General features: G+C 41.4%; 5 protein-coding genes and 1 non-coding gene across 8 annotated transcripts; 5 read left to right on the top strand and 1 right to left on the bottom strand.

The window, feature by feature from the left end:
• Positions 1-1328: 1328 nt before the first annotated feature.
• Positions 1329-12169, top strand: HDC (histidine decarboxylase). The gene is made up of 12 exons (XM_039390068.1): positions 1329-2536; positions 3347-3519; positions 4544-4657; positions 5395-5517; positions 6336-6470; positions 7356-7499; positions 7752-7818; positions 8628-8790; positions 8896-8986; positions 10145-10243; positions 10937-11038; positions 11223-12169. Exons 1-12 carry the CDS (start codon positions 2509-2511, stop codon positions 11982-11984), a joined length of 2001 nt encoding a protein of 666 aa, XP_039246002.1. The 5' UTR covers positions 1329-2508; the 3' UTR covers positions 11985-12169.
• Positions 12170-22206: 10037 nt separating this feature from the next.
• GATM (glycine amidinotransferase) lies at positions 22207-36856 on the top strand. The gene is made up of 9 exons (XM_027732026.2): positions 22207-22332; positions 22769-22984; positions 28244-28439; positions 29621-29811; positions 31101-31238; positions 31530-31694; positions 33604-33667; positions 33762-33878; positions 35836-36856. Exons 1-9 carry the CDS (start codon positions 22264-22266, stop codon positions 35946-35948), a joined length of 1269 nt encoding a protein of 422 aa, XP_027587827.1. The 5' UTR covers positions 22207-22263; the 3' UTR covers positions 35949-36856.
• A 35902-nt stretch (positions 36857-72758) lies between these two features.
• On the top strand, positions 72759-193342 carry PDE8A (phosphodiesterase 8A). 3 transcript variants are annotated; one of them, XM_039390055.1, is made up of 24 exons: positions 72760-72781; positions 73838-74357; positions 158959-159015; positions 161624-161814; positions 162997-163053; positions 164452-164509; positions 165963-166051; positions 166287-166365; positions 167929-168066; positions 172646-172734; positions 173991-174042; positions 174142-174184; positions 175121-175198; positions 176192-176262; positions 176894-177058; positions 179496-179544; positions 179835-179970; positions 182173-182371; positions 185138-185355; positions 186148-186280; positions 189964-190128; positions 191024-191153; positions 191913-192032; positions 192114-193342. In XM_039390055.1, exons 2-23 carry the CDS (start codon positions 74097-74099, stop codon positions 192017-192019), a joined length of 2565 nt encoding a protein of 854 aa, XP_039245989.1. In that variant the 5' UTR covers positions 72760-72781; positions 73838-74096; the 3' UTR covers positions 192020-192032; positions 192114-193342. The 3 variants fall into 3 exon arrangements, with proteins under 3 accessions (XP_039245990.1, XP_039245989.1, XP_039245988.1); XM_039390054.1 differs by lacking the exon at positions 72760-72781 and adding an exon at positions 72802-73495 and having other exon boundaries at positions 73728-74357; XM_039390056.1 differs by lacking the exon at positions 73838-74357 and having other exon boundaries at positions 72759-72781.
• Positions 193343-202651: 9309 nt separating this feature from the next.
• Positions 202652-202782, top strand: LOC113985210. Its single transcript, XR_003539768.1, has one exon.
• A 2287-nt stretch (positions 202783-205069) lies between these two features.
• FSD2 (fibronectin type III and SPRY domain containing 2) lies at positions 205070-220167 on the bottom strand. The gene is made up of 12 exons (XM_027715813.2): positions 219194-220167; positions 219019-219114; positions 217723-217956; positions 216426-216448; positions 215321-215442; positions 214156-214311; positions 213021-213155; positions 212115-212268; positions 211661-211794; positions 209686-209818; positions 208645-208821; positions 205070-206487 (listed from the first exon to the last, which is right to left on the bottom strand). Exons 1-12 carry the CDS (start codon positions 219950-219952, stop codon positions 206235-206237), a joined length of 2376 nt encoding a protein of 791 aa, XP_027571614.1. The 5' UTR covers positions 219953-220167; the 3' UTR covers positions 205070-206234.
• Positions 220168-224572: 4405 nt separating this feature from the next.
• On the top strand, positions 224573-239369 carry WHAMM (WASP homolog associated with actin, golgi membranes and microtubules). The gene is made up of 10 exons (XM_027715809.2): positions 224573-225146; positions 228288-228461; positions 229800-229950; positions 230438-230607; positions 231296-231461; positions 232411-232598; positions 234044-234130; positions 234215-234310; positions 234692-235232; positions 237876-239369. The coding sequence occupies exons 1-10, from the start codon at positions 224607-224609 to the stop codon at positions 238160-238162; spliced, it is 2400 nt and encodes a 799-aa protein (XP_027571610.1). The 5' UTR covers positions 224573-224606; the 3' UTR covers positions 238163-239369.
• The last annotated feature ends 15428 nt before the right edge of the window (positions 239370-254797 follow it).

Genomic DNA, 254797 nt, shown 5'->3' with positions numbered 1-254797 from the left:
TAATCAAAAGATAATAAAAATGAAAAACCTGGTGGTGAGTTTTAGAAGAACTATTTTCAAGGATATAATTATGGTGGTACGAGGACTTGAAGAAAGCCTTGTGCAGTGATTACCTGGAAATTGCTGTGTTTTAGGGGTGTTTTCCAGAACTGTCCATAACGTCACTAGCAAATGCAGAAACCAGGTAGTCAAGATAAATGTGCTGCTTAGGCATTGTTCCAATCGAATTATTCCGTGATCAAAGTAATGTTTGTGTCCTCACATCCCACAAAATCGATGACAGTGTAATCTCTGTGAGTTCTTAATAATGATAAGAGTCTCAGTCTGAGTGGTGAGTGTGGTGACGTTCACATCCAAATGGAGAGTTTCCCACGGTTGGGACAGCACAGACCTTTGTAGCGATAATGAAATGAACCTTTTCTAATCATTCTGTTTCCTGTGAGCAAATATTCTATTCCTCATTGTCCATAATGAAATCCTAGTAAGTGCAGGGTAGCTATAACAAAACCTTATTTATCACCAGCAATATTTACCCTACCTGTAATTCATTATCACCTATTTTCTAGTTCTGAACAGGACCTGCTGTTCGTTCTCTTCTGCACAGAACAAGAGACCAAGCTGATGAAACTCACCTTTGAGCAAGGTGTAGGGTATATGTCACATGAAATATTTATTGTATAATTCAGGTCTGAAAACATTGTTAAAAATATTGTTCCTTATTTGCTGTTCCAAAGTAAAACCAAAATGTAGTTAGCTACCATCTGTTTCTTTGAACATATGTCCCTATATATTAAGTATTAGTTACTTGTAATGAGCTAGAATCACAGTTCTGGGGAACTTTGGGCTCTTCTTGAGTTGATCCTGTGCTTGATGCACCTTCTCACCTTCCTTGTTCCCCTTTATGAGATCATTTACAGTAAAGCCAAGAGAAGTTAGTAAATTGATATGAAGTGTGTGGGCAGCTTGTTACTTATCTCCTGATGTTTCCAGAGAAATGTGAGAAAACAGATTAATATGCATATAGTATTTTTTTCACTTATTTAATGCCTTTTTATCAATTTGGATTTTTTTATTTCAGTACATTAATCTGATGTGTGTGTATCAGAGCATCTTTGTCATATCTAGAAAACAGTTCCTTCTCAAATATCTAATTGCAACAGGAACTAGGAAGGGTTTCACACTGTTCTGTAGACATTTTGCTGTGAGAACAATGTAACAGCTTTCTAGAACTATGAAAGTGTTTGGGCTGTGTTTGGGTACACGAGGCAGAGAATTCAAGCTGCTCTGGCAGCCAGTTCTCTTCTGTGTGACGAGAACAGAAAAACTGCTGTCGTGTATCAGATGAAGGCTCTGCCTGATCTGGTGTCCTGTCTCCAGCAGGGTCTGCCCTAAGCAGGAGCCTGAGGTATAGCAAAAATAGGGCAAGAATATATTGTACTGGTAGTAGTTTCTCTTCCTGGTGCTTAGTCCACAAATCCTACCTCTCTCTTTGCCCAGGGCTGCTTGGTACAGTGTAGAGCAAGTGAAGATGGTAAGTGCTCAACAGTGAGTACAGTGTCAAAGGTTGTGCTGGCAGAGATAGGTCAGGATGTGTTTTCAGGCCCTAAAACTGGAACAAGGGGGAATCTACATAGCTGTCCTTTCAAACAGAACAATCCAGGTGGAGGACTTGGAGGAATTCTGGAGAGACAAGACCAAATCCCAGTTCTTATGTGTATCATATGTGAGGAAAGCAAGCATAATGAGGGGAAAAATATGCATTTTCCCAGCTCAGCAATCTAGGGTGATATCCATGGAGGAACATCACCCTGGTTTGTGTAACCTGCTCTGATCTGGAAAGGCAGGAAATCCACTGAGAAGATCATTGCTGCTTTGTATTGCAGTTCTGGAATGACAATAACTGTAAAGCCTTTCCTTTTAGCAGCGTGGGACTGACAGCATAAAGACTGAAGATTTGTGGGGATGTACGTATATTCTTATTGCTTTGGGAATTCTCAAAACAATTCTTAAAAAAACCTCCTTCCCTGTCTGCAGTGTCAAATTTGTTCTGTGCTGGTGCCTTTTAATGACTAGCACAGTAGTTGGGTGTGCTGGTGTAACATCTGCTGGCTTTTATTTGGTTTTGGAAGTTCTTGAGCTTTTTCTCTCCCACAAGTCTCCTTATAATATGCCTTATATTCATCATGTGGATTACTCTGAGACTTCTGAAAGATTGACTGAAAGTGGGAAAGGGTTAGTGCAGAGGCAGCTCCTCTTAGCGATACACTATCTTACACATCAAAAGGGCACAGATGAGAACATGAGAGATTGTAAAAGCCCTCACTTGGGAGGAGTTAGATAAACACTCACCAATAACCTGCCTACGTTAAACCTTTTCCAGAATGCGTGAGTCTGAGAGATAAAGGGAGCTATAAAGGGGGAAGCAGCCAGGAGGGCACCAGAGGGAACTGCCCACAGCTCCCGAGGGGTCGTGGCCCAGGTTTGGAGGTGCTTCTGTAAGGAATCAGTATGGAGCCAGAGGAGTACAGACAGAGAGGTGAGTGTGCTCTTGCAAATAGGTATCACTTGCTCATGGAGATCAACTATGGTAGGGCTGGGAGTGGTCCCCAAAATTAGGATGGGCTATATACTCTTTATTTGCACACATGTCCTTGAGACTTGGATCTGCTGAGGCTGAGACAAAAATGTGTCCCAGGACTGAGTGTAAATTAATGGATTTAGAGTCCATGGGTAACTTAGCCTTTTTGGTCTTACTTTTAAGATAGTGTGGGAAAGCTGCAAAACTGTAATTCTGAATAAACTTGTGGTAAGGGTTTATGCACGGTGGCTTTTCCCCAGCTGACACTGCGATACTTGTACAGTTCTGGAGATGGGGAACAAACTTTAGTTCCAGGGGTAGAGGAGATTGCCTTAAAAAGTGGAGAAGAGGTGTGGAGCTATGCAGCTGTTTTCAGAGGATGCAAAAGGGGGTATGTTATAGTGACAAGGAAGTGTAGAGTATTATAAAAATTTAATTCCTGTGAAATGCAGTTTCAGTTAATTTTTAGGCAAGAAAGTCTAACCTCTCAGTAATCAAACAAACTGTACTTGTACCCTTACTGTGTTTTAAAGGTACATTTGAACTATTGAAATAACCCTGTGAGTCTGTTCTGTCCCCATGAAGCCTGTTCTGGAAGCTGTGTCCCTATGTTATTAGATGGGACCAGTAGGGTGTAGGAGGGAGGTCAGTTCCACTGGCTGTGCTGGGAGCAGTATTCCAATGCTAATGACAGATTGTGTGCAGTGCTGGTACTGCTAGGTAGTTTTCACATAATTGAAACTCAAAACACTGGTTTGCCTCTTCCAGGGAAAGAGATGGTGGATTACATTTGCCAGTACCTGAGCAATGTGAGAGAGAGACGGGTGACTCCTGATGTGCAGCCAGGTTACATGAGAGCCCAGTTGCCGGATTCTGCCCCAATGGATCCTGACAGCTGGGACAACATCTTTGGAGATATAGAGAAGATTATTATGCCAGGGGTAAGCAATAAAGTTTAATCATGACAGGAAAAAGCCCTTATTGTCTGGGGTGAACACCAAATCCTGGGAATGCACAGGTTCTGCAGAACATTTATTTAAATGAGTAAAGTACCCAAAAACGTAGAATAAGTCTTGTAGACATGTCCACAGAAGGATGCCAGGGATTACTGTTGTGTTTCTACCTATAGTTTTAGGGGCTAGACTGAATGTATTTTTGACATGTGTTATACATTAAGTCATATTTGCTTATAGGGAAACAAATTCACCAGTGTAAGAAAATCATTAGCTTCACAATGTCTCTACCTGCTGACCTGTATAATATCTATTTCAGAGATGTGGAAACTTGGGCACAGCAGTTGTGTACATGTAAGACCTGTCTCCTGTTCTTTGAATGTAAAGGTCTTGTTTCTCTTATACATAAGTACTGCAGATTCTGCTAAGGGAGTTCATATTATCGAATTACATGTTTTATGTAAGAAGTCCTTTCAGAGTCTATTCTCAAATTTTTTTATAGATGTTTGCAGAAACTTGATCTGATGTAGGAGAGGTATTCACATTACACATGCTTATGCTGATGTCCCACATAGAAACTCCTTCAGGTGTATAGAGGGGTTTATATAGTTGTAGATTGCTATGTGTAGCTACTTATTTTGTTTGACAAAATGAGCAAGAGCAACTTTGTTGCATGAATTCCCTTTATAAAGATAAACATTTTGATAAATCTTTCTGACTCTGGTCTTTTGAACATGGCACAACATTCTTTCCTGTTCAGAATCTTCGTCTGCCTGTTTAATTCAGATAAATGCTTTTGCTGTTGTTTGGAATTTATCTAACAATGACAGAGTGTTAGTGCTGCACTCCTATTGATACTATCTCTGCAGCTTTCTGCTAGCAGATGTACAGTTGCACATATTATGTTACTGTGATCCTTTTCCATCACTTTAAAGATCTAATGATAATTGTTACATCTCATGCAGAATTTTGTCACATTTCCAGATTTAAGTTCTATATAATTCTGTTCTAGGTAGTCCATTGGCAAAGTCCTCACATGCATGCCTACTTTCCAGCTCTTACTTCCTGGCCTTCACTCCTTGGAGATATGTTGGCTGATGCAATTAACTGCTTGGGATTCACATGGGTAATTTTTTTTTTTGGCTATTTTAGATATTCATTTCCTGTGCGTAATATGCAAGAGCAGGTCATAGTCATTCTTTCTTGTTCTCTGAGTCAGTCTAATTATTTGCTTTAACCAACTGTATGTTGTTTGCATAAGTGAAAAATTCACTTAAAAAAAAAAACTCAAAAGGTTACTTATTAGTAAGAGGTGAATGAAGAAAATATACCACTAGAAATGTCTGTTTTCTAATTTTTTGCATATCCCACTGTGAGCATTGTTCCCTATCATCCAATCTCAGTGCCAAGATTGTTACACAAGCACTGCAGGCAATAAAGCAACCACCATCCATTACTACAGGCTAGATTGGGCTCCAGTCCAGTTCTCCTGCTCCTTTGAGAGAACACATTTCCTATTTTTCCTCTTCTGAAAATAATTGTTTGGTGGCCTGGCCCAAAATACTTGAGTATTTTGTGTCCTCCTGCAGCAGCTACACAGCGCTACTTTGTTATAACTCTGCTTACCTCAGTAGCCTTCTGAAGCCAATGTTCTCCCCAGTGGTGAAGTTGCCGAGATTTTTAGGTGTGTGTCTCTGTGTAAGAAAGCAGTAGAAGCTCATAAACCTATAAGAAACTGATGGGTATTGTCTCCATGTAGTTGTATCAGATCAGCTCATTGCCTCCCTTAGCCCTCAGCTGGCAGAGGGATCAGTGCCCAGGGTGAATTACAGTCTGATTCTCTTTTTTTAAATATTTTTCTAGGCCTCCAGCCCAGCCTGTACAGAACTGGAAATGAATGTGATGGATTGGTTGGCCAAAATGCTGGGACTTCCAGAGAAATTCCTGCACTACCATCCTGACAGTGTGGGTGGAGGAGTATTACAGGTAGGGGACATTAGAGGTCTCATCGTTTTGTTTTCACTCAGGTGAATTTTCCCTCTGGGTGATAGTTTTCCTAGAGGCAAAACCAACAAGATTCTCTGTATGGGTCTAAATAGAGACAAATCCCAATTTGGCATTATTTTCCCAAATTTTAGTATAACATAGAAGATTACAGAATAAGAATTGCTATTGCTTTTAGTGCTAACTGTGTTAGGGACGAGCAGCAGCTACTCTTGTGGCCTTTCTAAGGATAAATGAGAGTCAAATTTCATTTCTTCAGTCTGTTTCACATCACCAAATTATATACTAAAGTGATTCTTACATAATTAGAGAAGGAATCCTTATCACTGTCCTTCTGCCACAGTCCTTAGCCACACAAAAAAATATTTTTCCTTTTTGTCATATCTACTTTGTGTCTCTGAGGGGTGCAAGATCAAGGCCTGAACCTTGCCTCCTTTTGGAAGGCTTAAGCAAGTATCCCATGGAATCAGTGTTGAAGTTCTGTGTTGTTATAGGGGGTTTTACTTACATTTGTAATTTTATGGGAAATAGTACATTTTATCTGTAGAACAAAAGGAAAATATGATTTATTTACTCCCCCCAACTCAGTCCTGCACATAAAAAATATACAGCAGTTAAAAGGCTTCGTTTTGTGTTGCTGGCCCAGAGAGCTGCTCATCAGCTAATGACTTTCCACTGCATCACAGAAAAGGGGTAGTAGGAATAAAAGAGGGGGTGGGCAGCTGAGTACTGACTTCAGTGAATCCCTGGCAGGATAGCAACGAAGTAGCAGTTGCAGTAAATGAGCAATGTCTTTGCAGAGCACTGTGAGTGAATCCACCTTGGTTGCACTGCTAGCAGCAAGGAAGAACAAAATTCTGGAGATGAAGGTTTCCGAGCCAAACGCCGATGAGTCCTCGCTCAATTCTCGCCTCATCGCTTATGCATCTGATCAAGTAGGTTCTTATGATTACAAAGAAAACAAATGTGCTCCTGCTGTCTCACTCAGACTATGCAATGTGAACTCTCATTTCTCTACCAAAAGGCAAACACAGGAATGCCTCACAAGCATGAACCGGTTCCTCTAATAGCGCTTTCTGCAGATGAGGAAACGAAATCAGTGTTAGGCGAGGTTTTGTGGGGTCCTGGCAGTCCTCAGGAGGCTGTTCCACATGACTCATTTCTAAAACTTCCTTCCTGTTTTTCACAAAGCCTTACCCCAGTAACTAGGTGCTGATCTCATGCTGCTCCAGCTCTTGTTTGTTCACAGCCTCCTTCCACTCAGAACAGGCACGGTCAAGGTGCTGTTACCTCAGTGCTGCTCCTGGCTGTGGGCTCCACTCTGGGCCTCTGCCTGCAAACCTGTTCTGTCCCTGGGCTCCTGAACTAAACAATTGTATTTGCATGTGAAAACTGCAACAGGAGAGACTAAAAGGACTTTTTCTTATGAGGTGTTTTGGTCTACCCAGAAGTAAGCACACTTTGGGGGATTTATCTTCTTATGGCAGGGAGGAGGGAATAAACTGGGGAGGATCTATTTCTAGAGGCTCCTTTAGGCACTGAGTTTTGATAAATGGCCCTTCAAACACAAGATGAGGATGCCTATCACTATATTTGTTTTAGAGACAAGTACCCAAATAAATTAAGCATTCCTTGGAATTACAGTGTACTATTTCTGATAGATACTTAGAAAGAAGTCACTTTCAGACTTGTATAATATGGATTACAATAAGGACATTACCTCTGCATTTCTTGCCACCACTGTCTTTTCATAAGGCCATAACTTACCACAGCTGTTCAGCCTCAGAGCTTGAGTTCTTACTGTTTTTCTTATTTTAAAGGCACATTCTTCTGTAGAAAAGGCTGGCTTAATTTCCCTTGTGAAGATAAAATTTCTGCCTGTGGATGAGAACTTTTCCCTCAGAGGTGAAACTTTGAAGAAAGCCATTGCAGAAGACAGAAAGAAAGGCCTCGTGCCAGTCTTTGTATGTTCAACTTTCTGGCTGAGGGTATTGGCATAGTGTTGTATTCTTAATGTCAAGATAAAATTACATCTGAAACATTTCTTATTGTGTTAAAATACATCTACTGAATGTTAAAATGTATAGAAGAGTGTCTGTTTTACTGAATGTAAATTTTGAATGTTTTGACTGTCTACCTAACCTGCCCACTTTTAAAGTGCTGCATCCATTTATTAGAAAACCCCAATCCATCTTAACAGATTTCGTTTCTTCTAGGTTTGTGCAACATTGGGTACAACTGGTGTCTGTGCTTTTGACAGTCTCTCAGAACTGGGTCCAATTTGTAAGTGTCTTTTTTTTTCCTGATTTTAAACTATGAAAGCATATAAAAGTAGGGAGACTTTTGCATGCCAAAAACAAGGAGAGTAGAAACACTGATCAGCTGAGTTTTTCAGACATATCTTAGGGATCGCTGAAGTCAGTACAGGACTTTGCAGTGATTTCTGTGAGTTTTAGATTAGGATGCTAAAATACATTCTATTCAAGATGGATGAAATTTGCCAACTGATAAATCTTTAATGTGGTTATTCAGGAAATACAGACTGTGCAATACTGTTATGGGATGGATACATAAACATTTAAGCTAACAAAGGAGTTTTGAAAGTAGATTCTAGTAGGACATCCTTTGGATCCACCAGTTTCGTAGGTGAATTTGTCATGATTGCAGATTCTATTCCAGCATCAATTCTGCCCAAAGCTTTGGAAGACCTGAGGTGCTTTCTCATATGGGTCAGATTGTGGCTTCTGTTTCTGGGTCCTTTTTGCTTGCCCCGCTGTCTTTGTTCTGGCTTTGTGCAACTGAGTGGTACTGGGGAATTTCATGTAGTAAAAGGGCAGGGGAGAGAAGTCAATCATTAAGAAGTCCCACTCACATCAAATGTGAAATAGTGAATTTTGTTGTAGTGTCCACCCGATTTCAGCATTATCCTGTATTTTGGGGTTATGGATCCACAGCTTTAGAATAAAACTAGATTGTCAATTGTTTGTCTGCCTCCTCCAAAAAAATGCACCTGTTTTTTTCAGAGAGGAGAGATTAAGCATGCACTTTGATTCCTTATGTCCCTTACATAACAACAATCTCAATTCCATCAGGTGATGCTGAGGGACTCTGGCTTCATATTGATGCTGCATATGCAGGAACAGCATTTGTATGTCCTGAATTTAGGCTGTTCTTGGATGGAATTGAATATGCAGATTCCTTTACTTTTAACCCTTCTAAATGGATGATGGTTCATTTTGACTGCACTGGATTTTGGTGAGTAAAGGCAAAATGCAAACAACACCACAAGAATAACATGCAAATTGCAAAGTATTTCTCTGCACTTATTTTGCTAAACCCAGTTCCTTCTACAATTGATAGGGTTAAGGATAAATACAAATTACATCAAACCTTCAGTGTTAACCCTGTCTACCTCAGACATGCCAACTCAGGAGCTGCAATTGACTTCATGGTAAGTTATTATTTAAGTTGATATTTTATATTGCATATAAAATGTTCAAACAGACTGTGAAATTCCTCACACTCTGGAGCATGCTTATCTTACAGATGATCTGATTACATAAATCCAATTATACTTAGATCCTAATACAAAGTAAATAATAAAACTTTGCAGCGATCTGTGGTTATGAAGATTGATTATAAAATTGCTTTCAGATTGAAGTACTTAAGATTTTTACACAGATAGAGATCCAGCCTTGCCTTTTTAATGAGAAGGGTCATTTCTGTGCATTGTGTTGCTGAAGTAATTCCTACTGATGCCATTTTGGCTGAATTTCTTGTATCTCTGACATGTAATAAAAGAGAGAAAGGAGTAAGCAATGGAAACACGATGCTCTGAAACAGCAGGAGACTGAATTACATTTTGCTTCAGATTAAGGTATTCATAGGAGAGCCAAGAGGCATTTCACTTTAGATACCTCTTACAGCAGATTTCAGTACAGTAATACAAAGGAATATTCACTGCCAATTATTTCTGCTATGATCTCACCCTAGTCCTGAAAAGATAATTGTTTTCTTGAAATCAATAGTGCTTTTCACTAGAGTGCAAGTGGAGGGGAGGGATGGAAAAAAAAAGATATTGAGTCCCTCTTGTGGTTAAATCGGATCCTGCATGTGATTGTGTAGCTCCCTAGAAATACTCCTTTATATGTTTTCTCACTCTTTCGCTTGCAGTAGGTGCTACTTTGTCTGGAACTGCCTACCCCTGTATCAACTCTTGTTCAGGATGGCACTTAAATATGCAAATTACAGGAACTGAAGTGAGCACTCAGTGCTGAAGTGTAAATGGCCACATCTTAAATTGATCATGCTCTTAAAATGCAAAAAGTTGTTGTTATTGACTGATAATTAACTTAAAATTCTAATCATGTCTAGGCCATAGATTAAGGGGAATAGCCAAAATCTTATTTTTGCAAATAATTGAAAAATATGGAGACACAGTGTTTCTTTGATGGCTGTTTCCTAGGCTTAGCAGATATTCAGTAATATGACACTATTTGTCTCAAAAGAGATTTCTGGCCTGAGCCTGAAGCAATAGGTGTAGCAGTGTAAGGGGAACCCTCCTTTCTGTTGTTTCTGCACTCATCGAGGCACTGTTGTGTTTTCACAGCACTGGCAGATTCCACTGAGTCGCCGATTCCGGTCTTTGAAGCTGTGGTTTGTGCTTCGCTCGTTTGGGGTGAAAAAGCTTCAAGCTCACGTCCGACATGTATGTGAATTAACAGAGCAACCATACATGTGTTATGTTCATTTCTTGGTAGCTGAGATTAATAAGTTCAAAGGTTCAAAGATGAGTAACAGAAATCCTCTGACATGCAAAGCTTGCATGTGAACACTAAACGTGTGCTCTTAAGTAATCTGTAAAGATTAACTGCGTAGACAAAACGTTTCCTGTCCCCTTCTTGGAAGCAATAGGCAATAGCAGGCGAGTTGGTAAGTCACAGCCTTCTGCCTGTTGCTGAGTACTGATCTGTAGGAGCTTTCTTTGAGGCAGCTGTTTGAGAGGCAGGCTGCGATGAAAGGCTGAACCCACCACTGTGAAAATGTACAGGCTTAAGTCTCTGATGGAGAGTAAGTACAAGGATCGTATTGTGGATCAATGGTTGCCGCAAAAGGACTCCAATCTGAGAAGGCGCATTGTTTTCAAATGTTCTTCTGGAAAATCCCTATGTATAGTCCAATTACTCATGTTCATTGTCAAGTGTTTGGGCAAATAGACAGACTTTAAAATTCTTAACTTTGTTGTCATTCTTCTGTTTTCTGCTATCCATGCATTGAAATGATGTGTTTTAGTAAGGAAAGAAAGTCTTTTTAACTATCTAATATAGTGGTTTACAGTGGGTTTGTGACAAACCAATATATAACTAGGGTTATAGGTTAATTAAGTTTTTCTTAATTATAGGGTACTGAAACAGCCAAATTCTTTGAGTCCTTGGTTAAAAGTGATCCGCTTTTTGAAATTCCTGCAAAGAGGCATCTTGGACTGGTTGTATTTCGGCTAAAGGTAATGATTAGATCTTTTGTATGTCTCTTTGGAATGAATTGACCACAGCTGATCTCTCCCCAGATGTTAAGAACTGTGAATAAACTTTCATGTAAGAATTTGTGATCGCAATTCTTAGAGATGTTTGGATGTCATTGGAAATTCTAACTGTAGTATTTCTTTTTCTTATTCACATTTAAAACAGGGTCCCAACTGGCTGACAGAAAAACTCCTGAAAGAACTAAGCAGTTCTGGCAGGCTCTTCCTCATTCCAGCAACCATTCATGACAAGTTCATCATTCGCTTTACTGTAACGTCTCAGTTCACAACCAGGGAAGACATTCTGCGAGACTGGAACATCATCCAACACACTGCAGCCCAAATTGTTAGCCAGAATTATGGGCTGCACTGCATCAGTTCTGATGATGGGGCAAGAATCCCTGCTATGGCAGTAGAGCCCAGTTCTGATGCCATTAGTAATGCTTCCCAGCTTTATCTAGATGGAGGGAAATCTAAACCACCTTCCAGAAAAACAGTAGTTCAGCCTAAGAAGTTATCGGTGAGTCCCAGTACACGTGTGATTAGTCAACAAGTGAAAGGTCAAGGGGATCCTCTAGATGACTGTTTTCCAGAAGATGTCCAAGATGTTACCAGACATAAGTTAACCTCTTTTTTATTCAGTTATTTATCTGTTCAAGGCAAGAAAAAGACAGCACGTTCCCTTAGCTGCACCAGTGTGCCAGTGACTGGTAGTCTTGAGCAGTGTAACCCCAAAGCTGCAGCCACTGACAAGGAGGAGTCTCGTGCAAATGCCAGGGTTCTTTCTAGCCTGCCTGAAGACATGATGATGTTCAAAAAAAGTGCCTTCAAAAAACTAATTAAGTTCTACAGTGTCCCAAGCTTTCCAGAGTGTAGCATTCAGTGTGGCCTTCAGCTGCCTTGTTGTCCTCTGCAAGCCATTGTTTAACAAGTAAGAGAGCTTAGTCCTTAGAAAGAGAACCAAAGTTTGCTTAATCATATGCAATACCACATGTTCTTTTGTTCAATATGTAAGCAGTGGCAATGACCACTGAGAAAATTACTGTGCTTTTACTGGTGAAAACCTCATGTATTTATAGATTAAAATGTCAAATAAATCTTGTAGGCATATAACATGAAACCCTGTGTTTTGTAGACTGTGGTAAAGAAAATGCCAATTTCTGCCTTATCCCTCCCGGTAATGGGCAGTTTCCAGCTGGTAGGTGAACAATTTTGACAAAGTATACTGGCCTCAGTAGAGGGTAAACAATGTAGGTCTCTATTTGCACCATTGATTTTGGGGGTTTTTTTTTGATACCTTGACTTGAACTCTTTAGACTGCTGTGAATTTAACTTATATAACAAACACCTCAGTATTTTGAAACAGAAGCTCCAAAATTAACCATCCAAAATAAATAAATAATTACATAAAAATGTAATATTTTTAGCAAAGTATTACTAACATTTGTTACTGTCACAGCTTGAATCTGAGCTCCAGCCCCAGTGAATGACGCACAGGCACACTGGGAGGGTTAGTTCCTTCATATTTGTAGGGTGCAAGGAACTATGACTATGTGGTACTGATTATTTGCCTGTTTCTGCCACTGTGTCAAGCAGTGCATAGGTTCCCTTGACTTCAACTACCAAGTCCTAATTGGTCAGCACTTGCTTATACTCAGCTTTAGACAATAGAAATCTGTTTCATTAACAGGAAATACAGTTAATGAAATTTATTCACTACTCTTTTCTCAGTTTCTGTGCTCTGTTCTCTCATTTACCTTTTTTCCTGCCTACTTCTATTTTCAGTTCTTTGTAAGGGGCTTGTTGCTACAGTGCTCATTTGCTCTATTCATAGAGCAGGAAAGGAAGTTAAAAATAAAGAAAAGCTAAACCTTGTCAGATCCTATAGAGCTCCTTAGACCTGGGAAAGAGACTTCCACTCTGCAGGTGCCAATATCCAAGACTTTGCGGGGTTTGCCAACAGGCAAGGATATCTTGCTTTGATCCACGAGATGTCACCAGCGGGCAACAAGTAACTGGAAATTTGCATTAAATTGGGATTCAGGCTCACCGTGCAAGACAGGGAGCATGGGAAAGCCCAACACTCCTCATGCTGCTAACCACAGGGTGCTCCAGGCTGCAGCATTTTCTGTGCAGACAGTCTCCTCTCTTTTCTCTTCAGTTTTCTATTTTATTATGATTTGATAGGAGATTACACTGTAATGGTACAAGACAGCATGCAGCATTCTAGCTAGCTGTGTGACAGCAATCATACCACGAAGCAACTCTTACTTAATTACTGGTGAATGGCAGAGAGCTGGGATTCAGAATGGATGACTTGTGGCTTCAGAGAACCGGTGTAACAGGCCAGCTGTGTTTGTTCTTTCCTTACCTGTGTCACCTGACACTCCCACTGAAATTCACAGCTGGGTGTTTTTCAGGATTGCTAAACTGAAGCCTTCAAGGGTAATTTTTCAGTTTCAAATGTCTTTCTGTCACATTTCAAATTCACAGCTACTACAGTTTCTATTAAATGCTTATTTGCAGTTTTACCACAGTTTTTCTGGAAGGTTTCAATCAGATGTGACAGGTTGACCTGATCTAATTCATTGGTGCAGCCAAAAGGGGTGATTCTGTTTCCCTGTCCTCCTTATGTGACCTCCTAACTCCACTGCCTCCCTTGCTCCAGCTCTGGTGCTCTTCTGACAGTTCAGTGATGAATTCAGCTCACTAAGCTAGCAGAAAACTGTGTTTTGCTGGGTGAGTTCTCTGTTGACTCACTGAGTAGAACTGGCTTTTTAAGGAATCATATTAGTACCAATAGTAGGACTAATACATAGGAAGGAATGAGGAAGTAATAAGCACCAGCTTGATCTCCCTCCCCTACATGCTACATCCCAAATTCTCCCTCTGTTCCCTCCCACCTTAGGAAGGAATGCAAGGTGTCTACTAACCAGGCAAAATAATTTTTGTAAATGTAAGAACCAAGTTCTTAGTCTATGGAGAGATAAATCACTGAACCTACTCACGGTGGAGTTCAAAGCCATTCCATTTTCACCCTCCCTGCCTGGCAGAGGTTCAGGAGATGAAGGTCAGTGAAATACATGCTCTGGCACTACTTAAACTGTGCTAGCATCAGCAGTTTATTGGTATTTTTCCATATCTTTCCCAACTTCTGAGGGATGATGCTTACAAGTCTGTAATGCATCAGGATGTCTAGTAGGTCAGCTAGGTGAGCTGAATTGACATCTTTGTTCACTGAAATAATTTGCAATCACCAACTTTGAAAAAAGTCTCCTTCAAAAGGAGTGAGCCACTCCTGTGACTAGAATTTCCAAGCAAGTTTTGTCTAATGAATTACCCAGGTCCCTCCTAAAATCAAGAAATCTTGATGTTATAGGGTGCCTTTACTTTGCTGCAGCTCTTTTATGTTCCTTTATGTTAATTACATTGCTTTTGAAAGATAAAATGGTGCAACCTGGCTGGAACTAAACATGCCATGACTTGTTAGACAAAGCCATATAGACAGTCCAGATTTGTGTGCTATACGCTTCTGTTCTTCCTAAATTTATCGGATCTGAAACCTCCTTCCTTTTAGAGAAATTGGAATTTTGCAGCTAAGAATTTGTTTTGCTAGAAAATTGCATACTGAATCTCCTTGCAATACCGTGTATTGAAGCTAAAAATCTTAAACTGTTTTGGATTGAGTGGTGAGCTTGGATTTAGCTCTCTGCTCATTTATGACTGGCTAAAGAAATTCTAGGTGAAGCTGTCTGAGTCACAGTGAGACTCATCTTTCTGCGCAGAGGTGTTAGGAGCAACTGCTATGAAATTCTAGGAACAAAATTGTAATAGTCTACAGTGACACGTGAGAGATTCCTAGTGTTGGATGGTAACTAGATTCTTGGCATTCTTGTCTTCCTTGGATGGACATGGTTGGGATTTGCCAGAACAGATGTGCTTTCCAGGATCAGTGAAGGGAGCTGTCAAAGCTCAGGAATTAGCTCCTCTTCTAATACAGAAACTCCAAAGGGAGCCTTGCTCAATTCTCTTTCATGAAGTTGAGAAAATGTTTCCATCCCATAAATAGATTTTGAAGTCTGTAGGCTCATTACAGATACACAGCCAAACTGCTTCCAGAGCTATGCCAGCAGAAGTCAGTTGAAAGTTCAGTTTAGTTGTGTTAATTCAGGTATCCTGGTCATTGCAAGCAAGCTACTTGTGCTCTCCTCTGCTGAGGACTTGTTATCTGTCGATAATTGGAGTGGCCAAGGGGAGATGAAAGGGTAAGGATTAGGAAGAAAGCTTGGCTGAGAATTTAAAATTACTCCTTTCCACCAAAGTCTGACTTCACTTTTTTTCACTTGTGATGGAAGAGTAAATGACGTCCATGTGTCCAAATCCAATGTTGTTTTTTTAACCACAACTTTAAGCTTGAATCAGATTCAGCATAAAACTCACTATGAATTTATTAAATCCTCTGAATGAGACACTCAAATCAAACCCTACTTGTATAACCTTTTACTGTCCTACCATCAAGGCAAGATTATACTCAGCAAACTTTTCAAAGGCAGTAGAGTGTAAGCAACATTCACAGGTGCTGCCAACAACAGAATCAAGTGGTGGAATGTGCTTATCAAAGAACTGTGTTTTCTTAGAAAAACGGGAGGGGGGAGAATATGCTTTGCTCTCACAACCTTATTTACTGAGCAGCAGCAAACTAAACAGACAAGTTCTGCCCTCTAGTTCAATCTAAGGGTACTTCAGCCCCTTTCACACGAATAAACTGCATGCATATGCTAGAAAACAGTAGCTTGAGTAATTCCTCAAGAAACTGCATAGAGTGACTGAGGTTCTGTGGCTTATTCCTCTTTTCAAGGAATCTCTTCAAGGCATTCTATGGTTCAGTGTAGAAAGGAGAAGCAGAGGAAAGCTGCTTTTTGTACTCCCTAAAGTAAATAGAAGTCTAATAACTTTGGTGCCTTGGGCTGTCCTCTCTTGAAACTTGGTATGGATAAGAGGTTATTGAAGAACCAAAGCTTCCTCTCTCTTCCAAGAAAGAAAGTGGAACAAATGCTAAGTATTTCAACAAAAATCATGGAACCCCCCTTCAAATTAGGAGATTAGTAGTTTACTTGCAGTTGCTTCTCACATAATGGTTAAAGGAGTCATAATTTGTGAAACAGTTGTTCAGACGTATAATGTGATATGGCTGCAATTTTAACTGCAGTGAAAAGAAAACTGGATGCAGTTGTTATTTCAGGGGCACAGCAGTTATATTGATAATTTCAATAAATATTGTTCTAGAAAGATGTGAAGCAGTTTCCCAATTTTAAATGCTTATGTACAGCAGGCTATGTTGCAAAACCATATATTTGAGATGCAAGAGATTTCAAATGTACTAGAGCCATGAAGTTCACTTGGCAGACCTGAGAGAAAATATCGTCACAGAACTGACCCTAGAAAATGTTGGTAGATCATGTTACTGTACACATGGAAATGCTGGTCTGAATGAAATCTATCCCACCAAGTGAAGTGCCTCTTGCTGCATGAACCTCCAGCATTTTTCAGTAGTTAGCACTGCACTGCCTCTGGAAATGACACAGTGTAAAATGTCATGGATTATGGCCACCGAATCCTTTGCCTTCACAGAACTTTCATCAGCTCTGTCACCTTTCTATAATAGAAACGTGACATCTAAAATTAAAACAGGTATTTATATGTGTGCTGGTACTCATTTATATGCACATACAGTGTAGTTAATCACACTGTGGATTTCTGCAAGCTCTGTTAGGAAAAGAATTTCATTATCAAATCAGTCATTTCTATGATGTAACATGGTTTGTGAGTAGCCAGAAGGACAGTGGAAGTCTTACCTTCCTGAAACCAGCTGGATATTTTTATTTGAGCAAATTTTATTTGCTCAAAGTTCCAAAGATTTGGTTTTTTACTACTTTTAAGCCAAAAGTTTTGTCTAACAATTATCTCACTAGATCCCTGTCATTGTGTTTTCTGTTTCAATTGCAGCTTGTATCTCCTCCCTGGCCAGTGTCCTGCCCTTCACATATGTGCACCTCTACTACCTGTACCGTTTCCTTTGCTCAGTTACTGAGTCTTGTTTTGAGTAGGGATATATAACTGTTTCCCTTCATCCTTTTAGAATTTTGGCTACTTGGTTCCCAAAAAAGGAGTTACATTATTTCATAAATTATCAGACATGCTTGAAATTTAGTGCAATACACTAATTTGTGAATTATAAAGTGAACTATAGACTTTGAAATGAATTTTGATTGTATGTGATTTGATTGCATTTTGCAACAAAATTTTAAAGACATTTTAACAGAAAGATATGAAGAGCAATATTTGCATAAATAAAATAATACACTAGGAATTGACTTGTACCAATGGACTAACAACCTTAGAAAATTGCGATCTATTGCTACCTAAGTTTCAAATAGAAAACATCTACATAAGTCATCTGCTTTCATGTTTTGATTTCTGAAAGACAAGGAAGGTTTTAGCCTTGCTTCCAGGAACAGAAGGTTACACGACTTTGGGTTGTCTATGTGCATATATATGTCTGTATCTGCTCCCTCCTTCCCCTCCCTGTAACTTGAACCTGTTGGCTGCTTTCAGACAAATTTGAGAAAGGGTCATAGGTCTCAATGGTATTAAGTTCCTACAAGTTCTGTGATAATAGCTGAGTAGGGATAAAGAGACCCCTGAAATGCCCCAGCTAACAAAAAGGAGGCAGAGCTGTCAGATACCAGTGTGTCCACATAATGGAGACTCCTTACAAATTCTGCTCTGTGATTATATTAAATGCCATCCAGTTTATGATTATGATTTATATGAATTGCACAAAAAGATAGGAAATCGCTTCCACTTAGTTCTTGTAGTCACAGGAGTGTTTCATTCTGTGGTCAAAGCTCCATTGTAGCAAACTGTGTTCGGTCTGATGGAGAATTTGGCATTCAGTGTGTCACACAGTGAAGATGTCCTGACAAGAAAGAACACAAAATCTTCCAAGAATTACACAGAATTGACTTGTGGGGAAAACTACAGGATGTGTCCTTCCATAAAAGACAAAATAGGCAGAACCCATGTAAAGTTTGTCAGGAAATTTAAATTGGGCTCAGTGAAGCTGGGATTGGGGAGAAAGGATTCCTGCTATTTTATGTATGTAGCTTGTTTGATTGGATAAATATAATTATGTATTTTGAGTGTGAAGAATGACAAAGCAAGATTTATATTATTTAATTAAAATTGAAATATCTTTCAAAGTACTTTGAAAAGAGTACATTGTTTTTAGCTCTTTTTATAGATCACAAGTAAAAGTAAAATATTTTAAATTAGAAGAATTGTTTCAGTTATGTGTGGAAAAATATTTTTACTGTTTTTGGAGTTCAGAGTTGACTACAAAATTATGACCTTAAATGAGGAAAAAAACCACCCTCATTTTAATACTTTGAGGTGCATTTATTCTTTTCAATTGGAACAGTCCAGACTTCTGAACTTCAGGAAGTTTGAAACTTGCTTTCTAAGAAGCATACTGAATTCTTCTGTCTTGCTCCTGATAGCTAACAGATAAGATTTGCTGTGCCAAATTCTCTTCCTGTGGGTGCAGTCTGTTGGAATTTAGCAAGCAGTATCCTTTTCAAGGCACTAGAAGGAAGGCACTGAGGTCTCTCATGTTTGTATTTCTGAGCAGATTAAGTTTCTGTAAGTAAGGTAAAAACTGTTGAGTATATGTAAATATTAAGACCAGCTCACATTAGATATCTTATACCAAATTGGTTTAATAGGTAATATAACAGAAATACTGGTAAGAAAGGGTAAGCTGTTCCTTAACCTTAAATATCATGTTCCCCAAGTGCTTCAGGCATGTTGCTGTACCACATTACAAATCTAAACAACAGCAATTAAGGACCTCAATTCCTGGGCAGATGGAAATTCATATTTAAGCACCAGTATAATCCCTTGAGACTTCTGTTTCTCCAGTAGAGATGTGTTAGAGATAAGATAGGTAAAACTAAGACCAGACACTGTCCTAAAACATAGATGAGTTTATACTTCAATCTTCAGTAACACCGGTCTTGTTGCCAAGGATAACTTCTCTCTGCTATGTCTCCTGTTGCTTTTTCTAGTTCTATAGTTTTAAATTAGAATTTTACTACTTAATATCTTAGTAATATCTTATTCTCTCATGCTGCTGGTCCAGAATGTTGCTCTTCATTAACTGGAACCACGTTGCTTTAAATGGATTACCTCATTATCAAAATGAGATAAGCCTGCAAGGCACCTTATGTCATTCAAAAATGATGGATAGAATATTATAAAACATGCATTGAGCCCCATTAAAAAAACCAAATCACCACTTGCTAGTTAATATTTATAGGCCAGATCTCAGCAATAGCAATGTGAAGCTCCTTTTTCTGTTTCAAGTTAAAATTCCATACTGAGGTGAAGTCTGGAGGAGAAGAAAATATATTTACTTGATCAGCACATAATTTTAAAATAATTGGCAAGCTTTTGGTTAATGAGCTGAGCTTTCAAGGTATTCCAATAATTCTAGCAATTTGTGTAATAACATTAATGATGTGATCTTTCTAATAAGATTTTTGATCCAAAAAGCTCAGTGCCTGCTAAGTCAACCACATGTTTAAGTAAATTTCTTGTATTTGAATGAATGAACTTGGCTCGCTATAAATTTGAATAACCATCACTGGTGGTGTGTTCCATGATTTATGTCTCTGTTAAAATGTACACGACTAGATCAAGTCCTTCTTGTAGAAGAGAAAGAAGATAAAAAGAGCTGCCTAATGCATGAAAAGCAAGAGGACTCTCATTTTGATGCCAAAGAAGGGACTGTAAGGAATGACACTTCCATACACCACAGGTGCAAACTGTATGAGGTCTGTATTGGACATGAAGGAACAAAAAATGTAAGCAAAGAAATACAAATAAGTAACTGTTTTGGAGACAAACAAGGTTTTTTTCAAGTGATCCTGAAGATGGTCAGGCGAGGACAGAAGTGCAGTGATACCACTAGAGTGCATTGTAGATGGTTAGTGCATGGACAGCATTGCAGGTATCAAGGCCCATGTGAAGGCAGTCTGGGGGTCAAATGACTCGTATAAAGGCTGGGAGGAAAATGCTATTTACCATGAGTGAAGGTCTCTAGGTCAGACCATAAATGTGCCAGTTAGGAAAAGGAAAGTATTTCTGCTTTGATTGTACTTAGATGAAGATTGGTTTGTGTCCAGGAGGAGCTACCACTAAAAACGAAAGAAACAGACCTGTGAGATATGGGAAAGAATGCTTTCAATAAAAAAAATTGTGAGCAGAAATGATTCAGTTCAGAAGAAAAATAAAAAAAATGGTATAGCATTCAGCAAAAGCTTTTTGCAATTATGGCAAGGACAATTTTAGGGACCCTGTAAAGCATCAAACACATGTAGTAAGTAGGGAAAGAAGTAGTGTGCAGAGTCAGAAAAACTATGTAAACTGAGTTGATAAAGAATGATCCAAAGGTCCAAAACTAGCTGATAAATTGAAAAGGACAGAAAAGGAAGCAGGACCTTTGGATTTAGCCACAAGCCAATCATTAATTTTTTTAGAAGGTCAATGCAAGTAAAGTGACCTTAGCAAAATCAACTGAATCTTATAACAAGTATTTGAGCAGAACTAGCATAAACTTAGGGCTTGAGGTATTTAAAAAAAGATGACTGGTAGCTAGGAATTAGACAGCATCAAGAAAATTCCTTTTGAAATTTAAAAAGAATAATCCTTTCATACTTTTTGGTACAAGAACAGTGTTTGATGTAATTATGTTACAAGTGACTCCTAAAAAACTGAGTGAGTTACAAGAAAGTTCTGCAGTCATATGAAACTGGGTAACATGTTCTTGGTATCATGCTAACTAAAATAATTAACTTTTCTCCAAGAACTATGTAAATTCACGGAAAACTTGTACTGTGCTATTTGTCCTGGGAAGGTGTAGTGTTTACCCGTGTCAGAAAGGCAAACTGCTGAATGAATAATTACTTAGTAGAATAAGACTTGCTTACTCGTATTATCTAAGGCATGTAAAAGCTGTGGCTGATTTGCTGTATTCTAAACTTTCTATTATGTTTTAATATATGTTACTACTAGTGATGTTTATCTTTATCTGCTGTAGGTATGTCTGCTGAGTTCACTAGCACTGCCTGTGATCTTGCATATACAAGTACTGTTAAATATTGTGTCTGTTCACAGCCGTGCCCCACTGTACCAGCTCTGGAGAGCTGGAGGAGTACTGAACAGGGCACTGCTTGGGTGATAAAGGCAGAAGCAAAAATCATGTTCAAAGAAAGATGCAGATTTTTTACAACTTTAAACGGAATAACTCGGATAAAAGTAATTTTTGCTGTGTCTGTTTTTCACTTTTGTAAGGCAAAACCAGATGATTTAAAAGTGAACTTACGTGCAAAGTTAAGAAAGTGCAGAATAGCACAGTCAGGCTAAGAGGAACACACTAAATATGAGTAGAGCTGGTAGCAAACATATTTCTCCTTGTAGACAGTTTCTGTTGAGTAGAAGTACTTTTGAAGATATGTCTGTTGATTTTATCAGATTTTTGCAGGGAAACATAAGTATAGGTCTATGAGGAGCTAACTGGTTTAGGTTTTAAGTTGATTTTTCGTTGTATCACGATAAAGATTTTGAGAAGCTGGAATTTGAAATTTTTTTAGGATATTCTTGAAACAGCCACTCAGTAATTAGAGTTAAAATATTTATAGGTGAATCACAAACTCTTTAGGTTGTGTAGTCTAAAAATCTGAATTCTCAACACATGAAATCTTGGAATTTTTGGTAAAATTGAACCTGTTTACTACATGTTTAATGAAGAACACGCATATTTGATGACTAAAAATGACTGAATTACGCACTTCGGTACGCTTTTTAGAGCAGCATTTTAAACGTGACTGGAAATCTCCAGAGGCAGATTGCTGCTGAAGAGCCCTTCGTGGAAATGAAATCCCTGACGGCAGCTGCGGGCGGGCGGTGCCCCCCCGACAGGCTCCGCTCCCCGCGGCCCCCGGGCGGGGCGGGACGGGCCCCATAAAGGCGGCGGGGCGGGCGCGGGGCGCAGTCCCGAGGGTGGGCGCTGAGCTGAGCCGAGCCAAGCTAAACTAAGCTAAGAGCTGAGCTGTCCTGTCCTGTCCTGCGCTGTCCTGCCAGCAGAGATGCTGCGAGTGCGGTGCTTGCGCGGGGGAAGCCGCGGAGCCGAAGCGGCGCATTACATCGGCTCACGGGTTGGTGCCGCCGCGCTGGGGGCTGGTGGGGTTGAGGATGCCCCAGGGGGACGGGGTCCTGTGTGGCCACTTAGTCGGGGCGCTCCGAGTGGTGGCGAGAGGGTGCGGGACGGCTGCGGGCTCCTCTGACTGAGGCTCGCCCAGCATCCACCCGGCTCAGCAGCGCAGAGTTCAGTGACTCCAGTCGCCACTGTCAGAGCTGTGCTTCTAGGTCATTACCCTTCTAAACTGAGTGCGTTTTAAAAACCAAAATGTCCTTTAAGCGTCTAGTAGGCTGTGAATAAGTTAGAACGGCTGTAACAAGCTGTGCTTCTGTTAATGCTCCAAATAGGGTATGTTCCTTTGGGACTATAGTGTTAAGGCACTTGTGGGCTGAACCATCACTTTTTGCCTTTTGTAAGGGAAGTATAATTTTTATTCTTGTTTTTATTTTAAGCTACAAAGAGTCTTTACAGGATGGGTGCAGCGAACTTTCCAGAGCACCCAGGCAGCCACGGCCTCCCAGAACACCTGTGCTGCTGATGACAAGGCTACCAGCCCTGTGCCTAAAGACTGTCTTGTTTGCTCATACAATGAATGGGACCCACTGGAAGAGGTCATTGTGGGAAGAGCTGAAAATGCTTGTGTCCCACCTTTTTCTGTGGAAGTTAAGGTAAGCATTAAAAAAAAATACACTTAAATAGAAAATGATGTGGGTTTTATACATACAATTTGCTTAAGTGTACAAGGTATGACGTTCACTCTTGAGGATTCTTCTTTCAAAGTAGTTGTTTATATCTGTGAAACTTTACAGTATAGCCATGTTGGTGAGGGATGTGCATTTTCTTTTCACTTTTAACTGAATGAGCTGTTTTAACAGAAGTCACTAATAGAGAGAATCTCTAATATGTGCAATTTGCTCTAGTTATATAGATCCGATGCTATCAAAGTATACACACTAGCTTTTGAGGTAGTAAAACTTTAATTTGGCTTGAAGCTAAGTAGGGTTACCACTTTAAAAAAAAAAGTGTAATTTTCTACTTAATAGTCTGAGAAAAATCAAATTCTATAGCTGTGGACTAGTGGGACTACTGTATTAAATAGCTCTGAAGTAGCTCACTGCAACTCCTGTGTGCTACAGCCAGTATTGTGTGGAAATACATACTCTTCTGTTTTTCAAGATTTTTTCTGTGCCTAAAACTGAAACAGCAACCTAAATAAATCTGTGTTTCTGTGTTCTCTGAAATCATGTATTTTAAACAGTAACACTCAAACAATGGGCTTGCTTCAGATTTTTGAATACTTTACCTGGACTTCAAAGTTGCTGTATATGTGTGTTACCTGCATTTGTGGGATGCTCTTGAATAATTCTCTTTCATTGTTACAGTACAGCACTCTCTCCAGGGAAGCATGTAATCCATGGCTATCACAGCAAAATGAGCTGGGATAATATTTCTGCCAATGGCAAACAAAGATACCGAAAATATATTTAAAGTGCTGGAAATGGTCATCTCAGAGAAGTTTGAGATGTACTAGTGGAGAGGAGTTCTCTTAGCTCTTTTTATGTTTCTATTTCTTTTTTTTTTTTTAAGAATCTGGGCTATGATTCTGGGCAGAACTGGTTGAAGGAGTGTGAATGAATTTCTTCAGCTTGTTAGTTCTAATGCCCAGACAGCAGAGTAATCATTTCACTTACACTGGGACATTTGAGATGACATCTTGTGCCAGTGAGCACAATGAAAGCTTCACTACTGACTTCATTATGACTTTTATTTACTCCTTGAAAGCTGCAGCTCAGTTACCAATCTCTGGAATCCTCTTTCAGACACTCCAAAGACATTCTATCAGCTTCAGAGAAAGAAGTGAACAAGTGTTAGCATTTCTAATATACGAGCATATGTATATGCATCTATATAAGACTGACATAATGAATGCACAGGAGGAGTAAGGAAAAAAATGTCTTACTTTTTTACATTGTGACATTCAGTGAAGCAAAATTCTGTTCTTGAGTAGGGGCCAAGGGCTTGCTTTAGTGCCAGAAAAAATAGTTCAAGTGTCTAACTTGCTGAAGTGTGACATGCTATACAGGTTTTACTGCCTATTAAGTCATAACTACTCACATGAGATCAGAACTTCACTTTCTCATATGTGTGATATCAAAAGCTCAATGAGGAATGTCAAAGGACAGGATTACCTCTGCAATTCCAATACCTTAACCTTAGGGTTAAAGCATGCTTTAGCTTTGCTTCATGTCAACTGCCAAGCCCACAGCAGGTACTGGGAACAGACCATGCCAGCTGAGATGTGGTTTCCTCTAATTTTTTCTGCTTTTGTCATAAATTTTGCTGTAGAAACTGCAACAGTGACTTTACCTGGGGGATGTTGCTGAGAAATTCAAACAGTAGTTTGGTCCTTCCTTGACTATTACTATTAATTAACAGATGAATTATTGTTCAAATCTCCATGTGGCTGAAAGATAAGGTGTGTATGTGTGTTGCTCCAGTGTAATACCATAGCCAGAAATCCCTGTTCCTGCCCCTGTGAGTAGCAATAGTAGGGTTCATGTGTTTCACATGCCATCTGCCAAGTATGCATGAGGGTCACTGGTTATAAAAACTGCAGTTTGAAACTAATGAATTTGATTCTTATAAGGAAAATTTGAAGCTTTGGACCTGAGACACCTTAAAGAATATATCTCAAATCATAAGAGTTTGGTGAATGCTTGTGTTGAGGTTCAGTTTTAAGATTGTATGCAGGTTTATTTACCAAATATTTAAATGCAGGAAGTTATGTCTGCATTCAGCATTCTTGTACTTTGAGACATGGTTTTGGTATACACAAATCCTTTTGCTGTGATGTGAGACTGCTGTGCTTGGCATAAGAAGGAGGAAGGAAGGAATTGAATAGAGAGCCCTGCATATCTGATGAATATTAATGAGCTGACACTATTGCATATCCTTTTCAGGGTTTGAAATGGTCTATGTAGGTTATGTAGAGGTAAATACACTATTTGGAAACATAGGGAATCTTAACAAGGAGGTGAACAACTGCATTAATTAGGAAGATGTCCTTTTTTGAAATAGCACTTTAGTGAAAAATCTCACAATTGAGACCTCTGAAGTTTTCTGAAGCAGTTAACACTTAGTGAAGCAGTTGAACTTTATAGCTTCGTACTCAATGCTTTTCAGTATATTTTGTGAATAATGATGCATTTTTGGTGAAGAGGTATTATTAATACAGGTCACTATATCTTGAGTGAGAATATGGGAGTGTGTTTACTACTGAATTAGACAAAAAGACTTCTGATTTGAATTTCTGTTTCAATGCCCTTAATTTAATAACTGTCATTACTAATTTTAAGGTACATCTTGATAATGTTAATTATTTTCGACAAAAAAATGTTTAAAATATATAGCAACTCTTGGGAGCAATTCTGTTTCTTATAGACAATCTTTCCTTACAGCATCGCTTAAATTGCTCTCTAAAAAGAGTGAGTTTGTTTCAAATGTTGCTGCAGTGTCTCAGGTACTCTCAGACAGTAGGTTATAAGGGGTATTGAGGAGATCATTTAAGTTCTTTTCTATGTCCTGGCCATGGTACCTTTTGAAGAGTCTGAACTGACTTGTATGTATATAATCAAAAGGGCCTGAAATCTCAACCCTGATTTGGCATGGAATACCTGTCCCAGCCATACACCCTTTTCCCAGATATTCAGAATGTAGGGAATATGAGTGGTGTTACTCTGTTGTAATTTCAAGATTATGCCATTGTATGGTTTCTCAGGTTTGAAAAAAACCAGTACTAGAAGACACACATAAAGAGAGGAGCTGCACCTCTCGGGGATGATGATATTCACATACATCATGGCTGGCTCTGAAAATAGCTTGCTTCACTTCATAGGACGAATTTATCTCATTAGCAGAACATGTTTCCATAGGAATGCTAAGCACTTCATGTGATCTCCATGTGACTTCTGACCAGCTGGCAAGTTTGAGGTGATCAATTTACCCAAGACCTCACTTATAGAAAAAGAATAAATTCCTTCAGGAGGGATGGGAAGAAGCTTCAGTATTGGAGGAGCAGGATGCCCATTCTGGGGCTCTCTGTGTAAATGTTAAGGTTGAATCTTCTTTCTTCTCTCTCACTTGTGTAACATGAGGGCAAATATCCAGAAATAGTAGAGAATAGAGCGGATAGCCTCGATTGTTAAAGGGGAACAGGCATACCTTCAGATGAATGGCCCTGCCTGCTCAGGCAGGTTAGCACTGACACTGCTAACACAAAAGGAACTTTACTGCATGGTTTTTGTTGAGAACATCACTCTCTGGGAGGTATCAGGACTGCAGTGTCAGGAGAGAACCTCATGTTTGGAGGAGCAGGTTCTTCTGCACCCCGTTGTTGTCCTTCATGCTGCTTGGATGGGATGGACTCTGGTAAAAAGAAGGCCCACCACTTGCTTACCTGTTCCTGACTCCTGCTGTCATTCCAGAAGGGCTCCTTGCACTTGCATCTCTGCTAACACTGACGTGATAGAGGAACATTGGATACATTGAACTGAAGCAGCATCATTTGTTTTGATTGTATGTCTGGATTTTCTTACCCATGAGAACTAGGACATTATTTTGAATTTGGTTTTAATTTAAGAAGACTATCACAGGATTTCAGCAGAGGATTTAGGCCTGTAAATGTTGTATTTGCTTTAATCCAACCCTGACAGGTGAATTTAGTATCTTTGGCATCTTCTAGACTGCTGCTGTACCTGAAGTATGGCCCCTTCTAGCCAACAAGGCATGTTACCTGTCCTTGGGATGGCTTTAGAATTCCTGATGTCACCATTGTGACAGTACTGAAGGGAGGTTTTAACAAGGCAACTACAGATATTTGCATTTTGGAGATGAACTCAAGGTTGGTTTAATATAAAAACATATCTGTAAGGCCTTATTTAATAGCAGAGTCTATAGTGTTTGCCATGCTTGGTGTGTTTGTACAGGTGTGCTGTGATAAGGACCAAATCTTTCATGGCCACTTGGCAATACTAGTCACTAAATACTAACTGAAGTGTAACGTAGTCTCTTGGTTTTCATCTGTGGTTTAATAATAAGGCTTTCTGTAGGGATATGGCTAAAGAGAGGAAGAAATATTTATTACACTGTTTAGAATAGTTTTCCTTTCAATAGAAACAAGTAGCTTAACTTACTGATCCATCTATATCCAAAACTAGAGGAAATGGACGAGGAAATGAAATGTCCTGAAAATCCTGTCTAAAAGTCAGACTAAACTTGCAGGTGGAAATCAAATGTGTACTCACTTCTTCATATTCCAGAATGGGTTTCCCTTTTTTCCTGCTGTTCCTCAGAGGACTTTTTTTCTTGGGCATCATGCTGCATGTGCAGTCCATTAGCAGCATTGAAGCAATCTGCTGGTTCAATGAGCCTGCTCAGCACACACAGCTCATACTTTGTCACTGTATATAAGTATTTGTGAACACATCAGCCCCTCACAACTAGTCTGACACCTGCACTTACATAAGTTTAGTGACTGGACACAACTACACAGTGAAACTTTGCTGATGGTGTGTATAAGTAGAAAAATAGAAGTTGCAAAGATAAAAAATAAAGATGGCAGAGGGCTAGGATAAGGATTCTCAACCAGGCAATAATTGAGAATTTATGAAATACTGACACTTCTCCCTTCCTTTTTTTTTTTTTTTTCCCTGCCCCCTCCTCTCCTTTTATTTTAAAAGAATCAATAGGACATGAACAATTCTTAGGAACTCATCAAAATATTGCAAGAATCAGATGTAAGGCACACTCCAACATGTTAGGGTCAAGAGCAAGAAAATTTGAACAGTAAGAATTGTGTCTTGGGCATCTATTTCACTCCAAAATAACTGATGCTTATTCTTTGTCACTTACATGTCCTTTTGTTTTAGGCCAACACGTATGAGAAGTATTGGGGATTTTATCAGAAATTTGGAGGCCAGAGTTTCCCCAAAGACCATTTAAAAAAAGCTATTGCTGAAATTGAAGAGATGTGCAATATTTTGAAAGGAGAAGGTGTTATTGTCAAGAGGCCTGATCCAATTGACTGGTCTGTGAAGTACAAAACACCTGATTTTGAGTCTACAGGTAAATATTCTTCCATTGTTGAAGGTCTTATCTGTTTAGCCCTTGCCTGAGACATTTTGGTTGTCATCTAGTCTGCCTTCTTGCTAGGAACAGGATTGTTGCCAGCATTAAGTGAGGTCAGCGATGGCTTTGTGTAGCTATGACTTGAAAGATCTGCAGGGATGGAGATTCTGCCTCCTGGTTTGCTGACCTGCTTCAGTGCTGCACGGATTTCCAGATGACAGAAGTTTGCCTGATAACTAACCTGAACTCCCCCAGCAGCATCTGTTGCCAGATTCCCTTTCTATGTTGTCACTGCCACTGCCAAGAAGTGTTCATCTGTCATGTTTAATGGCCCTCAAAGTAGCTGGAAACTGTTACTGCTTTGTCCCCTACTTGCCACATGACAGGTCAAATGCTGTAAGGCCTCCTGCTGTCATGACAGCTCTTCATTGGATCCTAGGGTTGGATCCATCTTAAACTATAGAGGCCAAAATAGTTGGAGGCAACAGTTTTTTTTCAGGGACATCCTTGCTAGTATCAAGGAAATCTGAATGTCTCTACCTACTGTCCACATTCCTCCATGTGTAGCACCATATGGCTTTTATTGTCTGCAGTGAGAGCACACTGGCTCATACTCAGCTTTCCAAGTGTAGTCCTCAGGCTCCTTTTACGTCAAATGTGTTGTTAAGTTGTTCTAGGGGAATTAAAATTAATTAGGGAACAGATAATGTTAATGAAAAGTGTAATGGGAGTACTTCCTGCACAGCTTCTGTGTTCCATCAAATTCCTCTTCAGTACTACTACTTTTTAAAACGATTGTATATAAAGAAATGATGTTCACTTGGAAAATTTGCTACCCATCATCACCTTTTAAAGTCATCTGGGTAAATCATAAGCATTTGTCTAGTTAATTTTCATTAACCAAATTACACAGTGGAAGCTTGATGGTGGATGGCTTTCTTCTGGCTGTGAATTTGTTGTGAATGAGGCTTTGTGGCAAAAGTTGCATGTATTTTGAACAAAAAAATGTCACTTTGAAAAATTACTGAAGAATGTAAGCACCAAATATTATGTGCTGGTTTCCTGACTTTGCTAATGATTTTTGCCATAGAAGTAGAAGTGATGGTAAAAAATGAATAAGCTGAAAGAACTGAGAAAAGCATAATTTTCTCATAAGTTAATGGCCATTTCCCTTTCAGGTATGTATGCTGCCATGCCAAGAGACATCCTGTTAGTGGTGGGAAATGAAATTATTGAAGCACCAATGGCTTGGCGTGCTCGGTTCTTTGAGTACAGGGCATATAGACGACTAATCAAAGATTATTTCAACAGTGGTGCTAAGTGGACAACTGCCCCTAAACCCACAATGGCAGATGAACTCTATGATCAGGTACTGCTCTAATTTTCCTTTAGAACTTCAGTTCTCATTACACAGAATTTTGTTGATAATTTCAACCTGAGGTTTCACAATACTGGAGGAGGGGAATGGTACAACTCTGGAGATTTGTGGTTTTTTCTAGTGTTTGCAAACATGCTGTAGCCTTTCCAGCTGAAACTAAGTGTGTGCAGTTAGGGAATAAGGAACAGGAAGTTGTGTCTATTGAATTCTTCTGCTTTGAATTGTTTTGGTTACGGGCTGTAACTGAGCATTACTAAGGAGGAAGGAATGCTAAAAACACATCACAGAGACTACTTGAAAGAATTAAGATTCCCTGAGAATGTCCATATATCCTGAGTGCAGAAAAGTGGTAAAGAATACATATTTTGTCACAGAAAAAATCCAACTCATAATACTTGTTTTGCATGAAGATGAGTATTTTGAAAGTTACATAAAAGAAATAGTGGAGGATCAAAACCGTGAGTATTTACCGTCAAAATTTTTAAGTGAATAGTATCTTAATCTTTCTAATAATTTTTACTTGGACAATTGTGGTAGTTTCCTATAGGTCCCCAAATGCATTGGGACCTTGGTAATAGCATTTACAATAAATGCAGTAAACTAGTTGTGGAATGATTATGACTTTTTCTGGGAACAGTGACATCAATGATACAGAGAAGACTTTGTTAAAAAAAAAATTACCTTAGAGTAATCTGTCAGAAAACTTCCAGAGCCTGTTCTAAAGCACAGAAACCACTTAGTTGGGATTTTATTATTTGTGCTGGGTTTTACACCCCACTTGTTCTTAATTGCCCTGTTTCATTTTAAAATTATTTGAAATAATGAAGATCTACCTTCTAGTTTGAAGTACTGTTCCATTTTAAAAATGTGGGAAAGCAGGGAGCCCACTTTTGTTAGGAATAGGAATAGCAATATCAGTATTGCTGTCCCTGTGCAGTGATATGTTGGACTGATAGTTAAACTCCACTGGTAATGGAGTTCAGATCCAGAAGCCAGAATATTATCAAGACAGAGGTTCTCAAGAGCAATTAATTTCTTGGTATAACTATTGTCTCTTATCAGCTGGTCTTGAATGTGCTTAAAACCTTTCCCTTACACATCCACATTTAGGTTTTCTTTTTTATTCTATAACAAGTAAATAAAAACACCTCCAAGGAACATACTAGCTATCAATATTAACATATTTTCTTAGTTTCAAAATACTCTTCAGTAGCAAATAATTTAAAAACTTTCCCTTAACCTCTCCAACCTAAAGTTGTTATTACTTTTTCTACAACTAGAATTATCCAATCCACTCTGTTGAAGACAGGCATAAACTGGCTGCTCAGGGAAAATTTGTAACTACTGAATTTGAGCCATGCTTTGATGCCGCTGACTTCATTAGAGCTGGAAGAGATATCTTTGTACAAAGGAGCCAGGTAAACAAAGCTTTCTTTCAATGGTTTTGCTGTCTATCTTAATGATTGATACTTTGTATCTCTTTAAATTCCTGAGCAGCATTAAAATAAGAGTGCTGACAGAAGAAATTCCTATTCATAGAATGTTTGATATATGGGGTAAGACTGTCTTCCAGCTAAGGGGTTAGCTAAAGGCACAAACTTCTCTATTATTTTGGCTTTGAATATTTGATGAAGTAAAACCTTAGACAAACTAAACTTGGATGCAGCTTACAGTCTAGCCCAGTGAAACTTCCTTTGTCCTGTTTTCAGGTTACAAACTATATGGGTATTGAATGGATGAGGCGACACCTTGCACCAGACTACAGAGTGCATATAATATCCTTTAAGGATCCTAACCCTATGCACATTGATGCCACTTTTAACATCATTGGACCTGGTCTTGTGCTCTCTAACCCAGACCGTCCCTGCCACCAGGTAAGACTATAGAAGAGGAGAAAATGTTTAAAAAGGACTCAGCTGGATTAGTTCCCTCCTGGGTAATTACTCTTCCACACGTTTATTTTATATACACTTGAATAATATTAAATTAGTGAATTTAAATAGAACCCAGGCAGTTGTTCAGGAACTTATAGATGTATTTGGATCTTGACTCCAGAACTTTCTCAGCAGTGCAATGACCATTGTTCTTCCTCAGTTTTCTGCTGCAGCTCTTTGTACTTTCTTAGTGTGAATGTAAGTGGATGTGCTGTGTGTTTCTTTCTCTGTCCACGGTTAAATATGATGGCAGTAATCCAGTTTGTAATAACGTATCAAAACAAGTCCCTAGGATATACTACTACTTCTCCAAACACTTTCATTACTTAAATACTTTAATTGAATCTAAGGAGAAAATGAGGGTTTCTGCTACTCAGAGTGATCTCCCTTCTCATTCCTATTTTGGAAGCCTCCCCTTTAGTGTTGTTTGAACCAATGGCAGAAAGCTGGTAGTGGCTCAGGCATTCAGCTTTGAATAACTGAGCAAGGAATACATCCTGCAGAGTAGGAAAAAGGAGAGACATGTAAAACCTGCTACTACACTTTGAGAAAAAGCTACTATTGCTGAAGAGCACAATCAGAAGAGAAAGCCTTCCAGAGAGTAAGAGCTCGTCTCTGGTACAGTCATGTTACCTGTACTGCAGTGCTGGAGGATTTTTGTGAGGATCCCCATGACTTCAGGAGCTGTACAACCACATGGGAATAGCTGAGCTGATCCTGAGTCGGTGGGACAGAGCTGTGTGCCACAGAGATTATGGAGCCATGTGCATAGCTCTTGGAAGCAGTGTTAGTCTCTTCTCAGCAAGTGGTTTCAATGCAAATGGTCTAATTGAATTACTGCCTCTTTTAATATCCATTCTGAGAATATAATTTTTAAAACAATCATAGTTTTTTTCCCTCCCCTTTTCTTTTCCATTGCTTTTTTTTTTGTAATCTTACTTGCAAGAGGAGGTTCTTGGCCTTCCTGTGTTAAACCCACGTGCTGGGACTTTTTTCACAGAAAATGGCTGTCTGTGCAGATAGAAAAGATAGATGCAGCTTGCTTTCATAAAAACTGACTTGGCAGTTCTGGGTGACCAGGAAGCGGTGGGGGGGTGTGTGAATGGTGTGGATGAAAGGGAGCTTTTCTTGAATGGTGCGGATGAAAGGGAGCTTTTCTTTAAAATCCTTGCGGGCCAGGCTGGTTATTGAGTGTTTGGGATCAGAGCTCCGCCTCGTGGTAACACTTGAATTAAGAGCTCTTCCAAGTACTCAGACAGCGAAGTTGAAAAGTCAATTCTCCTTAGCCAAATTATCCTCCTCTTATTTTTAACTTAATTGTGTAGTTCTTAGAGACACGAATCATTACTTAGGATGCCTTTACGTTGTTCCCTTTGTTAAATAAACTGCATATTAAGTTTCTTATGAAGCATGATGGAAAGGTATTTTCATGTGTGATTTCTGATGGGCTTTATAAATGCCAGTGTGATTCATATCAATGGATTTTACAATCATATGGGAAGAAATTATACTGAAGATAAAGATTTTAATATGTTTGTGCTGTTACTGATATATTTACTTAACAGGCTCCAAACTGCATGTGCTACTTTTTGTCTTTAACATATGTTAGTATACCTAGCATATATAAACCCAGTAGAAATAAATGCTATTGGTATGCAAAGTTTAAAAAGGCTTTAAAAAGGTGCTTGTATGAAAATCGGGTTTGTAGATGAAACTTGAATGAGGGCAAGAATAGTGAACTGAGGGAAGGGGATGTCATGCATACTGAAATAGCCTGAGAAAATGACATAAGTTGGAGGACATAATACTCTAAATAACTCTTGAGAATGTAATTAAATTGCTCTTTCAGATTGAGCTCTTCAAGAAAGCTGGCTGGACTGTGATCCAACCTCCAGTGCCACTCATCCCAGATGGTATATTCACTTTTCTATGGATTCCAAGAGTGTTCTGAAAAGTATTAATATGGGGCAACATTGGTACATACAAAGTTGATTCTCATGTGTTTAGATCACCCACTGTGGATGTCTTCTAAATGGCTCTCCATGAATGTCCTGATGCTGGATGAGAAACGTGTGATGGTGGATGCCAATGAGACATCGACTCAGAAGATGTTTGAAAAGCTAGGTATGTCCTAACGTACTTGTACATATACCTAAAATAAAATGATCGTGATACCAGCTATGCACATCAGGGTAAATGGAGGTTTCACTTAAAATAGTCAAAGCAGCCAGCACTGGAAAAGGTATTCAAACTTTTGGGTTAGTAAGTAAGAATCATTCAGTGATTTTTCTCCTGAATACTTCAGTCATATGAATATGGGCTGCTTTTGCTCCCTGTCACTTCCAGCAAATCAAGGTATGAGTAGCAACTGAAGTTATTGCTAGCAAGCTTTTGAATGAGCTTTTTTAATGTAAACTGTCTGCTCAGTTTAGGGTCAAAATCTGTCTTGGAGAGGTTGGGTGCACATATTACTCAGTGATGTTGAGTTTACTATCCCTCATTGCCAAAATGCTTTCAGATTTTTCTAGTTTCAAACTTGTTGTACTTTAAACTGTCAACACCACTTAACCCAGGTATTTCTGCTCATTTATGGAGAATCTCAGTCCTGTGAGATGTAACCTCATGATAGCATGGAATTCCTTTAGATATGCAGTGACAGGAGAAATGTTATTGGACATAAAATCTCTAAGTCCTATTATGCACAGCTCACTGCAAGGACAAATAATATGGACTTAAAAGTCTGTGCTCATGCAGTTAATTTGACTGCTTCCATGGTGCTGGGAGCAAAGATGTAGGTAGTTCTACTTGTGGCTCATAGTTGGTTAGTAAGAGAGTAGCCAGATTGCTTGATGCTACAGCTGACTATTGCTGAAGGATGAGTATGTGGTGATGCAAAAGTTGATGGGGTAGAATGAAGACTTGTGGGTAGATGAGAAGTCGGGGGAAGTAAGAGATCATTGTAGAGTAAAAGATAATACTTCCCAGTAGCAGAAGACTCTTTAAAAGGGAGAAAATTTATGGGAAGGAGAAAATGATCCAAAGGTGGAAGATAGCAACTGTGAACCTAGAAGAAGGTTTGATGCCATGGGTGTGAGTGCCCTTATTGAAGCTTCCCTTAAATCTGAGATGATTGCAGGTGAGAACCATGCTATTCAATGCTTTAAGGTGCTTTTAAAGACTGACTATACACCCTTTAGTGAATCACTTAACTTCTCAGTCTTAGATGGCTTTAATTTGCTACATGACCAAGGAGTTGAGGATTTATAAATGCTTGAAAGTACTTTAAAAATGAGGCAACTAATGCTAATCATGGCTTATCTTTTGCACTTGAACTTCACAGTCTGTGTAAGTTCTAAATAAACTCCAGCAGTCAGTAAGTTCCTAGGACTGAGATGGGTCTACTGAGAAAAAACTATTGCTGGTCTGGGTGATAGATTCTACTGAGCTGATCCTGAAAGTACCAAGAAGCAAAAAGGCAAACTTGGCAACAGAGAAGTCTTCTGATCCTAGTCTAGCTGTCAGGGCTTTGTGTAAGCTGAGCCACAGCTGAAACATCAGAACTGAAAAGAAGTGGGAGGAAGCTTAACCTAGGTACTAACTGTAAGAGTCTCTTTTTGCTTTCAGAGAAAGAGGGACTCAGAACTATCTACTTTGAATACATCTGTTCTTGAAAGGCACTTGAAAGAGCACATTCAGTGTCTGAGCCATAAATACTCACATAGATTTATGCAAATGTGCCCTGATCATATATTGTAGCAGAATTTCAGCTAATTCTTCACACACTGCACAAACTGAATTTATCTTTATATTACTGGCACATCATAACACATCAAACACTGGCTGTGCTCCAGGCACTGTATGCACCTAAGGGTATTGCTGGAACAAACAAGCCAGCTATGTTCCTAGTTTGTTCTCTGCCTAGAATTTGGGAAAATAAATTCTTAACAAACAAGTAGGAAATACCTTCCCTACTTACATCTAGCCATATGATCTGATAAACTATTATTTACTGTTCCAATCAGAGCTCGCCACATGAATTTGAGGTTTTAATTTTCAAGTATGCACTGTGTGTTTCTTTCAGGCATTTCCACGATTAAAGTGAATATTCGCCACGCCAATTCACTGGGAGGTGGTTTCCACTGCTGGACATGTGACATCCGCCGCCGTGGGACCCTGCAGTCTTATTTTGACTAGTTAGGAACCAAATAGGTAGCAATGGTTCAGCTTCTAAAATAGGCATAGGAAATGAACAAATCAATGTCACTTTTGCTAAAATGACTGCATGAGCTCTAGTGCTTGATCAGTGGTGTCCTCACAGTGGTCTGGTAAATGTTTCATTCTTAAATACCCTTCACTTTCAGCAGGATAATTGAAACTACTTCCATCAGCAATACAGGTTTTCTGGCTGCCTTTTTGAAAGACATCCTTCATCTGTGAAGCCTTTTCACGTTGGCTTTGAATGTAAAAGCTTGACAAAACAGCTAAAAGGCCTTGTTAGAATAGCTTGGCCACTAATATTGGATATCTACCTCTATCTAGTTACTCTATCAAATAGGCAGCTTGAAATGTGAAACTTGAGTAAACTTTCCTTATTCATTTTAATCACTTTTTTTCCTAATATATTCATGTCTCATGAAGTTAAAACAGATGCAACTGTATGGATCTCTTATGGAACCAAGTAATTTTATAATGTTTTTCACGTTGAGCCATACAGATATTTACAGAGAGTTTCCAGTATGATCTAACTTCTAAGACATGTTCACTTGCCATGTACTTCTGTATTTTCTTCTGATGCATGTCATGCACCTGAATACTTTTTTATATTGCTTTTTGTATTGCTGAATTTGGGTTTTATTTAACTTTTATTCTGCTTGTACAGGTTTCACGCTGAGTTGTTTACATAACTTAAAAAAAGGCACAAAACAAAACCCCAAGGACTAGCCCTCCTAACCTTAAACTTCTGACACTTTACAACCCTGTCTTCCTTCAGCTGTACCAGATACAGAAAGATGTATCAAAACATGCCAGATGCCATGAAGGAATTTGAGTACTGATTACTGACTATGTACTTTTTATGCTAATAAAGTTTTTTGCATTCTCAATTTGTTTTTCTGAAAATGACTAAGTATGAAATGTCTGGATGGAGACAAAATACACATGTAACAGACACTTGTACAATGCAGAAAACCTTTGTAGTGTGTTGTTCATATGGTATGTTTCTACTTCTGTTTTTCACATAAGTATGACCGGTGGGGGAAAGTAACACTAATAGATGTTTCTTAAGAGAATGTGGAGGAAACTACTTTTACAACGCAGTGCACCTTGACAGAAAAGGTGTCAGATATGACATGCTCACGTATAAGCTGTATGTCCATATTTTAGAGTTGGGTAGGGCTAAACTGGTCGAATATCAACAATCTAGAATGCTTTGAGACATGCCAAATTGGAAGATCTAATTAGGCAGCTGCCAGCACTTGACCAGGATAGAGATGGTCCCTCTTTTCTCTCTCAAATCAAGGCTCTTTGGACAATGGGAATTCATCTGAGTCTTCCTGTAACCAGGCTGTGTTTTCCAATATTGGCACTGGAGCTGGACAGCTGCATTAGAGGAGCACACACAGCAGGTCCTCTTTCCCATTGTTCTGCAAGCTGAAGTGCCCAAATCATGTCTGTGTCTCTGTGCTTGGCATAAGATATCACCAGGTATGACTAAAACCATTAGAAACTGGCCAAGTGTGGATTAGTAACCAGACACATGTACCCTGGATGCCTCCAGAACTAAGGAGACTATATTTGCATACAATGTTATAGATGAAACTCTGACTTTATAAACATTTCAGCCTTTCCCCAGCTGTTTTGTTTATCCCTTATCAAATGCTCTTTTATTAAAATCTGAAACTACACACACAGTAGCAAGACTTTCTGCTTTGATACCACCACTGCTTCTGAAGATGTTTGGTTTTTTTTTGCTGTCAGTAATACAAGTTCTTTTACCTAATCCATGAATGCTTTGACTGATTTGGGAATAGACTTGTCTTTTAAGTCATCTTTCCTTCAACAAGAAATTCCAGGGAGTTGTTCCATATGAGCTTTCTGTCCAGCAGTAGTGCCAGAATACAGATTGTAGAGACACACTACCAGGAATGCACTGACAGGAGGAGGCATTACTACCATTGTTTTGGGACAGAGGACGATCTGGTGACATGAATATTTTTGAGACTTTTTCAGACCTGACTTCTTCACTGACCATAAATCAGTAAGTCAGTCAGTCCATTTCCATGTTAAGTTGCAAGAGAACTATGCTTGGGTACTCCATAAGGTACAGCAATGGTTAAACAGTAAGTGCCTGGGAACTGTTCCAGCCTACAGAAGCAAGGGTTATTTGGGAACCCTGTGGGATTCTGTCTAAGCCTCCTGCAGCACAAGTCCAGGGAGGACAAAGTTTGTATCTCTGCTGGAACAGCAATATTTTCCCACTAGTACAGGGACCATAAGACTCTATTCACAGGTATGTTTACAAATGTCCCTGGGGTGGATATGCATGTCTGTATTGCCAAATGTAAAATTGCCCTGTCTCACATTTTCTTCTGTCCTATCAGTGTTATTTGGAGATTGTGCAGCTATAGGAGAGAATTTATGAAGTGGAATGCAATGATAAAAAAAGTTCAAAGGTAGATTTTAAAGCTCTACTGGGCTTTCTCTATGTATTGAAAAACACTGTTAAGAAGTACCATTTTCCCCAGTAGCCCACTCAGAGGGAGTGATACAGAAACAGCACAACCTTCAGAGGAATGATGGAGGGAATGTGATACGTAATAGTGTTATGGTGGGTGCTGCCACATAACCCTTATACATATAATCTTCCAAGTTATTTTTATTCTTACAGAGAGGGAGGTCAGCCTGTGTCATAGTTGGCTTTGGTTAGACAAGAACCTGGAAATAGGAATCTACAGTGAGAAACAGAAGGGCTTGGTTTCTGCTCCAATATTGAATTACAAGCAATTTCATGAAGCCAAATTACATGTGGGCAGCAGGATACTATTGGCCAGAGGAAGCAGGCATGATGGTGCTTGACCACCTCTGTTTCAGGCTGCAGTTTATGTGTAAATAAAGCAAACTGAATGTGGGCTGGACTTGAATTCTCCATAATTCGTTTTTCACTGACTGTGAAGGCCTTAAATACTTGCTATTACTTCAGATAAAATCAGCTTCAGCTTCCATAATAGATGGTACCTCAAAAGAAGCAGCAGAAAGACAGACCTGACTGGGAGGCCCAAAACACTGCATCAGTTACAGCTGTAAGGAAAGATGATAAATCAGTTGCCTAATGCACAGAGAGGTTTTCAGGGTGGGCTCAGCTCAGCTGCAGGGAATTAGCCAACCTCTCCCTGGGCGGGGGCCCTGGGGAACTAGGATTTTCCTTCCATTTTGCTGCTGAAACCCGGCTCTAGTAAGCTCCCTGGTCATGAGAAGGCATGTGTACTTGCATAGATGCCTGTAATAAGGATTCTTCATGTCTGTTTTTTTAGAGAAGATACAATTCCTAAAGTACCAGCGCCAATCCAGAGAGGATGTGGAAAGAAGGTAAGGTCTCTGAGGCAAAGTCTCCTGCTGTGTATCTGTTGTTTGTGGTTGGCAATGCTACAGACTGGGGGAATGAGGGGGCGTTTGCCCTACTCAGTGAGCAAGAGGGGAAGAATGGTTTTCTGCAATCAGTTGCTTTGAGCTGTGTCTTTCCAAGCAGAAAATGGTTGTTTCTTGTTTCAGTACCTCCTGAATATTTCTGCTCTCTAGCTTAAAACACTCTCTTTTGGCTCCATTTCTTGGCATCTATATGAGTAATAACCCAAACTGGAAAGCCTGGTGGACAGTTCCAGAACTGTGATGTTAATGCTTAAGAAGGGAAGGCTGATGTCTACTTGCCTCTGTGTAAAATTAGTCTTGGTTTTTAGATCAAAAATTAGGGCCACTGCAGGAAATATTTTTTTCTCTGGTGTTATGCAGTGCTGGTGGAAATCTGAATGTTGGATCCACATATATTTCTGCTAGTTAAAGATGTTGCTAGAGTTGAATTCCCTGTTCCACTCTCCCATACTATTGGAGGCTCTTTATTCTTGCTAGGGAGAAACCCAGTGTGTTTAGCTGTGCTGAAAATGTCAGGATACCCCTGTCTCTGGTGTTTATCACTTCCCAAGAGGGTCTGCTTTTTCTTTCCTTCTGCTAGAGCATTCTCTGAGCTTAATTAAGCAGGCAGGAAATAGCTTCATGATAATGAATGATGTCCCAAGTTAGTGGTTCATTCATTAGTTTATAGCAAATTATCACAATTCATGACTTAATGAAGTCAAATATATGAATGAGAAACAGAACCTTCCAAACTGTTTTTTACTGCTATGTTATTTTCATAAGCTTGGGAGTGTGATTAATTGGGCAGCCTCACAAAAAATAAGCTAGCAAAATCCAAGGCATGCTCTGTAACAGTTTACACGCTCTCCCTGCTCCCTCTGTGTCTCAAAGGACAAGAAAGAGGGGGAAACTATTTATCTGAGACCCAGACAGGATAACACGAAGGTGATTGTAGCTGGCAGAGACTAAGGTATTCCCTCAGGTACATTGATCTATCTGTTATCTACATGGATGATACTTTAGGGACCTGATACGCTTAAGTGTGTTTCTGCAGGTTCCCATGTAGAAAAAAGTGTAGAAATTCTGGTTTGTGTTTCTGTGTTGGCATCTTATTGGTGTTGTTTCCTGATGCATAATACACCTGTCCTACTGTGTCAGAGCAGAGCTACAGTGATGTGAGATTTTTTTCTTTGTTTTAACCAGTCCAGTACTTACCTTAGGGAGTTTTGGATCTTCATCTGTTTCGGGTGTCAGATGCTGCAGTGCCATATACTTGGAGAAAAGCATATTCTGAAAATTGCATGTGATGGGATGAAGGCTGAGTTGTTAATGGATTTGGATGGGTTTCTCTGTTTACAGCATTTAAGACAATGTAATTCTTTCTGGGCTTTCCCTCCAGCTATAGGGAATGAGGTAGAGAAAGAGTAGTCATTGTGCTTGGTTGCCCTTCCGCTGCTCCATGACTTTAGGAGAGCATTAACTGTTTTTTTATAGTCATACTTAACTTTCTTCTTCTAAAGTATGGTATCTCACCCACCCAGGTTCTACATACTCAGTCTTGCCTCCATCTTTTTATTTTATGTTTGCCACTGTGGCAGAAAAATGTTTGGCTCATTTATGGACCTAGACTTATGTACCTATTTTGTTGTGACTGTGTGCTGGTTTTGGCTGGGACATAGTTAATTCCTTCACAGTACCTGGTATGGGGCTTTGTTTTGGGTTTGTTTTGGGAAGCAGAGCTGATAACACAGGGATGTTGTAGTTACTGCTGAGCAGAGCTTACACAGAGCCAAGGCCTTTCCTGCTCCTCAACCACCAGTGAGGAGGCTGGGGGTGCACAAGAAGCTGGGAGGGAATACAGCTGGGACAGTGACCCCCAACTGAGCCAAGGAATATCCCAGCCCATGTGGCACCGTGGTCAACCATAAAAGCTGATGAAAGATGTGGGAGATGTTTGTCAGCTTGCACAGAGTAGCGAGGACTGATCCCACTCGTCAGTCCTTGGTGGTTTCCACCCACACCAGGGCCTGGCCCCCTTTGGCCCGTGGCATGTGATGAGCACAGGGCTCTCAGTAGTCAGGACCCCATATACCAGGTTTTGGCCAGCAGGGAGACCTCGGGGACCATCCACTCAAGGACAAGCGAAGTTGCATCCTCACACCAGATGCCAGATTTTATCTAGGAAGTGCTGTCAAAGCCCAGCCACAGCAGCACTAGAGGGTGCTGCTGAGACGCCAGTAGCTTTCTTCCAGTCTGTCCTAAGGAATGTTTTAGAACGATTTCTATTTATTAATTTTGTTCCTGATGATGTTTCGATCAAAGTCAGTGAAAACACCTCAAATTTTTTCTCAGGGGTAGGTATCATTTGTTTGATAATACATAAAGTACTATTTCTCAACATCAAAAAGTACATATCTATACATGTGAAAACAAGTGCTCTGAGTGCAGGGACACAGTCAGACATTTCCTCAAGGGCTGGCTGTATTGTTTAGGCTTGCATAGATTGTAAGAAATTAAATTAGGGCCAAAAGAGAATTGATCTCTGCCTTTTTAGACCTCCCTCACGTGGACTAAGAACCACAAAAAAAAGTTTTGACACAGTCATTAATTTTAAGACTATGGCTCAAAAGCCATAGATTTATAGGGTAATTCCCCATTCTTTTAGATACCTTCTTGGGGCTCAGTTATGCCTCCTTCTTTACAGGAAATTAAGAGCAAATGTTGATATTTTATTGAACTCCAATACAGGTGAGATTTCTGTGGATGATGTGGTCTATCCTGGCAGTTCCTGTTCCCTCAGAGTACTGCTAGAGTATTTCCTTCTGTTAGTGAAAATATACTGCTTGCTCTTAGAAATACAAAATGTGTTTGGAAGAACTAGAATTTAAGATGAACTGGAATCTATTCACGTTACCCTTGAGAAATTCCAAGTCACTAGGATGAAATAGAATTTAAGTTTTTACAGAAGCAGCAATTGCTTGCAAATTGCACATTATTACTTTTGCAAATTGAAATATCATCTTGGTGGTACATCAGTGCTGCACTTTTCCACAGCAAATTTAAATTCAAACAAAATCTCTCTTGTTTACTCTTTTGTCTGTATTACTTCTGAGTCAGCAAGGCATTGAAATAACTATTAGGTGACTTGATGTTTATGGGGCTGTTGGGTAGAGTTTGGCCCTAGCCAGCTGGAATACTGAACTGTGTTCAAGGGAGCTACAGTTCAGTGACCCCAGGCTCTGTTACACAGCTCACATAAAACTTATACCAGAACTGTCAGGTTTTGTTCTGCAGTTGACCAGTGAGCAATATGATGCCACTGGGTGTGTGACATCCGTGTAGAATAGGAAGCAATAATACCCTTGGTTTTTTTAAATATCATTGACAATACCATTACTTAACACTTCATCAGTATTTATCTAGTGCTTAATACATACAAGTATTTGGTTTACCACAGGCTTTCCTCTCATGGGAAAAAATAGTCATTGCATCCTTCGGTATGGCAGTGGCAACAGTGGGTGTGGGCTTGCTGTTCCCAAGAGTCATGAATGTTGAAAACTGAGAAATTTCACACATCCCCCTTCATTTCAGGGTGAGAAAGTCTGAACTAAATTTCTTTGGTCTGCTGCTGTGCTGGACTTTTCTTGGGATTGCTGGCATCAGGAACTGGCATCTAATGCTGCAAGGTGTTATGGTGCCACAGTGAGTTCCTGTAAAAAAGGGTGAAATGGGGATGGCTGTCTTGATTCGAAACATGGCAAGAAGAAACCTCATTCTTCTGCAAAGCAAAGGCCTGCTAAAAGAGTCTCCTGCAGCCTCTTGTTCAATGTACTGGCTTTGTTTTGAAGGGATGGGTCTCTCCCCCAACCCTGTTTAGAAAGCCCCATTCCTTGAGAGAACTCAAGGGCTGTCAGAAGGATGGTACATATAGTTATGAAAGGAGAAAAAAAGGAATTGCCAAGACTGAGTGACTTGGCCAAGGTGAAAGAGGAAACCAAACAAGATGAGATAAATACTCTGTCTTCTATGTGTGTGGCTTGTACTTTAACTACACTGCCATTCTTTTTTCTATATATTCAGTAATGTGTGGTAATTGGGATGCTGGCCAAGAAGAGGCAGGGAAGAGGATTGCAGTGGTTGTCCTTATCAATTGTTGGGCAATGATTTCACAATTGTAGCTCATTTTCTTCATTGTGAACCTAAGAGACAGGCTGTACTGCACCACTGCTGTCTGCAAACACCAGCATATTTAGATCCTGCCCCTGTTTCTGCTAAAAGATAAGCACAATATCATGCAAAATGAGATTTCTTTCTTGAACAAGAAGAGATTTATAATGGTCAAACACTCAAGGTATGCCTAGCAAATACCAAAACCTAAATCCTTTGCAATGGTCTTCAAGATGCTGTCATTTCCCAAATAACTTGGGTCTCTGAGTTCAGCTCACAAATCTTTTCTAACTGGAACAAACAAGTTTATTTCACTATACCAAGAGTCCATGTTTACTCACAGCAGCTCTGATCCCTGTCTTGCAGCTTATCTTGGGAAAGAAAAAAAATTAAAGCTTTGTTTATTGTTGGCTAATGGCATTAAAGTTACAGCCTGATGTCTATTACCCTGCTTTGACACGTCTGCTCGAGGCAGCAGCGTGGAAGTGACAGGCCAGGGCAACCTGCATAACGGGCAGCCTTATCGGGGCTTGGGTCAAAGGTCTGTCAGATCTGAGGTCTGAGTTTTATACTTGCATCTACCGTGTGTTCAGCTGAACATCCAGCTTCGTGAGGTTTGAATACTGTTGGGGTGTCACTAATGGCTCAGCATTGCCAGGTGTGGGGCAGCTCGGAATAAACCTGCTCCCAGCCTGATGTCAAATGAACCACGTCTGTGGCACTGGCACCTTCCCTCTGGTGTGACTTCTCACATGGGTGTTCTTGTTGGTGTGAACTCAGCTGGGAGCCTTTTACTCTGTGATATTTGCACGACCTCTTCTGTCTGCTGGACCACCTATTTTTGTGAACCTGATGAATCCTCTTATTGAGTTTACTTGAATCTGGCCATATTTCAAGGAACTGGGACAGAGCCTGCAAGTAATACAAAGCAACTTCCGTAGGAAATAAAATGAGAAATAGTTTTTAGCTTTCCCTGCTGGTCCAGAAGAAATAATAGTCATTTCAGACACGTTCACAGTGCTTTCTGCTTGCCTCGGCATTAGAAATGCAAAGAGTTGTTTTGTCTCAATGGCCCCTTCCATTTAACTGCTCCTGTTCTCCTGCAGAGGTGAGTGTTGTTCCTGCCTGCTTTCTGAGGGAGAAACTGCACCATGCTGTGGGCGATCCTGAAATAAAAAAAGGAAACTGATACCCGGCTGCAATTACAGCTCTCACTTCCTGGTCTCCGCTCCTGGGCTGTACTTCAAAGCCATCTTTAGACCCATCTGCACTTTCCCTTTTCTTTTTCATCCTTTCCTTTCCTGGTGGACTTTGACATCAGGACTGCAGATGTACAAATGGGCTAAAAAGTTTAGTATGGCTTGGTATCGGGGCTACATCCTCCAGCCACAAGTCACCTCCCAATGCAGGAAAGAGCCGCCATCCTTGTTTTACAAGGGAAAACCACCGAGCTGCAGAGACAAATGTGTCTGGCCTGTCATTGCCCAAGAAGCTAGTGACTCATCCATCGGGAGAGTCCTGATTTCCTAAATTAGTTTGGAGTAAACCAAGCTGTGGGCTATCCTTCCTGTGATCTGACACAACTCAAAACAGATGTCTGGTTTACACTAAAGGTTGAAGCTGAAAACCTTGTGAGTTTGCTTCTCCACAGCAACTATAGGAAAGTTTATCTTATGTTATGCTGTGTATGTGGAAAGCGTTTCCTTTGAATGCTCTGTTTTAAATTAGGAAATGGCCAATTCAAAGCCAAAAAAACCTGTGAAAATTACTGCCACAGAATGCCATCAAAGCAGAAGACATAACACGGACACCTATGTGGATAATGAGATAGAGCACTTTTGCTTGGTATTTAATGCAAGCAAACTTCTGAAGGCTGCATTTGCCTACTCTGGAACATAGCTAGTATGTCACTAAATATGTGACCTGTAAAGAGAAACCAGAGAAAAAACAAAATGCAAAGCAATTTGATGTTTCAGGAAGGCCCTCGCCTGCCCTACTAAAATTCAAACGGCAATTAATGATCAGAGATTTTTGCCCAAGAGAGTAAAAGGAAAGCTGGAAAAAAGAGTCCTTGAAGCTGCTGTAATAAACAGCCCTTGTGAATAACTGGGGCAATGATTGGTGAAGTCCCCCCCCAGCCCATTTCTGCCTTGCACCCTGCCTGGGCTCGAGATGACCCCAGCTGGGCAGGGAGGGCTGGCCAGAGGTGTCTCAGAAATCAGGGTCAGCTCTGGAGAGACTGTTGGGTTCCGTGCTGTGAAAGCTCTTTGGCTCTCAGAAAATTACCTGGGCATGTGGAATCACAAAAAGTGATGTTTATAAACTTGGAGAACATTTGTAGCAGGATCTTCCAGCTGGGAAAGGAGTACCTGATCTGCTTATCTGCTGGTTTGGATTGTGAGTTCATATGAACAATTTCAAAACAGAAAACTTGCTCAGCTGTGCTGCTGCAGTGAAATGAGCATGTTCCCAGGATCTCGAGGACTGTAGGCTTGTGCTGGGCACTGGGAGAAGTCTGGGATGGTGTCACACTTGTGCATGTGGGGATAAGTCAGCTTTGGTTTTCCTTGGGTTTTTGTGGGCAAATGATAGGAGGAGCCTACCTGTCAGTAGACAGAGGTGCAAGTTTGATGAAGACATTGAATATCTCCAGTGCACAGTTTACTGTTCTTGTGAGATAGTAGCACTGAGTACTGTCTGTTGTACTAGTCTTACATCACAGGAGGGGAACTGAGGCACAGGGCTTTAGATTTACATCTCAAAATCACAGAATCAGTGGCAAAGACAAACCAAATTGCTGGTTTCCAAATCTCCACTCATTGTTTGCCGTGCTCTCTCTATAAAGATAGATCTACACCCTCATACTTCTTGCCTGTTTTGTCACATTTGCCTGGCTCAGTCAGACATACCCTACTCAGTGTTTGAGGACCTTTGTAACTATTATGTCATAACCTAGATAGACTATTCTAGTTACTGACAGTTTTGTAAAATGTAATCTCAAACTCCTTAAAGACCAATTTTAATTAAAGTGCTGAGAAATATATCACAAAATCCCACGTGATTAATGATGAGTATATAATTGAGCAAGTAATCTCAACCAAATCACTTATGCACTTTGTGCTTCAGTGGCAGAAAGAGGTCCAAAAATCAGACTTCTGTACTGCTGATTTTTAATGATGCTGCCATTATGAATATTGCATTCAAATATTTAATGTTTGGACAGAATTAACTTTAATCTTTCTGCAGTGTTGCGTTTTCCCCCCCCAAAAAAAAGTTGTCTCCTACCACATAGATATTTATGAAGAGTTGTTCAGCAAGGAGGGTTGCATATCAGAGAGAGGAAAAAGTGGCCGTACTTTCTCAGAGTAGCCAGTGCCCCTGGACTGCTCTGCTTTGGGGATTCTTAAAGGGAGACCTTTCCTGAGCAGGCCAAGTAGCTGCACTGAAAATGAAGCCATGTTTGTCTTTAAATAGATGCCAGAGATCACAGTTGGTTTCGAAATTTTAGGGCGCCAGTTATCTGCAATGGCACTGCCTGATACGCAGTGTAAACAGAACAAAGAGGATCGATCTTTTGTTACCTGCTTTTATTTATGTTTATTGAAGCCCCTCTCTATAACATATACCATGTGTTTGGAGGGAAATGTCACTTCCTAAACTGAGTGTGCTCCTTTAGGTATGTGGTTACTCTTGAGAAAAATAATCCATTTGCTTGAGCAAGCCTTATGATATAGCATGATTTTTACTGACTCTGGAAGGGAAGGGAGGCTATTTTGTAAATTCATCCTTATTTTATGTAGACTTCTGAGAGTGAGTGGAAATTTTTTAAGCTGAGCATGTGGCAGATGGAAGTCTTGTGGGCACCTGGATGGGAACTTTTGATCTCTGCTGCAAGGTACCCTGTGGGTGTTACCCACCCAGCCTGCTGGGGCACACGGATCTGCACATCCTTAGGGAGAAATACTGAAAGGTTTTACCCCAATGGTGTTCACAGATAGAGCTTTGTGGGCTTGTATGTGGCCCATGCATGTCTGCTGAGAGCTTTGCATCCATCAAAATTAATTTATCTCAGAACATTCAGCCCCCTGCCATCTTCTTTGGTCTTCTGTCTCTAATAAAAATATTTATCTACCCAAGCAATAGGTTGAATGTAAGTTGGCTTTATTACTGTAGTGACGTTGAATGCTTGGTTGCTGGGTAACCTTGCTTCTGATTTTATGGTCTAGGCCAGCTCTGGCAGCAGAGAGGTGTGGCCATGTATTGCACTCTGTTGTCAGGCTTCTCCTGAGATGATCAGAGGTTCAGTGTCAGTTCTCCTATAGCACCTGGGAAGCTGTAGACATTTGCCATTTATTATGTGAAAACCTGGATCCACAAGGAAGGTCTGAGAGAGATACATGCCTGACAAGAGGAACAATCAAGGTTTAAAAGAAAGGCCAAGCTCTGTGAAATCCAGCACGGAATCAGGATCTGCAACCTTGAATTAGACAAGTGACCATAAAACTGATGTCTGACTTACTGCAGGGCTTTCGCAAACTGGGATACTAGAGCCTCATGGTTTGGTTTGCTTTTTCTTGGAGGGTGATTTAATGTTTTTCATTGGAAAATAAGGTTTTGCAACTAATCAGACATGGAAGAAAATGAAGGAGCAGATATTTTGGAAACCAGCTCTGTCTCTAACGGTCCTTGGTGCAAGGTGAGAACTTTTTCCCTCCCTCCCCACAATTACAGAAATTATTATCTCTTTCTGCTGTTTACAAATTACTTCAGTAAACCATTGCCTTTGGACCAGACTGAATACAACCTCTGCATCAGCTTTGTAAACAACTTCAGAAATTCCTTAGAGCAAGGTTGTGCTAAACATCAGGCATAGAAATAAAATGGTAATGTGTGTGGTTAAGCGACTGTCATCCGCCTCGCTGGAAGTTTCAAATATCTGAGTAACTACAGGTTTCTGTGCCGTGGAAACTACCAAAATAGTTTTCTTAGGTGTTTGGAAAATCCAGAAACTTCTTGTAATTTTAGCAAAGCCACTGCTTTAAGATTTGCAGGTCAAATGTGTTTAGTAAAACCATAGCAAGCATAGGGTAAGATAAGCATTAACCTGGGCAAACAAATTGACAATTTAACTGCATGGAACTCAGTGTCCAGCAAACTCCTCATATTCTCCCAGAGCTCATTGGAGAGCATTTAACCTTTCGAATGGGTCAGCTGTGCTTTTTGTCAAACACCGAACAGTGACGTTCAGAGATTGTTTTCTGTTTGCTTGTGTTTGTAATTTGATCTCATGTAACAACATTGTCCTCGGCTCACATATAACCACGGGGGTAACTCTGACATCCTGGCTGAAAAAAAAACTTGTTGTTTCCTGTGCTTGAAATTTGAAAGATTTCCAATTTGGACAGGTTTGCATGTTTATAGTAATCTCATCCTGTTACTTGAAATTAAACGATTATGATTTGGGGAGCTGGGTATTCTACCTCCATTTTGGTTTGCCCAAAAATACTGGGGTTCGTTTTCTTCACAAATTTTGGAGAGGACTGGTAGAAGTTTTGCTGTTGCCTGTGCTGAGGCCAAGATTTCAGTCCAGACATTCATGCTTTGGAGAAGGAGTCTCTGGGAGATGACATCAGAAATGTGCCAGTTTACATTCTGGCTCAGAATTGCCTTTTCTTCATAGGAATTACTGGAAATTAAGACAGAGAACTTAGGAAACTGGCAATCTGAAAATATCTGAGTGCTTGCTACTTCTTAAAAAATATTCTTAGTGAATACAGACATGTGTGTATCTAATGAAAATATGTTTGGTTTCAAGAGCTGGTCAAGTGAAAGGAACTCAATCACCTTGTCCTATTGGAACATCTGCTGAGCTTGGTGCACCTCAGGGCACTGCTCAGACAGTTGTTCTCATTAGTGCTTAGGGTCTTTCACTTGAGTATATCTAACAAAAACATGCATTGCTGTTGCATTTGCTGCTTTTACTTTCTTGTTTACTAAGTTGGATATCCAGTTGAAAGGCAGAAGCAACACACCAAAAAAAAAAAAGGAAGGAAAAAAAGGGACAAAACAATGAGAGCAGTTTGTAAACACCAAGGCTGAAAATTATTCACCCCAAATATTTGGCAAATGGGCAACAGTAGCAGAATATGTTCACAGAACTCTGGACCAGTGTGCAATCAAAATGTCTGTATTTTCACAGCATACTGTTAATCTTGGATCCTCCTTTCTGTGGAGGTAGAGAATTAGTAACTGATTTCTGGAAGTACTTGCTCAGTCAATTTTTACTACATCTGCAAGTGTGCCTTGTTTCAAGAATATTGTCTCTTTTTTAGACTGGGATTTTAATTCTTGGGAGCCTGGGCAGGATGCATGGCTGTGGCAGGAGAGAATATATTGAATAATAGCATGCACTCTCTCATGGCCTGTAAGTTCACAGATTAGGTGAAGTTTTACATATTACTGTTTCACAGCTCATGGAATATGATTTTCCTTCTGTGAAACTGATATTTTCTAGTTTTTCCTCTAAAAAATGCAAAAAACTCCACCCCACTCCAGAAAAAAACACCATATTTTAGTTATATTGGTTGCAGTCTTAACCATTTTACTTCAATGTGATAGCACATTTTTTCTCAATAAATATTGAGAAATAATATTGAGAATAGCTCATTAATCAGCCACTCAGCAACTATCTTTGCATCTTTCAAGTGCAAATTTGTGTTTGCAAATAACTTTGCATCTTATTGTTGGTACAAATGTTACTCATTAGAGCCTCTTTGTCGCCTTCCCAAAATGAGGCAATTGAAGATCCAGCTACAAATATTTGTGTTTGTGTTTCCTATCTTAGTGTTTAGTTTAAGAGGGTTCAGTCTTATCTTAGTGTTTAGTTTAAGAGGGTTCAGTCTTAAGCAAAATGTGTTGATGTTCTTTTATTTATGTTTATCATAAAATGCTGTCATTTTCTGTAGTTAGGCTGGGAAACACTTGTGCTGTGGCTCAGCACAGGGACTTGCATAAGGGCTGGCTCACACCAGCAAGGCCTTGCTTTCATAGAATTTTAAATGCACTTGTAGGTTTTTAAATAAAAAAAGAAGCTGGTTAGTTATTAACTTGCAGAAATATCTGATTTTAGAGAACAGAAGATTACAAAACAAACTGGATTTTCACCAGCTCCTGAAGGGCAAACAGAACACTGCATCTGGGGGGAGGGGGTGAGGAAGAAATTTGCTCCTTGCATTTCCCTGCAATGTGTTTTTATGTTGAAGCTTTTTCACTCTAATAGTACTTCATGTAAATGTTAATTAGCACTCCAGGGGAAATGTGTTAACAAATGCACCTTTGACACAGGTCCACAGCTACGCTTTGCTCTGTAGCTGCAGGCTGGAAAGATTAGCTGGCAAAATAGCTTGTGCTGCTTTTGAGGAAACTCTTCAAACAGGAGTTCAGTGGAGTTTGCTGAATGCTTTGACTTTGCTGCTCCGCTGCAGCTCAGACTGTGCTTGCTGCTCTACAGAAGAGGTGCTGGGTAAAATGTGAGCACTTGTAAGAAAGAAGATCAAACTCCTAGAAAAGGGATACTTCTAGCCATTAACAGGCTTCAAATAAGTCTGCTTGGGCTATGGCTTTCATGTGATGAATAAAAAAAATCTTGACTTAGCACAAACTTTGTGGCAGAAATGATTCCTCCTCCTGCAGTGCTGATCTTGATTAGCAATAAATACAGTGGTAAAGTAATTCCTGTAAGTTGTTAGAGTAGAAAGGTAACAGTGACACATAAACACATTTACCTCATCACTGCACTTCTTCACCTTTCCATAAACAGCACGTCAGAGGTTCAGAAATGGAAATTATTTGTAGGGTGGGATTTTCCAGCAGTATTCAAACCTGCCTCAGTTTAGGTTAACATGTAGATATTGTGGTGGTTTCTGACCAGATTAATTCCCTAACCTGCCATGACTTCTGTGAAAATATATGCAGGGCCTTTTCTCAAGATTTGGTTTGTTCAGCTGTTTATTTCTGTGCAGTATCAAACCCTGATTTCTCCCTGATGAGAAATAGCTCATATTTAAGACACTTACAGTGAGAAGAGTCCAAGGTTACTAACAGCTCTCTGGAAATGAAGTTGGTAACTTCAGCCCAGCCCTCATGAGACTGGTCCGGGGTTTGCAAGAGCGAGGAAAGCCCTGCTGCAGGAGCATGCCTGTGTCTTCAGGAGTGAAGGGCAGCACTGTTAAAGGGAGTCCTCCCCTTCCCCAGAGCAGGATGTTGCACGAAGGATGCTGGTGTTACCATGTGGCTCTTAATTGGGTGGTCTGACTGTGGCATCCTTCTTGTGTTGCCCTCAGTGGGTACTTGAAAAAAGTGTGTCTTATACTTTTTTCCTTCCTGTAAAATTATTTCTTTCTGGCTATTCTGGCCCTGTGGGGAGTTTCAAGCCTGTGAGCTGTTGCTGGTGAGGGTCATCAGCCTCTCTTTTGGAGCTGACTCAGGTTTTCAGAGACTTCAGCAAGAAGTAGGAGGGTGGGCAGAATGTGACCTAGGGCATATCTGAGTGGTGAATTGCCCCAGGAAGCCTGACCTCTAACTATGTTGGCCATGGAGAGGCACTGCTGCTTTCTGCTCACTGCATCTCCAGGTTACAGGTGTGAACCAGGCTGTGCAGAGTGTTCTCGGGCTGCTTGTCCCAGCTGTGCCTTTAGCTTGGCTTTGCCTGTGGACCGTGATCTGGGACAGCCCTGAGATGGTTTCCCGGCAGAGGGAGTTCGTGTGAGCACTTTTATTTTGAAGTGCAGGTGAAAGAAACACCAATCTTCTCCGCAGTGGGAGATCTCTTCACTTTGAATTGCTGCTAGATAAATGTGGCCTTGACTCAGTGAAATATGTCCAAAACTACTGGATGGAAGCCCTCTGGCACAGTACTGCAGGAGGATGCTGCTGCTCAGGAGGAGAGTTTTATTGTGTTTCATTCTGCTCCCTCCTTGCCCCTGCAGGGAGCCCCATCTGAGAAAACAGCCCCCCAGTTGTGGTCAGAGCTGCCCAAACCTCCTGTGTGGTGAGGCACCGAGCAGGGATGGGGAACCTGTGAAGGCACCCCCTGCCCCACAGCACACAGGCATCCAAGCCTGCCCTGGAGTGTGCTGCTGCTGCTGCTTGGTGGACTCCATCAGCCCCTCTGTGCATGGCTGGATTTTGGCCTCAATCTACCTGCCTAAGAAGTGGTGATAGAGGTCAGACCTGAGCTATGCTGGTTGGTGCTGTGGATGTGTTAAATGGCTTTATTAAGAGTGATGGGCTTGGTTAGCGTCTGGCCCTGCTTCTGCTGAAAAATTCAATGTGGGAGGTGCTGCGCCCTGGATCTGGCTACCAGTAAGCTCTGGTAGGCAACCATCCTGGCTTTGACACCAGGTTTTCCTAGGGCACCAGGACCTGAAATCCCTGCTCAGACCTAATTCTGCCTAAAACCAAGTGTTTTCACCCAGGGAAGGTGTGAGACAAGGCTGTGTGAGGGAGCAGCAAAGCCTCACAGAGACACCTCCTTCTCCTCCTTCTCCTTCTCCTCCTTCAGGCTGTGGCACAAGGGGCACAGCCTGAGGAGGAGACAGCACGTGGCACCTCCAATGTCAGCTGGTAGTAGGTTATAATCAAGCAGACTGCCTGCTTCTGTGTCCTGTGGTGGTGACAAAAGATAGAAGTAATTTTTATTAAATTCTGGTTTCAATAGCTCCCCTTCCCACCTGATTGTAATTAGTCTTCTCAGCTGTGTTACTTTCGCCATTTGTTTCTATATTCATAAATCATGTCTTCCAAATTTTAGCAAAAATAGATATACCAGTCATCAGTTGTCTGAGATCATGTAAAAATTGAAACTTAAGGACAGCAGTTCCATCCACAGAGTTGCTGTCTATCTGTCTGGCTTTGGTTTTGGCTCCTGCTGTAAGTAATCTGACTCCTCACCCTGCCAGGTGTTAAAATTCAGCTCAAGACAAGTGCAAAACTCTCTCAAGTTTTGATAACTTGTTTGCTAACTCAGCAATAATCTGGTTCTCACATTCGAGTAAAATGATCACCCAGCAGGAACTGGACCTCTGTCTTGTTGAGCAACGAATGTTGCTTTAGTTGCTCAAAAGGAAAACATACAAGAAGTGCAGAATTCTTGTTGACCCAACAACTCGAAGAAACATCACAACATTTCCTAAGTCAACACATGGCAATTTTCAAAACAAAATCTAAACAGCAACCAGAAGCTTTTAAGACAGGATATGATACTATGACCAAACCAAGACATTGAATCTTTCCTGCCTAAACCGTGGGGAGGAGCTGGTAGCTCTCTTTGATGACGTTAGATCATGTCTCAGAAGAGCTGCTTGTGCATGAACATACCTGCTTTGCAGTCAGGAAATTTAATTATTGCTTTCACAGTAACCCTCACAGAGTACCCTCTGCATGAAATATGCATTCATATGTGATGTGTCCCATAATTTTTTCTGTTTCCGCATATGGGGTTAAGGTTAATGTTCCATACACTGTGGACAAATACTAGTTGCTATGGGTACCATAGCCTTGGATTTCCTGTCTCCTGAGTGATTAAATTCCCCACCTTAATTTTACTTTATTGGTTTGTTTCTGTAACTCCTTATTTCCTTGGTTTGCTCTCCTTGAGTGAGCAAATCAGGACATTTCACAGGCTACTGGGATCTACTCAGGCTTCTGTATTTTGTGCACCAGTATCAGGAAAAATTGAGTGTTTTTCACAAGGTGTATGAAGCAGCAGGTAATAGAGCAGAGTGACACCCAGCACCCCAGGGGCTGTGTGAGCTCTGGCTCTGCAGTGGATACCCCAAATTCTTAAAGCCTCTGTTGCTGGAGACCACCCAGCCTCTCTGGACTCCAACACTTGTGTAGCTTTACCGTTGGAGTGTTCCTTCCTGCTGTGCTGTCTCTGTGCTGTGTGAGCCCATCTCCTCATGTCCTGCCTGAGGGAGATGTGGAGAACAACTTTATCTGTTCTCCTCCTCAGGAGCCTAATGCTGGTAACAGCCAGATTGAGCAGTCTGCCTGCCTGCTGGGATTCATATGGAGAGTATCAGGAGGAATCTGGTGGAGTTTGTGGGTTTCTGTCTCAGGGCCTACAATAACAAAAGGGCTGCATTTGGCTGATGGGATTTGGAGGCCTTTGTAACACTGCCAGCTGCTCTCCCAGTGCTTTACAAACTGTCCAGATGTTTAGGTGTATTCCATAATCCTAGCCCTCCAGAAAATGGCATCAAATAATATTGAAATGGGAATTACAAGCTATAAAAACATAGCCCTAGTTGGTAAGTAAAATGAATAAGTAGCTATTAAATGCAAAATGAAAAGGCATAAAGAAACAGTGGGGAGCTTTTGCTGTTTAATCTGAAGTGTTCTATAAATAAAGCCAGATTGCTACATATTGACAAATTTGGTCACCCCTAATTTAAGGCATGTCATAGGCAGTGGAAAAAGTGTCCAACCGACCTGACTAATGTGGATAGAAATAGAGAGCAATTTTGAAAACTAACGCTAGAATGCCAGCTTTGTAGCTGCAGACCCTGCAGGCGGGATTTTGGTGCCATCAGCTGAACAGCACTTTCCTTCGACAGCCTTCGTGGTATTGAGGTTGATTAACTGGCACTGTTTACTTTGAAGTCATGATAATTAAAGCTGGAGTGTCATCTTGCATTGTAATTAATATGCTCCTCTGCACCTAATTCATTCTGACAGTATAGATTAATGATGGTAAATGACCAACAAGGATTTATCGTGAGATGATTCTGTGTTCTACAGGCTGCCTCAGACAATTACAGGAAGTGATTGTTAAGTTTAGGCTATTGTCCTGGTGTAATCGTGCATGTGCATTCTCAGCTTTGTTTTGCAGTAAAACCCATCCAAGGTCTTCATAAAGACTCAGTTATGGTCCCTAAGAGGCTGAGCCACGCTCGTAAATGGGGGAGAGGGAAGTACAGGCTGGTGATACCACTCTGAGTTTTCAGTGTCCCCATGTGTGTAGCCGATATCAGTAGGAGCTGAGACTGAGCACTATTTCTGCAAATTAGATGCTTTTGCAAATGTAATTGTGTGGGGAGGTCAGGCAATGGGGTCAACTGTGCAGTGAGGTGCCTCTCTGAGGCTGGGCAGCTTTGTTTGTTATCCGTGCTCTTCCTCTGTGGCAGAGCTGGTGTCTCCTCCTTCAGTGCCATGGGGAGGAAGGGATCTTCTTCTCTGAGCATGGGCCACAGTAACTCAGCAGTCCTGTCTGCCAAGAACTGCTGTGTGTCTAAGCAGTAGCCTCAAGAGTGGTCATTATTCTGAATGACCAATGCACACCATATAAAAGAAATGTCCCCTCAAAATGAAGGTACTGAGTTCTCTGCGAGCTCAGAGCCTCAGGAGGTTTCACTAGTCAGGCTTGCAAAATCTTGACTTTCAAGCCAAACCAGTCACAGCTGGGGGACAACACCACATCATGGTAAGCAAAGGTCACTAAAAATGATATAAACGAAGTAAAATTTTCCAAAGCACATAAGGTGCACAATCTCTGCTTACTCCTTGCAAAAAGTCATTTCACCACTGCATTTTACTTATGATACCTTCCTTGTGTACACAAGGACTTAACCTAGCTTATTTAAACTGCCTCATGCATTGCTGCAAGAACACCTGATTAACAAGATGATCGATGTGTGCTGTTCCACTTGTCAGTCAATAGGAATTAATATGCAGGAGACTAGTCCAAAAATGAGAGATTATAATAGAGATTTCCTTTTCTTTGTTTCATGCAATGTTGCTGTGTGAGCAAACAGGTGCTAATAGGATGAGCAAAGCTCCACTGCCTCCCCTCCCTAAGGCTGGCGTTTTCCTCACGCCTCATTTGTACCAATCCCGACCTTCCCCCTAGGAGTGCTTCTTCTGCTGCAGGATGTTCCGGGGGTGCCCCTCCAACCTCCTGTCAGTCCCACCAGCCTCTGCAGCACCTTTTTCAGTGCTGGCCATGAGCACGGGATTGGCTGAAGCTGTCATTGACCCCAAATGGACTCGAGTCAGTCTCTGGTGTGGTTGATCTACCAGTGTCTATCATGCCAGACCAAGCACAAGGCTTAACTGCAAGTGGTTTTAGTGTTTATCGGAAAATATTGCTCTGTTTTGCCCGTGCAGCCCTGGGGACAGGAGCATGATCCTGGTAACTGCTGGTTGTGCAAGGGTGCTCTCTGTGCTACTTTCTGACGACACAGTTTCTCTTCCACCAGTAACCACACGGGATGAGTAAATAGACCTGAGGGAACAAGAAAGGTGGGGAAAGAATGAAAAAGCAGAAACTTTTTTTTCTCCCTCCTTCTTCTTCCCCCTAGTAACGAAATCTATTGGAAAGTGGGTGTAGCTGAACTGGCCCTCCTTCCCCAGCCTCAGAGATGGTGATGAGGTGGCTTTGGAGGGGAGGAGCATGTGGATGAAAGAGGAGGTCTCTGGGGCACCATGGCCATGGAAACATGCAAAGTTGGTGTTACTGTTTGTTATTGTTGGCTGCAGACGCCTGCTCTGCACCTTCAGCCCTGAAGAAACTGGGGTACATCTGAAAGGGTTTATCTGTGAATAAGAAAATAGGGGTTGGGAGCAGAGCTGGATGAATGGTGAGTTTTTTTGTTTGCTCTCTGACCCCTCCCCCTCAGCTATGAAATATAAACATAGGTCTAATGAAACTAAAAGCAGAGGTTCCTTTGGAGAAAATTGAGGTGGCTTAGGAGGAAGATTCTTAAATTTTGCAAAATGTTCTTATTCAGTCCCAAACAGAATGCCTGCTGTTGCTTTGTAAGCTGTTTATGTTTGTCCCCTTTCATTTTGGAAAAGAAAAAATCAAACCCAAACCATTTCATTTAGAAAATACCAAAGCAAAACATTTCACAGAATCATAGAATAGTTGAGGTTGGAAGGGACTTCTGGAGATCATCTAGTTCAACCCCTCTGCTCAAAGCTTATTTGAATATGCTATATATTTCTGTTTTGAATTTTTGTCTGTGTTCACAGTTATTTCCCAAATTTATCTTGAATTTCCAAAGTTACCCTTCCTCCCCCCTTGTATTTTGGGGTCAACTTATTACTTACTGATTTTTTTATTTCTTAGGCTTCTATATGGGAAATCTGTGTCCTTTTTGCCAGGCTGACAATGTACACTGTCTTTAGACTTCATATAGAAAGTGTTTTCCAGATGTCATGGATTTCACATAGTTTCTCTTTTCCTCTGCCATATAGCTTTATATAACCACAAGTGTTCGACTTTATATTTGCTCATTGCAGCACACTTGTGACTTAAAAAGATGTGGACACTCATGAAAGCAAAACATCAGTACTTGTTATAAAGTAGTACTATACTGTCTGGTTGGCTTCCTACCTGTGTCCATACGTAGAATCGTAGAATCACTGAGGCTGGAAAAGACCTTTAAGGTCATCAAGTCCAACCGTAAACCCAACAAAGCCAAGTCCAACACTAAACCATGTCCCTGACATCTCAAAATGCTGATCCATATCTGCTAATGATTTACTAAAGGGACAAAGTAGTGTCTGTCATTTATCCACTAGCTTCTTTTGCCAAGTAAAAAAAAAAAGCAACTGAGGACCCAGAAACATGAATGACTAGGATGCCTCAGACTTGGATGTGCCCAAAAGCTTACACAAAGCCTAAAAAAAGGCTGCATTGTGAAAGTAATTTGTTGGTACCCATGACAGTGTCATCTTTGTGCCCTGTGGGGTTTGACACCTGAATTCCTACTAGTTGGGGGTGAGTGAAACTGTCTTTTGCCTCTATGTGAAGTGCACTAATGGGAAGCTCATGTAAAGGAAACTCCTCACTTGATTTCAGTACTGCTTGAAACTTGTCCACTCTCTGAAATGGAGAAACAGTAATGGCTCTCTCAGAAAGTGCAACTCAGCCCTTCTACAATTTTTTTTCTTTTATTAAGGATTTTAATTTCCTTTCCTGCCTTTTCTTATTGCAAATAATAATTTAAAAAAACCTGCTAAAATTCAGGGGTTCCTTAGCAAAACTATTCCCTCATGCTTTCAGCTGGAGCAGTTTTCCAATACTGACATGAGCTCACAAAATGTTAGTCTGACTCTAAATAAAATTTTCCAGAGTTGGCCGAAGGTTTTGGCTTAGTTCTAGAATAAACTGTTTCGGAAATCTTTCTGGAGCGGATTCTGGATAACCTGGCACCATCTAAAGGATTAAAAAGTCATGCATAATTTGCCCTTTCAAAATACTCACGGCTTTTAAATTTCTCACCCCAGAAAATATCTTTCTTTTCATCAAACATCAGCTGTTTCCAATTGCTTCATTCTATTTTGGTCACTTATTCTCTCTTTTCCTTCCCATGCATGACTAAATATCTCCTTTAAATCAACTTGAGGCAATTCGTTTTTCCATTCATCCATTCGGTTGTGCTGGTTTCTTTCACTGTTGGAATGCAACATGAATGTCATACATTGAAGGAGCAATATCATCCGTGCAGTCCTGAGTGAGGGAGTGCTTGGCGCCAGTTCTGCAGCTTAATATGAGAAAAACACGACAGCTGCTGGTTTCTGCATGTTTTAACTGGTTCATTTTCTGCAGCTCTAAGCAGAAATGCTGAGATCATGGCAGCCCCACACAGCAGTGTGATGGCCAGATCTGTGGTCCCACGGTGAGCATGCCAGCTCCTGGGTCAGTGGGATTCATTCTGTCTCAGCTCAGCACTAAGCTCAAGCAAACTGAGTTTTTTTTGAGGGTCGGGCAGGTTGAGCCTATGAGCCAGGCCATGCTGCTCCAGCCATGCTCCTTGTGAGTGATTCCAGGTGCCGGCCCTGATAAGATGGTCCATGAAAGTCATGCATCAAGCTTCAGTGACCAAGCTCTTCAGTAACCTTGTTTTGTTGCCCTCAAGTTAGAATGAAATTTCTCCAATCTTTGATCTCTTGTATAATGTACAAACACCCACCAGATTTCTGACCCTTGAGTATGCGACACATGCGTTTTCCTTTCAGTTGACAAACACAGAACCTGAAATTATCCAGGAAAAAAAAAATACCAAGGCCAAGTGTAGGAAAGGGTTTGTTTTGGTTTGGATTTTTTTCTTTTGGTGAAGTAAAGAATATGCTGGAGACAGATTTGACAAAATGAATGATCCAGATTTTCGTGGCAGTTGCATCCCAGCTCTAGCTGTCATAGCCACAGCTGATCTAAGCTGTGCTGTGCACTGCAAGGGAAGGAATCGGGTTCAGGCCTGCCAGAAGGCCCTGAGCACTAAACCTTTCTGTCCAGAGTGGGATATGTAAAGCTACATTTCCCCAGGATTGCTGCCAAATGACTAATCTTGGACACTTTCAGGCATTCCAGCATGTCTGGTTAGTGGTTACTCTAGCCATCCTATCGTGTTTTTGGGAACCAAATGTCTTGCATGCTAAAGCAAGGTGCATATTGTACATGGGGTGCCCATAATGGATGTAGGCAGAGTTAGCGGCCAGCACACAGTGACTTTATATCAAAGATAACCTTGTGAAGAGGGATCACTGTGTATGTACTCAAAGTCAGAGATGCAGGGGAATCAGACCCCTTTCTTTAAAGTTTACTTAGGAGTCATTGGCAGAGAGGGATTTTTAAACACAGAGTGAATGAATTAGTTCATTAACTTCTGTTTTCATTTCTATGCAACCTGTTATGGCAAGAGGTGAGCTAATGAAACCGTGCACTGCAATCAGCCCTTGCTCAGACAAGCATTACACTATTTACAGTAAGAGAGCTCATGCTTTCTGCAAAGAGACCCCAAGCTCTGTTATATAACCTTGCTTGTTCCAATGTACTAATGGAATCCCTAAAACTGGACTGTGGTGATTCTTTCATTGCATGGTTCACAGAGTTGTCTCAGGGCATACTCCAATGGGTATTCAAGCTTCATCTCATAGGATTTTCCTTTTTGTTTAAGGTGCAAAATATGTTTCTAGAACCAATATGTCCAGACACTGACCATCTGTATGTCTTTGAATGCTTTCCTGTAGGCAGTACCTCTGCCAGAGGCTGCTTCTGGTTCATGTGAATGCTGTTTGGAGTTTCACTGTACTTTTTACTTCAATGATAAATTATTGTGGTTTCCAAAGGTTAATCATTAGTGCTCTGCAGAAGAGATGTCCTGTCCAGATAGTGTGGTTTCCTTTTAATTGTCTTTTTGGGTCTTGCTTTGTTCTTATCCTGTGGGATAATGTGCCAAAGATGGCACCGTGCAGGCTGTGTTGACAAGAGTTGAACTGCACTACAAAATTTTCCTTTTGATCCTGCTTTTTCTTCTGAACTCCCCCAACTCCTTTTTCCCCCTTATATGGAAGTCCTTTGCGCTGTATCTCTTGTTTGGATCAGTGCTTGATGGGTTGGATCAGGTCACAGTACTTTCTTGTCTGAGGCAGCATGGATATCCAAGAGGATGAGCTGACCTCCACAGCAGCTGGTTATGTGAGGAGGGAGCCATGTGCTGGTGAAATCGGCTTCCCAGCCCCAGCTAACACACTATGTTGTCTTGTCTTTATAAGTAACACTGAATCTTCTTATAAATGTATTAAATTTTGTGGTTACGTGAATCTATTGTCTTTGTTGAGAATTACAGTCAGTAACCAGTTGTACCAGTGCAAGGAGCTATTGTCATGTCCTAACCTGTTCCCTAAAATACCAGGTATCTTCATAGAGGAGGCTTAAAAGCCCTTTGTCAGGGTCCATTCACCCTGGCTAGCTAAGCCCAATTTTAAACTCACAGAACTCAATACTCATGAAACACACTTCAGAAGAGGACTAAGTAGCTGCTTTAAGTGGGAAGAACTAGGGGCTACAGATGCCACCCACCAGTTTCCTGACTGGCTGGTCGGGATGTGTAAGGGCTGGGGGATTGTGCCCCTGAACACTGTCTCCAGGGCAGTGCTGTGAGCCATCCCAGGTCGCTGGGCAGCCGTGCTCGGCCTTCCCGGCTCCGCTCTGCACCAGGAAAGGGAGGGAGTGCTCCAGCTGCATCCGGCCCGTCCGTCTGGCCACAGGAGGCCCTTGAAGTACAGAACAAAATAAATTCCTTCAACCCTAGCAATTTTCTCCAAAGCAGATCAGCAGGCGGCAGGCCTGTGTTGTGTGGCTTGCAGCGGGCATTCGTGAGTGTCCCGAGATGCCTGCGTTTTGATGACTATATCCCAAAGACATGCCTCTGGTGTTTTTCTGTGCCCACAAACAACATTTGAAAAGACATCACATAGAGGACCAAAATCATCTCAAATGGCTTCAGTGGACTTGCTTCTGATCCAAGAGCTCCTTGCCTGGGTACCAGCACTCAGGCACTCCGGGTGATTTGGCCACAGAGAGCCATCAGCAGGCTGGGAGAGAGCACATCAGCACACCTCTGTGTCTGCTGTCCATCCTGCCAGAACTGCTGCTCTCAAAGTCCCTCTTGAAAAGGAATTGAACTGTTATGCAGAAAATGCCAACAGTTCCATGCTCAGACAAGAATTAGTAAGTCTTTTAAACCAGGAGAGTTGAAAAAATAGGTCGAGATGAGAACTGTTTCCTTGTAAATGGTGGGAAGGTTGTCTGTGGGTTTCTGAGCTTCTTCAAAAGTGTCAGGTTATTCCCCACATACAAGTCAGAAACTGAATAACCCCACTGCACGTCTCCCCATACATTAGCTCCTTTTTCTGCTGTAGTTCCCATTCCTTACAAAGCTGGAAGATATTCCTTTCTAGGGGCAAACCTACTACCCTAAATGCTACATCACTTGACTATTACTAGCATTTTCCTGGTAAATGGACTTTCAGAGAAACGCACTCTTCAGTAAGTATCAGAAAGTTATTGTGATTAAAGCCTTTTAGATGATCATTAGACAGTTCAAGCCTGTGGCTGACCCCAAGAAGTTTCCCACTGATGCAGACCAAGATGTGCTAACTCTTGGAGTTTGCACATCTTTGCCTCTTAGGAGAGGCAAAGCATTACTGCAGAACACAGGTTATGAGACACTTGAAAAATATGGAATTGTACTTGGCTGTATTAACTGTCTTAAATATATGATTTCCCAGAAACCACTGAAGCTTTAAAAGGTGGAGACTGATGAAGGGAATCAGCTTACAGCCTTACTTCTGGGCAGTGACAAATACTTCCTAGGTGATGTGGAGCAAGTCACTCAATATTTTCCCATCTATAGGAATTAGAATCATAAATCAACTAGTATTTATGATGTGTTCCAGTATGTCTGTGATAGGACCATATAACTTTAGATAAAAGAAAGTTTACTTTTATTCGTTGTTCAAGAGATAAAAGGAAGCAGCACAGCGTCTGTTCTAGAAGAAATCCATGGTTTCTATAATCTCTTCTGAAGTTCTTCTCCCGCTGAAGTGTTTAACAAAGCTTGGATGTAATGAATTCTAATCGAACATGCCTAATTTAGCTGAACACTTTAAATTCTTTCAGTTATATGGCTCCGGTCTGTCTGTTTTTGTTTTACCTTTTTTTCCATTGCTGAGCTCCATAATTGTTCCTTTTAGCCACAGTCACCTAAGGTCAGGCTGTACCTTGCTAAGGAGCCGAACCGCAAACAAGGCTGCCTAAATCACGTGTCTCCAGCCCATTCCTGTTATTAATCCTCCCCAGTTCTGGGCCTAGCACTTGGCAGAGCAACAAAAGTAAACTTTTTATCAGAAGTTCGCATTTTCTTCAAGTGGAGGATAAGCTGGATAATTCCTGCCTTTATTTTTTGAAGAATATTGTAGTGTGGAAGCTACCTCAGATTTATTTCAATAATGCAGGGGGTACAAATATATTGAAAGACCAGTGTTTGTGCAATGTGGGTTTAGTCTGATAAAATTCTGTTTCTCTTCCCAAAATGTCTTTTAGAGTGCTTTCATCAGTAAATATTCTGTCATTGTAACAAATATGATGCAAGGCTTTAAACTGATGAGAAAATGGCCAGAGTATGTGCAGTTTATACTCTGACAGGAAGCTACTCTGGGTATTTAGGTTTTGTCTGATATCTACAGCACTACAAAGAATTTTCATTCCTTCTTCAGTCTAGACAGGTCCCTTTACTTTCTCTTACTCCTATAATATTCACCGTCTTCATCTCTGCTTCCATTCTTTGTCTGTTAACTTCATTGCATGGGAGCAACCACAGCAGGTTCAGAAAATCCAATTGGAAAGGAGAGCAAGGTTGATATACTTTGTCCCCTGGGCCTCTGAGGAGCCAGTGCTACCAGTGCCTTGTGAATATAAGGATGTAACACAAAATGCTATACTGGGATAAAGGTGGGATCAATGTGCCCTAACTAGGGTAGGTCAAATTGAAGCATCAGATAAATGCCTCATTTGGGAAAGTACAACTGTAATTTTTAGTGTGTTGATATTAACAATATGTCACTATATTAAGATAATAAAAATGCTGTCATGTGGCAAAATGGTGAAAAAAGTTTTGTAAAAAAAGTTAGAAGTAGAAATGATGAGGGCTGCCAGGAGAAAACATTGAGTGTTTTTATATTCCCCATATAGGCCAATATTTAGGAACATGTGAGAAAGTGCTTATGAATAAAAAAGCAAATATGATTTAAAATTATCTGTTTACCTACATGCCATGTTGTGAACATGAAGGAGAACCTCTAAGAGGAATTCTGGATACCAACCTCACTGCATCAGAGATCCAGAATCAGCAGGTATGAAAAAGTCTGGGTTTCCTTGGAAAACAATTTTGTGGAGAAGAAATGTCTCCTTCCATTTGACCAGCACTAAAAGCCTGTGACAGGCTTGAATCAACAAGCTCTTAGGGACTGAGGTGATGCCATGGTGCCATTATGAGGACAAGCTTTGAGCTGCTCCTGGTGTGGCTCCCACCTGCCCGGGATGCTCTGACAGCACTGGCCCTTCCACAGGATCCTTTGTATCCTGGAGTCACCTTTTGGGGATAAGTTAATTTCTTTCTTCCACACATTAAGAAACAGCCAACCCAGCTAGCCAGCAAAGGAATAAGCAGCAATGTGTTTTACAAAGCACTTGCAATCAAAGGATCTGCTCCCTCTTACCTAAACCTGTGTCAGTGATTTCTGTCTGAGTGTCTAATGTTGCAGGTAATTCACACAGTGATGCAAATCTCCTAACTGTCACTATAGGTTAGCGCCTTTTTTTACATTCTTAAATGTTCAACAGCTTGAGCTGCCAGTCAGGAAAGTTTGCATTTCTCTGGTTTGTTTTGTAAAAACAGTATCTGCATGAAAGAAGTCAAAGTATCATACGTAACATGTACACCTACAGTCTCTCTCCAAGCACAGCACTTCCAAACAGCCCTTGTATACTAACTTTTTTCTGTTATTTAGCTTACAATATTAATAAAAACTTGAACGGAAATGCTGTGAGGGATGGAATTGCTATATTGCTACTTTCTTATTTAATTTGTTTTTCTTTTGATCATCTGTTACATAATCAGTGAAATACCTTGCAGCTGGACACAGAGTTTCTGCTGTGAGATGAATTTAGACTGTTCTCTCTTGTAGTATTTTTCTTGAATACCTGTACTTCTCCCCAGAGAAAAATTGATTTTGCTGGGATTTGCTGTTCCTCCTGAAAAAAAGCATAACCGTGTGTGGAAAAAGCTTTTGTAGTGAGGTTCTTTTAAGTGTTTAGATTTGGGGGTCTGAAGAGATGTCATGTGCATGGTATGATCCTGACCTTCTCAAACAACTCTGACACTTGCCTAATCAACTTCCAAGAGTGCAAGGAGATGAACAAATCCCCAGTTGCTTTGTCCAGATTGGTATACTTGTTGTGCTAGTGAATTTAAGAGCAATTGTTCTGACTTGGTTATCTTAATTCACTGTGAGTGAAACTCCCTGAAAGCAGCAGTGTAAACCTGATTAGGTTTGTAGGGAAAGGTGCATTTGGCACTTGGAGCATGTGAGAGATAAGGGAAGGAGCAACATTGCTCCTGGGTACCTGCAGCCACCAGAGAGGCCTTTATGTGAAGGCATAGGAAGTAGGGAACTGTGCCCTGGAGGTGTATCAGGGAGACAGAGAGATGGCATCACAGCTTATTTCAAGTGAGAGGGACTAAAAAGCTTCTTGATGGAGCATTAGGAACCCACTCCCTTGGGCACAGTAAGTGCAGACACAGAAGGTCTTGCCAAGGTAGATATAAACCATGATCAGGCCCTTCAGTTCATCAGATCATCCCCTGCCCCATCTGTTTGGAAGTCTCTCATGAATTTAAAGCACATATTTTAAAACTATTTTTCAGCTCTGTTCCCAAACCATTTTGGAGGGTTTTTTTGGGTTTTTTTTAGTGCTTGCTATTGTGCCTATGTTACAGAGCCTGTCAACCCCTGCAGCACCCAGCTGTGCTGGCTGTAACCATAATTCACACAAACTGCCAAGTGCTGTTCTGCTTAATATGACAGATCCTTCCGTGATAGCTGTGCTACAGCCAGCCTTGGTGAGCACGTTGGGAAGGACAGTGCCCATGTGAGCAAGATTTATGTTTGTTAGGGCTGTGGTGAGTGAGCCTGCAAGCACTGCCTTCCCCTTTTCAAAAACTCAGAAGATTTATCTCCCCAACACATCCTGAGTCTGTCTCTCTCTTTTTTAAATAGCTACCCCCAGAAAACTTACATGCTTTGGTTTCTCCACCTGTCCTCAGCGGAGCTTCTCCTTATCTCTTCCGCAGGGTGTCATGTCCTCTTGCAACCCTTGTGGTGGTGTTCTTCCTGCTGCTCAGCTGGATCTGCAGACAGCTGTAAAATGGAGTTTACAAGAGTCATGATCTGTGAGTGCTGTGCCATGGCACCGCAGAGGTCAGATTCTTGTACATTCCTCCTTACAACTGTCTGCACGCAGAGCTGCAAGCAGGCAAGGGACAAGAAGCCCAACTTTTCTGAGGGGAGCTTACAGAAATAAGAATACAGTTGGGAAAATAGTGTGAATTGTGAATGAACCATTCCTCACAGAGCCTGATTGCAATGCAAGAACTGGATGTGAAACATTCCTGGGAAAGGGGTATATTTGGAGAGAGTAATCAATTGCACAAGCATCTCTGGGTTACCTGTTGGTGGTGAGGTATGGTCCTCTTGGTGAATTAAGGGTTCAGCTTCTTATATATGTAAGGATACTGCCTCACTCCACAGAAAGACTTAACATCAGGGAAGGACTGTAGGTAGTCAGAAATGGCTGAGTGCATTTAAAGGTATTGCTTAGTCCAAAGAAAGGAAATCTACTTGAGAATACAGCTAACAGTTTTTAAGAATTCGGATGAGGTCCAGTTCCCTGTCTTATATTCAGATATGTTTGTAGGATAAATTCTTCAGACGTTTGAATGATCTAGGAACATAAATCTCACAGCCAGTACATGGGATTTTTTGCTATTGTGAATAAGTAATAAATCACTGCTCAGTATGACCACAGATGATGGATCTCTTCCTTAAATAATAAATTCAGCAACCATGAAAGCCGTCTGTTTTGCAGGTGTACAGCCTGTCTTAAAAAGTAATTTTGGAGAGTTTTTCAACTTCTGCTGCTGCCATACAGCAGGGATGAGTTTTTAGCTCTGCATTTTGTTGTTCTCTTTGCCACTCTTACTCCTTTGGCCTTTGGTTAAGGATGCTGGTCCAGGAAGGCAGGCTGCTGGCCATTAGCACTGCTGGTTAACCAGGAGCAAGTAAGAAAGTGGCAGTGGGGTTCTGGGAGAGAGGAAATGGGGAGAGAGTCAGGGCAAAGAGTCTGTGGCTTTGAAAGCCTGCCTTGAGTGAGTCTTCCCTCATTAACCTGAACGGATCTTTTAGCTACTGGGGTAGACTACAAAGACTAAGAGCTTGCTCTTCTAGCTTTGATGACCAAAGAAAACTGACCTACTGATGGAGGAGACAAGTTGCTTTTTTCTTTGACTGATTTTCTTTTGTTTTCTTTTACTGGATCTCAGCAGGCCACAATAAGGGGTTATGGCATCGGGAAACAATTTAGGAGTCTGAAGGGTCCTGAGGCCGGGTTGCCCTTGGGCTGGGCCAGAGGCTGGCTGGCTGGCTAGGAGTGGGTATCCAACACACTTGGGAAGCAGAGGGACAACAGGCAGCAAGGCCTGTAAGGTGTAAAAATTGGGTATACCACTCCACTGAAAAGGACCAGTTGTCATCCTTGGTTTAGGGTGAAAACAAACTGAAAAGGTTGCATACTAAATAAATCTAAGTTAGCTTAAAAATACTTAGTAAGAGAGAAGGGAAAATTCTCCAACAGAGGAACAGCTAATTCTCTATGGTCACAGCTGGCTGCATGGCGCTGTGTATCCAGACAGATAATACTGCTTGTGAAGCACAGGATAATTATAGGGGAGTGGGTGGGGACAACAGTGCTTTGTTCCTCCCTTCCCCACAAATTTTTGGGCAATTTGGGGAGAGCCTACAAAAAGCAAAAAAGAGAAAGTATAAAGCTGAAGGATACTTGAGAAGCATTGGACAGATGGACAGTTGTGAAACCAGAAAAAATGGGGGGGGGCTTTTGTGGGAGTTTTAAGGGCTTTGACTGAGCTTTTGGGAGATCATAGAGATGAGAATTACTTTGGGGTTGGGCAAAGGATTTTGATCTTACGGGGTGGAAATGGCAAAAGAAAGCAGATGACAAAAGGGGTACTTAGAGGAGGAAACAGAAGGATCTGAGGGGAAAGTAGAAAGAAGAAGGAGAGACTAAGAAATACCAGAAAGGGAAACAAATCTTTAGCATAGGATGGGGCTAGGAAAACTACTGCCACAATGTGGGACAGCAAAGAAGGTAATCAAAGTGGAGAGAAGGCAGAGCGGAGAAGGGGGGTACATTTTTGTCCTAGAAAAAGTGCCTGTCCTGCTGACCACTGAGCAGCAGTGACTGTGATGGGTAAACTACAGCTGCAAAAGCTGTTCTGACACCAGTTACAGTGATGACGCTTGTATGTACATGAAGTATCTGAGCTTTAGACTTGGACATCTTTGGTGCTAGAGTTGAAAAAGTTGCTGACTTAGACTGCCTTGAAGGCTCTGATTTCCAAGTGGTACAGACAACTGTCTGTGTTCTGCAATTGCAATTACACAACAACAGCAAACTCGACAGCCTGCCAGGCCATCAGAGCAGCCCTTCCGTCAGCTGCTTTGAGGTTTTTCAGGACATCAGGGGAGTGGTGTAGAAAACAAACCCATTGTACTTTTGTACATTCCAGGAGTTGGGGATGAGCTCTCTCAGGACAAATTTTACACTTGTCTCACGTCACCTGAAAATGACTGTTCCAGGATACTGATGCTTATACACAAACAAGCAGAAGTACCCTGGCCTGCTTGTGGGGTGTAATGCTGATACTCACTTGTGGCTGAGGCAGCATATGGTCCTTGTTTTGTCTTCTGGAATATCTTGGGCTGGAGAGACGTACTCTGTCACAGCTTGCACGTGTCAGTAGTTAGCAGTGTAGAGTCCATTCAGCTGTTTGTGTGCTGGCACATTTTCCACAGTTCCTCCTTCTCCTCCTCCCCACTGCCTCCTTCACTGGCCTAGAGACCAGCAGGATTGCTTAACTTTTCATAAGGCCAAAAGACACAATTGGAACATGTAGCTGACTTGGGGGAAGAAGCAATTAAAACAACATAGAGTAATCTCACATCAAGATTGCTGCCTGTGCTCACAGGACTGCAGTCATGCTTGCTCTGCCACTGCTGGACAAACATTTTTTAAAGCGCACTGATATTTGTTGTTCGTGTAGATGTTAGTCCATCATTTCTTCTGCATAATTCTGCCTGTCATTGTCTTGGGTACTGAAATATTATCAGAACTGGATTTTGGCAACTAACTTTTGCTCTAGACCTTCATATGCATTTTTGTGTAGCTTGACAGGAGTGAACTGTCCCAGTGCTCATGCACAAACTTCTATAATGTGCAATGGGAATTGGTCAAGGTCTGTGGGAAATGGATGGATACTGCTGATACATCAAGGGAAGTGCTTTTGCTTATGGAAGTTTGCGGGGGGATAGCAGACATGGGGAGTAGTGGTGAAGATCTGGGGTACAGTGCGTTGTTCAGTCTTTTGTCAAAAAATTCAGGATCCAATGTAATTTCTTTGTGAGATGGATGGGGATGTGGCTGAATAGTGTAATTTTTGATCCTTTTAAATTTTGAAGCTCATGTATTTCTTCTCTAAATACTTTGATCTTCCCCAGCACCCATTTGTCTGCAGATCAAGCTGATAGGAATCATTCCAAGCTCTTTCCTAGCATTATTTCTTATTCTGCAATCCTGAATGAAATTCAACCTTATTCTCCATAAATGAACTTTCTCATTCCCCAGCTGTCTCCTAGAACTAGTTCTCTTCTGACCTCTCCCTCATTGACTCTGTGCTGACATTACACTTCCCCCACAGCCCTAATCTGCCAGTGTCTACACTCCTATTCTTCCTCTGCTCTTTTGCATGATTTAATTTTTTTTGAATAATAGTGCCCACCATTTCCTGAGCTGCTCTTCAGCAATAAGCTTGAGCAAGGCCTTTTATCCACAGAGTTCATACAGTATAGTGACAAATCACTACCATTGGCAACAATTTCAATGTTTTCACCCCTTCTTTCTGATTCTAGTCTTTGGGTAAATCTATACTTTCAACTGTATTTTTCTATTGGCAATAAAAATAGCACCAGTGTTTTCAAAGTGTAGAGAAGCAAGACAATGCCTGTGCCAGCATCTTGTTCAAATAGCAATTTCTGTCTTTATTGAATTTTTTTCAGTGTAACAACAACTCCAGTGATTTCTCAATGGCTTTTATTAAACTACTAAGGGATTATTCAGGCTCATCTCATTCTCCCATTCAAGGCAGTGTGAGTTCTCATACGAAAATCTTGCAAATGGGGACTTTTTTTTTCTCTTGAAATTAGGCTGTAGAAATAATCAGTAATAATCTGCCAAGGGATACTTGTGGAAAAACTTCTGAAAAAGGAGCAAAGGGGTCATGCACATGATGTTTGCATATACACTTTCTTGTTTTATCATGCTGATATTAAACAAAGCATGCCCTGTGCCCCCTCCCTCCCTTCCCCACCCCCCAGTATTTGCCTATCATTTGCATAAATGGAGGTATTAGTTGAGTGGGAATTTGTTTGCCTTCAAAGTGGAAAGCAGGGATGTTCCCGATACTGGTATTTTTTGAAATGACACCATGAATTGTACATTTCGTCTTTGTGTACCTGCAAACCAAACCCATTTATTTTACAGAGTAGAAAGCTTAACTCTAGGTGTCAGCACTGCAAACTGAATGTGGAGCTCTGAAAATGAAGTTTTGCTGTCTCTTAACTCCTCCAGTGCCACCAGAAATAAAGCGCAATAGCAGTTTCGCTGACAGATCCATTAAGGCTGAAGAAGAGAGCCCACACTTGTGGTTAATGGCACAAGTAGGAATTGCAGCATTCTGTTCTTACGCAGCCTTTTTCTAGCTGCACTTAAGTGTGTTCTTATTAATGGGATCTAGTAAATAATGTTTAACATAAAGGAAAGAATGAGGACAAGATGTCGCTCCAAACAGTGCCCACTGTTTCAAATGGATATGTTAAGCCTTTCCCTTCATTTATTGTTAAGTGCTTATATTAAGTGGGTGTCCAAAGTGATGAGAGAGCACAGGAAGCCAATGTCTTTTTCTGGTTCTAACAGGCTGTATAGATCAGCTAAATTAATGGGGTGGATGAAGTTTATGTGACTATTGCTTATACTTGAAACTGCACAGTAGCAGAAACATCGGGAAAGGAAAGACTCGATTTTCCAGCCTTTAATGCTGGCAATTATGAGAAGTAAATAAAAGCACTTTGACAGTGCAAGTACTGTGGTTATCCTGAAAAACCACATTTCTCAAAAGCACCGACTTCTGGCTTTGCATCTCTCAGCCTTATAAGGTGCTCTAATCTGCATCAAGTGATGTTGTTACATACATGAATGAAGAGCTTCTTGCCATTCTTGCTGTCAATAGTCATTATTTATCTGCATGTTTTGCTTTTAATTATGACCTGATGGCACTTGTCATGTAGTTGAGGTACTGTTCAAAGTCTGGCTGTTCGGAATGCACAGAAGTACTCATGCTGAATCGGCTTCTGAAACACACTGATTCTGACAGGGGAGTACAGAGGTGATCATGGCACAAAACTGGAGTAATTTAGTTTCCTCCTGTGATACATCATTTTCCCCTCCTGAGATGCTGGAGCTTATTGACAAAAGTCATGTCTTTGATATTTGGGTTTAACCATGTTCCTAAATCTAAAGTTTGGTTGGGCCTTCCCTAAACTCCTGTTGTCCCTGAGCTGTTCCTGAGCTAGTGAAAACAGGCAGGACCTTGGAGAAGCACCTCTGTGAGTCATTGAGAATAAAGGTAGCAGAAGCTACAGATGACATAGTGAAGAAAGTGAAAGGCACATGTGGAACACAGGGCTCTTAGGAGCTCATCAGGTTGTGTGTGGTCTGTGGTAGAGTACGGTGTCATATGTCTGTCGTGGAACCTGGGCTGCACTTGAGCTGGTACTTCTGGAACACGTATTGTCTGTAGTAGTAACTCGCCTTGCCCTGGGCATTTAAAGGGCTTTAAATACTGCGTTTTCTCTCTTAAAGTACGTACAGACATATAGTCTCCCAGCACATCTATATGATAAGGAAATATAGCTGCTTCGAAACGATATAGAAACAGAAAAGGTTTATTTCACATACATATTCCAGGAAAAAGTCTGCCTGCAGTTAATTTCCCAAGCCCCAGGGCCTGGCTCCACCCATAGCACCATCTTCCCTTTTCACAAGGCTTTGCTTTCAAAAAAACATTCTCAAAGAAATTGGCACGGGCAGATTCGGAAAGGAAAACGATGGGAAGCAACAACAGACTCGGCGCTCCGTCCGGCTGTCCTGCTCCCGAAGGAGGGAGCCCGGTGTCTCACGGGGCAGCGCGCCGGGGTCACCGCGCGCCCTGAGCGCTGCGGGCCGGTGCGGTCGCACGCGGTGTGCGGGGCCGGCGCGGGCGGGGCGCGGGCGGTCCCGCATTGGCCGCGGCCGCCGCTCTCACTGACGCCAGCGCGGGCCGGAGGTCAGCGCGCCGGGCGCTGCGCCGGCTCCGCCGCGGCCGAGCTGCCGGGGCAGCGCGGGGGGAGCCGCGGGGCGGGGCGGGGAGGGCGGGGCGGCGGAGGGGCCGCGGCCGCCGCCGCCGCGGCCGCCGAGGAACATCAATAATAACAAGGTGAGCGCGGAGCGAGGGACGGCGGCTGCGGGGAGCCAGGCATTTCCCTGCTGAGGGATGCAGACACCACGGCCCCGGGAACCAGAGCTCTCGCCGCTGCAGCCCTTGCCGCCGGGATGGGACGCTAGGATCGTTTTCCTTCACTTCTCGCTCTTTTTAATTTTTCCTTCTCCTTTTTTTTTTTAATTTTTGATTTTTCACCCCCTCGCCGTTTCGCATCACTTCTCTGCCCAAAAAACCGACCGCATCATGGAGGCCCTTTGATGCCTCCGCCCGCCGCGCCGGCTGCCCCCGCGGCTCAGGGAAGCCCTCCGGGCCGTGCCCCGCTTTCCCGAGGGGGCTCCCCGCGGCCCGGCCCGCCCCTGCCCCGCGGCACTGAGCCGGGATGCCGCTGCGGCGGCCGGAGAGCCCCGCTGCCGCCTGACGGGGGGCTCTTCCTTCCTTCCGACGACGGGATCCTGAATGTCACCCCCGCGGCGGCCGCCCGCCCGCCCGCGACCGAGGCGGCGCGGGACGTGCCCAGCGCGGCGTGAGGAGCGCAGCCGGCTCCCCGGGGCGGCCGGGCGGCTTTCGGTCCGTGTTGTTGTTGTTATTTTTTAATAAACCGTTGATTTTGGCCCCCAAAGCACACCCCAAAGCACGCCCCCGGCACAGCGCAGCGCCGGGCTGGACCGCGAGGAGTGAGCGCTGCTCGGCGGGAGCGCGGACGCGGAGGTGGGGAGCGGCCCCCGGCCCGGTCCCGGGTTAATCGGTAACGCGGAGCAAGCCCGGGTGGAAAATGCGCCGTGCTCCGGGCTCGGGGGAGGAGATGGTGCTGTGCCCCCGGCCCTTCTGAGCGCCGAGCCGACGCCGGGGTGTGTGCGGTTTGGGGCTTGGGATTTTTTTTTTTTTTATTTATTTTTGATTTTGCTTCCCCCCCTCTTTTTTTTTTTTTTTCTTTTCCCAGAAGGAAAGAAAATCTTACCAAGATTCTCAGATGGCTTAGACAAATTAATAATAATCTGTGAAAATACGAAGTCGACCGGTTCTTGATTTCCCCCCTTCCCTCCCCTCCAGCTCCCCAGCCCACTGCTGAGATTGAGATAAAAGGACCTGTTTCCTGGAGGACGAGGAGAACAGACACGTTTCTGGTGGTATAGAAGGGACCGATGGCAATGCTTCAGAGTGTATTTGAGACGCAGGAAAGAGATTCAACCTGTTAACAAAAAAATTAAGCAGGGGGAAAATATCAACGGGAAGGAAAGAAATATATATATATATATATATACACGTATATATATACAATTTAGAAGTATTCCCCAGGTGGCCACAAAGCATGGGCTGTGTTCCAAGCACCAACCTCTCTGACAGCAGAGTGATCTGTCACAGTAGCAATGAGTCTGAGGAGTGCAATTTCCCTCACCAGACCAACACAACCATGTCTCAACAGCAGCAAGGCAACCCCGTCCCAGGATTATTCATTAAATGCTACAACACATCCACTTATGAGGCGAGGACTAATTCCTCTAAGAAAGACAAGAGGGAGAACAGCCAGAGCATGGAGGCAGAGGCCCAGACCGGCAGATCCAGTGTTAAGGTAAAAAGGGTGCTAAACATGAGCACTGTTTCTCTCAGAACCGGAGTTGGCTGTAGCGGTTTAACCCAAGGAGTCTCCCTGCCTTTGTGGGGGAGCTTTTCCTGGCTTGAGCTGTTACTTTCGTTTATAAACTAATCAGTGTCTTGAAGACTTTATAGAGGTACCCAAGTCTCTTTCTTCGTTCCGCAAAATGTGTTTTCCTAATTCCGGAACGGAGAGCGGTGTAATTGACCTCGTCGGTCGTTGGAGCCGGGGCACGGGTCTTGCTTCTGAACCTGGAGGGGCCCGTCCGTCCTGGTGGGACTCCGCCGTGCAGGGGAGCTGCCCTAACTCATGTGTGTGTGCTGGGTCGTCCCTCGGTCCTGTTTGTGCTTGTCTTGTTTGGAAGCATGGGCAGATCGCAGACTGAAGCGATCTGCTTGCTGGGCTGATCAGTTTGCGTACCTCTTCCATTCAGAAAGTTGAAGGGAGAGCGGCAGCGTGTTTTGCTCTGGGTACTGATTTACATTAACAACTTGTTGACCTTGTCTGTAGCTGCAAATAGGGTATTTTTGTAGGGTTTTTTACGTGTGTTAGGGCCCATACTTTTGAGTAGAGATACACCACAAGACTGTATGAAGTCGAGAGACACATACTGAAAAAAAATTGTAATTTGTGATTATTTTCTTTAAAGTGAGACAGTTTGTGGTGCGGTCGCTTGTTTACTTTCTATGGATGGGCTGTTTGTTTGTGGGTTGTACTTTGGTTCCTAATGCTATAGGTTTGGATTATGCCTTTGCTTTTCTTGGGGAAACTATTTTTATTTTGCAAAAATAAGTAATTGCAAGTGTAAGAAAAATCAAATTGTAGCAGCCCAGGGGGTATTGTATAACATGGCTGATCTGTTCTTGTTCTGTGATAAGAACTGAGATACACATGCTGTAAATATAAGATACATGCTTGAGATGCAGGCAAGATCTAGCTGAATATCAAGCGTCTTGCAGATTAGCAGAAACTCGAATGATTAGTAGTTTTCTTAGGATTTTTACTTGCATGGCTTCTAGAGTATTGACCTGGAATAATTAACTTCAGTTATGTGAGTGATTTTCCTCAGTTGTTTTCCTTCAGATTTAGTAACCTCTGTTCATAAGAGTTTTAAAAAAGTCTAGAAAATTACCAGACACTTTGTAAGTAGCGAGTTGGAGGAGGAATTAACAATTAACTAACAGAATGTGAAGCTGAATGGTGTTGTATTAAACTAAATTTTTTGTGTACAGGAAATGAACTTTACGGCCTTATTCACACGCGATAGACATGCTTACGTCTTATTTAACACAGTAACCACACTAAGGAAGCTTAAGTTTTCATCACAATCCAGACAATTGTCTTGTTACCTGAATTTTTAATAGTGATTATAATTGTATGTTAGCAAAATCTAAACCAAAAATAGTCTTAAAATTTGTATTCTGTGAATGTCTCCTGTGTGCTTGCTTACAGGGAAAACCCCCTCCTAAAATCCTGTCTCCAGAAGCACGTGTGGGAAGCAGTCTTAATTTTGTTGAATTTTGTTGTTCAGTTTCAAGAACTTTGTGCAAATTCTTGTTATTAGGTTTGGATAATTCAGCCAGACGCTATAGGGTTGCTGTTGGTTCATATGCATGCTGTCATCTCATTGGCAGTCACTCAGGTTTTTATCGCTCGATCCCATTTTCTGCCCTTGTCATCACTCTAAGCACAGTGCTGTGAAAGATGGGTTTTGAGGAATGAGAGCGGAGTTCTGTTTGCAATCAGCTGAATGCAAAATCTGTTGGACACGTCACATCTGCATTATTTTCATGTGCAAAATCCTGTAATACTCTCTAGAGCTGTAAAGCATCGTGGTATTTCATTCTCTGCTTTTATCGTTAGTGTGTACAGTGCGATCAGATTTGCAGTTCTTAGTGTGCCAGATAACCGTTATCTCGGAGATTGTGCTGGAGTGAGGGATCGCTGGAGAGCAGTTTTCACAGTACGGTGAAGTTGTTTACAAAGAAATAGTGTGAGAACGTTGAAAATAATGGACAGGAGTCTGAAATTCCTGAAGCCAAAAGGAGCATTGGGCAGGATGTTTTGTCTGTTTTGTAACTGAAAGGATTTTTGATTTGAGAAAGAACTGTAAGAATTGGGGTGTTACTAAGAACCACTGCTATTCTTCAGAGTGTGCACTACACCCTTTATGGCCCCAGGGATCCCTTCAAACAAACACAGCACGCTACAAACGTTTTGTGCTTTGGGCAGTGGTGGTGTCACCCAGAATTTGTGTGAATAGTCCTGAATGACATTTTCACTTGGTTTCAGGTACTTTAAATTAAATTGTTACATATGTACAGGTTAAAGCCAAGAGAATGCTGTGTTAGAGCTAAGAACAAAACTTGGCCTATGCGTAAATCTCATATTTTCACTTTGGCTGGCATTAGTGTTAAGTTTATTAAAACATGTATAATAGTGCAATAATTTTTATTGAATCAGTTTGTTAGCTATAGTGCACATTTTTCAAGTCAGAAAGTGTAAGAAAAAGAAAAAACCCCATGCTAATTGTAAAATGGCTTTATATATATTACTAATTAACCCCCCAACTTATTCTGGTTTTATGTTTATGTCTTACTGTATCTTTCTTCTGGTAAAATAGCAGAGGAACATTTTGTGGATGTGCAGTGTGAGCATACTGTATTTTGCGATTTGCATCAATTTATAAACTGTAGCTAAGAAAGTTTCCTGTTCTTTCCTAATATGGAAAACCCTAAGTTTATCCATCCAGATTTGCAGAACAATCCCGAAAATATGTGTGTATGCAGAGATAAATGCCATAATACCTATTTCTGGTGTATGTGAGTATGGTGATAGTACATGAGAAACGGAGCAGCCCTTTTAAGTCATGGCACCTGTATCTCCCTCCTTAATTAGTATTTTCGTATGTGGCTTTTATTTTGAAAATTTATGAGCATCTTGGAATAAGTGCCATATCTAAACAATGAACCAGCCATGAAAACTCTTCCCTTAGTTTTTGATGTATTGACTCTGCAGATTAAACCCTGTACTAGTGAAAGATGAGCAGAACCTAGATGAAGGGACTTAATCTAGGTTTGATTATCCAGCGCTACATAAAGAATATCAAATTACGCTTACCCAGTACTGTTGCAAAGGAGAGTTTCTCTGATTTTTATTTTAACTTTAAAAATCTCAAGAAAGCAGGCTCAAAATTGTAATATTAGGGTTTTTTTTTGTATATATTAATGATGATTTTCAGACATTTGCATAGTTGAATTTGTGGTAAAGGTTGCTGGCTTTACAGAAACCTGCTTAAACACCTTTAGAATAATCATTGTTTAATCTATAGCATAAGTGGAGTAAATGCTGAATGGCATAAGTACTTCATGGGCATTTATTTAAAATTGTCTTGGGTATTCATCATCATCTGCTATCCCAACATCGTGTGCGTGTGTCACTCTTCTACAGTGCATTAATATACACTGTAGTACATAGATTGCACCTTGATTTTGCTCTGTCATTCTTTTCCGTACGTAAGATTTCCTTCCTTTTTTTTTTGTGTAACTCTCCCTGTCGTGTACATTTAATACAGAAATATTTGTGTTTGGGTGCAAGGGGATCAGAGAGTAAATCCAGACTTCCTTTATTTTAAATTAAAAGCCAGAAGGACTAAATGTGAAAGTCTTCTGATTTATCAGCTGATGTGGGACAGACAGTTTGAATCCCTGCCCCTACAGCCAGTAAGTTTTCTGCATTCAAACCTTGTGAAATTGCCTGTGAATTTTGCAGTCACTGCAAACCAGTGGTTGCATAATTCTGCATATAAGAGGCTGTGTGCTATATGGTACCTGCAGTGCTGAAGTGGATCTCATTTCAGCAGTTAACAGCATGTTGTTTAGTCCATTAAACTGTCTGCTCTTTTCCTCCCTGTCTGGTAATTCCTTTCCCTTGGAACACATGAGCGCTCCCTCCCTTAGATACTCCCACACTTTCTGTCCATGCTTCCACTGAGGCCATCCACCCTCTCTTGAATCCTCCCTGTTCCCACTGAAACTGTCCTCAATCATTTCCCTGACAAACCTCCCATCACCATTTCCCTCCCACTTCCACTGACGTCAGCTCTCCTGTACAGAGATCCTTGCTTCCACTGAGAGGATCCTTCCCACGCTGAGATACATGAACTTTTCTCAGTCTTTACGGCTCCAGACTTTCAGTCTGGTACTTTTTATGCTGTTGTTGCAAGGCTTGAACCCTTTCTTCAGGGGATGGGAGTGTGATTTTTCTACCATACGAAGTGGTGCAGTAACATGTGTACTGGGTTCATTTTTAAGTCTAATTTTTATCTTTTTTAAATTTCTTGTTGTTTGTTATGTAAATTGGAAAAAAAACCCCTCTAAATCACTCACAGTGTATGGATGGCTACAATACTGAGACAGCATAAGCTGTGTTTTCAATTTTTAAATCATTATTACTGGTACCTCTCTTGATCATGCAAACCAACTCGTGCAAAATATGTCACTGCATCTGAGGGCAATTCCTTGGGTGACTGAGATAAGGACGGTTAGAACCTGAATTTTTTGAGTACTTACTGTTGGTAAAAACTTCACCAAAACTTCTTTCAGCTGTAAATTCATCTGCCAGGCATGAAGGACTGACTTCTTTCTACCCTTTTCATTGTTCTTCACTGCTGCTGGTCTGAGCTTGCTTTGTGTCTCTTCTTAACTACTTTTAGGTAGTTAAATTTCAAGCTTTTCCTTTTCTGCCCCCTGAATGGGTCAATAGAGGAAGTATTAAAACCAAGCCTTTATTTCTGCAGTTCTAGGTGTTTCTTTTACTGTGTTGTACCCTTTGTATTCTTAATTGTATGGCTCAGATTGAAATGTAAGTACATCCAGAGTGAAAAATTTTCTAGTTGTAGAATGTACTTATAAGCCAGGCAGAATAACGGGAGGTGATATACTAATTAGTTCTGTCTCCATTTGTACCATTCCCAATATTACATGTGGTGTGAAATTCTAATGCAAGTTATCAGCTTTGCCTTGCTGTTTAAGGTGCTAGCAATTCAGATTTTACATCCAAAATGTTAAGTTTAAATATAAATTAAAGGTGTGAAATGGTTATACCAGCTTGCAAATGCTTCTTGTTCAATGAATTGTAGATTAGAAGATGCTTATAATCTATGTGAGTATGAAGAATGTCTCATTAAGAAGAGTTCATAGTTCATTTGAAATTTATAAAAAATACTGTTTGGAAACTGTTTTGCTTCCCATTTTGCATGCTTTAGTATTTGTTCCTCATGTTCAAAGAAATGTCCGTGTCAAGAAAGGGAGAGGTATTTGAATGAGAATTATTTTTAACAACCATTGAAATTGTTATATCCAGCAGTCGCCACTACCAGCAGTGATAAATTGCTGTTTTGTTTTAGTTATTATACGAACGTTTGTTCACCTCTCTTGGCTGTCGCATTGAGAAAGGACTCCAGAATTGGGTTACTTGAGCAATACTAACAATACACTGAAAATATTCCACTTTTTGAGCAGTTGGAATGTCAACTGACTTTCAAATGAGTCCTCAAAGAGGAAATGAATATTTCAAGATACGGACAGCTAAAGCTTTTATTAGCTCTCAGGAAAAAGGGAAAGAAACTTAAAGCAAATACGATAATGAGCAGACTGGCCCCAAGGTGAAATAGTTTCAATACAAGCTTTACGTAAGGTGTCATTTTATCAGGGGGCCACAGAAGCACCTGCACACATAGGAGAACAGTTTAGCATTGTGTTCTGTTTTGGTGGTGTGTATGGATGTAATATGCCCACACTGTAAACTGCTTTACCAGCCGTGGATGGAATTAAAACATTGTTAGCAATGTTTCCAAGATGGCACACAGGGTGTTATTTCATGTCCAAAGCTCAGTTTTCCATGTGAATTGCAGTGTTTTATGTGTCAGACCCATTCATCCAGTGGAGCTTCACTAGGAATTTGCTTGGCCCTGTGACATTGTACACATTGCTATCTGTTCTTTGAGTGAAATAATTAGGTATCCTCATTTAACCATAATTTAAATTGGCACAGGATGGCAAATGGAATAGCTTTAATGTATGTGACATACTAAATAGTTTTATTTGTAGGATTTCAAAGGCATCAAGGAAGTGATGTTAAAGCCCTCTGCTTTGCAAAAACATCATAGATTCACAGAATATGTTGAGTTGGAAGATTTCAGCATCAAGCCCCTTTTAGGTTCTTTCTTGATATCCATGTTAAAGCCAAAATGTAATAAATGATGTTGTTACACATGCTGTGAAATTAAATAGCGGAGTCTCTAATTCATGCATTCTTCCAGACCGTCCTCTTTTACTATGGCTTGTACTCCTGGCCTCAGATCAAACTTCCAGGCCCTTTTCTCTTCTTCCTTGTAAAATCTGTAACTCTGTTGCTCTGCACAAAGTAAAAAGCTTAGCATTCTGTAAGCCAGCTCCCACGTGTATGGCTTTGTTCCAGGAGAAAGGAAGAGGGCTAGAACCTACTTTTTGACGTGAAAATGTGTTGACAAAAATTTTGCTGTATCTATTTTGAATGTAGTTGACATGGTAATTTGAGATGGGTTTTGATAGTGTTTTAAATGTTCAAAGCTAGTCTGCATAGTAGAGAGTTAATGTCCTTGCACAGCAAAACAACTCGGAATAAAAAAGGAATATTCAAGATATAAAAACAGTTTGTGGAATAAAATGCTAATGAAAAAGACTCTGATTCCAGTATCAGGGGGACTCAAATTAGGATTCTCGTCTTTGCTTGAAGTAGGAGGAAATGGGGCTTTTGGTTCTGCCACTCTATTACATGATAGACAATTTTTGAGCACAAGATCCCTAGAAATTAGGATAAAATGTTTTTGTTGGTGTAAAGAAAAATGTATTTTTCACCAGATAAATCTTTAATTTCTGAGTGAACTAAATTGATACTATTTCAGGGATTTTTTTTAAAAAATCAGGATGTATATTAATGTTTGCTAAATAATATTTTTAACAGATTTAAGATGTGTCTGTTTCTTTACTGGAAATGAGAATTATTTTTTTTTGCAAAAGAAGAATTAATTTGCACATTAATTTGAAAGATGCATAGGAAACTTCAAATATTTTATATGCCTTTTTCAAGTTAAGAGGTATTTTCCTTTATAAATCAAACACTTTACATTGTGACATGAATGGATTTCTGATCTTGTTAAGGGGAAAATGTTAACTTTGAAATCTTTTCGTTGTTTTTTAGATTTCCCAGTTTCCTAAGTAAATCCATACAAAGAAAACACAGAATCACTGGGCAAATGTGAAAGAATGACATCCTCTACTTCCCATTGTTTTTCATTTTGAGTTTCAGTGACCTTTAGCTCCCTGCTGGGATGCGGTGGAAACTTTATGAGGCCCCATCTTGCCACTAAAAGACGATGTATTTTTAAAGTTACACATTTACTATCGTGTTCTGTCTTTGAGTTTGAGGTTGTGTTATCTCTAATAAAATTTAATCAGACAAACAACCTCAGTAAGTGATCAGCAGGGTAAACCTTTTTTAATAAGAATCTTGTTTGAAAAAACTATGCTAATGCATAATTACATTGATCCACATTGAATACAATTTTTTCTGTACTTAGGAGTATCTATCCTTTTGCATCATCAGGTAGATGTTCCTCATTCACACTGAGTTGTCAGAGTTGTGTCTCTTCTGAACTGAAGTGCAGAACTCTATTTTACCAGAGTGGTTTTAATTCCAAGTTTGAATATACAAAAGTATCTGTGTGATAGGTAGGTAGGTCAAGATCAATGTTGAGCTGCGATGACTGGTTTGCAGATCTGAATTCTTTTTGGAATACTGTCTACCATTCCTTTTAATTTTTAAGTGTTTTTTTTTCTTTTTTTCTTCATAACTTTTTATAAGTTTGGTGAGAAATTCCACAAATGGTTGAGGACAACTACACCTATTACTTCAGTTACTTGAAGCAGAAGTGATGTGCCTTAAACACAGTTTAACTGCCTGGTAAAAATTGCACTTTTCCATGAGCGGTAACTCAGACATAAATATTTTGGCACAGGATGAGTATCAGAATGTAAGTGTACAAGTACTGGAATCCAGAGCTTTGCCACACTCTAAAGTGTGGATGGCATGGGATGTGGATGGCAAGATATCTGCATTTTATTTTTCAAGCCAAAGCAAAGTATTATTTTCAAATACTGAAGGGATTTTTTGGCGGGCCAAATTCTTACCAAAATGACAGTCTTTCAACCCCATTAAGATCTGTGGGCTCAAGGGTTGCTGCTGTGCTTCAGGTAGAATAACTTTGAATTTCTAAGCATTCAAAAGGAATTTTTTTCCCTACTTACTTGTACCTTTGTAGTTCTTGACTTGCATCTTAGGATTCTTCTGTAAGCAGTGATGCAACAGTGTAGCCAAGGCCAGAGATAGTGAACTGAAAGCAGAAGATCCAAACTTCCCCTGGTTAGCGTGTGGCTCCTTGGCCAACTTACTATTTCCACTTGAATGCTTGATCTTAATTATGTGTCATGAGGGATCAGGGCCATCGTGTACCCAGGAACATAAGAGCTGCACTCAGATCAAACCGTGTCCATGTATGCAGTGCTCTGTCTCTGACAGCCGTCAGCAGAGTGTGCTTTGGACTAAGATGCAAGGCATCTATTTAAAGGTACAAAAATGAGAAGAGTTCTTCATGTTCCTCTTCTGGCTTCAGTCTGAACATACTGATTTACTTCTCATTTTTCACCATTCTGGCACGTAATCTGATACCAATATTTTAGTTTTATGTCCTTAAAACTTAGTTGCTAAGTTGTCAAATGCAGTAAAAAAATTGTACTCTTGAGTGGAATTCATGAATGGAGAATTAATTTCCAAATCAGTGTTAGCACATACTTATTGCTGAAACACCACCAGTGTGAATGGCTGATGTATTTGTTTCTGCAGATACTGTTGCAGGGACCAAGAACAACCTATGAAAGTTTTTAAAAGAAAGCAGGAGACATGAATTGTAACTAAATATGGGTTTGCATTTTGAAGAGGACTTCATGACCAGAGAAACTAGTTTCTTTCATACATAAAGCAGATGAAAAACAGCTGAGGGTAAAACTGATATTTTAGGGGAATGAAATGCTTCATAGCCAGGCAAAAGGGGTTTTGCAAACCCAAACAAATTTTGTTTTGTTAACAAAAGGAAGAGTAAGTCCTGTGAACTCAGGCACTGCAGCATGCTTCCATTGATTCTGCTGGAACTTTTAATTTACTTAGTATTTGGGGTTGTTTGTTTGTTTGTTTGTTTGTGTTTTTTTGTCTTTGGCTGGAAGGGATCAGCTTTTTGCAGAATTTCAGATGAAACAGCTGTTCTGCTTACACTGTCAATTAGTTATGTTATCATATGTCCTCAGTTCTGGAAATGGTGGTCTTGTTCCTTGCTGTGTAATGCCATGGAGCCAAGATCTGTCATGAGAGAGTGAGGTTGAATTCTGTGGTAGTGCTGTCAGTCACAGCCCTAAGCCTACCAATGACACTTTTTCCTTCAGTGAATAATCTCATATTTTACCTTTTCCAAAGTATGGAATATTTTACTTTGGGGCAGCTGCCTACTTTTTAGGAGGGATTTGTGTTTTCTGAAATATTATTGCATGTTACAGTTCGTTAAAATGAATGCATTAGAGCAGTAGCTGTTGGGAACCAAGTTTTCTCCAAAAGCATCTGCCTCTGGCAGTGGTACCTAGTAACAAGAACCAACTTCTTGGAGATAAGACAGATTTAGCTTTTATGATCCTTGTTCATAATAATGAAAACTCATTGAACTAATGAAGCTGCTCAGTGAGGAAGCTGAGCTATTCCTCTCCCCCCTGGCTTTGGTGAGAAGGGCAGAGATAGTGTTTGTCCCCGAAGGACAGGCAGTAGTGTCAACCTGCTGGTTTGGTAGCAAATAATAAAAAAAGAGAAATTCTGTTGGGCACTGTATACTGTTGATTCCTAGAGCTAAATATTGATGTATCAGCTTACGATATTTTACTGAAAAACATAACTGTTGTCACTGTTTGTATGTTATAACAGCTGGAAGGTGTTTTTTTCTTTTTTTTTTTCTTTTTTTTTTGTATCACTGCAAAGCCTCAGAGTGGGAGTGGGGCAGAGGGAGTTGGTGAGGCAGAGGTTGGCGGGAGATATGGGAATTCTAGTGGCCTGTCAGATCCTCAGACTTAGCCCCCAGTCAAAGTGTGACTGACCACAGGAAAATTGCCAAGCACCAAATTTTCAGAGAAGTGTGACTGAAGTTCGCATTTTCTAAAAATCTGAGCTCTCTCATGAATTACTTACAGTGAGATTCATAGCTCGACTGTCAAAAAAAAGTGAGCTGAAATTACCATCTCTTATTTTGCCAATTAAACTAAAAAGGACTTCTTTTTGGAGGTTACATAGCTCTGGAGTTTTCTCCTAACTTTATCTTGGCTGTTCTGGTTGCTGAGAGCTCTTACAAGGCTCTCTTGTGCTCTTTGGGCGATATAAACTCTCTTCTGCTGTGCTCTGTTAAGGCTGTGGGACACTGATAATGGGGCATTTTTTGCTTTGTGGGGTAACCTTGCTTTGTTGTTATACAGAGTATAAGCAAAGCAGAGAATTTTAAGGATTGTGGAGGTGAAATAGACCTGGTGCAGATTCAGAGAATGACAATCTTTGCCTACATTTTTTCTGTGAGCTTTGGAGCTGTTCTAGGAAGCACAGGCTGTGAATCTAAGAGGTAGCTGTGATTTGCAACCCTTTATTCTTTGTACAGGAGTTAGGCTGGTGAAGAGGTGCCTCCCTGATATGTTGCATTGCACTGTCATTGCCTCCTAAATTAAATCAAGACCAGAGGCCAGTGTAGAGTTTCAAGTGGTGGGTCCAGCACTTGACTCAGAGGCCACTGTGAGGTATAGTTTAGTTGTGGAAGTCTCAGTTGTCTACAGGGATCTTTACCTAGTTATGGAAGAGTGATTTGTCCCAAAAAGTTGAGAAACCTCATAAATTCTTCCAGCAGTTGGAACAAGGACATTATCTCCCTCAGCCAGTTGTTTTCTAAAGTGTGTTTAGCAATGAGGCCGTGTGGTCTCTTGCCCTTTCTCCACGGATGACCTGCAAAGAAGAACTACCATCCCCCATCAGGAAACCTGATCCTTTTGGTCAATGGTCCCTTACATTTTTTCCCCAGCTGACTGGCATTCCAGCTGACTGATCAGAGAAGTACCCAGTTGCATCCACTTGTTAGGATTTGCTGTGCCAGGGCTATTCCATTTCAGGACAAAGGTACCAAGGAAGTGTGTTGTGTTGAGCAAACCTGAAAGCAGAGCAGCACTTCCCTGGCTGCAGCCAATCACTTTGACTACTTTGGGATCTAGTTTCCTCTTACACCTGTAACAATACACTCAGTAAATACTCATGTGAAATATTACCTGGGAGTCTTTAAATGCTTGACTACTATTAGCTTCCTGCCACTTTGTAAGAGGTACAAGGACCTGTAGAGTGCCTCATTGTTTTTTTTTTTTCTCTTTTTTTTCCTCTCCATTTTGCAGAGAGATGGGTGTGGGTGAAAGGCTTGGCATTTCTTTCATCATCTTTCCCAACATCAGGAGGTTCCAAGCCAGCAGGTAGAATTTCTAGGAGCTTCTTCTAAAGGATGGCCCTTTAGCCCTTCCTAATGTAATTTAATGCTTTTTAATGTAAACTAGTGAAACAATTCATGTAGAGAAAAAAGCATGACAGAGGATTGCCAGGGTAAGGTGACTGTCACTAACAGCACTGCCTCTCTGCTTTTGCTGGGTGTTGCAAGAGGTCTTCATACCCTTAAGAATCTGAGTTAGGTTTGGGAAACCTTGACCTCTGTATTGAGGAATGATCTGAGGCCAGTGGTAATGATTTGTTTAAACACAAGTTCTTAAATGCAGATTAATTGATCACTCTAACTTGGTTACTACAGATACTTTTGTCCTAGAACAGAAATAAGCAGACTGTCCAGAGGCTATATATGTATGTACAGGATGTTTACCAATTAGCTTGTGGTTAATTTAAATAGAATACAACCCCCTGACTTAGTAAACCCTCAACTGTGGCAGCTCAGCCACAGCCACTTGTCCTCACCCCAATACCCAATATCATCCTGGCAGGCCATGTAAGACAGCGTTGACTTTGCAGAGTTGTATCTGCAGCGCTGTGTACCTCTGTACTACAAATCTAAGTATTTTCAGTATCTGTTAAAGGAGGCTTGAACTGGTTTTAGAAGAAGCAGGACTGCAGTAATAAATCTGATCTCTTGAAACATGAGTTGGAAGTTGTACCCTCCTGTCAGCAGGTTCACTGTATGATGTATTGTGGAGCTTTGGCTGCAAAGAAGCTGTAGCCTGCAGTTAATGAGCTGTTCAAAGTAGCTGTGAAATTGTCAACTTAATTAAGCCAAGTTTAGTTAACAGACATCTTTCAAAGATTTTGTGTGAAGAAGCAGGCTCTGGAAATACCCAGCTATGCACTGTAGGAAAGTGCTGTGTGCTTTTCTGAACCAAGAAATTAAGAGCTCATGTGGTAAGAGAGAGTGCTATTTAACAGAGTGTTTAAAGAAAGCCCCTGGCTGTCCCAGCATGTTGAGGAGCTTCATAGATTTTTCTATTTTTAGAGTTAAGAAGCATAAGCACTTAAAAACAGTCACTGGATTGCAGCTCCTGTGTGATGCTGATTGAAGATCTACTGTATTTTTTCACAGTTTTTTTTTTTAAATCATCATACATATGCAATTCTTGTCATTGATGTCTGTTTCTTTATAAAATAACTGATCTAGTTTATTCTTGTGCTTTATCCTTCCTCCCTTTCTCTCCTGATAGTATAGAAAATTTAGTCTGAGCGCTACTAAAACACCTGCCGAAGGCAGTGGAGGCTGCAGTTCAGCTAGCTGGGTTTCTTCAGCTTGTCCTTGGAGAAAGAGTGAATAGTGTTGCAAGGACATTTGCAAACCTCTGCTGCTCTTGACCCTGAAAGGACCCATCATATGTTACAGAAACAAGTGTGTAGGGTCTTAGGTGATGAGGCATCTCATGTCACCTCGAATGTCAGTATTGCAGTGGTCTGTTCTTCATGTTGGTGATTTCTTACTGACGTAACCAGGGTAAAACCTTGCTTTAATTGCAGCAGTACTGATACAGCTGTGCTTGTGGCAGTGTAGTTTATGCCATTTGAGAGTACAAATACAATGGTATGGCTTTTTCCACAAGAGAAAGCTTTCCTGTATTTCTTGACTTGTTGAACTGTACTTAGGACACATTTCTGATTTAGGCAAAAAAAAAATACTGTCAAGGCCAGGACTGTATGAGGGATGTTACCTAGCCTAGAAGTATCAGTGAGGAATTAGGATTTTTAATAATGTTTTATACTGGAAAAATCTCTGTTATGGATATAGTGATAGTGGATAAGGGGAAACATGCTTTTGTTAGAATAGCTTGTTTCATTTGAGGAACTGGTATAAAGTGCACCAGCAAAACCAGTTTTGCTGATGTTAGCTCCATTTGCAAAAAGAAAGTTTCCCAGGAAACTTGTATTATACGTGTGCTGGGACTTCAGGATTCTGCAAGTGAAATGGAAGCAAAGCAAGAGCCTGGTACATTCAGCACATGGAGCCCCCTTCCTCCTTGTGGAGCCTTTGGACTGTGATAATTTCTGGCAGTAGATGTCTATGAGCCACTTGCCTGCTTTTACGATGCCTTTGCAGCAAGAATTGGTAGTAGCGAGAGCTCCTCACTACTAGGAACCATGCTAGCACTCTGAATGCTGCCACCACACTGGTGATTTTTTGGAATTTTTCCTCTTTGGACAGATGGATTTAACAGGAAATAGTTTGGTCGAGGTATGAAATCATAATGTGGGTATTTGCAAACCTTTGGGAAGAAATGCATTTTTTGCCAGCAGGACTTTGTAGGCTAGACCAGGCAGTAGAACAAGCAGAGGGGAACAGTCCTTGAATTAGGATAAATAAATGATTGTTAATGGCCTTTGTCCTCTATTGCTGTTTGTGTGCCTTTTGCTGTAGTACACTGCTCTTCAGAACAGGCTCTAAGTATGTGGCTCTGCATTCTGCAGCTTCAGGTTATTAAGGAAAAGTTGAAGTTTCAGTTAATTGCCTTGTTTAGAACTGATTTAATGTTAAGAATTACCCCATGAAACTATTCCAGATTTATGTTTGAATATGAGACAAATACATATAATGATACATACAATGCATGCAGTAAGTATGGCAGATACTGAATTGCCAGGTGTGATTTGGTGACAATTTGATTGTAATGCCAAATTGTGGCAATTTGTGATAGAAATGTTGTCCCAGCACAGCTGCTTCTGCAGCAGAACCCTGATTTTACTGCCTATTTCTGCTTAACCTTCTTACTTTGTCATCCCTGGTGGTCTGTAGTTTTTCTTTAACTTGTTTTCAGTCACACATTGCAGACGTTTCTTCCTGCAGCCCCTTTTCTTCCTTTTGCCACTGTGATCTACTTTTGACTGCCATTTTCATGTTTCTAATGCTCATAAATGCATGCATCTATAATTTTTTGGTGTCATGTCCTCTCACTGATAAAACTCCTAGCAAGTCCTCTCTGTGCTTTTTTTAATGTGGTACTTTTGTTGGGTGAAGGTCTTTTGAGGAAGGTTTAGCTTCTTCCCACCCACTGGCATATGACACTATCCTAGAAATTATAGAACCTTGCTTCCAAAGAGGCATAGCTAGTAAACAGATGTCTCCCTGAAAATCTTTATTTAGTACACACAGTGTACTCTTAATCATTTGCACCAAGGTCAATAGCCCTTAAAAGGCCATTTTTATAAATCAATCTGATATTAGAGAAGTATTTTCATAGATGTGTACACAAACACAAATAAACAAACCAATATTTTTTCTCTTAATTTCAACTAAAATGCAGTAAACTTCTTTCTAATCTGCTGTGCTCAAAAAATGATTTTTCATCAACTTTCAAAACTGCAATGCTGTTCTTTGCTTAAAATGTTTTCCATACTGACATTTTAAATGCTAGGTTGGTTTTTGTGTTGCTTAACAGAAAGAAGTAACATTGTAGGGAAAAATAGTTTTGCTTTTCATAGCACAAAACATAAATAATCAGTTGATTGCTTGATTGTAGTTTGTGGATATGAATTTTAGTTATTTAACTATGAATAGAGACTGTCAAAAATGACATTAAGCGTGGACTCCTAGTCTTTTATGATTCAGCTGGTGCTGACAAAATTTCATGATAAAAATTAGACATTTTTCATCTATTTTTGTAATCATTTCTGTTCAGATACTTGCTCTGTAAAGGGAATATCTCCATGAGTAGTTGTGATTAAACTGAAGTTTGATCTGAAATGGAAATGGATTTTTCTCCTTAATAGGATTTTAAAATGGCTTTCTGAAGTATTGAAGCTCAAGCTAGTTTTGTGACAGCTTTCTCTTTGACAAGGACCGAGTGGAAGAAATTGTTGCTTTTCCTTCAGATGTGCTTTCAACAACTGCCATCATTCCCATTTTTTTCATAGGATCATGTTCGTTGTTTCTCTAACATAATTAACTGTTCTACGTGTTTCAGTATCCTTCAGGGCTGCCCATTCTTTCTTGGACTTGCAGAGTTGGTGGCCATCACAGATATGACTGAAAAGTGGTGCAGGAGTGCTCTGCCCTGCTAATGGAGCTGCTTCCAGGAGCTCCCTACTCTGCAGCCTGGTTTTGGGCCACAGACTGTTCCTCTTTGGTTTCTTGATAGTGTGAATAGACTGAGACTTGACATTCACCTTAATTGCATTGAAGTTGGGGCAATACTTTGTTTAAGTGGTATTATGCAAGTAAACCAGAGCAATGTGCTGGACTCTGAGTTGAAGCTTCTTGCTCCTGTCTCTGGACCCATGTCCTGGAGCCAGGCTGATGCATGAAGCCCATAGTGTTAATGGAAAGGCTGGTTTTCTCAGAGCTGTTAATGTTTTTAGCTGCTTTTGGCTGCTCTTTACCTGTCTGATATATCATGATCAAAAGCCAGAGGGTAATCCATGCTGGCTTTAGTCCACTGAGGTCTCTTGGGGCGACAAGCAGCCTGCGTGCATGGTAGAGCACAGTGGAGTGAGCCCTGCGTGTTGTGGGGAAGCTCTCTTGAACCTCAGCAGTCATTTCTTTTACACTTTGTCATTTTCCAGTTCAGTCCATGGAAAATAAACCTAAAATCTAGTTAATGTGTATGTTTTATTTTCTGTTCTTTAAATTTTCTTTGCCTTTTTTCAATAGCATCCTTCTAAAATGTCTTCCCCCTTAGAAACATTAGGCTATGACATTTTTGAAGCTCATGACAGTGTTGGTCCATAGATTGTGCATTTGCTGGCATTTGCAGGGTAGACACCCTTCAACCAGAAACTAAGCAAGCTCAGTGTCTGTGGTACACACCATCCTCATATGCCCTGGGATCAGAAGTCCCCAGCCTGTTTTCACATCACTGATGTGATGTTGATTCACACTTAGGAGTGCATCTTTGGGTTTGCACTTCCTCACTTTTTGAAAATACTTCTCTTTTTAGAGAAAGCAATTGCTTTATTCTAATTGCTCTTAGTAAAAAAAGCAGCTTTCTAGGGCTAATAAGTGGGTATTTCTAAACTTTATAACTCCTTTCCAAGTAAAGGCATCATAGAATTAGAAATTACCCAAAAGAAACTTAGACAGCAACAGCAAATCTAACACAGATAAACAGAGTTGTCTGGGAAAGGCCTTCAGTGTTTCAGCCATCGTTTTAAAACCACCAGATTCCCCTTTTAAAAATCCTTGAGACGGATCACGTTGTGCCTTGGCAAAGGCTTTTGGGATCTATAATGGTATTTTACTTAATGACTTGTGGGTCTCCTTGCTCAGGCAGGAAGATAAAGGGAGATAAGATGGTCAAATAGAAAAATGTTAACTTTAAATGATGTATAATGGTCAGTCAAGGCCGTTGTGTTGCTTGTCTGCTTTATGACAGATAAAGAACTGTGGGGCAAGGACTACACATGGGTTTTATGTTAAAAATTCTCGTTTAGCTTTGTCTAAATTATAGGAGCTTTTTTTTTCTTTGACTGGAGCTGTGGTTAGTTACTTTTCTGTGTTTTGGGTTTTTTTCCCCTGGATGCAAATTATGCCCAATTTTGCTGAAGCAATGAGTTTCTCAAAGGCTTAATCAATGTTATATTTGAAAAAAACAAAAGGGAAATATATAAAAATATTTGAAAACTATTTCTTATTCCAATAGCTTGATGATTTCAGATGTCTGTGCTAATGTCCAGGAATGACTGACTGTGCTTGTGAGTTCAGGGTGTTCAGCTCAGTTGGTTAACTTGTGTTCCAAGGGTATTGCTGAGGAGGGCAGAGAAGAGAGGGTCATGCTGCGTTGTGGAACAGGGATTTAGGAAGAAAAACAAGTAATGATACATCTTATTTGTGTTAGCAGGCGACAGCACACATAATTTGTACAGGTCTTTGTGATTGTTTTTGGTAATCAGTCCGAGAAAGTGGAAAGAATTAGCGCTAACAAGAAATCCCATCTTGGAATGTAAACTCGCTGGGATAGTGACATATTTTCTTGTCTGTTTATAAGGCTATTGTACACTTTAGTGCTTACACAGTACAAATGTAAAAATAAAATAAAAATAGTGATGATGTCAGGAAATGAACTCTCTGTCAATCCACTCTCTGTAATGACATGCGCTTTTTAAGAAGACATAAACTCCTTTATTCTTAAGTAGAGTGAAAGAGTTGCATGTGCAATTAGAAGTAATTTAGTTCAGAAATAGATTACTTGTTTGTCTGCTGGCATATTTAATGATAGCACTGGTATCCAGCGTCCCAGATATTTACAGTAAAAAAAGAAAACACTAAAGCTATCAAACAAGTTATAAACTTCAGGAAAAAATCAGTCTTATTATATCAAAAGAGTGTATTGCACATATCTATATATTTGCATGGAATATTCAGAAACAAAACCAGGGGACCAGTTAACCACAGCATTCCCAGTGCTCTCGTTTGATGTTGGCTGGAACAGCCTACTGTGCTTCCTTCCTCCCTGCCTCTGCCCTTCCCTTTGGGGGCTCTGCTGGCCGGTGAATGTGGGTTGGGGAACCTGGTACAGCTGAATCCCAGGGTAGCCTCAATACCTGAGATGGTAGGTCTAGCAGTCAGGAAAAAATAATAGTTAAAAATTTAAAAACTAAGGGCTTCTTTGATAAAATCTTGGGTCCTAAGTGAGGTGCTGGAGTCACCTGAAATAGGTCTTGATATTAAGATACCCAAAAACATGGTCTCAAGCAAGTGGAGACTTCAGCTTCTCATAACCATTTTTTCTTTCCTGCCTGAATGGGCAATGTCAACATTTGTTCTGAAAAAGGAGTCCCCAAAGGATGGGTAAGGGGACTGGCAGCTCCTTCTGTAGCAGAATACTGACCTTAGAATGGCCCAATGCCTGAGGAAAAATGTTATTTATTTAGGTTTTAAATTACTAAATTGGGATTAAATCAGATATGTAAAAGATTGTAGTGTAACTCATGTTCTTGGCTCAGTCTGATACTGCACAGAGATTAAATAACTGTTTCCTGGGATGCAGAAGGAAGTTTTAATATGGGCCAAGTGGCAGTGTTTTTTTTGTTTTAAGGGAGGGAGGAGAGACTCTCGTCTTACATCCAGGTGAAGAGGATGGTGTTCATGGGATTCACTTTTGTCAATTTGATTCTTCCTCATCTGAACGAGTAAAGCAATCTCCTGGTGTATCTAAAGGGCAGAGGTAGAGTAATAATACCCTGAAGAACATGAATTGTTTTTGAATGACCAGACCAACCAGGGCAACAGCGGGAGGAGCTGTGTAAGCATCAGGACTGGTGTGCAGAGTAGTGTGGTGATACAGTGATAGTGCTTCCAGTCCTTGAGCAAACCAAGTCAGAGCTGGCTTTGGCACTCCCCACCCTGCATCCTGCTGTGCAGATCCCCTCACAAAAAGCTGAGGAGATCAAGCCTTTAATAAGATGAGGAAGAAGCCCAGAGCTGCCCTTTTTGTTCAGTGTAGCCTGAGCGAGAACTCAGTGGCTGTGACAGAGGATGGAACTGCAGACAAAGTGGGATAGCGGGTCCCCAGCAGTGCAATAAGGATTCCAGTTCCTGCCAGGAGCAGACTAAATCCTGAGGGTTGGGGAGTTCAGCGTGCAGGAATCTTACAGGAGGTCAGCAAGTCCATAAGGGGGTTTTCTAGGCTTTTACTTTTTGGTGTTGTGAAGATGGGAAAATTTGTCAGTGGGGCAGTGGCAGAGCCCAGAGTGTAGTAGGGCAGAGCTCCAACCACCCAGGAGCTGCATACCTTTTCTTCTGTCTCTTATCTCTTTGAGTGTTCCTGCACGATTTGGACATACCTCAGGGATACTTGGAGCTCTGTAGCACTCTCTAGCTTGCTCCTCCAGCTGCACGTGTGAGTGGCATATGCAGGCTGGCAGAAAGGGAAGAGGGCAGAGGTTGTTATCCTACGGTAGAATTGTTTCCAGAAGTAACTGTAAAAACGACAGCAGGAGGTTCTGCACTTGTTCTTTCTCAATCTCTTTCTGATAAAAGTTTGCTTAGTTTACAAGTCAAAAGGTGATTTTTCTGGCAGCCAATATTTCTAACTTGCACATTTGGGTTTGACAATCAAGCTGTTTTCTGACTGAATCTTACTTCATTGCCAGTAATAAAAATTCCAGCTTGCTCAGCCATGGTTATATTGGTTTTGCAGAGCTAACAGTAGTAAAAGCTTGTTTTTGTCCACAAAGTTAGCAGATTAGGTCTCAGAGAAACATCACCTAGACAACGGATGTATAGAAAAGTGCTTTTTTTAAATTGGTGACTGAGCTTGAACCAAACTAAAAAACTGAAACAACTAAGTGCTTCTTCTACAATGTTCTCTTCCCCAGGTAAGGAAGAGACCTTAGGAAGTTTTGATGAGGCTTATGCAACTTGCTATGTATTACTGACTATTCCAAGAAAAATATTGCATGTTATATGACATACTTCCTCTGCTTTCTTGCTTTTAATACCAATATTTGAATCTCTGAAGTGAAACCATATATTATCAACCAGTACTTATTTCTCATAGAATTTTTAAAGCTCTCTTAAAATGCTTATGAGCTCCATTCCTCTTGTACGTCCTCTCACTGTTATTATTTCCTTACTTCAATAACTGCATACAATTTCTGTTATGATTAATCCTTCATAGAGGTGAAAACAAGAAAAGATGAATCTCTGGTTTAAAGAAACATGAAAGATATATCTGCTTAATTTTTATTTGTTTACTGTGCAGTCTGTCACCGGAATTATCTGTCTTCCCAGCCTCCTGTTGTTTGTAGTTTTCTTGCTGTTACAGAAGTTGTTATCAACATATAAATGCTCTTTTGAAGTAGGAATGTAATTCCAAATCTTTGGTGCATCAGTCTATTTCCTTTCACTCCTACCTTCTAGGAATAAACAAGGCAAGTAGTTTGTAGTACAGTAAAATTCATTATTTGAGAGTGTCTTTTGAAGGTATGGTTGAAACATTAGTCATGAAAAAGTTTGTCACTGCAATAAAGTGACAGCTACCCTGATCTTTTATTGGAGAGCAGTTGTGTGTGGTAGGTTTTTCCATCTGCTGACAGAGATGTCTCCTGGCTGTTTAACCATGGCACTCCTTCCTGGTGGTGCTGAAAGGATGGGAATTGCTCATGCCAACCAATGCACTGTGCACGCTATCCTACATTACCACAACAAAAATTGCTGTTAGCATTGAGAAAAAAACTTTAATGGAACAAAAACAAATAGGAAAGATTATAGTACTATAAATCAGTGCCTCTGCATCCTGAATGTACAGCTTGGAACTAGGGGAGGAGATTTTCTTTCAGAAGCTCTGTGTACAGCTCAGGCTAGTGCTGAGCCTGGACCCAGAGCAGGGCTGCAGCATAGTGTGTCCATTACAGGTCATGCTGTCTTTCAGCTGCTTTCATGGATCTTGGACATCCACAGGCAGCAAGCCATGGACTAGTTAAATTGTTCAAGTATTTCATTGCTCTCTTTTCTGGAGGGGCTAAAGTCCATTCATTATTCCATTTTGGGAAGTATCCTGGTTCACGTGCAAATACTGGGCATTCATCCGGTAAATGATGGTCATACCTTGCTGCATAGGTACATGCTGGCCCTGCTTGCACTGTGTTTTTTGGTGGACATGCTGCCTGGTCACTTGGGGTAGTCCCACAAGTATCTTGTGGAAAATCGACAAGCAGTATCTTTTGGTTTGCCTTTCTTAATTGATTTGTGTCCCTTTTAAGCGAATGCAAAGGGGCTTTTCTAACAGCAGTATGTGCTGTGCCTTCTGTATTGGAATTTATGGAGAGCCATTAAGGGTCTAAGATGCATAGAAAAAATGAAATTATGTTAATTTGTGGTGAGAGAGGACTGTGTATTGCTATGCAGATGCTGTGTACTTTGTAGTTTCCTGAGAAGCTTGTGAAGGCTTCTCTAGTGGGGCACGTTTCAGTGGCTGTCAAGTATTTTTAATGTGGCATGTCCAAGCTATTCAGTCTCTGTCCTTGTTAGAGGACAGACACCCATGTCTTGTTTTGGAGTTAGTGTATCTGTTAATTAGAGATTCTGGTAATAGTCACTTAAGGGTTAAACTGTTCCCAAAGGATTATTTTCACAGTTGTTTTTCTTCTGCTCTTTCTCCTCCTCGTTACATCTGTTTTACTGAGAACCTGTTTCACCTCGTTATGAGGTTTATGTCCTACCTCCATGCACGCTGCCTGTTCCCTTTATTCCAGAGACTGAAAGACCCTCTGCTGTGTCTGACAGAAAGCCCAGCCTGCAGCACCAGGCTAAACTGAAACACGCCCCAGTCTCTGTGCAGAGCCTTGTACCAACTGGACTTTGGGGCCACGTCCCAACTGCCAGGTGCTGGATCTGGTTGTCTCTTCTGGTTTGGTGCAGGAAGCATTACTCTGGGGTTATTTTGCCTCTGCAGTTTGTACACGGGAGGTTGCTGGTTTTTGCTGTTGATTCTAAGCCCTATGCAGATCAATAGGGAACATAGGAACATAAACAAAACCAAATTAGACGCTGCCAGTTTGAGGTTTCCCCCTTTGCAGGGCCCTTGTGGTTCCTGGGCTCAAGCTGTGAAAGGAGGCGACTGTGCTGCCACAGTGATCTCTTATCCCACGGCGAAGGTTGGGCTCCTGAGGCGCAGCATGGCCATTGCTGAGAGTCTGGCAGGGAAACGGTGTTTGCTCTGATCTTTCTAGCATTGTTCACTTTTCCTGCGAAGTTAGCAACTCAAAAGGCCCCAGTTTCCAAGCTCTAGCAGAGGTTTACGGGTTTTCTCTCTTTCTCTTCTTTGGACCAAACCTGTTCAAGGGCCAGGTGTAAAGTTTTTGGATGGCTAGTGTGTTTTTTGTTTTGTTTTTTTTTTCTTCAGAAGGCTACACAAAATAGATTTAGTACCAAACAGTCTTCCTTTTATAGTCTCTGTTACACACGGAGCCCCTTTCAGTTTACATTTGCCCCATTCCTCACAGTGAATATTATGTTAATGACGCCTATTACTTTCTTCTGCCTTATTTTCCTAATCTGTTTGTTTATTCCCATTTATTTCTGGCATAGTTTAACTAAAGCTGAGAGTTCAGTCAAACTTTTTGCCTCAGACTGCTTCATTGCTTCTGTGCAAGCCATCCCTTCATGACACTCAGTTTACTGATACCCTTCCTTGGGAAAATGAACACCGTTTGAAAGATTTTTTGGTAGCTGTAAGGGTGGATACCTCTTACCCACATCCTCAATCATTATAAAATACTGGAGAAGCTCTGCAGACTCCCTTAACTTATTGTACTGAAAAAAATCTCTACCTTTTTAATGTGCATGGTGATATGTGTCTCCTCTTTCTATTCAAGATCACCTAATTTTTTTTTTCCACTTTCTGAACTAAAACATGAGTACACAATCTTGATTTAGGAGATAACATTTTCTAGATAAAACAGTAGCAAAGAGCTGCTTTTGCTGATCCCTCTCAGAGTAACAAATGCTCTTCCTTTTGAAGCAGCATTAACCTTTCAGCTGACACATTGATGCTTTCACTATTATTTAAATACAGAGAAGTTTAGGAAATGAACAACAGGTAATTTGCTGTACAGTTTTAGGTAACTTTGGGCATATATGTGTTCCTAATGAGATGCCACAGACCTTCTGCTCTTCTGGCAGAATTAGGGTCATCTGCTTCAGAGTGGACAAAGGTTGCTGGTGTCTTACCTGCTCTGGAGAGCAAATGGTGCTAGAGTCTAGGTATTAAAAGAAGATGGGTTTAAATGAAAGCTTCCTTGGTGTTTCATGGCAGGGACACAAATATGGCTCTTGAACCACCGGAGAAGTAAAAAAAAAGAGAGAAGAAATGGTAGTCCTAAAAATCAACATTCTGGGTATGAAAAGCTATTTTCTGGGCCATGCAAATTGGATAAACTTGTGTGGGTTGAGTGCTCTTGTTTGTGTATGTGGCTGATTAGCATGAGCCCTCTACCCAAGATTGTTGGTCTGTGTCAATCACATGTGGCTCTAACAAAAAATGGCATTCTGCAGCCAAGTCCAGTTTCTGATGACTCAGCGGGTTGGGTGTACAGCCAAGCTATGTGCCCTTCAGTGACATGGAAACCACAGCCGTTTGTGGAAAATAGGGCTCTTTTCCTTTCCCTGAAGCAAGTGGAGCAAAAGAGTTTGCAAATATGGCATATTTTCTAGATTATATGATTGCTTTTTAAGAGCATGCCATGAAAAAATATCACTTTAAAGAAATGTCACTAAGGAAAGGCGGCATTTTGTAAGTGTACCCAGTTCCGTCAAGTTCTTACGTACACAAAGAAGAGACGCAAAATGTCGGTGTCTTGTTTAGTAAGAAACCAGCTTAAGAAGAAAGTTAACTCATAGGAAAAAAAATTGCATGAAGCTGTGAAATGTGTCCTTTTTCTTGTTTTTTTAAAGTAATTTGAGACTCGTTCTTAGTGTAAACCTAATTTTGTCTTGAAATTATTGTACCCAGAAGAAGAAATGGTAAGTGGATACCTTTTGTAACCGAGCAGAATAGAAGTTTATTCTATGCCAGGCTTGAGATTTAAAGCAAAATAGTTTTATAAGGATGTAAATCTCTTATGCTAAAAAAGAGATATTTTTTCCCAATCATTCAGCATTAGTAAGGTTTAAATGAAACTATATTTGATAAAATACTGTTTATGTCTAAAATAAGAATGATCATAATTTTCTCGTATGAGTATACATTTGTTTACTAATGCATCTTATTGAAAAAGGGATTTTAAACAACAGCAGTCTCCCTGCATATAAGCTGCACTGCAGATAATCTGCAGCTTAAAAATACTGATTATTTGGGAAAAAAGTCTCTAGATGATGATCCGCCTGTTCAGATAACCTTCAGAAAGCCAAGAGCAGGAGCGGGTCAGGGAGGAGGAGGAAGGGAAGGGGCGGTGGGTTGAGGGGGTGGCCAGGGCAGTGCCCAGGGAGCTGGAGCTGGATGTGAGCTTCTCTGTGTCACCCCCCCTGCCCCTGTCCTTGGCTGTCAGAGGTGACCCCGAGTACCTGTGGGGTGATGCTGGGGCCTTTCTCCCGGGAGCACACTCTGCAGATACCTGGCGCGGGTTTCGGGAGCTGTTGGAGTGCACAGGCCGAGTGGAAGTGCTCTGGGACACAAAGGAGGTGGTGGGCACTGGGTAGTGTCAGGCTGGAATTGTAACAATTACACGTTTAAGTACAAGGGCAGCTACTCCTGGGAAGCAGTAACTGCCTCCAGCTGAGCAGGAGAAGCTGACAGGTAATTGTACTCTGTGCAGCAACGTGTACAGTTAAAGATAAAAAGAGGTGAAGTCCTTGGGAGAGTACAAATTATTGAACTTTTTGCAATTTAGTGGAACCCTGGGCAAGTAATTTTTTTCATTTTTCAGTGTTGGCAGTATATCCCTAAACCCAGTGTTGTTTTTTCTTTGGAAAAATAAATGGTTCTCTAGGGAGTGTGAAATCAGAAACAGAAACTTATGCTACCTGGCTGAGAAGACCGTTTCTGAATTAATTTTCTGGCTCTTTCTGTAATCATCCCCACCTTTTGTTGCATGTTTTCTGTTGGTAATCGTAAATATTTGTAAACAAACTCAGGCAGTGGTTTAGCAAAAATTGAATGTCTTGCTTTCTTAAAACAGCAAATTCTGGCAAAAGCCTATTTCTCCTTGTCTTCTGAACTGTCAGCAACAAAGACTTAAGAATTTTCCGTGGAGGTTTAAATGACTGGCTTTCTATAAACATTGCAGCTATCCAGTTGTGTATATAATGTAAGACTTGCTGGTACTTTGTAACAAAATCCCCGACTATTTATTCCCCTCTTTTTAACACAAGATTTTTGAGAATTGCAATATAACATCTTAATATACAAAACTCTGAGATTTATAGTAGTTTGTGATATTCTTTAACTACCTTAGAAGTCTTGTATAGACAGATGAACTATAATTTTTTTAATAGAAGTGCTATTTACAGCATCTATTTTTAAATTAATAAATTTTTCCTTCTAATGTTTTGAACCATTGTGTTCACTGTAGGGACCTTAGAGCTATTCAGTAATACACCATTAAGGTTCAGATATCTGAATGGGTTTTCAAACTTAAAAAAAAAAAATCCAGATTTTAAAAATAAGGGATATTGCATAATCATTCCCACATGAATACTGTGAAAAAGAATTTGTAAAATTTTAATTCTTCAAATACAGACAATAACAAAGCAGTGAATTTGGAAATTGGATGAAATGCAATTACAATTCTTGGAACAGTTTGCCATTAAACTAGCTAATGGTGACTGCATTGCTGTCCAGAGCTTTGCTTTCTAAGTCTTAAATAAAACCAGTAATAATGTTGTTATATAATGTTATGTTGGGAAAAAGGGAGATATGCAGAAAATACTGCCCTTAGGAAATGAGTTAATGAGTGAGCTTTATTTCTTAAACTATAATTTCTGAGATATTTTTGCAGTGCCAGAAGCTTCCGCTCCGTTAGAGAACTATGGTGTGGGTAATGATTTTTGTCCTTTTTTGTTCCTTTATTCCTTTTATTCTTTTAAAATTAAAACAATAGAAGGGTGAAATCCTTGCTTTTCTTCATACAGTTTTTCTCTACAGTACATACTGCTTGTCTGAGGGTTTTCTCTGAACCAGGAGAGTTTTGCTCATGCAATATGCATGTGGGAAGCACAGTGAGACAATGGAAGTGATGATGGGTCGGCAGCCAGTGTTTTCCCTGTATTGCTCCTGTGCAGCTCATCCAAGTTAACCTAGTTTCCGGCCCTGTGTGTGAAAGCCCTGATAGAGCTGACAAAGCTGAAACCAGCAAGGTTCGACTCAAATGGCATTAAATTAACAGAGGCCAAAGCAAACGTAATTTGGTAGGAATTTATTTTGTGGTGAGGTTTGTAGAGTCACTTGCTGGAAATGTTTCCTGACACAGTACACTAGTAAGCTCTGGGGTTTTTTTTTTTTGTTTTATTGTTATTTCATCAGACTTTAAGCACTGACTTTTAATTTGTCTGGGGTCTGCCTCGGGGGTAATGTGTGTTTGTCTTTGGTTGTGTGCAAAATCGTCAGCCAAAATTGTGCCATTGTTTCTAAGAGTGGTATAATAAAAAATACGTATTTGGGGCATGCAAAACTCCTGGAAATGTTCTCTGTTAAAATTTGTAATAGCTTGGGACCAGGAACTTGATAATTATCTGGAGTTTGGTGGATCTGTGCTGTCCTTAAGAATGCAATCTGATTTGAGGCTTTGTGGGAGAAGAAATGAATACTTTCAGGAGGAGTGACTTCTTGATGGATAGCTCTCTTTATTAATTTTGGGGTTTTGTTTGAATGATCTGACTAAATATTTTTCTGTTATATAAATGATGTTTTTGTTATATGGGAACAAGCAGTGTTTATAATGGGAGGATAAAATTAAAATCAGATTATTTAATCAAGCAGAAATTACTGCATATTGTACATTTTGGGAAATAAGAAACTGTTGAAGGAAAAAGGAGAAAATGCAAAAGAATTGGAAGAAATCACATTTGTGTCAAGTTCCACTAATGCTTGAGAATGGCATACACAGTATAATTATAAAAATGTGATGTTAATAGGAAACACAAGACTTCAACTTTATTATTTTTATGACAGTTAGGAAACAAGTGGCGACTACATACATAGTGATTCTATGTCTGCAAGAAGCATATATTTAAAGTAAACTGAAATGTTGGTAGACAGAAAGTTATTTTTAAACTTCAGTAAGTTCTGTTTTTCCATTGTTTAGAAATACCCAAAGGAAATGTCTGTATATAATGGATTAATAGTTTATACATTTTCCTGTCCACAGCTGAAAAAAAAATTAATAAGGTATTGGAGTGCAGAGTCTTGATTACTCTGTGTAAAGTTAAACATTTCACAGGCTTTCATTTGTAGTGATGGTCAGAAGTTTCCCAAGTATTTCTAACCTCTCTAACATGTTTTTCCTTTATGTAATTGTGGATGCTTTTAACCCAAACATGTTGCTTACTGATATAAATTGAGACTGGACTTATTAAACTGATGATTTATTAAGAAAAGTCATTAAAGTATGACAGTCAGATGCCAGATGTAAAACAGTTAAAATTTTCTTAATATGTTCGTTGAAGCTGTGGGCTATTCTTCAACCTGATAACTATAATTTTTATACATTGACTACTTTGAAAACCTTCTGCCTTTCAGCCTTACTTATTTTTATTCCATCCCTTTCCTCCAACCCGGAATCTCACTGACCAAAAAACCCCAAAAGAGAGCCTATGCTTTGGCTGGATTGCTCTTTGTCAAGAACGCAGGGAATTAGAATCCTATTCAGTTCTTTAAACAAATTCAGAAGTTTTTCCAAGATCAAGCTCAGAGAGAGAAGAGCTTTAATAATGCTATTGGACTTCATTTGGCTTAAACAATTTGTGCCTGTTCCCGCTGACCTCATTAGAAGCTGCCCTGGGCTGTGGGTGTGAAGGGGCTGATCTCACCTCTCTTCTAGCCCACATTTTGCTTTGCTTTTCACTTGGGTGCTGCAGTTCTGTCCGCAGGCACCCGGGTGGGAGCTGGTGCCGAGTCACAGAGGGAAATCCCAGCTCACCCTGACAGAGTGAACCCAGGAGTTTGTGGGAATGGATAGTGCTGCAGGGTTGAGGCCATGTTAAAATTTTATAATGCAATAATTGTGGAGCAAATACGATTCGTTCCCTTTTCGTTCCTTGTTTTGAATGCCTCTCTTCAGAGTATTTAAGCATTTTATAGAAGACCTTTTGGCTGGCTGGAAAAGGCAGGACAACATCTCCTTCTATAAATGGAATAATAATTGCACTATGCGCTGGCCAGCAGAGACCAACATCTGGATCTTGGTTATTGGTTATCTTTTAATCATGAATATGTAAAATGTCTTTCTTCTCAGCTGCTCTTTGCCAGAGCCCAAGGCATAGTCAGGAGAATAGGGTTATTGGCCGTGTAGTCCTTGCCTGGAAAGTCTGGAGAGATCCAGTGGAACAAAGAGTGATAGCAGATTAGGATGGCATTTTAACTGTGCAAATATGCTCTTAAGAAACTAAAAGTTCACCTCTTGCCTAATGGTAGCATTTTTATCCTTTGAGATTTTGGAGTAAGTAGAGAATAAGAAATCTGTGAGCATATTTTGCATGCTAAGAAGAAACACACTTTGTGTTAGTAAAAGGGGCAGCATGGATGGTGAAAGTAAGCCAGATCCTCTTCTTGGGTACAAAGTGGGGAACATCCATCCATCAAGGTTTAGGATGGCTTTGCCTCTACCCTGTGCTGTCTCTGCTGAGATGAAAAAGGGACTTTTGTGTCTCATTAAAAGGGATTATGACTGTGTATTGGAAAGGTGAAGAGTCGGCTGGAGTGCAACAGATTCTTTGTATTGATTTGAGCAGAAAATGAATCTTTGCCTAAAGAGTAAGAGGAATAAAAGTGGTAGATCTGTAACCCAGCCCTGAGGCACAGAGGATTTGAAGCCTTGTAAAAATCAGTCTCTAATTAGTATAAGAATTTTGGTTGGAATATGATCTGAATGCATACCCATGTTGGAATTTGCAGTTCTGTATTTTGGGGCTTCCTTTTTCAGTAGCAGAGGTTTTCTTTTACCCTCTGTGTATCGATGTAACTGAATAGTTCTTAAGCCATTGTCAATAACATACCAGCTCTTTAAAGAATATGTTGATTTAGTGCAACCTAATTTAATGGAAAAGGATGGGATGTTTTCAACAGAGTTTAGTTGCTAGCACTTAAAAAATAGTTTTAAAGGCCTGTCTTTTAAAATGTGACCTTTACCTTCCTAATCTTAAGGGAGAAAGAGGTTGGAAAAGCAGAGCTGACTTCTGCAGCTATGATAAACAGAGATTTATCAAGTGTAGTCTGCCTACATGCTGGGTTGTGGAAGTCCATGGCATCACATTTCTGGTGAATAGAGCCCTTAGTTAGAGCTGTATCCCACAGAAAATATTTGAGGTTTTTCAGTCTGTGCAACCCTACAAGACGCAGATTGCAGCTTTGCAGGAGGCTTACCAGTGCAAAGGAAACTGGCCTGCTGTGGAAATGGGAAACCAATTCAAGCATTGTCAGCTCACGTCTGGAGTGATACATTCAAGCTTGGCCAGCAGGTCAGTCACTAAAACATGTCATCTCTTTCCTTCGGAAGAAGTTCGGATCTCCCAGGGCTCCTGTGCCAGGCTGACCAGGTAAAGTTGACAATGTGGGCAGGGACAGTGAAGAAAGAACTCTGTGGTTATGAAAAGAAAAGAAACCCAAATAGGCAGAGTATTCTGAAGGCTGAGAAGGAATCTGTGGGAAAGGAAAATGAAAACTGGAAAGTGAGACTGGAGAAAGTGAAGACCAGAACAGTGGATAGAGAGGAGGGAGAAAACGGGAATGTACTGAATGTGCAGTGCACCCTCCCTGAGAAATAACAAACCATGGATTTGGAAGTTGCTGAAAGAAAAAAAATCTGAACATTTCTGTCTCAGCTGTGGTTGAGAGGGGACCTCAATCGCTGTCTCCTTTGAATACTGCAGAGCACACACACTTTTTCTGAACATTTGCAATGGGTAGCCTTTTTTTCTTCTTTATGGACTGGCAGCTGTGGAGATTCATTCCAAAACAGATCAAAACTTTAGGAAATGCAGCTACTTTTTTATTTTTTTTTTGGTTGTAAATCTGCTTGCGTGGAAAACCAGTAGAATAAACTCTTCAGCGTAGAGATAAAAAGGGTTCTGTTGTTGAGGGATGAAAACAATTTTTTCAAGCTGAAGTTATGAGTTATCTGGTGAGAAAAGTATTTTCAAAAAAGTTCAGATAAATATATTTATTAGTGCGCAGGTCTAACAAGTGCGTGGATTGAAGTGTATTTAGTGCACTCACGAGTCTGTTACTAGAAATGCAGTAGCATTGCAAAAATGTGGTCACTGAATGATTTAGTGTGAACAGAGCCTTAAGAAGAATTATAGCCATCTGATGTATCATTAAGAATGTCACCAAGAATTAGAGGGCCTGAGTAATGCCTACGGTCTCCTGCTGATTGCTACTAATTTATCTGCATTTCAAAAAAGAGAACAGCCCAAGGACAGACAGAGAACAGGATTTTGCAAGGACTAGTCCAAGAAGTGCTTTTTGAGGTGGTACCTATGTGCTTACAGGTATAAATACATTTGTGTTTATGGGTAACTTGGCAAGGCTTTAATTTTCTCTTTTCCCAAATTGCAATCCAGAAGTCCCTTATTTTAGTTGTTACATTTGGTTTTTATATTTAGTCGTTACACTGTTTGAGATAAAAGGTGAGTTTATGGTCAAGGAAGATTATACAGCAGCATCTCTGGCTGAGTGATTTTACTAGCTAACCATCGGATTGTGAGCTCCTCAGGCTAAAGACTCTTGCTTATGTGTTTGTACAGCATCATGTAGCAGAATGAGCTCTGGCATATGATTGCAGTCCTGGGGCTCTATAGCAGTACAAGTAATGAATAGTAGTACGGAAGCAGTAGTTGTATTGGTGGCTGCCCCAAGAGATCTTAAGTCCTTTTATATGGACGTATATTCTGGAATTTCTTTGGCATCAGCCTGGAAACAAAATACTCCTGTTTGCCTGAAGGAGTTGTTTCAGGTTCCTTACAGCACACAAGGCTGAGATCCTCCTGAGGCTACACACAAGTGAGTGTTTCTAAGACGTGGCTTTGGAAGGTAACAATGCTGCCATTACCTCTAAACTGATCAGAAATCCGAGTTAGATTTTTAAATCAGTGCAAAATGTTTTCTGTACCTTATTGTGTTTGCTTTTTATTTTTCTCTGAGACCTTTGGGATTGTCTGCTGTCACAGATGGAGTGAAGCACTTCACTCACAAGAGAGGAGCAACAATATCTTCTATTGATTTAATGAGTCAGTGAAGTTCAATGGTAAATATGACAGTGGTTTAACAACATTTGATGGCAAGGTTCACTTGATTGTTTACTGCATAGAGAGCAGAATAAATCAGATGTGTCAGGGAGACCCTCTCATGGAGTCATGAGATTCAGAGAGAATCCCCTTGGTTTCTTAATTCCTCCTATGCAGAGGAGTACCAAGTGTGGTTGGATCCAGCCGTGGGCTCAGACTTGGTCAACAGTTTATGTCTCAAGGATTATATGTGCACAACCCATCTAAGATATAATCTTAGTGAAGCTTAGTAAGCTGTTAGTCACTTACAGGGGATCTGCTGCAGCAAGGAATCTCTCAGCCTCGAGGGGTAACCTTGAGAGAGGTCCCTCCTCAAGGGGACAGCCTGGCGTGCAGCTGCCACTGTGCAGGAGAGCCCGACGGGCCCGGGCTGGCCACTATTTATTGAGTGAGATGATTGACTTGTAGTCATATTTACGTACTAGCAGGACATCTGGGTTGCTTCTCCAGACAGCCTATGGCTACCGAGGTGCTTTCCATCTCCCGAAGGTCCAACTGAACTGGATGCAGCCGTCAGGACCCCCTCTGATGGTTATTGCCTGAGTGGGGATCAGTGGGGAGCACACTGCCACACCTACTACATGTTATTACTTTTAACTTTATGCAATGGTAAAAATACATGCTAAAATAAGCCCCAAAGCTATTTGCCTTTGCATTTTAGTATAAGACTTTATTCCGTTCAACCTTTAACAAAATTGGGAAAGATAATACAACAGGTAGGAGTTTGAAACCCAGTTTCTACTGATTAAGACACAACCACATGGCAGAGCCTGCAGGTCAAGTTATATCTTATTTAATGCAAATCTCTCTGACTGCTGCTTTCCCAGTTTTTCTATCACATGCCATTAAACAAATGGAAGGAGATTTAGGAGCTAAAAGTTAATGCAAGTGTGAGAAGCTACTGAAATTGTCTTGGCCTATATGGGAATGGCCGTACCATGCCACACCTGCAGGCCACTGCATCCATCTTCCCATGGCCTGGTCGTTTGTGGGCAGAGGAAGGGAGAGGAACTGCTCTATGGGCTGGTGCAGGCAAATTACTCCTTCCCTTAGTGCCAGGCTGGTGTTGATGGTGCTGCTGGTAAAAGAAATATTGAAAACAAATACCAGCAAAAAATTATGTTTGACACATTCTTGTTTACGTAATGAGATTTGTGCATTTAGTCATCTTTTTTTGTTCTTTCCCTTTTTATCTATGGTGGTACCTTCAGTTAGACCATGGTTTCTTTCTATGCATCTTTTTTGGTTTTGTTCTTGTCACTGTGAAAGTAAAAACTACAGTATGCAGAACTTGTTGTTTATTTGGTTGGTTGGTTGGTTTTTTTTAGCCGGGCACAACTGCAGGGGCTCATTGGTCTAAATTTCTAGGATTGCCAATTGATTTAAAAAAAATATCTGTTTGCTATAATTATTATACTCTAGTCCCCTGAAACTGTGGTAGTTTTTTTACTGAGAAACCTCTTATTTTTGTTGGCAATTTTATCACCTTTTAGCAGTTTGCTCACTATATAGAATTTTTAGACATAACTGTTCTTTTAGGCAAGCTATGTACTTGTATGCATATAGTTTATTTATTAGTTATTTTTGCACCCTTTCTAACACATCACTTGTTGGGTATATTGCCCTTTCCTAAGGAGAAAAAGGAAGTCAAGATACATTTTCTTCCCAGCACTTGTGACAGTGAACAAAAAAGAGCTTCTCAGGAGCAACCCAGGTCTGCAGTGGCTGCTCATGTGGCACAGAGAGCCTCCAGTTTCCTTCTCCAGCTCTGTGTCTAAGGGAGTCTTGTTTGCTTTTCTACCTGTACACTCATTTTGTCTTTGAAAGCTCCTTTAGCAGTTCCCTCTTAAATATTACTTGTTCCACAGCCCATTCAGATGAATGAGCCCATTCAATCAGCAGAGGAAGAACATTGCTAAGTATTGTTCCAGAGGAAATGAGGCTGGGGGTGACTCTTGGAGCTCTGTGTGTGTTTTTGCCACAGAAACTATATACAAAAGTTAGGTGAGATTATTTTTCTTGAAAAGCAAAATCTAGTCCCACCATTTCCAAAATGGGATGCCTTGATAAGATATAAGCAAAATAATCCCTCAGCAATATGAGAAGGGCTATCAGTGGGCTTTAAAGACATATTTTTTTTCATTAGCCACTAGTTTTATTTTAGTATTTGGAAAAAGGACAGCTGGATTGTGGTCTGAAAATTAAAACAGATTGAGAAATCAAAACAATAAAGACAGGTGCTAGGGCTTTTGCTTTGATAATTTGTGGAATTAGGTATTGTTGAAGCATGACAGAAGATACTACCTGGGAGCAGGCACTGGTACAGAAAGCCTTGGGCTAACACTTTGCTGTACTAGAAGAATCCCAAAACTTTCTCCTTGGTGGAGGAGCCTCTGCCCTGAGGCAATGCCCAGCTCTTTGCAGGGGTGACTCTGCCTGTGTGGCGAGGAGCTGTCACAGTTTAGTGGTGCTCTGGTCTTTTGATGGGAATCTTTGGGTCTGATTTCTAAGCGCCTCTTTAGGGTGACAGAAGCAAAGCATTTGCTCCACATACTTAGTGAGCCTTGTACCAGTATAGAGTTCAAGAGGCATTCACAAGACAGAAGAATTTATATATGGTGACTTCATTTGTTCTGGGTGTTTGTGAAAGAATCCTAAGGTCAAATCTATTTTGAGTTTGAGAAATCTCTTCTTGTCAAGTGCCTTATTCTGCACATGGCTGGTGTTTTGTGGTGGGTGCTGTGAAACTGCACCTCCAGCTGCTCTCAAAGAGGTGCCCAGCATCCTGTTGCAGTAGCTTGCTTTCCTCATTCCTTCCACAGATGGTAAGTTTTGTTTGTTTTTGTCCTGTTTGTTGTACTGTCCTTCCAAACAGTGGCACCATGACATCTATGTTGATCAAAGCTAAAGAGAAGTGGCACTTCCTGGGTTTTGCTTTTCCCTTTCTTCTGCACTTCTTCCCCCCCCTCTTCTGTTTTGGGTGAGCAGTAAAAACACGAAGGTGTTGTCCAGCATTTGAATATTTTCAGCTGCTGGGAAGGGGCAAACAACACAGAAATATCCACTTCTGTGTCTCAGCAGAGGAAGGCAGGATGCTCTACAGAGCTGGGGTTCACTCTTTTTATTATTCAGGTCTAAATTACAATTTCAGTGCTGTTCCAAACATTTCCCCTACTCTGGGATTAAAAAAGCTCTAGAGTGCAGGTGGGGGAAGAACAAAAAAATTGAAAATGTGTGTTAAGAGGGATGATCCCCTCTTAGCTGCTTGGTGAGCTTTTGTCTTTTGAATGGCAAGGTGTAAAGGCAGGGGTGAGCTTTTGTCATTCTGTGAGGCTGCCAGTCATTTTTGTCATTTGCTTTTTAAAACCATTCTGGTGTTTACTGAAGGGCAAAACTTGGAAGAAATGTGCTTTGAACATGGGTATTGATCTAAAATATTAATGAGTGGGGTTTTTTTAATAAAAATAAAAGTTTGAGTGCAAGACTTCACATTTCAGCTGCAGGTCACATGTTTATGTGTGCACTGTGAGAGGGTTTGAGATGGTGGTCGGAGCTATACTTTTGGTTTAAGTCAGTAAGTGTTCCCAGGGCTTTTGTCTCTGTGCATAATAGATGCCCTGCTTGTCAAAGATGTACATACTGTGTGCTGAGTCAGAGCCATACAAAGTAAAATGTTTGATTTGGAGCCTGTAAGAAAACAAAGAGCCAATAAAAATATATTATAATGTCTTTTATCCTCCCCTTTAACAAGAGGCCACCCAACCTCAGGGGTACACTATTATTAAGTTTTCACTAGCATGATATAATAGTAAATTAAGGCTCACTGGTGTGCTGAGGCCACTTCAGCAGCTCTTACCATCATCCTAAATGTGAGCAAATTGCAGTTGGTTGGGTGCTTCCTCCCTTAGCTGAATCTGAATTGCAGAGAATTTTCTAGAAACAGGCCCCAAATGGTGGCACAGGGATTCCAGTTAAAGGAATAACTTTCTCCTCTTAATTCTGTCTCTGCACTGACCAAGGAAGGGTGTTAAACATCTTCTCCATGATTTTATGCCAACCAGGAAGAATTTCACTTTTGCTGGCTTGAAGTACTGGATATGTTTTTGTGCTTTGAAAACCTGAAAGCTTTGATATGGTGCATGCTATGAACTGATGCCAAGCTGTGACTAAACAATCTCATTAAAAACGCAAGGTAACTGAAGCAAATATTTCCTTTGAAGAGACAGTATCTGTTAAGTACTCATTTCCTCTTTTAAGTCTGACATTAAAGGGGCAAAGACAGGTGGGCTAATAAGAACAAGATAAAGCTTGTTGTGTTAGTTTACCAGCTAATTTGGCAAAAAAAAGCAGAGTCTTGTTTCATGCAGTTTTAAGAGCTTGTATCAGTTGCATTTGTTGTATGAGGGATCAACTGTCTAAATATCTAGTGTAATTGTGAAATGCTTTTGTATGCACTTGTAACTAGATATATTTGCATATTTTCCTCAAGATGTAATATGACTAAGATAAAATCTCACCTACATAGTACCCATAATCTCTGATGCTAATTCTGAGCCTCTAAATAAGCTTCTTTAACCACAGCAAACCCAAACCCAATGCAGTAATGTTTGTTGTTGCAGTGCTAGAACTGCACTGGAACCCAGTCAGTGATGACCCAATGTTCAGCTCTTCCACAGGCTGCACCAGCTGAGATCCAAACCACCCAGCTTACATGAGTCTGCCGTGCCTTTCCAAAACAATTAAGTCACGCATTTTCTTAAAACCAGTGTACAGAATAAAGTAATCTTCCTTAGCGTGACTTTCTGGTTTGTACCCTGTTTGGTAGATGGCCCCAAGAGCAGGGTGTTCTTTGAATACAGAAATACAACAGCCTGTATTCTCAGGTGTCTTTGCCTGTTTTCTGTAAGGATCTAGACTCGTGGTTCCTGCTGCCAGCCATCTCCCAGGCAAGTGGGCAGGAGGTGCCTTTTCTGCAGGGCGATGCATGTCTCGACCCCGACATTCCAGAGCAATGCAATAGCTCTAGGACACCAGTACAGCTGATGTTTTATGGCAAAGTGAGCAAAATCATTTGCCATCCTGGCGCAGAATGTGGTTGGCATGACCACATTTAGTGATTAACTGTAATCCTATCACTCATTGTTTTATAATTTCTCTCTGAAATCTTTTTGAGACAGAAAGCAAGGATTTTGTTTGCTTTCTTAACCGAGGTATTGAACACAACCATGTAGAAATCGGGAAAACAAACTCTTATAGCACAACTATTGTGGATATGTCTTACGTATCAGAGAGGCTCAGGGCCATTTTGCCCACAGATGTTACAAGAAAATAATTGCAGTAAGTGGTAAAAATGTATACATTAGTGTAAAGGCTAAAGCCTAGACCTGGAGGAATTCTCATTAGTTTTAGCAGGCACTGGATAAGGCCCTAAGAAAACACATAAGACACTTTACAGAAGGGACTAAAATATGCTTAAGTTTTTTGGCACACTGTTTGCCCTCCAACCTCTACCATTTCCCTTTCCATCCCCTACAAATGTAGAGATACTCTGATTCCAAAATATGAACGTGTGCTGTGAGTGTCTGTACCCCAGACTAAGCAGCCCATACTAGATACTGGGTGGGTTAGTCCTGTTGACACAAAGCATTTTGCATCACTTTATAAAACACTATTGCTCTAGAAACTTCATCAACTGAACATAAAGATTTCTTGCTACTTTGGGGGGACTTTTCAGCACCCAATTGTGAGTCATAGCATTAAAGTCTGGCAGGAAAGAACATCTTGTAAATTGTTTCAGAATTGTCTTTCACCTCCTATTCTAATGGGCTCCCAAGCTTTTCTCTGGGTCAAGATGCATTCAACTTTAGGAGATGGGAACATGTGGGATTACAAGACATCCGTGACTTTTTCCATGAGAAAATAATAATAATAAACTTTCAGTAATTTAAGGATAAGTTCAAGCTTCCCTCTGGAGACTTGTGCATGCATTTGCAAATGAGATGGTTCTGATGTCTGCTAAGAAAAAAAAAAATATCTCACAACAGGAAAGAATTTGTTTGGGAGAATCTCTTCTCCACAGCTGAGACTTTTAATCACTGTCTGCACTAGAGAAGGTTTATGGAGTGTTCCCAGCCTTGCAAACACCCTCTCTTCTCCCCACAGTTCAGCAGTGAGGGAGCACTGAGGGGCACACATTTCGTGTGGCCCCTTCACACACCAGGCTGGAAGGGGCTGGTTCTGTCCCCATTGAAGCCTAATGGGAGCTTTGCCATTTTCTTCACTAAGGTCAAGCTTCCTTGTAAAGCAGTGGAGAGGAAACATCAGGACTGTAAAGCCACGTACTAGATCTCATGCCTTTTAATGGCAAGGGCTGTATTAGTGCCTCCCAGGGTGAACAGAAGAAAGAGCTTTGTGAGGTGCAAAAGTAACCTGCACTATCTTTTTGGCAGCTACTTCATGTGAGAAGGTTGTTTAGATATCTACTAAGGTGATGACTGTATCCTTCTAGCAGCACCTTTTTTAAAAAAACATTCCTGGACTATAAAATGTTTTAAGCTCTACTCCCTCCCCCCCTTATTTTCTTCCAACTTCCTGGGCTGCACTGGTCCAGCTCCTGCCTCCTGCCTCTGCTTCCTTGCAATGACAAGTCTGTTCTGTCTCTCACCCTCCCATGCACCTGCATCCTTAGCTCTGGGCAGGTGTTTCTCCTGATGCAAAGAGTCTTTCCAGGGAGCAGTGGGACCACGGTAAAGATGATTTGGGCAGCCTGCACAGGTGCCCACCAAACACTGATAGCACAAAGCCCTCTGCACACTCAGCCCGGAGAAGCAGAGGGAGAGAGACTTCTTGTTCACCAGCTGAGAGGCCAGCACTGCATCTCGTTACCACTTGTGTCTCAGGATTGTGTTAGCTGAGAACCCAGAAGAAGATAGCCTGGATCTGAGAGAGACAGAAATCTTCAATTTGTGCAAAAGGTGAGAGCGCTTCCCAGGAAAGCTCTGCCCTGTCCCTGGTGCACAGACAAGGGAGTATTGAAGGCCCTGACATTATCTGCTCTCTTTTTTTCCCATTACTTTCTGAATGTTCTTTCTGGGCATAAGTGGCCCTTTAATAGAATTGTTTTTTCCTGTATCTCATCACAAGTCCTGCACATTTATCCTCGTGTTTGGAAAAAATTCTAAATATTCACATACGCTTCAGAATAATTTATTTTCTTTTGTAGCTTAATAAAATCTTGGGTTTCATTCCATCTAGTTATCTTCAGGGATTTACGAAAGGCCAGTGGGGCTGAAACGCAGGACTGAACTGAGACAAAGGAAAACAAACAACCATATGAATACCTAGAATTTGCTCAGAATGCAGTGATGCAGCTCCAGTGCTGCTGTTTTAAAGAAGATGGTAAATTATTAATACTTCCAGGAGGAAATAAATACAGTAGTGTTTCTGCAATGTTTGGCTTGCTCTAAAATGTAATGTATTTATGCAGGCTTTTGCCTAGTCCTGTTGAGCCATAGTCATTGTACCAGATCTGTGCTCCTGAGTTACACGTGTGCCCTCCGGAATGCACCAGCACACTGACACGCGGGTTGGCAATTTCCTTGTTTTGCTGGAATGTCACTGGTGTTGGAGACTGCTGTTGCATGAAAAAAAATTCTGTAGTTAGTTGTCCTTCCTTGCCAGTGAAGATCTGTATCTCATACAGCACAGTCTCCTACCTGGTGAAGATTGAAAGCCTGAAAGGAGGTTGTAGCCAGGTGGGCGTCGGTCTCTTCTCCCAGGCAACCAGCAGTAGGACAAGATGGCATGGTCTTAAACTGTGACTGGGGAGGCTTAGGTTGAATATTAGGAAAATATTTTTTACAGAGAGAGTAATCAGACATTGCAATGGGCTGCCCAGGGAGGTGGTGGATTCGCCGTCCCTGGAGGTTTTTAAGGTGAGACTGGATGTGGCACTTAGTGCCATGGTCTAGTAACCATGGCAGTGTTGGATCAAGGCTTGGACTTGATGATCTTGGAGGTCTTTTCCAACCCGATTGATTCTATGATTCTGTGATTCTATGATTTGCAACAAAAGAAATGCATTTGCTCCCGTCCCAGCCTGGACAAAGCCAAGTGTGGCTGGAGTGTGTGGTCTGTGGCACTGGGGCCTCAAAAGCCTCTGATTTCACACTGGCTGTGACAGGCTTTGGACTGGTAGAAAAGCTTTCCCTTTTCTTTGAGACCATCAGCTTCTCTTCATGTGGAGCACAGATGTTTGGTGTAGTGAAAAAATGATGCACAAGTAAGAATTTCTTAAAAGTTATTGTCATGCAACAATATTTTGGCTCCCATATCTCATGCCAAAAAAGAGCCTAAAACTTTGGGTTGATTTTCAACATTTACAGGAATAACAGGTGTTTAAAAATATTCTACAAAGGTGTCTTTCTGTGTCAATAATCCAATAGAATTTACAGTCTCATAGAAGTATGATGGCAGTGATGATGTCAGACTGCCACTGTTTTCTTTTTTGTTTTTTTTCAAATGCATGATGGTTGTGTCTTTACCACAACTTCTGGACTTCCTTTGAAAGAGAATTTGCAGAATAAGGCAGGAAAAGGGAATTTGCTATTCTGCTGTTTCTGGCCTGAGTGAATGATGATGGAATGAAAATCGACAAATTTAAATTCCTTAACATTCCTAAAGAATCAGATACATTTGCTAAGCAATAGAAGTGAATTGAAAAGCAGTATAATACAAGGGGAGATACTGGGCCTTTTAAAATTTTAAAGACTCTCCTGTCTCATTAAAAAATGAGACACCATGACTAGAAATTCTTTAATATTCCATTTGCAGGTATTTCAGTATAGTTTTACACTGGAAACTTTGTTACTGAATGAGTTATTTTGCTAAATGCAAACAAACACTAGTAAGAGGTTGTGTGTTACACAGTGTTTGCTACTAATGTAATTCCATACCATCCGGTGCAAGCTGCCTGAGCCCAGAGGGGTGCATTTGTGTACACCCCCACTTCCTTTGTGCTACAGGAGATTTTCCACTCTGTTAGCCCATGGAGTAATTTCAGCTACTTGGGACAAAAGTATTTTCTTTAAAATATTCTTTAGATTAGGATGATCAAATCCAAGTTTATTTAGTTTTAGAACTTATCAATCACCTTTTTAGTAAACAAGAGTGATACTGTGTTCTTCAAACTGGAGACTAGCCCAGATTTCTATTAAAGCAGACAAAATCAGAACACATAGAGTAAAAGTATTGGAGTAGTTATGTTTTGCATTTTAAAACAGTCTTTTCTGAGACATTTACTATAAACATGGCAAACAAGATGTATTTACTTTAAAGGTCCTTCCATTGTGTTTATCAAATAGCTGTTGCAGTATTTACAATGCTGTATTGAGTTAGAAAAAATCTGAAGCTGTTTTGTGTATTTTCCCTCAAGGTTAAAGGTTTGAATCATGGGATAATGTGTGATATCTCTAGGGCTTCTTGAAACAGTTCAAGAACATGCACAAAGGGCTGTGGTTTGTGCTATATTTGCACAGAATTTAACATCATGTTCCTTTGGCTTAAGAGCAAAGATGAAGATACCAGGAAAATATTCTTTCTTTTAACACCACAGTATACATTTTCACAAAAACCCCTGTAACTGTTTTGTAAGGTGCAAAAGGTAGTCACACACTATTTTTCTCTGTTGTGATTTTTATTTTAAAACTACCCTATCAACTCAGGAGGAGGAGTAAAAAGAAATGCACTTCAAAGAACGAACATTCCCATTTCCAGTTGGAATTTACTTTTTAAATAAGTTATTTATGGTTTGTTTGTGCTATGGCAAGTTACAATATTTAAACTAAAAATTTCTCTCACATTAAAAAAGTAATTGTCAAACAAATATTTTGGTCATTCAGAAGCAAAGCTGTGGCAGTTTAAAACCCTTGGTATGTATTTGTAAAATATATTTGTCTTGCTTTTTTAGCTGAGCTGTCCCAAGAAATGCTAGTGAGCTCTCGGGTGAGAGTTGTATTCTCTCTGATTAATGATGATTTCTTGATAGCTGCTGGGCAGAGGTTATACAAGCCAGCTGGTATTTCCATTAAGAAGCAAGTTAAACTCGTGCTCTGTAGTTTTACAGCAGCGTTTGACTGTCTGCAGAAAGCTGGCTGCGACTGCAGAGTGACCGTGATTTACACTGCGACTGCAGCTGCTTCCAGTCGTTACAGGTCAGACAGGACACGGCACACTGGCGTGTTTCTGCTCATCGCTTTTATGGGCAGCTGCAAGCCTTCACAAAATAACAAAGTTAGATTTGTGACAAAAGACCTTCCCTCGAGTTCTAGGGCTCTGTAATTAGCTGAGGGAACTCATCACTGTTCTTGTGTCTCCTAATACTTTCCTCTGTTTATTCTTACTTTAACATTTGCTGTCAATATTAATGCGTTTATTATTTTGTAACTTAATGCTTTCTTTTGGAGTTATAGTCTCCAAATGTTTTCTGTATGTATAAATGTGCCAGTCCTAGAGCTCTTGAGTATTCCTGTATCCAGATACCTCCTGGTTTTTAACATATATCTCCTCTGCACCACCCACGGAGCTATTGCTCAGGCGTGCAGGGAATAAACAATTCCACTGGGGTCACACAAAACCCCTGTGGTAGACCAAGAACTTGAACCGTGACTTCCTCAGCTACCTATCCACTCTTTTTCTTACTTTTTTATGCTCACTTTTCTTACTTCGAAAATCAAACGTGCTCCACTTCATGCTTGCTTAGTTGTTGTCGTGGGCTGTGTGTTACACACAGATATGAGGGGCTGTTCTGGACCTTTGTGTGTCTGTGGGACACATTTGTATGGCAGTAAAGCAGTTTGGAAGCTGAAGGTGCAGCATGGCCAGGACAGTCTGGTGCTGCCCAGGGCCCAGGCTGCCCTTTGCTACATCTGGTGCCTGTGATGTTAGGGGGTGCCCATGTTACAGTCTGTTTGGAGATGGGGTGTGTTTCAGCACGGGTGACTAATTGCGTCTATATTTGCTGTCATTCTGAAGTTGGTCAAGAAGCCAGGGGCTTACAGTCTGTTGAGTGGGCAGTGGAGGGGTGGAGGTTCCTCTTTCATTTTTCAGCACTCGGCCTCTGGACATGTGTAAGGCTGTTTGCATCTATTCTCTCCTGTGCAGAAACAGCATGGTATTTTTTGACTAGAAAGAAAGGCAGATTTGGACATCTCTGTTCCTAACGTGTACAATTAAATATCTATTTATCTTTCACTTGAGTAAAATGCAAAGTGCTGATTTTGATCATTGTTGTCTGTTTAGAAAGTTATCTGGGAATGTATTTTCAAACTCTTTATTGTGTGTGTGTGACACCTTGGTACTACTTACTGATTCTACACTTTGTAGCCTCACTCAAATGCTGCCTGAGTTGCTTTTTGGATGTAATCAAAGAATTTATGAAAGCTTAATATTGCTGCAGTCTCTCTATGTGAATGATTGCATGGAACCAATTATGATTCATTATTCTAGAGGGGTGTTTGAAGATGTCACATTACATCCTATTTGTGTGTTGCAGCTCATTCTTCAGACAGCTGTGACATACTACCTTCCACATTGTACATTGCTGTGCATCATCCTTGTTGATTCTGTTTGGCAGGGAGTTGTTCATATGGTTTTAGGCTCAGCTTTGATTGTTTTCCTGTTTGACCTGTCTATTCAGCAGTTTATGTTAGTTTTAAAAGGGGCAACTGTGCCATGGGTGTTTTGCCCAAATCAGCACTTCCTCTGGAATGAAATAAAGCACAAAGAAAAGGCCATATACACCTTTGAAAGCAAATGCTTGGTGAACTGTCATCATTCCATGGACAGTGCTAGAACAAGTGCAGATTTAGACCAGCTGAAACTGTCCCTAGTGAAGCGCAGAGCTTGCCTTTTATTAACTTCTGCAGCTTCAGTTTTCATCTGTGCCTTCAGAAATAAGGAAGACTTGCAAGGAAAATCATAGTCTGATTAGTGAAGAAAGACAATAGAGTGAGCTTCCAGAATAGGTGTCATTCTTTGTGACAGTGATGAGTCTTGCTCAGGCCATTTTCTGTTGTTTTGGCCTTCTGTGGTCACTGTATAAAAAGGAGCATCAAATTGGTTAACACTTGCCAAATGAAAAAAATACGTTAGTGTTAGAAATTGAAAATAAGGAACTATTTTACACTAAAGCTATTAAAGTATATTCTTTCTTTTCCCAGTAATGTGGTCAGCTTTCATGGGTGGCAACACTAATTTTTTCAGGAAGTGGAGCTGTCTTGTGTGTTCATCTAGAACTGTGCCATTTCCACCTGAGCAAAAAACCACAAGCACAGTCATGCTGACTAATAAATATAATAAATATATGAGATGTGCATTTGTGATTTGCTTACAGTTAAATAAAATCTTCCACACATATAATTTCTTCCTGTAACTCTGTAACTGCATTAATGATTGCCTTTACAGAGTAGCTTCTGCTTTAATTTTGAGCCACTTCTGCGTGTAAAACTTGAACTCAATTCATGTAACTTCAAGAAACTCGTTCAGCATTGTGGTTATTTGTTCCAACCTTTTCTTTCCTGTGAAGAAATGCTGAAATTATGCTCAGGAAGGAAACAGCAGGATGGGATTCTTGGGTTGAAGAGGTTAGAAGTTAATGTAGGGAGAGGCAAAATCAAGCCGTGAAGAAATACTTTAGCGGACAATCTGAGTATTGGTGGTTAATAAGTAAAGAGCAAGAAGCAAGAAAAGAGGTCTTGCATAAACTGGCTGAAGAGAAGCAAGAAGCTGCTCTGGATGTGAAAGAAAGGTAGAAAGCTGAGAAAATAGTAGAGACAATGGTACGGGAGGAGCTGGAGAGGAGCAAAAATGTGTGTGACAAACATGTTCAGTACTGACAGTACTGTAAGTGAGGAAGAGGCTTTTTTAGTTTGCAGTAGTAACAGGAAACCACTGGAGAAATTCAGAGGAGATTTTAGCTGCTCACTTTAGGGCGGAGTGAAGAGAAGTTTAGAGGTAGGGAAGCTGGACAAAGAAAAGCTGGAACAGTCAAGATGGTGAAACAGTAACCAAAGAGTTTTAGCAGAAAGGAAAGAGCAGAGCTGGGAGCTACTGGAGAGGAGGAAGAGAGGACATATGTAGGGACTGAATTTATTGTCCAGTTTTGCCAGTTGTTTGTAAAACTGACATGGTAAAAAACTGTAAGTTTTGCTTTTAGCTTCAAGGCAAACTGTTTTTAAGCGTGGCCCTCCTGCCTTAAATAGTCAAAACAAGTTTTCTGTGCTTTAAGTAACACTGCTATTTTCAGATGAAATCCAACAAATGTTCAGAAAGTAGAATAATACAGGTACTGAAGGAGAATGGTCTCTATTGTTTGCCTCTTTATGGTATGGATTTTATAGGTCAGAAGTACGTGGCATGTACAGTACTAGACTGAGATGCACATGGTCAACCTAGAAACTTGGCATGTTGTCAATTGTTTCAGTAAAACAAAGTACAAAAACCAACTCATGTTTCTTATCCTATTGCCCAGAGGAGCTGGGACATTTCCTGAAGGTGAAACACTTGAGCTTGGAGGGAGGAAAGAGTGCAAACTGCAAGAGTGAATGTCACAAGCTGGAAGCAATAGAGCGTATTAGGGGGGGAAAAAGTGCGTGTTGCAATAACAGCCAATTGCAGCTCCTCAGAAAATGCTTACACAGATGACTTTAGAATGGAGGTAGGATGGGGAGATGTCATGGTTCAAATGATGATACATTCGCCAGGTATTCCCAGAAAAAGGAGAGGGAGCTATTTGGAAAAAATACATCAGATAAATATATTTTGAAAGATATCTTGAGTTCAGTAACCTTACATGGCCCAAACAAACAGTTTCTTCTGAATTCTGCATTGCTGAGAAAGACAGTTTCCTTGGAGTCCATGAGAAGGCAGTGTCAACAAGACCAACTGCAACATTTCCATGGTTGGCTGCAAAGGCACAACTTCCCAAGGTTATTTTTGGGAACCCAGCATATTCCATCATGTGACATGCTCTTCTGAAGCCCTGAGCATCTCAGAGCCCTCACTGGCTTCAGTTGCTTAAACAGCAGCTATGAAGCACAAAGAGCATCCAAATCTTTAAAGTACAATAAACAGGGGAAATGTTTGACCTGTGTTTTTTTCCTCCAACTATGAGACCATTTCCCAGAACTCGAGAGAGTATTTTTACTTAAGGCAAACTTATTGCTTTTCATCCTGACACTGCTTTTTGGACTATGACTGGGTGTAATGTAGTATAGAAGAGGAAAAAAAGATTTTTTTTTCTTTTTAGTTTATGCCTCCATTTTATTTCTGTACATATTTCTGCAAGCTCATTTCCCCCCCTTATTATTGTTGTTCCTCTGGTAGAAAGTTACATGAGAATCCAAAGCTTTTGGGAATGTGCATAGATAAAGTAGAGTAATATCTAAATTTGTAATTTTGATATTTAGACATAATGCTTAAACCCAGAGGTCTCTGTCTCCATCTGTTGGAATGAGAAGGGCATAGCCCCAATGGCTTGCTTGGACTCATCACATGGAAATTGTAATTTTATTTTACTGTGTCTTCTTCCACTGTTTTCAGTTTAACCAACATTAGCAACAACAGTGACTTGATATTCTGCTTTCCCATGGAGGCAGAAAGTTTGACTTCACTGGAAAATAACAATTATTGCAAGACCTCTTAAGGTGCTCAGACATAGATTCTGCTTCCTTAAAGACAGGCTAAAGTACTTAGAAATACTTGGGATATAAATTACTTAGGATCAGATCCAAATCCCATCAAAATCAGGGTGATCACTGTCTGACCTCAGTAAGAAACAGACCTGGGCCTTAGAAATAGGAGAGGTTTCTATCCTACTTTACCCAAACTACATTCCTGCTTTACCCAAACTGAGCTTGAGTGTAGAGGGGTGTGCAGCCTCCCCAGGAGCTCTCTTCAGAAGCTGATTGTTCAGAAGTTTCCTCCTCAGAGATGTTTCCCTCCCAGACCCTAGAGCTCATTCACTGGAGAGTTCTCAACCTCCGTCTGTCCTGGTGCGTGAGGAACCATGGACACCACGGGAGTTAGCAGGAATTGGGCAACTCTGTGATTTGGACAACATGTGTTTATAAACGTTAAAAGAATATTTTGTCATATTTTTGTGCTCCTAGTGACAAAGGGAGAATACTCTCTCTAAATGTTGGGACAGGTTCTTTTCTTGGAGTGGGACTGATACAGTTACACCCACGTGAAAGGTCAAGAAAGTGAGACAAGCTCGTTGAGTTTTCAGATATGCTTCTATCACACCACAGTATTCAAAATGGTCCAGTGATAAAAAGGATTTTAGTAAATGCTTGAAAGCAAACCTTGGAACTGCATGGTCTTTAAGGTCCCTTCCAACCCAAACCATTCTCTGATTATTCTTTGAGGGATTAAAGGACAGGTTTTGACAGGTTCCCGAATGCATGTGAGCACCAACTAGGATTTTCAGCAATACTCATTTTATGCAGGAACAGTTCTCTTGGATCCTTTAGAAATTATGAGTTGCCTTTCTGTCATTTTGTGCTTAAATACCTATAAAGATTGTCACCGAAAAATTCAGCCTTGTAAGGATTTAATTAGGAAGCTACCTTGATATCAACTGTGTTGGTCATCTAAGATCCAGGAATTTCAGTTTAGTAGGCTAAACCCACTTTCTTCTTCTTTTGTTATCTTTTACTCAGTGTTTTTCTCTTCTGTAGGGAACTTCCTGCTCTGTGGCAACAGATGTGCTGTGGCTCTAGGCTGGTCAGGTGGCCATTCTCAAAGCTTAAGGAGTGAGGAGTAGTGCTCTGATGGTGCCCAGTACCTTATCTTGGACTGGTTAACTGGTGGGGAAGAGTCTGTCCTTTGAAATGGTAAAAGTTTTCAGTACTGTCTTGAACAGTTATACAGCACTTTCCATTTCTTAGTTGTATGATATGGTAAGTACCTCACCCTATCTCAGCCTTAGTTCATCCTGCAGAATTGACCTGGGGACTGATTTATTTAGGCTTTTAATGAATTTAAGAGTACATTTGACTTTGGAAAGGACAGTGGTCCCTTTGATGAGTATTTGAAAGTTCCTGGTTTAATAGGGTTTTAATGTAGTGCTTATTAGGTTAATTAACCCACTCAGTGCATACAAGCTCATGTCACTTCTAAGGGAGGCTTTATTTCTGTTAGCAAATGCTTTAAGGCTTAAGACTTTCAATCAGGTTTTTCAAGAATAGCACACGTAATTTAAATACATTGTTTTCAAATAAAATCATCAATAAAAGCTTCAGTAAAACCATTCCATCATTATCTGACACACTGAACAGTCAGTTGCAAGGTTGCCAAAAGAAGGTCTGAGATGGCAGGTTTCAACAGATGACACTTTTTCATGCACTGCAGGCAGCTGGACTAGTTGACACTGCCCCAGCTCTTCCTCAGAGGAGAGAATATTTTTTCTGGGCTGAGTCTGTGCTTGGTGGTATTTTTATTCCTCATATAGATTTCAAAACAAAACAAAGCAGTTGTTGCTTAGCTACCCCTCTGGAGTGATGGTCTCACCATTTTGCAACTCTCTAATCTCAATGTTGCATTTTTTGCTTGTTAGAATCTATTTTTGCTGGCTGGTGTTTCACACAGACACTTCTGGAACTTTTTCATCTGCCGGAGTGGGATGGCTGCGTACAGCTGGCTGGGGGGTCTGGGAAAGGCCCCACACCAAAAACCCTACAGCAGCGCAAAAACGAGTTTGTTGTAGATTCAGGGATACTGACTAATGAAATCTCCCACTTAGGGTGAAAGGGTCTTTATTTCTTTGCCATTACCACATGGCTCTGTGTTAAGAATAGGTTCATTTTGGATGAGGATAAATGCCAGAAAGCAAAATATCTGACTCCCATCTTCTTCAAGACTTTCTGACTGAGAAGCTGTAAATTGGCATTTTGGAGTCATGATACTCATTACTGCAGAGCACAGCAGAATGGAGTTAGCTCAACTGTTTATGCAGTCAGAAATGAATCTGAAAAAAATCTCTAAGTTATTTCTCTTGAAGGAGTCAATGCATGCCTAATGCCCACAGCTGTACCTTTACCCTTTTTATGCAGCACTGGGGTATAAGGGAAGTAAAGAGGTTTGCTTAATGAAGAGTATCATTGCAAACAAAAATGTAGTTAAAGGCTGCAGATCCTGTTTGCACCAAAATGAGGAAAATATTTGGCCAAGCAGTGTTAAGATTTTGGTTACTCTGACCTGGAGGAAGAGTTCTCCAAGGGCTCCTGCAAGCAGAATCAGTCTGAGACTACGTGTGTGCTTTGGCCACCGAGCTGTATCTCTTTGCCTTCTGCTCTCTTCCCTCCATGGTATCCCAAGAGCAGTCAGCCATACTTGCAGAACTATCCTGGTTTTAAATACAGCCCATTTCCCCTGCTAGGTATAGCCAACAGATCTTGGCACATTTCTGTCAACTCTGACAATGCTTAATTTACAGCCTTTAGCCACAATGCCACTTTCTGGCATTGTTAGAGAAATCAGAGTCTGTTCCCATAAAGCTTGTTACTTGACAGCATTTATGTTGCATGACTAATATGGCAATGGCAGCAATTTGCAATTAACTGTGTGTCTCTCCTTGCCTCTCTGCCACGTGCCCCAGAGCGTACGTGTCTGCCTAAGCCTGACCTGCTTCCCTTTACAATTTTATTTCTCTGTAATGTGTTATTTGAGCTCAAAGAGGGAAATGTGTGACTTGGATAACTAGGAAGTTGAATGAAAGCTGCAGACTTTAGACCATCAGTTTAGATCTGGATCTGCTCTAGGTTGGAAATGTGTGCGAGTACCCTGCTCCCTGCCAGTGTAGGGAAGTTATCTGTCCCGTGGCTGCAGGGCTTCCTCAGCAGCACCCAGAGCAGTGTGACGTTATTAGAACCTGTTTGAAGCCCGTGTAATAATCTATATTTAATTGGGTTCATTCCCTTTGACTCTGCTCTCACACATCAGAAAAGGCCTGGTGAGGCAAGATGATCTGGTAACTCTTTCTGGGAAAAGGGATAGTGGAGTGGGTTCAGGAACAAGGGACCCCACGCCATGCTGGAGGGAGAGGGATGGAGGTGAGTGAGTTGGTGCCTCCAATTCCTGCCTACCCCTTGCAGGAGAAGCACCAAGTTGTCTCCCTTCCCCCAGCTACGGCCAAGGGTTTCAGTGAATCAAAGCTATAGAGTTGAGTCAGAGCCAAGGAAAGGCTCTGGCTCAAATCCACCAGCTAAAAATGAGCAAAGCTTTTGAGCCTGACTGGAATCTCTCAAAAACAAACAAACAAACAAAAATCCGTCCCCAAATCCTTGTCGTCTTTTTTACTTGTTTTTAGTAAAATAGTTCATTGCATTTTCATCTGTTTTCGAGATTTTTCTCTTCTTTTTCCCCTTCCTGATTGTATAAATGTATCCCTGTATACATGTATATTTTAGATTTTTTCAGCCAGTTGTGGAAAGTGTTCCTTTTTGTGGTGTTTTCATTGAGACAATCAGGGGCAAAGTTCTTGTGGCAGTGCCAGGTCTAATACCACAGGAAGAGCTGTGTCCGCTGGAAACACCACAGAGAGTACAGAACCCACAGTATTTTCTAAAAACAAAAACGGTTTTGAAAGCAAGTCAAATACTGCAAAGTCAGCTCAGATTATTATTTTGTCTCAGATTGTTTATTTGGCTTTGTTTTTGTTTTTTAAAGGGGTGCTGGGGAACATGGTTTATGTTAAATCTGATTTTGCCGGTGTCCTTCCAGTTATAAGTGCTGCTGTAAAGTAATGGAAATGCCATGATTGCATCATTTATAGTTGTTTAGAGATACACAGTTCAGTTAACAACCAGGGAGCTGCTCTACCTTGGGGTTTTGTTGACACTGTGTCTTTTTGTTTTTGCAGTCCTTATACTCTGGCAGCATTCAGAAATACAGCTATGGCCCTGATTTTTACAGACTTGTATCTCCAAATGAGTCCTACCAAGATGCAGTGTGCAACTTGTGCATGAGTTCTCACATGAGCAAGGGTCCCAATCTGTAAAAAAACACATAATGAGTAAATAGCATTATGGGGAGGGAGGTGAGTAGTAAATCTCTGATGTTAAAATGAAAGCAGTTCTACCCAGTCATTGGCATAGAATGGGAATGCTTTTAATTCTCCTCTTCCACTTTGACAAGTAGCTTGGGGGACACTAATTTGATCTTTTTATTAATCCAGGCTATTCAAGACCAAAAGCAAACTATTGAATGAACTATTTCTTCATAGAAGTCTAAATCACAAGAAGAGATTTTAAAAATAAAGAATCTGAGACAGGCAGGGAATCAAGTGTTGAATGCCGAGGTTTGGAAATACATCCTTATGTTTATGGAGCAGCTTTCTTCTGCAGGAAGAACAGCCAACTCAATGTATTAATAAGCAAACGATTTCACAGTGACAGTGAGTTAATAGTGGTTGTTGTGCAGAGGATAACAGATGGCCCCTGGAGTGAGTGTACTCCCGGGTCTCGGCTGACGCTGGAAGCCGTAGGAGTACTGCTCCAGTGGGTTGTGAATGGTGCAAAGCCAGGAGTCTGCATCTTCTCTTGGGACAATTCTTGTTATTGCAGTACGAGCCCTGTGACTGGAGCTTCAACTCTAGCTTAGGGAGGTAACTGCAGCTACTTAGTCTTAGATGTCAATTTAAAAGTTTCTGCTGCTTTCACCAGTGCTACATTTTACTGTTGCATAATTATTTTGCATGTTATCTTTTTTGGTTTTACCTGTGCTTTAGGTTTTGTTGTGCGCAGGAACAGGCTATTGGAGCTGCTCTGCACGCTAAGAAGCCTCCACTTGTAGCACGGACCAATTTCTTTTTTAAGGTCTAATACTGAGTTTTAAGGATATGTTGCCCTCCTTGATTAAAAAATGAAAAAGGACAGTTTTACACAGTTTATTGTACACCACTTCAAAGACATTGTCTGCCCGAGGGAGAACTTGGTAACCTCGTGAAAAAAGCCACAGTAACTGTGTAAACACCATGGAAGTCAGAAGGCTCAGAGGGAAATCTGAGAGTGGAGCTCCTTGACTGAGATGTTTGTGCAGAGATATAATCCTTTTCCTCTTTGTCTTTAATGTGTCAGCATGATTCAGTCAGGAATTCACAGTGGCTCCAGTGGTTCTCTGGAGCTTTTGATGGATCTCTAACTCTCCCGGGGAATTATCCCATGTGAATGTGAAGTCACATCTGCTCAATGGGGCAGTGTCCTCTTGTGGGAACCGAAACTGAAATCACACAGATTTCTGAGGGCTCTTGCCATGATTCTGGCTGTTCCTGGTGTCTGAGGTGTCTGAGGTCCATCCTCTCTCCTGATCTTCAGCTCAACCATGCTGTTATGTGAAGGGCATCTGCAGCACAGCGGGACAGGGCTGCTCTTATCAACCATATCTGCCACTTTTATGCTTGTTTGGCCTTGAGGGAAGGGTCTGTCTTCAGTATTGTGTTAAAATCCTCTTTAGCTGCCATGTATTTTCTTGATCCTTTTTTTCCTATAATCACTGATTAGTAAGATGTGTGTTTACATGCAGATTCTTCCTTTCTAATTAGCTTATTCCTAATGCCCCGTAGATTCACTGCCATAAACCAGTTTTATGTGCCCTCACACTCCTCATGTGCCTCCTCTGTCCAGGCGACACAGCTCCATCAGCTCCAGACAAAAGCACCCAGACAATTCTGTTTCTAAAAATGCCCTTATTACTGGTTTAAAGTTGACACATGTCAGCAATAAGCAAAGCCCTCATCTTTTCCCAGCCTGCAGTAAATGTGACACTCCTCATTCAAGCCAACTCAGTCCACCCCTCTGGGAGTCTGGGAAAACAGGCCTTGCAGGGAGCCCCCAAGGTCAGCAAAACAGGCGCTGTCAGACAAATTAAATATCAGAGCAGAAGTTTGCCGAATCTCTATGGTTTAACAACAAATCATATATAGTAGTCAGCAGGAATCTGAATATGTGGTGTAAATGAGACATTCTGTGTGCAGTTATCTTCAGGTCCCTTAGCTATTTAGGTTTTTATTGCTTTATAGAATTTTTAAAATAAATCCACACAAATGAGGCAAAGGTACTAAATCAAAATTAAACCAGCACACAGCCATGTACAGGAGTCACAGACAGCACACAGAACCCCAGCAGGCCAGCTCTCATCTTAGTCTGCATGTTGTTTATATGCTACATGCCATTTTCTGCCAAAGTAAAGATTCCTATCATCCTGGTGGCTTTCTTTGATGTCCAGTGGGGCATGTGCCTTGTACACATGGAGGAAACTGAAAAATTCTGTGTTCTACCATATCCAAGGGTCACGTTTCCCAGAGAGAGACTTCAAAATTTTTCAGGATTTTAATGTTGTCTGAGAATAAGAAAAAATTAGTTTTCCATAGAAGAAATCTTGGTCTTGATAATGAGTCACAACTCGTTATTAAGGTGTTTGGAGTATTCAAGGAAGATTTCAATTTTGAGCTCAAAGAGGGCACAAATATGGTGGTCTTTTATAGGTTAAAGGAATCACAGTCCATTGCTGTACTGACGTAGAGACTAAGTTTTACACTGATCTGTGCATGCAACTAAACCAGCACAGGGGCTGCTGCCAAAGATGGAGGTTTATGTGCTGTCAGGGACAGGGATTAGGATCTGCAGGGCAGCTGCACTGCAGGGGGTGACAGGTCTCAGCGCCAACCACAGGTCAGGAAGGGGGAGCAGGCTCCACTGAAAAAGGAGGAAAATCCCAACTTGATCTACTTGTGGTAGATCCTCCTGCCTGGGCTCTGCCCAGAGTAACAAAAAATCCCCAGGAAGGAAAGGGATTTGACCAAGGGTGATCCCTGGCTGTAGTGATGGAGCTGAGAAGCAAAGGCATTCAAAATGTTACAGTAGTGAAATGCAACAGATTTATGGGAGAGCAGCTGCTTCCCTGCTGCACTGCTGGCTGCACTGCCTGGTGGGGACTTGGGTGGCACAGGCTATGGGTGGGCTGTAGGACAGGCTTGGAGCTCTCTGCCACTGACTGCTGAGGCCATTACTGGCTGGCTGGGACCTCCATCCATCTCTGGTTAATGGAAACGAGGATGAATGCATGTTTGAGAAAGGGAGTAAATAAATAGCACTGAATGAGGGAGATAAGACAGTGAGAGTGAAGGAAAAAAAATAAAAGAGTAAAACCACTGAGATGTGAGGCAGTGAAGATAGAAAAAGCAGGCAGTGAGGAAAAGGAGAAACAAAAATAGGGCAAACAGTGAGCAGGAGTGCTTGCTTCCTCCATTGCCCTGACCTTGCTGACCCAGCTCTCCTGAAGCATCTCCTCATCACCTCCCCATGAACTGTCCTACCCCAGGGCACAGTGCCCAGCTGTTCCCTGTTCTACAGCAGAGCCGAACTCTCACCTACCTAGTGGAGGGCAAGGTCTGTGGGAGCAGGGAAAAGAGCCCTCCAGGTCTGTCTGCCCCTGCCTGCATTCTGAAAGGACTGATCCTTCACAGCATCGATGCCTCTGTTTCATTCTCTTGGGTCTCTCTAGGAAGACAAAAAGTCATCTCCTTCAAGGAGATGGTTTGTGTCTTTGTTGTTTCCCAGTGTGATTAATTCAAGCTGAGTTGAAAAAGTACAGGCAGACCATGGGGAAAGGAGACATCCATGCTGGCAGATGCACTGTTTCTGTTTCTCACTGAGGCAGGGACACATGCCCAGGATGGCACATCAGTTCTGGCCCTGGCTGCAGTAAGGCTGGACAAAGTGTGAGTGGGTTCAGTGGTGTTTCTCAGTACGGTAAATATGGTTCGCAGCACTGAAGGATTTTGCAAGTCGTTCCAAGGTCCATGGATGTTTGAGCTCCTGACTTGCCTTGAAGTAGTGTCAGACTCCTCCTGTTGTTCCCCCGGCCTGGCAGCGTGGACTTTGCTTTGGTTATGACTGGGTTAGAAAGGAACTGGTCCAAAACTCCCCCACTGCCCCTGGCCATTTGTGATCCATTACTTATTGCTTTCCTGTTCTTGGCAGACCTCACTAGGCTATGGATCTCAGAGCTGGGCCCTGTGTCTTATGACTGTCTCCTTCCTGTCCCGCTTGTCTCCTTTTTTTTCCTGAAAATTTATGGCCATATGCACTGGGATAACTGCAGCTGCTGGTGGGAAAGGTGTACGTTGCTGTGTGCATGCACCAAGTGCTGTGTGCCAATTAAACATATCAATGTGTTAGGAAAAAATGTCTTTCAAATTAAAATTCAGTAGCAAATTCCCCCTTACTTCCTACTCATTAAAAATAATCTAACAATCAGTTACAAGCTTTGCCAAACAATAACATAAGAATCTTGTAAAACCCCATCATGGTGTTCAAGCAATACTTTGCCAGAGATTATTAATTAGATGTGTGTTCGTGGCCAAAAAAGAAGAGTTGTGACCCCTCTGAAGCTTTCCTTGCACCCTATAGAGTGTGGTTTGTTCTGTATGCTGCAAGAGAAGGAATTTTAATGTTCTTCTCTAAATTAGTTTCCAGCCTTTAACTGGAAAACCTGTTTTATCTCCTGAAGGGATGTGCCATTTGATGTTTAAGGCTGGAAAGAGTCTCTAGTGAAATAGGACAGGAGAGACTGAGGCAAACCAGGCAGACTGATTTTCAGGGAAGTCACTAGACAGCAGCACTACCTATACCTGTGCCGGAAAACCGCTTTGCTTTTGTGCCAGATGGGAAGTTGTGACCCGGTTACAGGAGTAGGCAATAATTTTTCAGAGAACAACAAAAAGAATGACTAACCAGGAAATGCTGAGGTGGATTAAAGAGCTAAGGGAAGGAGTTCCCATCTGTGTAGTAGGAGCCTGAGTAGGCCTGTCACTGGGACTCCCATCTGTCCAGAAGAAGGTGGGAAAGAAGGTGCTGAGGTTCCAGTGGAGTGGGGTCCAGTGCTGCTGAACTGTGGGGCTGAGTGGCCCACAGAGGCACTATGGCAGGTGACAAATGCCCTGTGGAGATGGGTGCTGCTGCTGGACCTCCCAGAGGCTTCAGTCTTGAACTACATGCAGCCAGAAAATGAAGATGAGGAACAGAAAGGCTCTTCTCTTAACTGGCTGTGGTCTAAGTGATGCAAATACCATGGGGCATTTTAATCTTGACTGACAAGTGAAAAAGAATTTTTCTACTGCTTAGTAGTACTGACATCTTTGTTCCATAGTAAAATAAGACGTAGGTAGTTTTGTGCTATGAGCAAATATAAGCCTTTGATCTAGTAACACTGTTTGATAAGATAATATCAATGCATTTACAAAAAAGGAATAGCATCGGTGAGTATTCTTGCCAAATAGTCTGATCTACTTTAAGGTCCAGATACTGAACCATCTAGGAAAAAATCCAACAGGAACCTAAAAGTGAACAGAGAAATTTTTTAACTACATGTTTTAAAGACCTTAAACATCCACATCCCTGACTGGACTTTTACGGAGGAAAAGTTGCAGATGTTTTCACACCAGGAGTCCTTGAAAGTCCGTTTCTTTCCTGCTTCACTGCCAAAACCCAGCCCCACTTCTCCTTCAAAAGCTGATAAAATTGCAAATGCCTGAAATGGGAAGGAGAGTGGCAATACCTCACATAGCTGATGTGTTCACAGTGGGGCACTCTAACAAGGAGGTAACAAGCAGATTACTATATACAATCTCAATTGAAAGTAAATTACTACAATTTTCAAAACTAAGTGCTGATGGAAGAGCTTCTAAACCTGCAGTTAGGCAGTTTGAATGAAATGTTAAGAGGGAGTAAGAAAAGACTTTCATGTGGCATTAACTCCAGGGTGCGTGAGGGCTTAAAGATTAATGATTAATTTTTTTTAACCAAGAAATACTTTTAAGTTTTTATATTTTTTGCTGTCTGTGAAATCTTTTGTTAAGATAAATTTCATCTGTAGATATTGCAGTGTTAAGGAGAGTTAGCTGAGTTGAGCAGATGTAAAGCAAGGCAGCCTCCCCTGTGTAAAGGGAACTCAAGGTCTCAGAATTTTGCTTGGCTTTGCCAGAGCAGATCTAACAGACTCACTGTGTGTGTAGTGCCATGTGAGGAGCAGCAAAATTGAGAATCACACTACCTGGCCAGACAAGAAAATAAACAGTGAATTTGCTGCCCTTTTGAATATCAGCTGTAGGAGTGTCACCTGAGGTTCTCAAAATGGGAAGCACATGGAACTGGAGGTCATTTCATTTCTGATGTTCTGTCTTAATGCTTGACTCAGTCCCCTTCCCCCTTTGGCACATTTGGGAATTCCATATGAAACAGGAACGAGTAGATTGCTTACAGCATGCTATAAATGTACTTCTTGAATGGAGTTCAGCTTTTCTTACACTCTGTGTCTCTGGCACCACTTTCCCTCCCAACTGGCTGAAAAACCTAATTTCTTCACTTTTTCTTCAAAATTTAAGTGACTCTCTTGTAGTTTCGAGGGTTAACTAACAGTTGAGGTAATGACAATAATGAAGGATTTTAGCTTGGGCCAGAGGGCTACACAAGCCTGTGTTGTATGGTGCACTGACAAACACCTGGCTGTGCAGGCTGCCCTTTCCTCTCCTCTGGGATGAGTTTGTGTGCTGCTGAGCAATTGCTTTTCTTCAAAACCCTAAATTCATTTGCTGACTAGTGAGATAACTTTTCAGTCAGGGCATGGTTGTAATTATGTTTAATGTATTAAAGGCAAAAAGAGCCAAAGTCAGTAAGTTTTATGACCTGTTTAATGACAACCATAAAACCAGAAGATTCGATTCCCCAATCACTTTTGCATTTTTGTGCTCTGGAGTTGGGGATGAAAGATTTAAAAGTTGAATTTCAAATGTAACACATTTGGGGTTTTGGTATTGTGACTTACTCTGTTTTTGCATGATGTATTTTCTTGGACTTAAAATCTTTTTTCATATTATATTCACTGTTTCACTGGCTACTATAGAAATGGATTAAGAACAAAACAAGCATATAGGCAGAAGGGCTTTGAACAAGGGGTTTGTTCTTTTCTGTGTTCTGTGTTCTAGGGACACTTACTGTAGTAGGAGGGATGACCTGGGTCATCAAGGTCAGTCCTCTGCTATTATGGGCAGCCACAGCATTAAATGTCTTTCATAAATGCATCCTGTACTGTCTCAAAGCAGATTTCTTTTCAGCCTTTCCCTGTTTCTGTTAGAAGATTGTTCCAGATTCTTCCTCTTCTGAGGGTTTCTAATCCTTATTTCAAGCCTAAACTTACCTATGGTGAGCTGATACCTACTTGGGCTTATTTGCTGTTCTGAAGAGGTTGCCAGTGTTGCTGACAGAAGCAGCCATGCTTCTATGGGACACACACCCAGTTAACTATGGCTGTGTGTCCAGTCTGTGGAAAGCGCTGCCTTCCCCCGTGGCAGTGCTGGTTCCTTGTGTTACGTCCATCTGTCCCTGTTTGCTCTGTGTCATGTCCTTGATCTGTAAGATGTTGCCCATTGTTGTGTTTTATTGATCCAGCAAAACAGCATCCCAGGGCTGTTGGATATACTGGAGATAAAAATAAACATAAATAGTGGAGCTGATGGGATGGCAAAGCTGAAAAGGCACTTGAGGCTCTCCTCTTGCAGTAACAGTGGTAAAGGTTGTTATAAAGAGTAAATCCAGTGAAGTGGACCAGCAAGGAAGACCATGTGGGATATAACAGGGCATTTCAAATGGCACAAAACACCTGTGTTTAGGTTAATACATCTGTGAATCTTAAAAGTTCTCTTTCTGGGCATCTTTGTTGGTGCATCAGCATTGTGATATACTTAAAGCACGAAGACTAACAGTAAATCTATTTTCAGAATCGTAGTAAAGGAAAAACCAGAGAGCGGGTTAAAAACTAAAACAAACTGAACAAAACTTGCCTGGATGTCCTTTATGCAACAGTTCCTCTCCAGTCTCTCCTTTAAAGTGTTTTGCAGATCACCATTAATAGATTTTTTTTCTGAGTGTGTGTTGTTTATTGTGAGGTTTCAATTGTGCAAATCTTCAATCTCACGCATTGACGCTGTTCATATAAAAAAAGGACACCGGTATAGGGAATAATTGAGGGCTGTGTCTCATAGACTGCAGAGTCATTTGGCTAGAGGCCCAATTTCTATTTTTTTGCATGTAATATCAACACTTAATATATTACAACAATGATGAATAATCATGACCATCTCATTCAAGTCTTCCTCCTTGTATTGCATTCCCTATTAGATTTTATACTAGCTAGTTTTCTTTAGACACTATGTGTGCCAGTTACTAGCGTGTGAGTGATAAAGAATTGTCCAGTATCAGTCTTGCAGGTGTGTCCCTCACCTTCTCCCCTTAGTATGAAGTATGAACCATTGTTTAATTGAACAGCTTTCAGGTCTGCAGACTCCATTGATTTATTTCATGCAAGCCCTTTGTAGCTGTCTGTGTTGTTACTATGGCAATAGGAAAACATAAACGGTATAAATGAGTAATGGCGATAAGGAGTTAGCTGGCAACAGAGATGATACATTTTGACCCTCTGTGAGATTTCTTTGTTGTCTGAGGACAAACAACAAAAGAACAGGATACATTTCATCTGTCACAGGGACAGTATCCAGGTGGAGAATATGCTGAATTGGGAAGCGGTGCGTTAACTTCAGGGCAGACTTAGAACTCTGGTACCTGTGGCAAAGCCCTGAGGCCCAGAAAGATGCCCAGAAATGTTGCAATGAAGACCCAGAATTTGTTGCTATTGTTCTGTCCTGGAATGTGAGCTGTTCTGGCTGTTGTGGGTGAGTAGAATGCACCTTACTCAAAGGAGAGAAGCAGCAATATGTTTTATTAAGGTGAAACAATAATTTGAAAGAGTTCAATAAATTTGATGGCATTTAATAAAATTTAACAGGGGCTTGCTATGGTTCAATAAGTTTGCTGGCAAGGTTCACCTTATTAATTACTGTGTGGAAAAAACATACAAAGGAAAATTGGGTTACAATCCAGTTAGTATTATTCACACGGAGACCACAGACCTTCCTGTTGAGTCATGAAGCTCAGAGTGGACCCCCTTGCTTTCTAAGATCCTTATCAATCCTAGGTGCAGCTAGGGCCAATCTTAGTCTCAGACTTGGACAATGGTTTAAGTCTAATGAAATTATCTCTATGAAGTTTATAATAATTAGTATTGAGTAGCTATGTGCATTAGTAGTGTTTCATTAGTATTAATTCAGCATGCTACCTGTCTCTTACCAAGGATCTGTTGTGAGTAAGAGATCTCTTTGCCTTGGGCAGAGAAGTCTCTCTTAGTCTCAGATCAGGAATCTCAAACCTGGAGTCGTGTCCCTGCTCAAGAGGAGAGTCACTGGCATGCAGTTCTGCTGCATCTCAGGGAGAGCTCAGATTGGGCTCATCCTGATGGTAATATTTATAGAGTGGAGTGGTTGGCTGTTAAGTGGTGTAGACAAGATACATGTCTTTGTTTTAGCTCTGGTATCTTGCTCTGTACTTTGGTTATCTTGCATTTTTGGGCTTTGAGACCAACTTGCAAAATACATTTCTGAGGCACCTTCATTCCCTTGTGTGTGAGCAAGGATTTCCAGCTCACAGGCTCATACAGGGCAAGAGGCCTGATGCTCCTTAGTCAGCATGAACCAAAGTACAACCTGCAGTCAAGTGTGTCTTGCACTTGCCCACAACTCTCTTTCCGTAGGAATGAACTGCCATCTGTAAAATGTTGCTTGGACTTAACTCCTCCCAGTTCCACCTCCTGAGAGATGCCAGTTCTCAAAAGCTCCTCCCTACTTTCTCTCCTCTGAGCCACTTTGTGACTCCCGGCAGGAAGGGCAGTGTCATCACTGGATCCATTGCCATCAGATGGATGTTTGCATGTGACCAGGGCCCCTCAGATCTCATGCATCCCCAGGGACCCCGCTGAGCAAGGGCCTTTGAAACATGGGTTTTGCCATAGGTTTGCACAGTCCTAACCCAATGAACTACAGCCTGCTGGTCTGGGGGCACTCCAGAAAAACTAATTGCTAAGTCATGCGTAGAGTTTATAAGGAAAAAATCACAGTTCACTCACACAAGTACTGGAATTTATGTTCAAAGCACAGGCCCTTGCTGGTGTGAACCTGTGCAGCTCTCGAGTCTGCTGCAGTGACAGATGATGATGCTTTCCTGAAGATCCATCCCTCTAACAGGTTAACTTAAAATTCTCTTGATTTTAATAAGATGTGTTTGTGTGGTGGACATGGGGGGCATTGTTTTTCAGATTCCATGTAAGTCAGTGCCTGTGCTCTCTCTAGGCATTTCCTGTAAACTGAGATTCAGGTGGTTGGGATTGTCAGATGCACTTTCTGTGTCCAGCTGCTTATCTGTGTGTGCCTCCATCCCTCTGCAATCCCTCCCATAAGTTCTGCTCAAACTATTTTGCAGTATTGCTCAGAAGTTGTAGCTTATACAGCTAACCATAACAGTGTTTAAAACCTTTCTTTGTGGCTTTTTAAAATAGTTTTTAAATGCTTTGACTTAAAGAAAAATAAGCCCTTTATTTCTGTAGACTAACCAGCCTTCAAATCTGAGGAGGGAATAATAAATTTTTTTATTTCCATGGAGAATAGGGCAAGAAATATTATATTCAGCCTCAATTATAGAGAATTCTGAAGTCTGATAAGTTGGAAAAGCCTCCAAGCAGAGAGGACAGTGAAGCAATTCATGAGATTGCTGAGAGTCATGGAGCTTCAGTTTGGGAAAATGTGTGTTAAGGGTGATGTAGCAACATTAATCCTGACTGGGATAGACGATGATCTAGATAACCTCTGTAGATGCCTTTTAGCTCTGTGACTTGATGTTCTGCCCTGTGCAAGTATAAGCTTTTTTGTAGTGTAAATTATTGACTGACTTCTTTGCCCTGTGCAGGATGATCTCTCATCTCTGGCTACATTTTGTTCTGGCTTACCTGTTTCTGTGTTTGCTGTTATGCTGCTCTACCAGGGCACACAGTGGAACCATCTTTTCCCATCTTTGGTTTTTATTTGTGATACATCATAGCCCAGGTTATTTATGTCTGTCCGGGACTATTACACACGTGATAACCCTAATGTTGGTTTTTCTATTGCATGTCTCCTTTGAAAAGTGGCAGTTCTGTATTTGGAAATTGGGTGCTGGAGACAGCTGCCTGAATACTGGTCAAGGGTCTGACTTTAGGCACAAGACTTAATCAGGCTGATCTTGCCCTTTCATCCTGTTTTGCTCTGCACTTAATGCCTTTCTTGCTCAGATCAAAGTCCTGCAGCAGTTGTAACCCATTTCTGCTGCACTAATGCAGTACTGCCACCTCCAGGGGATTAAAAATTACTATTCCAGACAAAAAAAAAGAAAGCTTGAGAATTTTTTTGTTTGTTTTTTAATGTCATGGCACATTTTGATTTTTTCTGCTGATATTCCAGTGTTTGAACATTCAGGATTCAAGCTTTCTTCTGCAACTGCAAGATGCAGAATCAACCTTTTTTGCTAGGAAAAGCCATGATCTCATGCAGTCATGTGATCCCAGGAACTGGAACCCAATGAGATTCTCAACCTGGTAACATTGATACTTAAAAGTGAAGAAAAACCCCAACATTCTGGGGAGTACATAAAACCAAAGTACTGTGACAAAGAAAATTCTATCCAAAATTATTTGATTTAGAGACCTTGTCAAAGAAGCATTTGGATCTCTCCCAGAACAGTATGCTCTGAATTACTTAAAACAATGAATTCCAGTACATAAAAGAGCAGAGTTCCTATGTCACAGACCTATATTCACCCTGAAGAAAAAAAATGAAAAGAACGTATTTGTGAGATATCACTGCTTCTGTGATATTTGGAGAAGTCACTGCTATTTTTAACTAGACCATACTCCTAGTTTTAATTCATCAGCCCATCTTGAAGGCTTACAGCTACTGTGTTTTGAGGCCATTTCTTGAGAGCTAATTATGTGGCTTTTAATGTCTCTTCATTCCAATATGCCCTAGACCTTGTCTCCTTAAATTTACAATTTTTTTATGCAGTGTTTGATACAGTTTTTAAATTTTCCACGTAGAAACAATTGCTTTTTACTAGAAAGTGATTTGTATTGTTTTAAGGAGAAAAATGCTTCGTTCAAAATTACGTATGGTGACATGATGGGCTTTTATAAATCAAAGATGTTAAAGAATGTCTTAGTTCTCTTTTTTAAACATTATTTTTCACGTGCACTAATTTCCCATAGTGTGTGGGTATCCTACTGTAGCTCAAGGGGCAGATCCCAAATTCCACTCCACTGCCAGCAGCTCTGCTCTGTTCTGAGGTACCCACTTCTGTGAGCTCTTCTGTCTCCTAAGATCCTGCATTTGCCCATGAATTACAGAGGTGACAAGAATTTCCAGCTTTTTAGTGCTGCCATCTTAGCTGTGTGATTAAGACATCATAGAGGTTCATTATCCTCTTTTGCCCCCATTTATGTACAGAGAGCTGAACTTCTTAACACCAGGAGACAGCCACAGTCCCACCAAGCAGAGCACTCACAGTAAAAACGATATTCCAGCTTTTTTACCTTCGAAGGTACCAGTGTCCTTAAAAACATATTTTTTTTTTTCTGCACCTGCATGTTTTCTTTTTTTCTGCTCTCAGGCTGGGTAGGTGAGTGGGGATCCTTGAGGTGTTTGTGCAGCTAGGAACTGACTGCTGAAAATGTCACCAGGACACTGCTTGTGCTGTGTTCAGGGAAAGAGAAGTTGCTGTTGAAAGTAGTTTTAGAACAAGAATTGTCTTATCAAGGGTTGCATCAGAAATGTCCTGAACCCGTAAATCAAATCTTCATGATTTTTTGTGTGATCCTTTGGCTATATCAGCATGCTTATTCTGTTTATGGCCCTTTTTTACATATGAAGGAAGCTTAGGTTCACTGTTAATTCGTAATTTTCCTTTTTAAGTTCAATACTTGCATTTTTCTTGCAGCCTGGAGTCTTTTTTGCCTGAGTAGACAGGTTTCTTTATCCCCACCTTTAAATGACATAACGTCATCTCCTTGCAAGTCATTCAGTGTGTTCATGTAGACAGAAACATAGATTTTTTTTGTTCAAACTCTTCTGCCATGGTGAAGAATTTTTAAGTATACATTCCTAGTGTATGATCTCTTTGACTGTATGGTGATTATTAATATTACAGAAGCAGCTAAGAGGAAATTACATCAGTAGATAAGATGAACTGTGCAATAGCAGAAGCTTTATTCACACTGAATACACTATTCATTTGCACAGAAAGATCATTTCTCAATTCAAAGAGGGATATTCTAATTTAAGGTCTAACTTCAGCCATATGTCAAAATCTCTACAGAAACAAAGCTTACCACTGTGCAGTGATCTTGTAAGAAACACATTCCCCTTTGTGGATGGGCACATGGTAGGTGCATCAGACCCTTGGAGCTCTCGTTTTTCCTGACATATTTCTTTCTATATCAGAACATATTTGAGTTTAGTCCATTTGCTAATTTAAAGTAAAGTGACCTGAAATAGGTGTAATATAGAGGAAATAGAAAAGTTAGTTGTCTTCAGGTTAACTCCCCCCTAAACCTAGGCTGGGTTTTTATTACTCATTTAATCTTATTAGAGGGTGCTTTTCCATTACACTGAAGAAGTAAAATTTCAAAATACTCTTCTATGAAACAAAACCATATATGGAAATTCAATTGAACATGGGTGATAATGACAGATATCTCAGGCATAGAAAGTTAAAAGGAGTTCTCTGCTCAGATGCACAGGAAAAAGCAGGAAACAGTGGCTTGGCTCTTCCAATCAATCTTAGCAGAATGTCATTGCAGAGATAACTGGAAAACGTTCTGTATTTTGTGCAATACCTGCTGGTCTGGGGCCTCAGACCATTGAAAGGGGGGAGGGAAATCCTGTAGAAATTACTGTGCTTTTTGCCAGACCCTATCAAGAAGAGATAGTAACCCCCATCCGCAGATTGCTCAGCACAGCCACCCACCCTTCCTATGCTGTCCTCACTTCTGTGCTTGCACACAATAGGATTCCGTGGTTTCATTTATATTTAAAACCACAGGCTGTCTGCCTTTGGTGACCATGTTCACCTCTATTACTGTAAATCAGAACTTAACAATGGAAGGCCCTAAATAAGTGTGCAGTGGGGATGACAGGCTTTTATAGTCATGTATCTCCACTTGGGTCGTGTCACACCGCCGTCATCACTGTTCCTGCAGGTCAGAGCAAGGTCTTTTTCCTGGCCATGTATTAACCATACGCCTTAGTGGAATGAAACACTGGAAAGGGAGTTGTAGCAAAATAATGCTTTCATCCTGAAGCCATGTGCAGAAAACCTGTCTTCTGACACGACTGACTTCCTGGCATTGTTGGTACACCCAGGTGAATATCTGATGTTTTTTATCTTAATTCTCTGATAAACACTTTGGAGTTCCTCCAGATTGATTTGCTTATTCTTGGAAGTTTTTGCTAGTGATGCATATACTTTTAATTTTACCATGTAAGCAAAGGTAGAAGAGGATCGAGAATGATTAGCTTGAGAGGGTAGTTTGTTTTCTAAGCCCTTAATTCTTATATTCAAACCAAGGAGCCAGGGAAGAAAGACAGAACTGGTGCAAACTCACAATCTGCTGAAGTGACAAATTAATTGAAACCAGGAAGATTCTGATGTAGGTAGAGTGAGGAATGAGGAGTGGATTTGTTTTGTTTGTAGGCCTGCTGGTTTTTATTGGCATTTGTTGCTCTTTGGGTGTGTGTTTTTATTTATTTATTTTTGCCTAGCCATTTGTCAGCCTGCAGCTACTTGCCAGTATTTAGGAAGAACAGTCTGCTCAAATCACTGGTTATATTGCAGATAGATTTGGCCCAGTATGTTTGCCTTGTCATATGACTGCAGTGTTGACATGGTTATTGGTGTGTCTTCCTCCCCAGAATTACATAATACATTTTTTGTGTCCAAGGAGAGGAGAATTTGGCAAGGAGTCCAAGAAGCATCTGCCTCTTTCCTGTTGTTCTCTCTCTCTCTCTCTCTGTTACTGAGAGTAGGGCAGTCTCATGCACAACTCTAAATTTAGCTGCTAATTTTCATCTTAGGAGTGTGTTCTGCTTATATTTTGGCTAGGAGGGATACCTGGGTGAGATGAGAGTCCTGGGTTTGTACCTACTGAATTGCACCCCCCTGGGGAATATCCTCCTGTATTTTTTGTAAGGTCCCCAGATTCTCCCAGATCATAAAGCCCCAGCAAGGTCCTGGTCTGACTAATTTGTCAACAGTTGAAAAACTAACTTGTTTAGAATAGGACTTAATTCTCTACAGCCCTTTGAAAGGGATAGTGCAAAAGGCACTATAAAGGACTTGAAAAATTGTATGCCATGATGGTCTCTTTACATGTAGATGAGTAGGGAAAAGAGTTTTTCCAGGGAATACCAATTTTTCTTGATACAGTTGATTGGAATGCAGTAATGAAGCTCCATATTTTTTGTCACTGGTCAAATATTACTTCTTGCAGTTGAAAGACTTTTGAACTGGACAGAAATGGGTAGAATGGCATTCTGTTGGAGCAAAAATATCTTCCCTTACATTTCGTTTCTGCCTGATATAACCCGGATTTGAGTCCTTGTATGCCTAGCTGAGAGGTTAATTTTTTTGCATCATATTTGACATTTGCCCATAGCTGGAAAGTATGAGAGCAGATTCCACAAAGCAAACACTGAAATCCAAAAAGGAGATGTCATACCTATTGTATGGTTCCACCAGCAAAGTGCTGAGCTTCCTTCATATCAAAGTATTTAAACAAGAATATTATAGGTATATATACATTATATATATGTGTAAGACTGATGGTAGTATAATCAGAGTGAAGTGGCACCTGTTTTACTGATATTGCCTTTCATACATTCACTGAAGTTTATCCTTTCTACTTAAATCAATTTTTGTGTGAGGTAATAATGAGAACATTTACAAAATATGTAGCATATCAACAATATAAATTCTCAAAAAACTATGTTTTCAGGATCACAAAGGTAAAGACTTGGAGTCAGATGTTAAACAAAATTGGTGTAGTTCTTAGATTTCTGGGGAGCAGCTCCAATTTGCATCAGCCAAAGATTTCTCCCTATTTCATTGAAACAGTAATTTTCATGCAAAACACACCAGACATCACAGGATTCCAGTAGTTCCGGCCCATTTGTCTGCTGCTGCTAGGAAGTTGTTTACTCTTTTGTATCACTCTCTGCTGACGTCTGCTCACTGAACAATGTCATCAAATTTCCTGTTTTTTGGCTTGTGGAGAAGTAGCTCCCCCACCTTATGTTAAATCTTTGCTGTGTGGAGATCCGTGGAGCCGGATGCACCCAGCAGGCAGGATGTGAGGTTAAATGCAGCATAGCTAAATAAATAAAGTAGGTGTTCAGTTGTGAACTAGAGCTGCCTACTTGCCAGGGGGGATAAAGCTGACAGTTCAAACATTGAGCAATGATAAAATATTTGTTTCAGGTTGTGGGGTTTTTTTTAAACGGCTTTTGGATTTTTTTTCCATGAGTGTGTTCTCTTGCAGAATTATGTTAGTAGCTTCCCGAAGCAGCCTGAAATAGTTTATAGTGTGGTGCTGTGTGATGTATGTGTGAGAACACCTCTGTCCAGGTGTTGCACAACACTCTGCAAGCTGTTGACTGTGCAGCTGCTGGTGCTGTAATTCTGTGGGCAGAGGAACTGTCAGCCATGTGTTCATCAATAGCCCCTCTGCGAGCTGGCGCAGCAGTCTGGTGCTGAGGTCAGAGGTACTGACACTCTGCCAGGGGACTGATCCCCTTACATTTTTGGTTTGCTTGTTTTCTGGCCAGTGCCACAGGATTACTAACTTCCACTTGGACAAGAAGCAGTGATGAGCAGAGCAGACCTTAGTTCAACAGTTCTTCCAGACAAAGCTCAGGGCAGCTTTCGTTGATAATAACCATATCGTCGTATTAGCCTCCTGCCATCCATAGCAAGAGGGAGGAACCTATTGGAAAAAACCCATCCAAGCTTTGTAAAAATAGGGCACACTCTGTGTCTTGTGGTTCCTGAGTTTTGTGCTTCCCTTTCTTCTATAGGTCTGTCATGCTCCAAATGGTTCCCCCAAGCTTAGTGTTACACTGTCTCCAAAAACCATTTTTCCTTTCTCCAAGGAACCTGTATATTTGAGCATTTGATCACTTCATGAAAGCAGTTCTTGTGAGGAATCTCCAAGGTCCTTTATTCAAAAACCAAAACACCAAACACCACAAAAAAGAAAAAACCTCACAACTTGGAGCATTTGGAGTTGCCCTGCAGAGCACTGAAAAAGTCCAGCAGCATCTGATGACAGAACTACATGGTGTGCTGGAGTGGAAAATAGGAACCATCCCACCATTGCAGAGGTTGAATTTGTCTTTATTTTTTCAAAGGTTTTTATTAAAGTACAGCCAGAACATTTTGTCTAGTGCCTTTCTCTGTTAAATTCAGTTTTGTTGCACTATCTCAGTGATGCTTTCAGTAACTGGAAATAGTCTGTGCGAAGTACTGAGTGTGGAGCATGTGGGCTGTCACCTCATTGAAATGCTGAGTTCTTGTCATCTTTTCTGACATCTTCATGCTTGGATCTCTGCAGAAACAAAAATACTATTTCCGTCAGAATATCTTCCATTATGATCAGAAAGGAATATAGTCGGTTCTCTCGCAATACAGAGTTCCTGTTCTTGCAGCATCCTGCATGCATCCCTAATGGGGGCCATAGTCAGGATAAAAAAATGAACTGGATGCAGTACCCAGCCATGGGGTACCTGTGTGGGAATCTGCTTTACATCTCCAGGTCTTTGGTTGCATTTCGGATGGGTTTGTCTCAATAAAATCATACCAATCCCTAAACATGAACATTTTCCAAGACAGGCTGCCAAGCTGGGTAAGGTGTGGTCAACTTGCACTTCAGTCAATTAAACCCTTGCAGTGAAAACCTTGCACTCTGCACAAGTGAAAATAAAAAGTTGATCCCTGGTGTAGACCTGCCCATAGCACAGGACCCACATCAGTCACCTTCCGATTTGGAACAAGCACTGTCTGTGCTGAGGGAGGCTCAGGAAAGAAGCAGGAAAGGAGACTGCTGCAGACAATGAGTTCAGTGCCTAGGCAAAGGTAACACTTCATCCAAACAATTGGCAGGGGCTTCTATCTCTTTGTTTCTTCCCTGCCCTTTTTCCTCTCCGTGCATTCCCTGTTCCCTCCTCTACATATTTTCTGAAGTTCATCCTGTATCTTTGTGCCTTCCCATCAGATAACAGTGGTGGTGTTAGATTCTTTTGACCTCTTCCCCCCCCATTACTATTCTGTTCACAGAACTGTCCTCTTAAATTTCTCCTGTGCTCTTTTCCATTCCCCTTCAAAGCTTCTGCTGAAGTTTGAACCACTAACGGTGTTACAGCCAACAAAAATAACCCTCAAGGTTACATTTCCTCCATGGCAAGGCTGGATTAAACTCTGTAAGGCTGGATAGACATCTGCATCGTCAGGGAGAGGGCAGCAAGGGAGCAGCTCTGCCACCCAACCTGCTCTGCAGAGCTCTGCACATGTGCACTGACGGCTCCCCAGGAGCCCTAACACAGTGTATTCCTTATCCTCCAGTGGAAGAGGAGAGCTCAATAAATTGTGTCTCCAGGGCATCTTAGTACCAACCTCCTTTCTGGGGCCCTTGACAGGGGCTGAGCCAAAGGGCTCAAAATCTGAGCCGTCTGCCTCCTGCTCCTGGTTAAATTTATTCATAACTTGCCCTGATGGAGATTTATAAATACAGGTGTAAGCTAAAACTCCTGAAAAGATGTCATTCATTTTATTTCTGACAAATAAATTCCAGATGTTTGCCTCTGACTCCTGGAGTGCTGATATGATCGGCTTGAGGCTCCAGTTGTTCAGTCTTGTGTTAGATGACAGAACAGAGAGGGAAATGAATGCTTACCATTGCCAGTGGCTCACAGTCAAAGGGACATAAGTTTTTCCAACCAGATGAAAAACTGAGAGAGTTCCAGATGAGATTGTGAGAGTTGTATTGAGAAAACAACTGGCAGGCACTGCGGTGATGGAGCAGTAATAACTATATTTAAAAGAAAATAAAAATAATCTTGTATGACAGGAATACTGCAAATAATGGAACATTTCAGGAAGAAAACATGCTATCATGTATTGCAAAAAACAGGTCTATACTTATCAGAAGGTGTTTCTTGCTGCAGACTCTGTGAAAAGCTTCTTATGTGGGAAACATTGATTTGCACAGTGCTGCTTGCAAAGGCTCTAACTAAATTCTCAAAGTGAAACTTGGGGGAAGAAGTGTTTTTTCTTGACTGGCAGAGCCAACAGATTGTCTAGAAAAAATAGCAAGGCAGTCCAGTGGTAGTCCTGGTAATTCTATATGCCCTATATGCCCTGCAGAATAAAAAAAAAATAGAATAGGCTAAAGAAACAGAGGGGAATTGCAAAGCAAAATCATCAGTTGAGCTATTAAGTTGTCATAAACACTGTGAAGTTCTGTCTTGAAACTTGGTCTGAAGTAGAAATGTAATATGTGCAGTGTGAGTTGTGACACCCATAGTTTCATGTTTACAGTATCAGCAAAATATTTTTCCCAACATGAGCACATTTCTCTTGTAAAAAATTCAAATCAGTCTTAAATGTTGTAAGTGGTATTAGTTTATGGTACCAACAAACCATGCTTTACTTCCTTCCCAAAGAGTACATGGGTAGCAATGGCAGGGTTGTGTTATTTAAGAATAAAGAAGGGGCATGAGGCTGGAATACCACTCACACTTGGTTGGCAATGTCTTTGTGTGATATGTCTGACGGAGGAACTCCCTGGTGATCAGTTACTGAGCATTCAGGGCCAGCTGCTCAGAGAGGGAAGGACACAGAGCGTCATGGTGGACCTTAGTTTGTACAAGTGTCCTCTTTAGCTTTAATTGCCCATGGAACTCGGAAGAGGAGGTGTGCAAGGACACAGAATCCGTGCAGCAAACGCGCTAGATCTCTTCCACTAGCAGGAAATAGTCAGTTGTGTCACAAAACCACTGCAAATCTTGCTTGCTTCATCTGGAAAGTATTTCTGGGTACAACCTCATACTGTGGCCTGCAAATTTTGTTACTCTGTTTTGTGGGGAACATACTGTGAGTAATTTATGTCTAGTGCAGTAGTGGTTTGATGCCACCTCTAATGTGTTCCTGCTGTTTCACATAAGGGGTTTTTTTGTTGGAATATATTTGAATGTTCTTAGCAAAATTAGATTACAGAATATAACTGGATTAAATTATGCATCTTGTAGTGTATTCTGAAGTCATCCAGAGTATGACATATTGGTTCAAATTAAGCAGTGAAGAAAACAATTAGAACTTTGGTGTTCCATGGTAGGTGCTTAGACTGTACATGTTAGTGGCTCATAGAGTTAGTCAAAATATGTTCCTGCCGCAACCTAGGACTTAAATTATAAAGTTCAACATTGAGCAGTAAAGCATTTGTTTTGTCTTTGGAGGATAAGGACAAAAGAGATGCAGAAAAATCTGCTAACCGCACAAATATGAATGTGGTAAGAACATTTGTCCTGGCTTAAACAAACGTGCAAACACATAAAGCAAGTCAAATGAAACTTCCCGTGATTGGAAAAAGTTCCCCTAATTAAGGACACTGTTCTCTCTTGCATCTATAGTAAGTAATTACAGCCTTATGTTCAAAGTTCATAGAGGAAGAAAAAGAAATCAGGTGATCTGTCTGAGGAATAAACTTTTCAAGAGTCTGATCTACATAATTTTTCATTGAGTTTATAGGTTTACTTTTATTTTTTAATTCTCAAAGTAAGCTATAGTTTTACTGTAGCTTTCTTTGAACTGTTAATAACATGAGTCTGATTTTTCCTTTCTGTCACTTATATCAGACATTAGATTTTATACTAAAAAACTATCCATGATATCTAGTTTATTTGTGTCGTGTGTGTTGTATTTACTGCTTCACACAGCCTATCTCTCCCATTAAACAGGTTTATGGAGAAATGGAGTGTAATTTTTACACAAAGCAGTAGTTTTGTTTTATTCTAGTCCTACAAATTTCCATCTAGGTTTTGGTTTTGTGTCCTAGAAGTCTGGCTGAGCTCAGAGTCAGGCCATGAAACTACACTAAATTGGATATTTCATTAATAGAAATTCTCTGTTTGCTTTGGATGTTCTTCTAGTATTTCATTGCTTGGGGGGAAAAGGCAAAAGAAAATAAATGAGTACAGTTGGTTTTTTTACTCGGCTTTGCTAGAGATACAGAGGAGTTTCTCTTTTGCATATTGCAGGCAGGTCTGTGGAGCTCTGAGTCTCCACAGTTTGGTTGTGCAGATACAGCGTCCATCCTCCCCAAGGGAGGACACTGAGGCTTGCAAATTAACATTTCCTGCTAAAATTTCTGGTAAAAGCTCCCTGCCAGAGCTATCAGCAGTCTGGATCACTGTCTGGGAAGAAACACTTGGTGCAGGGGAGGAAGAAGGAAATGGTGACTGTGAACTTATTAATGGTGTCGCCAGACAGGACTTTAATGTCTATTTTCTCTTGTTTGTTCTTTGGCATAAAGCTTCTGCGCTTGCAGCAGAAGGCCCAGGCCCACTGCATCCTTTCTTAGAAAAACCAGCAGAGTGAGAAACATATTTTGGATAGTTGCAAAACAGATTAAATGAGCTTCCACCTTGTTAGATAACAGACCTTGTATCTTGAGGGAGATTGATTTTGGATAGATGCCAGTTTTCCTTGCAGCTAATCATGGGCATTTTTAGCATAGATTGACACTGTTTCATTATATAATGACTAGGTGGAGCTTCTTTCTTTCCTATTGCTCCTTCTAGTTCATCACTGTTATCCATGTGGAATGAGGATGTCGCTGCCTGACAGAATGGTGCTACTTGAGCTCTGTGTCATGTGACAGAATAGCCACCTGTGCACAGCTCCGGCACTGATTCCTGTTGTTAAACAATCGTGCCACTCACAGCTGCAATGCGTCTTTTTAGATGAGCCAGATAGATTTAGGTGTCAATAAAATTGTGCAGAAAGTGGTAGGTACCTGGTGATCCTAATATTCGAGAAGTTGTTTTGCTGTGCTAGTGTCGGCTCTGCTCACATTTTGCAGTCCTTGCTGGGAGAAGCAGAGAACCTGCTCATCTCAAAAGTCATACACAGTGCTGGTGTTCAGACAGCCCTATGGAAGGGCCCACCCAAGGGTCTGAGGACTTGGAGCCTGAGGAGTCTGATCAAGCTTCTGACAAAAAATTTTCTGACATCTTGCCCACATTAAAGGGAAGACAAGCACCATTTTAAAATATGTGTTCAGATGACACATGAAAAGTCCACATCTGCTCAAGTAAATGCACATTTTAACCACTGCTGGCTGAGTGCTCAGAAGTATTCATGGTTTTATACAGCACTTAACCATCTATGCAGTTTGCAGGTGAATGCACATGTTCACATTATAGATTTATTCAGTGGTTTTGCATCTTCTCTTCTAACCCCCCCTGCATGTTACAGATCTTTCTTCAAATTTTGTAACTGCAGCAAGACTCTGTGACAGTTTCACTGACGTCATATAACTTGTGAAAGTATCTGATGGGAGTATCTCCAGTTGATGTCTCTCTTTCCTGGAAATCTCAAGGTTGAATAACTTATATAAGGCTATTCAACATCTATAGATCATTATCTGCATAATTATGGCCCTTGTACTTTATTTGAGAAATGCAAACATGGTACCTGGAGAGAGTATATTTGGACAGTATCGATGTCAATGAACTTCACTGAGGGCAGGATTTCATCTCAAGTGGATACCTGATACGCAGCTGAATTTGTTTCCCAGTTAAGGACTACAGTATCAGAGTGCTTTGTGGGCTTCCTTGATTTGATGATGGGTTGTTTACGAAAGAGCTGCCTTGTTGGGAGACTGCTCTGCTGAGACCTCGGTTGCCACAGCTTTAGTCCTGTGAAACTTTACTAGGAGATGGTAACATATTGGTTGCTTGTGCATTTCTAGGGAGAAAATTGTGCTCTGTAATAATTCATTTTATACCAACAGTGTCTTCTTTGGCATATCCAGTAGTTCTTTTGTAAAGGAAATGCTTCTCCATAGACAGAATGTGCAGATGTTGCTTTGTATCGAAGATAATGGTATAATTACACAGTTTTATTTTCATTTAAATTAAATAAATGGAGTGTGCCTACCACAAATCTAGATAGAGTGAAATTCTGTTAACAAGAGAACTAGAATGAAAAATTGCTTTGCTGTATCAAGTTCTACTTAATTGCAGTTCTGATTATAATGAAAATCCCACTTAATTAAAGACATGAAGAGTTTAGGGGTATTGGCATTACTGTAAAAAGGTTCTATTCTACTCAAGGAAAAAAAGAGAGAACCCATCTACCAAGTGTGTAATATTTAACGAGCCCTGTGGGCTGGCAGAAGCACTGAGTGTTACTGAACCAGAGTCAAGCAGAAAACCAGTGTCACGTTTCAAACTACCCTGTAGGTCCTCAGAAATGAAGAGGCATCTATATTAGAAGAAGCCAATCACTCATCCCTTCAGCCAGTGGAGTTCTTAGTGGTCAAAAAAAAAAGGGATCCCCAGGACTCTTTAGTCTATTTGCTTGTTTTCCTCCTTATCATAAACTCTGTTGGATTGGCTGTTGCTGAGATCAAGGAAAATTAATGCTAAACCTTACACTGAAAAAAGGATGTACTACTGTGAATTTCCTCATTTTTTTAAAAAAGGTGCCTTGAATATGCCTGCAGTCTCAGGTCTTCATGTGTTGGAGACAAAGTTCTCAATTTAGAAAAGGTTCGTCTGCCAAGAACTTCTCTTTTGGTTTTCTCAAATATCAGCAGACAGTTACACTCAGCCTGAGAAACATGTATTCAACAGAAAAAAATACTGATATGTTTATTATCAGTATGGAACATTTCTCCTTCACTGTACTGGCTGCCGTCCCACTGACTTCACATTTATTCTACCTGCAAAATTACATCTGAGGCAGCACCTTTGCTGTCGTTCAGAGCAGCTCCCAGGCAGGGCACTGGATGGAGCACAAGTGAGTTCGTGCATCTGTGAGGTGGGCAGAGCACACCTTTTGGACCACAGCAGGTTCACAGAGACCTCAGTAATCTGTGTGAGGGTGTGGTGTGTGGCAAATGGCTGGGAGAATGGGGAAGAAGGAGGAGAAGGAGGCACCTCCATACTGTCACCATCCAGTCTTGGAGAACTAAACAACCAGGATGCCAATTTATGCAGAGGCTGGAGATTCGTAAGATAAAGCAGCAATCACAGGAGCTCCTGTGCAGTTCTCAGCAGGTCAGGAGGGGTGATCTCAGCTTGCTGCCTGCCCAGCTGTGGTCTGACAGCAGTTTGCTGCAGGCCCTTTGACATTGCTTGGGAAATGTCTCCCGTTATGATAATGGATGGCAGCAGGTAGAAAAAATTACTATGGTCACTAAAGCCTGAACTGTGTCTATGCAAACAATAGGTTATTAATGACAATAGAAAAAGCAAGTTTATTCCTTTACAAATGGAGATTTAGAACAAAATAGAGATCTTCTAGGAAGTCTATCAGATTCACTGACTGGTTTATGCTATTTTTGGGCTGTACTCTCTTGCTTTGCTTGTTCTGTTTGTGACGATTGCAGTGTTGATAGATCCAAGCCATGAAAAGTTTGTCTGACATAAAGAAAGTAATTGAAAAACTTCCCGATAGACTGGAACTTCCTTTTAGTCAGCTGAGTCTATTCAAATCCAGATGGTTCAGAGAAAACTGTCGCTGAAATTCATATGCATAAGGAAAAAACCAAAACCTGATAATGATAGAGTTCTGTTGTATTCAGATGCATCTGTAATAATCTCTAAAATAAAACTAGCAAGTGGTATCCACCAGAAAGAAGAGAACTAGCTGATAGATATGAAACAGATTAGCACTTACTACTACACTCCAGGATCTTGCAGAATCACAAGAGAGCAAGCAGTTTTAATAATATTAAACAATAGAACTACTGTGCCATATATAAGTCTCCCAGAGTGCCATGCAGCTCAACTGTTAAAATGCAGGCAGGAAGAATTTCCCTCAAGGCCAGAAGAATGTAGTATTTGTACTAAAGCATCTGCTCAAGTTGGGGGGATGGAAAGTCAGCCACAGCCTGCCTGCAAAATTAATACACCTGAGGTGGCAGCAGGCGAGTGAGAAGTTCCTTTTCCATTAGACAAAGATGTTGGTAAAGGCAAAGGCTGTATTTATTTGTTTGGAGTTATGCAAACCCCAACATATTTAATGCTCTGATTTTAAATGCATCTTGGCTGATGACTTGCAAGACTTAAAGACCAATTTCTTCTCTGACTTGGCTAGCCTTGGTATCTGGGTAAAAGTTATTTCTGCCAGCAGATGAGAGAGGACAGCACACTGAAACTTTTATATCAGTGCTGGCATATGAGGAGTGAGTTGGTCCCCAGAGCCAGTGGAGTAACCAGACTTGTGTCAGCTGGGGGGAAAAGCGGAAAGGAAGTAGGTCTCAGCCTTCTGGGAATTGCTAGGCACATTGTTTTTATGTGGCTGCCATTAAAGGATTTTGTGAGGTAGAATGTGGCTGGTCCTGATTGCCAAGGGGGAAGCAGAGCAGTTTCAGATTTGTTGGAGTAGTACAAGGGAAGAGCTGCTTAAACTCAGAGTGGTAATATCCACACAGATGTGCTGTTCAGCTGCCCATGAGGTACCATGGTATGCAGAGGCAATCGCAGCCCTTATTTGCACGTAACCCCAAAATACCGAGGATGCCTCACTTCGGGGGACATTTGCTCTGAAGTGCAGGGTGTTCCATCTGACCCTTGAATTAGGTGCTAGTGCCTTAAAGATGAACTCTTTTTTTATCTGAAACAATTCAGTTTCTGCATGTTGCACATTCTATTCCTGTTTGAACAGCTGAAAATGTTCATACTACTTTTTTTTTTGTGTTGATAAAGACATCCATCGCTGCAATCTATGTATAGAAAACCATTATTATAGGGTTTAAAAAATTCTTCTAAAGTACAAGCCAGATCATTTAAGCCACTGTTTTTCTCTTAGTGCAGGATATAACTACAGATGCTTCACAGCATGCCCTCACCACACAGAAATATTTGACTATAGTGAGCAGCCCAGGGATTCCACATGGGGAGACCTCTCAGCCTCCAAAGTTCTGTGAATATTTGGCCTGAATGGAGAAGTTCTTGCAAAAACTTTCAGTCAGAAAGTGAGGACCTTAATGAAGACCCCAGTGAACCATCTCAAATCTTAAGATTGTGAAGACTTAGGGCATTTTAAATTCTGTGCTAGCTGGTCATAATAACATTTGGCAAAATGATGACCATGAGGCACAGATCAGTATTAAGGTTATTCACATTTCCAGGGTTGTTGTGGAGTGTATAATTCACATTTTTTCTCCTCTAAACAGAGGAATAGATGAAATTTCAAGTGCTATGTACTTGTGCATAACAGGTCTAAAAGGGATCTCTGAATTAGGAAGATGCTGCAGGAAATATAACCTGCTGGATTTGAATGGCTTTTGATATGAGGACTGTTTTCCATTCAACTTTGTTCTCATTGGACAGAAAAAGTCAGTGTGGATTAACAAGTAAATGGCTTTCTTTTTCTGACTTGTGTGTGATACATTCTGTCCCTTTTGGGGGTGTGGTTCACTGAGAGTGAGGACTCTTGTGGAAGTACACTGAGATTTGGAGAGTTGCTTTGCTGGAGTTGTGTCTGCTTACCTTAGAAACCTACAATAATGCTGTGGTTACCAAGATGTGATATAACTTGTGTTTGAATTATCAGCAACATCATTTTGAATTTCAGAAATAAGTGAGGGTTTTCCAGGTACCACCCATTATCCAGTGGTCCCTATATTACCGGTGCCTGGTGTGCTGGGACTGTCTTTCTCCCGCAGTGCCTCAGTTCCTCTGAATTTAAAAATGGAACCAGCAACCATTTCCTCCCTTTTCAAGTTTGCAGATCTGTGTAATAGTTCCATAGGCATGCTAAGAGATAATGACATTTATTTTATCACTTCAGTACCCTATCAGGAGCTAGGAAAGTCTCCCAAATTATCAGCATGTTCTGTGTAAAAGTTCTGACCTTTACTAGTGGCAGGGACTGCTGACTGGAGTTTTTCTACTGTCATTGTACAGTGTGACCACAGTGGGACACTCGTCTGGGCCAGAGGCCACCGAGGCCTTACCGCACTGCAGATAATAATACAAGTCACTTTGGGCCAACATCGTTAATTATTTCCAACGGAACAGAATGATTTACTTTTGCATGCGCCACGCTTGCAGCTTGATAACCAAAGTTTCCTGTAAAGAATAAGGGGAGAATTTATAAACTGTACAAAGCAGTTCTTGGTTGTGTCTAAAGTGTGTGAAAAGGCAGCGAGTGCAATTTCCCAACAGCGTTGCTGCAGTTCTGTTCTAACTTGGCTTCACTTACTGCAGTGCAATGGCACTGAGGAAATGCAATGGGGAACCGGGCCCAGAATACAAACAAACAAACAAACAAACATATATAATAGCGGTTGGCATGTGTGGTAAGCCGAACATGTAGCCAAAAATCAGCAGGGTCCTCCCCGTGCCCGGGAGAGTCCTGATGGAGCTGGGTTAGCCCTGGTGTTCCGCCCTCTGTGCTGCCACTCCAGTGAAGCAGTCCCTGTCCCACCAGGCTCTAGATCTCTGTAGATCTCCTTGGTGGCTTCCTCAGGACCTGGATTAACACAAAACTTGCCTCAAGGTTGAGCAGTGGAAGTGGGGCTGGATTTTGGGACTGGTAGAGGTGTTGTCAGGACATCGGCAATAGGAGAGTGGGTTGTGTGGCTGAAGGGCTGGCAGCCTGGTTGGTGTGAGAGCTCTGATGACTCGTTACACTCGATAAAACTTCTTTTCTCACAAAAACTTCAAGGTGTCCAAGTTGTGTGTTGTTAATGATGTGAATCAGAGGCCAGAGTTTTGCTCTCATTTATGTAAAACTGGTTCACAGCAGGTACTAAAACTTAAGAGACAGATTAAAAAAACAGAGGGTATGTTACCCCATCACTTACTGTCTGCTGTATCGTTATATGGCAGCACTGTAAGTAATTCTTCCAGGAATCAATCTGAAAGAGAAAATAGATAAAGGGAAAATGATACCAGAATAAAACCTCAGGTGTTCTGTATCTTGTAATATAGATCTAAATCTGTATTGTTTTGTTGAGAGCAATGCATCAGTGGGAACCTGATTTAGACTAATCTAAATGCTAGATTTTATCAAAGCACTGAGTCAAAATGCTACATTACGTGAATTCAGAGTCTGTGACATTTGTCTACACCTTTTATGAAACAGGAATAGAAAAAAATATCAAGGGCTGGAATTAACAGGTTTCATCTAGGTTGAGGTTTTGGTAAATTTTAATTGCTTTTCCGAACTCATGTCTTTATATTGTGGCAAAGAATAAACTGACTCCATACAGCATACGGTCTTTGACAGCCAGGCTTACCTTTGTCCTTGAATCTGTTGAGCAAAGGCAGAAACCTTGGACTCTTTATTCTCTCTTATTCTTTATTCAAATTGTTGTGGCCTCCAAAGAACAAAAGAAGGAGCTGCATAGAGCCAGACTCCCAGTTTGTTTACACCGAAGTAAATCCAGGATGTGTTCTTTGTATTTGGTGGAATTACTCTGAATTTCACTGTTGCTAACCAGGTCAGAATTCAATCTGTCAACTGTATAACTCATTTTATGTTCTAAACAGTTGTGCCCGTTTGGAAGATCTGCTCAGACAGCATTTTATGTTACTTGTACCAAAGCTGAGTTTGTAACAGCAGAGTGCTAGCAAAGTTTGCAAGGAAGGCATGAACAGTGATGTTCAGTGTCTCACAGAAAGTACATGGAATATAGGCAGCTAACTCTTAAATGTTTACTTAGATTGATTTCCTTAGAGGAAAAAAAATAGGTAAATGACCATAGATTGGATTAGTATTCATATATTTCAGAAAGTGATAAAGATTACTATAAGCAAATTAAAATGTGAATTGTGAAAACCTGATCCTGAATATGAAGACTTTAATTGCCCAGAAATGAGAGCCACACCAAGTCACAAAGCCCTTCTCTGTTGAGACAGAGCACCGCCCTGATATGACCTGAGTGGACAAGATCCTGGACCTTGTCATACCAGTTTATAGGGAGTGGGTTATTTCCCAGTTTTCAGCATCCAGAAAGATTTGGCTAAGGTTTCCAAGAAAGTGTATTATCATGCAAAATTCAAATTTCTTCAGGCAATAGAACCTGAATCAATTAAAGTTTAAGGTATGGTATAAATCTATGAGTTAATTTGGGCTTTCATTTTCTGGGGTGATAAATCTGTGCTTAAAATGGCAAGTTAAGAGAAAGCATACTTTTTCCTTTGTAAAACGAATCTCTGTTTTTCTTAGAATTATCAGTATTCAGTTTATGCTGACAGTTCTGTGGCTCCCAGCATATCTTATTCATGTCAAATCTTATTGATGAGTCAACTCATGCAGATCTGTATCACATACCTAGTATATGTAGAAAATTTAAGTATGTATTTTACAATTAGATAAGAATTTTTGGTGATGCCTTAAAATATTGATCTGTAAAATGATGAATTTTGTGAACTGTAGTCCAGTAAGACCAGCAATGAAGTCAATATGTCTAATCACTGTAGTTATCTGTACCATATATTATAGTGAGGTTGAAGTCTTCATTTGAAGAGGCAGTTACTTAGTGTTACCCTGCTGACAGAAATTCTCTGCTGAGAGCTGAATGCTCATATTAACCCCACAGCAGCAGTTTCCATCTGCAATCCATTCAGCAAAAGTTTATGTCACCTCTTTGTTCAAGTCAGTTGCAGGAGAAATAAGCTGTTCATTTCCACCTGCAAGTGCTGACCTGGGAAAGGTGAGAAGAGCAGCAGGAGCAGAAGTGCTCCCAGCTGCCCTTTAGGGAGGGATACCAGCAGGAGGCCAGGGCCGTGCACGGTGTTCCACGCCCAGAGGAAGAGTCACTCCCGTCATCTGTGCAGCGCCATCTGTGGCAGAAGGGAAGTGATGGAACAGTTGTGGATTTCAGACAATATTCCTCAGGATGCCAGGCAGCTCCCTGCCAGCCCTTCTCCTGAGCGGGTGATGCTGCAGCAGAGGGTTACCCTGGGCTGTGCGTGCTTTAAAACATCCCACAAAAAGAAGTGTCTTAAGAAGCTCTGCCTCCAGATGGAATGTGTTTGCCCCTCCATAGCAGGAGTATTGCATGGAAGTTAATAGCCAGAGGATTTTTTGGGGGCTGACTCTGCCCAAAATTTTAGGAGGTTTGCTCTCCTCTCCAGTTGGTCATGGTAAGAGACATTTTGGAGAAAACCAAGATATGAGACCTCTAGCAAATAGAAGACCTGTGGGCTGCTTTGATGTGTCCCACATGCCAGACAAGCAGTTTATCACCGCAGGGAGCATGTGAATCAAGCTGTCTTTATATCCACCCTTTATTTCTTTCTGCATTTATTCATTGAGCAAATTCATTTAAAGTTTTTCTAGCTGTAGGAAGAATAAAAAACCCCATTCCTGTAGACTCTGTTCTGGTAAAATACGAAGAATGACTCATAGCAAGAAGTACTTTACCAGGTTATATCAGGTCAACATTGAGTTTGTTGTACTTTAATCAGATAAGTCACAGTTGTTTGGGTCTGTGTTTTTAAAGCTTATTTCACTTGTTTTTATTTACCAAACATTCACTTTTCTCAGGACATTGGAAACATGAACTATTTCTATTAACAATTTCAATGTTTGCAACTTGGCTGCTACAACACAGATAATTTCTGGGGAGTCTTGAGCTGCTCTCAGCAGTCAGTAGATGACCTCCCCACTGACAGCTGTCAATCACATGTGCCATTGCCTTGGGGTGGATCTTACTTTGTGCCGGGGCCAGGACTCATTCCATAGGACAGAAACTACGGTGTTCAAACCAGACAGGCAAATTTGAGGGAAAATAAGTGCTACCAGCAGTAGTTCAGCGGGTCAGAGTATGTAAAAGGGCTGCAATTGCTGTGTGTAAGCATTTGAAGTAGCCACAGTCACATATGCTGTACACTTAGGTTTGCGTCAGCAGCTCTTTGGCAACAGACCCAGCCCTATCACAGTCAATTCCAGGAATCTATAACTAGTTCTACCTCTGTCTTCTCATACCCTTTCTTACCAATCTGTGCCTGCCTAGAAGGCTGTCACATGTGTAAGTCGTGTCTGCCAATGTGGAAATGTACTCAGGCTTTTGTTTTTCAACTAGGAAAGAAATTTCAAGGAAGAAATAGAAAAAGGTGTGAGTGAATAAAGATGTTTTTGTGCAGTTACTATATATGTGAGCTTTGGCTGGTTTGGTTTTGTTATAAGCTTGCAGCATTAGAGGTATTTTTGAAGCTCATGTAGTTCACCAATAGTTGAGAGTTTCTGCTAATCCTTGCTGAAGCCTTGATTTTTGACACAATACTTAATCACCATGTTACTTCTCAGTGCTACCAGCAGCACACAAAAAGTTGAAATGATTAATCAAATTATTTGAACAGATTTCAACAGGATTAAGAATTAACTGGAGTTCACCAGAATTTTCCAGCTGATATGCAGAAGGGGTTTTTCTTTTACTCAGGACAGCAAGTTAATGTGTAACAAGACAATTTATCTCATTTGGGCAGTTCTTTTGATTTAAGCTTAAATGGTGTATAGACAGGTACTTTCAGTGCTGCAATAGCCACAGATTTCTGGCAGAAAAGTGGTTTTCAGCCTCAGTCCTTTAAATACTTTGATGACTATTCATTCACAAACTTTTTAAAAGAAGCGTCTGAGAAACAGTAACTGACAATACTGGCTTTATCTCATCTGTTAAAATTCCCCTTGGACTGGGACTGATAGTCCAAGTGTACACTAGCCTGGTAGATGGGGGTTTGCATCCCCTCAGATGCCAGTGAAGTTCATCTCAGGCCCATCATTCAGTGACACTGGAAACACTTGCTGTTTTATGCTGGCAGTTGGAGTGTACAAAAAAATGTGTCAGGATTTGATTTGAAGTACGGTTATGGACAGAGAAGTGACTGTAAAAAGGCATGTCTTACATGTTCTCCCTCCATGTCCTTCAGGCATCTCTGCTGATTTACTGATTCAGACGAGTAGTTACTACTGTCAGTGCTATAAAACCAATAACCCTGGTGGAAAGAGATGGATTCCCTCCTGCTGTGTGCATTATCAGCAAAAGTATTTGCTGTTTTCTAGTGTGGATTTAGAGTAATTGGATGATGGGCCACAAGGGAGAATAAAGCAGCTTGAGTTTTCCAACTGAAGAGAGATTTTTAGTCTCAAAATTAGAAAAAAGATTGGAGAGTATTTAAACTAACCCGATCTGACCAGAATGACTGAGTAAATCTGAAACCCCTCCATGTCATTTTAACATCAGCTCTTAAAGGCCCTCTTAAACAAGACAGACAAACACTGGTTCCTGGCTTTTTTTTGCAGGCACTAGGTTGCCATTTTTCCTTGACTCATGTTTCTTGCTTATTTAATGTTGCAGTGATGACTTCCAAGTTGATAAATAAGTAAAATCACACATGAGAAACTCTGAGGGCTGAGCAATGGAGCAGTAAGGTCATAGAAAGAATGGAGGGTGCAATTCTAAAAGGTTTTTCTGTGGGATGTGCTGATGATTGTTTAAAATTACTTAATGGAAAAATTCCAGGCTGTAAAGCAATAAATCTGATCTTCAAGTGTGGTTTTAATATTGAAAAAGAACAATGTAAAAATGCCACCTTTGTGCTCAACAGCTCTTTTCTTTGCACATTTGAATCCAGAGATGTCTTCCGTTTACTGCATTGCCAAAAATTGTTTTCTTCTGCTTTCTTTGTCCAGTTACTTTTGAAGAGTTTATGTGACTCCAAGGACCATTGATTGGTCTCTGTTTCCTATTTTGAATTGGGAACATTGCTGTTCCTGCTTTTTAGTTTTCATTTCTGGGACAAGAGGTGAAAAATATTTAAGCACGTTGAAAGTGCTGATAGTTGCCTTGTGGGAATTCCCAAAGAACCAACCCCTGTGTAATCCTATTACAGTCTCCCTCTGTATTTATGTGTTTAACTACTTTAGAAAGTCTATCCTATACCACTTGAAGAGTCATTCAAGCTTGAATTAATGATTAATGATATAAAAGAGAAGCAACTGTGATAAACAGCACTTCTTGTCATTGCCCTCCTTTCCATGAAGGGACACGTGAGGGGAAAGAGCCCAGCTCAGTTCATGCTAAACTCTTTGCCTGTGTTACTTGATCAGAACCTAATGTGAGAATCACTGACATGTAGAAAGCATGACATATGACAGTGTTTTTGCAGGGTTTTTCAAAGCAAAGCTGCATTGCTTTGTCAAGTACAAATATCTGAGTTCTGGAACCATCTCTGGAGGCACTGGGTGGGAAGGAGAAAATGTAGAAAAATGCTGTTGGAGAAATGAAATTACTGTGTTTTTTTAGCACCCTTGGGCACCTGTTCCATGTGAAATTCTAAGGGCGGAATTACGTATTTTTGCCTTTCTCCTGGAGATTTAATGCTTTTTTGGACTTTAAAAGATGGAATTTTTAAACATTTCCATGTTTTGCAGAACAGTTGGACTGATACAGAGGATACAGAAAAATAACAATGTCTATCAGACTTTCGTGACTAATCCATTACTTTATGTTTAAAATAACAATAATTAAGAAAATAATTAAGCACTAACTTGTTGATTTCTGTTAATACAACTTAACATATAAATTTACAAAACCAGAGTAAGACTCTCATGAAGAAGCAGCATCATTATGGTATCAATATATCCCTGAGACAGTAGTAGATAAGAAATGTCTTCTCTAACAGAGATAATTTTTCTTTCTTCTTAAGTGTAATGCATTAATAAGATCCCTTCTTATTTCTTTTAGGCACCAGTAACAGATGTGCAGTTTGGCCCTATGAGACTTCATCAAGATCAACTTCAGGTAACACAGCAGTTCAAATTGAAGTCTTGATTTCTAAAACATCGCAGATGTTAGCTTAAAATTTATGACTGGAATTTTTCAGGGTACAGAGATCTTCACAGAGCATTTTTATCAAGTGATAATGTGCACATAACAGATTTTTATCTTGACATTCTATGTGATATCCTAAAAACCCTGCCTGTTTTCTCCAACCATCAGTCAGCTCATAAAAATAGAGCTATATATTCTTTGCTATCAGTTATCTTGTAATCAATTTAGTGAGTGCCTCATTTTGTATTTTACTGGTAGTCAATTCTTAATCAAAATCTCATCAAACTGATACTAAGCCTGTCAACTATTTTAATATATAAATAAAAAATAAGATAGATAAATAAAATAAATATAGTAAAAATAGAAAATGATTCAAATCAATTATAAAATAAAAATAGCCTGTCGCAATCGGCCAATAAATACCACTTAAATTTAATCAGTAAACCCACCTCCATCTAAAACACTCCCTTCAACTTCTCCCCCCCATCTATCACTCAAATCCTCCCCCTACTCTACTCCCCCGACTCACCACCACCCTATTGCTAGCCTCAGCAACCAACTTGCCCCATTATTCCCGCCGCTCTCATGACTTGTTTTTTTGCTGTTCATTGCTGACTGGCATTAATTAATCCTCCTTTGTCTCTTTATTAATAAAGGTCTTATGTCAGTTGTCCCCTTATTTGTCTGGGGTGGGTATGAGGTTTGCAGATACATGACTCCTTTGGACTTCCTTTGAAAATTCTCCCATATGCCCAAAGGCATACTGAACCGTTAATCATCCAAGATATTCCTCAGTCAGTAATTAGAAAACTCCTCAGTGAATGCCATCTGAACCTAATAATGTAAAAATGTCTTCGAGAATTGCAGTTCAACATCTTCCTGAGCTATTTTCAAAACAGACAGTAATGTTATTCAACATCAGATTTTAGAACATCCTCATCCAGCTGTTCCCCCAGTGTAAATAAGAAACATTTCTTGAATATTTCTGCCTCCTGTATTGTTATTAATGCTTTTATCACTTTTGCCCAGTCATAGGCCACTCTGAAGTGCTGCTGGTTTATCCTGGTAATATAGCTGGCAGGTGTGAGGAAAGGAGAAGTTGAGCAACATCTCATTTGTGCCAGAGTCAATCATACTGCTCAGATCTGCTGACTTTTTGTGCTATTGCTGAAAACCTTTCTTCCCCTCTTAAGGAGTGTTGTAAATTAACTTCACTAAATATAGCAAACAGTTTTGCAGGTTGCTATAAAAGGAACCTGAACTCAGCGAGTACAAAGTCCTTTAGTCTTACAAAAATATGCAGTACATGGAAATGTTAAGATTTACTGGTAGACACTTCACCAACCTGGTCCAAAGTATAACTAGCACTGGAGTTCCTAAAATCATCCGGAAGATAAACAGCAGTAGGATATGGTGTGAGTTACGTGTGCTCCGTATTATTGTCTGACTGAAGCATATATTTAAGTGTGGCTTGATTAAGTTACTTAAAGATTGGTGTCTTGGGACAATAGACCAAATTGGTTTATTTGTCCGTCTTTCCTGAAAGGCTGCATGTACTGAGTGATCCCCCAAAACAACACACCACAGATCTTTAGTCTGCCATGCTGTATTCTTTTAGGCAAAAGAAGTTTTTGTCTGCAAAACATTATCCTGATGCAAAGCACAATCGTATCAGTAAGAGTCCTCCTTAGCAGACTTTATCTTCTCTACTGTTTTAAATCCTAGAATTTGGAATACATTTCTAAAGAATTGGGCTTTATCATACTTTTAGTATATAGGTATTGTATTGATTTTAAAAAGGCTCGGAGAGATTAGCTATTGGCAATTACACAGCAAGTTAGGACAGAACAAATACTGGCTCACAGAACTGACTTCAGTTCTGGATTTCAACTATGGTAATCTCCTTCTGTGATATAAATCCCATGGCAAGCTTTGTGTAGAAGTCACACAGGGACATACTCCATATATAGAGGTACTACTTATGATTTCAGTCTGGCTTGAGTTCATTTAGACCAGCCTGTCTGTAATTTCCAGAAACCCCACAGAGTGGGCAGCATCCAGTACTTTGGGGAACTAGGATGAGATAAAAAGGAAAGCACATTTTTCATCGTGCTATGGACGCACCACTGAGTACTGATTCACACAAGATGAAACATGGCCTTTTTTTCCCTTTTCTAGAATATGATCCAAGAAAAATAAACCCCAAGAAAATGGTTGCGTGTGAGACAGTTTCGGTGAAGTTGACTTGCTGTTAGTTCATGTACACTGTCTGAAACGCAGGCACCCAGTCTCTGCTGGCTGCCTAAGCTCTCTTTGTAGATAATGACAAGAGAAACACTTTCCAAACTTGTTCTCCCCGTGTGGATGTACATGGTTCTGGCAAACTGTTTTATCCACTTGAAACACCTCTGTATACAGACAATTATAAAAAAGCAGTGCTCTGTAGAAAGCAATTCTGTTAAAAACCAATTAAGGATTAAGCCTTGGAAGTGGCTTTAAAAAACATGTTAAGAATAGGCAAAAGTTACAGACTCTGTATACTGCATATGTAAGATTTGTTTGTAATTCTTTAATGCAGGTACTTTTAGTGTTTGCTGAGGAAGACGACCAGAGTAATGGGTTCCGTTGGGCATGTGAGAAAGCTGGATTTCGATGTAACATTGCCAGGACACCTCAGTCTGCACTAGAAAGCTTTCTAGATAAACACCATGACATTATCATTATTGACCATAGGCATTCCAGATACTTTGATGCAGAAGCATTATGCAGGTAAGCACCATTTCAGTGCAATTAATGCTTAGCAATATAGTTAACACATCATCAAAGTTTTTTTGCTTTTATATGACCTTTTTATAAACTATTGATCATTGATATACTTTTCTGGACAGGTGTGCACTGACAGCATCAAATAGTATTACCTCAGTGCTTTACATCTGATAGCAGCAGCATTTTTGGTTGTGTGCTCGGGTGTCTGAAGCTCGATCTGGCTTGGAGCCACAGCATACAAATTTTCTGGCCATAGTGAACTGTTGGGTTTTTTGTTTGTTTTTCTTCTGTTAGTTTTTTTTTATTCCCAAATCCCTGGTTCCTTGTTTGCACACTAAATCAACTGCAAAGATAGCATATATCACCAAGCAATTCAATTAATACATTCACTTCATGAATGTTCTGATTTTTTTGCAATGTTACTTGCTGTTGAGCAACCCCAGATGCAAACAGGCAACGTTTGGTGCGTGTGTTTCCATACCTACAACATTTGAAAATATGTTATGAAGAGCAAAGTTGCAATCTGATTCCAAAAATACTTTTAGAAACTGCTGTGAAGTATGAAAAAAGGAGAAAAAGATTTGCCTTTCTGAGTCTCTCCACAGAGACTTGACAGGCAGTGGTGCCTTGCTTCAGTGAGTTCTTTCCAGTGAAATACCCCTTGGGAATGTGTCTAGACTGAATAACAGGCTGTGGGGTGGGGGTGGCAGGGTCAGGGTATGTACCCTGGGTGAGTGTGGTGGGGCCAGGGCACTGGGACAAAGGCTCTTCTTGCTAAACTGAAGGAACTAGATAAGATCTTTGTCAGGCAAACTCTAGGTATCAGCACTGTTCCTCTTCTCCCATGTTTACCATTCTGTCCCAGAATAAAGGAAAATGCACCTGAAATGAGTGAGGCCAAGTCCTTCAAACAAGTCCATTATAAGCCATTTCAGAGTGGAGAATTTTTGCTGTTCCCCCACTGATAACATTTGAGTTTTAGAATAATCTTATGTTCATGGAGTCTCAGATATGGCTGAATTTATTCTCCTTTCTTAGTAGCAGGCTCGGGATTTGATTTTTGTTTTGTTGTTAAATGAGTTAAAAGAGACATTTTAAGAAAAGTACTGTGTGAATAGTCTGTAAAGTCATGACTTCTGAAATGTGAACTTAAAAAAATTTAAATTATTTGCTTTTTATTTAAAGGTCTATCAGAACAACGAAAGCCTCAGAAAATACAGTCATTATTTGTGTAGTACAAAGGTAAATACTCATATCTTTACTTTCAAGTGTGATCAAAAGTGTAAATCTTATCATTTTAAAAGTAAATACTACATTAAAACTTGAATGAGAACTTCTTACTGGGCTAGTAATAACTATATGCCACATAAAGTTTTCACCATCCTCGACCACAGGATTAAGGCAGGATTTTTTTTTTCACTTCTGCTTTCACTAAGGAGGTCTCACTTTGTGTTTTGATTTTGGGCTTTTTTCCACTCTCCTGATCATTGCAAGCTTTCAGAGTATGCTTCAAACAACTTCTGCAGCATCCTGTGCAGAATGTCTCACAGATCTGTATTTTGAACCTTTCTTGGTCTGCCTTTTAATATGATTAATCTCAGCACAAACAGGAGACCTTCTAAGTTGTGAAAAAAGATACAGAACAATTTGATCAGTACAATTTGATCAGTACAAAGTATCATCTGACCACAGAAGTTCTAAAAGCAAGACAAACTATATTATGACATCTCAGTAAAGCACTACATATGCTTTTTCCATCCGCCTCCTCTGAAAACATTACTTATATATCATAAAATAATGTAAAAAAATCAATATATTTAGTCTGAAATGAAATAACTGGAAGACAATTTCCTCAAAGTACGATTTTGGGAATAGCCATTTCTCAGAAAACATAAATTCTGAAAACTAATTATGAGGTGTTGAAATTCCCCATTAAAAATATACCCCCATCTCTAGCAAACAAAAGACCATAACTAAACATTTCAAGACCCGAAACTTCAAGTGTAAATAAAAACTTTAATCTGCTCATTTACAGAAACTTAATATAGTTGCCTTTCTTCCAGATTCCAGCCATGCATTCACATACATTGAGTGTCTTTTAACAGTTAATACAGCCAAGTTTTTCCAAATTATTTAGGTAGTTCATTTAGGAATATGTCCTCCCAAAGTGACCCACTGGAAGGCACTGGGTAGGCAACACTAGCAAATCTGTCCTCATTCGGGCATCTTGAGTTGCCCATCTAGGATTTGGTACACTCAGACAGGGAATTTCTTAAAACTTTGGCTGTATTGACTTTCAAGTGCATCTCTGACTAAGGACAGCATAAACAATAAAGAATCCAGTACCAAAAAAAATAGGAATAGTCCAACAACCTAGGTCATTAATTGTTTTCCTTGAAGCACAAGGTTTTTTGTGGTGTAAGCAGCACCTTACGTGCATAAAGGAAAATAACATTTTGACTTCTCCATGCCAAAGATGAAAGGTTATTAAAAACCACAAAAAATATATTTTATTCCTAGATCCTGTAAAGATCTAGCAGTATGTGTGACATCTGGGATACAAGTATGTCAATGGATTGTGAAATTTGGCCTCAGTTGATTACAAAAATAATCTCTGACTTTATTATTCTTTTTTCAAAGGCATACTGACCGTGAGGAGTCATCAATATTGCCCCTGATCTCTGCTGGCTTCACAAGGGTATGTATGTTGCAATATTGTACTGGGTTGCTCTGATATTTCAAAATTTTCATGCAAGAAACTATCCAGAAGTTTGGCTCAGTCCTTTTTTGTGTCAGTGATCCAACCTGTAGATCCTGTTCGTGCTGCTCATTCCTGTAGGTCCCAGTTCTGACCACTGTACACCAGTAGGATTAGAATAATGCTGAGTAGGTGGCCATTCTCAGGAACGTCAGAAGTGGTGCTGAGACTTTTTACTGCTTTATGCCTTTATTTCAGATGAAATATATGATGCTCTGCTTGAAAAGTTGACATGGATAAAATTGACTGGTGACTGTGGCAGAGAGCAGCTTGCAATGAACAGCACAATGTGCTGTGGGAAATCTCTTCTATCAAATGCCAATTCACATCTGTAAACAGGCTTCAGACACTGTCAAATGCTATTATCTATTGTTTGGAGGCACTTGAAAAGTATTGCATTGAATCTGTTCCTTGGCAACTATTCCAACTAAGCTAAAAAGATACTTATTAGTGCATCAGTTAAGTGGATTCCTTATTGCATTCAGCTGACAAAGGAACAAAAATGGGCCTGATTTACAGTGTGATTCAGAATATTTGGTTCCATGATCACCAGATTTTTTGCTGTCCCATCACATTCCATTTGCACCCCTCTGCTTATTTCTAGTAAGGTCCCAGTCCAGGAAATGCTAGAGCCTGAAGATAATGGTATTTAAATGAAAAGAGTCATTCCAGGGGGCACATAAGTAATTTAACACGGGTTATGAATTATTTATGGATCAGAGCCTTGGAGATGGGGCTAATGGCAAAGCACAGAAAATTTTGTTTAGCACCTTAATGTGGTGGCTTACCTTTGATAATCAATCCTCCCTGCAAACTATCCACTTCTGTGCTGGTTTAGCATGAACAAAGATTTAACATTTCAGGCTCATACCTGGTAAATATGAGAAGTGTTAAAATAACGTGAAAGATACTGAGGTCGTTGCTATACAAGCCCCAAAATCCATAATTGTATCCAATGGTAGGTGTGTTTGACTGGAAATTTTGCTTTCTTCTATGTAGAAAATTTGGAGTATTAGCAATTAGAAACTCAAAATAATCTCAGATTTCGATGCCTTGAGAGACAACAATTTTTTCACTTTATTTTAAATAAGTAGCATGAGAGCTAAAAGTAGATTTTTAAAAAATACATTGATCCTCCTAACAAACACAGAGAATAAACAGATTGGTTGAACCTCATTACCATGAGGATCAGTCACCTTTTCAAAATGCAGTAACCTAAAAAGTTTTACTATTCCCAAAAAATAGTTTTCTCGGGTTGCTTGTGTCACAGCATGTTCATTTTTGGCCTGTCTACTCCTTTTTTTGGTTCTTTATCAAGGAAAGAAAACAGAGCTTCATACCCTTGAATTCGGAAATGTGTATTAATTAAATATTTCTAACCTTTTATTTGCAGAGATATATAGAAAATTCTAGTAGAATGGCCTGTTACAATGAGTTGATTCAGCTGGAATTTGGACAGGTACAGGCACAGTTCAAACTAAGGTAATTTTACCAAAAACGTTATCAACAAAAAAATTTCAATTCAGCCACATCTTAATAGAGTATTTATTTTATGTGTGATAGTTAATTATAGAATGGCAGTTAGCTAAGAAAAAACATTAATTGTTGAAGTACAATGTTATCCAGTATGGAGTGGTAATACTTTATTGTCATATATGAGAAGACTTAAGAGGATAAAATTTTATGAGATGCTTTGTGGTTTTTTGTTTGTTTCCAGGGCGTGTAATTCATTATTTACAGCATTAGAGAAAAGTCAAGAAGCCATTGAGATCACAAGTGAAGACCATGTAATACAGGTTTGTTCCAGTTATAAAAATACAGAAAATTGCTCTGTATTTTATTTCATCCATGATTACACTTACTCTTTCTTATGGCACAAGAATCTAATCTAACTTAATGGTTCTAAAAGATTGAAGTGAGTTTAGCTGTAGAGTAGAATTTTCTCCATTTAAAGTATCTTGCATAAATCCAGTCAATTTTAAGGGTGATTGTTTCTGAATGAATAAGGATTTACTCTCTTGTTTTTATTTTTTGATTGATTCTTTTGTATCAAGAATGAATGCAGCCACTGGCTTGTAAGCATTCTTTTCCAAAAATATTGTATGTTAATTTGATACTGTTGAAATTCTAATGGATATTCTATTTAAATAATTGTACACTTTTTTTTCCCTAAAATCTGATACTGTTTGATGTCTCAGAATTCTTGGGCCAACTGTTTTTGAATGTAATCCTCTCTTAGAAATGTCTTTAAAATAGGGAAAAGAAATTGTGCTTAGGTTTGCAGTTCTGAAAACCATCATCTTTATAAAGGAGTTAGTTCCATCCCCAGCTATGAAGCAGTGAAGAGTGATTTTATTATCAGCAAAGAGCTTGAGTCTAAGCCTCTGGGAATTATAACATGCATATAAATTGTACCTTCTTGACCCAAATCTTGACACTGGCAATTTCAATTCAGGATGTACCTTCTTCATCCCTTTTAAAAAAATAACAGAACACATCCTGAAGTTGTTTTAAATATGTTTTTTTCAGACCCAATTTTGTCCCTCTGCTGACAGTCCCAGAGTATGAGAGAACCGACATGTGCAGGAGTCCTGGAGCTCCAGCGGGCAGGGCTTTCGCACATGGAGGGGAACCTTTTGGAAGGAACCTTTAGGGGGGAACCTTTAGAAGCAGAGGGCATTTCTCTCATAGTAAAACACTGTAAGTTGTGAGACATTCAGATGCTGTTTTGACAGGAGCTGTGCCTGTAACTCAGCAAGAGAGAGGGTCACAAAGGTGTGGGCTGTTGGTAACAATCTTCGGTTTTATTGGGCAAGGGCCACAAAACTGCAATGAAATGCAACGTTCACTCCAGAGAGAAAGTGCTTTATTAAATTCCACTTCTTCCAGTTTGCTTGGTTGGACCTGCCAGGACAGGGAAATAGTGATGGTTGGCCCTTACATAGAATAAGACAATGAATTTGCTAATAGATAAGGTTAATATTCCTATGGTATCCCACTGTCAAATCTGTGATTTTTAGGAACACAGAGGTAGGTTTGAGGTTTATATGTTTGAGAACTGACAGAACCTATTTTTCAGGAATTTATGCTGTCTTTCTAAACTCTGTTAATGTGTAATACTCAGCTGTTTCTTCCCTCTCTTTGCTCACAGGCACACACTCCACAGAACTATTCTGGCACGGACATTCCTGTTTTGCTTCACAAATAAAAAAATGTGGGCATCTCTCTCAGGAGTAGTACATGCTGACATTTATTTCAAGCTGGGAAAGACATCCCATGGTTTAGCAAACAGAAAAGAGGGATTTTGTTGTGCTTTAAGTATACTGTTCAATGGGTATTTGTTTGTTTTTGTTTCACAGTACGTCAATCCTGCTTTTGAAACAATGATGGGCTATCAAATAGGTGAACTAATACAAAAGGAATTAACAGAAGTGCCTATAAATGAAAAAAAAGCTGATTTCCTAGATACTATTAATTCCTGCATAAAGATAGGAAAGGTGAGTAATGGCATTGTATCACTTATTGTTTGCTACCTGTAAGAGTTGTTGCAGTCCAGAGATGACACGTTGTGACTTGCAGCTTCACAGAAAAGTAGCATTTGCAACTTTCTCACTCAAAACAAGAACAGGAAGTAAAAAATGGGAGTTTTTTTAAGGGCTTCTTTCTCTTTTCTTGCTTGGAAGAGGTACTTGTTTTATGAAAATAAGTGACTTGCCGAGTTTCTTTACAATTTATGCTGTTTGTAGCAAACAAGAGAAATGAGATGGATGCACATGTTATCCAGTGCTATGTAAATGAGAAAAGTACCATGTTGAACTATGACATGTGGAAGCAAGTTCAGAACGTAAAAATATCAGAGACATTTGCAATATCACTTGAGAGTGATAGGTGTCAGCTGCCAGCTAATGATATGGGAGATGTCTAATGGATTTCCATTAGAAATGTTCATTGCACTAAGATTGTCAAGGTCTGGCTTTAAGGGAGATCTTTACAAAGGGATGTTACTGTTTGCCTGGTACTCCATGATGTTCCTTTGGGAGTGTTGTGGATGTATGTGAGGATCTGTTTAGGAGCTCCCATCTGCATTTCTACAATGAGATGTAAATGCTTCTGATGCCATTGAACATGTCACAGTACCACATAGGAAGAAGATCATGGAGATTACAGAAATAGATTTGGGAATTGGTGTGTTGGGTGGTGTGTCATGGCCCACGGTCAGACCTGAGTCAGGACAGCCGGTTGGGTCGTACCGACTGTCCTGGGGGAAGCAGCACATTACTGGCACAGAGCAAGGAGATGCTGAAGTGAATCATGGCACTCTGTGCATCTACACAGGGTTGCAAGGTTGTGGTGAGTCATACTCTGTAAATCAGGGTGCTGACACAAGCACTGATCAACAAAAGCTGTGCTCTGGCTGGGGGCAGATCCCGTGTGCCTTTCAATGAGAATGTATCGCTCATTTCTACATGTATTGGCTGTTAAAAGAGATCCCAGTGACAGACAATAGCTTGGATTATGGTGCTTCACATCTCTCTTGCCTGACCAAAATTATCTCAAAGTAAATGAGTGTAATATGAAACCGATGTTAGAAGAGAGTATTTATTAAGTTATAATTCAAATATATTGGATGTGTCAGGTTTTAAATCCACAATGTCAATTCTCAAGATATGAAGTGAGAAATTTTTTAATATTTTAGTGGGCTGATAGAAATGTCATTTATAACAGAAATATGTTTTACTCTATGAATGATGGAAATCTAACCCTAATCCATCTCTTTCCTTGCTCTTATTTTACTCCTGACTGTACGACTTCAGTGGTGAGGGCTAATGGAATACTACCTATCTGTCTATCTGGAACAGTTTAAGCTGTTTCAGGTGGATATATTCTGTTTACAGATATTTTGTGTTTCCCTTTGGAACACTTCATAGTATGTAATCTGTGTAACCTTACATTTATATATTAATATAAAAATGAATTACAAATAAAATTATTACAGGAAGTAGTTGCAAGTCAAGGTTAACTGTGAGGAATAACCTTTGAAATATTTGAATTTTTTAAATCATTTGTGTCAAGATGTTACGGAGGTGCCTAACTTATCTGGATCATTCTGATGTGGTCTGTGCATTGCTTTCAGTCTTGTGATTTCTTTATGTCCTAAATTTAGAAGACTATCTTCCCACTACAGTAGGCCCTATATTGGCTACTGTAGGTTACAGCATATCAAAAAAGCCAACTGTCCACTACTGTGATATTCTCCTGTCAACAGGTTTGGCTTTTCTGTTTTGAACAAACATGGTAATATAATAATAAAAATAATAGAAAGCAAGGTTTTTTTCTGGTCCTTAGAAAAATGTGAACTGCATAAAATCTACCTCTCATCTTTAAATGGAATTTAGGAAGATGGACTCTTGCAGCATTTCCCCTCTTTTGCTGACAAACATAATGCTGTGGGCAAGTTTAGTATATCCAAAGTTCATAGGCATTATACTCAACAATTGCTAATTGCATGGTACGTAGGGATTCTTGGGTCAGGATGTTGTTTGTCTTAGCAAAAACAATATCTCTGGAAGTTCATTTTTTGTTACTACAGCTGGCTGTAATTTGCAAGAAGTCAATGTTATTGAAAGACATGTTCAGCCATCCATACTTGAGGAGTTTAAAAAAACTTCGTTCTTCTGTTTCATGATTCAAATTGCATCCATTAAGATGAAATGTGCAATTCTGACTAGAATTCTTGCTACCTCTGATCTCTGCAGTTTGACACAAAGCTCTTTATCTTAGTTTTGCTTTTTTTTGAAGTGAGATGTGTAGCTATTGATAAAGCAGACAAGACATGCAATTCCTCTGACTCCTTGGGAGCTGTTTGCAAGATATCAGTCTTTACAGAGTGGGTGGGAGAGCAATCACAGTCTGTGATAAAGGTCTATGGCAATTGCTTCCTAACTCAGCCTTACTTTCTTACAGATTGTTTTCATGACACCTTGAGTTTATTTTGGTTTGCTCTGTTTTCTAAAAGCAGTTTGCTGAACTTTGCTGTCTTGTGCAAGAAGCCCCAGTCTAAAAGGAAGGCTGAAAATTGGGGGATTCCTTACTGTGCATGTATGAGTGCTCAGTGGACAGATGCATGCCTTGGACTTCTTAATGGAGTTTGAAACATCAGCACTGACCACTCTGTAAAGGGTGAAACTGTGTGTTTTTTTACTGTGAATGATTTGTACTCTGTGTTTGATCCCAGCACACCATGCCATAGAGCAGGGACTGATCACAGGGCGTGTGTGGCTCTAATGCAGACAGAACGATGAGCTTGACTGACAGCATGTCTTAGGAAGCAGCTCTTCTCTGTTGGATTGCTGACAGAGACTCTGGGAAGAGCATATGGTGTTCTTAAAATACATTTAAGTAACATCCCTGGGAGAACTTTACCTACCAGCAGGAGTTTGGCTTGGACCTGCTATTTCTCAAAATTGTGCTGACCTTTTCCCTCACACATTTCCTGCCACAGTTTCACAGGTTTTAGAAATTCACAAGTTGAAAAAATCGATCTGTTGACTAGGAAGAACACATTAGTGAATAACCTGTCTTGAGAAGGATGCACTTTCAATGAGGGAATTATCCAATCTGTACGTTATGACTTCATCCCTTTATGTACATCCTGGGTTTATTGCCTGGGTTAGAGATCAATTACTCATCTCTACCTCATCCTGGTTGTCAGGAGACTATCGATATAAATATTTTAATTATGAGAACATTGAATTTTGTGATGCTTACTTTATCTTCATTTGTATTCCTCAAGCAGCTCACAGGAGAAGATATAACACTCGCTTCACAGTTTGTTATACACAGTTCTTTTCTCTGACAGATCCTCAGAAAAGCCTTTCATATTTTTTTCTGTTCAGCCCGTTACCATGCATTTCTCTGTGGGCTAGAGTCTGTTTGCTGGCTCCATCAACATAAATACAAAACTCTTCTCTCCGTACCTGTGCTCTGGCCTACCTGACTGTGAAATCAGCCTCACTTGACTATGTCAGTCTCACATAAATAAATATGTATCATCTGCCTCATGAAGGTATTTTCACATATGTTTGTAAGATCTGATCTGCAGTCTCTTGAACTCAACTGAAATACGGCAATTGCACCAGCAATTGCAATGAGCAGTTTGTATCAAGTGAATGTGCAATATGAAATAAATTATTTATTAATCTCTTGGTATTTATTAGATGCCCAGCTCAAAATACACACCTATTTAAAAAGGCCACCAATAGCTGTTCTAGGGATGGAAATGTGTAGACAATCCTAAAACCAGACTGCTTTTAAAGGGAGGCAGAATCCAGGAGCTATTTAACTAGGCTCTCTTCTGCTTTAAAAAAAAAAAAAAAAAAAAAAAAAAAGGAAAAATTTCTGGCACTTTTTGATAGTAAACTGACAGTATGGAAAGTAAATGTAGTAGGATATCAAAGTACTTTTATTCACAGATATATTTAATGCGTAATCAGTGATAGGACTTCCCAACTCTGCAGGAGAGACGGTGCAGTTCAGAAGAGAAGGTGATCAGGTCGGTGTAGCATTTTTGCACTGACCTTCCTGTCCTGGAACAAGTCAACAGAGTCAGAGAGAAAGTCGGGCAGGTCAGTGTAGCAGTCCCAGCCATGTGGTGTGTGGTCCTGGGCAGGGCAGGGTGGTGCCCCACACAGTTAGAGCCTGATGGCACTCCCGGAACCTCGGGGGAACTCCTGCTCCAGGCAGAGACTGGTCTGAGCTCTTGCTCTGTGCCAGATCTCCCCCCAGTGACCCACAACACCACTGAGGTAGGATGTTGAAGAGAATATATGGTCAATTCCCACAGCATCTGAGGTCCAGTTGTTGCCATCAGGGCACTCACAGGCTGCCTCTCTGGAAGTTCTCTATGCATTGGCAGCAGCACAGTGACCTACAGGTTTGTTCCAGGGGAGAAATTTGAGGGTAACCAGTCCTGCCTGGTTTTGTATAGTAAGACAGCTTTCAATGAAAGAAGGCATGAACCTACAGCTTCTATTCCTGTTTTATCTGATCTTCCTTCTACTTGAATTATTTTTTCAGGAATGGCAAGGAATGTACTATGCAAAAAAGAAAAACGGAGATAGCATACAACAAAATGTGAAGATACTACCTGTCATCGGACAGGGAGGGTAAGTATGAAAGCTAAACAATGATTTATGTCTCAAGGCTCAGTTTAGAGTTCAGTTGTTTTCTGCAGACATTAGATTATCTTGTTACTGAGTATAATGGAAGCTTATGCAAGGAAGGGAGCCTCAGACCTCTGTTTTTAATTCCTTGGGGCAAAATCAGCTTTACATGCTGTGTGCAGGGAAAGTGAAATTCTCCTACTTCTCCCCCAAAAGGAGCCAAAGATCCAGGTGTGCTCACTTGTGACCCTGACTCTTCTAATACTCCCTGAAGTTCAGGTGCACTCTCTGGTCTCTCTATGCTTTGTGGTGGGACCATCAGGTCCAACTGTGCACCTGTACCATGTCCCTCCATGCTCACCTACTCATGGCTGTTGCCAGGTGTCTTTATGTGATAAGGTCACTGTGTGCTTTGGTTATGGGCAAAATTCAAGCATGTCTTGATTTTTATGCAACTTCCACTTGGTCCCCAAATCGAGCCTTTGGAGCACACAAGTAGATGTTAGTTACTGGTATGATGAGTCCTTTCAGGGAAAGAAGGTGGATCAGATTGCATGCAGTAGTAGGTTCAAATCCCTTTAAGGCTTAATCAAGAGCATAGCACGTCATCTCAGACTCGGCTGAGACAATTGTTTGTTAAAATTGTATCTTCGAGAAGGAAAGGCCAAATGCAGCTTTTTCAAGCAGTAACATCCTTAAGGAAAAAAAAAGTTTTTGATGTTTTGGGTTGATTTAATCCCTGGAAGTAATTCATGTTCTTTAGTCTCCATCAATAGAGTGAAAACGTATTTTCAGTTTAAGATGTCAAACTTTTAAGACATGTATGTATTACATACATTGCTACTTACGGAACAACCTAAGCCCATTTGAAGCTGACTTAGGAAGTTTTTTGCTAATCAGGGGTTTAGTTTTCAGTTTGATTGCTCTGTCCCTAAGTCCTATAGAAGATTTTGAGTTTTGGACAGCACTGTTGCATTTTTCGCATTTATATCATACATGAAACATCCTACAGTAGCCCAGAAGAAGCTAGGAGAGTGGGGGGAGAGCAGAGAGAAAGAGGAGGAGACAGACTTTGCAAAAGATGCTTCTATTTTCCCCATGACATGCAGAACTGTGGGGTTTTCCTCTTCCAAGTTGAGCCTTCCTGGCAGAACAGGATTTGTGCTAAAATAATCTGTTGCTCTTACCTACTTTGAGTATCAGCACTGAATTAGAGCTGAGGTTTGGATGGGAATTAACACACTGTTTTTTGCCTACAGAAAGATTAGACACTATGTGTCAATTAGTAGACTGTGCAATGACAACAATAAGGTAAGTGAAAATAGTGTATGCTTGCTTTAGTTTGAGCCCTATATATTATAAAATACTGGCAAAGTTCTGACTAACTGGATTTCTCATACTGAATTGTAGGTGGAGAAGACATGTGAATGTATTCAGGCTGAATCTCAGACAGGTATGACACATCTCTTTCATCCTAATAAGTGGAGAACATATCTGAGGAAAGAATTAAGGCCATTGTTAGTAATTTGACTGAAAACACAGTTGCACAGAACAGTACAATTTACCTACTGATAAGTTGGGAATTCAGCTCAAAAGGCAGGAAAATAAATACAAGCCCTCTCTACCTGCCTCATTTGTTTTAGAAGTGACATAAATCAACCCCCCTTTGAAAACACAGTAATGGGGCCCCAAGCTGGTATTGCTGGATTCAGCGTCACATTTCAGTTGTAGGTGGTGGATCCGTGTGACAGAACTAGAAATAAGGAGGATGCCCTGTAGTCACATTGCTGTGGCTGGTCTGTAGTGGCATGTGTGTCTGCATTGCTTTCAGCTGTACTGGGGGAAGTTTGCATGTGGGTAGAAATGAGGATGACCAACACTATTATTCACCCTCATCCCACATATCAACACTTCAGTTATGACATCCTCGGTATCCATGCTGTAGGTACTTGTTAACTATAGCCTTGCTAGGACAGTTTCTGTCTGTCAGGGTCTGTAAGGGACCTGGGATACACTGCCTACTTTGGTAGTGTGTACTCTGCTTGGGCCAAGTAGTTCTTGATGGCAGTGGTCCCTTGAGTGAACTCAGGTGTGCTGCACAAGTTGTATTCACAACTACAATTGTGTCACTGTGGCAAGAGAGGCACTTTTTCCTCCACACTGTTAGTTTCTTTCTGCACAAACACTGAGGCATGTTCTGCCAGTGAGCATGACTGGGTTCATGGTGGTGTCACTGGGCGAGTTTAAAAGGGAGCTTTCATTGGCTCCCACGTGCTGAAGTGTTGTGGTGAATGTCACTCAGCTGCTGTCAGGCTTTTTCTGAGCTTCAATTCCTTTGACATACATCTTAGGCACAGCTTCATGTCATTGTATGATATTTTCTTCACAGATACTCAGACTTGCAGACACAAAGACATGAGGAAAGGATCCCTAGATGTCAGATCCACCACATCACGAGGGAGTGATGGTATGTTAAACAAGTCATTGTATTGGGTCTGGCTGAGTTGGAGTTGCCACACAAAACCAATACACAAATTGTTATATTTCTTACCTCTTCTCTTGATAAAGGTGTGAAGATATTTTTTTATCGATTTGGTTTTCTTTCACTCTGTTGTATTTTGCTCTGTTAGATCACCACAAACTTTATAGATGAGTCATATTCAAAACTGCTGCTGGTACTTACGTGATTTTGTTAAAGCATGCATCATCACAGTCTAGGCAGCATACACGAGTGAAGTATGGAAGTAGGTCTGTGGCAGTGAGAATACAATCCTGCTCCAGTATAGCAAAAATAGTATTGATTTTTCTTCTTACAGACTGCTCAGCAAACAGTTACAGAGATGTGTCTGCATTTTATAGGTAGCACAACATCCAGAAAAATCTTATCTTGACTTTTTCTCTACAGAAATAAATTTGCTAAACGATATAAAACATTTGTTTTTAAATTTCCAATGAATAATAGGTCAGGACCTCTGCTGTTTTCATTTGGCATAGCTACCCACTTCAGAGGAGCTTCACTGATTTACCTCAGCTTGGAAGCTGACTCATTATGACTTGTCATGTTGCATCAGGCAGCAAGAGTAGATACATTGCCTAATAACCTAAATGCAATGGTTACCTACCTTTGATTGCCAGTTTATACACACACATCTATATAGTCTTTTAACTGAGTTTTAATTGAATACTTTAATTAGTTAAAACAAAAAAACAAAGCCATGATTTTCCAGACTATTACAGCTCCCTATCTCTAATCAGGGACATCAGTGGTTCAGCCAGCATCCCTTTGCACTTGTGTGTCCCCAGCATCACAAGCATGTGTATGTATTCTGCAATAGATTGCCTCTGAAAGGCACAGCAGGGTAAGCAGTTCAGAAAATGAATCAAGATTTCTTGGCTGAATCCTCCTGTCATGCCTTGTCGCTGGAATTTGGATACAGATTCTGTTTTGTTTTGTGCACAGGCAGCTCACAAAGGCGTCGCTCGTCCATGGCCAGGGTACATTCCATGACTATCGAAGCCCCCATCACCAAGGTAATGTGCTCTGGCTCTGGCTGTGGGCAGTTGTGCTGCACTGCAGCACTGGGGCACGAGGCTCCAGGGCAGCATCAAGGCTGAGGAGCAAGGCAGCACTGGTCTCTGGGGCAACTTCTTCCCCTGTTCCACCTGCCTGCTGGTGTAGCTCCAGAAAGCCAGATACTCTGAACAATGATCTCCCAAGTCTGCTTAGTAGAGTGGCATCCATGTGGTCAGCCATCACATGACCCTTTTTAAGAACTTTTGCCTGTGTTCCTCCTCCTTACTTGGTGCATTGTAAACTGCCTTCCGAAACCACTCTAGGATTTGTTAAAAATCAGCTCTTTAATAAATTGAGAGAGGCAAATGGGAGAAAGTTATATTAAATCCATTCAGAGACATTTTGAGACCGTGGCTTGGAGGGGAAAGTCATTAGTAAGTTTGCTGTCTTTAAGGCCATGGTCTTGTTCCCAGAATCTGTAGCAAGCATTAGTGTTTCTGTAACATTCCTTTCATTTGGATTCTCCCTTTAATGTGGATTAAAGTTTTGGATCTTGTTTATTTGCTGAATTTTCTATAGTAGTTGATGAGTATCTCTATTCTTTCTTAAATCACTTCTAAGTTCACAATATGTCTAATGCTACATTAGGTAATAAACATCATCAATGCTGCACAAGAAAGCAGTCCCATGCCAGTTGCAGAAGCTTTAGACCGGGCTTTGGAGATTTTAAGAACCACTGAATTGTACTCTCCGCAACTGGGGACAAAAGATGAGGATCCACATACAAGTGACCTTGTTGGAGGGTTAATGACAGTAAGTACATACTACCACAAACAGCTGTTGATTAATGTTCTGCTGCCTGACTTGCCCAGTTACTTGATCTTTATCATCTGACACGTGCTCTGCCTCTACAATGCCAAATTTACAGAAAAAACTGCACACCTCTTTTTGTGGATTTTCCCCCCCTACTTGAATAATGCAGCTCTTAGAATAGGGAGAAAATTGACCAGCCCCTTTGAAACATTAGTTTTGCTACAAATGAAAAGTAAAAACAATTCTTTTTTTCAATGGGATTCATTTAAGAGAGGTAGAGATGGGAGAGAAAGAAATAAAGATAGCCAGACACTTGTATTTATTAATGAGGATTAGAATGACATGGTTTTGGGGTGCCTTTCAGTCAACAGAAAAAATGTGTTTTCAAAGGAATGCAAAATATGTATTTTTCTTGCTTTTTCCTCGATTATATTTGTACCTCTAGTGTGTACCCAAAGTTGAACAAAGGGCACATAGTGAAGCAAGAACTGAACCCAAACCTTCAAAGCCTGGAGTCTGACCCTCCTGATGGTAACGAGATGAGTTTAGATGAATGTTACCTGTGCCTTAAGGATATTTGTTCCCACTAGTCTGTAGATCACATATAAAAGGCTACATTGGGAAAAAAATTTACAGTGTGTTAGATGTAAAAAGGTTCACAAGATATGAGCTTTTCAGAGATGTCTTGGGCTATTATAATTTCATATTGTAACTATCTCAACACCTTTGCAGTATCCAGCAGAATCTTCAAAGAGTTTATATGTATTTTTGCCTTTCAAAATACCATGGTAAATATCTAATCAGGAGAAACATATGGGAGACTTCAAGAATTCCAGGAGAAGACCTGAATGGTTCATATAGGGTTGAATTTACTGAATAGACAAAATATATTGTTACCTTAACTATAAAAATATAGGAAGGATATTGATACATATAACCATTAGTCTCAAAGTGAATCTTTTCTCCTGCTGAATACACATAGTCCATAAGCTCAACTGTTTTCTCCTTTTTGGTGATTGCTGATTCTTACATACATTTGTATTCTGACTGTATTCAGTCCATGAACATGTAGGTAACAATACTGCAAAATACAAAACCATTACTAAAAATAAAACAGAGGCTATTTTATGGGGCAATAGGAAAGCTGATAAATCTATTTCAGAGCACGAGGCATATGACATAGCGTGAGTTTGAAAATTATCTGGGAGAATAATTTCTTCATCAAAGGGTCTGTTGAAAACAGAATCACATTATTCCATTTCATGTTCAGAAGTTATGTCTGAGAAGGGGAACAAGTAATATGCTATTGGATTTGAACTCTCAGGCAGGAAGGGCATTTGAAGTTCAAAGATGGATTTGCCAGATATAATTACACCTGCTATTTCAACTCTTAAAAAACTAATCTTTGATTCAAATGAGAGGCAGCAGCTGGTGTCTTAAATATTTGTGCCATAGCAGTGCTATTGAAGAGTCAGTGAGCCACTGTAGTTCTCCCTTTCCTTTTAAATCACAAAACTCCCTACTCAGATACAAGTGTGAAAGTAAAAATGTGATATAAAAATTTTTTTAGGTGCAGATATTGCATGTTCAGTTATAGCATCCACGTGTACTTCTGCTATACTTTGTGTGCGTAACGTTTTTAGTAAGGTGCATTGAGAAATATTTGTTTGAAGCACTGTTTTTTTTACATCATGGGCTAAACATTAACGTGCAGTAACTAACAGCTGTAACCTCAAAAGAACAAGCAGGATTTGGGCCACGGTATTTAGAATTATAAGCTGAAAAGTAAATACTAAATATATAACTCTGTTAGTTTTAATCCGTCATCTCAGTTTGCACATCTAGGCGTCATGCCAGAGTTAAGCCTAGGAGGCACTGAACTGAAGAATAAACAAACGTACATTCTGCTGTGATAGAAAGGAAGCCTCAGAGAAATTTGTTGCTCTGCAATTCCAGCAACAAATCATGAGATTCTTATGCTGCTGAGGTGACCTGATCTGCCAGTGCCAGGGGAGGAGAGCAGAAGCACCTCTCTATCCACTCCCTCCCACCACCCACCTTTGCTTGTTGATGGGGAGTATGTGGCCATACAGTGCCTTGTTTGTGGCACACATCCACAAGTGGTGTGCCTGTTGTCCAGACAAAGACAGATGTGAGACTGTAATTCCACACCTCCATCTGCACCTGAGAAATGCGAGTTTTTACCTATCTATGTTCTTAGTGTGTCCCATCCATATCCTGCAGTTTCTCCTCTGTTATGAACTATAAGTAAAACAAGGCAAATCCTAACAGTACACACAAATAAGGGAGAGGCAGCTCTGATGACTATTACAGGTTGCAGTCAGGCTTGTCTGAAGTTGTGCTACTATTTGGTGTCATCATCTTCTAGACCTTTTGTGCCATAACCTGCATTTAACTCTCAACTTTTATTTAACAGGATGGTTTGCGAAGATTATCAGGGAACGAATACATATTGTCAGCAAAACGTAAGTTTTAATTTGGTGGTTACTGAGATACTAAAATGTTCAGAAACTTAAGAAATGGGAGAAATGTGATCAGATGGGGTTTTATATTAGCATCATTTGGGTTGGGTTTATTTTTATTTATAAGTGTTTTTCTGCAGCATTACTGAGCTTCATAAAAATGAGAGTTGCCAGGTGTTACTACAGAAAAGAAAACATGTACATTCAGTAGAAGTGTATCTCACTATTAAATATAGTATTTAATATACTATTAATAAATATATTAATACAGTAATAAATGTATTCCTCAACAGAAATTCATCAGGTCACTGGCAGTTTGAGCTCTCCAATCTCCCTCAATGACATACCCCCACGGATAACACAGGCAATGGAAAATGAAGAACAGTGGGATTTCGATATCTTTGAACTTGAGGCTGCCACCCATAAAAGGTCAGTAAACGCAAAAGCTCATACATTGAAGTTGCTGAAAAGTGACTTAAATGTCATCCTGTAACGGACTGCTTAATTTCTCTACCTGTGCTTTTAAAATTGAATAATTTTTATTTTCAAAGTCAGATGTTTCAAACTTTCCCATTGGCATTTCTAGTTGAGTATGAACATTAAATGTCTTCTGTTTCATCATACACTATTTCCTGCAAATTCCTAGTGGATATAAGTGAAGATTATGTATCTTTGACATGGTATAATGACAAAACAACATCATTTTTAAAGCCTTCCTTTTCTCAGTAATAGAAAAGTTCTACAAATCAAATTGTTTTCTTTTGGGGATTCAAATTCTTATTATGGCCAACTACACACAGAGTCAACATGCTGGTCTTAATTTGATTAGTTGATACAGATCAGGTTTTATTTTCTTTCCATATAATTGGGTAGGTTTTATTCCTGAACAGTTCCAATACAGCTTTTCAACAGAATTCCCATTGCCTTTCCCTGGGATTAGAGGAAGGTCTTTATTCTAAAATCTTGGCAGGCTACATTTTATTTATAAGATTAACTGAAGAATATGTACTGATAAAAAGTAGGGCATACCATCATAGAAGTTTTTAAAAGCAAATCAGCAATTTTGATAGATTGTACTTTGTTAGTAGTAAGGGCTCCCACTAAGAGTAAATTGATCTATTTAAATCCTTGTTTTTATTTTCTGATGCTTAATCAAAAGTTCCCCTTTTGGGTCTAATTTCATGTATCATGCTTTGTCTTAGTTTAAAGCTTCTATTTGGAGAGACTAATTTGGAGGCTGGATCCTGCAATGAATTGACTATCTTAAACCCTTGCAAAATTCCAAATCTGTAAGAGCTTTGAAAGGTACTCAAACCAAACTCTAAGAAAGATATGAGGCATTTAGTTAACATACATGCACTTCATTTCAAAAAGCTGCAAAAAAATCCAGGGTTTTATTCTTCTTTAAAGTGATTTTATTGCGAGTGAAGAAATTTACATCCAGTTGCTTTAGGTTTTTTTTCTTTGCTGCATTTTCATGTCTAATGCAGTCCTATAGATACAGTAATTAAAAAGAAAAATGTAAAGATATAGTCAGTCTGTGTGATTTACAACATTTAATGCATGCATTGCAGTAACTTAATTAATTATCCCAGCCAACATGCATGAGATCACCAGATAGGCTTCTCTCTTCTTGCTGATTTGGAGAGACCACAGAGGGGCAAAGGTGGTACTTCGTTGCCTGTTCTCTTATTAAAGGTATCATAATGATTGCTTTCTCCTGTGTTTAAATAAAGGCAGCTCATTTATTAAGAGAATTAAAATGATCTTATATGACTCACAAGTATGAATATGTTATTAGTACTGTCTTAAGTCCAAGCAGACATCTGGTAGTAAAGCCAAGATAATTAATTAAATAGAAGCTTTAGTGCATTACAGCTCCCTGACACAGAAACCTGGAAGCACCTTTTTCTGACAATGGGAGGGATTAAGGGGGATTTAACTTTAGTATATTACAATTGTAGTATATGACACAGTGTTGTTGAGTGTTTTCGCCAAAAGATGCACATCTAGCTCTAAATGACCTCAGCACCTTGAAATGACCTCACCTCACCCGTCAGTTGCAGTTAAAAATGAAGTGCTTGATGCATGTGGACTCAAGCAGCATCCGCTATTGCATGTGATCAGCAAGGGATGGAATCCTGCCAAGGGTGGGTGTAAAAGGAGTGCAGCAGATCTGCAGTGCAGAAAACATAGTGATTGCAGCATTCTGTAGTATAGATATACTTAATCTAATTGTAAACAGATTAGCTTAGGAATCTGTGGCAGCAGCAAGATTATCTCCCTTCTTGTGCACAGTTTAGTACTTGCTAATTTATCTCATTCTGACTGCAGTCTACATTTATTTACCCAACATAGACTTCCCAAGCCCCAAAACACTGCTACGTGCAGTACAGCAGCAATATAGAGCATTTTTAATATCCCTGGGAGGAATTGGCCTGGTTCTGAGACTGTGCATGTGATAGGTAGGCAGAACACTTCTACAGGTCTGGACTGTAATTCAGTAATGAGTCCTTATACCTCATTTAATATGTCATTGTTTAAAAATGCTGTATGTATTCATACTATTAATGTGATATAATATTCTTTCAGCTGCATTTATTTTAAAACTTTCTGTTTATTTTTCTCCAGGCCTTTGGTTTATCTGGGTCTCAAAATATTTGCTCGCTTTGGAATCTGTGAATTCCTAAACTGTTCAGAATCCACTCTGAGGTCATGGTTACAAGTTATTGAGGCTAACTACCATTCCTCCAACTCCTACCATAATTCTACTCATTCAGCAGATGTACTACATGCTACTGCTTACTTCTTGTCTAAAGAAAGAGTAAAGGTGAGTCCACATTTGTAAGAAACAGTGTAGGTGGGAAATACAGATGCAATCAAAGGAAGATCTCTCAAAAACAGATTCCAAATGTCTTTCTGGTGCCAACCAGTGTGGTAACTCTGAAGTCAAAGAACTGGTCTGCTTTACATGAGTTCTAGGATTTCTCTTACAGTATATGTGGAAAGATGGATACTAATATTACAGGAATTGAACAATTCTTGATGGGAGAATACGAAAATCTCCTTTTGAAGTAAAACTTCTTCATCTACTTAAGCTTCCTCAGATAGGTGAGCTAATGACAGTTATTTTTGTGACAGTACATGCCAAATACAGATTTAATGTAATAAACCACCATCTCTTATGCCTTGTGATAGTCACTTTGCAGGTGACTCCCAGGACAATATAGGCCATGAAGTTGGCTGTATCACCCACTGGACAAGATGCCCTGAGGGTTATAGAGACTGCATTGGAGGATACTATTGAAAAAGATTACTTGTCAAAGTTCCTTGTACCATAACATCCACTGGGGTATTAGAGCTACTGACAACCAGAATAAATCAGAGCAACCTTTGCTCTCACATGCCCAGACTGGAGAAGGGGAGATAAAGCAGCGCTTGCATGTGTGTACGTATTTCTGAGGTGCATTTCTGGGTAGCAATTCCTACCCTGAATTGGCCTGCCTGAGGATAGCGCTACTGGTGGGCACCTGGCTGAGAAATTTGTGACTGTAAACAAGCTTCTGACAGCTCATTAAACTGTAGTAAGTCCCTTAACCTGGAGCTGCAGCTCATTAGTGTGCTCTCCAGCGGCCGACTTACAAATACCATATGCCAAATGGGAATAGAATGTCACTGGATTTTTTCAGCCCCTGATTTGCCAGAGGTTTAGCTGGTCTTCCCAGGAATATCTATGAAAAACAGATAAATCTGGATTCATTTCAATGCCACAGAAGCATGACTGCCTCCTCTTTTTTCAGAATGTTATTTCCATTCCTCTGTAGGCTTAGGAAGAGAAAAAAAATGTTGCATCAGAAGAAGGAGCAGAATCAAAGTTCAAAATTCTCTCTTTATCTTTTCAAAGTTACAGCCCAGCAGCTTTTGTGTTGTCCAGAGTTCAACTTAACTTAAACACAGAAGGCCTGATTCTGCCACTCAAATTCTCACTGAGAATATTTTTTTTTCTGTAATTTGAACTCAGGTCAACTTGCCTGGGAAAATTTTCAGGCTCCCAAATTGAAGCCATATTCTCAGAATCATTTCCAGTTCTGTGCCATGGGAGTTAAAATGACAAAATTAGAATTCTTGACCTGATGTTGGTCATAAAAGTGCTGCAAATCCCGGTGAAGTTTGTTATGTGAGCCTCAGGAAATGAGCATCAGGTAGACTGCTCTGGTCCTACAAGTCAGGTATTCCCAAGCTTCTGGCCATTTTCCATCTGTACAGATCTGTCTCAGCCAGACTGAGCACTGGTCAGCATGTCCCTCTGAGGAGAGCCTGTTCTAAAAATCTCTTCTAATTTTATACCACAAAAACAGAATCCCGTGAACAGCAGTTGAAAGAAAAAAAGAAGAAGCTAACACACAGCAGATAGTATTTCAGACAATGCTAACTATGAACTACAGCAGAAATAAGTTTTGCCTTTTCTTGTTCTCCACAAGACTCTCTTGGCAGACCTCAGTAATATCCTAGCTCCCTCAAAGTCAAGCCATTGCATTAATTTCAGGAGGTGTAACATAGGGCAGCCTGTCTTTTCACCTACCAAGTGTAACTATTCTGAATGGTATTGTCAAAGCCAGCAGGGAATTTGGACCTTAAATTCAAGCTAATTGGGATGGAAATTTTCTGCCCTGCTCCCAGATTCAATGGGGGATATTTCTGCTCTTGTGTCTCTTTCATTTTATTAAAATTTTTAACATAATTGTTTGATATCTGTGGTCCTTCACAAAAAGCCAGCATAAACACAACAGAATAAAGGCCAGTGTCCAAATGTATACAGCATATTTCTGAGATGCTTAGGGGTTTTTCTCCTTTTTGATATTAATACAGTATTAAAACTTCAATATAAAACCTTAAAAGTCAAATGGGTTTGTATTTTCATGAAATAGCTTAGATAAAATTAAACATAAAGCAATGACCATTGCAAGTAGACATAAAGCATGGAGTGCAGCACACTAACAGAATCAGAATCTTGTTACAGAAAGTATAAAACAGTGTATTGTATAATTTGTCCATGGATGTAAAACAGCAGGTATTCTTCACGGAATATGCATTAGCTGTAACCCCAGGACACTGTTATTATAAAACTGGATATATGGATAACATTCTTTTCAAATTGTAAACCTAGCCAGCACATAACTGGAGTGTGATTAGGACACATTAAATTGCCAGAGGAAATTAAGAGGTCTGGTGGTAATAGAATAATTTTTAGCAGTATCGTTCTTTTTTTCAAGCCAAATAGCCTAACTCCAAGTGAAGGTGGTTTCAGTGTTGTTAGAAAACACAAACTAATTTATTACTTTACATTTGTTTAATTTGATGTGCTGTGACAAAGGTGTGGTTAAGGCAAAATTTAAGAGGCACGAAACGGCCAAAAAAGTCATACAGTGTTCAGTGAAGCTTATAATGAATTTTCCATTGCTCTGTGTAGAACATCTGACCCTTACTGATCTCCAGAGTTTTGGCTCTTATTCCTCAGGAACTTGGCTTAATCATATGGACAGAATAGGGTTTCTAATGAGTCTGCCAGGAAAACTAAGCATCCTTCTATTTTCAGCAAACTTTGGATCCAATTGATGAGGTTGCCGCACTCATTGCTGCCACAGTCCATGATGTGGATCACCCAGGAAGAACAAACTCTTTCCTGTGCAATGCTGGCAGCGAGCTCGCGATTCTCTACAATGACACGGCGGTGCTGGAGAGCCACCACGCTGCCCTGGCTTTCCAGCTCACCACCCGGGATGGCAAATGCAATATATTTAAAAACATGGAGAGGTGAGCTTAAAACCCAGGGTCCTTGTCTGCCCACTAACGTCTCTCACTTACTTCTGTGTAACATAAGGCAAACAAGCATCCTTTGCTTCTAGAAGAGTAGAGTTCTTCTGCCTGTTCTGCACAGACTTAGGAGTAGTCCCGTGGTGTCAGTTCCTCCTGTTGATAAAAAGGCAGACCCTATCTAAGGAACTTATTGTAAATCTTAATGTGGGCAAGTCTAGAAGAATTATTTTGTAGCATTGAATGTAGAGAACAAATTATGGCTGAGTAGGTAGATATTTGCTGGATAGAACAAGGAAAGAAAGAGCTGTGGAGCATCAGTAAAAAATTAAATGCCTTGTTGCAATGGCAAGGATAGTGAAGGACATGATGTTCTTCTTCCAGCCCCAGAAAGGCATTTAGGACAAGGAGGTGACCATTGCCTTGGTCCTCTCAAGATACAGCAGAAAAGTATTGCTGAAAACTTGACTGGAGCATGAGCCACTGCTGAGTGGCCTTGGGAACATGCTGGTGTGGCATGTCCTGGCAGCCCTTCTGACCTGATGGTGCTACTGCTTCTGCCCAGCTCTGGTACTGTAGAGATGCAGTCATGCCTTGAGTACATATGTCTCTACACAACAAAAGTTACTCTGTCTAGCATACATGCAGCTGCCCAAGCCTTTATTACTGTTCTTTCTTCCCCCAGCACCTCCCTCCAATGGAAATGGTCTGTAGCATTTTTGTTAGACTTGTTTTAGCAACCAGCCCTTTGTGAACCAGCCAGCATTCTTAATTGTTTCCTTCTTTAAACAGGAATGAGTATCGAACTCTTCGCCAGGTTATTATTGACATGGTCTTAGCAACAGAAATGACAAAGCACTTTGAGCATGTCAACAAGTTTGTCAACAGCATTAATAAACCCTTGGCAGCGCTAGAAGAAAATGGGGTAAGCTACACTGCAAGTCCTCCTTAAAATGACTAGGCAGGGACTGGGAACCCTTGGCATTAGGAAATCCCCACATGGTATAATGGGAAGGTTCATCAGAAACGTGGAGAAAGAGAGACTAGTAATTTATCTTTCACCTCTGGGTTTGAATGCCCTTCTGCTTAACTTGGTTGTCACCCATTTTGAGGGTGAATGGGACTCACTTGGATCCTATAACGTCTCAGTGCTGTGATGTCATACTTGGAACCAGAACCTTGGGCTCTATGTTTTCATGTTAAAAATGCCATTTTGATTAACCCAGTCACTCCCATGGAGCGGCAAGACTTGGCATTGTTGCAAAGGAGCCAAGGTTTGCTTCAAAACAGAGGCTAAATTACTCCCTACTCCCAAGGGGACATGCTGGGGGTGCAGCACAGGGGCAGGTATATGGGCTGCCATATGGTGCATTCTCTGGGAGTAAGGGTCCTCAGCCTTCAGCGCTGCCTGGCAGCATTCATAGGTTTTCTGTCTGCTTTCTTTTTTAATCTTTAAAATAGATGATGGTGACATTATGTATCATATAGACATAATCAATAGCCATCTGGAACCCTATGGACACAACAAAATTGCCTGTTGAGAACTTATTCTGAAAAACTGCACCAGTTTCAATAACAGCTTCAACCAACGGTTTTGTTGCCAGTAAGAGCAGTGTATAATTTTGCTGGAATGTTTTTCTGCAAAGAGAAGATTTTCAGAAATGGTTATAATAAAGTTTGTGTCAGTGGCAATGTCCTGTAGGAGCTGTCATGGTTTTCTGTGTTTTCTTACCATGCTTTTTAGAAAGCTACATTTATGACTGTTGTATGTAATGGGAAAGGGCAGTCTTTTTATTATCTGAGAGTGGGAGAGGAATAGATCTTGTTCCTCCACTTATCAGAAGCAGACTGGAGCTTAATTGGAGAATTGTACCTTTGTCTACAGGAGTATATGCTAGAATTTACTTTGTTCTTGGCACCCAGCAATGCTAATGGGAACTCTGTGAAGCCAAAGTCCCAGTAGGATACTGGTTTTACTGACTAAACTGGGAGAAAGGATGTTAAGTTCTCAGCTGGACAGGTCCTCTGGGTGAGTGTAGCAGCATTCAGCACAGGAGGAGAGCAAGGGAGCTGCTGCTCCTGGGTGTAGTGCACCACTCTGCTGACCCCGTGGAGTCTGTAACTCTCTAGGGCTCCTGGTCCTGCTGAAGGGCTCTGTGCTGGCCTGGCTTGGTGTGCAGAGCCCCTCCTCCCAGCCCCAAGGATTGGGATGCAGCCGTTGTTTGAGCAGCAGAATCCATAGCATCCATCCAGCTGAACTCCTCTCTTGCCTTCAGCAGCTGTTGCTGCTGAAGAACAGGGCTTGGACCTGTACAATCAGAGAGTAAAAACAAATACAGCAACACAAAGAAATGAAACAAAAGTTTAATTCTGCCCTTAAACCTCAGGGACTGCAGAGAAATAATCTGTCCCACAGGGCATTTGTGATTCACAGCAATTTGTGCCCAAGGGCGGGAAGAAAGACAAAGGTTATATAATTTCTATTGAAAAAAGTTTCCCTTCTTTTGATTGGGAGTTTCTCATTTCAGCAGGTTCCTATTAAAAGGCCTGTAATGTGTGAGTGGTTAAAGCGAATCACTTACTGTTCTGAGCAGAACAACACTGTCAGACCCTTGTTCAAGTGTGTTGTCTCTCTGGTTGCAGCAGCAGCGTGTGTTTTCTGGCCTGGTTTCCAGTCATGGTGGTGACTCAGGGTAGTGTTTGCAGCTGAGCTGCCAAATGCATGTTCCAAATGGGACAGTTCCACTTATTTTTTTTTATTTATTATTTTTATCCATATTGTTCAAAGAGCCATGCTGAGAAGCTGCTGTGTTTGTTTCCTTTCTTCTTTTGTTCATAAACTGTAAAAAAAATCCTTTCCAGCTCCAGCATCCTTTATCCTCCCATTTCCCTTCATGATGTCACCTAAGCCTATGACAGGAAGCCAACATCTGACATGCAGAGACACCTCTGCACTCTGAGCAGGATGCTGGGACTAAGCAGAGATAGCATATTTTATTCCCAAGACATCTGCATTGAGCAAGTAGAACTGTGCCTTTGGTTGGAACAGATCACAGAAGTGAAAATCCCTTTTTGATTTCTATTGGTTTACCTACTAGGGTATTCTCTGCTGTGCTTAACTGAATGGTCTCTAATATTTCCATACTTAATTTCCATGCTTGTGTTTCTGGAACTTCATCTCTTTATTTTGGCTTTGGCTTATGTAATTTTGCCATGCATTTGGAAATGTATGCACCTCACTTTGCTTCCTCTGTTTTCCCTTCTACATACCTAAAAATGAGGGAAAAGAATTGGTTTGGGAATCTCATTTTGCTGAGAACTGTGGAGCTGGTGTTTCTGAGCCAGTATACTACCTAATAATATTTTTTTTATTACTGTCAGTTTCTTCCTTTAGGAAGAACTTTCTTCCCCACAAGAATTTTCTTCTGAAAAATGTCATGGTTATTCTGACCTAATGAAAGGTCAGAATGTTTCTGCTGCTTTTTCTCTCCCTCTTCATACAAAATACTGCAGGAATGGGTGGCACATTATTATTATCATCATTATTGTTAGTTACTTCTTCTCTGCTCTGACTATAGAGCAAGACCTTGCTAGGTGCCAGAGAAGTCTTGTATATTCCTAGCTTCAAAGAGTTTCTATTCTGAGTAGACAGTGTTGGAAATTTCTGTACCTACCCATCCCTAAAGAGTCCAACAACAATGTTGTACTTATAGGTAATTTTTAAAGATATATTAACCCTGGGTCTCTGTCCTTTGGAAACTTGCTTCATCAGAGCTCCACAGAAAATAGCTTCTAATCTGGATCATCACAGACTTTACTCATATTAGCTGTGTATTGGCTCCAAATATAGAGTACCATTGACGTGCTCCTGGCTGTAGCCTGGGAACCAAATATAAACTGTGTGTGGGTTGAAAACTTTGCTGGAGCTGCAGAGGAAAGACGAGGCTGTTCGGAAGCATGTTTCTGATATATTGCTTTAATACTGATAGATTCTCAGAAACCAAAAATTCCCAGTCAAACCAGAGGCTGATGGGCTAATGGGGATCCAGTGGAAGGGAGTAAGGAGCATGCCTGGGAGGCAGTGTGGGATCTGACTCTCTGAATAGTAGGAGTGCTGTCAGAATGATTGATACCCATCCTGATGAGGTTTGTGTGCTGAGGATGACTGTGCATCTTGGGTCAGTCCTTTTTTTTAAACTATTTCACTCCTAATGTGCAAATCCATTAATCCCTGGATTTCAGCAGAGAGTTACATTTTTCTGCCTACACGGTGCTCCATGACTATGTGTGTAGTGATGAATGGATCCTCTCCAGACTTTTAAGGCGGCAGATAAGGCATAGAGGGATTAGGTGACTTGCCCAAAGATGCCCAAGAGATCTGTCACAAAGACAGTGACTGAATCCAGAAACTGGAGTTCACTGCTAGCTCAGAGCTGTGGCTAACTTTCATAATCCCCTATAAATTCAGTTGGACATAAAATATGGTAGCCAGTAGCAGGACTGATCTCCCTGTACGATCTGCTGAAAGCATTCACAAGGCACAAAAGCTTTTGAGTTAGTGCATGGAGACTTTGCTAATGGATTGTTTTTAATTCTTAAATGTTACAGAATAATGGTGATGGAGAGTCAATCAAAACTGTTCTCAGGTCTCCTGAAAACCGTATCCTTATCAAACGCATGTTGATAAAGTGTGCTGACATTTCCAATCCATGCAGACCCATAGAACAGTGTATAGAGTGGGCTGGACGCATCTCTGAGGAGTACTTTGCACAGGTAAGGCATCTAAAATGGGCTGCTGAAATTCCACATGAGCATCCTCTTAAAAGGATGCATATACTGCCAGTGTCACAGAGTATCTAAGGGTGCATATGGAACATGAAAAATAACAACCTTTTTATTTTAAATGATGGGATATTACTCATGCTAGATGCCTGCAGACAGATGAAAGCTGACAACTTCTACAGTGCAGTTTCTGAAAATTTAAGCTTTCAAATTGTTCAGTTTGGAGCTGGGCTTTTCGAGTCTTGCCTGCAAATACATTTCCATCACGAGGCAGAGCAAGGATGCCTTCTGTGTACCTATATGCTGGCTTTGCCTCAGGAATAGGATCATCAGGTTCTAGTGTTAGGATGGCAACAGCACTCACTCCAAGAAATACTGTAGGACAGTAGCACACTGTACCAAAGAAAGGTTTTAGGAAGGTGGGGAAAAGGAGAGGGCAGAGTCACTATTACAGATGACAGACCAAATGCTGGAATTGGGGCTTGGTACACAAGTGCAGGGAAAGGGGATAAAAAAGGTGTTTTGCCACCTATGAGTTGTACAGATTGTCACTTTCGTCAGAGATTGAAAATGGTTAAGCACCTCTTAGCTCTGCAACAGTCATAACCTGGTAATGTGTGAAGTTACGTGGGGTCAGCTTGTGTGCAGATGTAGAAGGTAAATGTATCTCTTTGTGGGAAACACTGGAAGGCTATTTGTCTGCTGTTTTGCCAAAACCTGAACGAATAGGTGTGTAAGATTAAATTGCTGCTGCTTCAGATTTATTCAGGTTCCTCCTTTTATTTAGCAGACACATGCTCTAGTCAGTGCCAAACAATCTGCTGCTAAAAGAAGCCCATTAATAGAATGTGTCTTAGATGAATAATCACTGGAGGTTTTTTTGCAGACTGATGAAGAAAGGAGGCAAGGTTTACCTGTTGTGATGCCAGTTTTTGACAGAAATACTTGCAGCATCCCCAAATCCCAATTATCATTCATTGATTACTTCATTATTGATATGTTTGATGCCTGGGATGGTAAGCAAAATTCTGCTGTTTCCTGATGATAACTATTTTGTGAACATTTGAAACTGCTGTGATAGATAAATAAATTTGCTTTTTTATGGCTCCTAAAGAAAGGGAGAGAAAAGGGAAGATTTCTGCAGTTCAAGTAAGATTAATAACTTCATTATAGCTTAGAAATATTTGATACGGCTACAAGTCATTCTCATGGCTTCTCTTTAATATACTAGATTCAGGCAATGTTTAACTTTTTAAACTTGCTTCTCTGTAAATGGAAAATAGAACACATTCTCTTTGATAGCACTTTGGGCACAGTCATTTTGTCCATGTTAATATTGGTTATTCTTCAAGACAAATTTCTACAGTCTGGAAACTGCTTGAGGGAGCAGCTGTTTCCTTCCAAGTGCTGCCCCCGTGGTAAAAGTGGTCGGAAATGTGACTCTCCTGAATGCCAGATCATGACATGTGACTGAGATTTGATGGAGCAGAATAATTACAAGCATAATTAGCTATGCCCCTCCTGGAAAACTGTGTCCCTTTGCTGGGACTTGCAATACCAGTATTAAGTAGACTTACAGAACGATTCTCAGTGGCCCAAGTGTTACTTGAGTGATGAGAGCTATACAGCCAAAACCATTTCAAGTATCAGTGTGACAGATTTAAACTTTTCTACTTAACACAGTTGCCCAGACATTTCAAGTGATACTGAAGCAGACAGAATCTGTGACTGTTTCAGTTCTGCAGACTAAATACTCTCTGCCCTTTCTTCCCTAGCATTTGCAGACCTGCCAAATCTGATGGAGCATCTGAATAATAACATTAAATACTGGAAAGGATTAGACGGAAGGAATCTGCGCGTCCTTCGACCACCACCAGAATAGCAGTTGGAGCATGGTGTGTAATTTACTAACCAAATGCATATTTATTCAAGCTCACTTTTATTATGTGAATTCAGATTTTTTTTGGTCTCTTCAGTATTACAGTAAGGCTAGCCCATGCACTTGGGGAACTTTCAAACTCAAGAGAACACAAGGTCAGCAGTTGACTTCCACGAACTCCCATGTGTGGACTCCGATGAAATAAGCCCACCAAGTGGAATTACACTGGATTGCTGCAGTACTTGTACTGAAGAGGGTTTATTAGTGAACATACTTTTGCGATATCTTCATACCAGCGTGTGAAGCTGGAAGACCTTGAAGAATCCTCACAGAAAGGACATTCACTAGAAGATTATCTATTAATAGAGACTCACAGCTTTTATGAGAAAGCTACATGCTTTTTATAAGCACTTAAGACAGTTACGTAGAACAATCAAACACTTAAAATGCAACTGTCTATGAAAGAATTTTTGATCTATGAAAATAGATGTACTGTATTTTTTCACATCACAGAAGGTGCAATCATTCACTTCTGAGCACTACTGAAAGTGAGTTCTCCTTAAGAAATTTAGTAGCAAATGTAAAAAATAACACAAGAATTTTTGAGGTTGATCGTTAGCATCTATGATTAAAATGTTATGTTTTATTTATTTTGTTAGATGTTCAATATTTTCTATGAATTTATAAATACTTAAAAGCCAAAGCCAACTTTAGATGCATTATAAATTTACATGATTCATACTCATTAATATACATTTAATTGATGTACAGACCTTTTATTTTCATAATGCAAATACAAAATACTATACAATGATACATTTTTATTGCACTGTAAGGATAGATGTGTATGTTTAAATATTGTCTGATTTATGTTAATTAAAATAAGTTTTATTGAAAAGGTCTCACTTGAGAATAGTAGAATAAACATGAACTGTATACTGTCTGAGCACCAGAACTGCAGTAGTTCTCCCACAAACCAGTGACGACCACCTGATCTTCTCTTGGCTACAAAAATAATATTATGTTGGAACTCTTTGTTTTCTCCCATGAAATTTTACGACTGAATTCCCTGTTAAAGTCTGCCTTATTTTATAAAGTATTTCTAGAAAGCATTCCACAGCATATATGAAGAGGTGATACTAAGCATCTAATGAATTTCAACATTTTATAGCCTATGTATTTTCCTTTGCCATGAAAGAAAAAGAACATGAAACCACCAACAAAAATCTTTAACTCAAGAAGTTTGTAAAGGCTGTGTACCTTCACAATTTGAATGAAACCTTCATAGCAACTACCAGAAAATAATAAAATGTATATTTTAAGAAGTGTCAAGTCCTACCCATTTCATTTGAAATGTATATTTACTTTGTAGTTTGCAGAATAACAAACAGGTGAAATTCTTTTAAAAATAACTAAGATACTTGTTGTCTGGGGAAGGGAAGAGTTGAGGGAGTTGGACTGGCATAAGGGTGATGAAAGGTGGTTTATGGCTGGCAAGCCCCTGTGTTTGTGGCCTGCCCTTGGCAAGCCAATCAAACCCTCGTGTGCCCTTGGACCAGTCTCTTCACAGCTACAAGCAGTGTCACACTGCGTTCCACTGAAGAAAGGAACTCCAGAGGCACTGAAAGAATTGCTGACTGTTGACACTGCAGAGGCAATCGACTTTAGAGACATTTCGAACCATTCCTGAAGAAGCACAAGCAGGGGAGAGGTGGATGATGGAGCAGTCCAGGGACTGCAGCAGTAGAGCCTTAAAGCAGGTAAGTAAGGAAGAGGTGACCTCTCCAGGTGTTACCAGCTTCTCTGTTTCTCCTTCCTTTCAAGCCAGTGAGGCTGATGGGCCACCACCATTTGTTCATGTTAGTGTCAAGCCTTTCTGCCAGTGCTGCCCTTACCCTGCTTATGCGCTCTCCCTTCCTATACAGAATTCATATTTTCCTGGCAATACGACATTGTGTTTCCTTATACATGCACCTATTGTAATCAGCTTGAATTTGCTACCTGGTATTAATCTCTTCTGTTCCTTGCAGGCTCCTGTGCCTAGTTCAAGGAAAAGCTCCACCATCTCTGTTAGAGGGAAACTGCATCACACCATCTCCTCCACTTGTCTGCTGCAATGAGGATGGGAGAGGAAGGGTAACAGCATGTGGGCCCAGAGACTGCAGATAAAAATCATAAAATCATAGAATCATTTAGGCTGGAAAAGACCTGTAAGATTATAGAGTCCAGCCATTAATCCTGACTCCTGACCACTTCCCTGGGCAGCCTCTTTCAATGTTTGACAAACCTTTCCATGAAGAAACTTTTCCTAATATCCAATCTAAACTTCCCCTGGTGCAACTTGAGCCCATTTCCTCTTATCCTATCACTTGTTTTTTGGGAGAAGAGACCAATCTCTGTATGGCTACAATGTCCTTTCAGGGAGTTGTAGAGAGCAATAAGGTCTCCCCTGAGCCTCACCAGTGCCGAGTACAGGGGGATGATCACTGCCCTGGTCCTGCTGGCCACACTATTCCTGAAACAGGCCAGGATGTCATTGGCCTTCTTGGCCACCTGGGCACATGCTGGCTCATGTTCAGCCACTGTCAACCAGCACCCCCAGGTCCTTTTCCACCAGGCCACTTTCCAGCCACTCTTCCCCCAGCCTGGAGCGCTGCAGGGGGTTGTTGTGACCCAAATGCAGGAACCACCCGGCACTTTGCCTTGTTAAATCTTATACTACTGGCCTTGCCCCATCAATCCAGCCTGCCCAGATCCCTCTGCAGAGCCTTTCTACCCTCCAGCAGATTGACACTCCCACCCAACTTAGTGTCATCTGTGAACTGACTGAGGACACACTCGTTCCTCTTGTCTGGATCATCAATAAAGATATTAAACAGAATTGGCCAGAAAAAAATATTTCTTCATAAGCATAGTTAATATCTGAGTTATATTAATGAATGGTAAAAGCAGTTAATTTAATCTGCTATAAAAAGGCCTGATGGATCATCATTGAAAAGATATGATTAATTCCCTGAAACTCACACTGCATCTTTATTGCTATTACTTGGAGTGTAGAGCTGTGCTAATCAACCTTCTGTATCAGCCAGATTTATGTCCATATTGGTGTACAATAATTTCACTTAACATAAAACACTGATTTGCAGGCATTGACTGCAGCTCTGTTCATTCTTCTGTCCATCTAAATTTGCCAAGGAGAGATTATAATTAAAGTCTGGCACCACAATGCCTGATCCTCACCTAAGATCTCTTCCCACTGAGCTTCTCTCTACAAGCTACACCTCTGAAGCCTTCTGTGCAGTGTGAGGATATGTCCACTCTGTGGGGGTGACTCCAGGCCTTGCTGTGGAGCACTAATAGCTCTAACGTGATATTTATCACTCCAGTACTCAGATGTCTCTGTATGCCACTGCAAATTCTTCAGCCATTCCAGATCCCCTTCCTTTATCCTCCAAGATTACATAGCAACATCACATGCCTTGTGCTCTGAACCCTTTCCAGTTTAGTATCTCTTCTCATGCTTTTTGAACTGTCACTCAGTGATGGAGCGTTGCTGGAGAAAACCATGGGTTTACTGATGGTCCTTCACCATGGAAGGTGAACTGAGTGTGATTGAAACTGTTCCCAATTTCAGTCAGGCTGGCAGTCTTATGCACTTTCCATTTGTTCCTGTTTTAAGGCTAATGCAAGAGTAAATTCCCATGTAGACATGATGGAGAGGTTCTTTATGCATCTTCGGGGTTTTAATCTTAAAGCTTTTTGTTTTAAAACTGAATAAGGTTCAGCAATTCAGCATTAAATGACCCATTTGGAATGACTGGTTCTATTTTCCATGCTGCATGCTAAAATTTTCTATCAAGTAATACTGCTGCTAAACCTGGGTATCACTGTAATTGCTTCCAGGTGGGCATGAACTATTATGGTCTGCTAACAAAAATGTTGGCTTCTCAGCAAATTGCCCTAGACTAATATCTTGTTCCCTTGTAAAAAATTCTGAGTAATAATTGCTTATTCTGACAAAAGGAGAAACCAGACAGGTGGTGTGCACAGCTCCCTTGTCGCAGGTCTGGAGATGGCTTTCATATTGCAATATTCCCAATGGCTATATATAAATTAAAAATCACTTGAAATGGAATTAATGCCTTTTTGTTGTTGTTGCAGTGCTTTTCGCAGTGAGTGTCTCTGCTTGTCTCAGCAGAGACATCATTGCTAAGACACTTAGGAAAATGTGTCTTGAACGTGAAAAAATTGAAGCAACGGCAAAGCCATTCCTACATAAAAGAGAAGAAAGGATAATAGCTTTCTAATAATCCCTTACAGGATGCTCAGAAACAGCACAGGGAGACTGTAGTCAGTTGTGCCTTTCTGTGAGGCCAGAAGGGTTTGAGTCATGACTCTGTGAGTGCTTTGAAATGAAGTCTCAGAGCTATTCACAAGCTTCAAAACAAATAATCTCTCTGCTGGTGTGTGACATCATGCCTCCAAGGTACAGTGGTCCCAGGGGTGCTCGTTAAATGATAGCAGGATGGAGTGCATTTCATTCTGACGTGATGTTTGGATGCAGAAAATGAGCTTTTAAATTGCTGCCCTGTCCCTGTACTGCTTGTTCAGAACAAAGGGGACATCCAGGTGCTTCGGTGATTTTTTGTTGTGCTGGAGCTATGGCTCTGTGGGCAAAGGACTTCTGTGGTTTAACTCCACCAAATGCTTTCTCTCTGTGCCTGCTCTGAATGTTACTAGGCAAAAGTGTCTCATGTTTTCCTTTTTCCCCCTTCTTTAACATCTTTAAGAATCTCCTCCCACGCTTCCCACTCAAACCTCAGTGGACTCAGCTTTTCAAGCCCTACAAAGCCAAGCACTAGTATTCTCTTTAACAAGGAAGGCCAGAGGGCCCAGAATCACTAAGAAAAATGGCTTTGAGGCTTCTAAACACCTCTGAAGTCCTGGACCTTCAAGCCCTGCCTGTGGTTTAACAGTAAGTGTTAGGCCAGGAAACAATCTTCTGGTCTTCTGATGTTCCACTTTTTCCCTTCTCAGCCAGCTTCTATATTGGTTCTGTTCCCATTTGCTAGGAGTCTTTCCCTTAACTTCCGCTGGCTGAACATCTCCCTCAAACACACAGCCATAACACTGGAACTAAACTCTGCCTTTCAAACTGACTCTTGCTGCTTACAGCAACTGTTACCACAAGAAAATATATTTTTTTCTGATTCAAGTTAAAGTGAGCCTGGAAAAATACCCTATAATGGCTGAAAGCCTTAGACTGGTATCCACAAGCAGAAGGAGAATACATAGTTAGCTGAAACAGCTTGTGAGCACTGCATTGTTACTGGGGCAGTGGGGATATGTGTGCAAGGTCTTTTGTGCTGTACTCCCACATACAAAGTGAAGTTCAGGAGTGTTTGCAGGCACCTCTGCCTTTGAGACTATGTTAGAAAACACAAGCAGCTGTGGACACGTTGAAATTTGAATCTTTCTTTTCTCGGTTTGCTTGCTCCCCCCCTCGAGTGGCAATAGTCATTGCTAGAGCTAAAACTGATCTTAGTTCAGCCCATGGTAATTAACAGAAGTTACTTCATCCTTTTATCACATGTCTCTCTTGAGGTAGTGAAGTAGCACACCAATGCACACAATTTTAGAGAGGAAGTGGGAAAGGTGATTGCCTGGCTTTGAAATGAAAGAATAAATTTAGCCAGTGTGTAATTATTCAAGTGAGAAGTTGCTCCTGTCTATATTTAATATTCCAAAGTGGTATTTGATGTAAATCCTTCCATAGAGTTCATTACATTAGCTCTTAGCTTAACCTGAGCATGCTGAGTGCCAAGTTGAGCATGCAGCATGTTTTATAACCAAGAATGATGTCATCCTGGTGATATTGTAGGTCCCCAGTTCCTGGGAAGGAGGTATGGCTCTGTCTTCAGCCTAAAGATGAAATGGAATATGTTTAATGAGATTCCCTTGATATTTGCAGTGTGAAATGTGTGAGGAATATTGCTTTGCGCCTCCAGCAAGAACTGTCCCTTTTTACCTAAAAAAAAATATGTTACTTTGTTTGTAATATTTTTCTTTACAGAAAATGAAATTATTCCTTTACAGATCCCCGAAGAGCTTTACAAGCAGCTCCACAGAGCCCTTTATAGGTGGGTGAAAGAAGCCGCAGGGAAGCAAAGTAGCTTGTTGGCGTCCACCCCATGGCAAACCCTGGCGTAGTCCTGGGGGCTGCCAGCCTGCCGCAGAGGGCTCTGGGTGGAAGCATCTGACTGTCAGAAAGTGGGAAGAGAAATGGAGAAAACAGGTGCTTTCATAAGGGTTTATCACTGCTGTTTTTCTGTCCCTACTGTGTCCTGACCCGGGTGGGACTCGCGGTAGTGCCGGATGCCATCAGCGAGTGTCCCTTCGCCTGTCCCCTGGTGGGTGGTGCCGGCTCTTTCAGACACTGCTTACGGTAAGTATGACGGAGTGCAGCGATACAGCGTGAATGGGAGCGCTAAGGAACAGGCAAGATGCCCAACCATCCCACTGAGACTGGGCTGGGAAAGGCAAGCACAACATCAGACATGGCTTTTGAGGATAATGAGGGAGAAAGACTTCAATTGCATGAATAGACAGTTTTCAGGACATGGTGAGAGCAGAGTGAAATGCTCCTCGTCTTACAACCTAGCCCTAAAAGCGATCAGCATCTCCCAGCCCCTGAAAAGCTGTGTTGGCAGACTCAGTGCCAATGTACTGTTCCTGTTATGATAGATCTCTTACAAGCCAAGGTCAGAAAACAGAAAGTTTTAGCTGCTCTATCATGCCAGGAACAAAAAAAAAAAAAAAAAAAAAAAAAAAAAAAAAAAAAAAAAAAAAAAAAGCCTTGTTTTAAAATAAGCTGTTTTAAATAAACAAGTGTTCTTTGAACCACAGCAGAGTACATACCTAACAATATTTGTTAAATAAATATCAGTGACATGTTTAAGTCTGGCTCAGTATGTATTAGCAAAGTGGTATTTGTGTTGCTTTTGTTGTAACAAGAGTCAGTAGTGTTTCTAGAAGGTGGTCTGAAAAAAGAGGGTTTGGAGGGTTTTTTCCCTCCCCTCTGCCCGCCAGTAGCCCCACCTTGGGACTTACAAGTAGAAGTCCTTCCCAATGCATTGATTTTGGTGAACTTATACTTACTTCTTAGTTCTGTTCATAATCTGCCTCTTGGGTGCTACTTTTTTATTTTTTACCCATGGATCCACCTCTTAGATTTTTGCTTTCTGAAGGAAGTCTGTCCTAAGAGTGGTTGCAAATACATGGTCACATTGTTATAGTCTGTACATGAAACACCACGGTATTTTTATTTTTGTCTGTCTGTTCTTTGAACTTTTGATTTATTTAACTTTTTTAAAAGCCAGATATTAGCTCTTGGGTTAGTGCGCGGACAGAGGAACTCAAAACAAGAGAACAGGTTGTAACAATGAATTTGAAATTCTCCACCAGAAACAAAGGTTTCTTTTATTGCCTCATAGGCTGTGAGGACAGTCGAACTCCTTAAGTGTCCTTTCCTGTATGTCAATACGAGTCATCTCTTTGGGCATGCTCAGAAATTTTAGGCTTAATAAATCATCACTGTAGACTACGTGCTTCCATGTATGAGAAGCAATTTGTGAGTTTTTCTCCCTGCCTTTGTGGGGTGTTGGAGAGGAGGAAAGGTCACGCTCTGTGGGACCTGAGGGAGATAAACACAGTTCATAGATCAGGCTTGAGCTTCTCTGAAGTCAGGCCAGTGAAGTCCTGGTGAGGCTCTGCAGGCAAAAATGACAGCTAGGCTTTTGTCTGTATGCCATGGCGTCACAGGTCGATATTATGACTTTTTCTTCTTGTCAGAGTAATCAAAGCCCCCTACCTCCCCTTCCCAAATTGCCTCCAGTTAATAACAGCACACACAGTAGTTAGCCCAGGTTTGAAAGATGCTTTGAAGAGATACTGCTCTTTGATAAGCCATTGCAAGGGCAGGAGGCAAAGTGTTTACTTTGCTTTGAAGAGGAGTCTGATGAACAATTTGCTTTTCTTTTGCTGAGGCCAAGCAGAGCTTTGTTACCTCCGGAATATGGACACTGGAGAGATGGTTTACAGCTATTGCTCTTTATCTCTGGCTACTTCTTTGCCTTTTGCAAGAATAAAAAGTTATGGAAGTAGCCCAGCAGCCTCCAATGGCTGCCTCTGCACTGAGCCTTAGCAACCATCCCCTCCCCAGCTTTCCCTCCCATGGCTGTTTTTCCTGCCATCAGCTGTCCTGGTAGGCCCTGAGGAATTAGGAGTGCAGTGAAACCCAGGAGTGTAGCTGGCCCAGAGGAGAGAGTGAGCTGCAGGTTCATGACCAGCTGAGTACTCCTCAGCATGCACTGCGACTGAAAGGGCTGAACAGGCACATATGGCTTTGGGCTGGGCTGGCTGTTCATGGGCCAACCTGTAAGACACGGAGCGATTTATCTGAGGATGCTGAGGCTCTCCCAAAGCCCAGACCTATGTTAAAAGCACCAGGTGCTATCCTGAAAGCAGGAAAAGCCACACCAAAGGAGGGAAAGCAAGCAGGGCTGCTAGTGACTCTTGCTACAAGAAAGCTTTGCGGACTCAGGCGAGCCGAGTCTATTCAATGTTTATTTCATCAAGCATTTTATTATGCAGACCATGAAATATATCTGACTGACTGCACAGGCAAAGTAACAATTTACTCCAGCAGCCCGGCTGCAGCTTTCAGGTGAGCACAGGAGCACAGGGCAGGAGGTTCTGGCGTGACTCCAGGCATCACCTGACAATGCATTTTGCAACACCGTAGATGGAACATAAGGAATTTTGGTTAGATATTGAGAGAAAACTTGAATGTATCCAACTGACTGCAAAATACCTCCAAAGAGAGGTATTTTGGCCCAGCCCAGCCTGGATGGAAGGTGCCCACACAGGTGGGTTTGGGAGCTGTGGAACACTTATCCCAGCAATGAGAAACCTCAGGAGCTTTGTCCTGCCCCTAGCCCTGCTGATGGAGACCCAGCAGCTGCCGAGGGCTGGTGCTTCCTCAGCCATGCCAGGGCTGTGCCCGAAGTAGGGCCCAGGGGGAAGGAAACCGCTTGCCCATCAGCAGGGCTTCAACCTGCAGGATCGAGAACATGTTATGGGAAGGAATGGAGAGGTTCAATCTCGGCAGGTGCTGTGCAGGATGGTGGCATTTGGGACAGGGCTGGCTGGAAGCAACAAGTGAGTTGCTCCTCCTCATCGCCGGAGGAGCCGCTCCACGGTGCAGCCGAGGAGCAGGTAGGGCCCAGGTGGGCGCCGAGCGTGGTGGGCTCGGCTCGGCCAGTCAGTTCTCGCCGGGCCAGGAGGCAGCAGGGCCGGCACAGAGCTCCCAACCCGGGTAAAACGCGAGGACTCCCGGCGCAGCCCGACAGAAGGATGAAAAGCAGCGCCCACCCGGTGTCAGAGCGCGATTGTCCCAGCGGGGCCAGCGCCGGCCCCACCCGCGGCCCGAGCCCCCGCCCCGCCGGCGGGGCGGGAGAGGCGCGGGGCGGCCCCAGCGCGGAAATGGCGGCGGCGCGAGGTGAGGCGGCGGGAGCTCCTGGCGGGGAGGGGAATCCGGCCCTGCTCCGGCGCAGCGGCTCCTCTGCCTGCCCGCGGCGGGTTCGGGTGCTCGAGGGTGGCCGGCGGAGCTCGGGTACGGCCTCCTGCCCGCGCTCGCTCGCAGGGCACGGAAAGGCCCCGCGGCGCAGGGAGCGCGGGCCGCACGGGGGAGCGGGGGCCCCGTCTCCGTGCAGCCCGAGCGGGTCCCTCTGCGGTGGCGCCGCCGAGGCCCGGCCTGCCCGCTCTCGGCCTCCTGCCCGCGGCTGTCCCCGTAACCCGTGTGTCCCTTCACAGGACCGGCCGCCTTGATGTGCATCCCGCGTGGAAGCCCCCGCCGGGCCGGGGCCGGTGAAGGGCCGCCCCCGCCCGCGGCGCTGTGCCCGGGACGCAGGTAAGCGCTGCCCGCCCGCCTGCCCGCACGTGGCCAGGGCAGTAGCTGGGGCAGCGTGGGCCATCCTGCCCCTGGTTTTGGTTTTGTGATGTAGACCGAGACCCTGCTTTTGGCTGCCTCTGCCTTTCTGGGGCTGTTTAAGCCGCAAGTTTCCCTCTGCAGAAACCCACTTTTATTCAGAGCCAGCTGTGGGATGCGCACCCTTTTGGCAGAGCGTGCAGCCCCTTGCAGCCATTTTACGTGCAGTTCGGGTCTCAATATTGTTTGTATCAGAGCAAGTAAAGCTTAAAAGTAAGCTGGCCTGGACAGCTGAGTCCCAGTGGCAACTGAGCACAGCAGCATAAACTCAATGAAGAGAAAATTCAACAAAAAGGCAGCATTGTGTGTTGGGCTGGCCCAGGACTGTGCAGTGGAGTCCAGGTGCTGAGCTGAACAGGAAGCAGGGCCTCCCCTTGGCATGGTCCCTGGCAGATTTGCTGTGCACTGCTAGTGAGTAATGTCAGTTCCTGTCGGGAAACAGAGGTGGGCAGTTAAAAAGATTCAGCAGAGTTTGAGGACAGGAACAGGGAATTGCCCTCCTAGCTGAATGGTTAGGCTCTGCAGTCTCCTTTAGGAGGGTGCAGTCAACTCCTGAGACTTTCCCAGAGTTTTTTATGGGGATTCATCTGGAGGACTAAGAAAGTGGAGCCAGTGGCATTATATTGACTCCACTGATACTATCCTCCTAAATTAAATGGTGGAAGAACAAGGCCTGCCTGTGAGATAAAGTCAGGGCCTACTTCATCTACCTACAAAGTTTTAATAGCAGTGAGAGGGATCAAGTTAAAAGTCACGTGTTTCTGTAGAAAATGGTGGGGGTCTTTGGTTTGAATCAAACACACTAAACCATGTTTCAGGACTTTTGTGTTTTCTCTTGTATTTTTGCTTTTGAAGTTGTCTCGTGTGTTTTTCTCATAGGCCCATGGGTCCCTTTGTTCCCGGCTCCAGCACTGGGTGAGGAGGGACACTGGATGTGCCTAAGGATTATAGTAACCAGTTTGAAAACTGTCTTCAGCCTTAGATGGTTGGTGTAAACTCCGAGACCTGGTGCAGCCTTGTGAAAGGGCTTCATGTGATGCCCTCCAGTGGCAACAACATGTACAGGTACTTGAAATCACAGAGAATAGAAGGGAATTGGAAAAAGTGGTTCTTTTGGCCCACTCTGAAGGGGTTTGGGCAGCCCTGGCAAAGTCCCCAGTTAGCTGCTGGGTGAGGCATGGTTGGGGGTATTCTGGCCTTTAGCAGTCTCTGCTGTTTCAAGCTCTGCAGGGATGCATGGATCACTTCTGCACATCAGGGCAGCCTGTGGGGTTCAGCTGGCCAATACCAGAGCTTTAGGCATGAGCTCATGTCCTTCTTAGAGGATGAATTCTGCTCTCTGCCAGTAAATGCACATAGTTACAAGGACGAGGAAGAAAAATATTACAAAAATAACCACAAAAAATGCATCTTGCAGCACGTAACGTCAGAGACAAGGGCAACTGATTTTTAACTGACTGTTGCCCTTCTGTATGATCTAGTTCAGCCAGAGTTCTGTAGACAGGCCAGAGATAACTGATTTTGCCTCATCTGAGATACCTTTCAATGTGGAGAAATAGTTCTCGGATTGACAGCTCAACACAGCTCTCCCAAGTTGAGTGATATAGCCAGGATTCCAGACACACTTGGTGTTAGCCTGCTCCAAGGCACCATGCTGGACCTGTTAATGCCCTTTGGCTTCAGTAGGAAACTCGCCTTTCACTGTAAAATACAGCTTCCAGTTCTGTGCAGGGTTTGGCCCTCACTCACAGGCTTAGAGATGTCCTGCTCTTCTGATGGGCTTACACAGAGAGATGAGGTTGATGTGAATTTCCAACTGGGCTGTTGTGCTGGTCTGATCAACTGTAGTGGAAGTGGTGGTCTCTCTATAAAGGATTTATATAGAGGTTGTTCACAGCAAGAGCTGGTTTGAAAAAATTCAAGTTGTCCAAGTTTCCTTTGCTGCATAAATATCCAAGGAAGGAGAAGCTTTTATTAAACAGAAACATGCAAATTCATTTCCCTTACTTGTTCTTTTTTCAGATAGTTCTGTTGCTGCCTTAGCTGTCCTGTACCATGCCTGGTAGTGACCACTGGAGTCATTCTGCTGAGCAGGCTAGTCAGCCGTCAGGCCTGCGTTCTCCAACATCATCGAGCTGGGAACACAATAGAACTGTTTGGTACTTGTAGAGTCCCACTGCAAGGGTGTCCTTGCACAGTCCTGCCAGAGGGTTGGGAAATCCTGGGAATTCCCAGTTCATTTCACCAGTTGAAAAGTATGTTTGATTGGGTTTTAGGTGAAAGACTAATCCTGGTGCCAGGATACAGCTATGGTTTAAACACTTGAGGTGAAAGCTGGTTGTGGGGAGCAGAATGGTGGGTTCACTGGCAGCCTTTGTGTCTTAAAGGCTTTATTGGGAGGTTTAAACATCCTCACACCTCTACTCGGATAGCTGCGTTTTACACTCTTTCAGGTATCTACTTGAAAAGAAGAGTGGGGCTCTCAATTTCTGGCAGGTACAGGTAAAACATGTTCCAGTGGGTGGAATCAAGGTGTACATTTTTAAGCAAAGAATAGTGCTTTCTCTCCACTTCATTCCCCAGCACAGGAGCTGCTTTCTCTGGTATAGCTGTGCCAGGATCACCGGGGTGCATGGCCACCTCCTGCCCTCTGCACTGGCAGTGGTTGCTGGCTGAGTTACCTGTTTCTGGTGAACACAAGTTCCTTTGCTCACTACCAGACATAGCAACTGAAAGTCTCTGGCCTGCTTAGAGGGGGTCTCACAGGGTGACCCAAACAACCCTTTCTGCCCTGGAAATGGCTGAATTCTGGGTAGGCTAAGAAATGAGACTGAACTTGCATAGCTCAGTGTTGCTAAACCCATCTTTTGAGGCTTGCAAAATAAATAGAAATCCAAGAGCAGATGGTCCTAATCACTGCTGTAGTGAGGTATTCTAGTCCTGGTTTTATGGTTTCTGAAGGCCTGAAGCTATCTGGGAAAGAACAGACAAGCTTTTGATACACAGTTCTATGTCAAATCTCTTAGTTTTGCCAGCAGCATTTATTTGTAGAGACCCTGTATATTGAAGAGGCCCCTGCCTGTTCCTGGCTATCCCCTAGAATGGAAACTTGAATCAGTGAATTTTGTAATGAACATGCAATAAATCTGTGGAAAAGCTTCTCTGTTAATGACTCTTGATTGAGCTCAGGTAGTTTTGAGATACACAGATGAGGCTGTTTAGAGCTGTCTTGATCATCTGGTGTCTGGAAATGAAGCCTAAACAAGGACATCTCAACTGAGTGCTGGGCCAGAGTCCTTCCAGCCCCATGGGTACCCAAAGCTTCAAGGGCACAGCACTGGGGTGAGAATTCTTCAGTGCTCGGGGGGGAACAGATCTGTGAGGGTGGAGGGAGGTTACACCCAAGTGGAGATGAGCATAGCTAAAAAGAAACAGCTAAAAATGATGCTTTTGGTTTCTCTTTAAGGGTAGTGGAGCACTGCAAAAAGCCTGCCTGTTTTTTTGTTTTTTCCCTGGATGAGTGAATGAGAAACATGGGCATTCTGTAAAAGTGTCTTATATTTGAGACTGTAGTGCATGCTTGGGTATTTCAGAAAACCTCACTGGGTATGTAGGCGCTAACAGTTCACACACAGGGGAGGCGTATTTGATTATCTCGTGTCACAGACTTCATGTAGCAACAAGAAAACTTGATTGTGAGATCAGCTTCATGGTTGGAGTGTTTTCAGCTCTAGCAGCTGTACACTATTCATGCCTTTTGCTATTTTTGTTTTTCTTTGAATGTTTGGCTCTTCAGCAGCCTCAGGAGTAGAATTAATGATTGCTCTGGAACTGGGAAGTTCCCTGGGCATCAGATGGGTATTGGGGTCACCTAAGTGATCACCCAAATGATCCAGCTGCCACTGCTGCATGATGACAGTGTCACCTCTGAGAAGGACGGTATCTATTTCTAAGTGGAGAATTCTGAGATGCTGATGGATCTTGTGACCATAGTGGCTTTCTGCTAAGATCCTTCCTAAGAGGATGTAACTCATAAGGGCTCAGGCCTGGCAGTTGATCTGGGTCAGGGTGCTTTGCTCTTCTTGGGAAACAGCTGGTTTACAGGGAGTGTGATGGAGCAGTTGATGCTGAAAGAGGGCAGATGTAGGTGTGGTAGTGGCAGAACACAGGTTATAGGAGGGCAGTCCATGGAGGTGTTGTAATTCCAGTACGTATCCGTAAGATACCAGGTGTTTCCAAAGCAAAGCAGGGGTGGACATAATGCTGGAAGCGTGAGTTGAATGTGTAAAGGTGCTGGGCAATATCTGCATTGAAAAATGACAGTCTGCAGTTCTCGTAGTCCAGCAGGATGCCAATCCTTGTAGGAGGAATAGTAATTCTGATGTCTGGTGTCATCCCGCTGTGCAGGAACTCGTACTTGTGCCTGTAGGCAAGAAACACAAAAGACCTGAGGGCACCCTGGCTGCTCTCAAAGGGAAGCACACAGATGTGTTCCAGGATATACTTCCCAATTCACAGTCCTGTCCCTCCTGCACACCCAGTCCCATCCACGCTGCTGAGCAGTGGCTGTGTTTGCCAAGGGGAGGTGTCCCTGTGCTTCCACACAGCTGTATCCCACAGCTCTTGCACCTGCCTGTCTAAGCTTGTTTCAGATCCCAGTCTGGCTGTGAATGGGCAAGGTCAGGGCACAAGATGGAACTTTCTGGGCTTTTTCCATGCCTCAGAGGACAGCATGGGTGTCCTATAAATCAAAGGGTGCACTCTTGCCCCTAGGTTTAGCTTGAATTTGTCCCTTTCTCCATGAAGGAGCTGTGCTCTTTTAGGCCAGTTGGGTTTGCCCCAGAAAGACCATTGATTGTCATCTCCTAAGACTTGCCCCTGGGAAGCTGTGGGCCCTGCCATGGAGGGGGTGGTGAGGTGACTCAATCTTGTCCTTCCAGGCACTTCCATGCTGCCCACTTGCTCCCTAAGGGCCTGTGGTGGTGAGCCCTCTTTCCTGCCAGTATTACAGAACTACTCACACCCACCTCCACAGCAGCAGCAAGGGACTGTAGTCCCTGGGGCAGAGGCTGCCTGATGCACAGCATGGTCAAGCATCCTCCAGGCTGTTGGACATCGTTTGTCAAACCCCACTCTCTAAATTATGTTTTTGGCTGCTTTTTCCTACAGGACCTCTCTGCTCAGCCTGTGTTCATGGGGAAATTTCAGTCTTTATGTTCATTTACTACAGAGTGATTGTGATTCCTGTGCTGTGGATTATTGGAGGCCAGGAAGGTGCTCTGCACATAAACAGTTTTGTCATGAGGGTAGCCCTCCCCATGTAGTCACTAAGTGATGCTGAGGTCCCCTAACAGTTACTGAAACAGCTAGTTTAACTCAAACAGTTACTCAAACTCTCTAGTGTGGCATGCTGCAAACAAAAAGATGTATGAGACGTGCCTTTCTGAGCAGAAATGAGATTTATGCAGCTGAATGAGTTATCTGGCATTTTCTAAGGGCCACCTCATTCACTACCCACCTCTTCCACCCACATTGCTCAAAGCTGAGACAATTTCCCTGCAGAAGTGGGTACAAGCTGAGCAATGGCCCAGCTTCCTTTTCTCTCTGGCGTCCGTGCTTATTGCTCCAGAAGAATGACAACAAACCTCAAGTACCTCTTTGCTCAAAGTAGCAAGGAAATCCAATTAGCCTGCCTGCAGTGTATCATTAGCTGTGGTGGGTTTGGCATTCCTCATTAGAAGCAGCATTTCCTGCTGTGTGGAAGGCAGATGCTGGCACTGCTGAGGACTGGCTGTGCAGCTGCTGCCCTGCTGGGCAGCCCAGAGCAGCGGGTGCTGGGGAGGAGTGAGGGCTCCAGCCAACTGAGTGCATCTAAAACCTCCCTGTACCGGCAGGCAGAGGACAGGCAGATTTGGGCCCTTGCTATTCCATCCTTGCCATTTACTGAGTGCAGGGTGCTGTCCCATCTCCCTATTCAGGGGGACCCAGCAGCACCCTGGCACCTCTGGCTGGCTGAGCTCTGAGCCATCCAGGCAATGCTCAGGCATGCCTGCGGATGGGACTGTTTTCTTGCTCCTGGATGCTTCACAGGGTGCCCAGATCACTCATGAGAGTCAAAGGCAATGATGCTAATGTAATAGTGTCCAGCAGTGCAACTGAGGCATGAGGGGAGCTGGCATTTCTGCAGACAGGTATGACCTACTTCCATAGATAGAACAGAGATCAAAACCAGTTGGGTACAAACTGGGTTTAGCCAGATACACAGTTTCTGGGTAACTTGGATTACCTCTGTCTTCCCACTGGGGTTTTGGTAGCCTTTACAGCTAAATTCTGTAACTCCAATTTTATTCAGATTTGTCCCTGAGACTGCCTGTTTCAATGTGAGAATGTCATTAAGCAGGAGGATTTGCTTAAACGTTCCAGAATCCTTCCAAGACCAGTTCACAGTGCCACTGATCGAATGTCAGAGGCCCCTCGTTAAGTGTTTGGTCTGGGCTGATATGAAATCTCTCCTACTCTGCCTGCAGATGTACATGTGGGAGGTGTTCCTGTAGGAGACCTGCAGCCTCCACAGCCTTACCTTGATGGTGTGATGATATGCCTCATGCACCAGGATGAGTTGTTTGCCCCCAGGTGACCATGTCTTGGAGTGTTCTCAAAAGCCACGCCAGTTCTGTACTCTGTATCTTCCTCAACTTCCACCTCCCAGTAATGCTTTCCTGGAAATGGGATCAGACTGCCCAGGATTGCAATACACCTGTGGGAGACAGACAGGAATATGTGCTTTGGCAGGGCCTCTCTAGTGCTCTTTATAATGTTTAGGTATGTTTAGGTATGTATATACCTGGACATTACAGATCAATAAATGAGAGCCACTTTTGCTGTCTCCTTGGCAGTGCAGTGTGGATTTTTGACTACAGCAAATTCCCCATGCTGAGGAACTGACAAACAACCTGCAGGTTTCTTTGTGGCACTTGTTTTTACCTGTGGGTAGCTTTGTAAAAATGAGTGCCCTGGGCACTTTCAGAATAGCATCCTGTAATGACTGGGTCTTCTAGGAAAGCTATTACTTGCTAGAAAAGAGAGTGTTATGGTGAACCCCAGTATAGCAGGGGAAAAAGTCTAGTAACATTGCGTTTCCATGGAGGAACTAAGTTGTGGACTTCTGTTATCCTGTGTCTGCAGATGCCTGTCCTAGTTATGTGCTGTTTCTGTGGTTTTGACTGGTAGCATGCATTTTGGCAAGCTTAGTCTCTCACTTCAGTGGCAAAGGGCCTAATTCTTTTTTGAAAGTAAAATCTGTCAGTCCAAATAGTATCAGTTATGTCTTTCAGCAAGAGTTAAGTTTTCAGATCCCTCTCCTTTCCTTAGCATTTTTTTGGGGGCACTTAAAAAATTTAGCTCAATGTGCCAAACATGTAAGCAGGTTTGTATGTAATTGTGGCTATTGCATCTGTAATCCTCTTTAAGAATTTGCATTAGCTTCCAAGTGGTGCTTAAGTTCCAAAGAGCAGCTAGAGAGAGAGATTTCAGCTCAAAAAATTAATAAGAGCTGCTGAAAGCCCCATTTGACATTTCCTGGCATCTGTTAAAAAACCCAAACTGAAGTGCTTCAGTATACCTTGTAAAGCTGTTATCATAGACGGGCAGATCACACTCTGGGTTTTCCAGTTCATCGCATGAAATTGTAAATCCGTCATCTAGGATTGCCAGTAAAGGATGGGCTGTGTCCTCATTAAGGTAGAAGCAGGTGCCTGCAAGAGAAAATGCCTAAGGATAACTCCAGAAACTTCTTATAGCATCAGGATTTACAGCAAGGGTGTGGTGAAATGTTTTTTTGGATCCCCAAAAAGATTTACCAGTGCTCTGGGAGGAATCTGTGGCTGACACTGAGAGGACAAGATTGTCTATTTGAAATTTTTCTAATAATTGGTGTTTTACATCTTAACAATGTTTAGTTTCAGCCTTATGAAAAGCAGGGGGCTTAACCTGGTTTTGAACCCTACCAGGGCTCAAAGCAGCAGGCATTGCACAGGAAGTGGCTATTCAAAGATGCGATGGACTGTCTGGTTTCAAGTAATTTTCCTCAGAGCTGAAGTGATCTGGTTTTAATCATTGAAAGGAGAAAGGGGGCTTAAAGGCCTCTCCATGGCTTCACTCTTCCACATAAATGCAGGGCAAAGTTTGAAGATAAGGGATCCCTTGTCAGATCAGCCCTCAGAGAGGTAAGTCCAGCCCAGGGTAAAAGTGCCTCTGCCTTTCCTCCTGCGGGGACTTCCCAAAGCTGGCCTGACACTGCGCTTGGATGAGCAGCCACGTCACAGCTGCTGTTTGTGGTGGGTGCTTGTGTATCCACCCCAGAAAGGACCAAAGGTCATTCACAGTGTTGGAGGAGGGTTCTTGCAGTTGACAGATCAATTTGCATCAGCTGTTTGCATAATGTAGACTCAGAGAAGATAAATCTCCCCATGCTAATCCCAAATGAAATCATTATAATCAAACTGCAAGTTACTTCAATGCAAATACAATACAAACAATGGCAGGGCAATTACAGGCATGTGCTGCTGAAAACAAACACATGCTGCGCAAACAGAATGGGCAATTTCAAATATTGAGTTTGATTTAAGCATTTGGAATGCACACAAATGATGGTAACATAATGACAGTCTTCCTCTCTAGGGATTTGAGGATGAGGATTTCTTTTCTGTGGTGTCACTGATGTGTAGCAGACAGGGGTTTTAGTGAAACGTAACCTTTCAGTTAATGGCTGTGTGGTCAGCTTGCTGAATAAATGCAATTTGCAAATCTCTCACAGAAGGTAAGAGCAAGGTGCAAATACATCTGAGTGATGTGGGAGGTTTGAGACAAACTAGTGAAGTTGCAGTGTCATTTCAGCATTGATGAAGGTGAAAACAGGTGTGTGCCTCTAAGTCATCAAAATGAGCTTTAATTAGATGTTTGGAAGGGGAAAGGGCTTCCAACTTCCCTTTGGGGCAGGTTAATCCTTGCGCAGTGTGGCACTGGGAGCAGCTGTTAATGCTGTGTCAGTTGCCAAAAGCAAAGCTTCCAGCTGAAAGCTGGACTGCCTTTTTCCTGATAAATAAAAAGAACCACCCCTTGGAGCTTCCCCAGCCAAGCTGGAGATGTTCTAATGAATACAGAGGAAGATTTTGCATACCCAAATGACTCTGGAAAGTGCTGTCTCAGCCATACTTTCCAACAGTAGCATCATTACAAGGAAATCTCTGAAGTAAAGTAAAATCACACTACAACTTTCCTCATTGGTGTCAGTACTTGGCAAGCTGGCAATATCTGGGGGCGTTGGATTGATACTGTCTTTTAAAATGCTTAGAAATTAGTAACTTTCAAGTATCAAATGTACTGGACAGAAATATTTTTTAAATTACAGAGCTAAAGCAATGCACTTACTGTTACAAAAAGTTGTGTTTTTTATTCCTCAAAGGTTACCAGGTGTGTCTAATTAGATGTAAGAGATTAAAACCTGATCCAGAGGCTATTGAAACCAGCAGGAATCTTTCTGTTGAGATAATAGATGCAACAATAAGCTGCTGGAGTTGTTCTGAGCTGTACAGTACCTGTGGTGTGTATCAGGACAGGTTCACTTCTTTCACTGGAGCCACCTAGGTTTTGGGCTCTAACACAGACGTGATACCTTTGTGTTGGTTGGAGGTGAATTAGGACTTCACAGTTAGGAATCCCAACAATAGATCTACAGAAAATAAATCCATGGAAAATTATAGGGTAGAAAACAAAGGTAGGCCTTTGAGATTATTTTTCTGAACAACAAAGAAGAAATTATATGATCAGGTTCTTTTGTAACCCATTCAACACTCTACCTTGTACAGTAACAGGGCCAAGAGACCTGCAAGTCTGTGACAGGTGCAGGTGGTTCTGCTCTATACCCATACCAATGCTCATTCCCATATAGTAATTTTTTATTAACATTTATACAATTAATTTTACTAAGAGGAATGTTTATACAGGTAAATTCACAAAAGGGTCACGGGACTCAAAAAACCAGTAACTCACTCAGTAATAGTATCATCGTTTTGTTCATCTGCCAGCTTGTACAATTCAACCGTGTAGGAATCGACAGGGTTAATGTCTCCAGATTCCCAGCACACCAGTGCTGCATTTTCACAGCTTCGGATCTTTTTGCTCTTTATGATAGGTGGTGAAGGAGCTAAAAGGTAGGCAAAAGAACAATTCTAAGTTGTTGGCTTGAAGATGTTTGCAACAAACATGCTTTGAAGACATAAAAAAATAGAACAAAGTTGTTTACTAATACTATATAGTTAAAGAAACCTGCTTCCCAATGGACAACAAACAGCAGGCAGGGCAATTAACAATAGCATTTAAATACTTAATTTGGACTATAAATGTCCCAAGAGAATTACACAGAGTAGTAGCATAGAGAATAATTACACAACAGTTTTCTTTCTATCATTAGTTTTATCTTTGTCATAAGGACGCATCTCTTCTCTGCTCTAAGATGTCAAACACATCTGGAACTAGTACTTGAAGGTCTTACTCGGGCTTGCTCGATCTGATGTCAGGATTTCACACAATGTGTTTGACTGAACTGCTGTTACAAAGGACAGCATAGTATGGGAATCCACAAAATAGCTATAGGCCAATAAAAGGAGAGCTGACATCCACCTGACAGAACTGGGAGACTTGAGCCTTATTGGCAGGTGGCCTACATCCTTGCATTTAAAGAAATTATTTTGTCTTTCTGATTCTCTTTCTTCAACTCTAAAGCAGGGACAACTGGCCTGATAGGCTGTCCAAGTAAGAGCAGGGAATTCCCATGCAATCAGTAGGCTTACATCAGAAGAAACAAAGTGCCCAAAAAGCATTACTGGCATAAAATTCAGAGATGACTGTGAATTTCACTAGGAAGGTCCCATAGTCGTATGAATAAAATATTTTTACCTGTCACATAAACTGCTCTTTCACTTGGTGGACTGATACCAGAGGCATTTAAAGCACTGACCCAAAATTCATACTGTGTATTCGGCAACAGATTAGTAATGGTGCAGTATGTTTCTTTGACTTTTAGGGTATGCTCTGAAACGAAAACAACAAAGCATTTACAGTGCTTTTTTACACAGTTACCCACTCTTCCCCAAAGCTGCCTCAAATAGTGGACTTGAGGCATGTTGTTTTGTGTGCTGAGTTCAAGAGAGCTCCTTGTGTTCCATACCCTTTGATTAGCTGTCAGGCAGTTTCAGCATGCCTTCCTCTAAAGAGGCATAAATCAGATAACACATCAGCTTCTGAAGAAGCTACATCACTCAGAACCCAAAATCCAGAAAGAAAGATCACCCACCTATCACTTTTTTTTTTTCCAAAAAGACCCTGCATGTTCCTACTGCAGGGATATTGCTCAGCTCATCCTAGTGGAGGGACAAGAGCTGAAGCTATTTTACTACCCATTTCTCATTCTTCATCTTAGAAAATTTGCATAGTTTATGCTTTTCTTTCTGAACTAGCCAGCTTCCACCTCTACTGGCTTCCACTTTTGCAGGTTCTGCAAGAATCTTATTAGCAAAAGCAGCTTTGTCACAAGAGTGGGACATTTTAGGATGGTTCTGTGGTTCTTTTTTGTGCATGTGCATCATAGGGAGTTACAGCCTATTATTAGCACTGAGATAAACTGTAAAATCACTAAGGGGATTTCAGTGGGTGTGCCGATAATATGATGATTTGGTCTCTAAAAATACTGTGCTTTGCACTGGATGCAGCACATGTGTGCTTAATTCAGTGCCCACCCTCCAGGAAAGGAAATGCTACTGCTGAGACCCGACTCCATCCATTGTCCCCTTCCCATTCCTGCTATCCCTGCTGCTGCCCTCTCCTGTCTTTGCTCCTGTGATGGGTCCTGCTGCAGCCAGCAGCATGGCAGACCTGGCAGGGGAAGAGGGACAAAGCCAGAAGGAAATGTGATGGCAGATATGACAGTTTTGGTGACAAAGAGAGGGCACAGAAAGTGCACTGGTTGCCACATTAAGTCCAGAAGTACTTTGGAACCAGCTGGTTTTGCCCCCTTGGGTCCAGGCCTCCTTACCTGCCTGCTCATCACTGTGCCTCTCGTTGCTCACTGGTTTATAGCACAGTTGATATCCCTCCACAGTGTCATCTGAGAAGAGGCCCCAGCAAACTCTCAGTGAGGTGCCAGTTGCTGCATTTGGAGCCTGGGGATTGATCACAGGGGCACAAGGAGCTGCAGTGGGGAAAACAGGTCAGTTTTTGAATGTATAAGCCTGGTATATTGTCCTTCTCCTCTCACAAAGGTGTTTGCACAAAGCCTTGGCACTGAATGGGGTCATATTCCTCCCACACGGAGAAAAGTCAGGAGCTGATTCCGTAAACAGTTACAGATAATAATCAGGTTACTGGTGTGTGAGAACTAGTCTTGCTCCAAATTAAAATGAAAACAACAAAATAAATAAGCCTCAGCCTACCCCTTCTCTGTAAACTCGACCTCCCCTGCTCTGGGGGCTGGGATTCACCAGTGAGCAACATCTGCCAAGCCTGCACTGCTGCGACCCCCCGGGGGCTTGGAGCCTCTGGAGGGGATGGGGGAAGAGCTGTACAACAGGGGGTCAGCAGCACAAGCAAACAAATGCTGTTTTACTTTAAAGAAAACACAGTATTTGTGCATAAAAACTGCTCTTTCTGACCATTTGTGATGCCCCAGAAAAGATTTTAATTTTTTTTTTCAGTTATTAGAACTTAAATTAAAACTGTGTTTTATTCTGTTTCCTGTTAATAGGAAAAAAATTTGCTGAATAGCAGAGGAACAAGGCACTGAAATCTGGTTATCAAGAGAAGCTGTGCAGGTTATTTAAAGCAGTCTGGTGTTCCTCTCTTTCTTTCAAGCAACTACAAGGTAAGACACATTATCACCAACTAAGCATGCCTGACCCCTCAATAGAAGGGGGTAATCTTTGTCAGTCTTCTAGGAAATCATCCAGCAAAAGCAGGGAAGGCCAAACTTAGCAGTTCTGGTAATTTTATACTGAAAACAAATGAAAAATTTAATATCCAAAAATATCTGCCACTGTCTCTGTAAATAGATGCAAACAAAAAACAACCCTAGAATGAAAACTAGGGAGAAGGTAATCCTGCATTTGCTGTTCTCCTTTAAAAGAAGTAATAGATTTCTGTTTAATACATATCCTTAATTAAATGTAAATAGGTCTGAAATAATGATCAGATAGGAAGAGTACCTGGAATAGCATTAATGGAATTCATGAGTTGTTCAACTTCAGAGAAATCTATGACCCGCTCTTCAAAGTCTGGCAGTGTTGAAAGCTCTAAATTCACTTCTTGCTTTAAGAATTCTTCCAGCCTGTAGTTGCAGGGAAAAAAAATATATTTCTAATTGGAAGTACCATAGTGTTGGAGATACCTATTTATAAGAGAAAAAGAACAGCACACTGCAAATTAACATGTATTTCATTAAAATTTTGTTTTCATAGTTGTACAAGGCTCAGGCCCCCATGCCTGTTGCTTGGAGATATGTTGGATCAGTGCTCCAAGATGCCAAAGAGAGCTGGATGCTGATGGGACTGAGGGACCTCCTTTGTGTGCCCCATCATGAGTGAGCTGGCTGCTGCATACTGCACTCCCACTGAGCAGGGGAGTGAGATTTCCCCAACCTCTCTGTGCAAGGTAATCTATTAGCTCCATAATTTTCATTATTTTGAATTTACAACACCTACTAATTCAGGACCTTGTGGCTCTAGGTGTCGTGAATTTGAAAAAAAAGGGTATCTTTTCTCTGTGTTTTCATTAACAATTATAGTCAATTAAAAGAGGTGGGTTTTTTGCAATTGGTTTAGTGTGCCTTAAGACTTCTTCCAACTGCTCCAAAATCTTTCAGTATTTGTTTTGAGTTCCCACAGCTCGACTTTCTACCCTGCTATATTGATGCATAAATAAGCCTGTTACTAATCTATTTAGGGAGCTCAGTTTTAGTCCCATTTGTATCCAGAGCATTTCTTTCGAGATCTTTAGCAATCCTGTTTCTCAGTCAGTGAAATTAGTTCCTTAGTTCCTTATGACTAAGATGAAAACAGTGATTTAACAGAGGCTCTAACTCTCCTTTTGGGTTTCCTGAAATTGGATATGAACTAGTTTTGACTGTTATACTTCTTAGAGCAGTATAAAGTTTAAAACAGTTTAAAACAGAAATACTAAATATTTCAATAGCTCTAGTGGCCTAGACAACATTTGTGTGCCTGAACAAAGTCCAGAACATGCAGGTATCTCCAATAACCAGTCCATTTAACAGGAAAAAAGGTGACACAAAATCCCAGACTGTGATACTACCTGTCAACCATGGTTACTGCTGCCTGTAGAAAAAGAGAGAGAGAGAGTGTTAAAGATGGAAAAGTCCAGAGTCAGACTACATCATGCTGTTGACCTGTCTTACATAAATTGCCCCAAATGCAGCCTTTGGAGTGACATGATTGGCTGCCACCCAGATCTGAGAACAAAGTCATGTCTAACTGTCCATTCAAAGGGACAGATCTTGGCTCAATTTACAGTAGAATAAAGTGCAATATCAGGCAGTGACCTCCCAGTTAGACACTAAGCTGATTCCTTCCTAAGTTGTCTGAAGTGCCAACAGATTCTTCACAAACAAAACTCAAAAACAGCTGGGGAAAAGAACTGAGTGAAATGATCTGCACCAGAGGGAATATGAGCAGTGCATGTAGCTGGAAGACAGATGTACAGTCCCTGGAGAAACCTAAGCAGCTGAGAGCTCGTGACCAACAGGTATTCCCTTCTTGGTGAATAATGGTTCTTAGGGGTGATGTAAAACTGTTTACAAGCTAAGGAGAAAATAAGGTTATTCCAGAGATTCAAAGGAATGGGAAAAGTCAGCTCATGCAAAGAACTCAGCAAGTTGAAGTGCCATAGCAAACTGATACACTGGAGCAGACTGGAGGTGTTTAGGAGATTGGTTTGTTGTCCAGTTCATAAGTTACTGTGGCTGTGCTACAGAAATGCACCCATCCACCTGAGTCACAAGACAGCTCAGGTTAGAGCAATCACTCATCAGCAGTGAAAATTCTCTTTTTTTCCCCAATTATTTTTCTACCTGCCAAAGCAAAATAACTTCTTGACACCATCTCAAGAGAGGGATGCATCCATCGCTTTGCAGGAGCTCCTGATGTATTTAGTTTGGAGCCTCCTGTTCAGCTGAACTTTCCAAAAAAATGAGGAAGAAAAAGAAACATTCTCCAAAGTGATTGCATCAGCCTGCCTGCTCTGAGCCCAGAATAGAGCAAGAGAGCTGAGCCTGCAAGAGGCAATGAACACTAAGTGCTTCCAGAGTTTCCTGAGATAAGCATTCTAGGGAGATGTCTTCCCTCTGAACCCCAGTGTGACTCACAAATCAATGAGCATCCAAATTACAAACTTCTGCTTCTGCATTTTGCCCCACTTGTGTTGCCCTACTAAGTTGATGCCACCATGGCAAGAACCTGGAGCACTGACAGCAGCATGGACTGAGCACCCCAAATGCTCTCCAGAATAAAGCCGCTTGGAACTTCCTGGCTGGGGACTACTTGCAAGCAGCAAAAAGCACTTAGAAGGGGCCTTAACAGTTAAAGCTCTTTACCTTCATAAATTCAGCTTTGTCATTTTCCAGGAAAAGTTCATGGGTTTTGTCTGTCAGTTCCTTGCAGGTGTCGAGAAGTTTCCCAGAACTGACCAGCTGCTCATATAGAGCTTCCAGCTTCTGCCTCTTCTCTTCCCCCAGTGCTTCCAGCTGTTCTTCGTACTTTTGAGCAAGCACTTGTACTGCGTCGTTGTAATGCACCTCAAAGTTCTGCTCCTGCCTCCCAAAATTTTCCTGCAAGGCATTTGGGGGTTTGTATCTTGGCATCAAGCCTGATCCATAGGTCATCCAGAGAAAACTCCAAGTCTGCTTAAAATTCTCCTTACCAGGGAGGCAACGTCACGATTTAATTCACAAAGCCAGGACACAGTGCCAGTACACAGAAGATGGAATTTGACTAATTTGCATTTTAGAGGAATGTGTTCTGATCATTCACTCCACTGAGGTACAAAAGAATGTTGGATTTTGTTCCAGACATAAGAGCAACAGAGTTATAAAAAAAAGTAAGATGCAAGGCAACCTAAGCCCGGGGAGCACAACTAGGTTATATCCTAGCCGTAATCTCACAAGCGTTTCCACCAACAAGCACATCCTTCCATGAGAGAAACCATGGCAACCCAGTGGGATCCATGGATTTGTGCTGGGGGAGCTGAGCAGCTAATGCTGATATCCTCGCTTGCTGCTGGAGAAAGCATTAGGAAGGAAGATTTAAGGAGCAGGCAAGGCTTTATTGCCAGCAGCCACCCACTGCTTGGGCACCAATGTCCTCCTGTGCCACATGGAGCAGAGAAAAGACCATAGGTGCCTTGAGTCATTGCTTCAGTTTGACTTGCTGCCAGCTGACCCCCTTCCCCTGGGGCCAAGCTGACAGCAGCCGAGCAGGAGCACAACCCTTGAAGTCATCAGCTTGATGCAGCTGGTCCAGGGGTTTGCCTGTGTCTGACACTTCTGTGAATGAAACCGAGGGAACACAAGGGGTGCAGTCAGGATGGACTAGCTAGATCACAGGTCTTTGGCCATTTAAAACTAAGATAACCTGAGAGGGGAGAGGGGGCACTTCATTTCTGAATGCAAATTTCTATGCAAATGCTAAATATGGTTTTATTAGTCCACATAAAGAATTCATTAGGATTAGTTTTTCTGAGTACTTCAATCTAGGCAAATCCCGAGGTAACTCTGTGCTCTGTTACTATAATTACTCACTTCACCAACAGCTGAACACTATGAGTGTCAATATGACTGTCAAAATTGTTTAACACCAGTACCATAAAGTTAGCCCAAGAAAAAATGCCTTACCTCTACAGTGAGGAAGATCTCCTCCAAATGGCTGGCAACATTTTCCATCTGAGCAATCTGTTCTTCTAACTTGCACATGTTTTTATGAATCTCTTCCTACAAAACACCCAGTGTGATTCTTATTATGTCTGAACAGTGGTTTAGAGGCACCCCCGTACACCTGTATTACTCTCACCTTTTCACTTTCCAAGGCATTGGGCAGTTGAGTCACCTCATGATCCTTGTGTTCACCAAATAGTTTGTCAAAAGCTCGGATTGGTATCTTGCAGGTAGAACAAAAAACATTGGCCACTTCCTCCTCTTCCTCCTCCTCCTGCTCCTCACTGACAGCCTGACTATTCCACTCATCTGACATGCCGCCACTGCTAGGCCCCTCTCTGGACCATATGTTGCTCTCAACCTCATCATCTGCTCTGGTTTTGCTCTGATCTTCGTCTTGAGAAGCCTCGCCAGGAAGTCCTTGTTGCTTTGTGCTTTGACTTTGATCTTTCACTGAAGTGCTGCTTTTTGATGCGTTATATGTGGAGCCTTGTGATCCTGCTTTTTTTGTGCGAGCAGGTGGCCATCTGCTCTCCATCTCCACACGTCCTCCAAGAAGCTCAAGCTCTTTTTCTTTATCCTCATCAAGTCCATACATCTTAGCCAGCTCTGCAACCTCCTTTTCCATGTCGTAGCCAATTTCTTGTGAGCACTGAACTTTTTCACTACTCAATACAGATTCTCTTCTTGTATCCCCCAGAGATCTGTCTTCTCGACCAGACAGCTCTTCAGGAAAGATATCAAACCTCTCCTTTGATCCATAAAGATCCATGTGATAAAATATCAAACCTTCAGACTCAGTCTCACTAGACTCTGGGACTGGTGGGGAAGCTGAATGGCCACGTGACTGGCTACTAGTTTCATACTCTCTTGTGCTGCCAGATCTGGATGACATTGGTATCCTCAGCAAGGCTTTTGAGATGTCGAGTCTCAATCTTGTAAAAGATAAGAAAGATCTTTAGCTACATACTTAGATATAAAGCATGAGTTTTTCTTGCTTAAAAATATGTAGATGGAATAGATTTGGCTGAGGACTGCCCAGGTCCTGGAGGTAGGCATAGGAAAGACCACAGCCAGTGGTCTTCACTTCCTGAGTGAAGCTTCTGAGGGGAAGCCATGGGAGGCTTATTTTTTTCTCACCTCTGTGCAAAGCACAGCAAAGAGCTGTCTCTGGTGTGCATCCTGTTTTCTGAGTGGCTCATCTGTTACCCTCATGCCTGATTTCCAAACTATGGACTAGCCCTGTCCCGAGCTCAACACTACAGCTGTGCTTCAGGCACAGTTAGTGCTGTTCTGTGCAATTGGAAATGGCCTGGTTTGAAGTCTGCTCACCCTTCAGCTGCTGTCAAGAGTGTTTTCTGAACTGTCAGTCAGGCATAATGTAGAACGTCCTCTCTTGTGACCAGTGATGCCACATAACACACTAGAAAATGCCTTGAAAAATCCTGTTCTGGATTTTTCAAGTTACTATTCTTAATACTGAAACTTGAGTCCAGGTCTTGGGTCCTTTCTTTAAAATACTGCAGGGAAAACATAGTGCCTTCTGGGGGTGTTCACAGTTCTCAGGTGCTGTGAAAAAGATATATTTTAACATAAAAGAAGCTTGGAAAAAATATCAATGATGGTCTCCATTATAAAGCACACAATAACTAGGGAGGAAGGCAGGTCATTGACCTGTGAGCTGAGAAGTGTCTGCTCTGACACGGACCTTGCACATTTTGTCCATTCTGTGCAATGAGGGGTGTGTGAAAAGAGCACGTGGAGGTGACATGCAAAGCTGTATGATAAAGCATATCCCAGATGCACGTGGGACAACATTAAAGGTGCAAAGGCAATTTTAATGCTGACTCTCCAAGCCCACTCTTTCCAACCAGCCTGTATTAACAACAGCAATGAAATAATGCCAGTATAGAGTCAGCTCTGTCAGAGCTGAAACCTTCCCACAGCTTTCCACTGCTCACCAGCATGAATGAAATCATGGCTACAAAACTACTCAGATCAGTTTTATCAGCAGCTTACTACCACAAGCAGAAGAGTTCATGGAAAGATTTCAGCTGAATATTAATGAACCTGTAGTTACATCTAGTCCTAGATAAGTGAAGCATATGAAAGCTTTAAAATCACTTTTTTGCTGAAAAATAAAAGTCAAAAGATCAGTCAGACACCAGTGTCATCAGCTTTTGGATAAGCTTTCACACAAGTTTGCTTTCAAACTACTTTTTATGGTCTTTGTAGTTTTGAGTAGTTGCTATTACCTCAAATTTATTTCATCAGTATTTTACTGAGGATTACTTAGCTAACAAAGTCAACACAGTCAGAAACTTTTTATCAACACTTTTTATCATTACTAGAAAACAACTTCTTGAACTAGTGAAAAATACTGAGAAACTTTGCACTCTCTGTTTTTATATTCCTGACTCAGTCCAGCCTTACGGATGTGTAAGAAAACCCACATAGAAGTTCACTGTTTATATTCTGGCACTGCAGACAAAGTGTGGATTCTACAGCTATAGCAATATCCTACTACAGACAAAAACACAGAAGTTAGGCAGAAATACCATTTATGCTAAAGGCAATAAAATAAATCATGCAAATTCTAACATGTTAAACAGAGAAAAGGTCTTGACACATACCAGAAAATGTTGTCTGGCTCCCGCAAAGGCTTTTCCCACCATAATTATAACAGTAAGACTTGCTTTAGAAGCTACTACTAATTAGAAAAGTGAATTAACATGTATTTTTCCTACCAAAATAAAACAAAATAAATTAAAATGAGCATAATTAAGTTTGTCTGGAACCCTGCTGCCTAAATAAGATTTTCAGATGATTGCTCAGTGTTTGCTCAGTTTACAGGCACAGATACAATTACACGAAGCATGTTTAAGTCCGTGACCGTCAATTATCGTAAATATATAACAAAGAATGTTACTACCTAAAAACTTGCCTTCTATCTTAAGACGTCATAAATTCTTCTGATAGCTCAGATGGCATCAAAGTTCACTTCTATTTCCCCTAGTAAAAATTAATTCACACGAAAGCAATTCCTCGCCACTTTCCTATGACTGCAGTTGGAAGATGCATTGCAGTAACCCTAGCCTGCCTCTTTGCTCCGATAGGGACATGCCAGCAATGAGCAATGGCACAAATATAGATGTGCCCCGGCTGTCCTTCAGCAGTGTGCTACTTGAGTGTCACCAGGATGAATGTCATACACCAAGAAAAGGCTCTGAAGGTTGATTCCTGGATCTGAAGTACTTAGAATGGTTATAGAGAGCCCTCACTAAAGCCAGAGCACCCTCTCACTTTCGGAGGTGGTATTAATAAACCCTGCAGAGTGCAGTCATTGCCTCTGGGTGTGATTTCCAAGGCTGGGCTGTTAGGCAGACTATCATGTATGGGATACACAGAACCTGCATCCAGCACAAACTAACTCACGTGGCTGGACACATGCTTACAGCATTGCTGCACAACTACATGGAAGTGTCTGTTCTGTTCTCTGCAAACACTTACTGGCAAAGTCCTCTCTATTAAGTTAGCAGAAGCTTTACTATGGGATTGAGTTGGAATCATGATCATATATTAGAAAGAAATATTGAAATTCAGAATTTAGGAAAAAAATAGAAATCATACTGTTGCATATGCTTGTTATACATACACATACATCCCCACCCTATGTGTATGCCAGACCTCTGGAAAGCTAATTATAGTGAAGAAAGTGGTCAGTGGGTTTTCACAGGAACATATCCCTCCAGTCTACACTGATTAGAGGTCCATACGATAAAAACCAGGCTGTGTATTAGCACTGATTATTGATTGCTGTAGCACTTGAGCTTTGTGTGTCTGCTCAAACCCACACAGTCTGTTGCTTGTGAACATGCTACCAAGCCAGCCTTGCTGGCAGGAGGCTTTTAAGCGCATTTGAGAACATTGCATTATATGTGTCTTGGGCTCAGGAGACAGCACAAGGGGAAACAATCTTGTCACAGCTCTCCTTTTTCCTCCTTTTCCAATTAAACTTGGTGTCATTTTCTCACATTCCTAGCAGTGCCATTGTTTGCTGTTTGATAAGGAATCACAAGTTAATTGCCCATGTAGACACGATCTCATTACCACTAACAGCACCTTCATCATCTGTAAGATCAGAGCAGAGATGTTTTCACATAAATGATGCAGCCTCTGCTGAAATGTTAACATTTATGCTGTCTGACATCTTATTAATTTTTCAAATTAGAACTTATTTTTTCTTTGTATTACACTACACTATCTTGCAGGCTTTAATTTATTGAAAAATTAGCAGTGTCAGCTTCGCTGCCAAAGACTGGAACATAACATTCTGTGCGCCATGAATTGCATGCAGCCTTGCACACAGGGCCTGAATAAGGGAGAGGCAACATATAAACACTGCTCTCCTCAGCGGCCCCTGAGTCGGTGTTTGGGTGGTATTTATACAAAGTGTGGCAACCTCAGGGCTGAGTTGAAATGGGCACAGGGCATTGTGAGGAAGGAGTGTGGCATTTCACCTGCCTTCAGACACGACAAGGACTCATGTTTCTCAGTGACTACAGGAATCCTGGGTGGGAGGAGAACCACCTGCAGCCGGGGCTCTCCCTCAGGCAGCGGCACAAACCCGAGGATGCTGCTCCTTCCCAAAAGACTGTGTGTCCCCTGCTTCCTGCCTGCTGCTCCTCGCAGAAGTAGCTGCTTATTTCACAAAAATTTTCCCTTTCAGTACTTGAAGGGAGAACTTACAGGAACGATAGGGCAAGACTATTTACAAGACCCTGTAGTGACAGGACAAGAATCACAGAATCAATCAGGTTGGAAAAGACCTCTGAGTTCATTGAGTCCAACCTATGACCTAGCAACACCTTGTTAACTAGACCATGGCACCAAGTGCCACATCCAGTCTCTTAAATACCTCCAGGGATGGTGACTCTTCCACCTCCCTGGGCAGCCCATTCCAATGTCCAATTACTCTCTCTAAAGAAATTCTTCCTAATGTCTAACCTAAACCTCCCCTGGCACAGCTTAAGAGTGTGCCCTCTTGTCCTAACAGAATCGCAGAAGACAAGGGGGAATGGCTTCAAATTGAGAGTAGGCTTAGATCAGATACTAGGAAGAGATTCTTTACTGAGGGTGAAGGTTGTGAGGTGCTGGCACAGGTTGCCCAGTGAAGTATTGAATGCCCCACCCCTGGAGGTGGTCAGGTTGGATGGGGCTCCGAGCGACCGCATCTAGCTGAAGGTTGCCCACGGCATGGGGGTTGGAAGGAGGCGATCTTCAAGCTCCCGTTCCAACGCAAACCATTCCACGATTCTACAAAGAACGACCTGTCCCAGAGCCGCCCCTCCCGCTCCTTTTCCTGTCTATTTTCCACTCTCGCTGTGGAGGCCGCCCCGGCCCCGCCCCTCAGGCGTCACGGCCCCGCCCCCTGCCCCGCCCGCCAATGGGCGCGCGAGCCGCCGCTGACGCGACGCGCGGCCCCGCCCCGCCCGCGGCCGGTTTCTGTTTCGCTCCGGGCCCGCCCGGGCGCTGTCGCCGCTGTCGCGATGGAGCCGCAGCCTGACAGCCTCGACGGGTGGGTGGCCGTGCGCGACACCGCCTTCGCCGAGCCCCAGCCGCCGCCGCGCCTCCGCTTCCTCGTGGGCTGGAACGGCGCGGAGGGCGCGTTCGCCGTGACCTGCCACGGCCGGGCGGAGGCGGCGGCGCAGGCCCCGCAGAGCTGGGCCGGGCTGTTCTCGGCGCCGGCCCTGCGCGGCGTCCACCGGCAGCTGTCGGCCCTGTGCCCGCGCCTCGAGCCCGCCTTCCCCGCGCTGCCCTCCGCGCTGCCCGGCGCGGCCGCGGGCGGGCTCTGGGCCGTGCTGTTCCCCGGCGGCGCCGCGCCGGGCGAGGCCGAGCTGCAGGAGCTGTGCCGGGCGCTGGAGCTGTACCTGGGCTGGGCCCTGGAGCTCTGCGGCGGCCGCGTGGTGCTGGACGCGCTGTTCGCCGCCGACCGCCGCTGCGACGATGAGTACTTCGAGAGCCTCCAGGAGCTGCGCGGGAGGGCTCTGCGCGGTCACCTGGCCCGGGCCAAGGAGGCCCTGCGGCGGGTACGGGCCCCGGGGCCGGGCGGGGCGGAGGGACCGGGGCTCGGGACTGTCCCCCAGAGGTGCGGGATGAGGGTGCTGCCGGGCCCCCCCTGGGCTCCCTACAGGTCCCCACGCTGTAGGCGCACGTTTGCTGTTTGGTGCTGCAGCTCACCCTCGCTCGCCTGGGAGGTGCACGGTGAGCGTGGCAGCCGCTGCTGCGGCAACTTCAGTCGCTCGGGGCAAACTCTTTTGCAAGGGTCCTGTGAGCAAGGGCGACCGAGCCGCTGATGCCGTCTTGCTCGTAGTGTTGTCCAATGTCCAGATTTGGCTTACACAACACTTTTTTTATTTGCCTGGGAGCCACCAAGTCAACTTTCTCAAGTACTAAGTGTCGTCAGCCTTGTAAGTGCAGCTTTATTAAGTGGGGAATAAGTCGGCTCCAGGTGGGCAGTCAATATAAGAACACTGGGGCGTTTGCTTAAGCTGTAAGCACTCCTACGAAAACACATTGCTAAAAGCATCCAGCAGTGTTGTGCAATGTATGGAAGAGTAACCGAAGAGGAGAGTACAATCATGTGCTAATTTTCTAAGTCAGGTTTATTTATTAAAACCAAACTTTGCCCTAGTTCTATGCCAAATAAGTGTATTGTAGTCAGAAAAATTGCGTTATTTTTTTAAAAGTGTCAAATTCTGCCCTAATGATTGATGAAATAATGATGATGTTAGCCCTTTCTTCATTTAGTACCTTAAGTTTCTTCTTGTTATAGATGTATTCCTGGATTTTTTCCCCCCTTGTTGTAAGCAGGAATTCAAAGGATGGTGTCTGGTAACACAGTTGCAGAATGTTAAAACAAGAGTTACAGATAAGTTCAAGCTCACCAGTGTGTTGCTGCTACAGTTTCCTTGTAGTACCTGTTTCCAGTCTGTTTTCTGGCAAAGTAAGCTGAAAGGTATTTTACGAAAGTGATCATGCTTTGGAGGAAAGTTAAGACAATTGACTTTAGCCTTCTGTTTCCTATTACAGTGTTTAACAGCTGTAACAACATTCCTGTTTCAGAAAGACACTGTTTTTAAAAAGACATCTTTAGTTTACATGAACGTGTACTGTGTTGTATACAAAAGTCAGTGTCTGACTATAACAGTTCACAGCCCAGCTACACACACATTCCAGCCACCACACTCTTTTGCAAGCAGCACAAACATGTGCAGCTGTGTAGCAGTTTGTGGCTTGAGGGTCAAGTACAACTTGGTGCCAGTTATTTTACTATTTCCAGCTACATTTTAGATGTGGCTAAAGATGCTGTAGTGTTGTATTTGCAGGCCTACCAGGGACATAAGTTCATTATACTTCATTCTAGACCAAGTTATGCAAGATTCAAGAAATAGCCACTAACCCAGCCTTAGGTACCAGAGTATCCTTCTCCCCTCTTTGTATCCATGTCCTTCTCAAATACTTCATCCTTTGGGCCTGGAAATTAATTTTAGAGAATATAAAAGATACTGGTACAGGATGGAGGAGAGTAGTGTGGTGTAAATACTTCTTGTATTGTGTGTTCAAGGAAAAAAACCACAAGAACATTACTGTTGCAACCAAAGAAGTCAGTTGGGCTGATGGTGAACTGGAATTCTATGAAAAGAGTATGAGACTGTGTAAAAGCAGGGATTTTACCTTAAAACAGGCCAAATGATAGATATACTATACCACCCCTTCAAAAGAAAAACAAAGAACACCCAAACAAAAAAAGCCAAAACCCTTGTAAATGAATAATTGTCTCATGAGTTGACTTTAAAATGTCATTAACACGTCCATTGTACTCACTCTAAACATTCTCCAGGAGCAGTGTGACCCTCACTACTTGCTTTTAGTATGGGAACCAGAAAGTTAACTGTTAAGTTTGTGTTTGGCCTTAGTAGTGGGGCAAAAGCAGACTGTGGAATTGCTGCAGGTGGGCCTTTGAACTGTGTCTGAGCTACCACAAGCTCCTGGGGAGCCCTAAGGGGCTGCTTAACATCTGGGATTATCAGTAATACTGCAGTTCAGATCCTCCTGTTCCCCTGTCTTGCCTGTGCCAGGCCTGCAGGCAGGATGGGTGGGAAATGCCCTTGAGCTGACTTCCACAGACTTGCCCTGAGGAAATGCATGGGAATTCTGCTCCTGCTGTCTTAACCCAGACTCAGCTGGCAAGAGCAAAGGTGATGGTTTAGTTTCAGTGGTTTTCAGTTGCAACACAATCAAGCTTAGTTTTTTAATGCTTTTCCTCATTGTTGTAGCACACCCCTCCCTCCCATCCCCTTCCCTCTTCCTGGAGCTGCAGAGCACACACTGTCCTTCCAGGAAGGTCTGTGTTTCTCAGTGGTACTTCACTGTGTTCTCTCAGCCAGCACACTCTATCCTGGCATGTGGAGCATGCCATAGTCTCTGCCAGCTGCTGTCAAAGAAAAAATCTTTGAAGCTTTGATTGGTGCCAATAAACAAATGCAATTAAAGGGAAATCCCCAACTCTGTATTTTGTCATAGAAGCAAGTAAAGACTTTAAATAGGGTCTAGTGTATTAGGAAGGCAGCAGTTCCATGAAAGAATTATGAATTACAAAATGTAATATCATTAGAACTGAAGTTAGAATAAACTATTATAAGTTGTACAGCAGTTAAAGGAATTTAACTGCAGGGTTATCTGGTGTAGAAATATATTTTTGAATTCTTATTTTTAAATGTCAATATGATTTTTCTGTGCCTGAGGTCAGAAATTCTGGATCCAGAAATTCATTAGCAGGCATTTAGTAATTGTGGAAGCAATGCAAGAGCTAGTTTAAGAATGTCTTGCTTGTCCTCGCAGTACACTAACTTCCCAAGATTCCCAGTTATGTTTATAAAAAGCAGCAACAAAGTCATCTGCACACAGTTATTAGAATTTCTGTGGTGCAAGCCCTAGGCATGATGTTCCTTGCAGTCTCCTAATGCAATATGCAACAATTAGTGCCTTTAACAGGGTGGTGCCAAAGATATTTTCAGCTGGGGTGGCCACAGAATGCCTGGCATACACCTCCTATACAGTGGGAAGTCTTGGCTGTGGAACTACAGGTCGTTCCCCCAGTAGCCCCTCAGCATCCAGCACACGCGAATGCAAAGCAGCTGTGTCTGATTTACCTTTCATCCCACTAGGTTCTGCAGCAGCATAAAAGTGCTGACACAATGGTGGCTTTGATGAAGGTTTATGAAAAAGAAGATGAAGCTTATCAGGATTTGGTCACCATGGCAACACAATTCTACCAGTATTTACTGCAGCCCTTCAGAGATATGCGAGAGCTGGCGACACTGTACAAACTGGAAATCCTGGTAAGTCTGCCTTTACAGAGTGAAAGGCCAACCTGTATAGGAGGGCACCAACTGCTCTTGGAGCAGTTTAAACTCACATCACGTAACATTCCTTACTTTGGTCTGTACCTACTTTTTTTTGCCCCTGCCAAGCCCTCAGACATGACTGAGAAATTCAGAGTTAGGGCTGAGCCGCTCTCAGAGGATTTCTGAGTCCCTGGTAGTGGCTTGACTAAAACTGCAGCTGTCTTCCCACCAGTGTCCCAGTTAAAAGGAAAATATTCCCAAGCTCCACCTTCCTGGGATTTGCTCTCTGGGAGGCTGAATTTACAGAGATCTAAGTAGCCTTTGTTGTGCCACCTTCAGTGGGATTAGTTTATGACTGTGATAATGTCCTCCCTCAACAATGCTGATGCACCTGGTTAATTCAGTTGTGCTGGTAGACCAGAAGACAGAGGAGACCTTCCCACTCAAAAAAGTTTTCTATTGCTGCTACAGCCTGCTACAAGTACAGATTAAGAACATGTCAGTTGTCAGTGCATTCATTTAGTTTTATGTGCATCTTAAACTGGAAACACATTCTGAAAGTTATGATGCCCCTGGAAATGGCAGCCATTTACTGTTTGATTTTTCCTTAAATAGTGTGTTAAAATTAAAATGAGCTGTTGATGTTCTCAAAAAGAGCAGAACAGTTTTAAGTTTAGACTAAGGTGCTTGGATACTGAAGGTCTAAATCTGTAACAGTGAACTATCCAGTGTCCTGTTCTGAAAATTAAAGTGAAAATTGGAACAAATGAAACAAAATTTGTTCTGTATTAAAAAAACCTCTAAGGGATATTTAGACTCATTTGAAACATAGTTGTTTTAAAAAAGTATTTGAATACTAGTCTTCTACCTGTGTACACTTTGTGGACTTGAAAATACTCTCCTATGTTTCTTTTCTGTATCCCTGTTCCTGTGTGAAAGAACTGCCAAACTGGAGAACCTGACAGTGCAATGTGCTGTCAACACGTGGGGAAAAATAGAAGGGAACATTGCACATAGAAGAGTGGGTTTGAGTTACTTTTAGTAACAACTAAAAACACTCACGGTGGATGTGATTTTTAAGATGACAGTTTAAAAAATATTTTAAGAAATAAATGTGGGGTGATGATTGGGAAACAAAGGTTATGAGTTAGACTAGAGAATGAGAAACAAGGCAATACATAGGCATGGACAGTGATTCACACTGTGACAGGTGAGGGGAAGCTTATGTTTCCCACCATGCTCTGCCTTGCTTGAAACGTCCCCAAGTATATTACTGTGCAGCTGCACCTCTGTGGAAACCAGGCGGTAACCGGGAATTTTGTGCCCTTGCAGAAGTCTTTGCAGTATGATAAGTTGGGGCCTAGAAGAGTGGCAGCTTTGCAGAAAGATGCTGAAGAATGGACTAAGCGAGCTGAGAGTGCTGTGTGCTCCATTCAGGATATCACTGTGAACTACTTCAAAGAAACTGTAAAGGCTCTGGCAGGTAATCAAAATGATTTACACAAAAGGTTGTGTAAATACTCGACTTAGGGGACTGAGAACCTGAGGCTAGGATGAGTGTCCAGCTTAAGAAAGAAGCCTTTTATTCACTTAAGATTTATATCTTTCAGCTAATTTGGGTTACAACTTGCATTTGTCTTGCACATAAATATTATCAAAGCATGAGACCCATGGCTGCAAAGCTCTGCACAAAACCCGTGGAAGTTTTAACACTTAATATGCAAGCCTCAAGGATTTCAGCATGTGAGCTGAGTAGGTTTCCGTGCAACTGTTAAGGCATGTTTCCCGTGGTACAACGAAGTATTTTACTTACATATATAAGATCACAAATTCAGCCTTTTAATCCTGTAATTTCTAAAGAAGCTTCCAAAATTGTTTAATTGGATCAGCATTTTTAGTACTGCAGAAACGCACAAGGGCTATTAGTACACTGCATTTCTCATGTCTTACTGCAATGTTTTAATCCACAGCAATGCACAAACAGATGGAACAAGATGAGGAAAGATTTGGCAAAACCGCCTGGGCATCAGCTTTGCCACGACTAGAAAACCTGAAATGTATGTTAGCAAAAGAAACCCTTCAGCATCTGAGGGCAAGAGAGTTGTGCCTGAAACAGAAGAGAACTGGCATTCAGAAACTCGTAAGACCTTGCAAAGCCTCCTTTTCTGTCACTGTTTTGTGAAGGGCTCATCAAAACCTACCAAAGTGGTCATGGGAGTAGACTTTCGAAGTCTTTGTCTATGAAACAGTTTTGGTTTTCAGCATGGTTTTAAGTTGTGGAAAAACACATGTCTTCAGGGTCTTTTCAATTGCTCCTGCATTTTTGGGGACACTTAGCAAAGTTTAAGGTACATACTTTTACAGTTCAAATGTCATGTTAGCATTTGTGATATTAACCTTTGAAATTGTTAGTTTTAGGGAGATAAACCCAGATATTATTTTCAGAGGACACTGAAAAATGAAAATATTTAATATTAGTCTTCTGATCTTCTTGATTTGCCCTCTAACTGCCTCTAGGAGTACCTGATATTTATTTTCCAAGAGTAGTGTACTGCACCATATGTAATTGTTTTCAGGAGTAGTATCATTTGTGTGGTTTATAATGAAGTCTTTCCTGGTAGACTGGAGATAAACTTACACTTTAGGTTAATAAGGCTCTCTGCTGCTCTGAGTTTCTGCTCCAAGCCATTTCTAATGCTCTGTTGTTTCCACACCAAAGCATCTAAGCAGCTGCCGGTTAGGCCAGGCTCTTTACAGGTACTTGTGCATCCAGGCATGTTTCATGTGTGCATATTTTGTTCTTTTATTTTTTGTTTGGGGCTATACAGATGGAGAGTCTTGGTGAACAAGAAGAGAACTTAAGTGTAGTGGAGGAGCTGGAAATACAGTATTATGAAACGCAGCTGGAGTTATATAATGTACAGCTTGAAGTATTGAAACATGAAGAGATGCTGCTTATTGTACAGTTGGACACTATAAAGAGGCAGATAAAAGGTGAGAATAAACAATTATTTAAGCACATATTCAGAACACAGGAGCGATATAGCCTGCTCTGTTTTCACTTTTAAAGAAAGGATATCACTGCTTGGGTCTCAATAGTAGAAAGCATCTTTGGAAAACATTCATGGCACCATGGCACCATCTGATATTTTGTCCTCTAACTAATTAGACACTAATTTGATGGCACAAGTTTAAAAAAACACCACAGTGCTTGCTTATCTTGCCAGCAGCTGTGATATGTGCATGCACTGGTTTAGCATGTGGAATAACTTATATTGACAGTGCTTAACTGCTCTCACAGTTACAAGATCTATGCATAGAAACTGGATATCGTGAACCTGCTGAAATAGGTCCTGTAATTCATCATAATCTAGTCTAATATAACGTGTACAAGTTACAAAATACATCCTATAATGACAAAAAGAGGTGATTTGGCTAGAATGGTACCTGAATGCTGCTATATTCCAGTTTAAGTGTCTCATCGTGACATATTTATGAGCAAATTAGGCACCAGTCTTCTTGTTCTTTGAGCTTATGAATTCTGTTACCATGTGCACTGTGAAGTAAACATTGCTGCTGCTTATTGCATAATTAAAATGTGGTAAATAGTAAAATAAGACACCCGGTGTTGATCAGAACAGTCCTTGGTTTTCCAGGAAAACTCCATTTGGTGAAGGTAGGAGTTAAAACACAGAGAGACATTTGAAAGAGGAAGCTAAATAACAAATGCTAACAGCATAAACTTGATCCTGCAAAGCACCCCTGTGAGTAACATGACATGTTTGCATAAGACTGTGAAGGACTAAGCTCGGCTCTGGAGCATTACACTTCCTCATAACTAACTCACTGCCTTCAGTGGCTTTTGAAATGTCATTAGCTCTTTAAATGTTTAAATAACTGTGGCAATTTTTGGTTTTTTAAAAAATGCCAAATGCCTTTTTAGAGAAACAGGATGAAGTTGTTTACTATGATACATGTGAAAATCCTGAGGAGCTCAAGGTCATTGAACAGACAATGGGACAACATTACGCTAACTTGTCAGAAATGACGATGCTGAGGCAGAAGACTAAGCAGTTGGAGACAAAGCGTGGGACTGTCTGTGCGAGGAGAGCCTACCTCAGGAACAAAAAAGTAAATGCAGTCCTGGAGATGTGCATTTTCTTTAGCTGATATCTTGACTCACGAGGGATGGACAGGAAGCAATTAGGGAAGCTTTGGGTGGAACATACAGGATGATTCAAACTCAGTGCCAAGGTCCACAAACAGAGAGAGGGGCAATGTGATTCTAAGCCAGCTTTATACTCCGCGGTGTGGTGCAAGTGCATGTGGCTTAGAACACAAACTTACCTGGGAGACCCAGGTGTTCCCCCATCAGCTAAGCCTTACCAGAGCCCTGTTGAGGCCAGCTGGAGCTTTGCCTTAGCAACCTTTTCAAAATATCTGCAGTACAGGAGGAAGCCTGGCCTTCCATGAAGGAAGCTGCAGTGGTTGAACAGCCCACACGCTGATACTTTTACCTCTGGACAGAGGGAAGGGGAAAACTTAACTGCTGCAATTCTCTCTCCAGCCTCTCAGTTCTGTGCAAAGGGCAGTTTTTCTTTTGTTTCCTATCCAGAGCAGAACTAGGAAGACACAAATTGACTCTCATGAACCTTCCCAGTAGGCTGAGCTTGCCTTACACCTGCAGTCCTGCTGGAGCAGAGAGCAGAAATTAGGTCCCAGTCTGTATGACCTTTTACCCGTCACTAGCCTGGACAAAATGGGAATGACATTGGAAATGTTTTGTTAGCCATCATTGTCTCTTGCTTGCAACTGCTTCCTTGGCAAACACTTCTTTTGCTTCTGTTTTCATTTCCTTAATTGCTGTCTATGGGTTATGTAACACTAAAGCCAAATGCCAGATGATTTGCAAATGCTTGTCCAGCCGTGTGGATAATCCCCCTCTGTACAGAGACAAATAGCGACTCCCAGAGAAAATATTGAAGCCTGCAGCTTTTCTGTGGCACTTCTTACTAACAGAAAGTACCCCTGCTAGGCATTCATTGTGCTTTCCCATACCTTTGTTTCCCTGGCATTTTTACTTGGGACCTATGGCAAATAAGAAACAGGGGGAAAGAAGCCTTGTATTTTTGTAATGCCCTGCTAGCTTCCTTCTTGCCTTCTTCCTCATGTCTTTGCATTCCTTCTCTCCAGCTGGTACTTGGGTGACATTTCTTCAGAGCTTCTTTCTTCTTTTTTTTTTTTTTTTTTTTCCATTTCTTCTATTATTTTTTTAGCAAAAGTATAAGACAGAGTGGTCAATTCAGGTCTGGGTATATTTTCTCTGCAGCATGAATAAAAATATGACTGCTTAGGAAAACAAAAGGTCCCGCTGGCTTTAGCCATGAAGGACTCCCACAGACTTCACCATCAGGGTCTCACATCTGACACTAGTTGAGCTTAGCCATCTTTCTTGGCACTGCTAAATAGCAACCATGGTTGCTATTTAGTGGCCTGTGCACAGGAGTTAATGGCACAGATGGTACACAGTGAATGTGAACTGACTGAGAGTTGCCTGAATTTTGTTCTTCTCCCAGGATCAGTGTGAAGCAAGCCACCGGCAGAGACTGCAACAGGCAGAAGAGAGCAAAAAACGCTTCCAGCAGCATCACAGCATACAGATAGTGAGTACTGAATTGCAGCCTTGAAGAATCTCCCAGCTGCTTGTTTTCACAGAGTAAGGCTCACTTACTTGTGTTTTAATGCAGAAGAGAGACAAGCAAAAAGAGGAGGAGAAAAAGAAAAAGGCTTGGATAAGCCAGGAACGTCAGAAAACACTGGAGAGGCTGAAAGCATTCAGGGAGGCAAGTACTGTGAACTCCAGTAGTCCTAAATGATGTGAAAACACAACGTCAGAAAGTAGTCATAGCTCACGTGTGAGCACAGTCCAAATCAGAGACAATGTTTTGGATAGCCTAAAATAGGTTTATGTGTTATGAGTCAAGAGGATTAAATCCACTAAGAATATAATTTCCAGGTGTGGAACCTGTTGCAAAGAATACAGGTGAGAAAATGACTTTGAAAGAAATACTTTGATATTCATTTAAATTTATTCAAGGTTGAATTTTCTGCTTGAATGGGTGAGTGGGACAGGTCTGTACTCTCTGACTTTTTACCTCTTTGGGATTGATGTTTTGGCCAGTCCAATGGACATATGACCTCCTGCCTTCTGATTTGTTTTTCAGAAGTGTCCAGCTCATGTTGTTCTGAAAACATCTCGTCCCCAGCCTCTCAGTCCCAAGTTGCCACGAAACATCACCCAGCAGGCTGTAGTCCTGTCCCCTCCACCTTCATCCCCAGCAGTACTGTCCCCTGCACCCTCACCACGAGCAAGGGCAGCTCCAGAGCAGCCACAGAGCATACTGCTGATTGAAGCCAAAGAATCAAAAGCTTTGTGTCAGAACACCCCAGCAGATATCCCTGTCCAGATTTTTGTTAGTGATGGTGACACAGAGCTTACTGGTGGTGACACAGAGCAACAAAAGCACAGCAAGGAACTGTTGGTCTCTCCATCCTCACCACCACCACCTCCTCCTCCACCCCCTCCTCCCTTGCCCCCTCCTCTCTTGCCCCCTCCTCCCCCACCTCCCCCCTTACCTCTCCAGTTAAAGACATCACCAGCAACAGAGGATACACCACTTCCCCTCAGCTCCAATAGCCCCTCAGAAAGCCCTGCACTGCACAAACAGGATGACTCACCCAGGACGTCTATAAATAATTGCATAGGTAAGTGGACTCACACTGGCTGGTGCTTTTTTCACTTCCTATATTTTTGTGTTCCCCCTCCCTCTGGTTCTGGACAGGAATAGTGTGTAGTTTTGATCGAGAGAATGAGGCTCTTGGAAAGCTTGGTCTAAAAAACCACATACAATAACACTGACCATAATTCAGGATGTTAAATGAGTAACAATGATTTCACTTCATGATGCTTGGACTTGGAGTGTGTGGCTTGGCGTGTTTTGTGAAGTGCTGTCAAAGGGGACAGGTCAATCTTTTAGCACAGTTGAACTTGAATCTCTGCATATTTATTAAGTATGGCCTTAGAAATTAATTTAAACCATGCTTAATCACAGCACTAATAGTTCTGTAGAGATCTTAATTCAGGACCTGCATTTCTCATGAGACTGAACATTCCACAGCTGCAATTGGTAGGAAGGTGTCAGAAGAAATTCCAAGGAAAGGAGGTTTATTCTTTTTGTTTGGTGAGAAGCAACTTTTATTGCTGGGTTTGTTCTTGCCACAATTTTGGAACTTTGACTGAATGCGGTATTTTGATTGAGGATTAATCACCTGTCCAGTGTGAAGACCACTGGGTAAATTTGTAGTTGTATTAAGGCTGCAATTTAGTGTTTCTGATTTATGTACTACAGATCTAGCAGTTGGGCTGCTTGCATTTCTAAGGTGTGCACAGCCGTGTCCACTTACAATTTGCTTGGTTTCTAAATAAAGGTTTCGTAAAAGAATTCGCGTAGGATTCAACCAGGATTTGAAAGGCAGGTGAATAGTTTTGGCATACATTCCTAGGGGAGAAATTCTGCTCTGTTACACCTTTGCTTTGTTAGCAAGATCATGCAGGTGTAATTGAAGGCTGAACTCGGCAATTGAAACAGTAGTTTGAATGAGAATAGAGCTCAGCAGCCTCCCAAGGCTGCACCGGTTACATCCTGCTAACAGGCTTATTTTTATCTCTAAAGCGAGCGGATATTTTGACTGTGTCAGGGAGATTGATCTAAGTTGGAAGGCAGCAATTTTTTCTGTCGTTTTTCACAGTGGAGCTTATGCTAGAATGAAGAATGTGTTTAAACGTGGTACATTCCTTTCCCTTTCAGACTCTTCACAATACATCTAAGCAACCTTTGTATTCTCTCAGTTAAGAGGCAAACCACAGGCAGAAATACCAAGGAAAGTTCAGCATTTTCAGTTCTTCCAAGCTGTGGGGACGTACAAGCAGCTGATGGGCTGATACGCAGTCGAGTTCCCATGACAAACTACTGTGCATCCAGTGCAGACTTCGGTCTGGGATGTCCGTGGGATAACTCTACCACGGATACTCTTAAGAAGCTTTAATTAGCAGCAGGAGTTGTACACCAGAGTAGTCTGATTGTTGTTGGAACAGCCTTGCTGCCATTCACAACCTAACATTGATGTATTTTCATTATTTTTGAATAAGAAAAATTATTTTTTGTTTAATGGAGAGATCTAATTGGTTGTTTACACCAGTTTCTTGAAGAAAACCATCATGTTAATAGCTGTAATAGTAATTGCTAAATTAGTGCCACAGGAACTTCCTGAAACAGCTTCGTAAACATGTTTGGTTTTGTTATGGACTACTCGTGTCTTTGTATGTGAAGAGCCAGGAGAGGCTTTTTTTATGATTTATTAGCATGACTAGTATTTTACCAGGCAACCCATTTCATTAATAGACTTAAGGCTTTCTTACTTGTAGGCTTTGTAAGAGGACCTGGTGGATCTTTGCTTGATCCTTTTCAGTCTCTGAAGGTACCACAGGATTTAGCAAAATGTTGCATTTCAAGTGCTTGATGTTAATCACATAACCCTGTGTGCACTGCGCATGGCAAAAATACTTCTGGCTGTGAGGCACAGATGGTCTGGACCTATTGCTGTAGGAGTCAACTGCTGTCCAGGGACACGGCCTCCCTGTCTGACAGTCTGCAGCAAGCAGCAAAGAATCCAACAGAAGGAGTAAAACACAAATTAGTGTGTATCAGGAGGACTAGTGGAAGCTCTCTCAGTATGGTGCCCTTCATGGTCTGAAGTTCAGAAACATACACCTGAGATTTAAATCATGTTGTAAAATGGGAATTGTTTTTTAAGTCTGTACAGAAAAGACCTGCCTGTGTAGGGCCTGAGCTGGCTCCCACTGATTTCAATGGTGCACTTTCAAGCCCTTCTACTCAAATCCTTTTATTTTTCTCTTGGCTGAGCAAAAATGCAATTGATGGTCTCAGCAGGCTTCTGAGCAAGCTAGGAGGGATGGAAGATTGTTTATAACGGAAGAATGCAGGAGATTTTTTGGTTCAGTGAAATTTTTTTGAAAGCCCATAAAGTTGTAATGAAAAAGAGCATCATCCTTTGTGTATAATATCTTCCTTAGAGGACCACTTTGTAAAGTGTTGAAGAAGTGTTGGATTCTCAATTCAAGATATAAAAGCTTCACTGCTTTTCAAAAGCAGTTCCAGAACCTGCTGTTGCAGAAACTTGAAAGAGTCTGTTCTGGAAGAGACCATTCTTTTTCCTGTCTTTAGTACAGATTAAAGGGAGAGCCCTGAGCACTTGGGTAGGGCTTTATACCACTAAGTGTGGTTGTCTTGTTCTTTCTTCTGGTAACAATAGATTCATCTGTTGCAGGTTCCATGGATGAAGTTTTGGCTTCTCTAAAACGCAGTGAAGTTCATCTTCGCAAAGTGGAACAGCCAAACCCCTATGCTTCTGTGAAAGACAACATCCTCTCTGCCATAAGGCAAGGAGTTAAACTAAGGAAAGTGAATCGAGATACTGAAAAAGATGTCAGTAAAGGATCCCCTAATGACCTAGAGAGAAGCATTAAAGCAGCCATGCAGAGAATTAAGAAAGTGTCTGCTGATTCTGAAGAAGAGGAGGACAACGATCGGAATAATGGAGAATGGGACAGCTAACCAGTTCAGCATAACAGACTTACTGACTGGAACTGTCTGCCTAATTTTGCACGTTGTGGAAGACTGTCCCTTTCAAAATGAAAGAAGTGTGATTGTGTGTGTGTGTGATAGTCCAAAATGTCTTGTAAAGTAAAATAATCCTGTTGATTTTCTATATAGGAGCTACAAATTCTTATTTTTGCATAAGAAATCATACTCCAAATTATGCTTGCATTAATAGGTATTTTTGGCTCAACCATGTCATGCTTTCACCACATCTGAAGACAGTTAAAATGCTGGATTGAAACATACACTCTTTAGATCATTACTACATAGTAGGTAATGCTATCACAACAAAGTTTAAGGAGTGAAAAAATAACTGAAAATCTTTTTTGTCAGATAAAAGTAGAACCAAATCTGTGGTGACAGAGGCAGACCAGAAAACTTAGCATAATCTGGAATCTTTCACTCCTACCTCCATTGTCCAGAAAATTCTTTAACATTTTGCTTTTCTAGTGCTGCTCACTCTCAAATAACTACATGGATGCTCCATTTATCATTATGTTAGAAAGTGTGCACTTATGAATGCGCTTGATAATGCTGATTGGGAAAATTAGTATCATGCTTGAAATAAGCACTACTGCAGTAATAACTGAAGAGTTTACTTTTTAGGAAAAGATTATAAGTATAGAGAACTTTTAGATGCTAAATGTTTTTCATACTTCTACATTTACAATGAAAGAAAGAGCCAAAATATTGTAGATAGTATTTTCCAGGATCTAGTCCTATAATGCAGAGCTGCATTTTCCTGCTGAGAACATCAATACATGTTTATAGCTACTCTCATGAATTTAAATTACCTGATGGCCTTATAAATGGCAGGTATTTGTGTTGTGCCTGGAAGCTGACTACTTAAAAATTCAGCTACATTCAATGTAGAGACTGTTGCTATTTTGGGTAGATAGTGACAAAAATGATTCAAGGGTTTTTTTGAAGTTTATACTGACCCTTAATAAAAATGTATCTTGACAGAGGAAGTGGATTCAATGTGCTGTCATTTTAGGATACCGCTATGAAGTAACCGTTACTAATATCATGGTACTCTAGTTTTTGATAGCAACTGCACTCTCACTAATGTTATATGTAAATCCTCTTATTTTCTCAAATATTTATGAATTGTAATTTGGTAACACAATTGCAAATACAGTGCTTTAATTTCCCTGTTTAATACAGAGCAGCAGATCTGTTTAATCAGCGCAGGAAAGACGTATGCAACAGTTTTCAAGAAGCAGCAGCTGGGGGTTCGTTTTTTGCCATTTAAGCACCTACTGCTGCTTGGATGTCAGAAAAAAACCAAACTTTTTTTTGTCCACTGCAATCAAACCAAACAAAGACAAGAGCAGCAGCAGCAGCACAGATCAGTTCTTACTCATCTTTTCTGAGTGATGTCTGCAGAGGGGAGCTGGGCACAATGGGCAGTGCCCCCACACCTGCTCTCTCTGAGCCAGGATGGGCACGGGGGAGCAGGGGAGAATTTACTGCACATTCAGACTTCAGCACCCCAAATGCTGAGCACTTCACATAGACTGGAACTGAAGACAAAATCTGGTCCTTCGAGAGCAGAAATCTCTTCCCCAAGGATACCCTGGGCAGAAGGGGTCTTGGCCAGTGGGAGGGCAGAGGGGGCTGGTGCTGGGGCTGAGAGCTGCCCTCTCCCAGGCCATGCCCTTCAGCAATGCAGTTATTTAAAGCTGAGAAAAGGGCGCAGAGGCTCGGCTGCCTTCCTGTGGCTGGTACCTCCTGCCAAATGGCAGCACAGAGCCCTTTAGTGGTTTAATTCTATTGTTGAATTCTTAACTACAGTGCTAGGACATTAAATGCTGCAGTTTAAAGTACGCAGAGAATGAGTTGCAATTTCTCCAAGAAATCTTACAGCTTTGGGGGGTTTAACAGCAGCAATTTTAATCATGAGAGGCCATCTGAAGATCAGTGTCACTGGACAGTGATTTCCCCTGCTTAGGGGTTTCTTTTGTAACTGAAGCTCAGCTGGGGCTGATCTCAGGTGTTCAACAGATCTCTCTACCTCCCAGGCTGAAAAATACCCTTGAAAAACCACTCAGAAACCACTGAACCCACCTGTTTTCTGAAGCCCACTTAATTTGCTAGACAGGCAACAAGCCTGCTCTGGAAAATGTGCTACTGCAATTTTCTGGTTGGTGTGGAAAATTGCACCTCTATCAAGTGTCCTCACCACCTGGTTCACCAGCAAAATTTAATGGGTGTTACTCAGCAGAGTAGCTACTGGAGCACCAACACTCCTGGACATCAGAAGCATGACCAGGGTAAACACCAGGAGCACTGGCATTAGCCTAAAGAGGAGAAGGAGAGAGAGCAGTTTTCAAATACATAAGAGGCTGCTGCAAAGAGGAGGCGAGTAATTTGTTCTGTGCGTTCACAGGGAGATAAGGGGCTTAAATTATAGCTGAAAGAGTTCAGGGTAATGATAGGAAAACCTTTCTAACAAACAGTGAGAGCAGACAGGTGCAGGGACAGGTTGCCTGGAAAGGTGTTGGAGTTTCTGTCGCTGGAAATCTTTAAGAGCAGGTTAGATAAACACCCCGAGGCACTGCTGGTAATGCTGAGGCACTGCAGGGAGAGGTTTGCAGCCCCTGGCCAGCTGAGCTCAGTGTCTGCTGCCTTGAGGCTGTTTCCTCTGCAGGGGAAGCCACAGCTTGTTTTCTGAGAGATGCCTAAATGTAAAAAGGCTCGAAAAAACCTTTCTGAACCACCATCAGATTTTTCTTCTGACTCTCCATGACCGTGACTTGTCCTGTGCCACCAGCACTGGGCTGTGGAAGGAAGAGTGGGTAGGAAATGACCCCAGCACCCTGAGGCTGATTTACCCCAGGTTGATGGGACACTCAAGAAAAACCACCTGCAAGGGTCAAGAGGATTTAATCTGGATTTGAGCTCAGGCTTCAGCAGATGCCTTCCCACACCAACATGATCTGGCAGGTTTGGTGCAGCTGCTGGTGCCATGCACAGTCAGCAAAGTACAAGGGCTGATGGATGAAATAAGAGGAACTGAAGTAGTAGGTTGGCTCTGTGATAACCGACTCTATCAGTTTAGATTAATATTAACTTGAAAAATGCTGGGACACCTTTTTGACATTAAATACCCTTGTTAAAATAACTTATCATGGGCTAATAAGCGAATCCCTCAGTAGTTATAGTCTCCCCTGACTGTCCAGCTGCAGAAATTTATTTGTTTAAACTGAAAAAAATACAGTTGTCTGTCTTTAAAGAGTTAATAATGCACAGATTTACTGGAAGTCCCGGTAATGAGATAAAGAAATCAATTTCTATAAATCAGTATCGCTGTGGCTTGTGATCTCTCTATGATGTGGGCAGTCCAGACAGCAGCTGCCAGTATTTTTAGGGAGGTTTAACGTTAATGTATTCAAAGACTACTTGGTCTGACTGAAAGAATTTCACTTTGAAACCCCAGTGCTTTGATCACAGCAAGAGAGGAGTCATGGCTGTGGTATTGGAGCACGGAGCACTGTGGCCATAGCTGGTAATGCCAGTGTAGCTATGGATTTGTCAGCATTTCTGTCAACATGCTGCTTTTAGGGATTTATGTCCATAGCTAACCCCCCCAGCTCAGTGCACAGGGCTGACTTGCATGCTAGATACTGATTTTTTTCTTTTCTGCAAAATGGTACTGAATTGAATAAATCAAGTCTGAAGTGATCCAGAATGATCTTATAGGGTCTTGAGCAAGTACGTCACATCACTTGTGCACCTGTGGGGACTATGGGGGACCATGGAATATATGTGGACTTGAAGTGGTGCCCATGAAGGTTTGCAGGGCAGCACCCATGATCCATCCTTTGATCACTTCCACTCCCTTCTTTTATCCCTATAAATAAAAAGATGCACATGGGCACCAGGAACAAGAGGGACAAAGAGGATCAGTATGAATGCATTCATTAGGACTTCCAAAAAGCTGGAAAGTGCTTCTTTTTTCAGTCCTCCTCCACAAAGAAGTTGGTGAATAAAAGTGTGCATCCTTTGGAGAAAATGAGACCTAAGTCTATGCATGGATTTAATTCCAAAAGCTCCAAGAGCACATCTGCGCACTATATGCCATAATAATGTGATTGGTAGGCAAGAGGGACACATTGTTTCAACTAAACCCATGGTGATGATAAAAGATGAATGGTATTGAAGGCATTATTTAATAAATGCCACAGCAAACCTTGGCAGCAAAAGCAGCTCAGAACAATATGTGAACGTATCCCTGGAGGAAACATTCAAAACGGCTCCAGAACATGGCATTTTTTTCCTGGCAAAAAGGTATGTGATTTTCATTCTCAGCACGTCATGCTAAACTGAGAGCAAGAAACAGCACAATTAAATTTGCTCAGGTAACAGTGACATTAACAGCTCAGCTACTTGTGAAAATGCTTTGTAAAACAAGCCGTCTCTAGCAAACCTTTGCTTTTGCAGTAACAGTGAGCCACAAACTGCTCAGAAAACATATTTAGCAAAACTACAGTTGCTCATTTTCCACTAGATCCCCATCCTGCCCCAAATCCCCATTAAAGTGCTGAGGAGAGGGGGGACAGCAGCCTCCCCAGGCAGCTGCCTGCAGGTAAATCATGGTCCTGTGGCTTTAGGTCAGGGCCAACCCTGAGTAAGGGCCTTCTGGCAGAAAGGGGCCACATTGGTCCCCAACCCACAGCAGCATCCAGCTCTGCCCTGCCAGCACCCAAAGGGCCAGCAGTCTGGGGAAAGGCTGACCAGGCTGCAGCTTGGGGGAGAAACTCAGTGTCCTGCCAGGAGATTGGGTTTCCCCCCACTTGAGCATCGGTTCATCACTCTTAGCATCTGAAGACATTTGCACCTCCCTTCTATCCCAAGGCAATAGTCTAAACACCATCCCACGGGTGTCTTTGCAGAACCCAAGGGTATTTCTCTGAGAACCAGCAGCAGTCTCTGCTCTGCCCCCGCTTTCCATCCTCTTCTCACCCAGAAGAAGTTGAAAGGCAGCCAGCTCCGATGCCAGCAGCGTGGTATCTGCATGTCTCGGCACCATGGCAGTGGGCACTGCAGACACTGGGGGTGACAAAATGAATCTGTCCCACTCCTGGAGACATGCTCGAATCATTTATTCATCAGCAAGTGAGTCACTGCCCTTCCCACAGTCTCTTCCTGTGAAGCAGAGGTGACAGCGAAACAGGATCAAGCGCCTACACGTCCCCAGCCTACATGGCGAGCTCTGCGCCATCCCTTCCCTCCCGAGCTGGCAGCCCTGCTAGTTTGGAACAGAAGTCCTGAGAAGTGTGCAGGAGTGAGCAGGCACACAGGGTGAGGAGGCAGCAATGCATCCTGTCTGCTCTGCCAAAAGGAGCACTTCGCATGTGTGAATGCTCCGTGAAGTAGGGAAAAGGGAAAAGGGCTGCACAAAGAGGAGACACGGCCTGTGCTGTGCGTGTGACCCCTCTGTTCCCTCCTGGCATTGCTTACCAGGGAGCACTGGTGCCTCTGCCCACACATGAGGCAGCTGCCTGCTCCCTCAAGGGCAGGGGCTCCCCAGGCCATACCTGGTGTCAGAAATGGGACTGGCTCTGTGGACCAGCATCCATCCCTGTGGGATGACTCCAGGAACAGCAGCAGTATTCCCCATGGTAATGTGAACAGAAGTCAAACAGGGCTGCAGTCATCTGTAAAACTGTAATTAGCTTAAATTGGGCAAGGAGACATCTGGACCAGAGGTGAAGAAGGCAACTAGAGACAAGCATTGTTTTCCCTTGACGCAACTCTGCTGAGCCTGCTGGGCTCCATTGCAGTCACCTGGTGTGACCCAAAGAATGCCTTGGGATGAGCCATGCCAGCACTGCTCCAGAATTTGCACAAAATGTGCCAGTCTGCACGACAAGGAGAGTTCAAATTTATTTGCTGCAACACTGTGCTTCTCAGTTCCTGTTCATACACTGCCATCAGTGCTGGTGTTGGGTTTTATATGTATTTATCACACAAGCAGAAACAAGGTGTTGTAAATCAGTAATAGCCCATCCATTAAATTTCTTTTCCAAAGAGGAACTAAGTATGACCAACAATGTTGGGTAATCCAGAAAGTATAAAAAAATCAAATCCATTACAACAATCATAGCTAAAGAAAATTGCCCAGAGTTTGTTCAAAAACCTTTGCAAGTTGGAGGTTTCACCTGCTATTTCCAGTACCCAGTTAGAAGATACAAAGTAGGGCAGCTGAAGTTGTGGATTGTCAAGGCATGCTGCATCTCATCTTAGGGAGGGACTTGGACACTGGGCTCTGGTCATCTTTTATCTGGATCAAAAAGCCTGTCAGATGCTACACACCCTGATGTAGAAGAGCTAGGCTGCAGCATAGCTCTGCCCCTTCCCCTTCATATTTTTATACATCCCTGTGTCTCTCATTCTTGACCTAAAGCCATTCTCTTCCACTGAAACGACTGTGCTGGTGACCACGGGACCTCCACAGCATTAAGGAGAGAGTGAATCACTGCAATTTCTCAGGTTTCAGAGTCAGGGATTATCTTTATAAATGCACTCAACAGTGCTATAGATAAGCAGGATTTGAAAGGTATAAATACTTTGCTTCTTTCCTGGGTTCTTTGTTCTTCAGGGAACTCCAGCATCCTGTTTTGTGACATTCATCTTCAGGCTAAGGAACGGTACAAACCTGCATCCAGAGAAAAATGAAAACCATGGCTAATGGTAGCAACAAAATAAATAGCAAAAGCCTAAAAGTAAATAGCTTTGAAAACTGATACGTTTCAATGTGACATGATAATGCAAAAAGGTTCAGTGCTGGTGTTATTTATAATTCCCTGAATGTCTGAATTCCCTCCAGCCAGCATACATTAAGTACAATCCAGGGCATATGCAACAAATCATATTCAATGATGAAAAGTCAGGAGAAAAGCAAGAGCTCAATCTCTCTTGATTACAGCAGCCACAGATTTGTTTTTCATAGACTGCCAGTACTAATGAATGGAGAGGACATGAAAGGAAAACAAAAATACTGAAATCAACCTGCTTCACATGCCAATAGACGTATCTGCTCATAAACTTGATTAATTAAATGCAAACCGTTGTCAAGAAATGTTGTTCAGGGTATTTAAGCCCTCACTCTGACTGCAGCATCCAGCCATGTGTGCAAGTAGAGCCCTGGAAAGCTGCATAAGATTTAGCTCTGGGATCCTGGATAACAACTACTGCTGCACACAAACACAGGAGGGTATGTATTTATGAAGAGGTCCATTTTATGGTGAAGAACAGCAGGTCCCAAAAGCTCTGCTAGAGCACGATTGGTTCAGTAAGATGTGCCTACTGTGCCTGTACAATTGGGGTACAGCCACAAAATCAGAAGCTGGGCCCCACTTGGCACACAAATAACTGATTTTCAATGCCTAGTTTTCCATCTAGAGATCATTTAATTTCAGACAGTGCTTCTGAGAAGATCTAACAGTTTTGAAAAGTTTTGAAATATATTCAATATTCAAGAAAATTGTTAAAACCCAGAGGGAATTTCATAGCACGGAGATCTGTGTTTGAAATATTCAAAGGCAGAGGTCATAATTAAGTACCACTTGGCTGCAGTGATCTGTTACATGTTCCCAGCAATGCATTCTTGCAATAAGACTGGAATGTTTGCCTTGCAAAGGTTAGCTATGCTTTTAAAATTCTCCATGTCTCAGATCTGCCCAGCCTGAGACAACTCCGTGGCAGCGCTGCCCCGACGTCTGTTAATGATGAAGTGGAAAGCCCTGTCCCAGGGCACTGGCACAGCCCTCACAGAGCTGCTTCACGAGCCTTTGGAGGGCCATTTTTAGCGTTGCTCGCTGAAATCAAACCTGGCAGTGCACCTGGCAGGGTTTTTTTTTCTGCTTTTGAAGGATGGTTGGACTTTGCTCCAGTGGGCTCAGTGACCGCAGCAGGGCTGCACCACCACTACAGGTCAGAGGCTGAGCTCCAGCCATCACCTGGCTTTGCTTCTTCAGCTGCCACTGCTGCATTTTTTATCTAACATTAACATTTCAGTCATTCTCAGGAGAAGGTTAGCCTATTATGTATTAGGCTCACTGATGCTGCTGTTCTGCTCTGGTTAGCAACGCTGATTATGTAAAGGATATTTAATGTTGTAAATAATTAAAATGCTTTACAAGATTTTGGCTATTTTTTTAGGAGCAAAAAAGAAATGAAAGAAAATGTATGCAGTGGATTTGTGAACAAATGCTCAAGTCTTCTAGGAAGTGGGGAGACAGTTAATAATATATAATTAACACATCTTCCTTTCTTCCCTTGTTGGTGCAGACATGCCTTTAGATGAAAAGCACTGAACATTAAAAGTGTGTGGGACAGTGTTGTATTTTATGTAAGTTCAGCCTTGTCACCAGCTACATGCTGCATGTGTTACAGAGAGAGCAAGCCTGTTCCTGCTCAGGGATCTCATCCACTGTACTGTCTTTATACAGGCCACCCCCAGGGTGCCATGGTGGGTTTTTTCCTCCAAAAGGAACTAAGTTATGGCCTAGATTTTGCTACACTATTGAAGGAACTCAAGGTAGCTAAAAGGAATACGTATTATTAAGTCGCTCATCTACTTAGGAGTCAAACACTCGATTTGAAATTCACCTCATGTTTTTGTCAGACATCCCGAGGTGGCACATCACAGCTCAGCAGCCCAGAGCCAGGTTAAAATGCTTTTTAATGGGTAACTGCAGAAGGGAACATCCATTGAGGAGGCTCATGAGCTCTCTGATAGGATCCAGTCGAATGTGAAAATTGAGGGATCACAGACAGCAGCAGCAGACATCCCTGCTGGCAGCATCGCTCACCACGGCTCCCAGACCAGGCTGTTTCTTTTGGAACCATCGGTCACCTGCATTACAAACAACTGGCAAGGAACAGCCTTTCACACAAACCAGAGACTTCCTTGATGCTAAAAATGCATCCAGGATCTAATGAGATGAAAAGCCTACAGAAATGCCAGGTGTGCCTGTACCTGTACCAGTGGCAGGAGGCACTGCCCCATGCACGGCACGGTGCTCATGTGGATGAATGGAAATGTGTACTGTGGGACCAGCAGCTTCCTCGGAACAGAATGATGCTCGCTCCTGATAACTGTAGGTGATGAGGTGCAAACACAGGTGTTATACTAACATTTATAATTATGCAAATCCAAATAGATAAATGGGGGGGGATGGTGTTTGCCAAGAATTAGAGACCGTTACTTGCACTTTACTACAACACATGTAAGCTGGTTTTGTAGCTGCTGGTTATTCAGGGATTGCCAGAATTTACTGAACTGCTTGTCAGAGTTATTGATGGCTCCAGGTAGAAAAGCTCTGACAAAAGGTCAGGGGCAGACGAGTTTCTCGCTCACCCCAAAGTTGACATTTGCAGCCTTGTAGCCCAGAGTAACAAAGGCACAATGAGCCACAGCCATTTAAATCTTCAAACCTCCTTATTCCCTTTGAGAAAGCCTGGTCTGGTGTAAACCTTGCTTCCGTACAACAAATGCTCTCAGTGCTGAGAGCATCGCTGTGCACTGTCTGTAGATGGACTTCAGTGTTTTCCCCTACCAGGAATGTGCTGTTGAGTGTGGACTGTGTCACTGGACACCAGCAGGGACTTTTGGAAACAGTCTCATCTGAGAGGCTCTTATTAACTGCTATATGCTGATGCAGGAAATTGGTGTCAAAACATCCCTCATTTCAATGCAGAGGGTTACTGCTGAGTCCTAGGTAGTTTCTTCAGAGAAAATACCAGCTCCAGCTGGCACCAGGAATCACAAGAGTGTTTTCAGTCCTGAGCATGCCCCAAACAGGATGCCAAAAAGCTGCCTCCTAACTAAAGGCCTCTCTCAGCACACAGTAAATCCAAAATTTCATGGTCAAATATTTATAGATTCTACTTTTTCAGGTTAGGTACGTAAGTATCACCCTAATCCTGAACTTTCCTCTGAGTGGACTAACAGAATAAAGGGAAACAAGACAAACATTTTAAAGCTCCACCTTCTGAAAAGAGTTTTTAAGATTACCAAGGCTTGATACCATATGTATAGATCAAAATCACATTCTTCTTATCAAAGGACAGCATTCACTTGAGTTCAGACTTGCAGCCACAAGGATGTTGGTTTTCTGAAGTCAATGAAGACAGCGAGACAAGAGATTTTACTTAAACTATATATTTTTACATAAAACAACTTTATGTTACAATAAAATCAGATAAAAATCACAAAGTTATTATATAAGTTCATAAAGAAAAAAATCAAGTTTTCCTTTTAGAGATATAAAACCCAGCATTTACTGCTACTAGGAGTCTAAATGTTAACATTGACTGTCTATGGTCAATTTGAAAAAAGAAAAAAAAGAGGAAAGTACTTTTTTACAGCAGACAAAATGATGAGGTAAGAGATGCTTTTATGATGATCCAACTGTAGTAAACACTTCAGTTTTCATTAAACCATATACTAAATATAATAAACCCAAATAAAAAGATACATTTAGAGCACTGCAGTGTTTTCCCACAGTTGTATACCAACAAATTGTCAGTCATTCACTAAACTTTACTTGAAACAGTAAAAACAGGGTGTATGTTTATCTTTAGTACTAAAATCTCATAATAATCTAAATATTTTGGTATAGCAGACCACACTAAAACACTCTCAGAACTTTCAACTACAAGGGATATAGCATGTTAAAAATGATGTGCTTTGTTTGCCATTCATGATGAGCTTTATAGAATATTATGTTCATGATCACTATTAGGCAATTAAATGAAAACATCTAAATGCTGCAAAATACTCTTTTATTGAGCATAGCTCCCTCATCACATATCAAAGTTAATCAGCACACTGCAAACTTAGAAACTTATTTCACAAATCTTACATATCAGTTCTTTTAGCTTTAGTATATGGCTAAAATAATTATTGCTGACCAGTGTTAAAAAAAACCAAACAAATCCAACCCAAACAAAAATACACCAGCAAACAGATTTTTCTCAAGTGCCTGTCATGTGTGTACCATTAATATTAGTTACTAAATGAACTAAATTTCAAAATGTGCATATAAAATTTTTGGAGGTATAGGCACCTTCATCTGAAGACTGTATGTTCATGCTACCTGTTAAAAAAAAAAAAAAGAAAAAAGAAAAAAAAGAAGAGCTAAGACAATACACAGTAGAAAATCAAACAGGTTGGACATCCAAAATCCTCCAGGGACACAAGCAAAGCCCTCCTGGCCAGGATCAGCTCTGTCCACAGCCTGCAGGAGAGCCCTCATTTGGGAAGCACCTTTGTCATATTTATAATTCACCTCCTCACTTTATTTCACTTCAGGTACCTTATTATTTACCACAGAGAATGGTATTTAAGACGTGCAAACTTCATGTAACTGTCAAGTTTACATTCTAATAGCAAGCCTAAAATACTGTCAAGCTCCCAGGGCACAGGACTCCAGGCACAACATCCCTGGCCAAGCTGTGTAAGCCAGATGGGGCTCTCCCACTGGTGGTGTGTCTGGATTAAACATCCTGTGGCTACATATTGCTTTGCCTGACACACAGGTGCTTGTTGAACACGATCTATGGAAAGAAAAATTACCTTAGGGTAGCTCTATGTCTTACCATTGCTAAACTGTGTCCACAACCAGACCCTGCCAGCCCAGCCATGAAGTCCTTGCTGCCTTTCAGCCCCCGTCAAAAGCTGAACCTGCCCTTATGCAAGGTCCCTGGTACTGCTGAGGCCCTGTAGGACAGCAACAGCTTTTTCTATTTTTGACTGCAACTGTGTGATCATAACCAGTGCTGCAACGCTCTCACACTGCTCAGCTCTGTGTGTGAGGACATTCGCCTTCCATCCCTCACATCACCACCTGTGTGATATGCTGAGGACTTTTTGATAATTACAGGCTTGACAAGTCCAGAAGTGCCTGAACAAAGGTGGGTGAGCTGATGGATCAGTGTGGCCATCCAGACCTTTGGCCCATCCACAGCTTGTGGGCAGAGCACCTTTCACCAAAGCCTCTGCTGAAACAATCATCGAAATTAGCTGCTGCTGCTGACCTTTCCTTACACCCCTTCTCTTCGGGTTCAGCATTTGGTCACACACTAAGCTAAGTGAGGTGTTTCACCCTTATAGCAGTTTTATTTTTGTTAATCCATAGGCTCAGGAAGACAACACTATATTCTTTACAAGCCACTGATGCTTCGAAGGGTTTTGCAGAGATAACGCTTTGGAAGAGCCTAAGGAAGAGCATGGTCTTGTAGCTGAGAAACTCCCACCACTGCAAGGTGGTGGCAGTAACAGAGAATTTTCCTTCTGTTACTTATGAAGCCACCAAAGGCGGTAAAAAATTAATAAGGGAGAAAATAAACACTTGGGAAAAAAACTGAACAGCATAGAGAAGAGTGCAGAAGCCTAAGGACAATTTAGGCTTCCTGTGCCCAACAAGCCACCCAGCAAACACAGGCAGGTGAGCACCTGCCTCAGCACCACAAATGCTTTGGCTGGTACCCTTGGAAAGCAATGGCAGTGACAACAGGCAGAACAGCAGAAACCCTTCCCACTCACCTTAATTTACTGGGCAGCTTTAAAAAAAATGTTCTCTCTAAATTGTTCAGATAAAATAAAATCAGGTGTTTGTCCAGAAAAAAGACATTGTTTAAAGAACATTTGTTTTCTGGGCACAGATGCACCCAGCATAAAACTGTTTTTAAAACGTGAATCTTTTGAATACTAGGATACAGAAAGGGAGAGGTGGCATGGAATTCCTTACAGGAAAGACAGTTTTCTTCCAGTGAGCTCACTTAGCAAAGGAGACACCAATTAGATGTAGATAGAACACTGTAAAGTACTACTTTTGCTGAAAATACACTTTTAGGCCAAACAAAACTACTTGTGAAGTTGAGTCAAAATTGGCAAATAAAGATTCAGCCAAATAGTAAAAAAAAAAAGGTTAACCTACTTTATTTTGAGGTGTGAAACAATGTTTCAGTTTTTCATTTTGAAATAATTTATTTCTAATATGAGACTAAGGTAATTTTCCAAAATGTGATGTAACATATCCAATGGAATATTAGATATGAAACAACTGAAAACAATTAATTATTTTTATTTCACTGAATATTTTTTGGTTTTGTGCTAATATGAAGTAGCCCTGTTTATTTCTCATTTTGGCCACCAAAAAACATTCAAACCCCACCATTATTCAGCAGCTCTAACACCAGCCAAAAGAAGCGACACAGCCCAGAGAACAGTAAGACACTCTCTGCCCTGGTGTCACAAGAGGTCAGCACAGATTTTTCTTCCTAAAGCCCCAGCGTGGCAGGATCTGTGGTGGTGCAGCCAACAGAACTCAGCACAAGAAGTGCCAAGCACAAGACCTTTTTTAAAAAAAGACTGTGTAAGTGAGGTAGGAGAGATCCTGCCATCAACCACTTAGAGGGAGAAACCTGTGTCCAGAAAGGGAACTCAGGGTGGCCCAAGGTGAGACTCAGCCTCGTATAAAGACACCTCCACTCAGGCTGGATGGAATTGGAGCACTGACCAACACATTGCTGATGGCATTTGGGAATCAGGATTTGCCCAGCACTGTATAACAAAACCAAAGTCTGCAGACCCTCTCTGGGACAGCGGTGAGCATTTCTTTGCCCCAGCAGCATTTGGGGCCATCCCTCAGCAGGTTCTGCCAACTGAACTCAGGGCGCCCACAGGAACAGGTTGAGTTCCAACTGTGCACAAAAGGTGGATCAAATGCATCCATAGGATGGTGCCTGCATTTTGGTGGGGAAGGCTGGCTGCCCTGGTGCTCCCACCTGGAGGGAAGAGGCATTTCAATGCATGGACGAGTCTCTGAGGAGCAGTGTGAGGCTCATGATTTGGCACATGGGTTATTGCTGGGCCATCACAGAGCGTCGAGGAATAAGCAGTGTGTGACACCGATGGTCCCTGCCCAGCAGCAGCATGGGATGCCAGTCCTGGGGCAGGAATGGGGCCAGGCCAGAGAGGGCAGCTGCAGCTGGTGCCCAAACATTCCTGAGAGCATGCACTGCCTCTTCCTAGTACACTTTTGGCTTCTGAAGAGGAAAAATACAGTGAAAGAGAGAGAAAGGTTAAAAGAGATGGAGCTTGGGGAAGTTTTTAAGTGATTATACATAGAAGCTCTCAACTTGCTGCTGCTGGGAAGGAAAAAGTAAGAAGGCAATTATAGTAAGACCTTGGATTCCTAAAGGATAGAGTTTCCTACAGCATAGAGCTGTGTACAGGCATCCCTAACAACTCAACATCAGAGCAATAGAAGATAACGAGCAAATACATACATTTGGGACAAGACTAGAAGAGACAGGGCAGGGATTTCTCTAAGAACACCCTCATCACTCCTCTGGTGGGCACAAAGCACCCAGAAATAACTGCCTGTGTCAGAGCTATGCACTGGCTTAATGTGCCAGCATTAAACTCCATCTGTTAAATCAATGCAATTCCATGGAAACACTTCTCTTGCAATTTAAGAGTGGCTTAATACATTCCTAATGAACTGGATCTGAGATAGACCTGACTAAAGTGGGAAAAAAGATCTGGATTAACCCCAGTAAAATAATTTGTTCACAGAGTCTTTTGCATCCTTTTACCTGGAATCTAACATGCTAAAAACATAGGTTATATTAAAACAAAGAGGGGAGCCCTAAGATTACTCAACAGGAAAAAGAAGATAGAGTGGAGTCCTTCATACAAAAGCAATGAACCACTGCGAGGAGTAGGGCTCTGACTGCCAGTACTTCTTGCAGCTCTTAGTTGTGTTATGCTGTGATTCCCAGCTGATGCAGGGACCAAAACCAGCACTGGAGGAGAGGAGAAGCAGGATGAGCTGCCTGATAAATGCTGGTGTATATCCGACTTTCTATCAGATAAGGAGACTAAAAACAGAGACTACTTGTGCAGAACCACACAGAGTTTCTGATGTCATTTTCATTTTGAGAAGTCTGATCTAACCCCCACATTATGCAACTGTTGAATCTTCCACACTGGCAAAGTCTAATTTTCACACGCCTACATGTTATGTACCTGATCTTTATTTTTATTTTTAAATATCAAAAGCCTACAGCAATTTTGTTTTAAAGAGACTTAAATGGTCATAATGGTTATGAAAGGTCCCAGCTTCACATCCATTGTTTAAAAGGAGTAAAATCAAAAATACTCAGAGTCCAGTCTGAAAAACAGGCAACAAAGATAATGTAACAGATGAAAAGAAAATTCAAGGGACAATTGCAGACAGACCCTATCCCCACCATGGGGATTATATATTCAGGTGCAAAAAAGTATTCAATGCATGTTTCATCTATAACCTATCTTTCTTTCAAAGGTCACTTTAATAATTGAGATGTGCCAAAAAAAGAAAAAAGCCCCTAAATTCAAAAAAAAGCATGGCCATTTTACATCAGTCACTGCTGGAAAGCACTAACATGGTGCTTAACCAAGAAGCAAGTAATAATGTCACATAAACAAAAGTACTTTCCTGAATTAATTCAGATCCCATGTAAACACTCACAAACCAGGCTGTGAAAAAAGAAGAGAAAGAAGCTGAAGGAAGTCCTAAGGAAAGAACAAAACTTGGGCTGGACTCTCCTCTCTGGCCCATTTTACATTCCTATCTGTAATTAAGTGAACTTCCTTCTCACTGGAGGCCAGGTATGACCTTGCATTTCTCAAAGCACCCTTAGAGCTGCTGAATAACCAGTTCAAGAATACAACAGCACTTCTGCATCTCAGGTTGGGGTGGGGGTTTTTTTGTACATTATAACTTGGTGACTAATTCTCACCCTACTGCCAAAGAATGCAGAAATCATAGGAAAGGATTTTCATTTCATGTGGTCATGGCCCTGACAGACTTGTGGGCAGAAACTTGCTTCTGAGTAGCACCTTCAAGTTACCTTATAATGCTTTTATGCATTGTCTCCTTCTTCACTGCTGCAGAAGTTAATCAACAGTGATCAAGTTGCACAGAGGGGCATGAGTCATGTACAAACCAGCAACATATTACTTTTAAAAATAAATATCTGGTCCCCAGACTCAGGTGGGCATTTTTCAGAGATGCACATAATGAAGGGACTGTATGGGTTCAAAACTGAAGGTTAAAGAGAGGTGATGCTGCTAAGCAAGAGAAGCTGTCCTCACCAACTGGGTAAGACTCATGACTTCAAGAGCTGAAACTCATTTCTACATCATTGACTTTGTGCTGTATGGGTCCAGGCAAGCAAATGTAACCTCTGTCAGAGGTTATCTGAAATCCACTGCACTTTGGGTTTTTTTGGGGGTTTGGTTTTTTTTTTGGTGAATTAGGCCTGATTGACGTGGTCCCTACAGATCCTGGTATCTGTGTGAAGTGATTCACTTGACTGCAGCTCACCACAGGCACATTTTACAAACTGCAGGAGCTCCAGATAATCTCTCTACTCCTCCAAGGAATAAAAGTCTTTGTTGCTAAGAGTGCTGATAGTTTGGACAGGAAAAAGACTTGTTTTCTGTTTCTATGGTTGCAACAGCCCTTAAGAAAGATATAAATTTCCCTGCAACAACTAACTGCATATTCATTTTAAGGTAGATCT

The sequence above is a fragment of the Pipra filicauda genome, unplaced genomic scaffold (assembly GCF_003945595.2).
Source record: "Pipra filicauda isolate LSUMZ 115617 unplaced genomic scaffold, ASM394559v2 scaffold7_size6619720_pilon, whole genome shotgun sequence".
Lineage (NCBI taxonomy): Eukaryota > Metazoa > Chordata > Aves > Passeriformes > Pipridae > Pipra > Pipra filicauda.
The sequence above is the reverse complement of the archived record's forward strand: the minus strand, read 5'-3'. Positions and strand labels throughout refer to the sequence as shown.

Excerpts from the sequence above, each read along its gene's own strand:
- HDC (XM_039390068.1), top strand. The coding sequence starts at position 2,509 with ATGGAGCCAGAGGAGTACAGACAGAGAG. Across the intron at positions 2,537-3,346 it reads AGAGGAGTACAGACAGAGAG|GGAAAGAGATGGTGGATTAC; the intron begins GTGAGTGTGCTC and ends TGCCTCTTCCAG. Across the intron at positions 7,500-7,751 it reads AAGGCCTCGTGCCAGTCTTT|GTTTGTGCAACATTGGGTAC; the intron begins GTATGTTCAACT and ends CGTTTCTTCTAG.
- GATM (XM_027732026.2), top strand. The coding sequence starts at position 22,264 with ATGCTGCGAGTGCGGTGCTTGCGCGGGGGAAGCCGCGGAGCCGAAGCG. Across the intron at positions 29,812-31,100 it reads CAGATGAACTCTATGATCAG|AATTATCCAATCCACTCTGT; the intron begins GTACTGCTCTAA and ends TTCTACAACTAG. Across the intron at positions 31,695-33,603 it reads CAGACCGTCCCTGCCACCAG|ATTGAGCTCTTCAAGAAAGC; the intron begins GTAAGACTATAG and ends TTGCTCTTTCAG.
- PDE8A (XM_039390055.1), top strand. The coding sequence starts at position 74,097 with ATGGGCTGTGTTCCAAGCACCAACCTCTCTGACAGCAGAGTGATCTGT. Across the intron at positions 166,366-167,928 it reads GTGAAGACCATGTAATACAG|TACGTCAATCCTGCTTTTGA; the intron begins GTTTGTTCCAGT and ends TTTGTTTCACAG. Across the intron at positions 174,185-175,120 it reads TCAGGCTGAATCTCAGACAG|ATACTCAGACTTGCAGACAC; the intron begins GTATGACACATC and ends TTTTCTTCACAG.
- FSD2 (XM_027715813.2), bottom strand. The coding sequence starts at position 219,952 with ATGTCATCCAGATCTGGCAGCACAAGAGAGTATGAAACTAGTAGCCAG. Across the intron at positions 211,795-212,114 it reads AACGATGATACTATTACTGA|ATCTATTGTTGGGATTCCTA; the intron begins GTGAGTTACTGG and ends TATTTTCTGTAG. Across the intron at positions 209,819-211,660 it reads TGTCCTGATACACACCACAG|GCACCTGCTTCTACCTTAAT; the intron begins GTACTGTACAGC and ends TTTCTCTTGCAG.
- WHAMM (XM_027715809.2), top strand. The coding sequence starts at position 224,607 with ATGGAGCCGCAGCCTGACAGCCTCGACGGGTGGGTGGCCGTGCGCGAC. Across the intron at positions 228,462-229,799 it reads TGTACAAACTGGAAATCCTG|AAGTCTTTGCAGTATGATAA; the intron begins GTAAGTCTGCCT and ends GTGCCCTTGCAG. Across the intron at positions 234,311-234,691 it reads GGCTGAAAGCATTCAGGGAG|AAGTGTCCAGCTCATGTTGT; the intron begins GCAAGTACTGTG and ends TTTGTTTTTCAG.